The sequence below is a fragment of the Macaca mulatta genome, chromosome 5, assembly GCF_049350105.2.
Source record: "Macaca mulatta isolate MMU2019108-1 chromosome 5, T2T-MMU8v2.0, whole genome shotgun sequence".
In the NCBI taxonomy this organism is placed as follows: Eukaryota; Metazoa; Chordata; class Mammalia; order Primates; family Cercopithecidae; genus Macaca; species Macaca mulatta.
Window position 1 is genome coordinate 123,833,032 of NC_133410.1, and position 265,097 is coordinate 124,098,128.

At 36.4% G+C, this 265,097-nt stretch overlaps 1 protein-coding gene, 1 non-coding gene and 1 pseudogene across 12 annotated transcripts; 2 read left to right on the forward strand and 1 right to left on the reverse strand.

Annotated features, from left to right (window-relative positions):
• The first annotated feature begins 47,544 nt into the window (after positions 1–47,544).
• Positions 47,545–206,872, forward strand: UGT8 (UDP glycosyltransferase 8). Of its 11 annotated transcripts, XR_013417542.1 has the most exons (10): positions 47,545–47,698; positions 75,376–76,199; positions 116,859–117,001; positions 118,514–118,590; positions 121,269–121,488; positions 129,889–130,034; positions 138,905–138,984; positions 141,152–141,238; positions 148,012–148,108; positions 206,126–206,872. XR_013417542.1 is itself a non-coding variant. In XM_078002694.1 (6 exons), the coding sequence occupies exons 2-6, from the start codon at positions 75,378–75,380 to the stop codon at positions 130,250–130,252; spliced, it is 1,647 nt and encodes a 548-aa protein (XP_077858820.1). In that variant the 5' UTR covers positions 47,545–47,780; positions 75,376–75,377; the 3' UTR covers positions 130,253–132,172. The 11 variants fall into 11 exon arrangements, 4 of the variants coding, with proteins under 4 accessions (XP_077858820.1, XP_077858821.1, XP_014994611.1 ...); XR_013417544.1 differs by lacking the exon at positions 138,905–138,984 and having other exon boundaries at positions 75,376–76,220; XR_013417546.1 differs by lacking the exon at positions 138,905–138,984.
• On the forward strand, positions 109,708–109,803 carry MIR577 (microRNA mir-577). The gene has a single exon (NR_032622.1). It is a non-coding gene; the product is annotated as a microRNA mir-577 (primary transcript).
• Positions 170,595–178,125, reverse strand: LOC144340993 (uncharacterized; annotated as a pseudogene).
• Positions 206,873–265,097: the final 58,225 nt, after the last annotated feature.

Here is a 265,097-nt window from a genome sequence, read left to right on the forward strand (position 1 = left end):
AAAATATTGTTGCTACAAGCTGTCAACAGCTCAAAAGAAAAGTTTTCTTGACTCTGCAAAGCAAACCAAATGATCAGCAACAATTTAGGTAAAAAAGTCAAAAGATTACTTCAGTCTTCTATTAGTTCAGTTCACACAGTCAACTCCTGTTCTGCTTGATATTCATGAACATTTCAGCTCTCCATGAGAGTTCAGAAAGCTTTTCTTCTATTCTAATGTCAAAATTTCCAAAGTTATCAGAACCCTGCATTCAAGAACACCTCTTAAGAGTTTTCTAGGCCGGGCGCAGTGGCTCAAGCCTGTAATCCCAGCACTTTGGGAGGCCGAGACGGGCGGATCACGAGGTCAGGAGATCGAGACCATCCTGGCGAACACGGTGAAACCCCGTCTCTACTAAAAAAATACAAAAAACTAGCCAGGCGAGGTGGCGGGCGCCTGTAGTCCCAGCTACACAGGAGGCTGAGGCAGGAGAATGGCGTAAACCCGGGAGGCGGAGCTTGCAGTGAGCTGAGATCCAGCCACTGCGCTCCAGCCCCGGCAACAGAGCGAGACTCCTTCTCAAAAACAAAAACAAAAACAAAAACAAAAACAACAAAAAAAAGAGTTTTCTAGTTGATTATAAAATCACCTTCTAAAAAGAACCAAAACAAAACAACAGTTGTCTGTGAATGACAAAAAGTTTTAGGGCAGCCACAGTCAAGGACACAACTGACAAGGACATTTGTTACCTGTGTGACACAGAATAATTTAACATAGCAATTATAATTATTACTGTTAGTGTACACTAAGTCATATCAGAATTAGAGAAGTTTCCCATAACTTTGGGACATATACCAATAACCTATGTACACAAACACAGCCCAAAGAAAGCCAAACACCATTTCATATTTAACAATCCTTCCTGTATTATTTTTATACAAAAGAGGCCAAATACATAATTTTTGGACTTTATGGAACTTAATATCTTAAAGGGTTAATTAGATCAGAAAAAGACATAATTTACCATTTGATTTTGGAAAGTTTCTCAAATAGTAAAAGTTTAAAATGCTTGATACTATGATAAAATAAGAACACAGTTCATTGTAAAATAAGTTCCTCATTTAACCAAAGTGATAACTCAAAGATTTGGAAAAAATAAAAGGGCAAAAACCTTTATTCTTTGAGAAAGTAGACTTAATTTTCCAAACACTAAGCCCTAATAAAAACAGCATGAGGCCAACTAAATGTTTTTCAAAATTTTATAAATAATCTATAAAATTTTAATCATTTTGATCATAAGATGTAATTTCCATAAGCCTTTTATAACCTTTACAATCCTTGTTAAAGAGAGGATTAATGCTTCAAGAAAATCTTGTTAATCTGACATAGGGACCCATATGTTGGTGTTACATCAGTGTGTCTTTGACATTAATGGTTAATTTATAGAGAAACTGAACTTATCCCTCAAAATTGGCCCTTAAAATTTCATGTGCCCACCCCTTTTGTGAGAATCCCTGGGACTTGAGGAGTTGAAGAGCTTTAATTTCTGGTCCTGTGTCTCACAAACACAGTTTATTTTTATTGGCATCATTTACTAAGTCTGAAGATAAAGCTTTAATTGTTCTCAATGTTAAGATTTAGCAGGACTTGGTGTCCTTTTTAGACCCAGGAGTCAAAGCCCTGTATCTTAATGGTACAAAGACTTTAAAAGCACATACAGAAAGTTACATGAATGTACTTTAATTAACATTTTTTATCTGTTTTTTTTTCTAAGCACATCAAACTTAGTATTAATGACATAGAAATTATTTCAATAAAGCATATGTGTTTATTAGGCCAGTTACCCAAAGGCAAAAGAAGAGACCTTCTGTAGTACAACTGCTATTCTCTAAGAGGAATATTATGTTGGAAGAAAACATTTCCTTTAGACCTCTAAGATAAAACATTTTTTTTCTTTGATAGCATCAGGTTACAACAGTTAGAAGCTGAAGGAAACAAAAAAACACTAACAAGAGCTGAAAATGAGTTGAAGGATAGAGTTGTTGTTTCAGGCCTTTTAAATGGAGGAGAGAAAGCTAAAAATAACAAGAAACAATAAAAGTTGAACTTAGCATAAACAATTATAATGTCTTGTAGTTTATTAAGAATAAAGCAATACCTTAAGAAAATTTTGTAGTTTGAACCAATTCTTTAGTGTATGAGTTTTTTAAATCAAAACTCAATCTCTGGAAATATTATAATTTCCCTTTAATTATATACAACTTGATCATATACATTATTTTTTCATGAATCTTCTCATTAAGACTCACACAGACCATTCATGACATGCCTGGACTTTCTTGTTTGTGTTGAACATCCCCCTTTCTTACACAAACAGTCACTTTATTCTAGGATAAAATTTAGCATACAAGATTATTTCTCATATAAAATTAATTTTCTTTAAGCTTTCTTATAAAAAATACTTCTTTATTTCCATAACTTTCTTTACATCTCTTATTTCCTGGTTCCTTTTACCTTTATACATAACCTTTAAATAATCTTTGAATTTAACAAAAATTATTCACCTTTTAAAAACAGACATACTTTTTTTAAAAAAAGAATGTTTTCTTACAATATTTTATTGGAAAATACCCAATTAATGAAATATCCATTATTTAATTTATCATAACTTTACAAATTATGGCAAGTTTGTCTACAATTATTTTTCCAATTACATTTAATTATTGTATTTTAATAGTTTACTTATTTATGAAAACTGTGATATTCATCGTTTAAAATTATGAAACCCCCATTGCAAACTTATAACTGATACAGGGAAAGAGATCTCACCTAACTGATTCCATCTTGCTTCCAGCCTCTAAGCTGTCCTTGTTCATTCCTGGGTGTAGGTCAAACTAACTTTGAGAGGAACTAGTTTATAGTTAGCTTTGAAACAAAGTTGATGATAACAGTTCTTTCTCAAAACAAACTCCCTACCTGCCTGGGCACTAGACTGCCTAAAGCCATGAGATTAGAAATTATGGTCCAGGACTTATGCAGCTGGAGGCTTCAAGACTCCAGACCTTCTCAAATTGCTCCTAGAGATAACATCACTATTGTAAAATGTAGTATTTGGCAGAGATAAGTATGAAATCACTTTATCAATAAATGAAAATAAAATGTATGCTGGCAATTTTTAAGACACTTCTAATATTACTTCACAAATAATTTTAAAGATAGCTTATTTATTAAAGGTTTCAATTAAGTCACACAAGCTTGAAAAAGCATTTGACTAGTCTTTTCTTTATTCCTAATAAAGTATTTAAGTGCTTTTTCTTAAGCCAATTAATTAGAGATTTTTTAATGTATTTTCAGTAGTGAAGCATTGTGTACACAACACATAGATACATAGACGTATTAGACATGGTGATAGAAGAACATCTTATAGATTCATAAGACCTCTATTTTTTCAATTGTAGACTTTCAAATGCTTGATAATCTGTTTAATTACCCTAGGCAATTGACAGCTAGATAGCCCTGAAATCGTACATTGAAGGAAGCAACTCTTAGGTGAAAAATCAGATAGGAAAATTTACATATCAAACTACAGGGAGAAAATGTCTGATATGCTAGAGGGAAATTAAAACTGATTTAATTGCCAGTTAAACATAAAGTTAAGTAAATCTGCCTGGCACAGTGGCTCATGCCTATAATCGCAGCAGTTTGGGAGACTGAGGCAGGTGGATCATTTGAGATCAGGAGTTCAAAACCAGCCTGGCCAATGTGAGGAAACCTTATCTCCACTAAAAATATAAAGATTAGCTGGGCGGTAGTGGTGCAAGCCTGTAATACTAGCTACTCAGGAGACTGAGATGGGAGAATTGCTTAAGACTGGGAGGCAGAGGTTGTGGTGAGCCGAGATCATGCCACTGCACTCCAGTCTGGGCGACAGAGTGAGAACTTGTCTTAAAAAATATATCATAAAGGCCTTTTAAAGATATATATACACACACATACTCACACAGAAATACCTTATAACTTTTATTTCAGAAATCTAGTCATGAGATATTAATACAGATTAATCAGTTTGCAAGAAAAAAAAAGCAGTTGGGTTCAAAGAGTAATTTTTATCTCAGTAGCAAAGTAACAGCAGCTTTAAAGCAGGCAAAAAGAAAATAGAGGAAAAGAGAGCTTAGAAATCTACAGTGTGTAGGCTGACCTCAGGGCTCTTTTTTCTTGAAGTAAATGTGCACAAAGACCTTAATATTTCCATTTTACACTGACTCTAGCAAGTAGAGGTGCCATAAAACTAATGGAATGGTGAAAAGGGATCATTCTAGTTTTCACTCTTAGATTATTTGTTTCCCACTTTTTCTTTCTTTCTTTTTTTTTTTTTTTTTTTTTTTTCCTTTTTTTTTTTTCTTAAGAGGAGGAACTGATCTGTGGCCTAAGGCTTTTGCGAAGTACACTGAAGTGTGCTGGTGTTACCAGTTGAAGGTGTCCAGGTTATTGGCATCTTGAACAAGGAATTGGACAAAATGCACACACAAAGGAAGGAAAGCATGAAGCAATAACAGCAGAGATTTATTGAAAACAAAAAGTACACTCCGCAGGGTAGGAGTGGGCCCAAGCATAGGGGCTCAAGAGACCCACTACAGAATTTTCTGGGGTTTAAATATCCTCTGGACTTTTCCATTGGTTGCTTGTTGTACAACCTATTTAAATGAAGAGGATGAATTAAAATTACAAAATCATTTACTTGGTGTATGCCCTATGTAAATGGAGAGGGTATTTCCTGTTATAGCTGAAGTGTTTCCATTTAAATGAAAAATGTTTCCATTTAAATCAGTTTTAGGAAGTCAGTGTGAATCAACCTTATGTTCCCTGCCTCCAGACCCTATTCTCCTGCCTTTTTTTTTCCCCGTGAGAGATGTGATTCCCATAAATCTTTATGGAAGATGGAAAAACTGATGGTCTTCCTTCTGTAACAGCTTCATGCTGGCTTGGGGTGTAGTACCTACCTATTGGAGATGATGAAACTCATGCCCTGCCCTGTCTAGTGGAGTCAGGGTAGTTCCTTGATGGCCAGGCGTGGTGTTTTCACCTGAAACTGGCTGGAACACTTATTGCATGATCATCTGAAGCTTGATGGTCTCTAAGTGAGAGGAATTGAATTTGGTTAAAAAATTTAATGGAGACTTAAGGGAGTGGATACCTACACTGTCAGGAATGTTTGTTATAGAGATTTGCAGGAGAAAAGCAAAATCTAGTCTGTGGTCTATTCTAGGATCTATGTGTTTCCTTAAAGTCTTAGCATCAACAACTCCATTTTGGTTTAGGTTTGGGGTGTTGGGGCCTAGTGCATAATCTCAGTCCACAACAATGACCTCTCGTAATTGTTTTTAAAAATTCTTCCTTTTTGGTCAGGTTCTCACTTAGGTGAGAGTGTGACCAAAACTTAGGGCCTCAGGGCCACTCTTGGTTACCATCATTTTGGGTTTCTAGTCTCAGCATGTCTTTCATAGATTATTACATCCTCATGGTCACACATTTCTTTCAGCTCTTGTCTTTCTAGTTAAAGAGATACCATTTGACATTCTAGAGGTCATTGTACGCAAACATTTAAAACCTTTGAGAGAATACAATGCACCAGGGAGACTATTATTGTGATTATCAGGAGGATAATAAAAGAGTTTGGAGTATGCTTCATACCCAGGGTCCCCATAAACCAAACCTCCTAAAATTAAATAGATCAAAGAATGAGTTAAATAAAGAGTCTACTCACTTAACTAAGCAGTGGCTTCATCAATCCATTTTCTGGGATTTAAATACCCTTTAAAGTCTTCCATTTATTATTTGTTATACAGTCTATGTAAATGAAGATAATGAAAAAAGTTACAAAGTCATTTACTTTGTACACTATGACTGAATATCTGTAATATCTAATGTTTTCTCCATAGGTCATGAGTGCCAGCAGCTGCACAGATACTTCTCTGTTCAGCCAATTCTATCATAACATTCACAAGAGAATTTAAAATCTGTTGTGTAACTGTAGCCTTTAGAGTAGAATCTTCTATAAAGCCTATCACAAAGGATAGATTTCTAATCATTGCTTCTTTTACTCCAAACTATGGAAAAACAACCTAACAAATGATGCCCTTCTAGAAGAGTGAAGGCCACTTGGCAATGTTCTCTTTAACCCATGATGTGGGTTTAGAGGAGTGAACCAATGTTCTGTTTCTGATTGATTATAAGGTTATCCATACATAGGCTGGCTGAAAACTCCTTCACAAATAAAAATGTACCCTATAAGTCCACAAAACAGACCCCTTTTCCACTTCTATTGCTCATAGAGGCATAAGAAAGGAAAAAATGTTCAAAGATAAGTCTCCTAATAGTAGAGAAGTCTTGACCCATGATCTTGGGAAAAGCTGTTCACATCAAGGATGCCATCTTCTTCTGGGGTGTAACTTTCCTGATTAGCTTTACCTTAAGGGTTCCAGTGGGTGTACAGTCCCAAGAGTGTGACCGGACACTGCTCAATTGTGAGATTATGAACCCAAGGTTTAAGGTCCTGAGTTTTGTTGTAGTGTGGATATCAAGGACAGTCCTTCTCTGATGTTCTCAGAAGATAAAATCTTTGGTTTCTAGATTGTGAAGGGGTTGTCTTCAGTCATAAGGGACTTCTTTATTTAATGAAAATACTACTTTGTAGCATAATAATCTACTGTTATAACATCAGTCTTACTTTTTTTTTTTTTTTTTTGACATGAAGTCTCACTCTGTCTCCTAGGCTGGAGTGCAATGGTGTGGTCTTGGCTCAATGCAACTTCCACCTCCTGGTTTCAAGCAATTCTCCTCCCTCAGCCTCCCCAGTAGCTGGCACTATAGACGTATGCCATGAGACCCAGATAATTTTTTGTATTTTTAGTAGAGATGGGGTTTCACCATGTTAGCCAGGATGGTCTCGATCTCCTAACCTTGCGATCTGCCTGCCTTGGCCTCCCAAAGTGCTAGGATTACAGGTGTGAGCCACCATGCCCAGCCAACATCAGCCTTCTTGCATGGGAAAGCTTTTATTAAAGAAAACTTGCACTGAAAATGTCAATTGAATGAAATCCTTATATAAAATATTTAAATGGCCCATCAGGTGACCAAATGTACCTGAAGCTTTGATTGTTTTCTCAGGAAGATGAGACCAAACATTGGTTATCAACTATTTTAACAAATTATAGGTAACCACAAAAATATGTTCATTTTGGATCATTTTATTTTTTCCATCAGTCATGGAATGCAGAACTTTTAATAACAAAAGCTTTAAGGACTCAGGAAGGACAAGGTGACCATCCTGGTTCTCCATGAGTCCATGCTTAAATAACATTAGACTTATATCCTCCTGAATACCCATTGTTTTACCAAGTTAGGTGCATAGCACTGATAACTGATGGATTATCAAGGTAATTTGACCTAGACCGTGGAGTTCATTCAAATTGTATATCTAAATAATTTCCATATCTGCTAGTTTAACATGAAAATCTGACAACATATTTTCTTGGTATTCAATTAATTTTTTGTTCTACTTGGATTACTAGCTTTATACAAGGAAATTGGTTATTTCTGTAGTTTACAATAACTTAACATAATAACCATAATTAGAATTGATAGCATGTACTCAGACATATTAGAATTTCAGGAATCCCATACGATTTTGTAAAATATATTAATATCATTGACTAAAATATAACCTGAAGATTAAACTTTTTTTTGGACAATGCTTCCCTTATAACATGTCAAATAATCCTTTTACCTCTCTTTTGGAGGTTTCAAGAGCCTTCTGTAGTATCTCAAAGTTAGAGGTCAGAAAAGACTATTTTGAAGCTGAAATTTGATTTTGGGAGGCCTATTAAATATGTTAAACGTTTAAAACATTGATATTATGAAATAGAATTCCAGGTTACCATAAGTCATTCATTTAGCCAAAATGATGACTCAAAAATTTAAAAGGCAAAAACCTTTACTCATTGACAGAGGAAGAAGACTTAGCTTTCCAAACAATTGGTCTCTTGCCTTTCCTTTTATTTATTTATTTTTGCTACTTTATTCAAAAGGCAAACAAATATATTTCATTATCTTTTAATATTACATGAAAATCTTTTTCAAGAGAGAAAGCCAAATTTTACCCTTGCATTAGTGTACCCAATGTCAGTTCCAATTTTTAATAAAACCTTATAGACAAATCTTTCCAATTTTAATCAGTATCATCATAAGGTGAGATTCTCAGAAACTTTTTATAACCCTTTACAAATTTTTGTTAAAGAGAAGATCAGTGCTTTAAGAAAACCCTGTTTGTGCTTTTATTTCAATGTTCAATTTATGGAGAAACCAGAAAATGAGCTTTTAAATTTAATCAGTATGTTCACACACATAGTGTTTTACAAGAATTAATTTTTCTTTTAAAACCTTCCACAACTTGTTCAAATATTTAGCGTTACCCTAATTTAAAACAATCCTTTAACCCTTTAGGCAAAAACAATAACAACAACAAATCCACATTCCCATGTCTTCTTATAATCTTTTACAAAATTACATTTCACTTTTATTACACACATTGCATGTAAAACTGTTTCTTCAGTAGTCTCAATTACATGTTTCAATGTTAACTCTTAGCAACTTTTACTTTTGGTCAAAACCTTGTTAAGTTCGGGACTTGAATTATGTATTAGGTGTGGAGCCTAGGTCTCAGACAGAAGTGCAGATAAGTTCTGACTCTTTCCAGTGTCTACCTCCATGTGTCCCAGGCTTTACCTAGCTGTAAAGCAGGCACATTGTAGAGTTAAGAGTCATAGCAACATTTTTGAAGCATTCATGAGGCCAAATCACCTTTAAGTTGTACAACATTTCTTGCAGAAATTCTCTTTCATAAATTCTTCCACAACTTACATAGACTATCTATGACACACCTGGAGTTTTTGACTTGTCCTAAACATCCCTCTTTTAAACAACCAATTATTTTACTTTAAGACAAAAATTTACCATACAAGATGCTTTCTTATATAAAGCTTCTTTTTTTTGGTAACCTTCTCTGCATAGCTAGGGGGCACGGCTAATTTCCTATGTCCCCAGGCTTTATTTAAAATCTAATGCTCCAAAATACATTGAATAATTTTTTAAAAGTCAAAGAAGTAGTTTATAACCTTAAAGCATTTAGCAAACCTAATATCTGACCTGCATAATTTACATGAAAGGTTTACATTTTTGAAGATTTTTATTTTACCAATAATTTTTAAAACTTTATTTTTTAAAGATTACTTAAGTCACAGGAACTAAATAAAAGGCATTACACTTTTCAGACAAAATATTTGATTGAAGCTCTAATTATTAAACCAATTAACTAAAGTTCTTTCATATTACACCTATAACACATTTAAATACAGACAGATAGAAGATAAAGGAATTGTTGCCTAAGTCAGAAATTGAACCCCAAACCTGGTTACCATTGTAAAAAGAGGAAGCACAGCCACATGGTTACAAGGTCAATCTCCCAAGAATGTGGCTGGCCAGTTTGCTGGGCCGTCTTGAACAGAGGGCTGATAAGGTCATAGGCATGCATTTTATCCTAAGATGTCCCTCTTTATAACAGAGCAATACAGAAAGACATACAAAACACAACATATTCACTACAATTTAACATTAGCCTCAGAATTCTTTTTTTTTAATTAATCAAAATTATACAGAGGAGATAAACAGTAACAGCACCTTTTATTATTTATTTAACCAGTTTGCACAGAGAGAGAGAGGCGAGAGTCTTACTGGTAAGAAATTTTTACCCTTTTGCCGGCATGCCAGGTTTCTGAATTCTCTCCCCCTGAGCAGCCTTAGTGACCATGCTAAACTGTATGCAAACAAATACATTGCCATGAATTAAGAATATTCACAAATAGTTTACAAATTTTGGAGAAATTAGAGAGAGAAATATGACTCAAATTATGTTTACAAAAGTATACTCAACACACTTAAAGTATCAGGAGGCTAAAATCCAAAAAGTTAATTTAAGGTTAAAAAGCTGGTGTGTTCCATCAATACCTGTAGGGCCTGATGAAGGTAGCCTAGGAATTCCAGATAAGTGGAACAAATGATGACTTGCTGGAAATGCATAGGAAACAAAATATTCACAGAACCACATAAAGACCTTCCACTGGAAAATAAATTACATACACACACACACACACACACACACAGATAGAAAACCATATATATATATTTTTTTTATTATTATACTTTAAGATTTAGGGTACATGTGCACAATGTGCAGGTTTGTTACACATGTATACATGTGCCATGTTGGTGTGCTGCACCTATCAACTTGCCAGCACCCATCATCTCGTCATTTACATCAGGTATAACTCCCAATGCCATCTCTCCCTCCTCTGCTGTCCCCACAATAGGCCCCGGTGTGTGATGTTCCCCTTCCTGTGTCCAAGTGATCTCATTGTTCAATTCCCACCTATGAGTGAGAACATGCGGTGTTTGGTTTTCTGTTCTTGCGACAGTTTGCTGAGAATGATGGTTTCCAGCTGTATCCATATCCCCACAAAGGACACGAACTCATCCTTTTTTATGGCTGCATAGTATTTCATGGTGTGTATGTGCCACATTTTCTTAATCCAGTCCGTCACTGATGGACATTTGGGTTGATTCCAAGTCTTTGCTATTGTGAATAGTGCCACAATGAACATATGTGTGCATATGTCTTTATAGCAGCATGACTTACAACCCTTTGGGTATATACCCAGTAATGGGATGGCTGGGTCATATGGTATTTCTAGCTCTAGATCCTTGAGGAATTGCCGTACTGTTTTAACACCACAATGGTTGAACTACTTTACAATCGCACCAACAGTGTAAAAGTGTTCCTATTTCTCCACATCCTCTCCAGCACCTATTGTTTCCTGACTTTTTAATGATTGCCATTCTAACCGGTGTGAGATGGTATCTCATTGTGGTTTTGGTTTGCATTTCTCTGATGGCCAGTGATGATGAGCATTTTTTTTCATGTGTCTGTTGGCTGTATGAATGTCTTCTTTTGAGAAGTGTCTGTTCATATCCTTTGCCCACTTTTTGATGGGGTTGTTTGTTTTTTTCTTGTAAATTTGTTTGAGTTCTTTGTAGGTTCTGGATATTAGCCCTTTGTCAGATGAGTAGATTGCAAAAATTTTCTCCCATTCTGTAGGTTGCCTGTTCACTCTGATGGTAGTTTCTTTTGCTGTGCAGAAGCTCTTTAGTTTAATGAGATCCCATTTGTCAATTTTGGCTTTTGCTGCCGTTGCTTTTGGTGTTTTAGACATGAAGTCTTTGCCCATGCCTATGTCCTGAATGGTACTACCTAGGTTTTCCTCTAGGATTTTTATGGTATTAGGTCTAACATTTAAGTCTCTAATCCATCTTGAATTAATTTTCGTATAAGGAGTAAGGAAAGGATCCAGTTTCAGCTTTCTACTTATGGCTAGCCAATTTTCCCAGCACCATTTATTAAATAGGGAATCCTTTCCCCATTTCTTGTTTCTCTCAGGTTTGTCAAAGATTAAATGGCTGTAGATGTGTGGTATTATTTCTGAGGACTCTGTTCTGTTCCATTGGTCTATATCTCTGTTTTGGTACCAGTACCATGCTGTTTTGGTTACTGTAGCCTTGTAGTATAGTTTGAAGTCAGGTAGTGTGATGCCTCCAGCTTTGTTCTTTTGACTTATGATTGTCTTGGAGATGCGGGCTCTTTTTTGGTTCCATATGAACTTTAAAGCAGTTTTTTCCAATTCTGTGAAGAAACTCATTGGTAGCTTGATGGGGATGGCATTGAATCTATAAATTACCTTGGGCAGTATGGCCATTTTCACGATATTGATTCTTCCTATCCATGAGCATGGTATGTTCTTCCATTTGTTTGTGTCCTCTTTTATTTCACTGAGCAGTGGTTTGTAGTTCTCCTTGAAGAGGTCCTTTACATCCCTTGTAAGTTGGATTCCTAGGTATTTTATTCTCTTTGAAGCAATTGTGAATGGAAGTTCATTCCTGATTTGGCTCTCTGTTTGTCTGTTACTGGTGTATAACAATGCTTGTGATTTTCGCACATTAATTTTGTATCCTGAGACTTTGCTGAAGTTGCTTATCAGCTTAAGGAGATTTTGGGCTGAGACAATGGGGTTTTCTAAATATACAATCATGTCATCTGCAAACAGGGACAATTTGACTTCTTCTTTTCCTAACTGAATACCCTTGATTTCTTTCTCTTGCCTGATTGCCCTAGCCAGAACTTCCAACACTATGTTGAATAGGAGTGGTGAGAGAGGGCATCCCTGTCTTGTGCCAGTTTTCAAAGGGAATTTTTCCAGTTTTTGCCCATTCAGTATGATATTGGCTGTGGGTTTGTCATAAATAGCTCTTATTATTTTGAGGTACGTTCCATCAATACCGAATTTATTGAGCGTTTTTAGCATGAAGGGCTGTTGAATTTTGTCAAAAGCCTTTTCTGCATCTATTGAGATAATCATGTGGTTCTTGTCTTTGGTTCTGTTTATATGCTGGATTATGTTTATTGATTTGCGAATGTTGAACCAGCCTTGCATCCCAGGGATGAAGCCCACTTGATCATGGTGGATAAGCTTTTTGATGTGTTGCTGAATCCGGTTTGCCAGTATTTTATTGAGGATTTTTGCATCGATGTTCATCAGGGATATTGGTCTAAAATTCTCTTTTTTTGTTGTGTCTCTGCCAGGCTTTGGTATCAGGATGATGTTGGCCTCATAAAATGAGTTAGGGAGGATTCCCTCTTTTTCTATTGATTGGAATAGTTTCAGAAGGAATGGTACCAACTCCTCCTTGTACCTCTGGTAGAATTCAGCTGTGAATCCATCTGGTCCTGGACTTTTTTTGGTTGGTAGGCTATTAATTGTTGCCTCAATTTCAGAGCCTGCTATTGGTCTATTCAGGGATTCAACTTCTTCCTGGTTTAGTCTTGGAAGAGTGTAAGTGTCCAGGAAATTATCCATTTCTTCTAGATTTTCCAGTTTATTTGCGTAGAGGTGTTTATAGTATTCTCTGATGGTAGTTTGTATTTCTGTGGGGTTGGTGGTGATGTCCCCTTTATCATTTTTAATTGCGTCGATTTGATTCTTCTCTCTTTTCTTCTTTATTAGTCTGGCTAGTGGGCTGTCAATTTTGTTGATCTTTTCAAAAAACCAACTCCTGGATTCATTGATTTTTTGGAGGGTTTTTTGTGTCTCTATCTCCTTCAGTTCTGCTCTGATCTTAGTTATTTCTTGCCTTCTGCTAGCTTTCGAATGTGTTTGCTCTTGCTTCTCTAGTTCTTTTAATTGTGATGTTAGAGTGTCAATTTTAGATCTTTCCTGCTTTCTCTTGTGGGCATTTAGTGCTATAAATTTCCCTCTACACACTGCTTTAAATGTGTCCCAGAGATTCTGTTATGTTGTATCTTTGTTCTCATTGGTTTCAAAGAACATCTTTATTTCTGCCTTCATTTCGTTATGCACCCAGTAGTCATTCAGGAGCAGGTTGTTCAGTTTCCATGTAGTTGAGCGGTTTTGATTGAGTTTACATTTTTTTAAACAATACTTCTTATTTTATTTTTATCAAGACTCAGAGCTTTAACTACGAAATGTTAATTAGCCAAATGTCTCCAATTTTCTATTTTGTTTTAAAGAGTATTTTATTATCTAAACATTTTCCACATCTTTCTCCACATCTTTGGGTCTGTTACTACATTGTTTCATAAATAACCTTTTCAAATCTGTAATTTGAATTATTAGATAACTTTTGAATTAGACAAAATTATTATTTTCCTCACTAATAACATAACCTTTTCTGACACGTTTGGTATACAGAATTTAGTATTAAGTAGAATTTGTTTCCTTAAAATGTAACCTAAAACTTTAGTGAAACCCTAAAAAGCAAGAAATTCTGAACCATCAGACATGGCCATTTTTAGATAATAACAAATCCACAACTTTAGAAACATGGTTCCCCATATCATAACCCTTAATCGGAAATGATGCAGATATTAAATGAGCATCAACATTTTTAAGATTTTAATTTACACAAAAAGTTTACCTAAAGCGTTAGCCCATTCACTGTACTCAGTTCTTTTACTTTTATCAGATTATCTAGATTACTTCTGTAAACTGAGATACTAGACACTATCATTTAAAGTTAGTTATTTCCTTGTTAAACACGTTTTTAATAGTCCGTGAACATCGGGTGCTTACCTAAGCCTAAGTAAGAGCCTCAAAGTTAAATACATAGGTATTTTTGCCAATAACTCAGAAGATTTAGCCAACAGTAAATTTGTAAACCCTGAAAATTTGAGACAGGTCTCAGTTAATTTAGAAAGTTTATTTTTCCAATGTTGAAGACACATGCCCGTGATGCAGCCTCAAGAGACTTGGTTTTATACATTTTAGAGAGACGTGGCATCAGTCAACATATGTAAAATGGGACAACTCGAACTGGGAAGGGGGCTTCTAGGTCACAGGTACTTGAGAGATGATAGCTGCATTCTTTTGAGCTTCTCATTAGCTTTAGGAGATGGTACAGGAAGAAGGTGATTTTTCTCTGAAGCCAGCCATCTCTGGCCAGGTTCCTCTCCAAAACTGCACCGTCTGAAGTTAGCCATCCTTATCCATAGTCTCCGACACTCAGTTATTTCTCTGCTCACTGCTCAGTCACTTTTATCCCGGATGTTCAGCAGCTTGTATCCCTGAGGCTCAGCTGCTGGTGTTGCTATGGCTTTCTTCTGCCAGTTGGGCTGGCAGTATGGGCACACAATAGGGGGTGGGGTGGGTCTAAAGGGCAATCATTTGGAAAAATAGGGTCAGTTGCTTTCACATAAGGCCTAGGTCCCAGGCTTCAGTGTGGAGTGTAGCCGGGAGCCTTCTGTATCAGGGTCAGCTGTTTTCACTTAGGGCTTAGGTTACAGGTTTGAGGATGGAGTGTGGCAAGGAGCCCTGCCTTCTATATCAATGGAGGCAGGAAAACCTGCCTTCCTTGTCGGAAACAAGTAAAACTCCAAAAAAAAAAAAAAAGAATTGTGCAGTAAAATAAACATTACAAATTTTGGGAGAACAAGGATTCTCTGGAGGGGGTGCTTCCAGGCCTCAGCAAACTGTCCTATTGGTTTGAGCTGTAAGGTTAGCTCAAGTTGGTACCAAGCACCCATAGGAGATTTTTCAAAGGTCAGAGGCGTCTCCACTCAGAATCTCTTCATGGTTACCAAATGAACCCTGAATATCTGAGACAGGTCCCAGTCAATTTAGAAAGTTTATTTTGCCAAGGTTAAGGATGCATGCCTGTGCCACAGCCTTAGGAGGTCCTGACAACATGCGCCCAAGGTGGTTGGGGCACAGCTTGGTTTTATACATTTTAAGAAAACATGAGACATCAATCAATAGTCTGAAAAGGCAAAGGCAAGGCAACTGGAAGCAAAGGCAGGACAACTCAAAGTAGGGAGGAGACTTCCAGGTCATAGGTAGATAAGAGACAAAGGGCTGCATTCTTTTGAGTTTCTAACTAGCCTTTCCAAAGGAGGCAGCCAGATATGCACTTATCTCAGTGAGCAGAGGGCTAACTTTGAATAGAATGTGAGGCAGGTTTGCCCTAAGCAGTTGCCAGCTTGACTTTTTCCTTTCACTCAGTGATTTTGGTGTCCCAAGTTTATTTTCCTTTCACGCTATCTTGTATATTAAGAGGTACTTTCTTATTCTCACTCTTCCTCCAAAAAATAACCCCAAAAGCTAATACATAAACATTAAATTAAATACTCTATAAAGTACTCACTTTGTAACCATGTCTACCCAGTTAGACCATAAGGGCAGGGCAGGAACTGCATATTCTGTCTTATTTGCATTATAAAACTAGCACTTGGCACAGTACCTTGCATATAAGTGATTAAAATATTTGCTGATGAAATGAAAGTCATATCTATCACTTGTTAAAATTCTCCAAATAAGAACTTGAAAAACAAATTCACTTATATTTACAATTGCAGTGGTGTGGAAAATAATAGGAGCAGCAGCAGCAAACACAACAATCTAGTAGTTCTAAATCTGAAAATAGAAAATTCACAAATTTCTTTATGGCATTTATTCTGGATAGAAAAAAGTATAGACATTCCAATTATCCATTGTAGATGTGAAAAGTTATGTTTCTGACCACCGCTTTAGACACCTGAAAACCCAAATTAGTGGCTAGCCAGCTGGATATCTGTATCTCTCCCTCTATATGACTATATAGAGAGATATATTGGCTACATTTTATATGTTTTAATAATATAGTCACTATATAGCTAGCTAGATATCTATTTATATATGGCTATGTATTACCTATGTTATAGTCATATATCCAGTTTTATATCTATCTATATGGCTATATTAGACTTGAAAAGACTGTTTAAAGAAACACATGTGATTGTATGAACAATACTAGATTTAAATTTGGGAGTTTCTAAGCTTTAAACTTGTTTTTGTTAATTTACTTCTTTGCTGTTCTACCTCCTACTATTATTTATTTAGAAAATGATGACAAACAAGTGGAATATGGCATATGTTAGCACAGTGGTAAGAATCTTTCACAATAAATAACAGCTGTGGTTGGGAGACTGGCCCAACTTCAGTTTCTTTATGTATCACTTAATAGCTGTATGTATGAGTTGGTGTGGGTCAAGGTCCACTCAGAAGAGACTGCTCCTATGTGTGAAGTTGTTAATTACGTCAGAACAAAGAGAGTGATTCATTGAAATTGAGCACCTTAGGGGAGGGTTCCTGCGGGAGTGAGACCTGGCTCTCTAAGGAGAGGAGCTTGATAAAGCTGGTTCTGCAAGTGTTGGAAAACTGCAAACTAGATTCTTATGCAATTACAAAAAGGACTTCTGCTGCTTCAGTGGGGAACTATGCCCGGCTAATATATGCCCAGTGGGAGCACAACCAGATAAGAAGAATACAGGAAACCCACGGGAAGCAGCCCGGAAAGTCTCCTGTCTTCCACCTCCAGTCTTGCAGTCACCCTCTTGCACCCCCTCTTGGCAGAGCCTAGCATAGATCCAGCTAGAAAAGCAGAAATGTGGCTTTCCAGCCTTAGAATTTCAAAGCCAGATGAGGAGAGAAAGGTATTTTGAAGCTGGGATATAGGTTAATAATTAATGCGGGTAGCATAATGACAAGAAGTATATTGCATGGAAGATAAGAGCTGGGACTGGAAGATAGGTTAAATTTAGCACCTGACCCTATTACTTAATAGCTATATGACCTTTGGCTACTTATGCTTGATAAAATAAATTGGCACCAGGTATAATATGGGAACAAAGTTAACATCATGAAGTTACTGTGAGAAGTAAATTTGACATTGAAGTAAACTGCTTAGTGTGCTGCCAGGCATAGCAGTATGTAACAAATGTTAACAACTACACATTTTATTTGCTTCATATAGCAAGATAGTGACTTGATTATTTAAGCAAAATCTTCTGATTATATTGTAGCTCAGTTCTTAATTTCTGAACTAAAAAGTATTGGATTTACAGTAACATGCCTGGAAATTAATATGAACATTTCAAACAACAGGAATTTGAAAGTCAACTATCATTCATTAATTCATCATTTTCCATTATGTACATATATTTGTCATTATAAAATTTACAGTTTAGCTTGAGGATACAAACAACTAAGCAATTACATTAAAGCAGCTTAAGGACCAGACTAGGAGAAGTGTAAAGATATATATAGTAGAGATGAACAACCAACCCTGAGAAGGGCTCAGAGGATAATTTCTGAAGAAAAGAGAACTAAAGTGAGTCAGGCAAAGTTTGCAGAGAAGAGAGACATACTACTTACCTTTTAAAATTAAAAATGAAGAATTTACAAACCAAGGTTTGGCAACATTAGTGACAATGGAACAGCTGGTATTCACGGAACATATTAAAGATCTTCATATTGCACAGTGAGAATGTTTAGTCCTATTTCTTGAAAGGACTAGGACAATCTCATATGCTTCTTTTCAGTCCTTCTCAACAACTCAGTGGGGTGCTGAGTCAAGACTCAATATACACTTGTTGAGAAGTACAGTTCTGTAGTTTTGCGTTGTTATGGCTCAGGTGTGTCTGGTTAATTAATTCTGTTTCACACTGAGCTGAACACCTTGACAAATTGGAACAGAGATTACAAAGTGAGAATGGAAAAGAATGGAATGCTGTTAATCTAGTGTGTGTGTGCATGTGTGTGTGTGTATTATATACTTTCAAAATCCTTTCACACACATATATACACATGTCATATATAATATACATGCTATATATATTATATATAGCACTTTCACCAATAGCTGTGCATTCCTACCTACAACACTTAAGGAGTGATGATTCAAACCCATTGCATCATTTTTTATCCCTCTTTTTTTTTTTTGGCTTTCTACATCCATTGTGTTACAGAGATGAAATAACTATTATTATGAACATATCAGCAGAGTTATCATATCAGTGTGAAATGACTCCAGATGTTCCTGACTTCTATTTACAATTGAAATAACAATTATAAAAGATAAATTAAATTTTTGTATTTAATTTGTATACATGATGTTATTTGTTGGGTAATATCATTAGCCAGGAAACATAGCCTCTTAGTTCAATTCCACACCTGCTTTTAATTATCTCATATTCTCTGAGCCAATAAGGCAAACTTTGGCCTAGACTACTATTTCTTTATAAAATACATGTGAGATTTATCATCAGGCTGCCTTCAATGATTCTACAAATGACTCCTGAGACAAGGCTTTCAAAGCTATTTGGTCTTCCCTGGGGGACCAGTACCTTGCATGATATCATTAAATAAGAGAATGCATCCATATACACATGAGAAATAATGATAACATAATGATGATAATTCTTTACACTTTGTGTAATCAAACTGTATTAAGAAGAAAAGAAAAATGATGAGGCTAAAGTGACTAAAACAATGTAATACAGGTACAAGACAAGCAAAGATACCAGTGCAACAGAAGAAAGTGTCCAGATTTAGATCCACATACTAACCTAATTCAGGTAAAAACTACTATTGCAATAAAACAGAGTCTGCAAAATAAATGCTTAATAAATTGGTTGTCTATTTCTTAAAAGCAGTTATTATGTATTTCCTCCTTCTATTCTGCTTTGGTGTAAAAGTCTTGATGTAGCTCAGGTATTTCAAGTCATCAGGATCGACAGTAATTCCTCGTATTTCTTTCTTGAGTAGTTCTCACCACCTGAAATGGCTGTTGAGAAGTAACTGAGCAGATACTTGCCTTTCTAAACATGGATATTATTTAATTATATACATATAAAGGAAGATAGTAAGGTTATAAATTTGTGATTCTTCATTTCCTCTTGATTATTTTATTTTTTCCTAAAATGGGTGAGTGCTAATAATAATAATAATCATCACAACTTATGGAGTTTTACGTGCAAGGCAATGTGTTTGGACTTCATACGTGAAATCTCATTCAGTGACAATTTAACTGGTAAACTTAAAAAAACAAAGAGGTTTTCAAAAAGGGAGCAAGAGAGTATTTTTATAATATTTTCTACCATGAAAGGAAGGATGCCAAAATATAAATGTGTCTACATGTGTGTAAGTATGTGTTGAGCAGAAACTAGCTTTGGGGTGAATAATTGGAAAACACAGAGATTCTTGATGTCAATTTCAGCAGAGTCAGTATACAATTGCAAAATAGGGCTACTCATAGCAAATACAGAAAATCCATAAACTGTTCATTAATCAAATGGAGAAAAAGACTGAAAAAGAAGAAATGTTTTTTCTAAAATTGTACAAGTAGAGAGAATGCAGAGAGAGGGTGCTTATCTTCCAGGCCAGATCAGGTCAATAAATAAGCATGTGCTAAACATCTTCCTTGGTAAAAGTCAGAGTAAGATGCAGTTTTTCAGAAATGTTCAATTTAGTACAGTTTCCAATTCTTCATACATTTCTACCATATTAAGAGAAGTAATGTGTAGACAAGGCACAAACTTAGGGTCCTTGTGATTAAAAATACATCTATGCCCAGAGTGATGTGCTGTGTTATATATATATATGTGCATGTGTGTACGTGTGTGTGTGTTAAATTACAATATAAATAGGAAAGTTAAAATAACTTTTTTTTTTGGAAAAACGAAGTAGGAAAATGCAACAGGTCAAAGGCAAACAATCTGTTATGGAAACATTTTACACTGGGGTACAATAAATATTCATCAAATTAATATAAATATAATACACCAAGATCCTATGTCAGTTATACTTTCAAAATATCTGGTCATCCTTCACTATTTTATATTTGCCTATTATTGTCATATATTTAAGTTAAAAAGAAGAGTAGCTCCACATCTGGAAGGCATACTCACTGATACTAACTTTCTTTGTGGACTGATTTCCCTTCTTTTAAGTGTAGTTAAAATCAAATCCAACCATTTTGTTAAGAAAACTACACTACTACTCCTCCAGGGTAATTTTCATAAATTTTACTTGTATGACTTCTAAGTGAACATCTAAAGTTCTAAATAACTTTATGGTTTTCTAATTACTTCGGTAATTAACACATTTACACGGCAAAGCAAACTACTTAACTTGTGAAGGGCTGTGACAACTACGATGATTATATAATCTATAATGTTTTCGTTGTTGCTACCAATGTGTGGGCCAAATCCATGCTCAGATATGCAATTGTGGATCTATGTAATCTATATTGCTTCTAAAACCTAGGCAATTATTTTATATTATGAAGTTTATCATGTAGGAGTGTATCTTTGACAGCAGCAGGTCTAATGAAAAATATAGGGTCTATTATGACACATTTAAATAGGCAGCATTACCTGCTGAGCTCCGCCTCCTGTCAGATGAGAAGCAGCATTAGATTCTCATAGGAGCAGGAACCCTATTGTGAACTGTACATGCGAGGGATCTGGGTTGCATACTCCTTATGAGAATCTAACTAATGCCTGATGATCTGTGGGGGAACAGTTTCATCCCAGAACCATCCCCCACCCCCCAGCCCCTGTCCATGGAAAAATTGTCTTCCAGGAAACTGATCCCTGGTGCCAAAAAGGTTGGGGACAGCTGGTGTATGGGTTTCCTTAGAAACAGCAAAGTATTCTCAGAAGTGGAATTTGGTGACTTACATCCATAATATACCAGATACTTTAGAATATTCTCATACATGAGCTACTTCATTTAATCTTTACAATACCCCTGTGAAGTGGGAATCCTGTAGCCATTTTGCAAGTTGGAAAACTGAGGCAATGGCTGTATGTGATATACTTAAGTTCACACATACTTAGTAAGGGACAGTACCACTGTAAAATTCCAAAGCTCTTTTCACTGGAGATAGCTGTCTCTGTGAGCTAGCCAGATATAAAGGGAGGCATGTTAGAGGACGGAGATAATAAGAAAAATCAGTTTCAATAAAGTATGTTGTAAGTGTGATGGGTGGGATGAGAATGAGAACTTGTGTGTGGAGATGATTCCCTTCTAGGAAAATTACCAGGAAGTGTGTGTGAAGAAAAGTAGAAAACATTAAGAAATACTTAAGAAGGGGGGACTTAAGGAGAAAAGAGGAAACAGAAAATAAATTCCTATTCTTTTAAAAATGGATGCTTTTCAGGCAGGGTGTGGTGGCTCACACCTGTAATCCCAGCACTTTTGGAGGCTGAGGTGGGCGGATCACCTGAGGTCAGGAGTTCGAGACTATCCTGGCCAACATAGTGAAACCCCATCTCTACTAAAAATACAAAAATTAGCTGGGAGTGGTGGTGCACATCTGTAGTCCTAGCTACTTGGGAGGCTGAGGCAGAAGAATTGCTTGAACTCAGGAGGCCGAGGTTGCAGTGAGCTAAGATCATGCCACTGCACACTCCAGCCTGGGCAACAGACAGAGTGAGACTCTGTAAAAATAAATAAATAAATAAATAAAAATAACAACAACAACAACAACAACAAAAACCCAATAAGGATGATTTTTATTTACTTTATTTAATACTAATGGGGGCAGATTTTGAAATCCACACCATTTCTCAGTACCATTTTAAGGGCTTTAAAATAAACATTTGTTGCAATTAAACCACAACTGTTATATTGCTATGGTTTAGTTAAAAGTCTAGAATACAAATTATGTTTAATTCTAAGGTATTTAAAAAAAATTGTAATCACAATTTACAATTATAATTTAATAACTATTATATTATCTCTAAAATTATTAGAATCAGGTGACTACTTACAATTAAAGTGTCTTCGTTTTCTCATCTGTAACATGATGGGATAAAATAAATCTAAGTCTGACTGATAATCAAAATAAAATTGAAAGCTTCTATTTTTAATAATTAAAATAACTTGAATAGTTTTAGATCTACAGAATACTAGTTAAAATAGCACAAGGCTCCAATATACCTCACATTTATCACCTCTTATAATTAACATCTTATTATTTACATTGATGTGGTATATTTATTAAAATTAATCAATATTAATCCATGATTATTAACTAAATCCATACTTTATTCACCTTTTCTTACTTTTTAATCTAATATCCTTTTTCTGTTCTTGGATCCCATCCAGGATACATTGCATTTAGTCATCATGCCTCCTTGGGTTGCTCTGTATGCAAGTTTCTTATACCCTCCCTCCCTCCCTCCTTCCCTCCTTCCATCCCTCCCTCCCTCCCTCCCTCTCTTCTTCTCTCTTCTGTCTTTCTCTCTTTTTCTCTTTCTTTGATGACTTGACAGATTTTTAGGAATACTGGGCAGATATTTTGTAGAATATTCTATTGATGGTTATCTGATGATTTTTTTTTTCATGATTAGATTGGGGTTATCAATTTTGGGGAGGAAGACTGGACATTTTTTTGGTGTATTTCTTTCTAATTTGGTGAATCTGGGGTAGTGCCTGGGAATTTAAAACTTTTCAAGTCTCCTCAGGGATCACTGATGACATTTTCTCTTCTAGTAGGTGCTGTTTGCTCTATCTAGTGAAAAGTAGATACTGGTTAACATCTGAGGACCTACTCTTTCCTCTATTCTGGAGAATTCTTAGTTACTATTTTATATTTCTTTTGATATTTCCTTCTGTCTTTTCTTCTGAAACTCCAGTTACATATATCATTGAGTCAATATATTCTTTTGATGTGTGTGTGTGTCTGTGTGTGTTCCTTTCCTCCATCTTGACTGAATTTCTCATCTTCAAGTTTACTAATTTCTCTTCATAAATGTGTAGAATTTATTCCATATAATGAACTTTTATTTTTAAGATTTCCATTTTCATTTTCATGCTCAAACTTTCATTAGGACATATTTCTGCTTTCGAATTCTAGTGACTTTTAATTAAGCATAACTTCCATTCAATTAATTTCTCCTGCAAGGAATTCATGCTAGGGCACTGTGGTTTTTGCTTGCCTTTCTTAGCAGTAGCGTTTTTCGTTCGTCTTTGAATTTAGGTATAGGTCGTCTTTCAACTGGAGGGAATGATTTCCTTTTATTTGGTCTCACCTTCCTAGACTAATAGTTTTCAAGTGCCTGAAATTGCTGTCACTTGCTACTCCTGATCCACCAATCCAGAATCAAGTTTTATAACTTTTTCTTTTTTTGTTTAGAGACTGGGTCTTGCTCTGTTGCTTAGAAGTGCAATGGCATGATCATAGTTCATAGCTCATAGCTCACTGTAACCTCAAACTTGAGCTCAAGCAGTCCTCCTGCCTCAGCTTCCCAAAACACTGAGATTACAGGTGTGAGCCACCATGCCCTACCTATAACAGCATTTTTAAGGGTACCGATAGGTGTGGGGAGGGAGTTCAAAGATGCAGCTGCTACTATCAACTTGACTGATTCCTGGTTTTGAGTTCTCATACTTCTCTATAGCCATAGTTTTCTATTTAACCAGGTAACCAGCCCTTTTATTCAAACACTGTTCACATGTGTGGGTGTGCTGGTCCTGCCCTGATTTCAAGCAGTGAACCTGGCCTTGATCCTTTTCTTGTGTAAGGTACTGTATTAGGTATTCTCATATAACATATAACACCAACTCAGCACATTAAAACAACACACATTCATTATCTCACAATTATCCTTATAATCATGGTAGAAAGGGAAGAAAATATGTCCTTCTTCACATGATGACAGGAAGGAAAAATACTGAGCAAAGAGGGAAAAGCCTCTTATAAAATCTTCAGCTCTTGTGAAAACTCACTATCATGAGAACAGCAGCATGAGGTTAACCCCCTCCAGGATTCAATTACCATCCCATGATACGTGAAGATTACAGGAACTACAATTCAAGATGAGATTTAGGTGGGGACACAGCCAAACCATATCAAATCTTTACCATATTCTAGTGACTAGAAGCAAGTCACAGATTCCAACTACACACATAAGGTGAGAATTACAGAAGGCATGAATGCCAGGGGGTGAGAATCATCGAATCACCTTAGGGTCCATCTGCTACAGGCACCATTAATACCAAAATCACCATCTATGTCCTGTCCCAGAAGTCACAGCCCTTGGCTTCAGCTTGGTTCCCTGCTTTGCATTTGTGTTTTATTTCTAGTTCATGAAAATGTTTACCTCATTTCTTAATTTCTCTTATTTTTTCCTTTTTTAATCATTCTTCAATTTTATTTGGAATAGAAAGGTTACATGAAAGCATAAACTTACGAAGTCATCTTATTCCATCTGTGTTTTGTTTAAATTTTCACTTGATCTGTGCTAGGACAGATTTCTGAAATCCTAGGTATGTTCAATGGCAGGCATGTTTTTAACCAAATGCTTTGGAGAAGATGATCTGGAAGAGAGGATTATTTTTGGTCTAAAAAATGCAGATTAGATAAACATAATAAGGGGCATCTTTTAATTAGCCATCAGTTTTTTTTTTTTAAACTCTTATTTTAGGTTCAGGGTATACATGCTGATTTTTTAAAAATATTTTTATTATTATACTTTAAGTTCTAGGGTACATGTGCACAACGTGAAGGTTTTTTACATATGTATACATGTGCCATGTTGGTGTGCTGTACCCATTAATTCGTCATTTACATTAGGTATATCTCCTAATGCTATCCCTCCCCTCTCCCCTCCACACAATAGGACCCGGTGTGTGATGTTCCCCTTCCTGTGTCCAAGTGATCTCATTGTTCAATTCCCACCTATGAGTGAGAACATGCGGTATTTGGTTTTCTATTCTTGCGATAGTTTGCTGAGAATGATGGTTTCCAGCTGTATCCATGTCCCTACAGAGGACACAAATTCATCCTTTTTATGGCTGCATAGTATTCCGTGGTATATATGTGCCACTTTTTCTTAATCCAGTCTGTCACTGATGGACATTTGGGTTGATTCCAAGTCTTTGCTACTGTGAATAGTGCTGCAATAAACATACGTGTGCATGTGTCTTTATAGCAGCATGACTTATAATCCTTTGGGTATATCCCCAGTAATGGGATGGCTGGGTCAAATGGTATTTCTAGTTCTAGATCCTTGAGGAATCACCACACTGTTTTCTACAATAGTCGAACTAGTTTATAGTCCCACCAACAGTGTAAAAGTGTTCCTATATCTCCACATCCTCTCCAGCACCTGTTTCCTGATTTTTTAATGATTGCCATTCTAACTGGTGTGAGATGGTATCTCATTGTGGTTTTGATTTGCATTTCTCTGATGGCCAGTGATGATGAGCATTTTTTCGTGTGTCTGTTGGCTGTATGAATGTCTTCTTTTGAGAAATGTCTGTTCATATCCTTTGCCCACTTTTTGATGGGGTTGTTTGTTTTCTTGTAAATTTGATTGAGTTCTTTATAGGCTCTGGATATTAGCCCTTTGTCAGATGAGTAGATTGCAAAAATTTTCTCCCATTCTGTAGGTTGCCTGTTCACTCTGATGGTAGTTTCTTTTGCTGTGCAGAAACCCTTTAGTTTAATTAGATCCCATTTGTCAATTTTGGCTTTTGTTGCCATTGCTTTTGGTGTTTTAGACTTGAAGTCCTTGCACATGCCTATGTCCTGAATGGTATTACTTAGGTTTTCTTCTAGGGTTTTTATGGTTTTAGGTCTAACATTTAAGTTTCTCATCCATCTTGAATTAATTTTCACATAAGGAGTAAAGAAAGGATCCAGTTTCAGCTTTCTACTTATGGCTAGCCAATTTTCCCAGCACCATTTATTAAATAGGCAATCCTTTCCCCATTTCTTGTTTTTGTCAGGTTTGTCAAAGATCAGATGGCTGTAGATATGTGGTATTATTTCTGAGGGCTCTGTTCTGTTCCATTGGTCTATATATCTGTTTTGGTACCAGTACCATGCTGTTTTGGTTACTGTAGCCTTGTAGTATAGTTTGAAGTCAGGTAGCGTGATGCCTCCAGCTTTGTTCTTTTGACTTAGGATTGTCTTGGCAATGTGGGGTCTTTTTTGGTTCCGTATGAACTTTAAAGCAGTTTTTTGCAATTCTGTGAAGAAAGTCATTGGTAGATTAATGGGGATGGCACTGAATCTATAAATTACCTTGGGCAGTATGGCCATTTTCATGATATTGAATCTTCCTATCCATGAGCATGGTATGTTCTTCCATTTGTTTGTGTCCTCTTTTATTTCACTGAGCAGTGGTTTGTAGTTCTCCTTGAAGAGGTCCTTTACATCCCTTGGAAGTTGGATTCCTAGGTATTTGATTCCCTTTGAAGCTATTGTGAATGGGAGTTCATTCATGATTTGCCTCTCTGTTTCTCTGTTACTGGTGTATAAGAATGCTTGTGATTTTTGCACATTGATTTTGTATCCTGAGACTTTGCTGAAGTTGCTTATCAGCTTAAGGAGATTTTGGGCTGAGACAATGGGGTTTTCTAAATATACAATCATGTCATCTGCAAAGAGGGACAATTTGACTTCTTTTCCTAACTGAATACCCTTGATTTCTTTCTCTTGCTCGATTGCCTGAGCCAGAACTTCTAACACTATGTTGAATAGGTGTGGTGAGAGACGGCATCCTTGTCTTGTGCCAGTTTTCAAAGGGAATGCTTCCAGTTTTTGCCCATTCAGTATGATATTGGCTATGGTTTGTCATAAATAGCTCTTATTATTTTGAGGTACGTTTCATCAATACCGAATTTACTGAGAGTTTTTAGCGTGAAGTGCTGTTGAATTTTGTCAAAGGCCTTTTCTGCATCTATTGAGATAATCATGTGGTTTTTGTCTTTGGTTCTATTTATGCTGGATTACGTTTATTGATTTGCGTATGTTGAACCAGCCTTGCATCCCAGGGATGAAGCCCACTTGATCATAGTGGATAAGATTTTTGATGCGCTAGGGCCGGGCGCAGTGGCTCACGCCTGTAATCCCAGCACTTTGGGAGGCTGAGGCGGGCGGATCACGAGGTCAGGAGATCAAGACCATCCTGGCTAACACGGTGAAACCCCATCTCTACTAAAAATGCAAAAAATTAGCTGGGCGAGGCGGCGGGCACCTGTAGTCCCAGCTACTCAGGAGGCTGAGGCAGGAGAATGGCGTGAACCCGGGAGGCAGAGCTTGCAGTGAGCCGAGATCGCGCCATTGCACTCCAGCCTGGGCAACTAAGTGAGACTCTGTCTCAAAAAAAAAAAAAAAAAAAAAAAAAAAAAAAAAAATTTTTGATGCACTGCTGGATTTGGTTTGCCAGTAGTTTACTGAGGATTTTTGCATCGATGTTCATCAAGGATATTGGTCTAAAATTCTCTTTTTTTGTTGTATCTCTGCCAGGCTTTGGTATCAGTATGATGTTGGCCTCATAAACCCTCAGCTGTTTATATGAAGAATCACATCTATTGATTTGCATATGTTGAACCAACCTTGCATCCTGGGAATGCAACCAACTTGATCGTGGTGAATGAGCTTTTTGATGTGCTGCTGGAGTTGGTTTGAGAATATTTTGTTGAGAATTTTTGCATCAGTGTTCATCAAAGATACTGGCACAGAGTTTTCTTTTTTTGCTGGGTCTCTGACAGGTTTTGGTAACAGGATGAGACTGGTCTCATAGAATAAAGCTACACATGAGTCCCTCCTCCTCAATTTTTTGGAATAGTTTTGGTAGAAATTGTACCAGCTCTTATTTATATGTCTGGAAGAATTTGGTTATGCATCCTTCTGGTCCTGGGTTTCTTTTGGTTGGTAGGCTATTATTGATTCAATTACGGAGCTCATTATTTTTCTGTTCTGGGAATCTGTTTTTTCCTGGATCAGTCTTGGGAAAGTTTATGAGTCCAGGAATTTATCCACCTCTTCTAGGTTTTCTATTTTGTGTGCATAGAGGTGTTCACAGTAGTTTTTGATGGTTACTTTTATTTCTGTGGGGTCAGTATTAACATCCCCTTCATCATTTCTAATTCCGTTTGTTTGGATCTTCTCTTTTCTTTATTATTCTAGCTAGCAGCCTATCTTATTAATTTTTTCAGAAAATCAACTCCTGGATTTGCTGATCTTCAGAACGGTTTTTATGTCTCATTTTCCCTCAGTTTATCTCTGATTTTGGTTATTTCTTGTCTTCTGTTGGATTTGGGGTTGATATGTTCTTGCTTCTCTAATTCTTTCAGTTGTGATGTTAGGTTATTAATTCAAGATCTTTCTAACTGTTTGGGCATTTAGAGATACGAATTTCCCTCTTAGCACTACTTTAGCCGTATCCTGGAGATTTTGTTGTCTTGGGTCTTTATTCTCATTAGTTTCAAATAACTTCTTGATTTCTGCCTTAATTTCATTATTTATCCTAAAGTTATTCAGGAGCATATTGTTAATTTAGATGTAATTGCATGGTTTTGAACAATTTTCCTAGTCTTGACTTCTACTTTTATTTTGTGGTCTTATAATGTGTTTGGTTTAATTCACACAACACATTTGCATTTCAGTTCCTTTGCATTTGCTGAGGATTGTTTTACGTTCAATTATGTGGTAGATTTTAGAATATGTGCCAAGAGGCAATGAGACGAATGTACATTCTGTTGTTGTTTGGTGAAGAGTTCTGTACAGGTCTATCAGATCCATTTGGTCCAAGGTTGAGTTCAGGTTCTGAATATCTTTGTTAATTTTCTGGCTTGATGATCTGTCTAATACTGTCAGTGGAGTCTTTAAATCTGTCATTATTATTATGTGGTAGTCTAGATCTCTTTGTAGATCTCTAAGAACTTCCTTTATGAATCTAGCTGCTCCTGTGTTAGGTGCATATATATTTAGGATAGTTAGGTCTTCTTGTCGAATTCATCCCTTTACCATTATGTAATGCCTTTATTGATCTTTGTTCATTTAAACTCTGTTTTGTCTGAAATTAGGATTGCAACTCCTGCTTTTTTTCTGTTTTCGATTTGCTGGTAGATTTCCCTCCGTCACTTTACTTTGAGCCTATGGGTGTCATTACATGTGAGATGGATCTCTGGAAGACAGTGTACCATTGGGTCTTGCTTTTTTACCCAGCTTGCCACGCTGTGCCTTTTAACTGGGGCATTTAGACTATTTACATTCAAGCTTAGTGTAGATATGTGTAAATTCGATCCTATCATTGTGTTGTTAGCTGGTTATTCTGGTTTGTGTGGTTGCTTTATAGTGTCACTGGTCTGTGTATTTAAGTATGTTTTTGTATTAGCTGGTAGTGATCTTTCCTTTCTATATTTAGTGTCCTTTTTAAAATCTCTTGTAAAGCAGATCTGGTGGTAACAAACTCCTTGAATGTTTGCTTACCTGAAAAGGATCTTATTTCTCCATCACTTAGGAAGTTTAGTTTGGCAGGATATGAAATTTCTGTTTTTCTTTAAGAATGCTGAATGTAGGTCCCCAATCTTTTCTGGCTTGCAGGGTTTCTGTTGACAGGTCAACGTTAGCCTGATGTGGTTCCCTTTGTAAGTGACCTGTCCTTTTTCTATAGCTGCCTTTAACATTCTTTCTTTCATTTCAAACTTGGAAAATCTGATAATTACATATATTGGGGATGATCTTGTGTAGAATCTTGCAGGGGTTCTCTGTATTTCCTGAATTTGACTGTTGGCTTCTCTAGCAAGTTTGGAAAGTTTTTCATAGACGATATTCTAAAATACATTTTGCAAGTTGTTTGCTTTCTCCCCTCCCTTTCAACAATGCCAGTGCTTCATAGATTTGGCCTGTTTACATAATCCCATAATTCTCAGAGGTTTTGCTCGTTCCTCTTCATTCTTTTTTATTTATTTTTGCCCGAGGGTCTTATTTCAGAGAGCCAGTCTTCACGTTCTGAGATTCTTTCCTCAGCTTGGTCTATTCTGTAGTTAATACTTGTGATTGCATTGTGTAATATTTTTGTTGTGTTTTTCAGCTTTGTCAGACTCATTAGGTTCTTTTTTATATTGGCTAATTTGTCCTTCAGCTCCTGTATCATTTTATTGTGATTCTTAGTTTCCTTGGATTGAGTTTTGCTGTTCTCCTGAATTTTGATCTTCATTTCTATCCATAGTCTGAATTCTATTTTTGTCACTTCAGCCAGCTCAGCCTAGTTAAGAACTCTTGTTGGAGAACTGGTGCAGTTGCTTGGAGGTGATACCACACTCTGGCCATTTGCATTACTACAGTTCTTACATTGGTTCTTTCTCACCTCTCCATGTGGGTGTTCCTTTAACTGAAGCACAGATTGAGTACAGTCAATAGTCTTTTTGTCTGGATGTTTTCACAGGGCCAATGCTTTTTGCAGGGTCTTTATTTGACTCTCACTGACTTGCTGTCTTTGGTTTCACAGTGGGGTATGTTAGTGAGGTATATTTGGAGTTGAAGCTTTGGGATGTGATCCAGTAGGGGGAGTTTAGGTATACTGGTCTGTTGGTAGACTCTTGCTTGGTTGTGTGGCTCCCCTTTCTTTCCTCATAGTTGCAGCTGTGTGCCCTCTCAATGCTCTGAAATTGTGGACTTCTGTCCCCTTTGACTGCTGGCTGGAGATTGTGGCTTGGAACTCCTGGGCAGCCTGTTGTAGCTCTTGAACAATTTCAGGGTATATGTTCCTTCCTCAACTTGGAGGTAGCAGAGGAAAGGACCTTAGAAGTGGCCATGACCAAGGGTCTTTTGCTTGTCTCCTGGGGACTTCACCCTAGAAGGATGCAGGTCAGCAATCATTCAGTGCAATCAGCTTAGGATGGAGGTTCTGCAGCCCTCACATTTAAAAAACCAATTTGTAAAAGTAGTCTGTATCTGGTTTACAGTAAGAACCTCAAATTCTGATTACACCTTGGAAAAACATATGCAAACTGATGTTCTTATGTAACAGAAATATACTATTATTGGCCAGGTTTTTTCTACCTAGCTTGCCCTTTTATGTGGAATATTCCTTTAGACAGTTTGTTTACTATGCCATAGTTCTTTATTACAGAAACTAAGGGAGGCAATGAATGAAAAACAAAGTAATGGAGATACTCACAATGAGATTCCAATCATAAGGTAAAATACACACAGATAACATAGTAAGTCTGAACACTAGGGGCAAAGTCCATAGTGCTTATTGTTTCTCATGGATACAGAAACTACTTTCTTTGCGGACCAAGGGAGGATCAGGCTTGGGACTGACATGTACAAACAAACATATACTTAATAGTTTCATCTGGGATCTAAAGCCCGACCCAAGAAAGTCACTACTTAAGCATCATTATTTTAAGATAACTAAGTGAAATCATGGCCACAAAATATGGCTTATACCAATCTGCCAGGGCAAGCCCCTTACTTCTTTCTTAAAACTAATACAAGCTGTTTTTTATGCTAAAAAGCAGAGGGTATTGCCCTAAAAATAATACTGGATTTTGAGGTCTTCCTTAACCTTCCTTAGTCCATTTTCTGTTGCTATAACAGAATACCAAAGACTGGGTAATTTAGAAAGAAGAGACATTTACTTAGCTCAAAGTTCTGGAGGAAGAGAAGTCTAAGATTGGGAAGCTGCATCAGTTGAAGGGCTCCTTGCTTCATTATCTCATGGCAGAAGGGTAAAAGGGCAAGGCAGAAGGGTAAAAGGGCAAGCAAGCACATGCTAAAGAGACACCAGGAGCCAAACTCATTTTATAACTCCCCGACTCCTGAGACAACATTAATCCATCCATAAAAGCTCTGCCCTCATGACTCAATCACCTCCTATTAGGCCCCACCTCTTAACATTGTTGCACCGTGGATTAGGTTTTGAACACATGAACTTTTGGGGGACACATTCAAACCATAGAACTTTCCAATAAGACTAGGTTGACTAGGTCGGGCTCAGTGGCTCCAGCCTGTAATCCCAGCCTTTGGGAGGCTGAGGCAGGTAGATCATGAGGTCAGGAGTTTGAGACCAGCCTGGCCAACATGGTAAAATCTTGTCTCTACTAAAAATACAAAAACTAGCTAGGCACGGTGGCGGGAGCCTGTAATCCCAGTACTCGAGAGGCTGAGGCAGGAAAATTGCTTGAACCTGGGAGGTGGAGGTTGCAGTGAGCAGAGATCATGCCACTGCCCTCCAGCCTGGGCAACAGAGAGAAACTCTCTCACGGAACAAGCAAACAAAAAAGGGTAAGTTGACTATGTGAGAAACTGTTTGCTTTGGGAAGCACAGAAACCATGGTACTGGGGGGTATATGATATAGGTCAGAAAGTTTTGATATTTTTGAATTATGCTTAATAGAACTGAGAGCTGCCATAGAAGTTGACAATTAACAGAAAATCTGGGTGAAGATTAGCATCTATAAAATAAAAAGAGGATGTTGTGACCTTATTCACCTAGTGCTGCAATATTAGAACTACTTTGTATTTCCTGGAGCTTGCAATTTATTTACATAAATAAAATAAATTATGGTGATACTAAGGTATTATATTATGAAGCTCTTTATTCTCAGGAGGTATTACAGCCCAAACACAGAGAGGCTATAATAGTAAGTAACACCCACAAAATGAGGGGGAAGAAAGCTGTGTTTTGGGCATAGCCTTAACTTTGACCTCATGTAGTATTCTCTTTTAAAATCTTGATCAGTCTTGAATTATCAGAGACTCAATATAGGCTATTTAACAATCCAGTATGGCAAACTTTCCAGTCCTGAAAGGTTTAAGGGTTATATAAGATAGACTTTCTATTTCCATGTATTTCCTACAACTCACCAGAGTTCATCATGAAGTTTTTGAAATTGTTTAAAAAGATTCAACTACTAGGTACTAGATTAGAGAGCAGAGTTTCACTGATGCTATTTTCTAATCATGAAAATACATATTGCTTTAGAAGGACATATAGATATCTATATGTCTACATGATGTCTATAATCATGTAATTAAAATTATTAAAAATATGAGCTTTTTTGGTTTGATCCTTTATGAGATATTCCTTTAGACAGTTTATAAAATATTTAATGAGAGTCTAGAAGTTGTCAGGCAATACAGCTATCTCTATCATTTTCAAAGATCTAGAAATCCCTTTTTGCTCCTCCCATCCTTCTCTATCAACATTTGATCCATGGATCAACATTTTCTAATGTAGTTTTTAATGCTTAACAAAATATAACAAATTATCAGAAATGAAATAAATTAACACATATAAAAATTTGCCGTGGTGTATGGCTTATAAATTTGAAGTATATAGTTAAAACTGAAAGCAAGAAACTGGAGTTTGGAAGAAAATAAGAGATGATGGGAAAGAAAGAAGGAAAGAGCAAAAAGAGAAGGTGAAGATGTGATGGTGCATTTGGTTATCATATGGACTTTGTGCACGATCTTCATTCTGTTTACTATCAGGTTTAGTGTTCTTATAAATATAGCAAGCCAGAATCTGCAGGAAATGGGAATTAAAACAAAATATGGCACAATATTAAACCTGGATGTATAGGAAATTAACGCCCAATTATCATGGACATTTTTGGACTGTGACTTATTTATAAAGCAGTTGTTCTGGGGTAAAAAAGGAGACATAACAAGGCAGTCTGGGATTATGTGCTTCTCAAATTTGTAGGGTTTCTCAAATGGCCAGGTTGGATTCATGCTCTTCAACCTTTCCTCCCACCAAGATTTATACTGTGCTGAGAGATCCAGTCTTAATGGCCTGTATAGCTCAGGGCATGATCATTGACTCAAACAGACCTCAATTCAGTTCTCAGTTTTGCAACTTTCCAGCAGTGATCTTAGATAAGTTTTATTCCTAAACCCTCTGCTACTTTACCTTAAGCAGGGATAATAACAGTACCTACCTCAAAGATTTTTATAATTAAAATTACACAGTAATTGCATCTGGAAAACACTACTTAGAATTCAATGCAGAAGACATAATTTTTATCATTATTATTATGGAGAACAGCATCAAGTTAGACCTAATGAATCTTTGTGTACATTTAGATGCTCTATGTTCCTCAGGTCTCCAAAACAGACAATCACATTTAAAGAGCTCAAAGAGCAGAGCTGGTTTGTGAAGTCAGTGATGTTGTCAGAGTTATAAGGTGCCCCATCACAATATATTCAAATAGTTGGATCTGTTAGCAAAGGGTGCTGGAATGTACAGCCACTCATATTTCTATGATTGAATTTAAATCCATTCTGCTCTATTCTACTTTACACGGTCTACATTACAGGGTCATTTGATGTAAAACTGTACCATTAATAATTTATTTTAGGAGGTATCATTTTTGAAAGTATTAAAGGAAAATTTGTATATTACTTTTAAAGTATTCATTAATCATGACATTACAAAAGTATATTCTTGCAAGTAGTTTAATATCTGAACACACAAAAAACTTTTTTAAACACTTTGCATTTACCATAAAATGCCGAAAACTCATGTAGAGCTTTCAGCATACTCTTTTTTCTCTAGTATTCTTTTTCAAGAAGTCTTCATTTTAAACCTATTCCTGACTTCAGTAAATTTTCAGGATACAAAATCACTGTACAAAAATCAGTAGCATGTCTCTACACCAATGACATTCAAGCTTAGAGCCAAACCAATAATGCAATCCTACATACAATAGACACAAACACACAGAATAAAATATCTGGAATACATCTAACCAAGGAGGTGAAAAGAGAACTACACAACACTGCTAAAAGAAATTACAAATGACACACACAAATGGATAAACATTCCATGCTCATGGATTGGAAAAATTGATACCATTAAAATGGCCATACTACCTAAAGCAATTTGCAGATTCAATGCTATTCCTATCAAACTACCAACATCATCATACCCTAAACCTCAGCATCACACAATATCCCCATGTAAGAAACTTGTACTTGTACCTCCTGAATCTGAAATAAAAATTGGAAAAAAACAACAAAACAAAACAAAACCTATTCCCATTTCTGCATTCTTTTTCCACAAAAAGATGTATACATGTATTATAATATATGTATCTATCAATCTTATGGTCTACTCTCTCATTCATATATTATTTTGTCAGCAGGTAATGTCTCTACTATTTCTACTTGAAAATGAGAAAAAGAATCAATGTAAGTAATTTTATCAGAAAATGTTTGAGTCAAAATATTTTAAGGTAACTATGGACAAAAATGGATGAAGTTCACTAGAGTGGGAAATGTAATAACTAAATTATTCCCTCTAATTGAATTTTCCTTCTTTTTTTGACTTATAGAACTTTTATTCATCCTTCAAAACACTGTTCCAGTGTCAATTATGTGTGAAGTCTTCTGAAACTTTCTCACACAATTATCTTACTTCCTCTGTATTACTTCCATGCTTTCATCATCTTCTATTTTTACATGTATAATATATTTACCCTTATTTCCCACAATTCTGAGTTCCTTGGGGATCAGAGGATCATGACACATTCATATTTGTGGCTGGACTATCTAGCAGGGCCTACACCTATAGATGCTCAACTGTTTATTCATTTGGATTGAAACAGTATGAAAAGTACAATTTAACAAAGCAATATATTTCAAGTTTAATATATAGAAGGTACTTTTAAAATTGTAATATTATGTATTTTACGGTAGTAGGTTTATTCACTTGATTTATAAAATTGTCCAAGAAGTATTACTAATACATTATTTTATTCTCAGACAAAATATCCTTTAGTTCTTGAAGAACTAAAAAACTTACCTGTTCTTCATGCCCTGGTCAAGTACAATCTTTCCCAATATCCTTTGTCTAACAAGTCTAGCTAATATTAATCTCACATTCTCTTCTTTCTCACTACTTGTTTTTATTACATGTTTGACAGTTGATTACATTTAATTACAGTATGATTATATACTTATATTTTTTTCAAAATGTTTGTAAGATACTTCTTTCTCCAGCTTGTTAAGGGCAGAATCAATGAAATAATTTTTGTTGGGGGTTAAGGGAGCAAATTCTCTACAGTGTTTATTAAAATTGAGCATAAATTGGGTGTTTAACAAACATTTGCTAGATGGATGAATGCAGTACAGCTAGTGAGATGAATAAAATGAATGTAAGAACTGTTTTAAAGAAACACTAGGTTACTTACTATAATAAAAGGCAAAGTATTAGAAGAACTTGGTCTTGTCAGAACACTGTATGAAAAATCAGTACTGCAGTCAAAAAAAGGTAGCAAGAAAGCTTAAAAAAAGGACATTTTCCATTATGCTGTGCTGCCTCCAGTAATAGAAAAATCCCCATATAAATCTGCCAGTAAATATAACAACCCCAACAAAACTTAGAAAGCTGGATAACTTTCTCCATCACCAGTTAGAGTTGTAGATAGAGAATGCTGTTAACATGTATTGAGCACTACTAGGTGCCAAGGGGCTATGTCCTGCTTTATGAAGTAGGCATTATTATAATATTCATTTCACACATAAAGAAATCAAAACACAGAGAAGTTAGGTAACACGGCAAAAAATCACACAGCTAACAAATTGTGAGGCAGAAGTTCAATTTGTTGCGGGACAATCAGAGACCAGAGAGACCAAAAAAGGTTCAGGAGGTCATCACCAGCCCAGCCAGACATATGTCCAGAAAGTCCAAGCCCCAAACAAGCGGCTTTTCCTACTTTTAAACATCTTAAGGTGGGAACTACGTGAGTCGGGAAGCAAGTTACACAAGTGAGAAACAAAGGCAGTTAATCAAGCATTACAACATTTTTTACGTCTTGAGAAAGACATGTCTCGCAACCTAAACTTAACGGTCTTGTGACCCTGCAGCCATTCAGGAGCTCACTGGCCTGTAATAAACTTGAAGAATTTGGAGTTGGGGAGTATAGATAAGGTCCACTGTCAACAGAGACAAGACAGCCTGTTAATATTCTCTGTTGAGTGTAAGGCCGGGGATGGGGGGATGGTGTCACACTTTGCAGCAACTTTAAGAGGATTTTAAAAATATCTGTTACTACTACTATTAGTTTATAGTTGATTTCATTAATTCCTTTTTCATTCCCCCCTTTTGGTGCTCAACACAAATGTAGCTTTTCCATTGTCATCAAGCAGCAATTTGTTAGATTAAGTTTTCCACAAACTCCTCCTTCTGAAGCTAAAAGATAATCCGGTGCTAACCTGTTCTGATAAATGATATCTCTCATCTGGATCACCTGTAGGGCTAGCAAGTCCAAGGCTCGGACTGTTTCATTGACAATAATTTCCAGAACTGCTGGCAACCTTATGATGTGGTTTAACATATAAATAGGTGTACAGTATCCTCATGACACATCCTGGGCCCAGGTGGCAGGTCCATAGTATTTGATAATTCTTTCAGGGGAGCATTCATTATTTTTCCAGTTCCCCATTTCAATGTCCTTTTTAATGTTAGTATTTATTTTTTCCACAGTACTTATTTTTGTAAACACATTTCTTCTGACTCTTTTTCTGCCTTCATCATAGACTGGACAGCTTAGATTTTCCCCTTGCTGCAGTGGGAGTAGGAAAAAGGATGGCTGTATTTTTCCTAATACACATGCCCCTGTCCATTTATTGGGTAGTAATTGATAAGCCTTCGCTCCACAGATCCAATATAACCCTGCAGGTGTTCTCCAAACAGTTGGAGGATCTAATTGGTACCATGATTGATTTAGTGTTGGGAACTGCAAAAAGGGATTAAAATTTGATACAGAGGAATTGTCTGTAAAGCTTCTCCATTGTGTTCTGTTCTCGGATTCTTCAAAATATTGTTGACCTAGGCAAGTTGTTTCCCCTGCCTGGTTCTGAAAGGCCTTGCCCCAGTGGGTGATACAGTATTTTGTGATGATGGGGTTCCTTAATAGCCAAACACTTGGATTTGCATTGAATTTTGTAACAAATTCAGGAAAGGTAAAATTGTCTTGTGGCATCAATTCTCTGACATCCCAGGGCCATTGATCTCCCATATTAGTACCTCCACATACATAACATGAAGTAACTCCTAAATTATTAGCAATACTTTTGGCTAGCTGGGCAAGCAGATTTTCAGCTAATATAGGAGGAATTTGAATTTCTGATACTTCAGGATTAAAGTGTTCGTTGAAAGATTTATAAAACCTCAACTGTTGTATTGGACTAACTTGAATTTGGGTCCTTTGGATTTTCTTTGTGATGACTAGAGGAATACCAAGTCCTAGGAGAGCTCCCGCCTGATCAAAAGTTAGTAACCCTTTATGCCCTTCAGTCCAGAAAGGCATATTTGGCTTTAGTATTGTCAGATTGAGTGGGTTGCACATTCCAGTCGTGTACCCTATATTCGCCTCTCGGCTGGCAAATAGAGCAACCCTTCCTGTGTATAGGTGCTGATTAAATTCATGTGTGGTCCACTGATTATCACGATCAGCAGTCTTTTTTGGACTCTCCTATTATGGCCTTGGCGGCTTTGCTGCTGACTTTTTCTTGTCCTAGATTTTTACAGATAGTCCCAATATTATTTAGTTTTGAGATGTGCAGCTTGGCAGGCATCAAAATGCATGAAGATAGTCTCTTTATGCAAATAAGGGAATAATTCCATTTTGTTTACAAGTTTACTGACCCCGGTTTCTGTGGGGTTTGTGTATGGTGGCATTAGGGGTTTGCCAATTTGGACCTCAAACCAGAAGTCATAGGACAAGAACTCTGGGTCATAACATACTTTGGGCTGCCCGTTTCCAGGATCACAGACTGAGTAACTAGTCTGGTTATAGACACAAGTTTCTGTATGAGTCCCTGTACACTCATAGTAGGTCTGGTATAACAGAGTTTTAGTCACACCTTTTCTGGACCAGGCTTCTATCATACAGTGATGACAGTCATCCTGCTCCCCTTTTATAACCATAGGTGAAAGTGTTAGTGGCTTCAGTATTGCTAATATGATTAAACTTATACTATGCATGGGCACCCTTCTGGGCAACAAGCTTGGCAGCATTTGCAAAGATAACATGACAGCAAAATAATCAGTACAAGCAGGAGTAAAACTATGTTTGTAAATTCAATCCACATTTACTTATCTATCATTGACTTCCTCAGGCTTTGGCCGTGAGTAGACCAGTCAGCTTCCGGTTGTGTGACTAGAGCAGGGCTTGATGTTTTCTCAAGCTTCAGTTGTGCGTGGACCAATCAGCTTCTGGTGTGATTGGAGCAGGGCAGCTGTCCTTGTTAGCTGTGGCTTGGTTTCACTACAAAATCAGCTGTGTCGGGTGGTCTGGATTTTGTTGACTGGTCCACTGGTCCCGGGCAGTGGCTGCTGCTGGTTTCAGCTGGCTATGATGAACCCAAAGTGTGATACCTGCAACTTTAACAGCAGTGGTGGTAGACAAGATCACAAAATGGGGACTATCCCATAAAGGCCCTAAAGTGGTTAGGTTTCATCATTTGACCTAGACAGAATCTTCAGGTTGGAAGGGATGTACTGCATCTGTGAGGCTAACAGGTATTCTTTTTCTTACCCACCCTTGTATTTCCTGCATGGCATCACCTAAGGCTTGCATTTTCCTTCTTAAGGTTAATTCCCCAATTTCTTTTTTCTTTTCTTTTTTTTTTTTTTTGAGACAGAGTCTCGCTTTAATCACCTTTTATCTGAGTTATGATTGCGGGTGGTCGGCCAAACACTATCTCATAGGGTGAATACCCAGTTAATTTAGTAGGGATGCACCTGACTCAGAGAAGGACCATGGGCAGCACCTGATCCCACCTTAGATAAGTTTCTTGGCAAAACTTCTTTAACAGCTGTTTGAATGTCCGGTTCATTTTTTCAACTTTTCCAGAACTCTGTGGGCGATAAGCTGTATGCAGTTTCCATTTGATTTTTAACATCTGCATTAGCTGTTGTACTATTTTCTGCCACAAATCCAGGGCCATTGTCAGATTCTAAAGTTAGACGTAGTCCAAATCTAGGAATAATATCCTTTAGTAAGATCCTGGTTACTTCCTGAGCTTTCTCTGTCCTGGTGGGAAATGCCTCAACCCACCCTGAGAAAGTACAGACAAACATTAGCATGTACCGGTAGCCTCCAGCTCGAGGCAGCTCGGTAAAAGCCACAAGCAGGTTTTCACAAGGTGTAGCTTCAGTTTCTTGAATCCCTGGGGGCTGTGTTGGCCCCTGCTGTGGCTCACAAATGGTTCAAGTGATGGGCAGTTAGACGTGACACATAGAAATGCCATCCTACAAGAGTCTGTAATGCAGTTTTCCCCATATGCGATCCCTGATGAAACTGCTTTATGAACTGGGGTCGGGGTGTTGGGGGCTTCTATTGCTTCTGGGATGGCTAGCCTCCCATCGGAGAACTTCCACAAACCTCCTTTCTGGTAACTTCCACTCTCCTGCTCAAGCCACTAACTTCCACTCTGCTGCTCAAACCAAGCCTTTTCATTAGAGGAGTAGTTAGGGAGTTCTGTAAGGGGAGCTCCAGTAAAGGCATGGTAAGGGTTTCCTCTTCTTTCTTAGTTACCTCTGTCATTGCAGCTCTTTTGGCTTCTCTGTCCATCTTTCTGTTTCCTCTAGCTTTATCACCTCCTTCTGTTTGATGCCCTTTGCAATAGATGACTGCTACTTCTTTTGGAGCCCTTATGGCTTCTAAGAGCTGCTCTATTTCCTTTTGATTTTTCATTCCCTTTCCTTCAGTAGTTAATAACCCTCTTTCCTTATATATGGCTCCATGGGCATGCAAAGTAGCAAAAACATATCTTGAGTCAGTATAGATGTTTACTGATTGTCCTTTTGCCAAGAGCAATGCTCTAGTGAGAGTATTAGCTCAGCAATTTGGGTCAAAGTTCCGACTAGCAGAGGGTGGGCTTCAGATACTGAATTCAGTGTTACCACTGCATATCCAGCCCATATGACACCTTCAGATATGAAGCTGTTCCCAGCGGTAAAGTATTTGACATCTGAGTCTTTTAAGGGCTGGTTGTTTAAGTCTTTTCAGCTTGAGAAAACCTCATCCACCATTTCCACACAACTGTCATACCCTGGGCCAAACAACGGGGACTTTCCATGCTCTGCCCATTCTATTGGCAGCAATGTGGCTGGATTTAGAGTATTCACAATATCCAAGGTTATGCATGGGTTTTCACACAAAAGCCCTTGATATCTTAACATCCTAGGATTAGAAAACCAGCAATGTCCCCTCTGCTCCATCAGGGTGACGACCGTGTGGAGCACCCGAATTATCAACCTTTGTCCTAATTTGAGCTTGTTAGCATCTTCTGCTAACAGGGCAGTGGCTGCCAATGCCTTGAAACAGGGTGGCCATCCCACAGCCACCAAGTCTAGTTAATTGGACTAATAAGCCATGTGCCAATACCATGACCCTAGTATTTGTACCAAGATTCCTTTACTTTCATGAACATACAGGTAAAAAGGCTTTGTCATGTCTGGCAGTCCTAATGCCGGGGCCTGGATCAAAGTCTTCTTGATTTCTTTGAAGGCCATGTCCTGCTCTTTTCCCCATAGGAGAGGTTCCTTTTGCCCTTCTTTGTGGCTTCATATAATGGCTTAGCCATGAGCAAGAAATTTAGGGTCCAAATGCAGAAGAACCCTGCTGCCTCTAGGAACTTTGTTATCTGGCGCAGGGCGGTTGGAGTAGGAAGCGCACAAACAGCCTGCTTTCATTCACCACCGAGCCATCGTTTCCCTTGGCTTATACAGAAGCCTAAATACTGGACACTTTTAAAGCAGATTTGAGCCTTTTTTCCTGACACTTTATATCCTGCCGTCCACAGCAGGCCCAGAAGGTTGTGGGTTTTTCCCAGGTGCAGTAGCCCTTGGCCGGTGGCTTTCTTATACTATGGTCCTGACCATTTTCCTTATTCTCCTTATATTCATCCTTTCAGAGTCCTTTCCTTTTGCACCATGCACATTAATCTTTTTCTAGCCTCGGCCAGCTCTTATATCCCTGTCCAGACTGGCCTTTATCACGAATGCACCCACACCTCCTTGCAAAGTAAGTTTCCCTTCCTGTGCAGGCTGCTGCTAGCAAATCTGCCTTTCCTTAAGCTTCCAATTAGCTTCCTTCTTTGCCTCCTGATCTCTTTGCCTCCAGATCTCGGTTAATGTACACCTTCGTAGCCAGGTTAATAAGTGAGTAGCACTCACGCCTGTGGAGCTTCTAATTTCTGCAATTTATGCCTGGTATTTCCCTGGGCCTGCCCTACAAATGCCATATTTACCATGTACTGTTTTTCAGCAGCCTCAGGGTCAAATGGCATATAAAGCTGCTAAGCCTCGCAGAGTCTCTTCACTGGGACTTTCATCTGGCCTCTGGCTGACCTCAGACCTTTCTGATATTGGTGGCCTTTTTCCCTCCAGCCTTTATTCCATTTAGGAGTGCCTCTCAATACCGCTGCAAACTTTGTAGCCCTTGAGCCTGGTTAGGGTCCCAGCCTGGGTCAGCCTCTATCAGGAGTACTCGTTGGGCATACTGCTTGATATCTCCTGTGCCTGCAGGCGCATTGTTCTCCAGCCTCTGGAAAGCGGCTTGTATAACTCTTCGGTGCTCTACCGTATTAAATAATGACAGAGTTGTTTGCAATCAGCCCAGGTAGGATTGTGAGTTAGGAAAATGGGCTGCATTAAATCTATAAGAGCCTGAGGCTTTTTTGTATAGGAGGGAGTATGTTGTCTCCAATTTCAGAGATCAGTAGTAGAGAAGGGCTGATAAACGAAGAGCCATTCTCCCCCTTGGACTTTATTCTGTGCATTCAAATAAATGTGTCCCCATGTTTCTCAGAGGGGCATCTGCATTGCTCGGGCACGACCCGACCTAAGGTGGCCAACCTCATCCCCCTGGAATTCCTCCTTTGGCTTTTCAGGCAATGGCTCTGACTTCTCTCTGTGTGGTGTTGCCTGAGGGATGCTTTCTTCTGAGTCTGAACCTCCGGAGGCAGCTGGGGCAGCCTCCTGTCTAAGCCTTGCCAGGGATGGATAAATTGGTGCATAGGGGGGTGGACTTTCTAAGTCTTCAGGTGGGGCTTGTAGGACGGGTTTTTTCTGCTTTTCCTGTGACTCCTTTTCTTTTTCTGATGCCTTGCAGTCTTTTTCTATGGTTCCTGGTTTTGTCCAGGCCATTAGAGTCTTACAGTAGGCCTCAAAGCAGGTCTGCAGCCACTGAGGGTGGGTCTGAATTACATTTAGCCAGGAGTCTATATACAGGAACTGATCTGGGTGCCTGAGCTGTTCTCCAAGCCCGGTGACCACCTGAAACACTCGGCCAATTATCTCCTTGTCTATTGTCCCCTCGGCTGGCCACCCTACATTAAAAGATAGCTGGTTTATCTCACAAAGGGTTCTCGGTTTCTGTGGAGTTAGCTTAACCCTGTAATCACCATTAAAACCTTTTTAAAAGTTTTTCAGCATGCACTCCAGTGGAGTAGGCTTTGATGCTTTTCCTCCCATTTCCTCCCTCATGGCATGCCTTCACTCTCACTTTCACTCTTGGATCCACCAGACTGGGTCTTATCACGGGAGATTCGGATGCTGCTTAGCCAGGAAAGTGCCTTAATTCCTGTTACAGCTAACTGCAGCCATGGCGGATACTGCTTAGCCAGGAGAGTGCCTTAATTCCTGTTACAGCTAGCTGCAGCCAGAGCTGGTCCTATGGGCTGTATGCAGTGTTCTAGGTCTGGTTTTTCCCACACTTGCCTCAGAGCACACAGTCCACGCTAGGAGATCTGTGCCTCCCCACGTCATGCCCTGCGTTGGTCTCTTCCGAGTGTCTCTTTCACACACTTTCACACACCTCCCCTGTCCCTGGACTGGTTTTCCTTTCTGACCAACTTGCGAGCCCCACCCGCATCTGATGTCGGTTAGGGTATGAGTTTCGTCTGAATCAATGGGACTCTCCCATTGTCCCAGTCCCCTTGGGTCAGACTAGTCATCATGCCCTGGGAGGTGATCAGGCTCCCCTTCTGTCCTTATGGGACGGGTCTTGCATTAGGACCCAAACCTTAACGTGGTTCAGATGTCTGCGCACTGCTCCCGTGACTGTCCTGCAACCCTTTCCACCGGTTCCATTTGTGCTGTTGGGGGAAGGCCCCAGAATGTGGGAGGGCAGTTCCCTTTCGGGACTGAAACTTTCGTGGGGGCACCAAGGACCCTAGATTTCCTGTGTCCTGGGGCTCTAGTCTACAGGCAAAGGAGAGAAAATCTGCCGTCTCCAATCCCAGACGAGCTCCCAGAAATGTTACAGACAATCAAAGACTGGAGAGACTGAAAACGGTTCAGGAGAGTCTGTTAAAGTGATCACTGGCCCAGCTGGACATATGTCCAGAAAGTCTGAGCTCCGAACAAAGGGTTTTTCTTACTTTTAAACATCTTAAGGCAGGAACTACGTGAGGCAGGAAGCAAGTTACAAAAGCGAGAAACAAAGGCAGTTAATCAAGCATTACAACTTTTCTTACATCTTGAGAAAAACATATCTTGCAACCCAAACTTATCGGTCTTATGACTGCAGCCATGCAGGAGCTTGCTGGCCTGTAATAAACTTCAGGAATTTGGAGTTGGGGAGTATAGTTTAGGTCCACTGTCCACAGAGACAAGACAGCCTGTTAATATTCTCCTTTAACTTGAGTGTAAGAGTGGGTGGTCACACTTTGCAGCAACTTTAAGAGGATTTAAAAATTTCTATTACTACTACTATTAGTTTGTAGTTGATTTCATTAATTCCTTCTTCAAATTCTAGGGAGTCTGATCCCAGAGTTAATGGTGAATGATTACAAAGCTTATATAATATCTCGCATATGGTTGTTTATATTTGCCAATAAAGTTATATGCGGTGAATGATTATAACAAGTATTTCTGGGAAAAAAAAAACCAATTGAGAATACTGATATATAGGGTCCATATAAATAATGAGAGAATTTTAATAGCATACCCCACATTGGCTGAAACTTTCTCACTACAGCCTATGCTGTCCCATTCAACATTCTATAAACTAAAGATGACAGGGAGACTCTTGTTTAATCTGTATGGGAACTTGAAGGATGCATTAAATATGAAAAATATGCAGCCTTCCTTAAAGACAAGTAGTAAATGTTTCCATTATTCATTTATTCTACTACTTAATCAATAATGTTAACAATTAAAGGTGGGAGCATTAAAAAAAAGGAAAAGTGGAGTGAGGCGGTGAAGTGAACCTCACTGATTTCTTGCTTTTATCATTTCAAACTCCAAAAGTGTATTTCAACTATTCATACGATGATTGACTAAACTTGTTTTACCTTATGGAACACCCTTACTGTGTAGAGCTGTGAGAAATTCAATAATCATTATTTAATGTGGTCAACAACAGATAGATCAGAGAAACAACAAACATGGACATATCTATACATAATATACACTCCTTTTCTATCCAAAAATCTGACAAAAACCTTACACAATGATCAGTTAACACCATTTTAAGGACAAGGATGTGGCGAAACAATTTTAAAGATTTTTGTAAAATAAAAGAAAAAAGTTGTTTTAATTGCTAATGATCAAGTTTTAACCAAGAATTTACATATGCATCATCAAAACAGTAGCTTGAAACTGAAGTTTGATCCTTGAGAAATAAAGCTTTTAAAGTAAATGTCTAAATTCTCTTTTCTTTATTATGTTACATTTCATTTACTTTAGGTTTTCTAGTGCAATTTAAATAAGAAATAAATAGAGAATATGGTAATCTCCTTAGATCAGGTACAAAGGCTGTGAAAATATTCCCTGCATTTTGCACAGGGAATATGTTCAAATTTCTAATCTGCAAAGAAAAGTGCATTATCTTTTTTGAAATGGCATTTGAAGATCTCTCCATCAGTGAACATTCTTGGGCATATGGATTTTATAATAACAGCAGTGTATATTAGTTTTTTTATTTATCACTAACTGATAACATATACAGTAAAATATAAGTTCCGTTTTCTTATCTAAGGGCAGAAAATCCCAATCTATTTCTGAATCTCACTTTTGAACAAGGAAAGAACGACCCAACATGGCATTTTTGATTTCCAACGTTTAAACACATAATGTTTGTGTGCTGTGGCAGCATCTTAGCTTCTGGAATTTACGCTCGACATGAAACATAAACAATAAACAATTCAGTTCACGTTATATATAACATTATATATCATATAAAAATTATATATATTATATATAACGTTATATATAATATAAAAATTATATATATTATATATGATATCTCACACACGCACAGTCTTAGACTTTCTCAATGTTCATGAAACTCACAATCTACCTCAGGCGCTCAAAGGCGCTCAAAGGTCTGAGGCGCCACAGAGAGGCTGCTCCAGCAAGCCTTGGGCACAGTTGCTTGCTGGACAAGACGCCAACTTGGCAAGGTTATGCCTCTGGCAAAGGCAGATTCGTCAGAATAAAGTCGCCACAGGCTCAACCAGGCAAAGCATGAATGGCCCTTTCAGCACGAGCCTGAGAGGAGGGATGTTATTCAGTCCAGCAACCCTATTTACTTTTTTTCGGTATCCCCAAACTCCCGTTTTTTAAGGCTTTCCGCTTCAAGAGAGCCAGAATTGAAGCCTGGGTTGGCGGCAGTGCAGGTACCTGCTCACCTAAGCATCACCCTCTTCATTTTCCAGACTCCTCCATCCGCTTGTCCAAGTATAACTTTTGAATAGATTCAGCAGGAGTGAGGCAGGAAAGGTAGGAAGGTGAGAAAACGCGCGATATCAACTCGCAAAGCTCACTGAACTGCCTTGATGATAAAAGGCGGCACAGGGACTACGTGGGTGGTGGCGGAAAGGGCGCGGGACACGCCTCGCAGAGAGAGAACAGTGGGCGGGGCCACGTGCGGGTATCAGAGTTCGCAACTCGAGCGCCCAGTGGGCTAGCTAAAAGTCCCAGCCTGCAAGCCAACCGCGCTTAGCGGGCGACTGGCCGGATCCCAGCGCTCTGCCCCTCGCCCAGCCTGCGAGCGCGTGGTACTAAAGCGAGTCTGCTTCCATGCCCCAGCCGGGGGAGCTGGAGGCGCTCGCAGTCCGAGGCGAGTGATGCTAGGCTGAGCGCGTGGCGGCCCGTGTCGTGCCCCGCTGAGCCAAGTGCGGAAGGACAGCGGCGCGCTCCAGCTCTGCTCGCCGCGCGTAGGGCGGGGCGCGGCTGGGGGGCGGGGGGCCTGGCCGCCCGCGGGGAGCTGTGGACGAGCAGGCGCGCTGCGGACCCGAGGGAGGACACGGTTAAAGCATTGCTATCAACTGTGAACCCAGAGAGTCCTCCTTAGTGAACACGCTAACTCTGAAGCCTCCCTTACGCCCCCGAACCACCGAAGGCGGCGACACCTGATTCAGCGCACAAACACGGGTCCCTTCTGTCCCGGATACAATTACGCGGCAGAGACACACTCAAACTCGCGCGGGGCAGCCAAGAGACGAGGTGAGCGGAGGGAACGCGCCGTTCCAGCGGGCGGAAGAGGGGCGGGCTGGGTGGAGGAGAGGGGCGTTGTTTGCTCCCTGAGGTGAGTGCCGGGCGAATGGCTGCTATCCAGGGCGGGGGGGTAGGAATTAGAAAGCACAGATGGGGTTGGGCTGAGGAAGTTAGGAGTGGATAGAGGGGGCTGACGGGGTAGGGAGAAAGGCTAGGGGTTGAGGGGATGTGAAGGAGATCTTTTTAAGCTGGCCCCTGATAGCGCCCGCAATCCTGTTTCTCCCATATGGCATCCGTTTGAGGGTTCTCTCGCGTATGTGCGTTCAAGGCAGAGGGAGGGTATAACAGGGAGGCGATTCGGCCGAGGGCCTTGTACTTGACCCCTGAAGGGATGGGCACCGCGGCGCCCAGAGGCCGGAGCCAGCTGCCACGGCAGGGATAGAGATGGGGGACCAGGAGGAGCTTCGGAACCTCTTCAACTCCCCCTTACTCTTCCCCCTAAGGAGGAACAAGAGCGGGATGTGTTGGGGGTGGTGAATGTCTCAGGGCTGTACAAGCTCGCTGAGACCTTTCGGGGCCCGCCGTTTCCGCGTGCCCTCGCGACCCTCGACAATGGACAGTGTACAGTGGTGGCAGGGTTTCACGGGTCCCCGCGCCTATCTGGGAATGGTACGGGGTGCCCTTGTATTAGAGAAGCCTGTGTGGGCCCCTGGGATTAGAGAAGAGGTGAGCGCCTGCGGGCGGGGAGAGAAGGACGCGCTGCTGGCAAAAAGAAGGGCGCCTTCCACGGACTGGAGGAGCGGCGAGGGAGCTTGGGATGTGTGTTTTGGATTTGAAGGAGGCAAACCGCATCGGAGAGTGCAAGTAGATGCAGTGCGTCGGGGCAGAAGGACAATCCGAGGAGGCGGGCCGGGTACCCACTCTCTATATGCAAACTCGCTGGTTTAATTGAGGATTTATAAAATTGAGTACGGTAAACGTGCCATTGTGCAGCACTCCCTTAGGAAAGGAATAGCCTCTGTACCTGTACCGCGAGTTCCCATCACCTTTCAGCATCTAGGCGGGGAGAGGAGAGAAGGTAGAGAACTTCTGAGAGCGTCCTGAGAACTAATGTGAATGGCTGGATTGCGCTAACTAGGCGTTCTCAGCGGAGAATGTCGCCAAGGGAAGGAGTGGGTGGCTGTATCAAACCAGGTGTGCTCTGGAGAATCACCTTTATTATGAGCTAGTGTTAACAGTGACGATAGTCTTTTATTTCTGGTGGGTCCTATTGGTAAAAATTAGAAAAAAACCCACACTACTCCAAATACTCCAAAAATCTTCAGTCCCCTCAGGCTGTTACCTTGTACCACCAGTTCTTCAGGATCAGTATCGTGAATGTTAGCAGTTTGGCTAGATGCCAAATCGTTGTTATAATTTCTGATAATTTCATGTTCAAAAACGTCTATATTCATTCAGAATTGGCGTGCTTCTGACGTATCCCCAGAAAAAAATTTGGAGGAAGGACAGTGTCTTTTTTTCTGTTCTTTTAAAAAAACGTTTATTTTAGGTTTTGGGGTTGTTACATAGGTAAACACATGTCACGGGGGTTTGTTGTACACATTATTTCATCACTCAGTTATTAAGCCCAGTACCCAATAGTTATCTTTTTTTTTTTTTTTTTTTTTTTTTGAGACGGAGTCTCGCTCTGTCGCCCAGGCTGGAGTGCAGTGGCCGGATCTCAGCTCACTGCAAGCTCCGCCTCCCGGGTTTACGCCATTCTCCTGCCTCAGCCTCCCGATTAGCTGGGACTACAGGCGCCTGTCACCTCGCCCGGCTAGTTTTTTTTTTTTTTTTTTTTTTTTTGTATTTTTTAGTAGAGATGGAGTTTCACCGTGTTAGCCAGGATGGTCTCGATCTCCTGACCTCGTGATCCGCCCGTCCCGGCCTCCCAAAGTGCTGGGATTACAGGCTTGAGCCACCGCGCCCGGCCCCAATAGTTATCTTTAACCAATATTTTAATAGTGTTAAGAGTAACCGCACTTTGTCCCCAGGAGATTTTAAAGAGTCATGCATCTCAATGTTATATAGTAAAGGAGACCAGAAGTTTGTGTTAATTGAATTAAATCTTAGCCAGCTTAGTTTTCTCCTATAGAAACTATCTCTTGGTGTTTTGAGGTTTTGCTTTAGGAATGTGTCTGTGTTCAGCAACTATTCTAGATAATGCCAGGTAAAAACAGTCTAGTATTGTATGATTTGCCTGCCACCTACAAGGTTAAGTTGACATCTAGTGTTGTGTGTTTTAGTATTATACGAGTCTTTATAAACTACAGTAAATCATAGTGCCCTGATATTTAGTAAAAGCTTGATTCTCCATTAGGAGGTTGGGCATAACTGAGCCAAAACTATACTTCTGCCTTTTTCCAGGCAATACTACTATACAGATTCAAACTCTTTTTAAATTTAAGATTTCTGGAGGACTGTGCTTGTTGTATTTAAGCTTGGTATGCATCTTAGAATAAATAAACCAATGTAGTAAATAAAGATGCTTATCACAATTTTTTTTGGATAAAAACTACTTTTTGTTTAAAGATTTGGCAGTTTACATTTCCCAATAATTTAAATTAAAACATTTTATTGCACCTTATGAACAACTGTCAGTTTCATTACCGTTTAAACATTGCTGAAAATCCCACCTTCAATCCTCAAATCCTTTTTAAAATCATGCTCCTGTTTATCAAGTAATATCAATTTGTTGCTTTTTAATTCATGCTAGGATTTTCCAATATACACCTGGGAATTTCTAAGATACACTTGGAGAGTGAGAACTTTTGATTATTTATGCAAGGTATCCCGTTTATTTGACATCATCTGCAATGGTACTTATTTACATAAGCACATTTTCTAGGTAGATGACTCTTCACACCATTAATTACTGAAACTTAAAAAAAAAAATGAGCCATTGTAACCCACAAGCAATTTCTAAATCTTACTGTCTTCCTTGTTCCCTTGGAGAATATTGGATGTAAGTTATTCTTTCTTTTTGGGTTGTCTTTATGAATTCATAAAGAATTGAATAGTGCTATTCGCTGAGGTGTATAGAGCTGTTTTTGTTTATAGTAAATGGTCTCAGCCTGCTGGGTTGAAATACTAGAATGGAGACAGAAGTACCATTCTTCTTTTTATGTTTTTTTTTTCTGGGTCCTCTTTCTGTTATCGGCTATCACTTTCTGCTGCTGTCAGACCGTGAGCGGGCCCTGCTGCTATATTATCTGTTGTCTTTTGTTTTCCATTAAATGATGTGGGCTATTGCCTGAGTATAAATCCTGTAAACTTTGTGACAGATACTTTCTGTTCACATGCTTTATTTGTGGTTTGGACTGAGAACTGAAATGTTTAGGTTTCCAGAAGGGTGGCCTCTATATAAAAGGTTTTAATGTATTTTTTATAGAAAAATTTGTGTATGAGATCTTTAGGAGGGTGTCTTAATTTCAGACAGTTAAGTCTTCTGGAAAAGCTTGGTGTTTCTGAGAAACTGAAGCAGCGCTTAAAAAAGGTTTACTTTTTTATGATAGGCCCAGATTGTCTTTGTTTAGGAATATGTATACTAGGATATTTTACATATTACTTTCTGCCATTGAAACTTACTAACCATAATGTAGTGTAGTTAATATTTTTCTACCCTGGAAGTCCGGAATGAGAAGTATTATTTGAGAACCCTGCTACTTGAGGCTACGTTAATTATTTAAATATTATTTTGCAAATGTACTTATGGAGGAGGTACATAATAAATATGATTAAAATGATTTAATTTGGTCTTGAAAACAGCGGTAATCATATCTCCTTAAACTGAAGCATTTCATAAACATTCATTCTTTTATTCAACAAATATTTGTTGAAAGTATACTATGTGCCAAGCACTGTGCTCTGGGGATGTGCATACAGTTAAGGCCCTGGGAGGGCTCTAGGCTTAAAAGGGGGAGATAAGAAGGAAACAGGCTATTTTCAATATCTGCAGTATAGTGCTGACTGTTCTGTAAGTGCCATGATAGAGATATACACACAGTACCCTGAGCAGAAAGTTGGAAGTGGTCAATTCTGTGTGGGAATGGGAGATTTGAGGGTTTCTTAGAGGGTGACATAAAAAATGAATCACTGGAGGCAGGAGCAAGATCGTGGAGGGCTGTTTGCCGTCCTCAGGAGTATGAACTATTTTCAGTTCAAGCTTGTTTTAAACTAAGGAGTGATGTGATGAGAAAACAGCTCTTAGAGCAATCTAGAAGGAGGGATCTGAGGAACGTGAGATTTGAATGGTAGTTTAGAAGGTATTGCGGTGGCCTTGGTAACAGAGTTTGAGGTCCTTGTACCAAAGTGTTTGCAGTGGGATGAAGAAAAGGGTTTGGTTACAATGATATTCAGGTGGTAGAACCTCTAAGATTAGGTGACCGATTTGGTGGAGGATTGCGAGTGGGTGGTATAGGAGGATGGGATAGGAACTTAAAAGGAGATCCAGATTTGAGAGCAAGTGTGATAGTTCAGTTTTAGACATGTAGAACATGAAGTGCTTATAGAAAATCGAACTGGAGATGTGTGTCCAATGAATCATTGCATGTGAGTTCTGAGCAGCGAGGTCCTGGGCTAAATAGGCAGGTAGATAAATGGTGGGTAGATAAAAGGATAGACACACAGAAACATTTAGGATTTTTCAGTGTATAGGTAATTATAAACCATGAAAGTTGATAGGTTTTTCCAGGGCAAGTACCAAAAGTTAATAGGGAAACAGAGGCCTGGGGAGATCCTAAAATTTAATAGTTAGGTAGAGAAATAGGGAGCAATAAAGAAAAATGAGAAGGTACAGAACAAGAGGCAAGAGGAGAATTAGGGGGGTGTAACTTTTAAAAGCAGCTGAAAAATGAGAAAATTTCAGAAAGTGAGAAGGTCAGGTACTGAAATGAGGGGTATTAGACAGTGTCGGTTCCCACCCTGTCCCAAGCCCTGAATAGCTCTGTGACCTTGAGCTCACAATTTAGTTTCATTTCCTTTTTCCACATGGGGTGAGAAGCACCTACATTATAGGGCTACTGCGAGGAGGATCGGATGAGATAAAAGCTGTCAAGCACAATGCCTGGGAGGTTACTGGTTTGTGTTTAACAAATGCTAACTGTTTTATGGAAACCAGGACTTGAATCTGTGTTTAGAAGGTCCGTAGTCATTTTTGCTTTCACAAGTACTCGCTCTCAGAATTCACGGAGATTGATTGAAAATATATGTTTAAGATGAAAACTTGATCATACTTTTAACTTTTTTAAAGCCAGTAGAATAGCAGCCATTGAAAATTTTGAAGGGAGCAGATGGAGTCAATTGAACAAAGTCCTTGAAGAGAGAGTGGAAATTGCCTCAAGAGCGTTGCAGAGATGTTGGGTTTCTCAGGACAATCCATGCTTCCACCAGTCTGGAGGATCTGGTGGTATATACATTGTGTTTATAAAGCACCGGGTAATTAAACCTACAGGTTTCTAATGTGCTGTTTAAAGTACTCTTAGTATTTTAAGTGTGTTCTAGTTCCTTAGGTAATCTATAAGGACGTTGATTATTCATTTTAGTAGTAGCTGAAAACAAACTCAGAAAACAATACAGATGATTTCAAAATTTAACAAAATGTAATTTAATATTTGATGATTCCTAAGAAACTTCTATACCTCATAGGTCTTAAAAATCAACATGTGAAAAATAATTATTAGCCTGTGTGATAGGGGAAGGACTGATTTGTAGAGGTTTGTTTGCTTTTTTTTTTTTTTTGTCAAATTTAGATTACTATGGTAATATTTAAATATACCTACTTTTTTCCTAGGATTTTCTGTTTGAATGAAGTGATGCTTTATATTAGAGATAAACATTTTAAATTAGATTTCTATTTTAATATGTGTATAATTTTATTACTCTGTAATTAGTGCATAATTTGAGAAAATGTTTACATCTTTGCACTGGTGTGGGAATCAACAATTGAACATACTGTTTACTAATAGGTTATAAGGCATATTATGAATAATTGTTGTCTCAATACATATTTGTTGAACAAAAGAAAATTAGATGTTCCATATTTTTAAGATGAAATGAATTTTTTATCTGTAGTTTTAATATTTGATTATATTCTTTACCTGAAAATCGCTAGCCACACTCTTTGTTATCAGCACCTCTCTATTTTACAGTTGCGTTTCGGTGCTTTTATTTTTTCCCCCACTGTGCTTAGTCCTTCATGATTTATGGTCCTGTTATTTGTAAAGCATAGTAATCTGAGCAGGTGATTTTCAGTTTAGGGTTTCTTCTAGTTCCATGTTATATATTCACCAACTCAGTTTTAGACTGTATATTGTCATGCTCCGCACTCCCTTACAGAGATAACAGATACCAAGTTGAAATTGACTTATACAGAATGCCACACTTAGGTAAGCATTTAGGAGTGCGTAGCCAAAATAAAAATAGTACCTTTGGTTTATGAATGGCAGGGTATCTAGGACAGTGTAGTTCGTATTCTCTGGATGGACATTCGTGTAAATATTAAAATATTTAGATTAGATGGAAAGATGTATAGTAGGAACATTTCAGAAATAGTTTGCTTGTAGCGTTGTACTATGTATCTGAATTGTTAATTTGGAGTAATCACTGTATTGATTTTATTTTGAAGGTATAATCTATTTCCATTGACTTGATGTAAGTAACAGAAATGCATCTGCAAGGAGTCCAGTTCATTAAAGACATTTACATTCATATCTGATTTGGTAAATATTTGCTTGATTTGAGAATATTATATAACAAAATATTTGTGAAATCATTTTGTGCTTTTTAATTGTTTTGAAGAAATTTAATATTCAAAATACTTTAAGACACCAAATCATGACTTTTTAGTTATTACATTAGCTATAACTTGCTTTAATAAGTAAAAACTATGGGGCTAATTTTCTTCCAAGTGAAACATTAAGTTTAAATGAATTTACAAAATAGAATCAAGTGCGCAAACATGCTGTATGTTCTCTAATAGGTTCCTGAAAAGCTGTATATAAATTCAACTGTTATATATTGAGTCATATTTATAGAATTTAAGAAAATAGGGCAAACATTTAACATTTCTTAAATGTTAAGTGATGGGCATACAGATGTTTGTTATGTTAATCTTTATATTTTTCTGTATGTTAGAAATAGTTTACAGAAAAAAAATTGTGGATAGTGACATTAAAGCACATTATATGTTAAATATACCCAGGGACTTTGCTATTTAGAGGAATAGCAACATACAATTTACCATAGAAAAAAACCCTATTTTGATTATTAATACCTGTTTTGCAAATTCAAATTTTTTAATGGGCTTAATTAAGCAGACACACACACACACACACAACAACAACAACAACAAACTTGGACACACTTCTATAACACATCTTGAATATAGTCTCATCTGTTGGAATTTGTTAAACTTCTACACTTAAGTCTTAATCTGATTCTACCTCATTCTCATAATATCCATTATTCAGAGGCATCAACAGGAAGAATTACATTTTAATTTAAAAAATTGTTTTTACTAGCAACGGAATGAGTGATTCAGTGGTGTTGTCTTCCTGCTTTGAGAGAGCTGCTCTAAGACTAGGCCGTTAGTGCTCCGCAGCAGGCCCTTCCTCTGGGTTCTTTTCATGAAGAAGGCCCTTGTGTTTTACATAGATTTTGCATTTGTGCTGCTGTCCCTATTGAGTTGTTCTCACCAAGCCAATCTGGGGAGCAGCTCTTAGGGGAAAACTAGTCAAACAGGTTTACCTGTCTATTCAAAAGGAAGGAAAAATGGTGAAATGTATGGATAAAGGCCAAGAATAAAACTGTTTTAAGGAATGTTCATGCTGATCACTGACTTTATTTTCTCCTGTTTTGAAAATACTTTGTAGACATTTGTGAGAATGTATCTTAATGGAGATAAAGTGAGAGTCAGAGAAACTGTAAGGGGAAGTAAGTTAGAAGCAGGGGATAAGGACAAATGGGGAGAAGGAAGGGAAAAATATTGGAGAAAAAAAAAACTCAACAAGAAAAGAATAGTGTTTCAGTGTCATATTTGGGCTTTATGTAAACTGAGTGTGTTATAGCAGGAAACCATGGTATTGATCTGAGAATGAATTTAATTAAAACTGACAAAACCCCCCACATGCCTGTGGTCCTCAACATCCAAAATAGGGAACACCTTGCCAGGGTAGGGCTGAAGTTTGCTAGGAATATTGGTGGGAAACTGTTACAGTTAACCATCTCTGACACTAATCTTATATTAGAGATACTACTTGGTTTCCCCTAGTAAAGTGTTAGATTCATACAGCATTATTGTAGTTTGCAAATCTCTTACACATATATTTCTACTGTTTAGTCCTCATTCTGCTCCTGGAGCATTGCCCTATAGGTAGTAGCATTTTACAGCTCATAACTTGATAGAGTCCCAAGTAACCGTTTGCAGTCAAAATGACAACCTAGTCCGGGGAATTTGATGTTAAAACTAAAGCTTCTTGCCTAGAGCAAGTTCTTGAACTACAGCTCACCACCTGCCTCGTGTTCTGGGGATGCTGAACCTTGATCCCACTGAAATTACCATTACCTTTAAGTAATTTCACTGTAGTCCTCAGTAATCTCCTCCTCTGCTCCATGCTTCTTTCCTGCTCCTTTAGAGTCCCTTCCCCTTTTCTCATCTGTAATGGTGAGACTCCCCATCTGATCTTTGGTTGTGCCTCTTCTTCCTTTCTGACATTTTTAATAACATCTTTTGTCCCAGCACCTCTCCTCTTCTCTGATCTCAGTCTTTTGGTGTAGTTCTTGATGCTCATAGACTGGATTTTTACTTATATGTAGATGATTCACAAATCCTTACTTCTAATTGTGATTTCTTCTATACTCTCAAGAGCTTAGAGTTCCCAGCTCAACTTCCTAACTCAGATCTGACATCCCATTTGCCTCAGTCTTCAAAGACAGATTTTGGTGTTGTGAAATTCACTCTTTTTTACCCTTTATAGCTAATCTATTCCTAATTTGATCACTATGTCCTTCATGAAGACCTTCTTCCCATGCCTAAGACTTTCCATTCACCTCCTGATGTCTTGGTGTAGTTCTGCATCACTTCTTCACCGTTGGTGTTAAATGACTGTTTTTCACCATTACCTTGACCTTCCATCACCTCCCACTGCCCATAACCATCAGTCACTTGTCCTTACTGACCCACTTGCCTTCGAGTGTGATTTGACTATGCGTTTATTTTCACATGGAGATCTAAAACTTTTAGCCTGGCTTTCGAGGCTTTCTATTGTCTAGCTGCTTTCTGATCAGACTTATTTATTTTCTCATACTCCTCAATAGGATTCTATTCTATTTACCCACTGGGGCATTCATTTCAGGATATCCCCCCTCTTGAGATGTCCTGCCTTTTTTTTCTTCTGCACTTCTAAATTCTCACTCAAGGTTTTGACACTCAAGTCCCACCTTAGACTGTGGCTTCCCAGTCTCTGTCACTTTTCTGTGACTCTGATTTGTACATATATTCATGTTAACAATTAGGTTTCATTCTGCCTCTAAGGAGAGTATGAACTCTTAGAGGGTGCAGTCTCTTGTCTCCTCATGCACCTTGGACAAACACTATTGATCAGAGATAAGATATTCAGACATGGTTGAATGGTATCTTTAGTTTGTCAAAAAACATATTTTCATTAAAAAAATAAATGAGTCACAATTTAAAAACTAAAGGTAGGTGATTTCAAACCCCTCATTTGTAGTGAAAGGGGCAAAATCTTTATGGGGTGGTTGTCTCGCATTACACAGCTAGTTCAATTATTCGCTGGCAGAGTCGGAACTAGCATTCAGATTTCCTAGGTCCTAATCCGGCATCTTCTATCTGTACCATATAAACACTCTCCAAAATTGTCACTGCCATATGTCAGATAATAGTTTGGCTTTTAAAATTTTAGTATCATTTTGGCACAAATATATCGTGTCAATGTTTAAGTATATTTATCTAATTTTCACAAGACAATGGCAAATGATACGCAAAAGACTTTCTCTGGACTTGCCTCATTGTGGTGAATATCTGTTATAATCATAGATACTTAGAAGACACAAAATTGTACATTCTTACCTGTTAGTAAAGGAACATTAGATAAATTCATTCTGTTTTTCTGCAGAAACTACCAACATTTTTCCACTTCTGGGGACTAGTAAAACTGCTGTTTTTTATCTAATACTCAACCTATCTAATACAACCTTGTCCTAGTGATGATGGTAGAATTTTATAAGATAGGGAAGTTTGTTATTTGTTCACCTGTGAAGATGTTCAAATAATTGAATAAGAAAATACCTAGAATTTTGTTTCTTGTTCTAATTTGCTTGTTTATATTTGGCCAGTTTTGCCCTGAAAACATGTTTGATACATTACATGAAAATTTATTTTGTGACTCTTAATAATGTTAAAAATACATTTAAACTAGTGATAGTAAAGAAAGGATATCTTCATTAGTGGCGGAAAGAATCCCATGATCTTTTGTGATTCTACAACATTACTGTAGCCTTAAGAATCTCTAGTAATGTTGTGTTGAAAGCTGTTTCTCCTACATGTGAATATGTTTCATTGCAGGAGAAGATGAAAATTTGATCTGGATATTCACCAGATTCACTTGCTGTATTCTAATTAAAATCCCAATAAAAGAGAATTATGAAGAGTACTAACAAACATTTTAAAACAGCAATCATTGTTTTTGTATTTTTTTAAAAGAAAATGTATACATGTTAGACTGGAAAGCCTCAGATAATCTCAGTTGTATGATTTATGAAACTTTTCTCACTTGTGTAAAGATGGGATCAGAATCAAAGAATTTCTATATTGTTTGCTGAATGTTTATCACATGATGCAGATGCGTGGAGATAACTGTACCAGGCTAGTCTTGGGGAATTGTAGAAATAGAAACCCATATCTTATTCTTTAGGATACATATATATGGATATAAATACATATATGTATATACACATAGATATTAGAAGACACAAAACTATACATTCTTACCTGTATAATCATAGATACTTAGAAGACACATATTTACATATATAGATATATATACACATATATATATTTTAAAATGAGGTATGTGATCAAGACATAAGAGTTTTAATACCACTGTTTTCTTTATTAAAAAGGAAAATTGCATTTTTTAAAAATTACAAACTTTTATCCTTATTGTCTAAATTTGGTTTCTGGAACAGAAACATCAGTGTTACCTGGTAACTTGTTAGAAATGGAAATTCTTGGACTCATCCCAGATCTGTAAAATCAGAAACCATGAGGGCAGGCCCCACAGTGTGTGTTTTAACAAGCCCCCCAGGTGATTGTGAGGCGTGCTGAAGTTTTAGACCCACTTATAGATATCTCATCAATTCACTTTTCTCACAAAACGAAAAAATTCTGATCATCTTAAGGACAAAAGAAAAATTAAGTTTAGATTTTAAAATGCTTTCCGGGTTAGTTTTATAAACTAAACTCGTATCTTATTTTACTTACTAATTGGTTATTGAGGCATCAACAAATATTTTTAGTTGAGATAAACCTATACATTTCTCAGTTTATTAAAAAAAAAAAACAGGGTTGAATTAGTTGTTTATTTTGGTATACTTTGCTATGACATTGTGTAAGTGTAGCCTAGATTTTCTTAATTTTTAATCACAGGGAATAAAGGGGAAGAGAATTGAAAAAAGTCCAAAACCCTTAGTCCTAGGCCTCATCCCCAGAAATTCTTATTTGATTGAACTTCGTTGTAGATGGCAGGTTTTCAGGCATCTCTATTTTTCCAAAGCTTCCCAGGTGATTATTATGTGCAGTTGGACTATAGCCATATGTTCAAAGATTGGCTCATCTACCACATATCGGTTCATTTAAAAAATTGCCCATTAGATCTATTAGTTTCTTTTATTATTTTAAGCAAATTATCCTTTCATGTATGTTTAATTTAAAAATATTCTTTTCCAATAGGTTATTGGCATTGTTGATTTGCTTAACCATGTTATTGATCATTTCATTACTCTTTATTCAGCCTCATGGTTTTGCTGTAAATCCTTGCTTATTCAAAATGCACTCCAAGCACCAGTAGTCCCATATCACTAGAGAGCTTGTTTCATAAATAGGTATGATGGGGCCCCACCCTACATGTACTGAATCACAATTTATATTTTAATAGTATCCCTATAAAGTGTGTCTCACATTAATGATTCTCTATAACTTAAAATTTAAAATCAAGGTAAATTCTTTTTCCTTTCATTTTGTTTCTTAGAATTTATTGATTTGACCTTTACTTTTGATGAACCAAAGATATCAATCTCATTAAACCTATTATTAAACCCTTTTTTTTCCCAGTAAGTTTTAGAATAGTAAGGAATATTTTAAATTAATTTCATAGCCCCACCAGACAGGTGAAGAAAATTAGGGACCTAAATTAAATGACTTGGCCTGAATGACAAAGGCTACTGATTTGCAGATCCATAGATGCATGCTGCAATCATTTTATATTTCTTTTCATTATATGTCACTTAAAATGATATCTTTATAATTTAAACTAATTGAACTGTGAGCTAACTGAAAAGATAGTCTTAGGTTACCAAGTACCATACATGTTCAAAAAACCCCAACATTTTATATATGCATTAGCAATTATTTTAATTATCTATCTAAATCGATCTTGATAATACTTTACTAACACACTACTTCAAATTAGTTTAGAATTTAATTAATTAAGTAATAATGGGGAAGTTGACTATTAAACAAAATAAAAATGAAAGGAACTACTATATGTCTTTACTACTTATTAAGTACTAAAACTATTCATGTGCTCCTGAGAGACTGCTGGTACTTTGTATACAGAAATTTAAACAGAAAGTTGTTTGGAATTGTTTATTCTGAGTTCCTGGGAATCTGGGGCTGTGTGCATTATGCTTTTCTAAATTCCCAAGATAATTGAGCTTTAATTCAGGTCTTGATAGTTGGATCCACATTACTTTCATTGTATTAGCTATATTTCTCTTATTGCATATAAGTAGCGAGTAGTAGATCCTTATCTGTCAATCCAGTGGAGAATTACACAAATATCCCCAGCTGCTTACTAAATATGCAGATTCTTGGATTTTTCCCTAGACTCCATAACAGCTTATTTGCTGAGGTGACTTCGGAACCTGTATTTTTAGTAAGTACTTGAAGTGATTCTTCTGGATGCCAGAATTTGAAAACAACTTCATTATGTGATTATATGTTTGTGTTCTAAATAGTTAAATTTAATCACCATCATCAAGCATTAATTGGATACATACTATGTACAAGGTACTGAGTGCAGTCTGTTGATATTCGTATTATCTTATTTTTATTTTCTCACTACATTTTTGTTTTTATCTTACCTTCCTGTTTAGTGCTTGCAGAGAAACTCCCCAGGTGGGCCTAAGCCAGCTATCACTGATAAGCGAATAGGGTTGAGTTTCTCATTACAGCTTCACCACCTGTACTGTAGATGTCTGAAAAGAGATAACTGCAGATACTTGTGTTGAAGAAGTGTTAAGTGCACCTAGCTTGGAATGGTACAACAGCAACAACAACTTTCTTTATAACCTCTCCTTCATAAGAAGTTCTTTTGTATTCCTCTTGGCACTTATGAATGTTCCAGGTGCAAAATTGAATTTTTTGAGTGGTATTCCTAATGGTCTCTTCCGTTCAGTATTTCATGTGTGTAAAGAAAGGTCTGTCTCTGTAATACTTGTAGAGATTTCTATTAATCTTATTTTTCATAAGATGACATACTAGTGTAAGGAATGGAATAGTAATACAATATTTTTCATTATGCTCTTTTAAAATATTGCTTTTGTTATCAGGCAAAGCAATATTTTAAAAGCAAAAGTGATTGTGTTAGAAATTTTTACCAAAAACTTCTGACAGGGAACTTTGGATTAATTTATTTCATTAAGTTTGTGAAATGGAACCAAATTCCTTCTTCCTTTGCATTCAGCATTTTTCAGTTTTATTTCTGCAGTTAAGCTGTGGGCTTCTATACACATAAATTTCTTTACTTTTTCTGATGGAATGAAAAAATATTTAGTAATGTGGAGGGTTTTGAAAATCTAGAGCTACCTATATTTATTAACTACTGACAGCCAAACTGACTTCTGTCAGTGTGAGGTTTTTACCCAGATTGTACTCTCAAGGTGCCCGACCTTTTTTTTTTGTTTGTTTGTTTGTTTGTTTGTTGTTTGGACAGGAGGCACTTTTAACCAACAACAGGTGGCCTCAATTTTCTGAATTATTTATTCTCCTACCTGAAATCAACATGTTCCCATTCTACAATGTTATTTTAAGAGATTCTTTGCTTTTAGTAGTTTACTTGCTAATAGTCACCATAAATAACTTAAGATTAACAAGAATTGCCTACAGATGAAAGATACATGTTTAAAACCTGGGCTATTTAACAACCAAGTAGATATAAAGCTGGATTTTTCCACAGTTGGTCCACAGTTAACAATTTTTTTTTAAGCTTTCTTTTCTTTCTCCCTTCACGTAGTGGGATATGAGTACATTAGTTTACTAGATACTAGATCTTTGTCAAGTTTTCATCCTCTCAGTCTTATTATCTGTAAAGTGGGGGCCACTTTCTTGCCTTCATGTGATCTCAGTATGAAATGAGTTAATGTTTAGAAAGCTGGTAATGCAGGGAAGGCATGTAGCAATTAAAAACATCTGCTGTTTCTTGATACTTGTATGTTAAGTCAAAGCTATAGGGTGACCAGCTCGTCCCCTTGTGCCCAAGACTTTCCCAGTTTTAGCGCTGAAAGTCCCACATCCTGGGAAACTCCCCCCCGCCCCCCCACCCCCAGTTCTAGGCAAACCAGGATCCTGAGTTCCCCTAGGGCTTCAGTGACTTAGAAAAGGTAGCTCAGTTACTTCACACACAATAATTTGGGCATAAGCAGGCAGGGCTGGTTTTATGGTTTCACAGTCTCAGGACCCAAGTGTCTTTGTTGTTAAACCTTTTCTGGTTTATAATTCTGTCTGTATGGTCCAGGATGTTAATCATTACCATGTCTCATTCCAGCTGGCAGGCAAGTGAAAAGTGAAACTTCAAGGGCATACATTAGAAATTGCACATAGCAATTCTGCTTCCATTTCACTCTCATTGAGTAGAACTTATTTATGTAACTAAAACCAGCTATTACAGAGGTAGAGAAAAATTGTCTTTTGCCTTTTTGGCTTAAGCCAAACTAAAGTAGGGTGGATTCCATTACTAGAAGAAACAACAAAGGCCACAGCTGTCTTTCATGTGCCTATGCCTAGCATCTAAGTTCTAGTTTCCTTTCATACTTTTTGTTATTACTAAAGGTAAAGGCAGTTCTCTTGGTCATTTATAACGCTACTGTGAATGTGTAAAATGAAAGACCCCAGATTCAAGGAAAAGCTGTAGTGAAATCAGTACTTTTATTTGCTACTTTCTTCTTCCACCTGTAGTACACATTAGCCCAGAAATTTTCTCTGTAGTTGAGTTATGTAAATAACTTTAGTACCTCAAGCAAAAGCTTTTGATTCAGAATTTTGTTCAAAAGTAAGAAAATTCATATAATTAGAAGATTCATTTATTTACAATTAAAGAAAAAAGTGGGGCTGATAGTGGAGATGCATGTGGTTCATCTATATATCCTGTTTCAAAATAATAATTGCAGTCATTTACTCAGTAAATAAATGTTGAGTGCTTACTACTTAGTTAGGCAATGAGAATAAAGCAATTACCAAGTTTAACTACAATCCCTACCTTTATGGAGCTTAAGTCATACTAGGGAAAGGCAGAAAAAATTTTTTTTTTAATAAAATTTATATTTATTTAAAAGCACCAGTAATGATACTCAATGAATATTTATTTAACTGAATCCATATTTATTTATTTTTATTTTGCTGGATGGCATTTTCCAAGGCTTACTTGTAGGAGGTGCTTTGAAGACAGATGAGGTTTCTCTTACAATATTCTATATAGTACAAAGTTTGACCTCTTGTGGCAATTGATTGGTGCATTTGCTCACATTATTGCAGTCTACATAATAGTAAATGCCAGGGAAACTTAAAAGTACTGAGAACCTCAGCCCTTTCAGATTACATCATCTGCTTTAAACTAAATCACCCCCTTCATTTTTCTAAATATAATTCACCATATATAGAAATGATTTTATATTTTATATTTTCCATAAGCACTTATTTTGTTTTTCCTTTAATGCAAAGATACTTTGATTAATTCTTGTTTAAAATAATGAATTGCTGAGACGCTGGGATGATAGACTCTCAAAAATCAACTTATTTCATGTAGTTTATGTGCTTGTCATTTTTTTCTTATATGGTTCAATGGTTCATCCACATTAATGCTTTCCAGTTCAGAGTTATTAACAATGAGCAGCTCTTAAATTGCAGAAACGAGAGGAATGATTCTTTCAAGTGGTAGAAAAAGGTGATTCCCCACTTTTTTTTTAAATAGCAAGGGTGGAGGATGGGAGGAGGGAGAGGATCAGGAAAAATAGTTGACTACTAGGCTTAATACCTGGGTGATGAAATAATCTGTACAACAAATCCCCGTGACACAAGTTTACCTATGTAACAAACCTGCATATGTACCCCTGAACTTAATAGTTAAAAATAAAAATACAAAATAAAGAGAGTTAATGTATTCCAAAAAAAAAAAAAAAAAAGTAATATTACCGGAGTCACATATGGTATTAAACTCTGGTATTTTAGCTTTAGTCTCTTTGGAAAAATGGGAAATACAGGGGCTTTATAAAAGTCTATTTTCATCTTTAAAATATATCAATAGTATATTAGGGTGTTCCTTTATCAAATTTCAGCATATATGAACCATTGATACCTAGGCATAGGAGCATTGTAGCTAATCTAACTTGTTTTCTGGAGCACTAATGGTTTAAAACCTTTCCTTTAGGCCACGCGTGGTGGCTCATGCCTGTAATCTCAGCACTTTGGGAAGCTGAGGCAGGGAGATCACAAGGTCAGGAGTTCGAGACCAGCCTGGCTAACATGGTGAAACCCTGTCTCCACTAAAAAAAATAGTTGGGCATGGTGGTGTGCGCCTGTAATCCCAGCTACTTAGGAAGCTGAGGCAGGCAGGAGAATTGCTTGAACCCGGGAGGTGAAGGTTGTAGTGAGCCAAGATTGTGCCATTGTACTCCAGCTTGGGTGACAGAGCAAGACTCCGTCTCAAACAAAACAAACAAACAAAGAAACCCTTCCTTTGGCCTTGGAGAAATCACTTTTACAGATGAACATTTTGAATGTATGACATTTAAGTATAGTACCACCAGTATCCTGATATTCTTACTGTTTTGCCTAAATTAATTCATACTGAAATGTTAAATGGCTTCCCTATGGTGAGTGGTAGACACACCTATTAAAATACTTTTGGCGTTCTGTCTTGAAAGCAAGCATAGAAATAATTTTTAATAGGAAGAAAAAAGGGGGCCGGGTGCGGTGGCTCAAGCCTGTAATCCCAGCACTTTGGGAGGCCGAGACGGGCGGATCATGAGGTCAGGAGATCGAGACCATCCTGGCTAACACAGTGAAACCCCGTCTCTACTAAAAAATACAAAAAACTAGCCGGGCGAGGTGGCGGGCACCTGCAATCCCAGTGACTTGGGAGGCTGAGGCAGGAGAATGGCGCAAACCCGGGAGGCGGAGCTTGCAGTGAGCTGAGATCCGGCCACTGCACTCCAGCCTGGGTGACAGCGCGAGACTCCCTCTCAAAAAAAAAAAAAAAAAAAAAAAAAAAAAAAAAAAAAGAAAAAAGAAAAAAAGGGTAGACTGATATGCAGCTTGTGTATAGTCTTCAAATTTGTGTACATTCTTTGAATTTTGGATTTTCTTCAAGATTCTGGCAGTATATTACTCCACTGCCAGAATCTTGTAGTCAAGTAGTAGTAGTATCCCAGAAGCCAAGAGAGAATTTAGAGGAAGAGAGAATCACTAGTGGCTAGTGTTAAAGGGAAGTCCGAACAGATAAGTGGAAAATGGGCATTTGTGTGAATATTGGGAAGCGTTAGTGCTCTTAACAATAAGAATTTGGTTAGAATTGTGGAGGATTCAAAGGCTGACTGTAAACATTTGAGGAGTAAGTGGAGACCAGCAAATAGAGAGTGATGTTTTAAGATGCTTAACTCCAAAGGGAGGATGAGAGTAAGGCTCCAGCTCCAGGGATGTGCCAGCTGATAGCTGTTATAAGAATTATCTACTTTTGGTAGAAATCTTTGAAACTCCTGAAAAATGTAAGAAAAGGAAAGAAAATTGCTCAGGTCCACAACCTTAAACTGTTATCAGTTTCATCTTTACTTCGTTGTCACTATAATCTCTTTATATATAATATGTATATATCATATACATAATTTTATTTCTGATCTTAGTGTTATGTTACAAGTATTTTCTGATATTAAAATTATTTTCAAACATGATTTTTGATAGTTCTATGATTTTCCGTCATGAAAAAATATACTGTAATTAAATTAATCTACTGCTGGCTTTATAGTGATTTCTGGCTGTTTGCTGTTGGCTATGAATTCAATGGACATTTTTGTACATAAGTATTGGTATTTCTGTAGTGTTATAAAATAATGTCAGTTGCATTTCAGAACATTTACACGAGTTTACATTTTCACCAACAACTTTTTTTTTTTTTTTTTTCCTTGAGACGGAGTCTCGCTCTGTCGCCCAGGCTGGAGTGCAGTGACCGATCTCAGCTCACTGCAAGCTCCGCCTCCCGGGTTCACGCCATTCTCTTGCCTCAGCCTCCCGAGTAGCTGGGTCTACAGGCGCCCGCCACCTCGCCCGGCTAGCTTTTTGTATTTTTTAGTAGAGACGGGGTTTCACTGTGTTAGCCAGAATGGTCTCGCTCTCCTGACCTCGTGATCCGCCGGTCTCGGCCTTCCAAAGTGCTGGGATTACAGGCTTGAGCCACGGCACCTGGCCTCACCAACTTCTTAAGACTACACTGTGCCTTTGCAAGAGTTGAGCATTATCACTAAAAATAACATCCTTGCCGGTTTTATAAGAGACAAGTCTAATTTGTTCATTTGTTCAATCATTCTACTGTAACCCTGTCAATGCCTAATACCACTTCTCAGAACTAGTGTGTATTTATTTTCTTTTATATTCTTTACTCAAATTTGCAATGGAGCTTTGGGAGAAAAGGAAAGGAAACACCTTTTTTAATCTGCCGTTTTAAACTGGAAACCTCTGACTGCTCCAGATGTTGTAAACATTCCATAAATATTAATGAGTATGCAATTAAAACTATGATTTGTAAAAGCGATTGTTTTCTTTGCTTTATTCTTAATTTTTTTCTCTTTCCAGATAATCCTTTAAAACTAAACATTTTTAATGGATTTATCTAAAAAACTTTTAACACTATGCTATTCAATTTACTTTAAGGAAAGTTTAAGGTAAAACATATAGTGATTTTATGTTTCAAATATAAAGCAAATTTTTAACACTGTCGAATAAGTTATTCTTTCCTCACCTATTTGTGGTACTTCCTTCATCATATATTATGTTTATATTTATTCAGGGAATTCCAATAGGCTTCCTACACTGATCCATTGATTTCATGTAGAATTTTTGGACTAGTTCCAGTTTTTAATTACTGGGTTTTAAAAATATGTTTTAAGATTTATATGAATATTCCAAATCATTACTGTTTCTTTTTAAAAAATGAATTCTCTCGTTTTTATGTTTTTCCAATGAACATAGGTATAATTTTGATTAAATTCCGAACAAAACACAACAAATCATCCAGTGGGATCTGAAAGAAACCCATCAGTCTATTTATAACATGGGAAAGATGAACTATTTTAGAATATTTTCTTTCATGAAAACAAAAGTGTTTCTATACATTTAGAAAATATTCCTGTGTATCTATCTTCAGGGGAAGTCTGGCCATGTTATAGCCAACAAATAGTCTATATTGGTAATGTAAAAGGTATGTTGTACCCTTTATTGTTATTGTGAATGAGGTATTTTTTATCATATGTTACTTTAAAATAGTATTTTTATTTCAGTAAGAGTAACACATGCCCACTGTGAATTCCTTTGTGAATACATAGAAGGAAAAAGTTAAAACCCTTGTAATTCACACTATCCAGAGAAAAATCATACTATTTTGGCAAGTACCATTCCCATATATGTACACATGTATATATTTTGCAAAGTGCTCCATGATATGTATAATGTTTAGTATCCTAATTTTCAGTCAACATTAAATCTTGAATATGTTATGCCGTATTCTTTTTATAAGATTATTTTAGTGGCTGCATTATATGAATGAATGACAGTCTATTTAATCAATCCCAGTTGTTGAGAATTTAACATATCTTCAAGATTTGCAGATGGTAATAATCCTCTCCTGCACTAAATGAATTCGGGAGAATACTTAAGGAAGTTAAGTATCTATTATGTATGTTGCAGGTTGTATTTCTAGGATATCATTTGTCATTATATTTGTTTATGGTGCATTTGATATGTCTTCATATTTTATTTGTATTGCTTAGTTTTCTTTCTATTGAATATTTTTCAGATTGCTTTAATATAAATAATGTAGGCTGTTATAATAACATAATTATATTAAAATATAAGATAATTATATTACCTTTTCTAATTATAATAAATTATATAATGAAAATAAGATACTTATATAATTATATAAAACTCCAAGATAAATATTATGGGCTGCTTGCATGAAAGCCTTTTAAAACAATTAATTAACTTTAATTTTAGAGCAGTTTTTGGTTCACAGAAAAATTGAGTAGAAAATACAGAGACTTCCCAAGTATTCCCTTTTTTCACATGCACAAACTCCTGCAATATGGATATTCTGCACTGGAGTGGTACATTTATTACAGTCAATGAACCTACACTGACCCATTGTTATCATCCAAAGTCCATAGTTTATATTAGTGTCCGTTCTTGGTGTTGTACATTTAATGGGGTTGGATGCATGTATAATGACATATATCCACCGTTATAGTATCATACATAGCAGTTTCACTGCCCTAAAAATCCTCTGTGCTTTTCTGTGTGTCTCTCCCTTACCCGCTAACCCTTGGCAACCACTAATCTTGTTGTGAGCTCTGTATTTTTGCCTTTTCCAGAATGTCTTCATAGTTGGAATCATATATTAGGTTGGTGTAAAATTATATATTAGATTGGGCAAAAAGCATTAAAAGTAATGGCAAAAACTACAGTTACTTTTGTGCCAACATAATAGTATGTAGCTATTTCGGATTGACTTCTTTTACTTAGTAATATGCATTTAAGGTTCCTCCATGTCTTTTCATGGCTTAATAGCCCATTTCATTTTTTAGCACTAAATATAATCTATTGTCTGATATACCAGTTTATTAATTCATTCACCTACTTGGTTGTTTCAAAGTTTTGTCAATTTGGTAATGCTGCTATAAATATCTGTGTGCAGGTTTTAATGTGGACATTTTTTATCTTCTTTGGGTAAATACTGAGGAGCATGATTGTAGGAGTGTGATAAGAATATGTTTAGTTTTGTATGACAACCACACTGTCTTCCAAAGTGACTGTACCATTTTGCATTTCCACTAACAATGAATGAGAGTTCCTGTTGCTCCACATCCTTGTCAGCAATATGTCAGCTTTCTGGATTTTGACCATTTTAATGGTGTATAATGGTATTTCATAGTTGTAATTTGCATTTCTTTAATGAGATTTGTTATAGAGCATATCTTTATTTGCCACCTGTCTACATTTTGTGGTGTGGTGTCAGTGAAGGCCTTTGATCCATTTTTTAAAAATTGGGTTTTTAAAAAATTGTTGAGTTTTAAGAGCTCTTCGTGTATTTTGGATAACACTCCTTTATCAGACATACCTTTTTCCAAATAACTTCTCCTAATCTGTGGCTTGTCTTCTCCTTCTCTTGATGTCCCTACATTTTTAATGTATTCGAGTCTGTCAGTGTCTACATTTAGATTGTTGTTTGAGATTTTGATTTAGAAAACTCTTCCCTGCTTAATTACTACACATTTTCACTAACTTTTCTATTATTTTGTAGATTTATTTATTTATTTTATTTAACTCTTGAACTGGTCTGAAATTTGTTTTGTTTCATGGTTTGAAATAAGTTCCCAACTTCTTTTCAAAGTTTTAAAAAGTGAGCAATCCGGTTATTGGAATGATTTGCTCATTCTCCACTGATTTGAAATGTCAATGTTTACTGTAATATATATTCATGTACAATACATACTATATGCAAACATCACAAACATATGTACATATTTGGGGCCTTCTTTTTGGCATTGGTCCAACTTTCTTCTTCTACCATCACTAGATTATTTTGATTTAACTTTATTTTAATGTAACATTGTAGTATATTTTAGTAACTGAAAATGCAAGCCTACTGATTATTCCTCAGTTTCCCATATTTTCTTGCTTGTTTACAATTTCATTTTTCAGATAGACTTGAGAATCATTTTGTTACCTTTGAAGGGATTTGTTACTAGGAGTTCATGATAGTTTTAGGTCTGTACTATATTTGAGAACATTTTATGTCTATATTATACACAGTTCTTAGGCATGTTTTCTTTGGTTTCTCAGAAGTTTTATAATTCTTACATAGTAAGTTACTGAACAAGTTCAAAATAACGAATGATTAAATAATGAGTATAATATTGATTCCCTTTAACATTCTTTGTATTTCCTTCTGAACAAACGTGTAAACTTTAGATGCAGAAAACAGTTACACTGTTGATGAAATTCAACATTTATTTCTGTATTTAAAGAGTTCTTGGTCATCATTTTGAAAATATTTGTTAAAACTAGCTAAAGACGACAGACTGGATAGCTTTTCTAATAATTTTCATCAATAGGAAAAAAGAAATACGCCTCATTCTTCAATACTTTAAAATGGCTTTTTCCAGTGTGCTCCTTCTTTGCAATCAATATTTTTCTGCATTCTTTAAAAGACAAGAGAATTTGATTATAAAAGAAATGGGCTGACTAGGCATGATTTTTTTGGTCTTGAAAGCTTAAAATGTAAAATTGGCAAAAAAAATTTTACCTTTTATAATACTTGAAAAATAAGTACCTCTTTGCTCTACAAGTAGAATGAATAGGGGAAGAGTTTAAGCCCGTTTGTTTAAATATTATTGCAAAGAGCTCTATTTGTAGAAGCAAATTATAGGCAGATTACCAGGTTCTTATAAATACAACTTGTACATGGACATTCTGCAAACCCAGCTGTCACGTTTTTCTTGCAACTCCTTTTGCAAAAGCAGACTAAAATGTTTTAAAATATGAAAAATCTTTATTTTTTCAAAGCAAGAAAATAATTTACTGCTCTCTTACATAATGTATTTATAAAGTTTTTCCAGATAAACTAATCAAATAAATTAGAACAATGTGACAACATTACAGATTTAATTTGTTAGCTGCATTCCTTCTGATGTTACCACGAGAGAATGTTACTGATGATTCAGGGCTATTTCTGAAGTCTGTATGTTGGTGCTATCCCCAGTGATGGTGGACTTATCTTTGCCTTATCTGATCACAAATTATGTTGGGGAAAATAAAGATTTAATATTTCTTTCAATAGAAAAAGAATTTGGTTTTGCTCGTTTAAGAGCGATGAGAAAATGATGGAATGTTGACTGTGTTTGGCACACAGGACATGGACCTTCATGGAAGTCCTTGCTCTGCATGGCATCTGTCAGCTTTTCATCTTTCATTCTTCTTCTTCACTTTTGCTGCTGAGCCTAGCTGTACAAACTTGCACTTTCATTTGCTAATATAAATTCAATTTTATTTTACCATTTTAGAGACTGCTAATGATTAAATGTAGAAGGAGAGGGTGCACATGTTTTTATGTGAAGTGTTAAAAAAGATAAATTTATACCACTGTAATGTGCAACTTTTATGAAAAGAGAAATTGGTTAAACTGTTAGGTTGAATGAGAGACGTCATCTATTGGACTATTTTTTTTAATCCAGGCATATGGTCTTTAGTAACAGCTTGTAATTTGTTAAAACATTAATTTGGGGATTTTCCGTATTTTCAGTTGCCCATGTACACAGTCATTATATTAAAAAAGAAATCTGTTCAACAACAACAACAACAACAACAAAACCACATTAAAATACCGATAAATACTTCCTTAATTTTTTTTATAGTCTCAAACCAAATAGAACATTCAGGTTCTTAAGTTAATTAAAATCAACAGCTAAAATTTTTATATTTAAGAAATGGATATAGAAAGTCTTTTTATTTTGGTAATATTTTTCAAATGGCTATATAGTATGTACTTTTGTTTATTTTCTTTATTTTCTCTCTCTTTCCAATAGAATGCAAGCTTCATAAAAATAAAGATTTCTGTCATTTGGGGTATTATTTTTGAATAACTCCCAGTGTCTTTCTGAAAAATAAATAGATTAACATGTAAATACTTATTTCTGGTGATCAAAGCTGTTGGGGGAGGCGTATGTGGTAACTGGGAATCTTGACCTTTCTTACTAGTTTGCCTTGTTAATTCTTTAGAGTTTCCTGTGAAGAAAATCTTTTAATACTCAGTAAGTCTTGTTTCCTGATTTCTCATCTTTACACCTCCTTTATTTCTTATTACATTGAGAAGTATGTTAAATAATAAAAATAATAGGGGAAATTTTCAGTTGTCACTAGCCTTCAGGTTTGACAAGCATTGGTAAGAGTAGATTCATGCTTTAGTTGATTGCTTGGCTGTTACTACACTTAAAATCTCATTTAACCTTTAAAGTCTCATTCAACCCTGTCCTGGTGTTATTATGCAAAAAACTATAGACATAGCATTTTTTAACCTTCTATTAAAAAATCCGTATTGTTGGCATTTTAAATGTCAAGTGCTACCATAAGTCATATATTGAAAATGATGGGTCATAATTAAACTGTAAACATTTTTGTGTAGCATCAGGTACTTCAGTACCAATGTATGAATCAATGAATGCTTATTTGATTATTTTGATGAACAGATATTGTAAGTGCTTATATTTTGGTAAGAAATTATGGTACGGTATCCTACCTTGTAAGTGAAACCCCTAACTGTAAAGGTTTTAAAAGCAAAATATTAAAATTAGGATATGATACAATAATTATGTCAGAAAATCATGTTTTCAGTAGACATAGTCAAGTAATTATAGACTAGCAAGAATCTCAGTGTTTGTTGCTAGTTGTGTTAGTCATTCTGTACAGTGGTGTTTATGAGATTAAAGTGCTGTTTAATTTTGTGTTTTAACAGTAGAATGTCATGCTTGTGTAAATGATAGCTCTCTCGGTAATCAGTATTGTTAAATGGAGATGTATGAAAAACTAGTAGGTATGATTTTTAGATGGTATTTTGTCACATGAGTATTCGTATTTCTGAACAGTAACTTTTAGAATCTGTATACTTTAAAACTTTATTCTAGTATGGTAGCCACTAGCAACATATAGCAAAACTACATAATATTTGTTTCAGTTCCTCAGTCATACCAGCCACATTTTCAACTGTTCAGTAGCCACACATGGATAGGGGATACTATAGTGGACAGTGAGGACATAGAACATATTTGACATTACAGAAAGTTCTCTTTGACAGTGCTATTCTAAAATATAAGCAGTTGTTCATTAAAAAATTATGCAATTTCTTTTTACTTTTTAGTAATTACTGAAATAAAATATTAAAAAGGAAGAATTAAACAAAAACACAGTGAAAGGATTTGTTCTCTATGATCATTTTTAAGTTACTTATGATAGATTAAGTAGTTTTAACTGTAGCTGAACAGAGTATGCCTGTGGTCTGCTCAGCTAGATTCAGAACCCAGTGGGGAGAGCAGTTTTCTACCATTGTTCCGTCATCAAGTAGTCTCCTCTCCAATATGCAAGAAGTGACAGCAGTGGGCAGTAGCTGCTGGAACACCTACCTGTATTGGCATTAGTCTCATCCCTGGAGTTGATAATATTTCCTTGTAAAATCTCTCATTTTTCCTTCTTCAGATTTTTGAGAAGGCAACATTGGAGAGATACATAGGTGAGGCAGTACAGTAGAATAAAGATTTGGAAGGTTTTTCTAAGATAGGCCCCTTAATTTTCTTTCTTTACTGATCTTGTAATTGTAGAGTAAACTTACTATAGAATCAGTATCTTCTCCAAAGTTAATTATTTTTAAGCCCTTATAATAATGTAAGTGACATTTATATTATATGTTTGTAATATGCATTACTTTTACTTATTCTTAATGGTATAATTTCAACTTTCAAATAGTTTGAAACTTTCCTTAGAGTAGGAGAGGAAAGAAACATCTGGATATATATGTATTTTAGAGTTCACACTTGTTATTGGAAGAATCCATTAGTTGCCTGCTATTGGTTTCTTTAGGTTGCTTGCAGTGTTTGAATGTTGAGAAGGTATAGTTGTTAAAATTGCATTTAGATGGTAGGAATTATGCAAATAGGAGGGTTAATGTATTTTAAGGGGTAAAAATAGATATCAGTTTGGTGATGTGTGTATAAATCTAATTTGAGATTTTTGAAATGTGTCCAGTTGGCTTGAGTGATTGTTTAGATCTATTTGGGGGTCTAATTTAGAGTCTAAGAATTAGTTATATTGAATAGGTTAGTGGGTGTATTTGCACACTCTATGGTCCCCATGTATAGTATATTTATCTCTAAAAACAATAGAAGACAACTTTATTACACATATCTATTAACATGAAAAAGTAGGAGAAGTACCAGCCCTCAAGTGTACAGGCATCATCTGACTTGACATTTGCACCTGAGTTAAAGGTACAACATAGCAAGTGTAATCTGAGACATAATCATTCATCAGTCCTTTTTTAATAAGTATTTACTGAGATCTATTAACCCTCTTGAGTTTTTCTATTATAAGTTTCTCTTTTACATAATGCCCTGAAATGTATCAGCAAATTGACCTAGATTACATAAATAGAGATTGCTAGGATACATAAATATAGATTGCTACCTAAATACTTATGGTATTTAGGTAAAGGGAAAATATATGTTAAAGATCTTTTTTTTTTCTGGAAAAAAGTCTTTTCTGCAGAATCACCAAACTACCATTCAAAATAATTATATTCTAAAACAATCTTTCTTTGGTATGCCTTGATTATAACTGCAAATGTAACTGTTTAATTAAAATGATTTAAATAAGAGGCACATGCTTATATACCTGGAAATTAAAAAGGTCAGCTCTTCTTCCTGGGATTAACAATGATAATCAGTTAGAAGATGAACAGATGTTCCATAGATATTTCATAGATCTCCTTCCAAAAAGATATATTATGTGTTATTCAACCTTATCAAAATGTTATTTCAAATGTTTGAAAATAGTTAACTAATGCAGTTTTCTTCCCAAATAGATCCATTTTTAATATATTTCAGTTTATGTCAACTTTGCTTTCACTTCTATACTTAAACATAATTGATCTTTCAAAAATAAGGCGGTAATTAGAACAATTGTCAGGATAATTTTTAATAGTGAATTTTTTTTAGACAAAGTATTAGATCAGATGTTTTTGGGGAAAAATGCTTTGTGACTGCTTGTTTTGAATGGTGAGCATTGTATTTTGTTTTAAGTTGTTTTCTGGTTGTTGTTACAGCTATGAAGTCTTACACTCCATATTTCATGCTCCTGTGGAGTGCTGTTGGGATAGTGAAGGCTGCCAAAATCATCATCGTGCCGCCAATTATGTTTGAAAGCCATATGTACATTTTCAAGACGCTAGCCTCAGCCTTGCACGAGAGAGGCCACCATACAGTGTTCCTCCTCTCTGAAGGCAGAGACATCGCCCCATCTAATCATTACAGCCTGCAGCGCTACCCAGGGATCTTTAACAGTACCACCTCAGATGCTTTCCTACAGTCCAAGATGCGGAATATTTTCTCTGGGAGATTGACAGCAATTGAACTGTTTGACATACTGGATCACTATACTAAGAACTGTGACATGATGGTTGGCAACCATGCCCTGATCCAGGGTCTGAAGAAAGAAAAGTTTGACCTGCTGCTGGTGGACCCTAATGATATGTGTGGATTTGTGATAGCTCATCTTTTAGGAGTTAAATATGCTGTCTTTTCCACTGGCCTTTGGTATCCTGCTGAAGTGGGTGCTCCTGCTCCATTAGCATACGTCCCAGAGTTTAACTCACTCCTCACAGACCGCATGAACTTGCTGCAAAGAATGAAAAATACCGGTGTTTACCTCATTTCCAGATTAGGGGTCAGCTTTTTGGTTCTTCCCAAATACGAAAGGATAATGCAGAAGTACAACCTGCTGCCGGAGAAGTCCATGTATGATTTGGTTCATGGGTCCAGCCTGTGGATGCTGTGTACTGATGTAGCACTGGAATTCCCAAGACCCACTCTGCCTAATGTTGTTTATGTAGGAGGAATCCTAACCAAACCGGCCAGCCCACTACCAGAAGTAGGTTTGCTGAATTCCTTGGTAATTCTTTTTTAATGTAAAAGTAAATTTTGACTTTTGGAAGTGATACGATTTGTTATTGTATATATACAGTACTCTAAAAGGTGATTAGGACATGGGGCCTCCAAAGTCCCTTTATTTGGGTCCACCACTTGCCTGGGAAACATTTCTGCTTTGAATGAGCATTTCTGTAATACTGAAGAGACCGCTCTGCCATATAGTCAATAGACTGGCTGGGAAGTAGTTTTCTGATTAAGTAATAATTATAGTATGTGAGGAGAATATAGTGAATTGGTTAGTTTTAATGAGTATAAGTGATTTTTACCTTTAATTACACACAAAATCCCCTCGGTTCTACCCCAAATAGCACAATTACAGGTATATATGTTTAGCTTCGGTTTAGTGAACTCAAGTAAATATAAAACAAGTGAATAGAGGTTCTTCTCTGGGAGGTTACTACCACTAGTTTATGTCCAGTAATGAAAGTGAGGTGGTAACTTCCGTCAAAGTAGGGAGTCGGTTAACTTAAGCTAGTAAGTACATGTAATGGTTTTGAGGAAAGCATACTCTATTGCAATTTCATTTTAATGATGGAATCAATGGAACTTTAAGAAACTCTGTTCTCTATGTCAAACTTAAATTCTTTTTATTGGTTGAGCCATCAGTAAATCCCTTGGTATTCTGTTCACCATCCTTGTTTTTTATTAAGTATCCCACACTAGCAGAAGCCATACACATACCTATTGTTGTAGTGAGTTTTCTAACCTCAGATTGAATCTCTCAATTTAACCTCAACATCAAATCCCATTTACTAGAAAGTGTAGGGCTTGTTGCAGGACTCTCCCTATTCAAACTACTTTTAATCCTACCTCTGGATATAGCCACTCAAAACAATTTTGCTAAATTATTGATTTCTAACTCTGGTACTACATACTAAAAGTTCTGTCAGTGCCTCGGTGAAGAGTAAAGCCAGATTTTCTAATATAGATGAGGACAATCACATGACTGAATTTTGTCATGAGGCAATAAGGTGATTAGAAATATACAACCTGTAGGCTTTTCTAATATGGCCATTAGAGTTATATTTAATAAATAATATATTGATATACTTCATGTAACATGGAAACATAGAAATGGCCTGTACACCCACAACATTTCAAATATATGCAGCCACTGTAGGCTGTGAGGGCACACTTGTTCTCTCTGACGTCAACTGTAAAGGATAGGGATTAATCTCAGCTTATCTTAGCCATTCATGAATTTATCCAAGCTCGTTTTGAATCCTCAAACCTTCTCTGTCAGAGTCACCTTCCTAAAGGTAGCTAACATCAGATTTTAGAAGCAGCTTCTGAAAAATTTGGTAATCAGGTGTGTCTTTTCCTTAACTGAGTCATTTAAAATGTTACACAAATCTTCCTTGTTCTCTCTAGGTCGTCATCTTTTCCCAACTAGAACACTACCCTTCTGCCAGCTCCCTTTGTTTTTCATCTGGGTGCTATCTCTCTTCTTCAGTCAGTTGATTGAAGAAGTATATGATGAAAAGGAGCCAGACATGGTGGCTCATGCCTGTAATCCCAGCACTTTGGAAGGCCAAGGCAGGAGGATCACTTGAGTCCAGGAATTTGAGACCAGCCTCAATAACATAGTGAAACCTTGTCTCTACAAAAAATAAAAATTAGCTGGGTACGGTGACACATGTTGGTAGTCCCAGCTACTCAAGAGGCAGAGGTGGGAGGATCACTTGAGTTCAGGAGGTCGAGGCTACAGTGAGCCGAGATCACACCACTAGACTCCAGCCTAGTTGTCAGAGTAAGACCCTGTAAAAAAAAGAAAAAGAATGTCCTGATTGCCTTTTCTTTCCTTCCAGTTCCTGCTGTACATTTGTCTCGAGTTGCAGCAACTTGAATGACGCAGTATAAGTATAGGAAAATATGTTTTATTTTCAATACTCTACCTTTCAAAAAGATGCATAGCATGTGGGAATTTTTTTTTTTCTACCATCCAAGCATTTTTTTCTCTCGTGGATTCCTCTGCACACAGATTTCCTTACTAGTGTCACTATTTTGTTTTACATGAAAAGCATCTTTTTAGTGGTTTTTGGTGCTCGACATAAGGTATTACTCAAAATATCCTTTAATTTGCCATAATTTCTCATTTGACATTGGCTTGACTTTCTTTGTGGACTTCTTTCTTGTTTTTCCTCTGGGCTATTTGTGGTGGTTCTTTTGAAATGCGTTTTTCATTTACTAAGTTTGCTTTGTGCCATTTAGTTTGGTTGCACGCACAGACATGGCATGTGTGCATGTGTTATATATAGTATGTGGACATAGATACGTGTATTATTATTACAGGAAGTCTTTTAGGTTATCATTGTGAAGTACTGTTTTCATTTCAGAATGTTATTTATAGTTTTTGAGCAGAGAGTATTTTGAAGAATGATGTGCAGTACTCTTTCGGGTATTCCTTATTCTGGTGTGGTTTTATGTGCTTATGAATGTGTGTTCCCAGTGAGATTTTTCTGCTAGATTTATTTGAAATAATAAACTGTACCTTTTAATTCTGAAAGTTATTGAGTTTCTCAAATGCCTGTATTATTTACAGGGCATTGTTGTGACAATAACACAGGAGGGCCCGAAAAGTAGCTGCATAGAACACATGATTCACATATAGCAGCTTAATTGTTAATTGCCTTGGTATCTTACACTGAGCATAGATTAGGTTTTCCAGATGTCTGTAAATGATTGGACAGTGGGACTGAATTTCACAACCTGGGGTGAAAGGGTGGAGAAAATTTATAATGGACATTTTAAATAAGCTTTCACAATGTTTGATCCTAAGGAAATCCTGTAGAGAGCATATAGTTTGGCTCCATTCATTTTATTTATTCTTTCCTTTAAAGTAGGTAGAATAGAGATAGTGAATAGTCCATCCATTTTTCACATAGTAGGTACAAAGACTTCATCAAAGACCACACAGATAGTCTGTGGCAAAGTCAGGTGTAATGTGGGTTCTTTTGCTGTTTATTAGGTGTTTTTCCAAGGTGATTGCATCTCTTGTCACTCATTTTAGTCATTTACTTACTTATAATTTTGTATAAAACCATGCAGAGACAGCAGTTTTTTGAATCTTATTTGTTTTATATCTCTCAAAGATTGTCAGTGCTTAATACTCAAGTCAAATGAAAACATATGGACTCTTAATTATGCTTCAGAGATTTGATAAACTAAATCAGCCTAAATTCAAATGCTTTTGATTACAAAATGTTGTGTCAGTGTAGAGTGAAGAAATTGTGTGCCTTGATAGTAGAAATCATTTTAAAATGCATGTTAGAAATCTGCCTGGAAAAACAACTTATCATCTACTACCTGGCTGCCTCTAATAGGAGTCTTTAAACGATGGTGGACTAAGGGGAAGAATTCTGGGTTGGATCACATTCATATAGTGGTTTACCTACTCTATCATTGCAGGCCAGTAGAGAACATGGACAAAGATCAAAAAATAAAAATGCTTTGATCAAGAAGGAGGTCTGTAGACAGGCCCCTATTTGAATATATTCTTTTTTTTTTTTTTCTTTTGAGATGGAATCTCTCGCTCTTATCACCTAGGCTGGAGTGCAGTGGCATGATCTCGGCTCACTACAACCTCTGCCCACAATGTTCAAGTGATTCTCCTGCCTCAGCCTCTAAGGTAGCTGGGACTACAAGCAGGTGCCACCATACCCAGCTAATTTTTCATATTTTTAGTAGAGATGGGGTTTCACCATGTTAGCCAGGGTGGTCTCGATCTCGTGACTTTGTGATCTGCCCGCCTCGGCCTCCCAAAGTGCTGAGATTACAGGCCTGAGCCACTACTCCTGGCCACATAGATCCTTTAAATATTAAATGTGAATGAAATAATGACACCTAATTAGAAAGTTATTTTAATTTTTATTAATTTTATTAGCAGATAATCCACCAAAGAATAGTACATGTTTACTTAGGGAATCTAATAGTTATTAAAAAGTAAATGTTTCAGTGATACTTTTTAGATGATTTCCCATTGGCTGAAACGGCCTAGGCTGCCAGGCAATTACTCTCTGCCATTTTTCAACTTCTACAGCACTGAACTCTCGTAGCACCTGATCGCACTTTAACTACTGTTTGTTATTGTTGTACTGTTTTTGTTGTTGTTGTTTATTTGTTTTACATGGCTCTCTTAACTAGAATGTGAGTACCTCAGAAGGTTGATACTCTATAACCCGAGTGCCTGAAAAATGGTTGGTACTTAATAAAAGTTTAATATTTAATGAACTGTATCAAATAGAAATAGTTGTCAAAAATAGGTGATAGAGTTAGTGCAATAATATTAATATTATAACTATCATCTGTTTGTTCCAAATTTGTGTCTGTATACTGTCCCAGCCATTAAGCAACCCAAAAATCCGTGCTAAGTTGTTGGTTTTCTAATTTTTTTTTAATTTTTTGAGATGGAGTCTCACTCTGTCACCCAGGCTGAAGAGCAGTGGCATGATCTCCACTCACTGCAGCCTCTACCTCTTGGGTTCAAGCAATTCTCCTGCCTCGCCCTCCCAAGTAGCTGGGATTACAGGTGTGTGTCATCACACCTAGTTAATTTTTATATTTTTAGTAGAGACAGGGTTTTGGTATGTTGGCCAGCTAGTCTTGAACTCCTGACCTCAAGTGATCCGGCCACTTTGGCTTATCAAAGTGCTGAGATTACAGGTATGAGCCACTGCCTCAGCTGGTAGTAAGTTATTTTAATGAATTAGAATAGCCACTCTAATATTAGTGAGAAAAGAAGATAACCATACATTACCCAATTGTAAACTAAAATAGTCTTTTCTGTCTTCCAAATATGTGTATAAACAGGGACAGTATTGAAAGTCAAGCCAGCTATTGCCGTCTTGGAAGATGATTTGAGGCAGCATGGCACTCATTTGATGCTCTTCAGAGATGCTATATTTCCACATTAGGAGTATTAAGGGCATCTTAATTTCACCAGTTGTGGAGACATTTTTATTTAAGAAAGCATAGTCTTGGGGAGACATAAGAGATAAACAGATAAGAAAACACATGGGACCAAGGACTGGACCAGGAGATATTCACTGTTTGTCATTTTGTCATTTCCTGGAAGTCCCTCAGAGAATGATCTTGGGGACAATGAGAGATTGAGCAACAGAGTCGTTAGATTAGCTACTTGTGAGCAGGTGAGTTTATGAGAAGAAAAATGAAACGAAGAAACAAAATAGTGACTTTCCATACTTGATATTCCTTGATGAACATAGAAGCCATTACTTCTTATTACATATGGTGATTGAAAGCTGATTTCACCATTAATGAATGAAGTCTCTAGGCTTGGATATGGGACTAGGGTCCTTGGGGCTTAAAGACTTGAATCAGGTTTGCAGCAGCTGTGGAAAATTAAGGCCATTTTATTAATAATTACATATGCAATTTGTTATCTTATGAAATTTAAAGCTGGAGATGTAAAGCTTCATCTGTATGGTAGTACTATGTTATGTTGTTAGCTATGTGGGGGTCAGAAAATTGAAGGTGACAATGTCTAGAAGAAACTAATAATTTCATTCCAGTTACTAATTCTGAGTTCAGAAATGATAGTACTTTCTGTTTATTTGTTAGATGGCTCTCTTAACTAGAATGTGAGTACCTCAGAAGGTTGATACTCTATAGCCTGAATGCCTGAAAAATGGTTGGCACTCAGTAAAAGTTTAATATTTAATGAACTGTTAAATGATAGTTTGGCAGAAAAAATAAATTCTCTAAGGGAACTCATTAATGTGAAATGTTTTTGCAGAAGCTTTATAGGTTAATCATGTATTTTGTTATTGTTTTGTAGTAAGAAACCAAATTACCTTTCTAAAGAAATCTATCCAGGAAGTAAATAAATCAAGCACCGTTGAAACTATCAATGACTTAACTGTTCAGTTCACTGATACAGAAATTTTCTAAGCAGCATTGTAGCTTTTAGTAGCTTATTATCTGCTTCTATAAGCATATGGGCTTATAAGGATTTCCTGATATGATAGGAGATCCAATATATGAATGGAATCAAACAAACTTGTTTTGAATTGATATTGCAAGATCTGACATGATTTTAACCCCAGCACACATTAAGTTTTTAAGCTTTAATAAGCCCTAAAGAATTGTTCATTTAGGTATTAAGTCAAACACTGGCAATATTTTTAAGGGAAATATTTTTAACTGATAATTTTTAGAAATGACAGTTTTCTCAATTAAATTACTGTTGACACCAGTTTTGGGGGATGATATTCTTCACAAATACTCTTATTCTAAGCCAAACAGGTCTATTTATGAAATTTAAATTTCTACTGCCAAAGGGTTTATCAGATCTATTTCTGAGCTCAGATTTTGACAGGATGTTGTAAGCAAGAGCTTGTGACAGATCAGTGGCACTGAAGACAAACTACCTATTTTCTGGCTTTGTTTATGAAAAATTTTATCTCACCTTTCCAGGTATTGTTCTTTGTTGTACAAAATACCAAAGTGGAAAAACATGGACTTTTTTAGTCAAATGGCCCTGACTTTTAGTCTTATCTTCATATGACTGTTTTGGATAAAGGAGTCAGCCTAATTAAAATGATGATAGGGTGTCAGTACTTACTTCAGAGGACTTTTGGTATATGAGAGCCACGACAGTACCTGGTGGTGGCAGTTATTACTCTTATTATTGCTGTAATAACCCTTGTAACTTACAGTGAGCCAAGAGTATGGAATCACTGATCACTTCTTATTTTCCACATGCTGAAGAGAAGAATGGTTCTCAGGGGAATGGATGGAGCATCTATGGTTTCACCTCTCTTCATTCGGGCAGTTGACGCTGGTACTTCTGTTTCCATCTTGGGGATTTTTTTTTTCTTTCTTCCATTCTTTTTCTCACTGAAGTAAAAGGAAGATGACAATTGTGTGACATACATGGTTCTTAGATCACCTGGAGTTTCTTAAGAAATGAACAGAAATTGATAGATATGTCTTCTCTAGGGTAGAAAGAAGAATTAAGGGAGGAACTTCATCAGAATGCTGGCTTCTTTACATAGGACACTGTTGTTTTTCAACAGAAGCCCCCTATTCTGCTGGCTCCACACCTATCCATTCTCTTGACTCTGTGATTCTCATTTTTGAGTGAGTTTAGGGGAAAACTCTAGGCAAATAAATGATTGCCTTCCTTCTAGCCCAGCATTACACTGAATCTCCTCCACACTCAGACCCTGAAGAACTAGACTCAGTAACCTAGAAATGCCAAAAAAGGCTTAGTAGTTTCTTCTAAGATCTAAAGTTCAGACTCAGCAACCAACCCCAATATTTATACTAACTTCTTCCTATATTATTTATTAGGTTGGTACAAAAGTAATTATGGTTTTTGTCATTAAAAGTAATATCCCAGCAGGGCTCGGTGGCTCACGCCTATATTTCCAGCACTTTGGGAGGCTGGGGCAGGCGGATCACCTGAGATCAGGAGTTGTAGACCAGCCTGGCCAACATGATGAAACCCTTTCTCTAGTAAAAATACAAAAAAATTAGCAGGGCGTTGTTGTGCAGCATGCCTCTAGTGCCAGCTACTCGGGAGGCTGAAACAGGAGAATTGCTAGAACCCATGAGTGGAGGTCACAGTGAGCTGAGATTGTGCCACTGCACTCTAGCCTGGGCAACAGAGTGAGACTCCGTCTCAACAAAAACAACAACAAAATAAAAGTAATGTCCCATTGTATTCTTTGTATTCTCCTTCACTCTCCTCAGTATTGTTTAGATCAGAATTCCATGAAATTCTTGTCAGTACATGATTGTAGGCCACTTAGTAGATCTGGGGTGGGTCTAATCATTTGTACCATGTTACCTGGTAATGCTGATACTGTTGGTCAGAGGACCAGCCACTGTTTGAGAACCATTAATTTAAACTCACACAATCCATGTGATCCATAAATTTTAACAGCATTATGTAATGCATTTTGTATGAGAATCATTTTTCTGGTAATTAAATATTTTCTCTGTTTTAGAAAGTTATTTTTAGTGTAAATTGCACCCAAACAAATGGGTATGTATCTAGATTTCAAGAACTAGAAAAGCCCTGGATTACATCATAGATCTGAACAGCTCATTACCTTACAGTTCCATTTTGTGAAACTAAGATGATGCTGTTGAATGATCAATTCTTGCTTTAAGATATAGATCTAAATAGAATGGCCATGTACAGCCATGTCAATAATAGGTAAGGGCCTCAGAACTAATAACTTTCAACTCTTTTCCCTGTTTTAATTCATCCTCACCATTCTCTTTTGGCCTTCTGTCAGGGTATATTTTTGTAAAGCAGCATTTATTGCTATTTGTAGGAACCACTTTTAGAAGAAGATTCAAGAATTCTGATTAATATAAACAAAGAGTTAATTAGTTGGTTAACAGAGCATCCATTCTAGAAAGAGCTGTGAGAGATGAAAATGCTATTATATAGGAGAGAGAAAAAGAGACAGACAAGCATGTCTTCCTTTGTCCTAAAACTTCAAAGAAGTTCCTATAAAAGTGGTCATTTACATATAGTATTTCATAAGGGTGGCCTTTGACCAGGTAGATTTTCAGAAAAATTATGGTGTTCAAATGCAGGAGGGGAAACTTAAGACCATGAGGTGGATCCTGGCTTCCCTGGATTTTCTTCCGCTTTTTTTCCTCCCTGGATATGTGATAGAGTAAAAATAAACTTTACAAAGTAAGCTGACTTGGTTCTACACTTCATTGAATATAGTAACTACTTAATAAATGTCTATTCAATTGTTTTATGCTGAATTAGATTTAGAGAAAAGGTCTTATAGCATTTAAAAAGATTTGATTTGCACAGATCTTTAAGGAAAACATTAGGTTCTAAGGAATTTTAAATCTTTCAGAAACAAATAATGGAGGAAGCAATACTCTTTGAGAGGAGGCATCTCAGGTCAGTCAACTTTTATGTCCCACCCATTTGCATACCTATTACTACAGTACTTACATAGTATAGGTTTTAATGCATATGTTTTGAATTAATGTAATCCAAAGTTGCAAAAGCCAATGCAGTTGCCTAATTTATTTTGCAAAAATGGAATAAAAGTTTTGTTACACTATAAATTTCCAGACTTTGTATCAGTGAAAAGCAACTTAATTGGCTTGGTAAGTATTGTTAAAACCTTGAGGCTAACTAAATTCCTCCACTAGTGTTTTCAGGCCATGATGAGAAACAGATAAACAGACTTGACTTTTTTTCACTACAAAGTCCTCTTAGAACTTTTTCACATGTGTAACATTGAAAAGGTTTTACAAACCACAAAGAGATAGCCACACTTAAAAAGGATAGATGGCCATTTAGTTATGCATTCATTGCAGATTTATTGGGTACCTAATATGTGCCAGGCACTGAGCTAGCAATGTTAAGTGAAATCGATAGTTTTTTTGTGTTGCTTCTAGTCTAATAGGGGAAATAATAAAGATGTAAACAAATTAATATGATGCATATTTCCAAAGCTAAACTGCTGTAACAGAAGCCAAAAGAATGCAGCGATAGAAAATAAGTAGTCTTCTCAGGTGATCAGAGTAATGCCTCCTGAGAAGGTGGAGACAGCCGATGGAAGGAGAGTATTCCAGGAAACCAACACCTATCCCAAAGTGGGAAAGACTTTACATTTTGAAGAACTGAGAAAGATCAGTGGGGATTGAGAAGCTGATGGCATGGAGCTAGGGTAGAGTGACTGGGGTGACCTTAGAGAGATGAATAGAGATGATATCATGCAAAGCCTTGTGCGCTGTCCAAGGTTTGAATTTCCTTCTGAGGCTGTAGATGGGCTTTAATATGATTGGATTTACTTTTAGAAAGGATCACTCTGGGCCAGGTATGGTGGCTCACACCTGTAATCTTAACACTTTGGGAAGCCAAAGTGGGCAGATGAAGAAGTCAGGAGTTTGAGACCAGCCTGACCAACATGGTGAAACCCCATGTCTACTAAAAATACAAAAATTAGCCAGGCATGGTGGTGGGTGCCTGTAATCCCAGCTACTCAGGAGGCTGAGGCAGGAGAATTGCTTGAAGCCAGGAGGCAGAGGTTGCAGTGAGCCCAGATGGTGCCACTGCATTCCAGCCTGGAGGACATAGTGAGACTTTGTCTAAAAAAAAAAGGATCAGGGTTGCTTTGTGGAAAAAGAACAATAAAAGGGGAAGAGAGGAGACAGGCAGGATCAATTGGGTGAATGTCGCAGTAGCTCAGAGGTGTATTGATGGCTGCAGAGATGGTGAGAAGTGGTATAATTCCAAGTATATTTGGGAGGTAGAATTGACTGGGGTGAAGTTGAGTGACGGGCGGTTCTAAAAAACCCAGTTTTCTTGCTTGAGCAACTGGTGGATGGCATTTCCTTAATGCAAAAGAGTAAGGGATGAAGAAGTTATTTAGAAAAATACATTGTTTAGCTGGGGGCATATTGAATTTGAAAAACTTGTGGGTATATGAGTGGATTCAAATGTCAAATTGATGTTTGAACATGTGAGCATGGAATTGATAGGAAAGGTGAATGCCGGGTATTCAGTTGTGAGAGTTACCTTCCAAAAGATTATAGGAAAGCCATGGAAATAAATGCAGTGGCTTATAGACTCTCCAAGGAAGAGGAGGAAGAGGAGTCTCCAAGAATTCTGAGAAGTCATGACTAGGAAAGGATAAAGGGTAACTAGAAAAAGTGGTATCATAGGTCCATCCATTATCAGTGTTGGTGAATTGGATGTTTCCATGAGTTAGGTGGGTATGTAAACCTGTGGTCTTAGTCACTGGACAACTTCAGTTGTTGCTAAGTAGATATATAGTAATAAATGACTAAACTTATACTCTCCTTTAACAATCCACTTACATTTGTGGCATCAGACCATTGGTAGAGGTGACAGAATACTCACTGGGAACCAGGTGAATATCTAGTCCTTGGCAAGATCACTTTATCTTTCTTTATCATAAAATTGTGAGTGGGTCAGTGATAGGGCTTGGACGGTCTTTAAAGTGTCTTCCACTTCAGTGATGGTGTGAAAGAGAACATTTTGAGCCTTATACATATATTAAAATACAGACTTCTATTCTTAAAATGTTCTTATTTCTAGTACAGTTGGCAGATCTCTGATAATTCATAAAGATGGAATCTTGCAGAGGATGGACAAGCGAGAGGCATAGAAAAGAATCAATTTTACAATTTGTGTATTAGTGAAGCTGTGATTTTATTTTAGTAAACCATGATCAATAATTAGAAATAGCCTTAAGACAAGTAATATTTGTTTTTTAAAAACCAATGATTAAAAATTCAAGCCACCATCACTTGAGGTCAGGAGTTTGAGACCAGCCTGGCCATCATGATGAAACCCCATCTCTACTCAAAATACAAAAATTAGCCAAGCATGGTGGCACATGCTTGTAATACCAGCTACTGAGGAGGCTGAGGCAGGAGAATCACTTGAAGCCCGGAGGCGGAGATTGCAGTGAGCTGAGATCATGCCACTGCACTCCAGCCTGGGTGACAGAGTGAGATTCTGTCTCAAAAAAAATAAATAAATAAATTCAAGCCACCATATTATTTGATTTTGTACAATACAGAAAGTACATTTTCCCCCCAAGGAATATAATTGAATTACCATTTTTATTGAAAGACTTTTTTTCTTCAACTATAATTTTAAAGAGAATTTTGAAACACATCAAGCCGTATACATAATTTTCTTACCTTTTAAAAATTATACCTTTCAGCTTTTTGTGATAGAGAATTCGTGGAAAAGATTTTGTAAAATATTTCTTTAGAAACATTTTAAGGAAAAAATTGAAATTGTAGAAAAATGCTTCAAGCTTTTGCAAATGTATTTTGGTAAAGTTCAAATGCTTTCCCCCCTCATAAAAAAGATCCAGTTATTTCAGTTAAGTTTTAAGTAACTTGCTTTGTAAATAAAACTTCAAATGAGGCTTGTTTACCAGATCTTTATGAATTTAAAAAGCGGAAATTTATTCTGATGTATAACTTGAGTCAGTTTCCTGTTATGAAGACAGAATTTGTTTCCAATTTTTAGAAGCATTAGATGTTACAAGAAGAAATAATGTAAAAATGAAAAGATAAGTTATTTATGCACTAGATTGTATACAACTTTTCATATGAATACAAAAAAGCTCATTTTTCAGAACATATGGGATTCTGATAATGTTTTGATATGGATGGTATAGTTTATCCCTCTAGACTTGCTTAGTAATAACTTTAGTCTTTTAAAATTACAGTTTACTGGAAATCAATGTAATATGTTCTATATGTGATTTCAACTGAATACATTATTTAAGCTAGGCTTATTTTCCCTCTAGTCCACATAACTTTTTAACAGAAATGACAAATAATACATAGATATCAGCTTTATTCACATATTGTATACAATCAGTGCTTATGTTGATTACTTCTTTCAGCTGAATAGGGAATAAGGCCTCAAAAGGTTTATATCCAGTATTTGAGTACTTTTGTTATTCTCTTTAAAAAGTCAGTATTAGGCACTACTGGTTACTACCAGCTGAAGCCTTACACAGCTGTGTATTTAGCATTTAATCATGCTAAGAATTGCTAATTAGAAAATCAAACCGGACAAAGCGTACCCAGTGGAGTTGATACAATACCATTTCTGTTTGAGAACCATAAATAAATAATCTTTAAGCATTAGTATTTCATTAATAACCATTTGTGCTGAATGTGTAAAGCACGCAATATTTAACAAAATGTTTTAACTCACTAGAAATAATTTCTTGATATTATCCTTTCACAGAAATCTGTGATGTCTGTAAAATATGGCCAACCTTATCAAAATTAAGTTTCTATTTAGCCTTTGATTTCTCTATTTTTCACTTTCTTCTATTCTGCTCCATTTCAGCATTCTGTTGCCCCCTCTGCCTTCCCCCAAACTTCCCGCTGCCCTCTCCTCTCTGCTTTGTTTTACCCCACATTGGAACCCTGTGGCCAGAAACCAGCTGTAGCATCCTCAGTTAGCCTTATTGTAGCTCAGGCTCCAAAATTCCCTTCTCTGTCTCTCTCTCTGTCTCTCTCTCTCTCTTTCTCTGTCTCTCTCTGTCTTTTTATTTTCTTAAATTTAAACTACTTTGTTTCTAAACCTCAGATACACTTAGCTGCAGCAAAGAATGAGGGCAAAGACATTCATTCAGCACTATATGTTAATGACTGATAGCAATTTAACGTATTACCTTTCAAGGAGTAGTGAATATTTTATACTGAAATTGGAGGTCTAGTGACAGTGAGGCGTTAGTCAGAAGAATCAATACCAGCAGCATAATCTGGTTAGTAAAAGTCAGAGAGGTGATGGTTCCAGAGGATTAAGAGGACACAATATGAATGCCCCTAATACCAGTTTTATGGTCCACTCCTACGGGTGATTATGGCTCAGACTTTGAGGAAAGAGGTAAGGCAGCATTTTCAGCTGCATCTGACTTCTCACAGTCATTGTGAGTTCACAGGTAATAGTGAATGCTACAATGCCTGGCATGTTGCTTAACATCCTCCTGTAGGTTTAATTATGTCTTTTCTGGTTTGAGAATAAAATAGGCTGGACACATCCCATGTTGCTGTTTAGACTGTACATATTTTGTTGAGTGTGTGTTCTTGTTTAGAAATATACATTTTGGGAAGTAACAAAGTTGCGATTTCCTGAAATTCAGTAAGTACACACTTCATTTTAGCCTTTGTAGACTAGCTCTGTTTCGCTGATTATTATTTTCAAACCTGTCCATGTGGTAACAGAAGAGTTCTGGGATTCAAGTGATTGGAGTTTGAGTCTCATGTCAGCCAGTGACTGACTTTGGCATCGTGGAACTTGTCACCTGAACTTTCCAGATGCAGCTTTCTTATTTGTAAAACGAGATAAGTAATATTTTTGTCCATATCAAAACATTGAAGATCAATTGAAATAATATTTGTAAGTATCTATAAATTACAGAGCATTGCTACAAAGGCCAAGGGCTTATTGCAACATTATGTAGGAACTCTACATGATGAATTTTTAAAAATATAACACATCATTTTCTAAAATGAACTGCATTTTTAAGAGAACATTTAATGGAAAACCAAAGATCTAGAGTTTTGGTGTCATTTCTTCTATTAACTCCAGTAATAAACAGACTTTTTCTGGAAGTGTCATTTACCTGAATGACACCAAGAGCTAGAAAGAAAGTCACAAAGACATTTGAGAGACCAAAATCAATGCCAAATGTCCAGGAACTAACATTGACTTGACTCACAGTAGCTGCCCTTAGGCCTTCATCACACAGAGTTAATTTATTCCAATTATATACCTGCTAAACAGCTTGGTTATTTTATTTCCAAGCCTATGAAGGTTAAAAACAGCAAGTACATTTTGAGGCAGGCATGCTGAAAGCAATGAATACTGACAATTTAATAACCTGACAGAACAGAGAGATCCATCATGATAGGCCCAGTTTATTCATTTGCAAAATAAAGAGTTTGGGCTAAACTAACCTTCAGAATCACAGGCTAAAATATGTAACCTCATACATGTTTTCTACCAGATTAATATATTTTAAACCTCTGGCAGATTTTTTGAAATTAACTTTACCATAGAATGCATATATGATATACATTTAGAATGACATGTGGTGCTTGTTTTATTTACTTAAAACAGCAAAAAATACCCTTTTATCATTATGATCAGACCAAAAAATGACACTTAAAAATAGTAAATCATGTATTCATTTAAATCCAGTGACTGTGTCAGCTCCTGAGAAGACAGGATTTAGCAGAACGCACTTGATTTTTGCCTTCATTAAACTACTAATCCCATTACTCAACATTTAGAAGTGCTGTGAAGGAAAGCATAGGGTGCTGAAGAGTATGACATTAGGGCCTGGGAGTAACAAACAGGGTCATTATGAGCTTTTTACATGAGAGTTCCAAGGGTGTTCCTCTGTAGTTTTTCCATCCCTGACTTCTGGATCTGTGCTAAGAAAATGCTTACTAGGTAACTGACAACAAGACCCCCTGGAGAACCCAGTAACTAAAGCTCCTTGACAGGAGTAGGAAAAAAAACTCCAGACGAGGCAAATTTTAGGAGCATTAATCCATCCTCCCTCCCTCTGTTTTCCTTGCTCATTTCATTTCTTTCCATAGTAAGTTATTGAAGGTCACCACATGAAAGACACTGTGCACTGTCTCACTTGTAAACTCATCTCCTGTGACAGAGAGCAAGGACCTCCTTCCTCCTATCATGAGTGACATTTTAGGTCATTCTGATCTTTGATTATGCTGAATGTTCTCTGCTTTATTGGAAAGTTTAATTCCTCCCACTGGCTACTTGTTTGGGTGATAAATTTCCTACATCATTTTGTGATTCCAGGAAGTTTTGTAGGTCTGCTGTGGCCCATTCGTATTTGGGCCTGACTGGTATTTTTACATATCTCTTACTGCAGAAGATTTTCTAGCTTCCATTCCAAGCTCACTGAGGATTTCTCACAGACTTTCCTATTATGGTGGGGATCTTAGCAGAGGATATTACTTTATCCTTGTAAAAGAAAATGCCCAGCCCTTTATACCTATATTGTTGGCTTATTCTATTACTTATTGGAAAATATTTATTGAGTGCCTATCAACTGCAGGGGACTCCATTAGATGCTGGAGATACAAAATAAAATGCCATAGCCCTGAAAGCCCTCAAAGATCTTCCAGGCAATCTGTAAGTTTTCTTTTCTTTTTTTTTTTTTTTTTTTTGAGATGGAGTCTCGCTCTGTCACCCAGGCTGGAGTGCAGCGGCGCGATCTCGGCCCACTGCAAGCTCCGCCTCCCGGGTTCACGCCATTCTCCTGCCTTAGCCTCCCGAGTAGCTGGGACTACAGGTGCCTGACACCATGCCCGGCTAATTTTTTTTTGTATTTTTAGTAAAGATGGGGTTTCACCGTGTTAGCCAGGATGGTCTCGATCTCCTGACCTCGCGATCCGCCCGCCTTGGCCTCCCAAAGTGCTGGGATTACAATCTGTAAGTTTTCTAGCTCACTGTGATTCCAATGTCCTTGCCATTTGTGAAAGAACACCCAAATGGAAATAAAGAATAGCAGTCTCTGGCTCTCTTCCATACTCATTATCAGACTCCATTCACTCATTTCATTCATTCATCAGTTCTCTCAGCAAATATGTATTCAGTATGAGGACCTATTCCAGTCAGATACTCGAAGAACCTGCCATTACCAGCCTCATCTTCTAGGTGTTCTGATGTCCCTGGTTCTCTTGTTTAACATAAGGACATTCACATTCCCATTAAACCTAGGCATAGTTGAGGCCAAAAGTTGGAATGGGATTATGTATCTATAAAGTGGTGCCATGAAAGGCAGTTTTGCTGGCCTTTAATTTGGAATGAATATGTGTTTTGTAATCTTTCCCATTACTTTGCTTTGCCTTTTCTTCTTTTATTGTCTCTTTACTTTTCCATAACAACTGAGCAGGGTGCCTTTTGGAAACCATCTTTGAGATGACCTAAGGAGGCTGATTGGTACTAGAATGAGTACAGGTTTTACACACAAGGCAAACCTGTGTTGTAATCCTGGGTTTACTATTACTAGTTGTAAGTCATTGGGAAAGTGATTTAATTTCTCAAAACCTCAACTTATCCATGAAATGAGAAAAATTGTTCTTTTGTAAAACAATAAACAAAATAAATTGTGTTAAGTACTTGGCACACAGTCAACCTACTTCTCCTTAGTTGCCTACCATTGTCTTCCTGAAACAGAGCTTGCCTGGAGGAGAAGGGGATCACATGAAAGCAATGAACTGGAATCAGGATGATGGATGCCTTATTGGGTGCATGAAACATCAATTGTTGACTTCAGTTTAGTGTCATATTTAATGCATTTCTCTTTTTACTGTTAAGATTTTATAGATTGATAGTTTTCATGTAAAAATATGTTTTTCAGAAGAGAAAAGTTTCTCAGGTTTCTACTTATATTTTTCAGGAGGAATACATTTATAGCTATTGACTCAAGTAGGCCCTAGCTGACATCCAAAATAAAATAGGCGATTTTTAAGTGTTAAAGTTAAAAAATACATATGATGTACCCTAAGGTAGCTGGATTTTATTTAATTCAAAGACATATGCTAGGAAATCTCACCAAAGGACATGTATTAGTTCATTTTCACACTGCTGATAAAGACATACCTGAGACTAGGCTGTTTACAAAGGAAAGTGGTTTAATGGAGAACCAACGGTTCCACGTGGCTGGGGAAGCCTCACAACCGTGGTGGAAGGCAAGGAGGAGCAAGTCACATCTTACGTGAATGGTGGCAGGCATAGAGAGAGATTGTGCAGAAAAACTCCTGTTTTAAAAATCATCAGATCTTGTGAGACTTATTCACTATCATGAGAACAGCACGGGAAAGACTTGTCCCCATGATTCAATTACCTCCCACCGGGTCCTTCCCATAAGACATGAGAATTCAAGATGAGATTTGGGTGGGGACACAGCCAAACCATATCAGGACCTATCTTAGGAAATGTCACCAAAAGGACAGGCTGGTCTTACCTTATGTGAACTCTGATCTTTGTGGCATTTTAGTCATTGTTATCTGTCATAGAGTATTTCTGTGGAGAAGTTCTACTAAACTTTTGAATGTGCTGTGTTCAAAAAAACCTGGCAGGCAATATCTAAATTTAATAGTTAAAATTAATAGCCTTCAGAAAAGCTAAAGCTAAAGTCTGAATTAATAATTTGTAATGAATCTTTATCATTTGGTAATCAATTGCTGCTAAAAGAACCACAAAAGCTCTACTGTTGGTGGCATTACTATATTTATAGACAAGGTTACCCTAAAATAACAGCATCATTAGGAGCTTCCTCCTTCCCTTTCATCTATGGGAGAAATCTGTCCCTCTTTGTTCGCTTCCACTTTGTTTTTATTCCCACAATCAAAGCAATACTTGGAATTTTGATTATATTAAATTTGAGTTTGGTAACTGCCCTGAATGAGCCAATCACAGACTCCAATTCATGGACGCTGTAAGAGAGTTATTTCATAATTGAAAATGTTAGACCTAGAAAATTTTCATAATATGTTAGTTTAAAAAAAACTGTGGTGTCTGTAAACCCTAATGGATGCTAGACACAGGTTTATTCATATACGTTTATCTGGCAAGGATTACAGTGATATGAAGACCTCTAGTCTATTGATGATATTTATTGATTCATAAAATGAGAAATTTACCATTGTAGTAAAGTGACTGTAGTAACCCATGTAGTAAACCTCAGTAGTAAACTGGAGAAAAACGAGAGAGAAAAATGGAACAGAAAAAAAAAAATAGATTTTTGGAACCTGAAATAGAAACAAACTTGAATAAATTATAAGATCAAAATATTTTTATTGCCTGAATTAATCTTCTCATTTCCTTTTACACTTTGACAGACAAAGGAAAAGTTAGTAAACGTTATATTTTTTCATATATCTCTGTACTGAAAATAAAATCAACGTGACTGATAGTTTTAAAAGTGAATTTGAGATGTTACAAGTTGACATTCAATAGTTTTTAAGTTGGAAATTTACATTAAAGGGATATAAATAAATATCAATAAAAAGAGGAAAGGGGGCTTATTATCCTAAAGTAGTTGAGATGGGAATTAGTGCTACCTAGATGCTTGAGTAACAGCCTCCTTTTGTTAAAATTGTTAACAGGACCCTTTTGTATGTAATAGAATTGTAAGGTCAGATGCAGCAACGTGTGGCTGAAAGATCATGAACTTTTTCAATGTATATTAACCTGTGTTCACTTTTTATTTTTTAAGCGATTTGTATCTTTGAGATAGTGGGACTTTCTGAGTCTTCTCTTCTCATTTTTAAGGGAAATGATCTATTTTATAGTGATGTTTTGCAGTTTAAATGGGATAATAAAGTGAGTAAAGCACCATTTTCTGCCATGCTCAACACATATTAGGCCCTCAATGAGCAGTAGCTATTTCTTAGTTTGTAGCAAGATTAACATGTGATTTCAATTTTGGGGGGTAGAGTTTTCTTGATATATTCGTCCAATATGAGACTGCTTAGATAAACCTGATATTTTTTTTACCAACTTCTCAGGCTGTGACTATTTTGCTTCTTGAATCCTCCTCCTATATTTTCACTTGAATGAGCAGCTGTATATTGAATCACCCAGCATGGACAGCTGAATAAACTAGCACTCATCACTGCAGTAAATAAAAGCTCATTTTATTTATTTCGTCTTTCTCTTTTGTAGCTGTTTTAGTTTGTAAGTAATAGGATTTGTTTGCTTATCATTTGGCTTTCTTTTGGTATATGAGAAAAATGTATTTCAAAAAAATTGTTGTTTTAAAGGCCCTTAAGGGGAAAGTGATAGAAAATAAATAGGGTGGAATTGTTTAATGATAATATTTTAGAAAAATTCTTTTTAATGCAGAATATGGTATTTTTATTTTGTGAATTATTATCCATGGGTCTCTGAGATCAGCTATGTGATCTCTGATTAGTGTCATACCTCAATCAGAACAAAATTAGAAACAACTACTCCTTTAAAGGATTATTTTTGTCCACAATGAGAAATAGCTTTTTTTAGATATTTGAAAGAAGAACAGAGGCTTTTTTGATTCTTATTATTTTAATGTTTTTTAGTTTGTATAATTGTAGGTGAAGGTCCAAGGTAAAAAAAAAAAAAAAAAAAAAAAAAAAAAGGAAGTAGTGCCCAGGACTTAATATGCGCAGTCACATGCTCTCTGACTTTTTTGTTTATATTAAGTTATAAAAACAATGTCTGGATGCGGGTCAATGGCAGTGGTTTCTAGGTAATTAGGCACTCATATTCAGGAGAACAGAAAAAAATACTATAAACAGAAGTTTAAATTTTAATAATTACACAGGTTTGGGGAATGATAATGCACCCCATTAAGCCACTTGAATTATAGTTGGGACACTTAGGCAGGAATAGAAATATCCTTTAAAAAATACCACTGAGCCATATAGTAACCAGGAGAAGTTGTTATTGTTTTGTACTTTTCCATTTGGTACTGATAAAGAGCAACTTGTGGGGATTAGAAAACATATATTATCACATTTTTCTGAGTGAAGCTAATGCTAGTTAGCCTTTAAATAACTTCAGGGCATTGTTTTAGATCATATTTCACAAACAAAAGATAAATCACTCCAACTGTATTTCCTTCTGATAGTGCTGAGCATAGTATGTATTTGGCATTATACACAGTAGGTACTCAGTGAATCTGTTGGACAAATAAATGCATTTGTAATTTTTATGTCAGTTTCTCAGGTGGTGGAAAAACTAAGACTTTAAGCATATTACATAAAAGTTAGAGAAAGGAATCACTTTGGCTGACATAGGCATTATTTTTTAATATTCTATTTAGATCTCTTAAAATGCACAATACATCAAAAATGAAATACACATTTCTCAAACTCTCAGTGCTTCTTTCTTTCTGGTCTCAACAAATACTGGTCGTTCCTCCTTAGAAATGTCATCTATATTTTTCTGTTCCATTTTATTTCCACTCCCGTTTTCTGGAAATTGCTGTGACCTCACATGTGAACAATTGCAGTGCTTACTAACCTGTTTTCCAGGTTTTACCCTTCAGCCACGGTGCCTTTCTTCTCTGAATCTAATCTACACTGAAAACAATGACTGAATAATCTGCAGATAACACAGCACTTGTTATGTCATTTCTCTCTTGAGAAATATTCTTTTGGGACCCCATGTGTAAATAATGTTAAACACAGCCTGAATTCCCCCTCAAAGTTTCTTTATATATTTCAAACCTTGAAGATGGTTAGGAAGTCTGTCTGTCTGTGAATTGCATGTGTAGAGTGTTATAATTTATTATAGCAGAAGAATATAGTAGAATTAATTATAATAGAAGAAGCTGAAAGTAGCTTTAAGGAGCTAATAACCAGATGAGGAATATCAGATACTGGCAGTCAGACCTACCTGTTCATTGGTATCCTTCTCATTTTATGCCTCACAGTTATTCACTTCAGGTAAACTGATCTGTTTCCCATTTTTAACATCACTTAATTTGGAAAGCTTCCTGGACCCTTTGATTTTGTTGTTGTTGTTGTTGTTGTTTTTGTTTTTGGTTTTTTTTTCTGAATCCTATAACCTATTTTAGCATATCACATTGAATTGCAATGATTATTTTACTCGCCTTTCCCTCCTTGGACTGAGATGAGTTCGTGGCCCCTCATTTAGACCTCTTGAGGTAGGCACTTATTTTATCATCTTTGTCTCCCTGAGCCTGGTATATTGTAGTCCTTTCATAAACATACACTGAATGGATGAATTAATACAATTTATAATTTGTGATCTGTGCATTTTCAAGCCTTTTGCCGCCTAAAATGTTCTATCCCTTGGTTTATGCTTATTAAAATCCCACCTAGCCTTCATCTCTTTCAGTTAATGCTCATTGAGTGCCTCATATCTGCAGGGTGTGTTGAGCATGGAGTTGTCAACATGAATCTCTGCATGGTCCCTCTGCAGCTGAAAGTGGTCCACTTGTCTCTTAAGTTATAATTCTTAGGCACTACTTTCACATGTAGTTATACATTCAAATCTTTGTGTCTTAATATTCCTAATCTGGTGATTAGCTCCTTGAAGCTACTTTCAGCTTCTTCGACTGTAATTAATTCTACTATATTCTTATACTACAATTAATTATAACACTCTACATATGCAATTCACAGACAGACTTCCTAACCATCTTCAAGGTTTGAAAAATATAAGGAAACTTTGAGGGGGAATTCAGGCTGTGTTTATGGTGAAGAACATTCAATGAGCAAAAAAATTAACAAATCCAAATATTGGTTAAAAGTTGTTAGCAAGCCATGGGAAAATTTCTTGAATGAGGATAAGCATCAAGAGTTTCACTACCAGGTTCCCTTTGAAACAATCCCAGTGGTGATTGGTTGGTGAGTGCTTACCATGAGGAGGTGTATTATTGAGTTCTTTACATGCATTATTTCATTTTATCCTCATAATATCCTGTGAAGTGTAAGAAGTATTGACAACCTAATTTTCTTTATCAGGTAAGAGAAGATGAGTAACTTCATTCAAGTCACATAGCAAGATATCAAGCTCAGGTCTTTTTGAATGCCTGTATTTCTAACCACTGTTTTTGGACACTATAGAGTTAATTTGGCTTTAAAACAGACTAAACCATTAAAACAAAAGTATTGGAAGATGAGTAGTATTTTCCTGTTTTCTGGATCTCTCAAAAACAGCATGATTAAATTTTTTTCATCATGCCATATTACACGTAATATTTTTGTGCTTATATGTCACATTGTTAGAAAAAGACCACAAATGGTAACTGTGTACTAAAATTTCTAATATTTTATACAAGATGAAAAGAGAAATAGAGACAATAAGGAAAATTCTCTTATGGTCATCATAGAAAAACCTGCTTATACTAAAGAAGTGGTCATCGAATATATACCAATGACCTTAAGGTGACTTGTCATCTGGGAAACGACAATTTCACAAAGGCTAGATTTGTTAGATTTGTGCCTTGATATGACACACATATACGGCTTCTACTTATCTGATTTGTATAGGGATAGATTAGTGAAATAGGGAGATTTTACACATTTCAGGATACTGTTGATTTAGCAAATGTTTATTGAGTGCACACTATGAGATAGAGCTTGTCTAGGTTGGAGAGACAGAAGAGAGAATGAAACAATAATGTACATTTTTAAGCGGGAAGTCAGATGTAAGCAATTAAATAGATACTGCACAGAGACACAATATCTTTTTCCATATTGTGTAGTATATGTAATAAGAAATACTGCAGAGTATCTATTTATTGATCTTTCAAAGTGAATTAGCTCAGGGGATATACTTAAATATACTGTTTTGCAAGACTTACATGTGATATGATAATTAAAGAAAAACTTCCAGAGGATTGATTAGTGACAAAACAAAAGTGCCTTTCAGGGAAAAAAAAATTATACATTTACTTTCATTGCTAATTAAAAGAACCCTGAATCAGATATCCTTATTTGAACAAAAGAGCAACATTAGCTATTTATTTGTTTGAAATTCACTGTGAAAAAAAGCTGCTAATTTAAGGTATATCAGATGAACACATATATATATATCCATATACACATACATATATCTGTGTGTGTATATATATATAATATGCATAATAAAACACTTCAGCCTCAATGTCATAGAAACAATGTGATAAATAGTGAAGTTGTCATTATGATAATAATCATCAAGAGTATCATGGACGTAATTTCTGTTTTAATGAAAAAATTATTTTCCAGAAGTAGCATTTCACAACTGGGGTTTCATAGGAGAATTAAACCCTGCAAAAAACGATCTGAATGACTGTTTTCTCAGTTCTCCTAAAGATGACACAGAGGTAGTACCATTTCCAGATGCATTCAAGGGAAGTTAATTCATTGAACACAATGGAAACCTTGGATAGGGCATTAGGTCTAATTCGCTCACAAAACCAGAGATGAGAAAGCATCTTGGCTAGTCTCTTGAAATAGATTTCCATGCTATGTGATGCTGATAATTCATGAATATGATGTAGTGTTTTTTGATATGCCTAGAAATGACAATATTTTTTGTTTCAATTTGGTCAAATTGTTGAGGCCACTGCCACCTTCATGTTGGAGTCACAGTATTGTAGAAATGCACTTCCACAATCATTGGGGACAGGCTTTTGTGAAGTTTCAGAGACTGAGACAGAACTAAATCTTTTGGAATTCAGAACCATGACTATTCATGTAGGGAAAGAAGCGTGTTACCATCACTGGGATTTAGTCTGAACTCTTCATTCTAAAGCAGTTTGATTCTGTTTGTAGAAGTATACGCAACTAGAAACAGATTGACAATTTCAGTGTTAAATAATTTATTCTTTTTAGAAAGTCATATTGACACCTGTAGAGATTTTATAAAATATATCAACTGTAGCTTTAATTTGTAAGTAGTCTCCAGTGGTATTGCCTGAGATGTTACAAAAGATGTCAACTGCTTCCTTCCTGAGGGTCTATAGTAATAATTTCTGATTTTCTTTTATGTCATTACTTACAATGACAGTTAAATAATAATAGCCAATGCTCATTGAATGCATACTAGTTACCATGCTAAACAATTTACATGAATTAGCTTTTTTTTTTTTTTTTTAAAGTCTCACTCTGTCATCCAGGCTGGAGTGCAGTGGCGCTATCTCAGCCCACTGCAACCTCAGTCTCCCAGCTTCAAGCAATTCTCCTGCCTCAGCCTCCTGAGTAGCTGGGACTACTCAGCTGCCCCCATGCCAAGCTAATTTTTTTTGTATTTGTAGTAGAAGTAGGGTTTCACCACATTGGCCAGACTGGTGTCGAACTCTTGAACTCAAATGATCCACCCACCGCAGCCTCCCAAAGTGTTGGGATTACAGGCATGAGTCACCAGAATTAGCTCTTTCAAGCCTCATAACATCCCTAGAAAGTAAGGACTGCTTGTATCTCCATTTTCAGTTGAGGAACATGAGGTCGAAGGAGGCTAAGTAACCCTAGGGTACTGGAATTTGCGAATATTACACAGCCAGTGAGGGGCAGAAGACAGAATTTGAACTCAGACTGCTGGCTCTTAGGCATCACCATGCCTCTGTCCCTTATATCCTTTTATTACTTTGTCCTTGTTCTTGATTGTTAATTGACAGAACTGTGGAAGACATTTTATGAACATAGATAGATATTCCAGTTCATGGACAATGTAGTGTTCTTGCTTATTTTTATGGTTAGTTGATATGAATTCAGTGTACTGTTTACCAGAGAGATTTTCTTATTTCCTGAAGACTCTAAAACCCACTTAATTCAACCTACCTTCTGAGGTCTTTTGCCTAGTTGACTTTTCAAATCTATAATAAAAGATTCCTTGTTTTGATTCCCTTTATTTCTCTTCATTGTGTAGGATAGAATGCCATTCCAACATGTTTGAGCTTACTCCGAGCAGATCAGTATGTGATAACATTTATGTGCTTTATTAATACTCAAAAGCATATGAGAAATGGAGAGTATGCACTTCTTGTCTGTGGTGAGGAAGGAAGGGTTGTAAATGGTGTGAGCATGATCATGTATATTCAGTAGTATCATTAATATGTGATGTCAGACACACAGAAAATCTATTATTTATTTACTTTTTCAGTCAAATCAGATTCAGGATACTTAATAAATGGTGTTTAGGCTGTATTATAATAGTTTTGGGGAAAGGCATTATTTTTTAAATCTTGCCATTATGGCACAAATATTAGATTTGGTGTATATATGATTTATTTCAATTTTGTCATGGATTATAATTAAATAAGAATATGTTTATGAAGAACAAGCTGTTGACATATTTTTAAAACTTCAGTTGCAGAGTTTAGGGTAGATTAATTCCTTTGCAATAAAACACACTCTTTTAAAGGAAGGAAAAGAATGACCAGAAACTACAAAGTGTTTACCAGTTGCAAAATTGATTAAGATTTCCTTATGTATATCATTGTTTGTCCCTTCCTTCAAATATATAGGGGAAGAAAAAGAAATGTAACTTTGGGGAATATAATACAACATAATTTCTTACCATTGAGCAAATTTATAAAAACTTATAAATTGCTTCAATTTATTAACTTTATCCTTCAGAGGGACTTTAAATAGCCTAGATTATTTCATAGAGTATAAGACCATGCTGATATTTTAGGATGGAGGGCACTGAACTACAGCATAGAACTGGAGCTTAATTCTAACTCTGCTTCTGATTACTTCCTAGCACTTAATACTTGCTTCAGTTTCTTCAACTGGAAAATAAATTACTACCACAATATAATTTTAGCTTTTCTTTAAAATTAACGATGCTGGTGATAATATTGGATTGCATATTGGATATGCAATTTCTGATCCCTAGGGTACTAGGGTGCCAATGTAGTGTGGGTAGAGTATTCTAGTTTTAAAGCAACTCAAATGACACAGAAATTAGTATTATACTAATAATTTACATTACAGTGCTTCTCAAAACTTCACACCAGAGAGGAATCAGTGTGCCTATCTGAGTGATACTGGGCTAGCCTTATTTATAGTCAATCAGAAGCGTGAACATTTATTGATTTATTTGAAGTCTCCTGTTATGTATTCTTCTTTGTGGTTGCATCAATTAGGATTATGTTTTAACACACATAATTGAAAAAAAAAGTAAGTAGCTATACATAGTGGAAGTTTATTTTTGTGTCACATAAAGGAAGTTCTGAGATAAGCAGTCCAGGGTGATATTACAATGCTGAGAATCAGTAGGGACCCAGGCTCCTTCAACACTCTGCTTTACCGTCCCCTGTGCCACACTCAACCCCACAGTCAAGATGGCTGCTGTGTTCTAGCCATCAGATGGTGCATTTTTGTTACATCTCATTGGCCAGAACATTGACTAGTCATGTGTCCACACTTAGCTTCAGCTAAGACCAGAAAATGTAGCCTTTAGCTGACTGCAGTATGCCCAGCTAAAAGTTGGAAGTTGTTACTAGGGAAGTGGAGGAAGTGTCTTCCACAATGACCTATCTGTGTTTGTTTTATTAGTTTAAAAAAACCCTTAAACTTTATGAATTAAAATTAAAATTTCATCTTATGTCTTTATAGTATTAATTCTTTGGTATGCTTTGTTGTTTTTCCACTTTGAGAAATACTGATTTATATATGATTATTTAAATTCAATAAACATTGATATAAAATTATATGTGACCTGCTAATTAAAAGCAGCAATGTTTTGGATCAGTGGGTTTTTTAATCACTTTCATTGGTATGCAGAGATTTTACCCAACCTGAGCTCACATGGCGATTCTGCAGTTGCCCTGAGGACTTGAAGTGTATTAGGATCATTGATTCTCCTCTCCTCAGGTGCTAAATCTTTTGCAGTGGCTCCAGCTTGGAGATCTTTTCCTAGCATCTTATCTGCACGTTATCCTCCTGGAACGTTTTGCAAATAGCAGTTGTTAAAGAATTTTTCCACATTTGTATCTATTTAACCCATTTATACCGGAGGTTGCAATTTTTGGAATTTTTGCATGAGTGGAAAATCAGACCTTGGTGATGACTTGAGCAGTAGGACATAAATAACTCCCACATGCTAAGCATTCCAATAATGGAACACTAGCCATAAGTGGGTGTGAGCTGTTTTTTAAAACCTCATATCTTCTGAAGCAGTCTATTACTACAACTAACAAATATATTAAAGTTAATTTGTCAATTTTTATTTAAAGTGTAATATATGTATTCTTATATTTTATGAGATACTTAGTCCAATATTATGACTATGATTTCCCATTCCTTAGAATTGTTTTCCTGGGGATGTTTCTGACTGTTGGTCATTGGTTTTTTATCTATTTTGTGGCATATTCAGTTTATTAGAATCAGTCTTCAGGTTACAGGAATCCAAAATGAACTCATAAATTCAGGGCTTTGTTAAAAAAACAACAACAAAAGAAAACAAAAAACCAAACAAACAAAAACCTTTCCACCTACTCTTTCACTGATATATTCCTTTCTTGCTTTTTCATACAAAGGTTTTGCTTCTGCAGGTATGCAAGTTTTTTTCCTATCCTGCAACACCTTTTTTTTCCATAGAACATGTCATTTCCTTTGCCCAAAACGTCCTCTTTCATCCTGCCATTTCCTGTGTCTAATATAGACTTCCCTACCTGAAACTCGCCTTTTCAAAAACTCCTTACTTGATTGATCCTGGAAAGATCTGATCTCTACTTTACTTAGCATTCCTTCTTTACTTGTGTTCTCCAATTGCCTAATCTTAGACTCAGATTTTTAGAACTTGACAAGGTATTTGAGATCTTTGCCAGCATAGGTTTTCGTTGTAGCTGTTAAGTTAGCAGGGAAAAATTACTTCCCCATTTTTTTCAATTTTCATTCTAGTGAGTAGTATCTCTTACCAAGTTTCCTGTGAAGTTACATAGTAAAATAAACTACACCAAGAAAATATGCAAAGAGTTTGACTTGAAAAGACTTGACAAATTACAATTGGCTCTTTCCATTTTTCCACAATTGGGAATACTTCAAGTACTTCAAGTGTTCTTTTCTAGGAATTATTACTTAAGCTTTTTTCTTTAGACATGTTTCTCTTTTATAAATATAGAAGTCTCACATCTCATTTTAATTTTATGTGAAATTTAAGACAATTTCAAGATTAAAAGCAAGAACAAACTAGTTTTCCTTATATACACCACTTCTGCCCTCTTGCTGAAATACACTGATATGGGTTTTCCTCCTGCCCTCTCTGTTACAAACATATCTTAGATTCATACGCTGTTTAACATGCTCACTGTTAAGCATATGCAGAGAGTCTGTCATTCTCTGACACCCAGGATTAGAAGCACATTAATTTGTGGTACCCAGGACCTTAAGGTATCTTCCAAATGTCTTTTGAAGTAATCATCAATCCAAAATATACCTGAAATAGTGAAGTGTAACTTTATCCTAAATTATCATGTATAGCAATAACATTTTGGGAAAATGTGCATAGATTTCTGAAAAGATTTACAAATGAATTATTGAATAAACTCTTACAAGTTGTTGAATTTCTTATGGATTTGATTTAGCAAACAATTAAAATTAAATATAAGCTATCAGATGACTATTAAGTGTACACAAATTATGGGCAATACACTATTTGGATGCCTTGAAATTAAAGGAATTTATAGTCTGCAAAAAAAGATGACATATGTATACAAATAATTTTATCACATGTGCAAATATGAACAGAACCAAAGAAGCTATAAAGTACTGTCAAATAAGATAAATTCTTAAATTTGGCATAATTAGACATGAATTGATATAGTAAGTGGCGTTTCAATTGACCTGGAAGGCTCTGTTGAAGGTAGCATTTGAGCTGAGCTTGAAGGACTTGTTGAATTTCAGTAGATGGAAGTACTTCTAACAAACGGAATCAGAGTGAACAAAGTCATCAGAGTGGTCAGGGGTGGGATAAGTTAAGGGAATGTAGAACAGTGTAGTGTTGGTCAGAGTAGGAAGTTAGAAACAGAAAGACCTTGGACGTCAACTGGTAGTTGGACCAATGAAAATTTCAAGATTTTTCTCATGGATATTTTTTTTTTTTTTTTGAGTAGCTAGTGTAGAGAACTTGAGCATTGGCATTGAATGGAGAGTATTTTAATAGGACTTTTAAACTAAACTGGTTGGCATTGGGAAGTGAACTTTTATGAGAGGGACTAGGAGTTAAGATAAAAAGAAACTGGTGAGAAAGTACATTTTGTGCTGCTTATTCAAAGATATACTTCTATTACAGACTTCTCTGTGAGCATAGTGATAAATTGTATTAATGGAAAAAAGTCATGGTATTGAAGGATTAGAAGAGCACATAAATCCAAATTTTAGTTCCACAGAATTGGCTCTATAGAATATAATGAGATGAAAGAGTGCTCTTGGCAGGTCAGCTGCTTTAGGGGAGGCTGAGGGTCATAGCAACCCCAAATAGCTCTGTTTGATAACTGATGTTCATTCTAATGTTGGAGTCTTTGCTGGGTCCAATTAGGATTTTTATCTTATTCTGATCTTGTTGTTTATGCAGGCAAAGAATAAGATTTATTTTTAAATTGTTTTTATATGAGGTAGTACATGGGAGAGTACATAGTCTAGCAGTCACTGTACCATGGCTCTACATGTTTCTGCCCAAGGTACAAAAGCTTTCCCTGAGATGACCAAGTCACTCATCCCAGGATTAATGCACCATTGCCCATACCCTTCTGGATCATTGACTTTGTTGCAAACGAGTTTACTTCCTGAATAGTTGTAGAAATAGATTATGAAACGTGGGGAGTGAGATGGAGGAGAAGGGGTGATCAGTTCCTAGTTTTCTAGTCTATATAGTCACTTACCCCATAAAAGTTAAAAGACTTCTCTTTCCTTGAACATATATGCTGTTCATGCTCATAAGATAGAAACACTAAAGCTAATGGAAATATCCATGAGGTCATAGTCATAGGATATGACCTTATTGCATATTGTGGTCTTTGTCTAGCTTTATATATACTACATTAGGCATTTGAGAGAAGCTGACTCAAGTATACTTTGATATTGTCATTGACCTGGAAGGATCTACTTGAGTGTTTTACCCTGGAAATTATGTGAACTTGACCTGTTTTAGCCAAGTCCTGCACTTACTGTTTCTCTATACAGATGTATAATTTAGAGATGCTAAATATCAATATTACATTAGAAAAAGAGAAATTTTCATTAAGAATGGATTCTTTAGTTGCCAATGAAGTTTTGGCATAATTTAACTGATTATAAATGTATTTCTAATTGGTTTGGAAATGTTGGTGTGCAACCTTTAATTGCCTAACAGTAAACTGTTCCTTTAGAAATTCAACTCTGAAATCAAGATAAAACTGGGTTATAATTTACAGAGATTTAATGTAAGTGCATTTTTGGAAAGTTTATTATTTATTTTCAGGCTCTTTATTTCTCCAGTCTTCAGTTAGGAAATAGGGCAGAGGCAGTATTAATGTGCTGTTAATAAAGCTCATGAATCTGAAATGGACTATGAACTTCTGAGGAGGAAACTATATCTTGCTCTCTTATATTCCTGGCACCTGGTGCCTGGCACATAGAAGGTGACCGGTAAAAGTTTGTTAACTGATATTGAATTATGGATTAAATGAATATGCGTACAGGTTAAACAAGATCTGCACTACTCTCTGTCTTTGTTGCTAATATCAGTGGACTTCAAAAGGGAATATAGCTACCAGAATTATTTTGGAAATATACTCAATAAGTATTACATTTTCTTTGTTGAAGTGTTGTTGAGGACCATAGGTTATTGGATTAGAAGTAGGTTATTTGCTATTATTGGGCCTCAACTTTATCCACTCTCATATTTTCTTAGAAGAGATAACTTAATGGGTTTAAAGTCACAAAGTAGGTATTCAGTTATGTTCTATTCTCCCTGATCTTTATGAGAAAAAGAAATGTTAGGGACCTCATGTGGATCTCTTAGTGCTGTTTTTCAGATCCATTTATGACTCTTGAGAAAGAAACCAAATGAAGATGCATTGAGACATTTCAGTCCCTAGAGCTGTAAAATCTACCCTGGTGACGTTTAAGCAACCATCTATTATACCTACAGGTGAAGAATTCAGACAGAATAGCAGGAACTACTTTTCCGTGCTCTATACTGTCTGGGGAATCAGCTAGAACATTTGAGAGCTAGAGGCTGGAATCATCCTCAGGCTTGTTCATTCTCATGTTTGGCAGTTAAGATTAGCTGTTGGCTGAGACCTTAGTTGAGCTATTAGCTGTAACACCTACTCTTGTCTTCATGTTGCTTTCTTTACTGATATAGCATGGTGATTGGAAAGGAAGGGTGAGTGTTGCAAGAGAGAGAAGTAGGTGTCAAGTGTATCTTTTGTTATGATCTAACCTAAGAAGTCACATAGGATTATTTCTTCTGTAATCAATTGAACAGAGAAGTTGTGAGTCAACCAAGGCTTAGCTGCCCAAGTTTATACAGTGTGGACATAGCACCTCTTGATGGGGACATTGTGAAAGCACATGTGGGACTGGAAATACTACTTTAGCTGTTCATGGGAACATACAGTCTGACACATAATATAATTCCTATGTCTTTTTCTATGGCTTTATAATTTTCAAGTATGACTAATAATTTATGTTTCCCTACGTTGTTTTTACCAAATAGACCACTTACCAATTCCCGGTATCTAGGTTTTTTGTTTGTTTGTTTGTTTGTTTGAAGTAACTTGCAGCTCATTATGTTATTCAGATGCTGAAATTGATGGAGGGAAGTTTAAATTTAAAAATAAAAATTAATCTATTATCTAGATTTTTCCACAATAAACTTTTATTTATTTAGTTTGCATCATCCAGAATCCTGGGATATTTGTTTTTGTTTGTTTTGTGTGTTTTTTCTCTAAAACAGTTTATTTGGAAATAGCAAGGGTCTGCAATGCTGGATATGCATGCTGTTGCAGACCATGGATGCATCTGAGGGGTCTGAAGTAAGGGGAAGCTTTTAAAGACAAAAGGAAGTCCACATAAGTTGTTTTGAAACAAAGGTTATTGATTCCAGGGGCTTATTCTAGGTGGTGGCATTTGTTACTTGATGGTAATGCTTGTTGATAGTAAACCATGTTTCTCATGTGGAATTGTTAACTTGAAAGCTGTATTCTTTTTATTTAATTTTTCTTTTGTAATATAACAATCCCCCAATACATTATTTTTAAAACAATATTAAATCTACAGGAAATTTGCAAACTCAGTTCAAAGTTCTTTTTCAGCAGAACCATCTGACAATAAGATTTCTATATGATACCCTGTCACCCTCCAAAACATTGATATACATTTTGTGCACTTGAGGACATTTTTCTACATAATCGCAATACAAACCATCAAAATAAGGAAATGAACAATGATATATTACTACCATCTAAGTCTTACACCTCAATGAAATTTTGTAAGATCCCCTAATAATGTCCTTAATAAGGAAAGGATCCAGTTCAGAATTATCTGTGGCCTTTATTTGCTATGTGTCTTTAGGCTCCTTCTTCTTGAACATTTATTCAGTGTTTCTTTGATTCTCATTATTGTGATGTTGTTGAAGGATATCGGCCTGTTGTATAGAATGTCCCTCAATTTGGGTTTATCATATGTTCCTCGTAGTTGGATTCAGGTTATGCATCCTTACAGGAATATCACAGAAGGGGTGCTGTATTCTGCATATGGCATCTGATTAGCTGGTACATGATTTTGATTTGCTTCGTTATTGATGATGTCCACTTTGATCATTTGATTAAGGCGTTACGTACAAGAATTCTTCACTGTCACATTACTGATTTTATCTTGGTAATCAGAATTGGAAGCTATGTAAATATTTCTCATCAATCTCTGTCTTTATGGCGTAATACTGATTATCATGAAAAAAATGTTGGTTGTTTTCTTTTTGCTTTTTTTTTTTTTTTTCTGGAAAGAAGGAAGGCAGACAGATTAGCTAGCAAGTCTACCTTTCTTTTGTTTATGTAGGTCACATAATTTAGTAGCTAAGCTTGATTTTTAAAAGGAGACATTTCTTTAAAGTGCTCAATAGTTTGTTTTAATTTCTAGGGAAAAGACAGTGTTATGTATCCAATTAACTGAACAGCAAAATAAAGCAGTGTACTTATTGTTTATCCTTTCAAAGATTTAGATTACTGTTAGCTTTCTTGATTTATTAAAAGAAATAAGTGTTGAGCATCTACTGCATCTCACACCTAGGAGAACAAAAGTCTTGTGCATAAACTCACATGCTACAAGAAGTGTGGTAGGTGCCCTGTTGAAAGAACAGGTCACACAGGGGAGAACAATAGAGGAGATACTTTGTTGCGATCTTGGTAAATAATTCTGATGTGCTGGGGGGCGGAGGAAGTTTCAGGTACCCAATGGCAGGCTGCATTTGGGGGAATGAAGAGTAGATAAAATATTGGTACCTGATGAGTGTGAGGCCAGGTTTCAATACTTTATCTGCTCTTCATTTTCCCATATCTACTTACTTTAGGTATGGCCTCATTAAAAAATATAAACTCTCTGAAGACAGAACATTTTGTTTATTTATGTTTTGATATGTCCCAAGTGTCAGATATGGCACATAGCAGCTGGTCATGGCTATCAAATAATCATTTATCAAATAGTGACCCAGCAAATTAGGTGGGTTTCCGAGTCCATTCATCAGTTTTCTTTTGTAACATAAGAAAGATTTAGATGTCATTTCTGTAGTGATTTTTTTTTTTTTCTGGTGAGAGTTTCACCTCCGTTTATTATTTCTGTCTTTTTTTTTTCTATCTCATGGTTACTTTCCATATCTCCTCAGTACCTTGCCATCATCATATCCTCAGGATGTCCCTGCTGCTTGTGTTCAGCTCCTTGAAGGTCTTAAGAACCTTGAAAATTTAGCTTTTCAAAGTCAACTCAGGGTTTCAAATTTTGCTTACTTATTTTAATTGTAACTGTACTGGCAAAATTAATCAAGCTCACAATGAAGAAAAACCGATACTGCAGAATCTCAGTGGAAATGAATACACCCTTCTGGTTGCTTATTTCATTCTCCTGAATTTTCACTGTGTTAAAGGCATCTTTTGAGATTTAAAAAAATAGAACCATTGCCTTGACATTGATCTTTATCGCTTTTGTAGGATAATTGTAGTTTATACCCTTCTAGATGATCTGGGAAATCATTTGAGTTTTCTGAAAAACTGAAAACTAGATTTGATGCTGCATGTAAACACTTTTTGCACTACTTCTTATTTATGTATTTTAAACAGCTTTATTCTGAAAAATCTAAAACATAGTGAACAAATATAACTGAGAAAAAATATCTTGTTGCAGAATGAACTTTTTTTTTCCTTTTCTCAATGTGTTTATCATTTCAGTCCATAATCTGTGTATTACTTATCAGATATCATGGCCAGGGAAAAGAACAGCATAATTTTTAGTTGAGAAAGCACTTTTATATATTTAATCTCATTTAATCTCTGCAGTGTCCTTGTAAAGTATCGTAAGTATTTTTAGAGATGAGGAAGCTGGGCCTCAGAGAGAATAGGTGGCATAATTAAGATCATACAGCAAATTGTGGAATTGGGGTTTGAAGCAAGCCTCTTGCCAAACAAATCAGAGAAAACAATGATTGGTGCATTTTTATTTTGAATGGTGACCTTTATATTGTAAGTGCTTTTTGTTTTGTTTTGTTTAATAAGTCTTGGTTACCTATATTAGCAGTAGTCAGAGATGACATTTGATATCCCAATATTTTTTTAAAAAGCATTTTATATCAAAATGTTCACTATCATTTTACCTACTAAATTTAGCAGAATGAAATTCTTTGCAACCCACCTGACTAAAGCAGAACATTCTTTATATCAGAAACATTAAATGGGAAAAGAGGCCTATTGATGTTGGTGTTGAGAATAAGAAAAGGAACTCCAACACCCACCCCCCCTCATCTCCCATTATCATCTCTGTGTAGGATTCTCTCACAGTCCAGGCATTCTTTTCCTCAGAATGGATGGGGCCAACAAAGGATGCAGTGTTATAGGTTTCTCCACTGTGCTGGCCCCTTCTCAAGGCTCCCATTCTTGGGGGAGAGAAAGGAGTAGGTTTGGGTTGCAGGCTGGTATCAGGAGAGATCTGGAGTGCAAACATGACAGCCTAGTGTGTCCCCACACCTCAGACCTGTTATCCTCTCTAGAGGTCTGAAAGACTCTGATGTCCTCATAATCCAGGATAGCAAGGATGGAGGTGGGCTTGCACCGTTCAACTTGTAATTATTTTTGCATTGTTTCTGAAGCTCATTTTTAAGAAGCTACTTATGATTTTCTTGCATTGGGATATGTTTTACATTGACCACAATGAGTAAAAAATTTTTGTTTATTTTTGGATAGGGGGATGAGTGTATATATATATATATTTTTTTTTTTTTTGGGGGGGGGCAGAGTCTGGTTCTGTTGCCCAGGCTGGAGTGCAGTGGCCAGATTTCAGTTCACTGCAAACTCCGCCTCCCGGGTTTACGCCATTCTCCTGCCTCAGCCTCCCGAGTAGCTGGGACTACAGGTGCCTGCCACCTCGCCTGGCTAGTTTTTTGTATTTTTAAGTAGAGACAGGGTTTCACCGTATTAGCCAGAATGGTCTCGATCTCCTGACCTCGTGATCCGCCCGTCTTGGCCTCCCAAAGTGCTGGGATTACAGAGTATATTTTTAAGAAGGCATTACCCAATGATTGTCTTCTCTAAAAGTTTCAAGATCTTGCTTTCCACTTCTTTGAATATTTTTTCACCATCTTCCATTCTTTGATGTCCCTAATATCAAAACATTACCTGAAAATAATGAAAATTTTATATTTTGGGAGTAGTTGCTCCCCGAGTCTCACTCTGGTACATTGCTTAGCTTCTATTCTGCCCCGTCTCCAGCCTCACAGAGCTAGGCTGTTTTACCGGCTTATGCTGGACAGCACCACATGGAGGGACATGGGAGGACAACACACCCCTCACTGCTTCATTCTTCCTGTGGTCCAGTCAAGGCATTTGGTATATAATTACTCTAGGATAAGAAATCTGGCAATACTAGAAACAAATCAGTGTCTATCCAGATTATGATCATTAAAATAAATGCAAATACTTAACATATAGCATCTGATTATGGGGAATAGAATGCGTATTAATCCATATTTCCTTATTATGCTAACTTTTCCCATAAAAGACTTAAAACAGATGAGTTAATCCTACAAGAAGATAAAATGATTATTTTTATTGTGAGGTTGTCTTTTCAAAAACATAGACTTTATAGCTAAGTATAGGTAGACATCCGTTACTCAAGTTGCATAGGAATGGAATTATTCATTCTAATGTAGCGGGGAGAGCGCCTGTGAGTGTTGCTGATTTCCAGTTCAGTATTTGGTCCCTTATTGTGATCATTTTCTTTTCAATTTGAAAATGTCACTTTTTCCCCTTGGTGTAGGTTCCCCTATACCCATATAGGTAGTCGGGGTTTGGGCATGTAAGCAGGTTGAGCCCAGACATCGCTCCTTTCCTGTCCTGCCATCTAGTGGAGAAACGTGCGTGCAGTGCTGGCCTACTGTAAAAGACGATGCAATTTCTAAATTCCTGTATTGAGTGAAATGGAAGGCTTATTCTGTACCTTATACACAAATATTCATAACTTAAGAAGTAGTGGTACTGGTAGTAAATGACCATTGATGAGTTACCAAAAAAGATGAGTCCTTAAAAATATACTAAGTATAAGAGTAACTAACAGAATCCCCAAAATGAAAAGTAATAAAATCTAACATTCCAAATATAAAAATGTAAAATAAAATTCTTGGCACTGGCACAGAGATGGATAGATCATTGGAACAGAATAGAATTCAGAAACAGACTGTGAGGGTGGCATTTCAAATAATTGAGATGATGAGATATTAAATAACTAATGTTGAGAAGACTGGCTAACAATTTGGTTAAAAATAAAGATGGATGTCATTGTTATTCTTTCCTTCAAAATAAATGCTGATTGTTTAAAAGATTAAAACGTTAAAGAAATTATACTGTAAAATTATGAAAAGAAAATATGGACCATTTAAAAGATAATCTTGAAGTAGAAAAGGCTTGCTAATAACAGTAAACCCAGAGGCCATTTAAGAAAAGACATTTATCCTTCCAGCAAACAAACAAAAACAGTTACAAGAAAATTACAAAACGATAATACTTAAAGGGTAAATTCTAGGTTCTATTCCTTAAAATGAATTAAATATTAATGAAATATTACATATCGACAGAGCACTATATAGACAATATGAAAACAATTTGAATTTGTTTCTCTGATTAGTCATGTGAAACAAAGGTTCTTTTAATGTTTATACCATTTAGTTTTCTTCTGTGAATTGGGTGCTTTCTGGTTTTCTGGTGTTTGTGGTTTTATTCCCCCTATTTTATTTTAGTATTAGTCCTTTGTTATGTGTATTATAAATATTTCTGTCAGTCTATTAATTATTTTGTTGATTTTTAAAATGTCTTTTTAAAATTATAAATCAATTTAACTTATAATCCCTCTTTGACTGCTACTAGAGGAGGGATAGAATCTCGTATTTTTTTCTTCAATCGATAGCTTATTGTCTCTGTCATCATGTTCCATTGTCCCCATTTATTCAGGTTTCCTTCTTTCTTTGTCCTTTAGTAAAGTTTTCATGTTTTCTTCATGTATATTTGGTATATTTCTGTTAGGTTTATTCTTAGGTCTTTATGGATTTTGTTGCTATTATAAAAGAATTCTTTAGTCCAGTTTTAAAATTTGTTATTTGACCAGGAGCAGAAGTTATTTGACCAGGAACAGAAGTACTTTTACTTCTAAAAATGTTACATTTCTGGAGTTAGGATTTGTGTGTGTGTGTGTGTGTGTGTGTGTGTGTGTGTGTTGAACACATTTACCATGAAGTTTGTTTTCTAAGAGCTGTTAGTAAATAAATTTGCCTTTTATAACTGGGTCTTAAATTCCAAAATTCCTGTATTTTTATATATGGCTAAGATATCCTGAGGCCTCCCAACCCACCGGAAGATATCAGTATACTTTTCATGAAGTTCCAATTTCAAAGTTTTGCCGTGAGCAGCAAATTTAAAATCGCTTCCACATCTGGCTCTTGCATTTGTTCATGACTCCAGAATCACCTGCTTGTCAACTGAATCCAAAACCCAACCCCTTCAATGTGCTCTTAGAGCATCCATCACACCAAATGTTCTGTGAATTTAGGCTGAAGATTAGAAATCATGGGGAGGGTTTACATCAAGGGACAGTAAGGCATCCACTTGCTCACTGTCTCTGTTCTGGCCTTTTTCCTCCAACTCAGGAAATAGGAGTTTGCATGTCACCTTGGTTCCCACTCTTCCTGCTAAGCCAAGTGGAATATTGTCTTCTAAAAGTATTGAGTTTTTTTTTCCTGAAGGAAACATAATGAACATAAATTTTTCTACTATTTTACATATCAGTAAAGGCTTATATTTGGTACTTACGTATACAATATGTATTCATACGATTTTACTGTGTAGCATTTATATTGATTTTAAGTACATCTAACTTAGGACTGTGCATAAAATTTTAAATCATTCTGCTCTTGTTTATTACTTTCAATCTATGGATAACACTGTTAAATTTTCAGCATCTTACATATTCTTGGTAAATGTAACAGAATATAAAAGTTTTAATTCAAAATTGATATAGTCTGTATTTCTTTTATATACATATGTTCTTTGACTTACAGTGGGGTTCTGTCCGGATATCATAAGTTGAAAAGATTTTAAGTCAAAATGTGTTTAATACACCTAACATACCGACGTCATAGCCTAGCCTACGTTAAATGTGCTCAGAACACTTCCATTAGCCTACACTTGGACAAAATCATCTGCCAAGACAGTACAGAGTTGTGTGTTGGCCATTCACCCTCATGATTGCATTACTAAGAGCTACAGCTCACTGTCACTGTTCAGGCATATGACCAGCCTTAGAAAAGATCAAAATTCAAAATTTGAAGTACAGTCTCTACTGAAGGAGTATAGCTTTCACAGCATCATAAAGTCAAGGATTATCTGTATTTATAAATAGAGCTTCCTGGAAAATACAACGTTTTGGTAAGATTTTCTTCCCTACCAAATAATTGTAGACTATTTTACTCATTCAGTAGCTAGAAGGATGTACCTCCTTTCTGTCATCACTCTGGGTCATGCAGTGACACTATTCACTAATTTTTGGGGGACATAAAATGTGGTCAATCACTTGCTGAGTACAATAGAGAATACAAATTTCTTTAGGTGATAAAATGAATAGAAAAGGGAAAGGAAGGAAAACTTAGGCTTAATGTTCCATTAAATAATTAATTAAGCTGTGCAGTGATGCCATTATGACGATGCTTTTTTTTTTTTTCTTTTGAGACAGAATCTCACTCTGTCGCCCAGGCTGGAGTGCAGTGGCACAATCTTGGCTCACTGCAAGCTCCACCTCCCTGGTTCTCCTGCCTTAGCCTCCCTACAGTAGCTGAGACTACAGGCACCCGCCACCATGCCCAGCTATTTTTGTTTGTTTGTTTATTTATTTTTATTTTTAGTAGAGATGGGGTTTCACCGTGTTAGCCAGGACTGTCTCCATCTCCTGACCTCGTGATGCGCCTGCCTTGGCCTCCCAAAGTGCTGGCATTACAGGTGTGAGCCACCATGCCTCGCCGTGATGATACTTCTTATTGTACAGTACTCCTTAGCTACAAATAAGGTTATGCTACAAAGTGGTGCGAAATGCAGAAGCATGGCTGACACAACCATGGCAATAACTCATTCTTCCTGAGTGAGGGACCTGCGGGGTCTATGATATATAACTGTGGCAGCTCACTCTGCACATTATGAACACAGAATGGGTCAGGCTTCTGCTTTAGTGACTTCATTATGGCATAGGACTCATCAATAGACAGCAAGTGTATCATTCTTACAATGGAATTAATGTGTTCCTCAACGAGCCCTGGCTCTATTAGTTTTCCTATGGGAAACTAAAGCTGGGTGTCTTTGGCAAGGATTTATTCAAAGGGATGACATCATTAAAAACAAGCTTGTGCCTATACAATAAAATGAAGTAAGGGTGGTATTTCTTAAAATGAACTGATTTGATTTTCAATGCAAATCAATCATACTGGCAGAAATTTGTAAACGATGCATTAACAAATTTTTGCCAGTATGATTGATTTTTCATATGTTTAATCCACATCTTTTGCTTGTGTCTGCATACAGATTTTTTTCTGACCATGTATCATCATTTCCAATTTTTGCCCTTTTTCTGAGATTTTAAGCCTTTAGCTACTTATTTTTTAAGTTATTTTTGTTGTGGTTTATATGTCCTCATTTCGGTTAGCATTATCAGATGAAATGTTGTAAACAAAAGCAGTTATTTAGAAGAAAATATATCCTTTACTTTCTAATTGTTTAAGAAAATTACTTTAAAAGTTTCTTTTTTTAACTGGGCTGTTAATAACACCAATTACAAACTAGATTGGTCCTCGTAAAACTTACTGCCGTGTTTTGATTTACAGGATCTCCAAAGATGGGTAAATGGTGCTAATGAACATGGCTTTGTCTTGGTGTCTTTTGGAGCTGGTGTCAAGTATCTCTCAGAAGACATTGCTAACAAACTTGCAGGAGCTCTGGGGAGATTGCCTCAAAAAGTGATTTGGAGGTAAGGTAATAATGTAGATTGTTTCTTTGTTATTGACATTCAATATCTCCTTGTTTAGCCCACAGGTCCCAGTAAAGCACAGCACATTGTTTCTCTGGCAAGATTAGCAAGATGCCCTTGACTTTCATTTTGTTTCTTAGCATATTGAAATTTAGGAATTAATTCATAAGGCTCTATGACGGATAAAGAAACCTCTCACGTATAGGACAGAAAGAAGATATTATTCAGAATGACTTTTCCTTGTGTCAGATGAATATTTATGTTTCCCTCAGAGTTCCACCCTCGTTTACTCTTTTATTATTTATTATGATTTTAAAAGTTAGTTTTAATTGCATGCCTTTTTATATACTCCTTCAAATCAGTTTTGAAATGAGGAAGAAAATGATGGATTAACAAATACCTAAAATACCATGGACTCTTTTTGGCTCCCACTTTGTCTCCTTTACATATATTTTTGATTTATTTTATTTAACAAACTTGACCTTTAAAAACACAATCACTTGCCATTTAACACAGTTTAAGACAGAACCATAGATTGACCACAGCTTCTTTTGGAAGGCATTGCCAACACATGACTGTCTTTGGAATTTCCAACCCAATGTTGAAAACTCAGACACGAACACTTTATTTAGCATGTATTTATTGAGCACATACTACTACTGTTGAACTCTAGGGATACAACATTGGTCCCATAGTTACTACCATGAGTAGAAGAAAGTGCCCCTTAAGCCATTGCAATTAGGCTTTTAGTAATAGAGATTTTCCCTTTATAACAAATGAGTAAGGATTAGCTGCCCCTGCTGAGCTATGCAGTGACATTTATTTTATTCTAACTGTTCAGGACTTTACCCTTCAGATTCCGGTCCCATTGGGTTTCCTCTATTAGGCTTAACCCCAGAAAGTACTTCTGCTTCATTTAGGACAGTTTATGTCTACTCCGTTCAGACTCTTTTGTCACCCTCTTAGTTGTTAAGCATATTTATGTTTTATCTTTTAACATAAGGCAGAAAACACTCTAATTATGTGCTTTGCCTCCAAAAACTTTTATTTCTGGTGAAGCTAAAGAAGAGAACGTTCTGATTTCTTTCAACACTTGTGCCTTCCCTCAGGCTTGGGTTGTTAAGGATTAGGGATATGGACTGCCATAGCAGTGGCAGCCCTCCCTGCCCCTTCTTGTTCCAGCTTCTGACTGTTTGTGGGGAATGACTTCTAGTGTAGGTTTATTTGGTTGTTTTTTTTTTCCCCTATCTCTGTATGTGTATAGGTATGAGGAGCCAATGGAAAATAGATCTCTATGTAAGCAAATTATTTCTTGTTTTTCCTCCATCCAGTGAAAGTTTTTTAAAAGAAACGTAATCAAATATTTGTTGTTACCAAAGCATGGTTTCATTCTTAAGAATATCAACAAAAGATCATCAAACATTTATTTTAAATCTCATACTTTAATCAGAGAGCACATACTATGAGTAAGGTTTGATTTTTAAAAGATTAATTTTCTGGTGTACATTTTAGGTTTTCAGGACCCAAACCAAAGAATCTAGGAAACAACACTAAACTCATAGAATGGTTACCACAGAATGACCTGCTTGGTAAGTAAATGATTTGTGGTTACTTACTTGGCTGTTAGGTTTTAATTACATAAATGTGATTTTTTTTTTTTTTTTTACTTGAGAGGTTCATACGGTATGTGTGTAGTAAATGTTAGAGTTTTATGTTTTTTATCCAGTATTTCAAGTCTTAAATTTGAGGTCAAAATTTTAAATCTTTATTTACTAGAAAAGATTGTGTAAAATGTAAACATTTGGGCATCTATATTAAAATTTTTAGACCAGTCTCCAATTTTAATTATCTGGAAATTATGTACTTAATAAACTATATAAATTAGTAGTGAATAAGATTATACCTAATTAGAGTAATCAGGTGAAAGTACAACAGTTAAAACAATAAGAATGTAGATTTAGGTTACAGATTTATTTATTTATTTATTTATTTATTTATTTATTTATTTATTTTTTGAGACGGAGTCTCACGCTGTTGCCCAGGCTGGAGTGCAGTGGCGCGATCTGATTTATTACAGATGGTCTGAGAACCAAGAGAAATTAGAAGTTATTCATTTGTCTGAAACCAAAAAGAAGTGGAAGACAAGAGGAACAGTCAATTTATTTTAACTTTAATTAGATTATCTGCTCTGTTTAGTCCTAAATCACTGGGTAGTTTTGAAGAACTTTATATTATTTAATCTTGGGGATTCTGATTCTCAAAATTAAAATAGTAATTATTATATGCATGTCTTTTAAGTGTGTTTGAATCTAGATAATTTAACTCTGTGTTCAATAAGCACAGATAATAATAATGCAAATTTTTATTCATTAAATTTTTAGAAAAAGTTAATGCCGTAGTATCCTTGAATATATTGTTGATTACAAAAATTATAAAAATGGGATTGATTTTGAAAATATTGACCACCATTTTTTCCATAATACACCTAACGTTATGTAAAAGTGGCTTTAATTTTAAGTTATACTTTTAAGACATCGAAACTATATTTTAATACAGCTATAGTGATTCTCCTAAAAAGCAGCAAATTAAATTGTATAACTAAAAACCAGTAAAGAATTTTATTTATGTATATAATTTCTTTTCATTTAGCTTATTATAATACTATTCTATAAATGCTAAAACTGAAGAAAAAAGAATACAAGGCAATTTACCTTTCTTGATACTTGTTTTTTTTTATTTTTAAGTCTTTAATGGCTTTACTATTATGACTTAGATTCCTTAGAAGATAAGAAAGAAGCAGGAAATTTAAATAAGATAACCTGGCTATCAGCTACCTCAGTGCGACAGGTGACACTGTTATGTATGAACATCTAAACTTTTATTGTGTGGGGGTTTTATGTTTGTTTGTTTGTTTTTCTTTTTCTTTTTCTTTTTTTTTTGGACCGTGAGGCTCTACTACAAGGTCCATGCCTGAACACCCTCCTCAAGTCCATAGCCGCTCTAGGCTTCTCAATGTCAGCTCTCTTTTTCAAGATTAGTATCTTTTTTAACAATAGGTACGATCCTTGTAAGTCCTCTAATAGCTTCTAACTATGATCAAAGATTCTTCCAGGATGAGAAGTAGGAACTAAATCAATGTCTTTCCCCTCCCCTCGTAGCCAGCTCTTCCTCTTTACACAGCAGCTCGGCTTTATTTTTACTGTTGGGCTTGGTGGTTGGTTTTGTTCAAAGAGAGGGGTCTTTGCTAAAAATAAAGATTGAAATCCACTTCTAGGGCAGATCCTTTAGTTGGACCTAAGAGAGAAGCCACCTGTGGGTAAGGGCTATAGACACTGACTAACCAGTTCCACTGGACTTCAGGATGGAAGAACTCCGGGAGCACCATTGAGACCATGGTTCCCACATACAGTAATTTTGTACCTGGCACATGTATATTTTAAAAGATCAACTTTTCAGCTAGGTATAATTTCTTTCTGGCCAATAACATATATCCTAGGTACAATGTTTTTTGTTTTGTTTTGTTATGTTTTTACAACTCTTATGCCAAACTTTTGATCTCTTTTATGGAAATGTAGGCCATTTACCAGGAGAACAAATCTAAGTTTTGAATTTCCACATTAATTTTGACAAATTATCTCTTTTATTCCTATAACAACTAGACGTTATGTGATGTCTCATGTCTTACAAATGATTATAAATATTTATCTCTACATGATTGAGCACATAAATGTAAAATTAAACCCTAAAATTGTGAAATACTAATGCTGATAGAACTTGAATGTTGTAAATAGTGATTATAACATTTCTTTTTGGAGAAGCACACAAACTCTTCATTGACTTCTGGAATCCAGCCTTTCTTTACATTTGTTTAAAAAAGTGTTTTTGACTTTAACGTTGATAAACATTTGAGTAGCCAGAAAGTAGATGTCTATGTTTTCACTCTGGTATTTGGCATTTCTTGCTTTCATTGGCTTCCTAATAATTATTGGCCATTTAAATATGTTAGTCATGCAGTGTTTGTGTTAAAAATAGTAACGTACATTTTAACTACCTAAAAATGGCTTTTAATTGATGTATCAAAATCTGACAATTATGTATATAACAAATATTTTAATTGGTGTAGAACAGGAATCAGTGAAATTACACTTTAGGAATCCTTTATCTGAAATGCATGTTTACTGTGGTGTCAATTTTAATACATTTCTGGGAAAATCTCTTCTGTAGAGTAATACTGTTGTAAGTTGTTTTCTTTTTCATCTTTCTTCAGGGCATTCAAAGATTAAAGCCTTCCTGAGTCATGGTGGCTTGAACAGTATTTTTGAAACTATGTATCATGGTGTGCCTGTAGTGGGAATTCCACTCTTTGGAGACCATTATGATACTATGACTAGAGTACAGGCAAAAGGAATGGGAATATTACTAGAATGGAAGACAGTTACTGAAAAAGAGCTGTATGAAGCACTGGTGAAGGTTATCAATAATCCCAGGTAAGGTTTTGAGAGGTGACAACGTGCTAGCAGCCCTCACTCGCTCTGGGCACCTCTTGGGCCTCGGTGTCTGCTCTGGCTGAAGCACTCTAGGAGCCCTTAAGCCCTCTGCTGTGCTGTGGAGGCCCCTCTCTGGGGCTGGCCAAGGCAGGAGCGGACTCCCTTTGCTCGCGGGGAGGTGTGGAGGGAGAGGCGCGGGCGGGAGCCCGGGCTGCACAGGGCGCTCCCGGGGCTGGCCCCAGGCTCCGCAGCCAGGCCTGCTGGGCTTGATCCGGAGATGAGCTCCCTCTGGGCTGCCGGAGTACCCCCAGTGTCCCGCAGCGAGTGCCAGTGAGAAGTCAAGCCATCTGGGCTTCTGGGTCAGGTGGGGACTTAGGAGAACTTTCCTGTCTAGCCAAAGGATTGTAAACGCACCAGTCAGGACTCTTTGTCTAGCTAAAGGTTTTTAAACGCATCAATCAGCCCCCCTGTTGAAACGGACCAATCAGCTCTCTGTAAAGTCGACCAATCAACAGGATGTGGGTGGAATCAGATAAGGGAATAAAAGCAGGCTGCCCAAGCCAACTGCAGCAACCCGCTTGGGTCCCTTTGCTGTGTGTGTAAGGTCTGTTCTTTAGCTCTTCACACTAAATCTTGCTGCTGCTCACTCTTTGGGTCCGCGCCACCTTTATGAGCTGTAACACTCACCGGGAAGGTTTGCAGCTTCGCCCCTGAAGCCAGCGAGACCACGAACACACAGGGAGGGACGAACAGCTCTGGACAAGAGGAACGAACAACTCCGGACGCGCCACCTTTGTGAACTGTAACACTCGCTGCAAAGGTCTGCAGCTTCACTCCTGAGGCCAGGGAGACCACGAACCCACCGGAAGGAATGAACAACTCCAGACGTGCTGCCTTTAAAGAGCTGTAACACCGAGAAGGTCTGCAGCTTACTCCTGAAGTCAGCGAGACCACAAATCCACCAGAAGGAAGAAACTCTGGACACATCTGAACATCCAAAGGAACAAACTTCGGACCCACCATGTTTAAGAACTGTAACACTCACAGCGAGGGTCCATGGCTTCTTTCTTAAAGTCAGCGAGACCAAGAACCCACCAATTCCGGACACAGTTTCAATTAACATTAAAGCTGATGAATGTACACACCACAGTATATTGTCAGTAGCCAATTATTTTCAATAGATTGTCAATAAATTATAAAGTTATGGAAATATCCTTTAGATTCCTGTGATAATGCTTTATGCATGTTTTCTATAATTTAGAAAATAAAAACAGCAGTCATTTGACCAGCCATGTTGACACCAGATAATATTCTACCAGGATCTTCCAAACTGAGGGAGAAACTGCAATGTGAACAATCTTTGGATATCTACATTGTGTCAAATGTTATGTGCTTATTTCATTTTCATATTTATAACAGCTGTATATCACAGTTTTTATTATCCACATTATATAGGCAAGACACTTGATATTCAGAGAACTTAAGTAATTTGGCTTACAACAGCAATCATAGTCGAAATTAGAAGCCAGGACTGTCTGATTACCAAGACAGTGCTCTTTGTACTGCATGGTAAGCCTGGTGTTGCTGGGTTTCCCTAGCACTGAGTATTAAAGAAATGCGGAGATTTATTTACACAGGTGAATGATGAAGCAGAATCTTTATGTTTGCTTTTAAATTCTTGATAGGTCCTGAGTTAAGTTAGTTCACAAATGAGTCTCAAAGGGTGAAGAATTGGCCTGTGTAGTTTTAAAACAAAGTAGCAGTTTTCTTCATTTGTAGAGATGATGTTTAATTTATCTTGCATTTCCGATAGCATTAAAGATTAGAAGAGTATAAGCTTTTTCTTTTTATGCCCAGGGGATATGGCTTAACATTGGCTTGAGAAACACTGCCACATTCTAAGGAACGACCAATAATAAGAAAAATTATTTCACGTAAAAGGATTATGCTTGCATATAAAATGCCGAATTCAACTGAAGTTCATTATACTGCCTTTATGTGAGCTCAGAGGTGACCTTCATACTCTGGACTCTGAAAGGATCCAGTGCCGGATACAGCTCTGCCATTGGAAGCAATGTGTTCCATAACTAGGGTTACCTAAGTAGATCCCTTCTTCTGTTATCTATAGTTTTTCTTTAAAGGCGTGCTTTTCAAAACATGATATTCTTTCATGTGTGTATATATATGCACACACATATACATCACATATGTATCATATGTATGTGTGTACGTATGTGTGTGTATATATGTAGCCTTTCAGGAAAGTTTGTAAAATACAGCCCTAAGTAGAATTATGGGGAAACAGTTGCAGAACTGCTGAGATTGGGTCGGATAAAAAGGAAAGAGCAAAAATCTAGGTTATTCACAGGTAGTTAGTCCAGCTGTGTTTTGTGAGGCATGAACGAAGCTGAATCAGAGCAAGAACAGGTTACGATCTTAGGTCAAATGGCGGTTCCAGCTATAGAATATTAGAGAGATGTAAGTGCTTGATTTAAGCATTATTCTATGCCATGAATAAATTTATATCATTTCCAAAAGTATGCATATCAGATAATGAGTTAATCTTACATAACTTGAAAACCTTAAATATTTAACCGAAAGGATTTTGTACATAGAAAGATGTCTTAGTCAATGTAAAAAATGCCAGTGATTTGTGTAGCATGTCCTTTGCTAAAAGTCATTATATAAACTGAAGTCATTTGTCTGTCTTTGTTTCAAATGTGATAATATTCCACATTTAACAGGTGATAATTATTGAAAATATTAGTTTGCCTCACTAATATTGTGTCCGAGATATTCTAGTTTAAACCAAGTAACTAATACTGTAAAAGAAGATTCCTTTTATGAAGCCAGCATTATCCTGATACCAAAACTGGAAAGACACAACAACAACAACAACAAAAAGAAAACTTCAGGCCAATATCTCTGATGAACATCAATGTGAAAATCTTCAATAAAATCCTGGCAAACTGAATCCAACAGCACGAGGCGGGCAGATCATGAGGTCAGGAGATCAAGACCATCCTGGCTAACATGGTGAAACCCCCGTCTCTACTAAAAATACAAAAAATTAACTGGGTGTGGTGGTGGACGCCTGTAGTCCCAGATACTCAGGAGGCTGAGGCAGGAGAATGGCGTGAACCTGGGAGGCAGTGCTTGCGGTGAGCTGAGATTGCACCACTGCACTCCAGCCTGGGCGACAGAGCAAGACTCCGTCTTCAAAAAAAAAAAGCTTATCCACTATGATCAAGTTGGCTTTATCCCTGGGATGCAAGGCTGGTTCAACATGTATAAATCTATAAAGGTAATCTATCACATAACCAGAACCAAAGACAAAAAACCACATGAATATCTCAATAGACACAGAAAAGCCTTTGATAAAATTCAGTATCCCTTCATGTAAAAAACTCTTAATAAACTAGGTATTGATGGAACTTATCTCAAAATAATAAGAGGTATTTATGACAGATCTACAGCCAATATCATACTGAATGGGCAAAAGCTGGAAGCATTCCCTTTGGAAACCAGCACAAGACAAAGATGCCCTCTGTCACCACTCCTATTCAACATAGTTTTGGAAATTCTGGCCAAGGCAATCAAGCAAGAGAAAGAAATAGGGAGGATTCAAATAGGAAGAGAGGAAGTCAAATTGTCTTTGTTTGCAGATGACATGATTTTATATTTAGAAAACCCCATCGTCTCAGCCCCCAAATTTATTGAACTGAAAGGAACTTCAGCAAAGTCTTAGAATACAAAATCCCTGTGCAAAAATCACAAGCATTCCTTTACACCAACAATAGGCAAGGAGAGAGCCAAATCATGAATGAACTCCCATTCAGCAGTCACTACAAATAGAATAAAATACCTAGGAATACAGCTATCCAGGGATGTGAAAGACCTCTTCAAAGAGAACTACAAATCACTGCTCAAGGAAATAAGCGAGGACACAAACAGATTGAAAACAATCCATCTTCATGAATAGGAAAAATGAATACTGTGAAAATGGCTATACTGCCCAAAGTAATTTATAGATTCAATGCTATTCCCATCAAACTACCATTTACATTATTTACAGAATTAGAAAAAGCTATTTTAAATTTCATATGGAATCAAAGAAGACCCCATATAGTCAAGAAAATCCTAAGCAAAAACAACTAAAAAAAACCCAAACCAAAACAAAACAAAACAAAAAAAACAAAGCTGGAGGCATTTCACTACCTGACTTCAAACTATACTACAAGGTTGCAGTAACTAAAATAGCATGGTACTGGTACCGAAACAGATATATAGACCAATGGAACAGAACAGAGACCTCAAAAACTACACCACACATCTACAACCATCTAATCTACAAACTTGCCAAAAACAAGCAATGGGGAAAGCATCTCCTATTCAGTAAATGGTGCTGAGAAAACTGGCTAGCCATATGCAGAAAACTGAAACTGGACCCCTTCCTTACATCTTATACAAAAATTAACTCAAGATGGATTAAAGACTTAAATGTAAAACCCAAAACCATAAAAACCCTAGAAGACAACTTAAGCAATACCATTCAGGACATAGGCATGGGCAAAGACTTCATGTCTAAAACACCAAAAGCAATGGCAACAAAAGCCCAAATTGACAAATGGGATTTCATTAAACTAAAGCTTCTGTACAACAAAAGAAACTGTCATCAGGGTGAACAAGCAACCTACAGAATGGAAGAAAATTTTTGCAATCTACCCATCTGACAAAGGTCTAATATCCAGAATTTACAAGGAACTAAACATATTTACAAGAAGAAGACAACCCCATCAAAAAATGGGCAAAGGATATGAACAGAGACTTCTCAAAAGAAGGCACTTATGTGGCCAAAAAACGTGTAAAAAAGCTCAACATCACTGATCATCAGAGAAATGCAAATCAAAACCACAGTGAGATACCATCTCATGCCCAGTCGGAATGGCGATTATTAAAAAGTCAGGAAACAATAGGTGCTGGTGAGGCTGCGGAGAAATAGGAACGCTTTACACTGTTGGTGGGAATGTAAATTAGTTTAACCATTGTGGGAGACAGTATGACAATTCCTCAGGGATCTAGAACCAGAAATACCATTTGACCCAGCAATCCCAGTACTGGGTATATACTCAAAGGAATATAAATCATTCAGCTATAAAGACACAAGCACACATATGTTTATTGCAGTCCAATTATAATAGCAAAGACATAGAAGCAACCCAAATGCCCATCAGTGACAGACTGGATAAAGAAAATGTGGTACATATACACCATGGAATACTATACAGCATTAAAAAGGAAAGAGGTAATGTCCTTTCCAGGGACATGGATGAAGCTGGAAGTCATCCTCAGCACATAACACAGGAACAGGAAACCAAATACCGTATGTTCTCACTCGTAAGTGGGAGTTGAACAATGAGAACATATGGACATGTATTCCATTTTCTTTTTTTTAGAAGAAATAACGACAACAACAAAAACCCCAAAAAGTATTACTTTTTAAAAAATTCACAACTTAAGTAAAATTACACATCTTACATCTCTGCTTCCTAATGCTTTGGATTCATTTAATAAAAGCCTATTGCTTTTTTGTTCATTTGTTTGAGAGGATTATTTTGAATCTGAAGCTTTTATTATTACAAAATAAATTAGAGAGAAAGATGGAGAGTTGATGATTATTAACTTAGCACATATCCAACCTGTGGTCAACTTTTAATAGAAAATATTTATACTTTTGTAAAATTTAATGTACATGTGAGCCCCTTACAAGGTAATTGTTTTATTAAAAGGGGCTTTATCTAAGAGATCCCTTGGAATAACGTAGAGCTGTCTAGAGTGACCATTTTAATCACACCATTTTTTTTTTTGCAATATTCATATACTTACTGGAAGGAATTTTGAGTTGTAAAATAAACTGTGTTCATAGGACAATGCCACTACACTAAATTTGAGGCCAGTTTCAGCATGGAAAATACCTGTCCCTCAAAAATTTATCTGTGAATTCTCCAATATTCCTTTCCAGTTGATCTATGGACCTCCTCTAAACAGAATAGTCATACAAAATGAAATCGGTTAGTAAGCAATCCAGCTTTATGAGTCTACTCCTAGGTGGGACTAAGAGTCTGACTGATGAAAGTCCCTGTTCAGAAGCTGAGTCAGATGTCAAGAGCTTTTCTGGTAATTAGTGACCTAGGACGAAGTAAACATATTGGAGTTCCATATGAGTTAATAATTTATTCAAGAGTGCAAGAAATCAGATTTCCCATTAAAGCATCTGTTTAATCTGTTTAATCATCACTAGAGAAAGGGTTATATACACAGTGACATTAAGGTACCTGAAGACTTAAGATTATTTTTTTCCTCCTTTTCCATCTTTGTTAAAATAGAAGGTTGGATTTTATTTTCTAAGATGTCACGTTTCATTTTTGTATTTTAAAGATACTCCTTTGCCCCATAAGCATTTTCTCATAAAATGGAGTAGTAGAAACTTTTTAGTTTCCCTTTTGCCATCAGTTAGAAATTATGATAAATTACAAAGCAAGTGAGGATAGCCTTTTAATATTTGGTGAGGTTTTTATACTTTTTAATACAACTAGATTTATTATCTGGTCATAATTTTCTTCTGAGGCATTGGTGAGAGAGAAAACGTGCCTGTTAATTACATACTCTTATGTAATAGTGTTAATTTGCTTTTTCTTTCACTCCTAACAACGTTCTGTTCACTGCCTCTCAAATTTGTTTGCATAATTGTTAAAACTTAATGTTTAGGTCTAGAGTGAAATCATAAAAAATAAAGGCTCATCAAATCAACTCAAATATCTGAGTATATTTTTCATTAGGCTTTGTAATCTCATAGCTCCATCCTCACATTTCTAGTGGCTCTCTCGGCCTTTCCTTTCATTATAGCCCAAACTGTAATCATTTACAGCAGCATGTCTCGTGTTCTGTGTTACTGTGTTCTGTTAATTAACTCTGCCATGTGAGTCATTCAAGCTGGAAACATTGCAGTTACATATGATCTCTCTCTTTCCCTTCACATTTAATCCACACTCTTACTAACTCCTGCAAACTCTTCTACTACACCATTTCCCTTTATCTGTCTAATTCCACCACCATTTTTTTAGTCAGTCTCTCATTGGCCATTTTTGAGGTCTTTTTAATGGACTCTGCATCACGAGTATCTTCCCTCTGCTTTAACAGCCAGTCTCCCTGATCTAATGGCTCCTTGGTTCTAAGAAAGAAGCTATTATATCTTGTCATTCAGAATACCCATGGGGAAGACTCATCTTCTTCCAATCTAATTTCTAACTAAACTTCATACTTTTTCCAAATGAATTTGTTCTGGGTGTATTCTTACTCCCCCACTTTTATGATTTAGTTTACACTCTTCTCTTGGCTTTATCAAGTCTTCACATGTGTCCAATCTTTTGTTCCTCTATAATGCACAACTCAGTAGTGCTATATCCTCCATGATAGATTTTGTATCTCTGGAGGTGGAAATTATTTCTTATGTCTAAGCAATACAAACTTCAGTCATGAATTCATGCAAGAGGGCTTTAGCTGTTTGTCAAAGACTGGCACACGAATGTGCAGTCACATGTTTTTAGATTAAAATAAAATGCTTATATTTTACTACTTTGTGATTCCCCATTTTCCTTGGTCTTTCAATCATTTAAGAGGGTGTCTTCTTTATATATATATACATGCATACATTACCTGTATATGAATACTGCATATAACATCAAATCTGACTTCATGGTGTTTCTCAACTCTTTTTTATCTCTTTAATAATGTATCATCACCCCATATTTAATGTTATTTTAAATTAAGACAAAATTAAATATTATTGCTTAAAAAAGTGATAGAATGAAGTTCTATATCTTTTTCTCCATCTTTCTTTCAGAATCTAATAAATTTAGTTTCCATATTGGTTGAGACTTGTTGATTTATATTATTTAAAAGTATGTAGAGAGAAGAACTACATGTAATGTTGTGTGGAAACAGCAAAGGGTTTGGAGGCAAGAAATTCTGGGTCTCAACTTTGTAACATAATCAAGTTGCTTAGTGTCTCTGATTTTCACTTTTCTCACCAATTTAAAATATATTTTATTGGGTTAACATAAGATAATGTGCTTAAAGCACTTAACACAGTGCTTGCTTTGTAACATAATCAAGTTACTCAGTCTCTCTGATTTTCACTTTTCTCACCAATTTAAAATATATTTTATTGGTTTAACATAAGATAATGTGCTTAAAGCACTTAACACAGTGTTTGTACATGCAAAGTACTTACTAAAGAATAGTAGTATAGTTTTTATTATTTTCCCCTTTTATGTGAAGATATGCATAAATATAGAACTTTATTATTAACCTCTTCATTCTGTGTTCCCCTCTCCATAGCTACCGTCAGAGGGCCCAGAAGCTTTCGGAAATTCACAAGGATCAACCTGGTCACCCTGTCAATCGAACTATCTATTGGATAGATTATATTATTCGTCACAATGGAGCCCATCACCTACGTGCCGCTGTCCATCAAATCTCTTTTTGTCAGTATTTTTTACTGGATATTGCCTTTGTGCTTTTGCTTGGTGCTGCCTTGTTTTACTTTCTCTTGTCTTGGGTGACAAAATTTATCTACAGAAAAATCAAAAGTCTGTGGTCTAGAAATAAGCATAGCACAGTTAATGGACATTACCACAATGGAATCCTCAATGGCAAGTACAAAAGAAATGGCCATATTAAACATGAAAAGAAAGTGAAATGAGCCAACAGCCCAGATGATAGAAATAAATTGGTTCACTCATTGAATTTTTATTGCTATTATTTAATCTAACAGCTACTAAAAGTAAAACAGTAAACAATTCTAACATGCCCTTATGAGATCTACTAATGAAATTCTGTGGAATTAAGATGGCTGTAAAAAGCACAAACCTAAAATGCAAAAATGTATTTTATTCAAATACTGATGTAGAGAGTTTTGGCACTGAACCTTTTAGAAGCCTTAATTATTTTAAGTGACTGTGTCAGACCTTAGTTTTAAATCTTCATATGTGTGTGTCCTGGATCAGGAATGGTTGCATTTTTCTTAATAAGGTTGTGTGTGTGTGTGTGTGTGTCTGTGTCTGTGTGTGTGTGTCTCCTAATTAAGAGAATTTTTACTGGCTGCTTGTTACATTTGTTGAGGGTACAACACACTCAAGAATAAAGTAAAAGGATAGTCAGGATCCAGATGTTTCTTTTCTACCATTTAATATGTGTGAACTCAGAACACCACTATGAAAGAACACTTTCCCCCAAAACTGGATGCAGAGGAAGAAAAAAAAAAAAGGAAATGGCACAGTTTTTTTGTAATTTTTGTTTTATTTTTGTTGTTGTTGTTGTTTTCCTTGTTTTTATTTTCTGATAGAGTATGTCCACTTCTGGGGGAAAAACATGTAATTAAGTAAATGTATACATTGGTTTTCACATTTTACTTTTGTTTTCCCACTACCAATAATTTTCCTCTGGAAGAATTTTATAGTTTTTTTCTATTTAATTTTAATGAGTAACAATATGTTAAATGCATAATTAAGACAAAGCAATGAAATTCTGACTTTATTCAAAGTACTGAAGATTATTGCTTCCAGGGCATTTTTAAACAGCACCACTGTATTGTTGAATGTTTATGTAACTGTTTGATGGCTTTTCTATAATGTAACTTTTGAATGTTCAGGTGTTACATTTCCAAAGTTTTACTTTTAAAAAACCATCTTCTGATCCCTTTTATTGTCCAGGCCACAAAAGCTATATTACATAGGTGCCAACATTTAATTCCTTTAAATGAAACATTTGCAGTTTTCCATATTGGTACCTGCTTTGTCTGGAGACGTCTGAGATCTTGTTAACAAATCAGACTTTACACTATATACAGATGTGACAGATAAATTGAACCACTTTTCTGTGAAAATGAATTCCTATCATCCTCCTCATTCCCTCAGCCCTCACCTCAGCAGCCTTTTCCGGTCATTGTGGCTGACGTGGAGCAGTGACAGTATTCATTTGAGAACAGGGATGCAAGTCACAGACATCATAAAATCAGGGCCTCCCTGCTGAAGCATTCACTAGTTGGCAACTATGAATTTCTTTCATGTCATTCTGTTTACTTAGCACTTGCACTACCCTTGTTGGTTGAGTGTATGCTTTATTTGTTTGTAGCTTGAAATCCCACATCCGATAGCTGAGAGTAGGCAAATACAACATTTACCTAATGTTACTCACTAACATGGAAGAGTTGTGAAAATTCTACAGTGCTGTAAATCCTTGGCATACACTATGACAAACAACTTCATTACTCTCCCACCAGGAGCATTTCTCCTGCACTTAGAAATAATGTCACAAGTAGTTTTCTAATGCACAATGCAGACAAATGTACTGCTCTCTGAATACTTGAAGAAATGGTATTATACATACATAGAAACCGATTAGTTATACCTTTTCACAATCTTATTACGATGTTGCCGTTAAAAGGGAAAAAAGACATAGGCAATGAATGGTGGGATAGTAAGAGGACTTAGAGTGTATGAATGAGTTGATTTTACTTTTTTGGAATTGGATTAAGTTGACAGTAGGCACTGATTGGATGATTAAGCATAAGTTAATCTCCACTGTGATAAAAACTTAAATAATAAACATGATTTAAAATAGAGAAGTGTTGTTGGAATAAAATTTTTATTCAGATTTCATAATATTATATATATTCATTTTAAACATGTTTCTAAGACAGGTCTCCCAGCTTTTGTATGTATTTATGAGTGTGCAAACAATGTATTAAATGTGAGACTTTTTTTTTTAATTGTTAAACAGAGGGATTTACCTTACAAGGACATGGACATGGATCTTAAAATTCTGTTCCAGAAGTAAGAATGTTAAGTGTAGGTATTTACTGATCATTGTTGTTTTTTATTTTTTCTAGCAAGATTATTGTTAGATAGTTTTGGTAAATAGGGTGATTTTTAAATTTTCCACACTTGGGCTAGATTGTATAATAAAGTAAAGTTTTCAAGAAAGTATTTATTCATTTATTATTTAGAAAGAGTTTCTGCAACTATTAAAATATTCCCATAGCTGGTTATCATCATATCAAACACAAATGAGAATTAAGACATTTTTCCTCTAGAGTAGCAACTTCTGTTATCCCTCCACATAGACCATAGGGGCAGGATTTGGGTGTCCAGAGTTGAAAAGAGCTAATGTTTGGGTTAAAGTAATAGTTTATGATTGAAGCTAGAGATTCTCTTCAAAACTCAGGTTCTCTCTCAGTCCCAAATACTGCTAAAACTGAACAACTCCACTTCAAAAATAAAAGGTTTATAAATGAAAGAACCAAAATAAGTTGAAGAAAAACCTCAAGGGATAATCCAGCAATCTGTTTTACTAATAGTATAATTCATATTTCATTCTAGCTTCTAAGTAATTCAACCAGCTTATAAATATAAAATCACACTAGAGAATGGTTATTTGCAATCAATATAATCAAAAACGTCTGAAATAGAAAAATTTTACATTTCATATGATGAGGTTTGAGAATTATAGGAGTTCTATTATTGAAACTTCTCTAAAATGTGCATTAAAGAGCTGCTTATCATGCTTCTGAGATGGTAACATTTTAGCCAGCTTTTGAAGACATGCATTTCATGTGAAGATACTATTGATATTTTTGACAGCAAAAACATTTTTCCAACAAATTTAATTAGAAGGGTCTTAGATATCCACACAATTAAAGTATTTATATTGCCGTTTTTCTGCAAGTCCTACAGAGTGTTAAAAATCCCCGATCACTTGGGTGTTTGGGTTGCTGAGTTGGGGTTAGCAGGGCAGGTAAGGTGTATTGGTACCAAGACGCCTAGCTTTTAAAATATGGAAACCAAAGGCACACAATACTTATATGACTCATACCTTCACTTTTGGGTAAGGCAGACATGATGTAACAGATAATTCATTTATATTGTATCCTGCAAGACTAGTGATCTTCCTTATTATAAATAAAACCAGCAGATTATTTTCAATAGAGTAATATATAATCCAACATTAATCTCAGGTAATACATTATCTCAGGTTTTTCATTTATTAACCAGGAAAACCTGAAGTTCTTGCTGAATTTTATAGAATTAAAAGTATTTTATTTCTGTTAGTTTCTATCTACAATTAGTTTTAACTTTTCAGTAACCCTATTTTGTGCAGTGATTATTCCATATTCCTGACAGCAGAGGTGACTTCAGTTCCACTGTGTCAATTTAATAGTTACTTACTTACTTAATTTATTTGGAGACAGAACCTCCCTCAGTAGCCCAGGCTGGAGTGCAGTGTCGCAATCCCAGCTCACTGCAACCTCCGCCTCCCGGGTTCAAGCAATTCTCCTGCCTCAGTCTCCCGACTAGCTGGGATTACAGGCATGCACTACCATACCCGGGTAATTTTCGTATTTTTAGCAGAGATGGGGTTTTGCCATGTGGGCTAGGCTCTTCTCCAACTCTTGGCCTCAAGTAATCCATCCGCCTCGGCCTTCCGAAGTGCTGGGATGAGATGTGTGAGCCACTGCGCCCAGCCAATACCTGTATTTTTAAAAAGATAATATCTACTAAGCCACGAGGCTTAGTCGTAATATTAAGATATTTTCATTGAAGTCAAAAATAACTAAAAAGCAGTGCAGAGAGAAAAGTTTTGTTGAGATTCGTTATACAAATAGGTAATATTTTAATCGAGGGATCTATTACTCTTAGCATAGCACTGCAGTAGAGTATCTAATGTGTTTGAAAAGATGAATTTCATATGTTCATGCTAATTTTGCTTTAGTTACCCTTGTAGAACTTTGGCTGAAGGCCATGAATATTCTTTACTTTTAGCAGAAAATGAAAACTTTTGAATGTAAATGCATTCGATAAATTGCATAACATTAAACTTCAAATTAGCAAGGATGTATATCTCTGGGTAACTTATTTTGTCTATAAAAGGAACTGGCAGAGACGAAGCATCCAGAAAAGCCCAACGCTATGATATATTAAAGATTCTCAATTCTGCTTCCAATCTTGATTCTGCCCTCCACGTATAATGAGAGGTTCAACTTATGAGTAAGAAGGCAGGGCAAGAGTACCTAAAATACCAATGTGAACAATTAAGTTTGAGTCATCAGAAAAAACAAATGCTAAAGACATATATTAGGTTGAACAAAAATATGTATTATTAATACCATTTACATATATTTATGTGTGTAGCGTTTACACTATCCTCGCAATTCTTTAGAAATTTGATTTTTAAAAAATTTAAAATGCTCTCTCAATTTTGTTAAAAGAATGGCAGTATTTTGAAATTTTTGAAGTCTTTTAAGAAACAAAAACTATCTTTTTAAAACTAAATAAAATTCAAAAGGACTAGCAAGTTTTAGATTGGCCAGATCTACCCCTGTAACACTTCTTGCTAAAATATTAGGAATAAATAGGACGAAATTGTTACAAAATAAAATCAAGTCACTGCTTTGATGTATTCTTCTTTCTTGTACTTCCATCTTCTAACTCTAAAATGGAAAACATTTTGAGATTTAGAAATTTAAACCACACTTAGATTATAGTATATATAACATTTCTTCTCATTTGCAATCTCAAAAGATGAAGTCAGGAAAGAAATTTACTTTGGGTACCTCTGAATAAATTTCATGAATCCAAGAGAATGGATACACCAGTTGCACCATTTGAGAAAGCGCAATTAATTTTGAATTTGAATATGCCATACTCCAGGTCCAGATTTCATCCTACTGACATGACACAACCTTCCTTACCTGTTCTCTCCCATCTTCATGCTTCTAAGCTTTCAGTTTCCTCTCTTGGGTTTTCTATTACCCTTAGGTATTTTCCAAGCTGCCCTATCCTTTTCAGGTTTATGGTGCATAGATTGTGCCTGTCTATCTAATGTGTATCTAATGATTTTTTTTTTTTGAGACAGAGTCTTACTCTGTTACCCAGGCTGGAGGGCACAATCTCGGCTCACTGCAACCTCCTCCCCGCAGGTTCAAGCAATTTACCTGCCTCAGCCTCATGAGTAGCTGGGACTACAGACGTGCACCACCACACCCCAGCTAATTTTTGTATTTTTAGTAGAGATGGGGTTTCACCATGTTGGCCAGGCCCAGGCTCTTCTCAAATTTCTCACCTCCAGTGATCTACCCACTTCAGCCTCCCAAAGTGCTGGGATTACAACTGTGAGCCACCATGCCCAGCCAGATGCTTTTGTTTTTTAACAACAAGGAAATACAATAAACTCAAACATTGTAATTTACAAAGGTAAGCTAAGAAAATATCTAGCATTTTTTTTTAAAGTTTTATTTGTACTAGATTAATGCCTTTTAGGATGTAAGATCAAAAACAATGGATGTGCATATGGTGCTTCTTATGGGTATTGGGAGGAGGGCTACCACTGAATGAGTTTGCACTCTCTCAGGGCACTGCACAACACTCTGGATGTGGCACTGAATGAACCATTTGGGGCATAGCTCAATGATCACTATCAAGCCACATATACTCTTCTTATCCCTAACTTGATCAGCTAAAATTTTTAGACAATTGCCTTGTACAAATAGAGACGTTGGCTTTCCTCTGTGGAAGCCTGTCTAAAACATTCATTCTTGGTGCTCCTAACAGGATCCTTTTGTACCAGAAAAGAGTGCTGTCTCTGATTCTATAAATCTCACTTGACATCACTCATATTCCCAGTGTTAAAATGTGCTAGAACTGCAGCCATCTGTCCGCTGGAGCATGAGAAAAGCCCAAGACAGATAGGTGGCAGGTATTAAAAAATGTATCTTAAGCTAGGATTGCAGCAGTAATTGTCTTTCCTATAACAATGAGCAGAAAGGTGTGGATAGCAAAGGCAAGGACAACCTGGGAAGGAAGCAGCAGTGAGTGGTTACAGATCAAAAACTACCTCAGAATTCCTCTCATACTTTTCAAAATGGATTTTTATTCCACCTGGTATATTTAAGTGATATTCTGGAGAAGCTTATCTGAATTGGATAGGTAGGTCCCCCAACTATGCAATCTATATTTTGGAATGGTCATCCATCTTTTTTTAAAAATTATTATTTCATCAGAGATAAGGTGGGAAGGAGCACAAATCAAGCAAAGATCTTTAAAGGTCTTGAATGTAAGGCCCAAAGATGTCAGTGGAATTTGGCAAGTGCAAGACTTTGGCAATATCTAGGCATCTATAGGCATATGGACCATATAATGTCATGCATGTTCTAGTGATGCAAATTTCAACATGAATGGGTGTCCTACCTGAGAATGTGGCCATACCACTGGAAGTGTAGGTGGCATCAACTCACATGTTTGTGCATATCAAGACAGAAGGTGCAGAACATCTCTCTGCTGGCTATCATTTCTTATATCAGAGGTAAATGACAGAAATTTAACTAATTTTTTTGTTCTCCAATCATAAATACATTTAGCGTTAGGTGACATGGAATTGCATTTTATAGTCGTGTGTTCTATTCATCTACCAGCTTTCAGGTGCCAGGTCTAGTATGTTTGCTCTTCCTCACTGGTTAAGAAACTGCCCATAGATATACACAGTAAATCTGTTCAAATTACACAAAAAATTCTGTGAAAACTAAATAGAAAAGAAGCAGATGGGGGAAATAGTACAATTTAAAAAGGTATTTTAGATTCCTTAAAATTTCATGCAAGTTATGTTGCTTTAATTTCTTATTTCTCTTGCTTTAATTTCTTATTTCTGTTAAATGAGTAGTAGCCTTACATCACCACTTTAGAATACTCGGCTTTAAAGTTTAACAGTATTGGTTGGACGCGGTGGCTCACGCCTGTTATCCCAGTACTTTGGGAGGCTGAGGCGGGCAGAACGCAAGGTCAGGAGATCGAGACCATCCTGGCTAACATGGTGAAACCCCGTCTCTACTAAAAAAAATACAAAAAGAAATTAGTCGGGTGTGGTGGCAGGTGCCTGTAGTCCCAGCTACTTGGGAGGCTGAGGTGGGAGAATGACATGTACCCAGGAGGTGGAGTTTGCAGTGAGCCGAGATCGCACCACTGCACTCCAGCCTGGGCAACAGAGCAAGACTCTGTCTCAAAAAAAAAAAAAAAAAAAAAGTTTAACAGTATTAAGAGTGTCATCCTAAAATCCTATTATCAAGTACAAAAGGAGACTAAATAATATGCCTTTCCATAGCCTGCAAATAACCCATTTATTTGTGCAATTAAGCAATGACTGTCAGTTTTTTAAACTCTAATTATCCTTGTGTATGGCTTGAGATGCTATGTTTATTGCTACTTTTCAGGTTTTTCTGTAAACTTTTGTTTTGGATTTCAATTATAAACTAATAACTGAAAATGTGGGTTGCCTGTTAATTTTGGGCTGTAATACAGAACACTGTTCAAGACTACTTGTCACTTGACCATTATTGATATTCCGGCCCTTGAATCCTCTTACCAGTCAGCCCAAATGCTCTTATTAGTTACAGGTAGGAGCACATCTTGTTATTATCAGCATCAAATAGCTCCAGTTGTTCTTATTCTGGTGTCTCTGCTCCTAGAAGGCTCTGGATTTCATTGTAAGTTAGATATCCATTTGCTTTGTTGTCAGCCTATAGAAAAAGACTTGACGGTCTATGAAAATAAAAAAGTTTGCTATATTTCAACTCAAATTTTCAATGTTAACCCAAACATCTACACCTTTAAGAACAGCATTTTGTCCTCCTGGGGCTGGTCTTCTTTCTGGTCCTCAAACATTCCTAGATCATTCTTTGCTTCCACCTTGACTTTCATTGCACATCCCTTTACCACTTCAGTTGTTCCTTTCCTTTCTTTCAACATCCAGTTTACCTCTTTTCTTCATTCTACTTGAATTATCTGATAATTTACTTCAATAATTTTTCTTCTGTGATCTGTATTCTCATGATGTTTTATATCTAATCATAAACTAGTGTTTTCGTTTTCTGTTTGCCTCATTCCTTAACATAAGCACTATAATGGAATATTCTTCTTCGCTGGTAGTGTAGTTTTTTTATATATTCGTTGCATCTTCTTTCTCTCCTAAAACTGTTATAAAAAACTTCCATCTGGCTACATTTTAATGGCCTTTTTATCACAGTCTTTGCACTTCCCTTGTTTACATTCATTTGCTACCTTCTGTCTAATATTTCTTAATATTATATCAAAAGATGCCTACTTATGTTGCTAAAAATTCTGAACATACTGATATTTCTTACACTCGTAAGTTAAATTTATTAATTTATACAAAATCATATGTTTCTTCATTTATAACACCACCAAATACTATTCCTTTGTCAGTATTCTTACTACTCTCTTGATCTCACTGCTCTAAGTACTGCCTTTATTAAAACACAAACAAACATTGTTTTCTGTTTCCAAAGTGCCAGGCTCTGTATGTGATACTGGAAATACAGGGATGAAGAAGTGATAGTTTCTGACCTCCAGGGGACAAAACCAGCAAGTAAGCAGTTTCAATAAGCAAAGGAATATATTTTGTAATATGGGTACAGACAATGTACTATTGAAACAGAGGAGAGTGAGAGAAGTTTCCACGTGGGGATTGTTTCAGTTGAGTCAAAAAGAAAAAATAGAAGCTCACCAGGTAAACAAATAGATAGAGGTAATTTTTGGAAGGCATGACCCTATGGTCAAAGGCATTGAGTTATGGAAGAGTGTGGCACATTGGGGAACTGCAGGTAGTTTGCTCTGATAGGAGTATACATGATGAACAGATGTAACCACTATGCTAAACAAAAACAAACAAACCAACAAAAAACTTTTCTAACTGACCTCAGTCTTACTTTTGGCTCTTTAGTTTATTACTGTAACACAATCTGCTTTGCATTAGCTATTCAGTAACTTTCCCCAAGATACCTGTTTGTGTTCCTGAATGTTCGATACCTGGTCATATGGCACAACTTTCAAAACAGCTGGTGTTAAGCTTCTTGTGTTACAGATGATTTGATGTAATGTAAAGGCTCTCTGTTCAAGCTAAATTGTAAATAGACAAAAGGATAGCACTCAAGCTTACTTGTGCTTGGCTTAGGAAATCTGTCAAACAGTTTTAGTGTGTACAGCTTCTTCTTAGCTAGTTTGCAGAAGAGAAACGAGAATTTTTTCATCTTAAAATATGAAAAGGAATATGATCTGGTAATAAAAGAATCCAGCAATTGCAACAATTTATAAAACATTTTTTACTTAACATAGTAAATAAATATAAATGACTAGGAGTACTGACTGACAGCGTGTTCAAGATAATAGTGACAGGCCGGGTGCGGTGGTTCACACCTGTAATCCCAGCACTTTGGGAGGTCAAAGTGGGCTGATCACCTGAGGTGAGGAGTTCAAGACAAGCCTGGCCAACATAGTGAAACCCCGTCTGTACTAAAAATGCAAAATTAGCCGGGTATGGCAGTAGGTGCCTGTGATCCCAGCTACTTGGGAGGCTGAGACAGGAGAATCACTTGAACCTGGGAGGCAGAGGTTGCGGTGAGCTGAGATCGTGTCACTGCACTCCAGCCTGGGCAACAAAGTGAGAGTCTATCTCAAAAAGAAAAAAAAAAAAAAAAAAGAAAAATAAATAACAGTGACAGAGTAAGTATAATATTACAATTATCTAGGCAGTCATGAATTACATAGGTGTGCATGGCATGGGTTACTATATAATGTTGGGTCTTTGGTATAGAAAGAGAAATTACTACATTAAGAAGTTACTATATAAGAAATATAATAACCAAATGTCATATATTATATTTTTTAGGGATTTTAACTGCAGCCACACACATTATTCAATTAGCACTTGCTTCTTCCTGCAATTTTTGGTTTTGCTTGAGTAATTATTACTCTATTTTTATTAATCTCCATTTTGCAAAATTATACATGCCAAATACCAAACCCACATCCCAGAATTATAACAAATTTGGTTTCTAAAGCTTCCCAGATGTTTAAAACGAAAGGGATATGTAAACCAAACTTCTGTATGACTGAAGGAACTGAGAGCAATAATGAAGTGTGGTAAAATAAGTAATTTTGACTATTAATTTAATAGCTCTCTTCTCAGATTCAATATATTTTCTCTGTCAACAGGTAAAGAACACAGACTGTAAAGTAATAGAATTAGGAAAAGTTTCAGGTTTGTGTGTGGAGCTCCTGCAGATACAGTACCTTCTAACCCCTTTAACAAATATTTGATTAGATTATTCTAGCTCATTGAATCTATTATATCCTAGGAGCTGGCAATAACCAATACTCCTCCTCCTTAGGGATGAAAGAAAATGATTTTTCTTCCTTTATCCTGATTCGTTTTGGAGAGAAAGTGGGAAAAGGAGGCCAGGAAAGCAAACAGCCTTGAATTTTCTTCCACTAGAGGCAGATGATGGTATAATCAAATAAATTAAAATCTGCAAACATAGATTTTTTTAAAATCCATATTCAAAAAATGTTGTTTCCATATTAAGCCCAGAGCTACATTTATAGGCAGATTAAAACAATAAGATTTAACTGTCTGATAGGCAACACAAGATGAAGTGGGAGAATTTAGATTGGTTCCATGCCTCTGCAATGAAAAGTCATTTAGATGTCAACTCTAAGAGAACATTTGTTACATCCCGTATTGTTTCTCCCTCTAGGACTTTTGCTGAAGTTCTTTTGTCCAAGAGGGAATCAAAAGCTCCTTCCCTTCAAATCCTGTGAACCATTTTCTTCTAAAAACAAAAGTAAGAAATACAAACTACTGTATGCAAATAATATTTAAATTAAAAAACAAAGTTATCACTGACTTATTTTATACTTGCTTTAGAGAACTTAAGCTCAATCATTTGCATAGGGTGCTCTATGATGGGTGACTATTTCATGCTCAGGATGCCTGCTCCTTGGCCAACATTTATTGAAGGTCAGAATGTAATATACTTTTCTGTTTAAGGAGGCTGGACTAGTGGCCTTGAAAGTCCTTCCAACACTGGGTGGGCCATCTGACAAATTAATAGCAGATTCCCTTGGTTTTGTCCAAGCCTTTGACTTTCCTTCCCTCTTCAGCGAGCAACTCCATTCCAAACCTGGGGCTTTGCATCACCCAGGGTCTCCCCACTTCTGAAATACTCTGCTCTTAAGATTTCCCCTCTGTTCTTAGCCTCTTAATATTCCAGTTCCCATTCCCATTATTCTCTATTGGTGTTCAGCTCATAACTGCTCCTTTTTTTCCCTGTCAATCTAAAAGATTCCTCCTGGATACATTCTATTTAATAATCACTCTGGGCCTTTGATCTCTAACTTAAACAATTCTATTGTCTACACCCACAAAACTTGACTCTACTTTCCTACTACACTCACAAAGCAAAAGTCTAATCCTGGATAAACCCAACCACCTGTGTTCTCCACTCCTGTACCTGGACTCAAGAAATTTTACAGAAATCAAATAGCCACGTGGATTGGTGCTACTAAAATTGAAATCCCACAGATCAAGGTCCTCATCTTAGTTGAACTGTCAATGATACCTGCACACCATTTTATATTTCCATTTTGACTCCCTCTCTTATTATCTGTAGCTATTTCAAACCTTCACCATTTTCCCCTCAGTTTTTTTTTTAATTTGCCAATTTACCTCCACTGATTTCAGCAGATTATCTTTTTCTACTTACTGAAAGAAGTAATTCTCAAAGCAAGTGTTTCTTCATCTTGCTGCCACTTCTAACTTATTTGTGTCCATACCTCTATTTTTCTTATTTTCTATAGTTTCAGTGAAAAAAAAATATAGCAAAAAGTTAACGACACACACACTTTCTCTTCTAGTGCCTAAATCTAATCTCATTTTTCAGATTCTACTCTGCAGTTCTTTGTCAAGCTATCCAAGTGAAAATATCTAGGAGACATTTTTATATACAAATCTGGAACTCAAGAAAGCAAGCCTGGTTGGAGATTCATGTTTGAAATTCAGCAGCAAATAAAGATGAATTAAAACTGTAGCAGAAGAACAGTGGCTGGCACATATAATACAGTGAATAATATCAGTCTATTCTTGTCTCTGTTTCCCTAATCTCATCCTCTTCCTCATTTCCTCTCTTAAATAGTGACACCAGAATTAATACCACCGCTCAAGCCAGTAAATCCTTGTGTCACCTTAGATGCCTACCACACCCACCATCTTCAACCAGTAACGAAGTTTTGTTAGTTTACCTCCCTGGTCTCTTTTGAGTATCTGCTGTATTGCCGTTGCCTTCATGCAGCTGGTTAGCGTGTTTTTCCTGGCTTATTGCCACTGTTCCCTAAGTATTTGCTCTGCTTCCAGGCTGTCTTTCCTGCAACCTATTTTCCTTCCACTTATTGAATTATCTGTGTACACATGCAAATGTGGTCATTCTATTTATAATTACTCAAGGTCTTTAAGTAGTTCCCTAGTCACAGTAAGATAAAACCTACCCTGGCACATAACACCCTTCGTTATTTGGTGCTTAATTGCATCTCTAAACTCATTTCTTTTTACTTTCTACACTTCCTACCTGCTCGATACAGTCATTTGCAATTTCTCATATGTATTATGCTATTTTTAATAAACATAAGCTTTAGTATCTCTGCCTCTTTCTTGAGTTCCCACTACATACCATCTTTTTCCTCACCTCTTCCCACTTCTCTCCTCACCCTTTCCTTGACCGAATATTTCCTCTTAAAATCATAACCCTAATATTATCTTTTAGAGAAAGACTTCTCAGTCTGAGTTATTCTCCCTGCTCCCAAGTTTTCTTCTGGTTTTCTGTGCTCATGGCTCCTTATTATAATTGCTCACATATTAGTTTCTCCACTGCAGAAACCATGTCAGTGACTTTTTAATTTTCATTCCCAGCACCTAGTAGAGACCTAAGACATGGGAAGCACACATAAAATGTTTGCTGAATGAACTGAAGAAGCATTTTGGTTCATTATTTATCCTATTGCTTCTGTATCTGTATATGTTAGAATTTAGGATGAGAATTTGTGGTAGAAGTAAAGCTAAATTTGTGTAAGATGAGACAAAATATATTTAACTGTAACTCTTGGCCACTCTGACTCAAATAAGACCCCCTTGCTAGCTTTCTCTGAGTACTAAGCATATACATATATTTCCCCCCTCCCCTTCTGGGCTTTAAATTCTTCCATATCAGGAACCACATCGGTCAGGCTCAGTGACCTATCCTCAGTGTCTGGCACAGGATATTTTCAATAGAGGTTGTGAGATTTACTAAGTAATTGATTATCTTCTGGAGAAAGTCTAGTGGAATAATTGTTCTCGATCCTTCATAGGCAAACTTGTTTCTGAATCTTTGTTAAGTAGTGCCTTTCTTTCTTTTTGCCCTTACAAATTAAAGCATAAATTCACTAATTTTATATGACATATATAACCTATGTGTTAAAATATATGGGATGTGAATTCGAGCTCAACAACGATGTTATTTTTAAAAACCAAACCAGAAACACATACAAATATGTTATTTTAACGCAGTAGAGAAAGCTCAAAATAATAACTTGTATCCCTGTCAAAAGCAGGCAACATACAGTCATATAGTAATTATATAATAGTATTTGATAATATTTAAAGGATAAATGTTATTTAGAATAAGGCAAGTCATGTGGAGACACTACTTTATACTTATTACATTATTTTCAGATGATATGCTTGGACATTCCACTTTGTTATTAAATCATGAAACTTACCTGTAAGATTCTTTATGAATGAAACAATTATCTTGTATTTCTCTTTCAATATTGCAGAATCTGTCTTTAGTATCTTTTGATGCTGGTCCTGGAACAGCTTTTACAAAGAAAACAACACAATCAGTAATCCTGGTCTAAGAGATGTGAGAAAATGAATAGTCACATTCTTGGTATAGTATGTCCATGCAAACAATTGTAGGTCTATTATCACTTTATAATCATCTCACCAAGTAATCTGGAACAGAATGTTTAATTCCATGCTCTTTCTGTTGTAAACACAATTAAAAACCTACCTATTTTCACATGTTAATGTTTCATTTTCTTCTCTCTTCTTGCTTAGTGTTTGTCTGTGTATATTATTTAGACTCCTCAGCAGGATAATACATTTATTTGTTCATTCAGAGAAACATGTACTGAGCACCCACTCTGTGCTAGGCGCAGGACTATGTGTTGTGGGAGACCAAGCTGAAAAAGACATGGTCTTTGGCACAAAGACCCTACTGTCTAATGATAAGTATGACAACAAGAGGTTTTTGAAGGTGTGATGTGTGAAAAATGCCCAGGCTGAGATTTCTAGTACAAATAATATTCTCAAAGCTTGTTTAATCCAACTCTTTGATAAAAGAGCCATGGTAACAATGAAAAACATAAAAAGAATTACTTTAAGTGCTCAAGAAATCAAACAACAGGTAATCATTTGAGAACCCTAAGATAAATTTTGACTAAATATAAAATACCATGTGGCGTGAAGGAAATGGAAGGCCAGAAGAATGGAAGACCCCCTGGAGTTTTAAGAGTGGTAGAGAATTAGAAAGAACAATTTGCTGTGGTTCATTTCATGTAATATGAGTTAAAATTGAAATCCCAAACTTTGCTAAGTACAACACTATTCTATCACCAGACTTTGGGAGATGCTTTGGCTCTATAAGCATCATACATACAAAATGTAATTTTTCCTGCTCAGAATCAGGTAGTGAAGACAAGAAAATCTCGCTTTAGTTCAGCAAAGGCACATTTCTAGATGGTATATATTGGGTTAATCACTGCGCTAACTCCCAGGTGTGGCTCTTCATCAAAATTCCCTGGGAAAACTCAGCTATCTGCCTACTGCACACTGCACCAGAACAGCTGAATATTGCTAGAGAACACCACAGTGCTGACTGGTTTTCTCATTATACTTGTGACTGCAATCTTAAATGGCCTCTCAACACAGATATCCATCTCTTTACCCTTTCTTAATAGATTTTCTATTTTTAAATTATCTTCATTAATTCATTAATCTTTTTTTAAATTGTTGTTGTTGAGACAGAGTCTTACTCTGTCACCCAGGCTGGAATAAAGTAGTCCAGTCATAGTACACTGCAGCCTTAACCTCCTGGTCTCAAGTGATCCTCCTGCTTCAGCCTCCTGAATAGCTGGTACTACCAGCATGTGTCGCCATGCCCAACTTCTTTTTTTTTTTTAACCATTTTTAGAGATGAGTGTCTCATGTTGCTTAGGCTGATCTCAAACTGCTGTCCTCAAGCAATTCTTCCACCTCAGCCTCACAAAGTGCTGAGATAACAGGTGTGAGCCACTGCACCCAACCTTTTCCATTAATCTTTCTGTACTCTTCCCTCTCATACTCAAATGATGACCATCATATTACTTTCAGACAATAGAAATAGTCATGAACATCCTCATATACTCACCATCAAACCTACCCACCTTTCCTGCTTCAGTATCTGTATTCTTTTTGCCCAGATTCCTGTTAAAATACACAATCTCAGTACCCACAAAAAGTTAGTTCCTCTCCATTTATAGTTTGGATCACATTCTGGTTTTTCAAGGTTTTGCTACAGTAATTAATCACTATTTTTCCTATGTAATTTATTTCCATATATAGAATAATAGCCAGAAGAATAAAAATATTTCTTGGTATCTCTCATATCTTGAAAACAAATTATTAATATAGTGTCTCCTTCTAACAAATTTATGTTTTCTCTTTCTCTTTTATAGCAAACTTCTCAGAAAGGTACTACTATTTTTTATAAAGCACACTTTTGTGGAACTCTCACATTCATCCTATTGAGCCTGTTTTTTTCTGAAATCACCAATGTCCTCTCTCTTACCAAATAAAACATTCACTTTTATGTCTTTAATCTTAGTCAAGCTCAACCTTGCAGCATATTTGACATAGTTTCCTCTTTCTTAAAATGCTTTTCTTACTTTTTCTCTGTCTTTGACTCCTCTTCTACAAAAGGAGATAAGTACCTATGTTTACCTACATCATGTGGCTGTTGTGAGGATGGAAGAGTTAATACTAGTACATAAACAGTATTAAATGTACCTAGCGCATGATATTTCTCAAAAAATGAAAGCTGTTACTGTTTTTAAAAGCGGTACTCTCCTGTTCCCCCTCCTATTTCAATGACTGTTTCGGTTTTGATTTCTCGCTGTGACTCTGCTGCCTGACCTATAAATAAAGCAGGACTCAGGGCTGGGCCCTCTTCTCTTGGCTGTCTTAATTTCCTCCCCATATAATCTCATAGAGCCTCATGTCTTTGATTATTATATGGACATTAACATCCCAAATTTATATCTCTACCTCTCATCTATCTCTCAAGCTCGCAACTTGACTACTTGTCATCTCTATTTTAAGTCTAATAAGGATTTTAACTTTAAAATACCATAACAGAATCCATAATTTCCCCCAAGATTTTTCCATGTTGTAAATGATACCAATATTTATCCAGTTACTTATACACTTCGACTGCTGTATATTTCTCAGTCATCACATACAATAAAATATTTAGGTCCTGTTGGTTTTACCACTGTAAGTTTTCCTAAAACACTTCATCTCTTGCCACCCCCAGTCATGCTCATCTCTTGCCTGGCCTACTGCACAAAGCTCCTGGAGGATCTCCCACCTTCTATCCTTGGCTTTCTAATATTAAGTTTCTACTCAACAACCAGAGCCCTCTTCAAAAACCATATAACCTGTCATTTCACTTCCCTCTCAAAACGCTTGGGTTTTCTAAGCATCCCACCGAGGCCTACTGGTGTCTACCTGTTCTTGCCACTGCCTGTATTTTCAATCTGATATTCTACCACATTTCTCTTTACTCACTAAACTTCAGCCTTACTGCACCTTTTTTCTTTCTCAAATATGTGGAGCCAGTTTCCTTTGAGGGGCCTTTGCAGTGCTGTTCACTTTTCCTGGAATACGTTTTCTTCAGATTTTCATGTGGATGCCCTTTCTTCTCCTTCAGGCCTGTCTAAATGCCTTTTCAGAGAAGCCTTTCCTGATTAACCAACTTAAATTGGCCTTCTCCAGTGGTTTATGATTGGATCGCCATTTCTTAATAACTCTCACTATTACCTAAAATCATGTTACTTATGTATTTCTTTCTTTACTTTTTTATGTTTACTTATCTCAATGAGAAGGCAATCTCCATGAAGGCAGAGATCTTCTTTGAATGCTGAGTCCTCAGTGACCAGAGCAATGCCTGGCACATGGTACTTGCTAAATAAATATTGTTGAATAAGTAAATGTTTAAGAAGAGATATTCCCAATAAAGTGTGAGAGCAACCCAGGGCAATTCATATATCCTCTTAGTTGGTAAAACTGAATTTTATAGATATCCTTTCCTTAAATATAAGTTAACAATATAAAAGCATGACAATTTCTGTCAACCCCTACATTTTGTCAACATGGACTTGAATACTATAAAATATTGGGGTTATAAGGAACATGGAATATCATATTAAAGTTTCTAAGAAAGGTTTGTTAAAAACAGTAACTTATTTTCTCAATTTATCTCAGGTTGCTGTGACTAGTTGGTCAATTGTCTTATTTTCTTCACTCCTGAATTGTTTATAATAATCTCTGCTTACCTGCAAGTATAAGCTGCAAAAATAAGGTATGTCCCTATGTTAAAATTTGCCAATGTATTACTATCATTAGTATTTCAAATGGCATAGGTATTACTTGCAGAATTAGAGATTAGTATAGAAAAAGCCAGAGTCTCTCTTCTCATGATTACTGCCACGTATTATTCATGCATTTATTCATTTCTTCAACAGATACATACAGAATATTTAATGTGTGCCAGGAAATATACCTGAAGATATGCAGTGACCTAAATATATACCATGACCACCCTTTTCTGAATATCATACTAAAGCAAATTATTAGTATAACCAATGATCAACCTATCAGAAATATCATAATTTTGAGTCGGCATTATATATGACAGCCTTGGAATATATGATTTCTTTTATTTTTCTTGGAAGGATTGAGTTAGTGATTGAGTATATGAATTTAAATGTTCCATCCTGGTCATAGTCCCTGTATTCTCCAAAACATAGAGATTAAGTTGGGAAATTTGCAATAAAAACATCATTCAGGTCCTAGAAAGCAAAGTATAATTAATGAGTGTTCAAAAGAAGAATAAAAATGCTTAATCAAAATGGTTCCAATTATATTACATTTTATCTTGAAAAAAAAGATACTACAAAGAACATTTAGGGAAAATATTTAATACCCAAAGTGATATTTGATAGCACATTATGAAGAAAAAGTCTATATTGAAGAGAATGTATTAATTATTTATTCTATTATGAATTTTCCCTTCCTGATCTCTTTCAGTTTGGAAGTATGCCAATTCAGATGAACATCAACCTACTTACTCTACCCAATAAAAATAGATTATTAGGCCGGGTGCGGTGGCTCAAGCCTGTAATCCCAGCACTTTGGGAGGCCGAGATGGGTGGATCACGAGGTCAGGAGATCGAGACCATCCTGGCTAACACGGTGAAACCCCGTCTCTACTAAAAAATACAAAAAACTATCCGGGCAGGTGGTGGGCGCCTGTAGTCCCAGCTTCTTGGGAGGCTGAGGCAGGAGAATGGCATGAACCCGGGAGGCGGAGCTTGCAGTGAGCTGAGATCCGGCCACTGCACTCCAACCTGGGCAACAGAGCGAGACTCCGTCTCAAAAACAAAACAAAACAAAACAAAACAAAAAAACAGATTATTAGATTGGGTTTTTCAGATAGTACTTATTGCATGAAAGTTTGCTTTTTAAAGGGATTCTACCACAAAACTATATGAAGCAAATTATTTCATTATTATTTCCTGTGGGAATAAATATAAAGAATGAAAAGTATATATTAAAATTATTTAGACTAATTAAACATGTAAAATCAATTATCAGATTCTCCATCTTGGGGCTGATGATAATAGTTACAAATGATATGAAGAGTTTCAACTGCTAATAGTGTTATAATCCTCCGAACTGGTGAGTTATCTTAGAGTGAAAGAGGACAACTTGTACTTATTTTCCAATAAAAATAGCAGAGAAATTACATGCATATATATTTCTGATAAATATATATATATAAATTATATAAAAATTACTCTCACACTGGCAATGCCTACTAATTAGATCTATTAGGAGTTTTGAAATGATAAAGTAACTTCTCTATTAACATACATTTGGGTTATTTTTATTTATTTTTAAGATATTGCTGCATATGGAAACTCATTATGTAAACATCGAGGAATTAGACTATTTTACTAAAATTATCGTTTCCTGATTATGCTGAGAAATAGAATAATTTTTCCCGCAGAGGTCAAATGGCCAAAAGCTGGATGGCTGATGGATGTTTTGATGAACAGATCTTTGATGACATCTAGTGGTGAAATGTAGATTTATTTATTCACTGTTTTCAAAGTTTTAATATGTCAATGTATATATCTTGACAGACATTGAGATAAGTTGGATATTGAATAAAATGGAAAAATTTGGTAATTTTTGTCTTCAGCAAAAAATACCTTAAAATGGTTAAGAACAAAGGAGTAGGCAGAAAAGAGCTAAACAACCTTTAGTAAATATTTTTACATTTTAATTCTGAGAAATTTGTGTAGAGAATAAAATTTAAAACTATTATAAACATATTTCTTCGTGCAATGATGTTTAGCTGATGTGAGTATGCTCCATCTTTGTGTATAAGCACCACACTTGTTCTGATTAGGTGAATTTCAGTAATATATGAACTTTTAAGAAAATTTAAAAGAAAGCCAGGAGACCACCTGTGTATATATTTTCCATTTATGATAATTTATCATTTTTTATATTTTTAAATGACTGAATAGATACGTCCTTATACTTAGTAGCAGCAAATTTTGTTGACCTATGCTTATTTTATATGTGTTTCAAGCAAACTAACATCACAAGCAATGAAGTCTAATTTTTGCTAGGTTTTCAGGAGCAAAATTATCTACACTTTTGACAAATCAACTCAGACCTTTAGTGAGCATGTTTCAGCAGCACAAACGTGCTAGAGACTGTCAAAGCTTGTCTTCAGACATATATATATATATATATGTATTAATTTGCTCCCAAATTTTAAATAATTATCCCAGTACTGCTTATTATGTAACGCTTTCTTCACTCTATCATGGTGATATTTTCTTTGTCACATAAAGTTTTATGTTCAGCAGGACCGTTATCTTGTTAAGGGCAACATTTTTCTTCTTGGTTAGGTTTTTTTTTTTTTTTTTAACTTTTATTTTATTTTATTTTATTTTAATTTATTTATTATTATTATACTTTAAGTTGTAGGGTACATGTGCATAACGTGCAGGTTTGTTACATATGTATACTTGTGCCATGTTGCTGTGCTGCACCCATCAACTCGTCATTTACATCAGGTATAACTCCCAATGCAATCCCTCCCCCCTCCCTCCTCCCCTCTCCCCATGATAGGCCCCGGTGTGTGATGTTCCCCTTCCTGAGTCCAAGTGATCTCATTGTTCAGTTCCCACCTATGAGTGAGAACATGCGGTGTTTGGTTTTCTGTTCTTGTGATAGTTTGCTAAGAATGATGGTTTCCAGCTGCATCCATGTCCCTACAAAGGACACAAACTCATCCTTTTTGATGGCTGCCTAGTATTCCATGGTGTATATGTGCCACATTTTCTTAATCCAATCTGACACTGATGGACATTTGGGTTGATTCCAAGTCTTTGCTATTGGGAATAGTGCTGCAATAAACATACGTGTGCATGTGTCTTTATAGCAGCATAATTTATAATCCTTTGGGTATATACCCAGTAATGGGATGGCTGGGTCCTATGGTACATCTAGTTCTAGATCCTTGAGGAATCGCCATACTGTTTTCCATAATGGTTGAACTAGTTTACAATCCCACCAACAGTGTAAAAGTGTTCCTATTTCTCCACATCCTCTCCAGCACCTGTTGTTTCCTGACTTTTGAATGATCGCCATTCTAACTGGTGTGAGATGGTATCTCATTGTGGTTTTGATTTGCATTTCTCTGATGGCCAGTGATGATGAGCATTTTTTCATGTGTCTGTTGGCTGTATGAATGTCTTCTTTTGAGAAATGTCTGTTCATATCCTTTGCCCACTTTTTGATGGGGTTGTTTGTTTTTTTCTTGTAAATTTGTTTGAGTTCTTTGTAGGTTCTGGATATGAGCCCTTTGTCAGATGAGTAGATTGCAAAAATTTTCTCCCATTCTGTAGGTTGCCTGTTCACTCTGATGGTAGTTTCTTTTGCTGTGCAGAAGCTCTTTAGTTTAATGAGATCCCATTTGTCAATTTTGGCTTTTGCTGCCGTTGCTTTTGGTGTTTTAGACATGAAGTCTTTGCCCATGCCTATGTCCTGAATGGTACTACCTAGGTTTTCCTCTAGGATTTTTATGGTATTAGGTCTAACATTTAAGTCTCTAATCCATCTTGAATTAATTTTCGTATAAGGAGTAAGGAAAGGATCCAGTTTCAGCTTTCTACTTATGGCTAGCCAATTTTCCCAGCACCATTTATTAAATAGGGAATCCTTTCCCCATTTCTTGTTTCTCTCAGGTTTGTCAAAGATCAGATGGCTGTAGATGTGTGGTATTATTTCTGAGGACTCTGTTCTGTTCCATTGGTCTATATCTCTGTTTTGGTACCAGTACCATGCTGTTTTGGTTACTGTAGCCTTGTAGTATAGTTTGAAGTCAGGTAGCATGATGCCTCCAGCTTTGTTCTTTTGACTTAGGATTGTCTTGGACATGCAGGCTCTTTTTTGGTTCCATATGAACTTTAAAGCAGTTTTTTCCAATTCTGTGAAGAAACTCATTGGTAGCTTGATGGGGGTGGCATTGAATCTATAAATTACCTTGGGCAGTATGACCATTTTCACGATATTGATTCTTCCTATCTATGAGCATGGTATGTTCTTCCATTTGTTTGTGTCCTCTTTTATTTCACTGAGCAGTGGTTTGTAGTTCTCCTTGAAGAGGTCCTTTACATCCCTTGTCAGTTGGATTCCTAGGTATTTGATTCTCTTTGAAGCAATTGTGAATGGAAGTTCATTCCTGATTTGGCTCTCTGTTTGTCTGTTACTGGTGTGTAAGAATGCTTGTGATTTTTGCACATTAATTTTGTATCCTGAGACTTTGCTGAAGTTGCTTATCAGCTTAAGGAGATTTTGGGCTGAGACAATGGGGTTTTCTAAATATACAATCATGTCATCTGCAAACAGGGACAATTTGACTTCTTCTTTTCCTAACTGAATACCCTTGATTTCTTTCTCTTGCCTGATTGCCCTAGCCAGAACTTCCAACACTATGTTGAATAGGAGTGGTGAGAGAGGGCATCCCTGTCTTGTGCCAGTTTTCAAAGGGAATTTTTCCAGTTTTTGCCCATTCAGTATGATATTGGCTGTGGGTTTGTCATAAATAGCTCTTATTATTTTGAGATATGTTCCATCAATACCGAATTTATTGAGCGTTTTTAGCATGAAGGGCTGTTGAATTTTGTCAAAAGCCTTTTCTGCATCTATTGAGATAATCATGTGGTTCTTGTCTTTCGTTCTGTTTATATGCTGGATTATGTTTATTGATTTGCGAATGTTGAACCAGCCTCGCATCCCAGGGATGAAGCCCACTTGATCATGGTGGATAAGCTTTTTGATGTGTTGCTGAATCCGGTTTGCCAGTATTTTATTGAGGATTTTTGCATCGATGTTCATCAGGGATATTGGTCTAAAATTCTCTTTTTTTGTTGTGTCTCTGCCAGGCTTTGGTATCAGGATGATGTTGGCCTCATAAAATGAGTTAGGGAGGATTCCCTCTTTTTCTATTGATTGGAATAGTTTCAGAAGGAATGGTACCAACTCCTCCTTGTACCTCTGGTAGAATTCAGCTGTGAATCCATCTGGTCCTGGACTTTTTTTGGTTGGTAGGCTATTAATTGTTGCCTCAATTTCAGAGCCTGCTATTGGTCTATTCAGGGATTCAACTTCTTCCTGGTTTAGTCTTGGAAGAGTGTAAGTGTCCAGGAAATTATCCATTTCTTCTAGATTTTCCAGTTTATTTGCGTAGAGGTGTTTATAGTATTCTCTGATGGTAGTTTGTATTTCTGTGGGGTCGGTGGTGATACCCCCTTTATCATTTTTAATTGCGTCGATTTGATTCTTCTCTCTTTTCTTCTTTATTAGTCTTGCTAGTGGTCTGTCAATTTTGTTGATCTTTTCAAAAAACCAACTCCTAGATTCATTGATTTTTTGGAGAGTTTTTTGTGTCTCTATCTCCTTCAGTTCTGCTCTGATCTTAGTTATTTCTTGCCTTCTGCTAGCTTTCGAATGTGTTTGCTCTTGCTTCTCTAGTTCTTTTAATTGCGATGCTAGAGTGTCAATTTTAGATCTTTCCTGCTTTCTCTTGTGGGCATTTAGTGCTATAAATTTCCCTCTACACACTGCTTTAAATGTGTCCCAGAGATTCTGGTATGTTGTATCTTTGTTCTCATTGGTTTCAAAGAACATCTTTATTTCTGCCTTCATTTCGTTATGTACCCAGTAGTCATTCAGGAGCAGGTTGTTCAGTTTCTATGTAGTTGAGCGGTTTTGATTGAGTTTCTTAGTCCTGAGTTCTAGTTTGATTGCACTGTGGTCTGAGAGACAGTTTGTTATAATTTCTGTTCTTGTACATTTGCTGAGGAGTGCTTTACTTCCAATTACGTGGTCGACTTTGGAGTAAGTACGATGTGGTGCTGAGAAGAATGTATATTCTGTTGATTTGGGGTGGAGAGTTCTATAGATGTCTATTAGGTCTGCTTGCTGCAGAGATGAGTTCAATTCCTGGATATCCTTGTTAACTTTCTGTCTCGTTGATCTGTCTAATGTTGACAGTGGAGTGTTGAAGTCTCCCATTATTATTGTATGGGAGTCTAAGTCTCTTTGTAAGTCTCTAAGGACTTGCTTTATGAATCTGGGTGCTCCTGTATTGGGTGCATATATATTTAGGATAGTTAGGTCTTCCTGTTGAATTGATCCCTTTACCATTATGTAATGGCCTTCTTGGTCTCTTTTGATCTTTGATGGTTTAAAGTCTGTTTTATCAGAGACTAGTATTGCAACCCCCGCTTTTTTTTGTTCTCCATTTGCTTGGTAAATCTTCCTCCATCCCTTTATTTTGAGCCTATGTATGTCTCTGCGTGTGAGATGGGTCTCCTGAATACAGCAGACTGATGGGTCTTGACTCTTTATCCAGTTTGCCAGTCTGTGTCTTTTAATTGGAGCATTTAGTCCATTTACATTTAAGGTTAAGATTGTTATGTGTGAACTTGATCCTGCCATTATAATATTAACTGGTTATTTTGCTTGTTAGTTGATGCAGTTTCTTCCTAGCATCAATGGTCTTTACATTTTGGCATGTTTTTGCAATGGCTGGTACCGGTTGTTCCTTTCCATGTTTAGTGCTTCCTTCACGGTCTCTTGTAAGGCAGGCCTAGTGGTGACAAAATCTCTAAGCATTTGCTTATCTGTAAAGGATTTTATTTCTCCTTCACTTATGAAACTTAGTTTGGCTGGATATGAAATTCTGGGTTTAAAATTCTTTTCTTTAAGAATGTTGAATATTGGCCCCCACTATCTTCTGGCTTGGAGAGTTTCTGCTGAGAGATCTGCTGTTAGTCTGATGGGCTTCCCTTTGTGGGTAACCCGACCTTTCTCTCTGGCTGCCCTTAAGATTTTTTCCTTCATTTCAACTTTGGTGAATCTGGCAATTATGTGTCTTGGAGTTGCTCTTCTCGAGGAGTATCTTTGTGGCGTTCTCTGTATTTCCTGGATTTGAATGTTGGCCTGCCCTACTAGGTTGGGGAAGTTCTCCTGGATGATATCCTGAAGAGTGTTTTCCAACTTGGTTCCATTTTCCCCCTCACTTTCAGGCACCCCAATCAGACGTAGATTTGGTCTTTTTACATAATCCCATACTTCTTGCAGGCTTTGTTCATTTCTTTTTCTTCTTTTTTCTTTTGGTTTCTCTTCTCGCTTCATTTCATTCATTTGATCCTCAATCGCTGATACTCTTTCTTCCAGTTGATCGAGTCAGTTACTGAAGCTTGTGCATTTGTCACGTATTTCTCGTGTCATGGTTTTCATCTCTTTCATTTCGTTTAGGACCTTCTCTGCATTAATTACTCTAGCCATCAATTCTTCCACTTTTTTTTCAAGATTTTTAGTTTCTTTGCGCTGGGTACATAATTCCTCCTTTAGCTCTGAGAAATTTGATGGACTGAAGCCTTCTTCTCTCATCTCGTCAAAGTCATTCTCCGTCCAGCTTTGATCCGTTGCTGGCGATGAGCTGCGCTCCTTTGCCGGGGGAGATGCGCTCTTATTTTTTGAATTTCCAGCTTTTCTGCCCTGCTTTTTCCCCATCTTTGTGGTTTTATCTGCCTCTGGTCTTTGATGATGGTGATGTACTGATGGGGTTTTGGTGTAGGTGTCCTTCCTGTTTGATAGTTTTCCTTCTAACAGTCAGGACCCTCAGCTTTAGGTCTGTTGGAGATTGCTTGAGGTCCACTCCAGACCCTGTTGCCTGGGTATCAGCAGCAGAGGCTGCAGAAGATAGAATATTTCTGAACAGCGAGTGTACCTGTCTGATTCTTGCTTTGGAAGCTTCCTCTCAGGGGTGTACTCCACCCTGTGAGGTGTGGGATGTCAGACTGCCCCTAGTGGGGGATGTCTCCCAGTTAGGCTACTCGGGGGTCAGGGACCCACTTGAGCAGGGAGTCTGTCCCTTCTCAGATCTCAACCTCCGTGTTGGGAGATCCACTGCTCTCTTCAAAGCTGTCAGACAGAGTTGTTTGCGTCTGCTGAGGTTTCGGCTGTGTTTGTTATTGTTTACTGTGCCCTGTCCTCAGAGGTGGAGTCTACAGAGACAGGCAGGTTTCCTTGAGCTGCTGTGAGCTCCACCCAGTTCGAGCTTCCCAGCAGCTTTGTTTACCTACTTAAGCCTCAGCAATGGCGGGCGCCCCTCCCCCAGCCTCGCTGCTGCCTTGCCGGTAGATCACAGACTGCTGTGCTAGCAATGAGGGAGGCTCAGTGGGTGTGGGACCCTCCCGGCCAGGTGTGGGATATGATCTCCTGGTGTGCCTGTTTGCTTAAAGCGCAGTATTGGGGTGGGAGTTACCCGATTTTCCAGGTGTTGTGTGTCTCAGTTCCCCTGGCTAGGAAAAGGGATTCCCTTCCCCCTTGTGCTTCCCAGGTGAGGCAATGCCTCGCCCTGCTTCAGCTCTCACTGGTCGGGCTGCAGCAGCTGACCAGCACCGATCGTCCGGCACTCCCCAGTGAGATGAACCCAGTACCTCAGTTGAAAATGCAGAAATCACCGGTCTTCTGTGTCGCTCGCGCTGGGAGTTGGAGACTGGAGCTGTTCCTTTTCGGCCATCTTGCTCCGCCCCTCTTGGTTAGGTTTTACACTTTTTCATGCTTTCCCCATCCTGACTTTGATGAATATTAGTTGAATGAGTGGCTATAATTTTTAATATGTTTTATCGCCTGATAAACTAATTGACCTTCAGACCTCTTGTCATCAAGTTTAGGTGTCTGCTTTTTTTTTTTTAATTTACTTACTCCTTTTCTCATTTCAATGTAATTGTGTTCAAATCTCTCCTAAATATGTTTGATCTCTGTTGTATCATGCAAGGACATCTGAAAATCCAGCTTCACTTTTACAATGTAGCACTTTTTCCAAGTACATATTTTGTGAGGTTTAACATTTATCAATTAGCAACTAGACACTGACTCAGGAACAAAAGCAACAAAAAAATATTCAATGAAATGGCCTGAATGGATGGCCAATCTAAGCAGGAAGTCTTCCTTTTTCTGTTTAGTCCACTGATCCTTTTTTTCTACAATGGAATAAGGATGATTTCAAGTTACTCTTATGCTGTTTCATGGATTATTCTGGGCTGTTTATGGATGAATACAAGGTAACCATTCAGTAGAGCAACACTGTTGTTGTCTTAAAACATAAAAGAACAATGCAAGGACAACTGACCTTGGTACCCTAGTATTCTATCTTGAACATATATTTGGTATTCGCAGCCTCAGTCTGAAGTATACATTTGAAAAGTGAGACAGAAAAGACAAGTGAATATAAACTCAGTTATAAATACTCCTTATATCATGAAACATAGACTATTTGGAAACATTCCCAGGATATAAGCAGTGATTTATTTGTTTGGGGAGGTAGGCATGGAAATTCCTCCCCTTCTCACTAAACAATATCATTCAAATTCTTCATGTTCAGTAAGTTCTAAGCACTGGGGAATACATTTTCCTTCCTATAACTCAATGTGGTTTGCATTAGTCCTTAATAAATATATTATGATATGCTATATACCTCTGTTTGCAGTTTTGCAAATCATTATGTAACTTCCTGCCAACCACCTCCAAAATGTACAAATAGGCTATTGCACACAAGGTGAGTAACTGTGTATCTTTCAAAATTGAATTATTATCCTTTTAAAAAATTAATCACCCTCACTTGTACACCAACCTAGAGAGAGTACTGACCTACTGTAAGCAGTTTTGAAGGTTATTCAAAGTGGTAGTGACATTTTCAAGTTGTTTTTCAAATGCATTCATTTTTGAACCAACGGGACTTTGTAGCTGCTGAAAGAGAATATCACAAAGTCATATACATCAGGCAGCAACAATGATATAACTAATTGAGTTGTAGGTAAAATTATGTAAAACAGCTTGACTTTTGAGTTCGTCAGTAAGGTATCCAGTTCATTTTTTTTTTTCAAAGTAAAGCTGGCAGTGATATTTTAGTGGTGCAATACTGACATCCAATGGAGAGACAAATTAAATTTTGTTTATTTCCTTTGAAGAGCTATAAAATAGTTATTATTTATGCTGTTTCTAAGAGATCTTCCACATTGAAAAATCCATTCAATTTTAAGCCATGTAAATTTGTATCTCTGTATCGTCTCTTCAAAACAGTATTATAATTTTCAACATAGTTGTATAAATATGTCAAAACTTTTCAGTTGTAATCTTTTTCTTGTGGTTGCTTGTTTGGTTGCAGGTTTCTCCCTGAAAGAAAATACTTGTTTCTTAGTTCATCAGGATATAATCACTAAGTAAATAAATATCATTTGCTTATACATAACTATATTTAGGATCTTAAAATGAACATAAAAGTTATGTTGTTCACAGTAAAGAGAACCATTTATTGCAGATTTTTCCCCAAAATATTTTAGAGCTTAGCTGAGTCGACGTTTGGTTAATTTTCTAATATAGCGTAATTAGATGTGTTTTAACACTTAACAGAATCTTAAAGAGCTATTAGTGCTGGTATAGTAAATCATAGCCAGTGTAAATGAATGTTTCTAAAAAGCCATTAATGTCAGTGGAAATTAGAACCTCAGGCCTGTAGCTTTTCTGTCAGTAGAAGACAATGTGTATTCTGCCCAGGAAGATTAACTACTGCATTCTTATTCAAAACCCAAATAAGTTTGATCATTTAGACTGAGCCATATTGAAAAAATTTGAAAAGGGACCAGGATAGACACCTTTGTGTGTGTGTGTATGTGTGTGCACCTCTGTGTGTGTTTTCCTACTCAGCATACCTCCTCATTCTTTTGACAATGAAGCCCCTCCTTATTGGGGGATTCTATGTAGTTTGGGTGGGTTAAATTCTTTCCCCCAGTGACAGAGATTTGCACATGAACCAGGACTGGTTAGTCTGAGTAATTCATCTCCTGCCCACAGTGACAAGTGCAGGGATCAGAACACAAACCAAGCAGGAGCTACTTTTTCAGATTCTTCTAGGATTGCTAAACTTATAGGACAGGAGCTTCAGACTCAATGGCTCTGGTTCCCTGGATCCAGCTGTACCTGCAACAAGATACTGGCTTTATTAGGTACATGAGTTAATCCATTCATTTGTATACTTAAGTTAGCTTAAGATAGGCTTATGATTATTGTTGTTGTTATTATTATGATTCTTGTTTATAACGGAAACAAACCTGAGCAATGCAGTGAACACAATACTGGTGACTGGTATTAAAATTTTGAAATAAATTATAATATAATTATCTACAACAATAGATTTATGCTATCAGAATATATCTCTATTTCACAGAGTCATTGCACTAAGAGGTTAAATCAAGTGAAACTTCCCTGTTAACCATGAAGGGAAAAAATAGTTTTAATAAAAAGTTTAAAAATCACGAAAAAATAGAAAGCACTAAACTATTGATAGGGTGGAATAAATAAATAATTTTCTTACTAATAAATTCAGTGATCTGGAACAAATCACTTTCTTACATTTTTAATGTCCTTACATGTTTGATGAAGGAGTTAAACTCCATAACATAAATCTAGCTCATACTGAATGCCTGACTATTATAACGGCAGAAAGACTGTATCTTCCAATGTCAGATAGTCTCCAACACAAAGTGAATCAGGAAAAATACAAAAATGAAAATAAAAAACAGAAATCACTAACATAAAACTGGAACCAAAACGCTTTATACCCCTAGAAAATCTGTTTAAACTTTTGTTTTCTTTTTACAAAAACATCTACACCAAAGAGTTTATTCATTTTTTCTTAATTTTGCCTTTTGCTTTTCAAACAATGTTTTGGGTTTTATGAAGTTTAGGAATATGAATTTGTCTTTTTTCCCTAAAATATAAGAGAATCTTGCATACACTGGTATGTGGACAATCAGATTAACTGCAATTTTTCATGTATTCAGCAACTTAATTAATCAACGCATAGTTATTGAATAACTATGGTGTGCTAAACACTTGGCAAGAGTATTCTTCTATTATTTTGAAAAGCAAAAAATATTGACACTGACCTATTTGAGACAGAACCGATGAAGGGGTTCGGGTGGTTTTAAGCATAATTTTAATTAGCACATTTTTTCACAGTCTTGGGTGTCTCTGTATACAGATTTGAACTGAGAAAGACAGGGACGGGGCACAGAAAATACTAAGAGGGACAGGTGCTTTCAGGTCATATTTGAGATTTACTGCTACTCTTCGGTGAAGACCACTGAAAACTCTAGGAACTTGAGGTAGATTCTCTTCTTTTACCACTATAGAGAGTCAATAACCTAAACTCATTTTGTCTGTTCAATATCCCAGGAAACTAGCAAATTTTTGTTTAGTATTTGTTTTTGACAAACATTTGGCAGCTGAAAAACTTCCGACCAGATTAGTAAGCTCTGAAGAAAGATGAAAACTGGGAGCAACCACTCAGGGTCTGATTAAATGCAAAAATGTACATGTTTACTATGTAATTTAGTTACAAATAGTTTTGTAGGAAAAAAACCCAAACTTAATGGCTACATCTAGTTAGGAAGACAGATAAAGATGCCTGTCATCCAAACATGAACTTGGTGAGTAAGCTGTTGAAGCTCAGATACAAATTCAAGCAGGAGTGATTTAATTTTCTCAGTATAACATACCTTGCCAGATTCTTGGCTACACTCTGATTGTTACCTACATAGTAGCAGAGTTGAAACAATAAGATTGAGCCAAATAGCGTTTCATATGTGGGGCGTGGGGGAGATGCTGGTGGTGCTGGTGTTCTTTCTTTAATGACTATTTAAGGATGTTTCATAACTGTGTTGCTTCTATCACTATTTTTCTTATTTGGTATAACTCTGAATGTAATTCATCTTAGTTTTTTAAAAGGTAGCTCTTTATTTCACACAAGTTATCAATCCATTAAGATTTCAATGTAAAATGTACGCTATTTTCTTGCTTAGTAAACCTCTGGATATCTCAGGCCAACATTTTGCAGGAACGATAGGCTGTGTGTATGTATTGCTATTCCAGGACTAACCTCTGTTACATTTTATATCACTTTGTCGCCAAACATTTCCATAGTAATCCAAGACTATAGCCTTCATTGATGTTTTTTCAACCTTTAAATCTGTAGATAAAGATTATTAAAGATTATATCTCACTGATTAATGTCAACTTATTAACTACTGATTAACACTATCAACTGATTTACATTGTAATACAGTACTACTAAGGAAATCGAAGTCAGTCAGAATAGCCTATTAATATCTTCCAGAGGAAAGAAATAGAGATGTGTCCTGGTCAGTTTCTCTCCCTCTTCCCCTCTTTTTGACACACTCCACAAATATTTTTACATCTTTAGGTGAATATCCCCAGATAAAGATAATTGAAAGATAAGCATTTTCTTGCATGAAAATGAATTAGTTTTATTATCAGATTAGAATAGGGGGTCTTAAGAGAAAGTTGCTCCAACTACCTGTTTCCTGGCAGAAAGAGGAACTACAATTAAAATATTCCAAAATGAAAATTATCATATCAGTCAAGATTTTTATTTAATTCTTAGCAGACAGCAGTTATGATCTGGAGATTCATCTTGTACTATTCATGGCTTATTGGGCGTTTTTATACGATTTAAGTTGCAGTCATGCTTCATAGCTTGGAACTGTGAAGGCTTGTTTGCCTACCTGTTGCTATGTAAGAGCACACTTGGAATTGCTGCTCGATAATAACTTTATTCTTACCAATGGCTATTACCTGGCTCACCTTAGAGGTGAGCAGCGCCCCTTAGTCAGCTACATACCCTTTTCAGGATTCTTAACTTTTTGCAAGAGGATGGCAGCCTACTCCCAGCAAAACTGCCTGTTGAAGCATAGAGCACTGCGCTCAATTCCTACAGTAAAAGCGACTATATGCAAGGTCCTTCCTGAGAATATACTCTTGACCTTGCTATCTGTCAGTAGCTTCCAAAAACTTGGCTGAGATAAACAGCAGTTATCGAAGACTGCATAAAGATTGTATCATCCATTCTTTCAACTAAATCTGTATTTTTCAAATTTTTTTTTTAAAGTAGCAGAACCTTTTTATCAAATGGGACTTTTCACACAGTCCAGTAAATAAAATGGATTTAAAGAAGACTTTACCCCCGGGGACGCCTGTTGAACCCTGTTGTCTTTAGTGGAACCCACAGCTGTGCAGTGAACAATCTGAAAACCATTGCTGTAATTGAGGTTGCAAGCCCAAAGGCCTTTAGGGGCCCACTCAAGCAAAGGTAAATGAGTCTGTATTTGTATACATATATGTAGACATAGACATAGACATATACACACAAAATATGTATCAAGAGCATGAATAATTCCCAAGGGCATTTATCAACTGTGATTTGTTTGTTTGTAAAACCCTGTGCTGGCCACACAAGGCACATGTGCCCTTCTTATTTTATCCTTTGCACCCTAGTTTCCACACTCAGATACTCTAAAATCTATCTTCAAATAGCCACATTATCAGCAAATTATGCCATGAAACTGTATTGTATTATATATAACTGTAACACATCATTTATTTTGCTTGATTGCATTTGGCATATTGTTATGAGCATGACTTACTTTATAGGAGAGAGCATCATGTTAAATTTATTATTAGGATATTTAGAACAGTATTTCTCAGAGACTGATAAATATACCTTTGTATTGGAATCCTCTGGAATGCACATTCCTTGGCTTTATCTCAAACTTAGCATAATTTCTGGTAGTGAAGCCTGGAATTCTATACATAAAATTATTTGATTAATGCAGAGGAAATTTAAATAAATATAACTAAGTGACAGAAGCCAATCTGAAAAGACTACGTAATGTATGATTTCAGCTGTACGACATTCTGGAAAAAGTAAAATGGACATTCTGCTCCATTTTATTGTGGGCCTAAAACTGATCTAAAAAATGTTTATTAATGCAAAAAGGTAGATGATTATTATGAACAATGAAGTTTGAATATCACTGGTCCAAAGGATCTTTTCTATTTATTAACCTGTGTCCTCAGAATCAATAGAAACTATTCTCTGAGTCATTTTGGAAACAGTGATAATTAGGATTTTACTAAACATTTTTTCTTGGCTTTCAGAATGCTGTGAATTTTGTAACTAGTGGTACTTTCTTCTTTGTGTGATTTGCTGATAAACTTAGAACTAAATTTATGATGTTTATTTCACAAGTATAAACCACTTCAAGGCCTTAAATTATCTTGCCAAACTCACTATTGGTTCTACTTTATTTTTCTATTACTATATTTCCTTCATTTATTTTTCTTCAATTATTTAAATTTGCCTTATCTTGACAGAATATATTTTTGCTTCTGTATAAGATATTTTAAACACTGTCACATTGGACAATAAATTTTTCTGAGGTAATATTTCCATTTTTATAACGGAAATATTATTACCCAACAAATAAGTTTGTTGGATAATTCAATGTGTTAGTGCATATAAAATACTTACCAGAGTGCCTGGCACATAATAAGCACTCAATAACTGCTACTTAGTAATTTTTTTTTAATAACTGGAATAATATATGCCAATATAAGTGTTAAAGTAAATCATCAGTTATATTTCAGAAGTTGATAGCTTTATTTTTCATTTTATAATTTCATTTTTATTTGCTTAATTATCGTGAAATAAATTACATGCAACATTACATTTTATCTCTAAGTACTTCCAATGTGCATCTTTACAAAAATAAGAACACATACATCTAAAATAATATCACATCTGAAAATAATAATTTATTGATGTCATCCAATACTCTATCCACTCGTAAATTTTGCCAGTTATCCCCAAAATGTCTTCTCTAATGCGTTTGTCCAATGAACAATTTTAAGTAGAAAAACAATTACTGGGTTGCTCTCTATATAATCTGAACGTTATTTGGCCATTTCTAAGTAATTAATTTTATGCAGTTGGCTAGTAGAAGATGACAAATGTTAGACAAATGGAAAGGGCAAGGAAAAGACCTGGCCAGATCAGACTGTTCCATGTGAATAAACAGCCAGAGCATGCTGTTCATGCCCATTGGTATTTTTGCAGTGGACCATAATGTCACAGGATAGCGAGTCATACTTTTAAAATTCATTTCAGCAAATAATAACACAATGGTCAATAACCTGGGAATTGACAGTATAGAACAGAGAATCCACGACTGTCTCCATAGAAAGAAGCTGATCTGATAAATTATGCATACTATTGTATAACTGGATAGTTTTGCCTTTCAATTCATGAAGTTCCAGTGTACTGGACATATTCAGGTTGTAAACACATTCAAATAGACAGGATACTTCCTATGCCGTGAAAATAGAAGAGCACTGAAAGCTTAAAGCATAGATGTTTTTTCTTTTCTTTTTTTTTCTTTGGACGGAGTTTTGCTCATGTCACGCAGGCTGGAGTGCAGTGGCAGATCTCAGCTCACTGCAATCTCTGCCTCCTGGGTTCAAGCGATTCTTCTGCCTCAGTCTCCCGAGTAGCTGGGATTACAGGCGCATGCCACCACAGCTGGCTATTTTTTGTATTTTTAGTAGAGACAGGGTTTCTCCATGTTGGTCAGACTGGTCTCGAACTCCTGACCTCAGGTGATCCTCCTGCCTTGGCCTCCCAAAGTGCTGGAATTACAGGAGTGAGCCACTGCACTGGGCTGAAAGCATAGATTTCTTTAGTGAATTTACTAAAATTTTCTCTGAAGTGGCCATCTAAAAAGGAATTAAATACCAGAAAGATCCACTGATGTACAGGAATAAAATTTTAGTAAAGTAAATATAGCTCAAATCTTAGATTTTAGAAAATGATACGGCAGGGGCTATTTTTTTGTTTCTCAAAATGAGCACTAGTTGCCTTGATTTTTGAGCTGTTGACATATATTTCCACCACTTGTGGCTTTCTACTTTGCGAGAAATTCACAGCAATCAGAGAAAAGATAAACAAGAATAAAACTGAGCTTTTTTTTTTAAAGTTTTCTTTAGTCTGAGGTTTTCCAAATGTTTGCGCTAGTCTATCAGTTGGAGTGAATTCCAAAAAGCGTCTGATCTTTGAAGTTAAAACTAAATTTGTTAGTGTTGTCTCTTTCCCTTTTTCAATTCCCATCAAACATATACACAATAACACATACACAGTCCTTGTATAATATATTTTAGAAGTAATTTGATGACTTTAATAATTATTGGCATGATTTATGCTACCTCATGAAGCAATGCACTTATTTAGAAGTTGGGGAGCTGCAATCAAGTCACGTATTTTAATATATTTATTCCTTCTCAGTGTGCTTCCTTGTCTTGATGGAAAATGTTTTCTTATTCTAAATATTTGGAGTGATCTTATTCATTATATTTCAACTATGTTAGGTTTTCTTGCTCAGGAAATACAATTAATTCAAGTTATTAATTCAAGAAACATAATTGAGCATCTGCTATGTATCAGACTTTTTTTTTTTAGGCACTAGGAATAGAGTATTAAACACGACAGAGAAACATATATATCCTCATGGGCCTTGCATTCTAGAAGGAAGAGAGAGAAAATAACCCAAAGAAACAAATACTACGCTATGTATGTAAAGTGAGGAAAAGGCTAAGTGAGTTCTGGTGAGGTGGGGATGGGGAGAGGAGTCACAAATATAAACTGGGTATATAGAAAAGACTCTTATTCTGCCAGGTGCTAGGTAGATGCAGCTGAATTCACTACAGGAGGGGGAAGTTTATAATGCTTTGTACAAAGACTCAAATGGGCTAGACTTGGCTTTGGGGAAGCAGTCAAAATCATTGACTTTGACTTTAATGGAGTAGAATGAGAAGCCAGTTGATGGCTGCCAAACCTAGGACACTTAGTTGGTTACTGCCATGTCCAAGCAAACTCTGACCAGGGGGATTGCAGTAGAAGTAAAGGAGAAATGGTCACAATCTGAACATATTTTGAAAGTAGAAACACAGAATATAGATATTAACAAAAGAGAAGAATTGATATTACCACACATAGTTTTGGCAAAGAAACCATGAGAGTGGAGTTACTATTGAGATGCGATATGTAAAGAGTTCAAAAGAAACATATTTGGGGTGTGTGTGCATGTACGTATGTGCTTGTATCAAGGAAAGGGAGAGTCAAGAGGAATATTTTGTTTGAAATGAGTATTAAAAATCCAAATTGTGATGTTGTGTAAACAGTCTTGAATATAAGAGGCTGGAGTTCAGGGGAGAGCTCCTGGGTAGACACAAAAATTTGAAAATTTTCAGCTTGGTGTCTTAAGCTATGAGATTGGATGAGATCACTAAGAGAGTGAGCATGAATAGAGAAGAAGTCCCATGAGTTTGATATGAGACACTACACTCAAGAGATTAGGAATATGAAAACAACAGAGGAGACAGAGAGGGAGTTCTCCCTGAGATAAGAGGAATACCAGAAAAAGATAGTGACCTGGAATCCAAGTGAAAAAATTACTTTAAAGAAGAAAGAGGTATCTGAAGAATCAAATGCTATTAATAGGTCAAACAAAATGAGGGTTGATAACTATCTTTGGACTTTGGAATACAGGGCCATTGGTGACTTAACAAAACCTGTTTTTTAGTGTTTGAGGAAAATTTGGGAATGGCATGAGTTCAAGAAAGAATGCAGGAGGGATTTGACATAAAACATAGAGGACGATGATTGTAGGCAAGACTTTTGAGAAGTTTAGCTAAGAGAAAGGACATGGGAGGCCTTGGATAAGGCTGTAGGGCAAGTAATTATTTTTAATTTTTAATACAGAAGAAATGATATTATGTTCATATATGAAGTGAAATGGTTGTAGATAATGAAAATTAAGACTTGAGAGAGACAGGAGAACCTGATTGATATCCTTGAGTGGGTTAAAGAAGACAAGGCATAGAGTACAAGTGACACATGTGGCTTCAGCTAAAAGCGCAGTCATACCCTCCATAGCAGTAGGAGAAAAAAACACAAGGCACACATGTGGGAAGGTGGGAGAGTGTGGATGTGACCTTCAGATTGTTTCCTTTTATTTAATGAAACAAGGTCATTGACCTAATGTAATGGGGGAATTGGTGTGGGAGTTTCAAGGAGAAATAGATATAAAGTAGTTATTCAGAATGTGGATTAGTGTATGAATTAGGGAAATACAGTATTTTAGCTGCGCAGTATTGAAGACTCACTTGATGAAAGACAAATGAATTTAAGGTGATTGTGTTCTGCATAATCACTATCATTGTCACATTCTATCATGTGAGTGCAGACTTAGAGTGGGCTGAGAGATAGTGTTTTCAGTTTTACTGAGTGAGGTATCACAAAGCAACAGAGTCGGGTTATCATAATGTCTGGCCATAGAATCTAAGCTGCTGAATTGCATGAATAAAATGAAGTCCTCATGAAAGTGAGGGACAGTAAAAATGTGGTAATATCAAAGTATTGTTTTTCTGGGATTAAAGGAGTTTTGAGTTGGGATGTCTATTAGTTTCCTATTGCTTGTGTAGCAAGTTACCGCAAATGTAATAGTTTATAAAAATACAAATTTATTATTTTACAATCCTGGATGTCAGAGCTCCAAAATGTGTCCCACTGGCCTAAAATCAAGGTGATGATAAAGTTGAGTTTCTTTCTGAAAGCTCTAGGGAAAAAATATATTTTTGTACTTTTTCCAGTTTCTAGTGGTTTCCCCCATTCCCTGTTCATGGCCCCCTTTCATCTTCAAAGCCAGCAATGTCTGTTCACATCGTTCTCTGGTTCTTACTTTTCTGTCTTCCTCATTTAGGTCTCTTGTGATTACAATGAGCCCATCCGGATATTCCAGGGTAATCTTCATATTTTAAGATTTGCTTATTAGTAAACTTAATTCTGTCTAATATGCAAATTTCCCTTTGTCATGTAACATGGGAATTAGGTCATCGACATCTTTGGGGGTCATTATTCTGCCCAACACAAGATATTGAAAATAAGCAGTAATTATGAGAGGAGATGAGATAAAATGTATATATGCATATATGTATACAGAGAAAATGTATATAGAAAGAAGTTGTTGAAGAATAGGAAGCTTGAAATTGAAATTGTTATTTTGTAGTGGGTCTAGAGATTGATTATGGGAATGAACCAACTCCAAAGGAAGAGAGTAGTCTAAAGAACTGACAGACCTCAGTTTTGAAATTATCATTTTGACAGGATAATTATAAAGCCCATACCATTACTTTAAAAATCAACATCAAGGATCTAGAACCAGAAATACCATTTGACCCAGCAATCGCATTACTGGGTATATACCCAAAGGATTATAAATCATTCTACTATAAAGACACATGCACACATAGGTTTATTGCAGCACTGTTCATAATAGTAAAGACTTCGAATGAATCCAGATGCCCATCAATGATAGGCTGGTTAAAGAAAATGTGGCACCTATACGCCATGGAATACTATGCAGCTATAAAAAATGATGAATTCATGTCCTCTACGGGGACATGGATGAAGCTGGAAACCATCATTCTCAGCAAACTAACACAGGAACAGAAAACCAAACACCGCATGTTCTCACTCATAAGTGGGAGTTGAACAATGAGAACACATGGACACAGGGAGGGGAACATCACGCATTGGGGCCTGTTGGGGGATGGGGGTCAAGGGTAGGGATAGCACTAGGAGAAATACCTAACGTAGATGACGGGTTGATGGGTGCAGCAAACCACCATGGCACGTTTATACCTATGCATATTCTACACATGTATCCCAGAACTTAATGCATAATAAAAGAAATCAACATAAGAGGGTTTTAGGGATCCAAGAGATAAAATATTTAATCAATGAGGAGTCCTGACCCACTGTGGCAGATTTTATTATTGTTTAGTAAATATTAGACTTTGCCATGTCACTTTCTTTGGCCAATGGAATATAGTGATCAGTGAAAATATGCCAGTTCTGACCAGAGGCTTTAAAGGCTATTACAGGATTTAGCCAGTCCTCTTGAGCTCCTACTGACCTCTGTTGTTAGAACTGTATGCTGGGGCGGTGACTGCTCGTCCAGCCGGGGATTTGGAATGTGAAGACACGTGAAGCATATCTGAAACTAATCTACAACCTGGTTCTAAGCCCCCTTGAGCTTAGCTCATTTCAGTCCAGCTAAAACCAATCCACAGACCAGTAGGTGGAACATAAATGATTGTTTTTTTAAACTGTTAAGTTTTGAGATTGTTTGTTATGCAGCATTATGCAGCAAAAGCTGCTTAATACATCAGGTAACAGTAGATGGCAGTGATAAGCAGGGCTAGTAGTGAACTACTTTGAAGATACGGAATTTAAAGTTTTCTATTTTTTCTTTCAGGGAAGAGGGAGGGAAATGATCTGGAATCCACTGTGAGAAACAAGGACACTTACTTTATTTACTGGTCCAAGAACTGTGAGCGGCAAATCAGAATTTACTTTAGGGGTTTCAAGGAAAATGAGGTTCACAGAAGGCATCTGCATTTTTATTAAAGCAAGAAGGTGAAGGGACAATTTGGAGACATTGAGGATATGGGAGAATTCGCTAACGATCTTCCTTAAATTCCATAGCATCGTAGAAAAATTTGCACTATGACTTCTTTCTTATTTTAAGATCTTTTTCTTTTCAGCTCGATAAATAATGCTTCTGCTCCTCACTTTCCTTTTTCCTAAGCAAGAGACTAGAGACATTCTTAATTCTACCCTCCCCATTGCCTCTCATACTCAATAGATGCCCAGGCTTTCTCTATTATGCTTTCAAGTTATGTCCCAAATGGGTTGCTGTTTTTTTCTATCCTCACACTGCTGGCCTAGTACATACTCTCTACTTTACTTGCATGAGATGCTGAAACAATTTTAAAAGGCTTTTATGTTTCTAGTATCACCTCTAATTAATCTGCTTATCTATTGAAAAAAACATGGATTCTGGAGTCAGATATTTCTCAGTTGGCCTATCAGCTTTGAAACTTATTGTGAGATAAAAGATAAAGCTTTATGAACTTTCCTCACTAGTCAAAATGGGACACAATAAAATTATCTAATTTATAACATTGCTGCTGGAGTTAAATGAAATAAAACCTAGGTAATTTTTGGCACTACATAATGTCCAATTAATGTTAGTTTCCTTCTTTCTCTTACATTTCTAGAGCTGTAGTTTATTTTATTTTATTTTTTCATATATAACTGTTTTATTATTATTATTATTATTATTATTATTATTATTATGCTCTAAGTTCTAGGGTACATGTGCACAATGTGCAGGTTCGTTACATATGTATACATGTGCCATGTTGGTGTGCTGCACCCATTAACTCATCATTTACATTAGGTATATCTCCTAACGCTAGCCCTCCCCGCTTCCCCCACCCCATGACAGGCCCCAGCGTGTGACATTCTCTTTCCTGTGGCCAAGTGTTCTCATTGTTCAATTCCCACCTATAAGTGAGAACATGTGGTGTTTGGTTTTCTGTCCTTGTGACAGCTTGCTCAGAATGATGGTTTCCAGCTTCATCCATGTCCCTATAAAGGACATGAACTCATCCTTTTTTATGGCTGCATAGTATTCTATGGTGTATATATGCCACTTTTTCTTAATCTAGTCTATCATTGATGGACATTTGGGTTGGTTCCAAGTCTTTGCTATCGTGAATAGTGCCACAATAAACATACGTGTGCATGTGTCTTTATAGCAGCATGATTTATAATCCTTTGGGTATATACTCAGTAATGGGATAGCTGGGTCAAATGGTATTTCTAGTTCTACATCCTTGAAGAATCGCCACACTGTCTTCCACAGTGGTTGAACTAGTTTACACACCCACCAACAGTGTAAAAGTGTTCCTGTTTCTCCACATCCTCTCCAGCACCTGTTGTTTCCTGACTTTTTAATGATTGCCATTCTAACTGGTGTGAGATGGTATCTCATTGTGGTTTTGATTTGTAGTTCTCTGATGGCCAGTGATGATGAGCATTTTTTCATGTGTTTGTTGGCTGCATAAATGTCTTCTTTTGAGAAGTGTCTGTTCATATCTTTCCCACTACCTGACTATAAACTATGCTACAAGGCTACAGTATCCAAAACAGCATGGTACTGCTACCAAAACAGAGATATAGACCAATGGAACAGAACAGTGCCCTCAGAAATAATACCACACATCTACAGCCATCTGATCTTTGACAAACCTGACAAAAACAGGAAATGGGGAAAGGATTCCCTATTTAATAAATGGTGCTGGGAAAACTGGCTAGACATAAGTAGAAAGCTGAAACTGGATCCCTTCCTTACACCTTATACAAAAATTAATTCAAGATGGATTAAAGACTTAAATGTCTGACCTAAAACCATAAAACCCTAGAAGAAAACCTAGGCAATACCATTCAGGACATAGGCATGGGCAAGGACTTCATGTCTAAAACACCAAATGTAATGGCAATAAAAGCCAAAATTGACAAATAGGATTTAAATAAACTAAAGAGCTTCGGCACTGCAAAAGAAACTACCATCAGAGTGAGCAGGCAACCTACAGAAGGGGAGAAAATTTTTGCAATCTACCCATCTGACAAAGGGCTAATATCCAGAATCTACAAAGAATTTAAACAAATTTACAAGAAAAAATCAAACAACTTCATCAAAAAATGGGCGAAGGATATGAGCTGTAGCTTAATAATGAAAATTTGATTGCGTCGTTCTATTGTGAACAAAAGAGATCTCAAAAACATTCTGTTACTATAGAATGGAAAGCAAATTCTCTACCATGGCATAAAAGGCTTTCAATGGCTTGACTTTTTTTTTTTTTTAATCTCCTTCCACTCTTGGGCACAGCTGATGGATCTGAATTATAGTAGTAACTCCATTGGTGCAAAACCCACAGGGCTCAATTTCTAAGTAGTACAGCATCCTGGAAATGAGCTAATGCAGACATTGCCAGTTGCTCACCACAAATCCATTTTCTTTTTTGTTGTGGCAGAAACTTGTCAACTGTAAACAATATCTGTGTAATCTTTCTCCATATACCCATTTACACTGTATGATCTAATCCTCTGTATTAAGTGGGGCTATGTTTCTGAGTGCTGGGTAGCAGAACATACACAGATGTGATATGTGCCATTTCCATGCCTAGTCATTAAAGCTTGACTTACTTCTCCACACTCCTTTTCTTTCCTGGCAGCCAGATGTGAACAATACAATACCTGCAGGCCAGATGTGAACAATACAATGGAGGATTCTGAGCCTCTGAGAGATGATAGAGCCATGATATCACAGGCATTTGGATCCCTAAATTATTATAGGAAGCAGCTCCCCACCCTCAATTTCCACTGTACTGTGATGTAAACAAGAATGATGTCTTGTATGTGTGTGATAATCCATTGAGATTTTATTGTTAATTCTAATAACTTTTAGCCTGCCAGATTAACAGAGATATCGAGAGGTGTTGCTGCTGCAATAAAACCTAAAGAATGTGTCATTGGCTGAGTGGTTGGGCAAAGAGCTGCAAAGAAGCAGATATAAAAGACTGGCAGTTGAGATCCATTCTTTACTATGGCAAAATATTTGGTAAAAACAAAATATGATAACTGGAAAGGCAGACCACAAGCATACACAAATAACTATGAAAAGAGGTTGAAAAACAGAACATTACTCATGAGTATAGGTTGCTATTGGATGAGTTTGGAAAGGCATTGCAAGAAAGAAATCACAAGAAATAAGTGGTTTATTTGCAGCAAAAAAGGAACAGGAGGAATTTAGAGGCTTTTCTAAGGTGGGAAAGCCAATTGATTCTGAACTCCAAAATAAGAGACATAAAAGATGAGACTGAGAAAATGACTTTGAACAGTGAATACTCAGTGAGACTTTTCAGTTGAAGTGATTTACTCAGCCATATTTTAGAAAGTCAAATTAAAGGTACGTTTCCATGCAGGTCTATCCGGCTGTCGTCATGATACCCTATCAAGTTGAAAGAAGAGGTTTGAGGATGAGCAAGCAGAAATAAAACTAGGTCTAGGAAAATACTTAAAGTGTGGTTACTTAAAGTGTCATATGAAAGTGACTTGAAGCAAGTAAATCAGAAACCCACTAAAGTTTTGAGGGACTTCTGTTGCCAATGAGACAATGTCAAAGAAAAAAAAAAAAACCTTTGAATGTTCAAGCTATTAAACACATTTCAGTTCATCAAGCTTTCTCCAGAAGTAAATGAACTGTAAAGGCTGAGCATTCCCAAAGGATGGCAACATCCCCAGTGGAGAATGATGGGAAATGAAGGGTTACTGCCAGAAAACAGAGTCAGTGTCTAATTTGGAAACTCTACCAAGTGTCAGGACAATAACCTTCATTCACCAAGCTGGCCCAACAGGATTTCATAGTCACTACAGCCAAATGACTACTTCCATTCTGCCATTCTTCAAATGGGCATGGTTATTGTTGTTATTCTGCTCTGATCTACTCTGTGTATATATATAACATACATATACTTTTTGGTGAAAAAGCGGATCAAATAAACACAACTTATAGTTCATGTAGCACTACCAGACATGGCATTTGTGCTTGAGGACTGCATATCTCCTAAAGGTTCTAGACTCTGAGCTAGAGGCAGAGACTGGATGAGACATTGGCTGTCTCTTTTATGGAAGTGGTAAGGGTGTTCCATGTGTGGAAAATAAAAGTCAAAGACTGGCTTGTACACAAATATCTATTTTAATTTGCAAACAACTAGACATTACTTTCCAGCTTCTTTTCTTTTTTAAAGAAAAATAGAGCTTTATTAATTAGAAACACAATAGTACATCATTTACCCCATGATAAAAGTATTCATTAAAAAGTGGAGATATTTTTATCCCCAGATAATCATCATGTAGAGTCTCTCTTTAGCCTCTCATTCTGCTTCATTCTCTTTGTGTCACTTTAGTATGCATATCTCCTGGGTACTCTGTACATTTTTTCTTCTCTGTATACATCTGTGCCATGGCTTCTGGTGTCATTTCTTCTACTACACTCTTCACTGGGACTTGATTGTGGCTGTTTTCTTATCTCTCTTTGCTTATAGCTACAGAACTTCTGCCTTGGCTTCCCCCGCTCCTCTCTTCTCTGCCATGGTTTCTGCTGCTCCCCTCCTTTCTTTCAGAGCTTCTCTTCTCTGGGCTATGATTATGGCTTCTGGACTTTCTGTCAGAATCAGAATGGCTTCGTTTGCTATTCTCCCTAGAACTCTCGTGTTTTAAGAACTCAGGCCTTTCCTTGGCTTTTTTCCTGGTTAAGGTAACTGCTAGAAAGTTCTTCACAAAGTTTTCTCTTTTCAGGCTTGTCCTGCTCTTCAGAATCACTGTTGTTATGCCCTGAGCTCTTGTTTTTCTTTCTTTCTTCTTTTCAATATATTTTTTTCTTTAGTGTCACTCTCACTCTACTGCTTTCTGAAGTTTCAGTAGGAGAAGAGGAGGAGTAGGAGGAAGAGGAGGATGAGGAAGAAGAAGAGGACTTGTTTTTATGTTTTTTGTGTGTACTTCTGCTCTTCTGAAACTTTTTCTTTTTTCTATCTCTTTTCTTTTTCTTTGTTCTTCTCCAGTTTATCTCATTTCCTGAGAAGTTTCTGTTTTTGTTTGGTTGTTAATAACTTTAAAAATTCAACTTCTGGATCTTCTTCAGCCCGACTTACAGCAAACTCCTGTGATGGATCATTTGTGGTCAGGTTTCTCCACAGCACATTTCATTTCAGGGCAAATCCACTGTTTCTCATTTCCTCCATTGGCTCCGAGGTGTGCATTGATGACCTGAGCCATCACTGGGAACTGAACTTGCATTGATTCCAGAAAGACCCAACTAAGGATATTCTTGATCTGTGTTGACATGACCCCATTTGTAACATTTAATGCCCCTCACATTTCAAAACTGAATACCAAAGGGTTGATCTCTGATGTGCATGTCATCTTTGGCATATTTTTCTTGTGGGGCTCCTTTCTGCCATTCAAATTTGTATTCAGTCTCTCCTCTGTTTCTTCTTTCTCTTTGTCTACTTTACTTTTTTAACTCCTGGTGGGGCTTCATACATGAAATTAAGGCCATTCTTTACACATTCATATCCCATAACCAAGCTATTATCATATGATTCTTGTTCTTAAGATATTGTTGCATTAATTCTTCTTGTTTCTTCTTACCATATGATATTTTCTATTCTGTCATCTATATTTTTTGATATTAGATTTGGAGGTGGGATGAAAGTCCTTCTTGCACATGAAGTTGGTGAAGGATTTCCCCATCTTGGAGCTGGAGCTGGGGAAAACAGAGGCTAATGGAGTCATATGACTAAGTTCTGCTCACAGGATGTGATTGGAGGGGTTGTCTACAACTTTCAGGCCTGGTACCTCAAATAATTCTCTCTCTCTTTGTCTTCTGGCCACTGTAGAGGATCATGCAGAAGCTTTGAGGTCCTAGGATATTGTTGAAGCATCATATGGAAACAAGAAGCTGATCCTTAAATGACTGCAAACAACAAAGCCTCTTTGACAACTTTCACTGTAGTGACATAAGCAAGAAGGAAAGATTACTGCGAAAAATCACCAAGAGGTTTTTTTTTTTTTTTTTTTTTCACAGTAGTTAAGCTACATTATAGTTCGCAGCCTCCCCTAGAAGTTTACTTTTAGACTGCATTTTTTTGCTTGACACTTATTCAATATATATTTGATTCCTACAAAAACATTTCAGTAACTTTGGTCACAAGAGACTGTATCTCAGTACAACTTACTATGTTCATTTGTAAACCACGTATTGTCTACTCTGTGTGAGTAATCGTGGCCATATGACTGAGTTCTGGCTGGTGGAATATAAATAGGTGTTTAGCGTGCCATTTCTGGGCTAGTAGATATGACCCTTTAAAGATATCTTGCCCCTTCTGTCGGGCAGATGTGGAAAGCAACCATACCATGAGACACAGAAAAACCCACGAAAAAAGGAGCCTAATTCCAAATCATTGAGTGGAAAAAAGCCACCATTTTATGTGAGAAGTGAATTTCTGTTTTTACTTATATGCATATCTATTTTTTAAATTTTTAAATTTTAAATTTTTAAATTCATTTTAATTGATTGATTTATTTATTTTCGGAGACAGGGTCTGGCTCTGCCACCCGAGCTGGAGTGAAGTGGCATGATCTTGGCTCACTGCAACCTCTGCCTCCCAGGCTCAAGCCATCCTTCCACCTGAGCCTCCCAAGTAGCTGGAACTACAGGCATGTACCACCGTGCTTGGCTAATTTTGTGGAGATGGGGTTTCCCTTTGTTGCCCAAGCTGGTCTTGAACTCCTGAGCTCTAGCAATTCTCCTGCCTCAGCCTCCCAAAGTGTTAGAATTACAGGCATGAGCCACTGTGCCTGGCCACATTTCTAAACCTTCTTGTAACAGCACTCAGCATTTACCCTAAATAATAAATGGGCCATATTCCTTTATATCTCTATTGCTTCCATATAGTCAGTTTGGGACACCCTTTCAGAAGAAGACTTCTTCTTCTGAAAACTCCTATTTAACCTTCAAAAACTCATCGCAAATGTCAACTACTCACTGAGCTTTTCTCTATTCTTAGGCAGTTATTTATTCCCTTTCCCAGAATAACTAAAAATTTCATGTATCCCTATGTATTTCTATTATTCAATTATGATTGATTTGCACAATTGAGGATTTGCACAATTTTCCCTTCTTAACAGTTAAATCATAGAGAGCAGGAATTTACTTTGTATTTCCTTATATCTAACATACCTCACACAGAATAGACAATACATGGTATCCAAATGAACAAAATAAATTGTATTGAGATAATACTCTCATGTGATCAAAGTTACTGAAATATTTCTTTTTTTTTTTTTTTGAGACGGAGTCTCGCTCTGTTGCCCAGGCTGGAGTGCAGTGGCGCGATCTCGGCTCACTGCAAGCTCCGCCTCCTGGGTTCACGCCATTCTCCTGCCTCAGCCTCCCGAGTAGCTGGGACTACAGGCGCCCACAACCGCGCCTGGCTAATTTTTTGTATTTTTAGTAGAGACGGGGTTTCACCGTGGTCTCGATCTCCTGGCCTTGTGATCCGCCCGCCTCGGCCTCCCAAAGTGCTGGGATTACAGGCGTGAGCCACCGCGCCCGGCCTGAAATATTTCATAAGAAGTATACATATATTGAATAAGTGTCAAACAAAAATACAGTCTAAAAGTAAACCTTGTTAAAACAGATTCAGCTTTAGAACAAATAGAACTCATTATCTATCTGTTTCAGTATATGGAAATTCTAATAATGTCATGACCCTGATAGAAGAAGATAGAAAATGCTATAATGGAGATTTTTCTTCCCACTCACCTCAGGTTAGGAAGAGACTTTAATTATTTCTACACCAATCCATCAATTATTCACAAACTTGATGATCTGAGTGCTATCTCCATTCCGTCAGAGTAGAGTTTCAGGCTTCCCTAGGCTTTTGCTGGGTGTAGGTTGTTAAAATGTAGTCAATTTAGTCTTTTGTAGTTTCTCGATGTTTTTCTCAAGGTCTTCTATGGCTGCATAGAAATCTTTGTTTCCACAGATGAATTCCAAATGTGAGAGAAAATCATTTGGAAAAATGTAATTATGTTTTATTTCAGATCCAATATCAACAACGGAACACAACTTATACCAAAAGCTTCATTTCCACTGGGTTAGTTCATGCATGACTCACTTGTATGATTTTTAAGAATCTTCTATTTTAAAATCTATCATAATAGTTAACAAAACTGAAAATCAAGAATATGAATCAGATGTATTGCAGTAACTGAATTCTCAACAGGTTTTATTTTTATTGTACCACACTGTGTAGATGCAGTGACAGAAACATAGCTTTGGGGCAGGAAGTGAGAAGCTATAGCTGCAGTTTCTCCTGGGCAGTTGCAGCCAGCAGCTTGTTGACTCATAACTAGATTGTTTGTGCCATTGCTGGATGTTCTAATCTGCTCCCTGAGATCATGGTGCAGTGGGACACTCTCCACTCCATACCCAAGCAGATCTTCAGGCATTCAGATTACCTGTTCACCTGGCTGAGCAGCTTGAGTAGCCCTATCTCTCCTGTGCAGAGATCTTGGTGCAGCAGGGCCTACTCCACTCCACAACCAGACAGCTCTCCAGGCACTTGGAGCATCTGTTTGTATGGTCAACAGCCTGAGTTGCCCCACCTTTCCTGGACATAAATCCTTGTATAGTGGGACTCTCTCCAGTTCACACTAAGGCAGGTTTCTAGGCATTCAGAGCCCCAGCTCTCTTGGATCAGCAGCATGAACAGCCTTCCCCTCCTGTATGGAGACCCTGTTGCAAGGGGTCACTATTTACTACATGTCCAGACATACCTCCAGGCATTCAGAGCACCTGCTTACCTGGTTTAGCAGCCTGGGTCACCTAACTTTCCCCGTGCAGAGATCTTGGTACAGCATTGCCTTCTCTGCTCCAGGTACAGGCAGATCTCCAGGCATCCGTAGGACCCATTCTCCTGGATTAGGAATTTAGGCCACTCCCCATCCCTACACAGAAAACTTGAAGCAGGAGGTTTCCCAGCTCTACACCTAGGCACACTTCTGGGTACTTGGTGGCCCTCTACTGGATTCTCCCTTAGCATTGGTGCCTGTGCCTGCCACTGGAGGACCTCTAGCTGGGCCTACCAGATCCAACCCTGTCCACTGTGACCCCAGTGCCCCTGGGACTGAGCAAGGAGCTCGGACCTGTGTGCATTCCATGAATCATTCTATTGCTTGAGGCAACAGAGCTTCTCCCAGTGAACAAGGATCAAGTATATACCTAGCCACACTGGCACCAGCCAGCTCCTACTTATAAGTTCTATTTAGTGGCTTGCAGGTCAGACTGCACAGCCCAATGTAAAAACCTGCCAAAAGACACACATACTTCTATAGAAAGACCAGAAGACTTTACCCAACATTCTCTACAGTTGCACCACTTAGTAGGGGAAAGGAGAGGGAAAAGGAAAGAAAAAAATAATATTATAAGGAAAGACAGAAAAAGAAATAATATTGCATGAACATAATTGCAAAAATTACAAGCGCCAGTGTCACCAGATAAGAAAGCACCAGCACAAGAATGAAACATTTAAATGTAGTGACAAAAAAAATGCATTAGCTCTCCACCTTTGTTCCCTAACCAAAATGGAAACCCAGAAATAACAGAAAGAATTCAAGACATGGATTGCAAGGAAGCTCAATGAGATCTATGGCAAAGTTGAAAATAAACACAAAGAGACTTCTAAGGCAATGCAGGAAATGAAGGCAGAGATGAACATTGTAATAAAACAAAACAAAGCAATCATACTGTCTGAAATTGAAAAGCACACTTAAGGATTTTCAAAAAACAATTGAAAGCTTTATCAACAGAATGGACCAAGTAGAATACAGAATTTCAAAGCATGAACTGATTTTTCAAACTAACCCAATTAGACAAAAATCAGAATCAAGAAAAAAGATTTTTTAAAAATGAACAAGGTCTTAGGGAAATATGGGATTATGTAAAGTGAACAAACCTATGATTTATGGGTATTTCTGAAAAAGAAGGAGAAAAAGAAAACAACCTGGAAACCATATTTGACTGAATAATTCAAGAAAATGTCCCTAATCATGCTGGAGAGGTAGATATCTAGATACAAGAAATCCAGAGAACACCTGCAAGATACTATACAAAATAAACATCACCAAGGCATATGGTCACCAGAAAATGACTACAAAAAGAAAAAAGAAAGAAAAATATTTCAAAGGGCAGCTAGAGAAAAATGTCAGATCATGTACAAAGGGAAACCCCATCAAGCTAACAATGGACTTCTTAACAGAAAGCTTACAAGCCAAAAGAAACTGGGGTCTATTTTAAGCATTCTTAAATAGAAGAAATTTCACAAACTTTGTATCCTGCCAATCTAAGCTTCCTAAGCAAAGGAAAAAGAAAATCTTCCAGACAAGCAAGCTCTAACAGAATTGGTTACCACTAGACTAGCCATATAAGTGATGCTTAAGGGAGTTCTAACATGGAATTAAAAGAATAATATCTACTACCACAAAAACACACTTAAGTACATGGCCCAAAGATTGTATAAAGTAACCATGCAATAGAAACTACAGAGCAACCAGCCAATGATTTCATAATAGAATCAAAACCTCATATATCAATATTAATATTGAATGCAAATTATCTAAACACCCCACTTAAATGGAACGAAGTGGCAAGGTGGATAAAAAGGAACAAGATACATCTGTCTGCTATCTTCAAAAGACCCATATCAAATGTAACAAAATCCACAGGCTCGAAGTAAGGAGATGGAGAAAGATCTACTATGAAAATGGAAAACAAAAAGGGCAGAGGTCACTATTCTTACATTAGGTAACAAACACAGACTGTATGCCAAGAATAGTAAAAAATGGCAAAGAAAGGCATTAAAAATGATAAAGCATTCAATTAAAAAAAGACTTAGCTCTTCTAAAAATGTACTTACCCAATATTGGAGCATCCAGAATCATAAAACAAGTACTTACAGAACTACAAAAAGACTTAGACAGCTACACAATAATAGTGGTGGACTGCAATACCCCGCTGACAGCATTGGACACATCATTAAGGCAGAAAACTAACAATGAAACTCTGAACTTAAATTTGACACTTGATCAACTGGAGCTAATAGACATCTACAGAACACCCCACCCATTAACTACAGAATATACATTCTTCTCATCTGCACGCTGAACATAATTCAAGATTAACCATGTGTGCAATCATAAAGAAAATCTCAATAAATTAAAAAAAATCAAAATTGTACTAATCATGCTGTTAGACCACAACGGATAGATCTCTCAAAACCATACAATTACATGGAATTTAAACAACTTGCTCCTGAATGACTTTTGGGTAAACAATAAAATTAAGGCAGAAATAAAAAAAAAAAAAAACTTTGAAATAAATGAAAACAGAAACACAATAACCATAATCTCTATGATGCAGCAAAAGCAGTGTTAAGAGTAATGTTTATAGTGCTGGATACCTACCTCAAAAAGTTAGAAAATTCTCAAAGTAATGATCTAACATCACACCTATAGGACTATAGGAGACAGAAAAAAAAAAAAAAAAAAAAAAAAAAAAAAAAAAAACTAACCCCAAAACTAGCAGAAGAAAATAAATAAATAAAATCAGAGTGCAACTGAATGAAATTGAGACTCAAAAATCCATACAAAGAAACATGGAAACTAAAGATTGATTATTTGGAAGGATGAACAAGATCAATAGAATGCTAGATTGGCAGCTAAAAAAGAGATATCCAAATTTACACAATCAGTAATGACAAAGATTACATTACAATGGAGCCCACAGAAATACAGATGATCCTCCGAGGGTATTATGAACACCTTTATGCACACAAACTAGAAAATCTAGAGGAAATTAATAATTCCTGGAAACATGATCTTCCAATATTGTATTAGGAAGAAATTGAAACCCTGAACTGGCCAATAATGACTTCCAAAATTGAATCAATAATATAAAATCTACCAAAGACACGAATAAACAAAAAACCCTGGACCAGATAGACTCCTAGCTGAATTTAACCAGATATAGAAAGAAGAGCTTGGACCAATCCTACTGAAACTACTTTTAAAAATTGAGGAAAAGCGACCCCTTGCTAACTCATTCTACAAAGTCGGCATCATTCTACTATGAAAATCTGGCAAAGATACAACAAAAAAGAGAACTACAGGACAATATCTCTGATGAACATAATGCAAAAATCCTCAATAAAATACCAGCAAACTTAATCCAGCAACTCAGCAAAAAGTTAATTCACTAAAATCAAGTAGGCTTTATACCTGAGTTGCAAGGCTGGTTTCAAATACACAAATGAATAAATGTTATTCACCACATGAAGAGGATTAAAACCAAAACCACATCAGCCCCTCAACAGACATGCTTTCAATAAAATTCAACACTCCTTCAAGAAAAAAACTCAACAAATGAAACATCAAAGGAACATACCTCACAATAATAAGAGCCGTCTATGCCAAACTCACAGCCAACATCATACTGAACAGGTAAAAACTGGAAGCATTCCCCTTGAGAACTGGAACAAGACAAGTATACCCACTCTCACCACTCCTATTCACCATAGTATTCAAGGTGCTAGCTAGAGCCATCAGGTAAGAGAAAGAAATAAAAGCTATACTAATAAGAAAAGAAGTCAAACTATCTCTTTGTGGATGTTATCATTCTATACCTAGAAAACCCTAAAGACTCTGACAAAAGCCTTTGGAACTGATAAATGACTTCTGTGAAGTTTCAGGATACAAAATCAATGAACAAAAATCAATAGCATTTCTATACACCAATATCATTCAAGCTGAGATTCAAATAAAAAAAACCCAATTTAATTTGCAATAGCCACACAAAAAACAATATAACTAGGAATACATATAACTAAGAATGTGAAAGATGTCTACAAGGAGAACTACAAAACACTGCTGAAAGAAATCATAGATGACACAAACAAATGGAAAAATATTCCATGTTCATGGTTGGAAGAATCAATATTGTTAAAATGGCCATATGGCCAAGGGCAATCTACAGATTCAATGCTATTCCTATCAAACTGCCAATGTCATTTTAAAACAAAACTAGAAATAATTGTTTTAAAATTCATGTGGAACAGAAAAAGAGTCCAAAATAGACAAAGCAATCCTAAGTAAAAAGAACAAAGCCAGGGGCATCTCATTATCCAATTTCAAACTGTACTATAAAATGACAGTAACCAAAACAGGTTGGTACTGGTACCAAAACAGACACATAGATCAGTGGTACAGAATAGACAACCCAGAAAATCAAGCAGCATACCTACAGTCATCTGATCTTTGACAAGTTCAACAAAAATAAGTAATAGAGAAAAGACTACCTATTCAATAAATGGTACTGGGAACACTGGTTAGTCAATGCCAAAGAATGAAACTAGACCCCTACCATTCACCATACACAAAAATTAACTCAAGATGGATTACAGATTTAAATGTAAGACCTCAAACTATAAAAATCCTAGAGGAAAACAGAGGAAACGCCATTCTGGACATCTGCCTTGGGAAAAGAATTATGAGTAACACTTTAAAAGCAATTGTAGCAAAACCACAAATTGACAAGTGAGACCTAATTAAACTAGAGAGCTTCTGCACAGCAAATGAAATTATTAACACATAACAAGCAACCTAGAGACTGACAGAAAATTTTTACAAACTGTATCTGACAAAGATCTAAAATCTACAATCTTTAAGGAATTTAAACAATTGAATAAGCAAAATATAAATAACTCCATTATAAACTAGGTAAAAGACATGAACAGATACTTCTCAAAAGAAGACATGTAAGTGGACTGCAAATAATGAAAAATGTTCCACATCACTATTCATCTGAGAAATGCAAATCAAAACTATAGTGAGATACCATCTTATACTAGTCAGAATGGTCCTTATTAAGAAGTCAAAAAACAACAGACATTGGCAAGGCTGCAAGGTTGCAGAGAAAAGGGAACACTTAACCACTGTTGGTGGGAATGAAAATTAGTCCAACCACTGTAGAGAGAAGTTTGGAGATTTCTCAAATAACTAAGTGTTGAACTACCACTTGATTGATCAATCTCATTACTGGGTATAAATGCAAAAGAAAACCAATTGTTCTATCAAAAAGACACATACTCTTGCATGTTCACCAGAGCACTAGTCACAATAGCAAAGACATGGAATCAACATAGGTGCCCATCAACAGTGGATTGTATAAAGATAATATGGTACATACACACAATGGAATACTATGTAACCATAAAAAAGAATGAAATCATGTCCTCTGCAGCAACATGAGTGTAGCTAGAGGCCATTATACTAAGTTAATTAACACAGGAACAGAAAACCAAATACTGTGTTCTCACTTTATCAGTGGGAGGTAAATATTGTGCTTATGGATGTAAAGATGGTAACAATAGAAACTGGGGACTACTAGAGGTGGTGCCATGGGAGGGGACAAGTTTAAAAAAACTATTAGGTACTTTGCTCACCCTAAACCTCAGCATCATACGGTATTTCCCAGGTAACAAATATTTATATGTACCCTTTGAGTCTAAAATAAATTTAAGATAAAATAATCATAGAAAATATTTGCAAATATACATGAAATCTGGATTAATATTACAAATTCATCCAAAAATATTTATTGACCACCTACAATGTGCCAGACATCATTGAGCATGTTGGAAATAGAGTACTCAAAAGAGAAATGAAGTTTCTTCTCATAAACTGCTTACATTTTAGTATATGTTGAAAGACAGAAAATACACTGGATATATAATATACTATATCAAATAGTGGTGTGTTCTGTAGAAAAATAAGCAGAACAATGAGGCTGGGGTATATGGACATGATTAGAGGTACTATGTCTTGCAGGGAGACACAAATGCCACTCAGATAAGGTGTTGCTTGTTCAGAAACATGAAGAAAATGAAGGGCCTGAGGATCGGTTGGGGAAGAACATTCTAGGTAAAGAAAACACCACTGCAAAGGCCCCAGTGCAGAGGTGTACTTGCTGTTTTCTTTCTTTTTCTTCTTTCTTTATTTTCTTTCTTTCTTCCTTCTTTTCTTTCTTTCCTTTCTTTCCCTTCTTTCCTTCCTTCCTTCCTTCCTTCCTTCCTTCCTTCCTTCCTTCCTTCCTTCCTTCTTTTTTTCCTTTCTTTCCTTTCTTTCCCTTCTTTCCCTCCCTCCCTCCCTCCCTCCCTCCCTCCTTTCTTTCTTTCTTTCTTTCTTTCTTTCTTTCTTTCTTTCTTTCTTTCTTTCTTTCTTTCTTTCTTTCCTTTCTTTCTTTCTTTCTTTCTTTTTCTTTCTTTCTTTTCTTTCTTTCTTTCTTTCTTTCTTCTTCTTTCTTTCTTTCTTTCTTTCTTTCTTTCTTTCTTTCTTTCCTTCTTTCTTTCTCTCTTCCTTCCCTCCTTCATTCCCTCCCTCCTTCCCTCCTTCCCTCCTTCCCTCCTTTCTTTCTTTCTCCTTCCTTCCTTCCTTCCTCTTTCTTTCTCTCTCTCTTTCTTTCTTTCTTTCTTTCTTTCTTTCTTTCTTTCTTTCTTTCTTTCTTTCTTTCTTTCTTTCTTTCTTTCTTTCTTTCTTTCTTTTTTGAGACAGAGTCTCGCTCTGCTGCCCAGGTGGAGTGCAGTGGCGCCATCTCAGTTCACTGGGAGGCTCACCTCCGTCTCCCAGGTTCAAGTGATTCTCCTGCCTCAGCCTCTTGAGTAGCTGGGACTACAGGTGCCTGCCACCACACCCAGCCAATTTTTGTATTTTTAGTAGAAACGGGGTTTCATGGTGTTAGCCAGGATGGTCTCGAACTCCCGATCCTGTGATCCACCCGCCTCAGCCTCCCAAAGTACTGGCATTACAGGCATGAACCACCATGCCCAGCAGTTTCTGTTTTCAAAGAACAATAAGTGCAGTTAGAGTGCAACAAACAATACAGAAAATATGAAGAAATAAGGTTAGAGGTTGGCAAAGGCAGATTGGGGACAGTCTTCAGTCCATATTAGGAATTGCGGCCTTTATTGTCTGAGATACAAAGCCATTACACATTTACAGCAGAAAGGTGATATGGCCTGATTTCCTTCTTCAAGGATTACTCTGGCTGTGTGTGGAGGATAAGCCATAGAAATGACAAAATTGAAAACCAGGACACTAGTCCTGAAGCTACCTGAATACATCATATGAGAGATGATAGGGTTTGGACTGGGTAGGAATGATAAATATGGTGAGAAGTACTGAAATTCTGATTATCTCTTAAAGGTAGAGTTGATAGGATTTGTAGATAGATGAGCTATGGACAATAAGATTGAGGGGTTCAGTTCGATTCTAAGTAACTGGAAACATAAGGTTGTCATTTATTTAATAAGATGAAAAAGAATATGTTTGTGTGAGTGAGGTGTGTGTGTGTGTGTGCACTGTGTAAAATGTCAAGTTCAGTTTTAGATATAATATGTTTAGAGTTGCAATTAGACGGCCAAGAGGTGAGTAGGAGCTGGACACATTTGTTTGGAGTTCACCTGAGTTTAGTGCTAGAAGGTAAATTTGGGAATCCTCAGCATCTAGATGGTATTTAAAGCCCTGGATGTGGATGAGGTCACTTTGTAGTGAGTAAAGGGGGAGATGTTCAAGGCCTGAGCATAGGAGCATTCTGAGATCTAGAGGTTGAGAGGATGGATGCAGCAATAAAGAGACTTTGAAGAAAGGGCTAATGATGTACACAAAAGATAAAAAGTACTAACCATGTCACATGGTTTATCTGCTAGAGATCTAGTAAGATGTGAGATAAGAAAATATCAGCTGGGCATGGTGGCTCATGCATATAATCCCAGCACTTTGAGAGGCTGAGGTGGGAGGATCCCTTGAGCCCAGGAGTTTGAGACCATCCTGGGCAATGTGGCAAAACCCCATCTCTACAAAAAACCCCACAAAAATTAGCCTGGCATGGTAATGAGTGCCTGTGGTCCCAGCTACTTGGGAGGTTGAGGTGGAAGGATCACTTTAGCCCTGGAGTCAGAGATTGCAGTGAGCCAAGATCATGTCACTGCACTCCAGACTGAGTAACAGAGTGTGACCCTGTCTCAAAAAAAAGAAAGAAAGAAAGAGAGAAAAACAAAGAAAAGAAATTATCATTAGATCATTAGTTGTGTCAACAAGGAGTTCACTGGTGAGAGTGGCAAGGGCTGTTCCAGTGAGAGACCTGGCCAAAGGCTTACTTGAGTGAACTGAGTAAGGTGGAGGAGATGAAGGAATGATTTCAAGCATGTAAACTGAAAAGATAGGCTATTACTTATTGAGTGCTTAGGATATCTAAGCATCTCTCGAAGGACTTTATATGAATTTACTTTCTATGAGGAAGTTATGTGTATTAGCTACAATTTTTAGACAAGGAAACCAAGTTAACAGAAAGCCTATATTACTTGTATAATAACATATAGTAAGTGATGGAGCAGGGACTTTTTTTTTTTTTCTGAGTCTAGCACTCTGTTGCCCAGGCTGGAGTGCAGTGGTGCGATCTTGGCTCACTGCAACCTTCACTTCCCGGGTTCAAGCAATTTTCCTGTCTCAGCCTCCCAAGTAGCTGAGACTACAGGCACCTGCCATCACGGCTGGCTAATTTTTGTATTTTTATTTTTAGTAGAGATGGGGTTTCACCTTGTTGGTCAGGCTGGTCTCAAACTCACGGCCTCAGGTGATCCATCTGCCTAGGCCTCCCAAAATGCCGATATTACAGGCTTGAGCCACTGCGCCTGGCCAGAGCATGGATTTTTAACCCAAGGAGTCTAACTTTAGGAATCTGGCTCTCTGTTATAGCAGAAGAATCTCTACAATTTGTTCCATAACTTCCTGATACTAAGACTACAAAAATGAAGTGTTCCTTTTCATATCATCAATGATGATACTTCCATCAAAATTTTCTGCAACCATTTTTCTTGCAGGTGACGCTTATCTTCACCTTTCTTTTTCTGCTGGAGGGAAACAGGGAAAGTGGAGTGCTATTGCTTGAATGGGTCTCCTCCAAAATTCAGGTGTTCTCAATGTGACTGTATTAAGAGGTGGGACTTTTAGGAAGTGATTAGGTTATCTACGATCCCCTGTCATGAATGGAATTAAGACCCCCATAAAAAAGACTTCACACAACATTTGGCCCTTTTGCCCTCCTCGCTTCTGCCATGTGAGGACACAGCGTTATCCACTCTGGAGGACACAGCAACAAGGCACCATCATGGGAGCAGAGAGCAGCTCTCATCGGACACCAAATTCCAGCACCTTGATCTTGGACTTTTCAGCCCACCAGAACTGTGAGAATATATTACCAGTTACAGGCATTTTCTTATAGTGGCACAAACTAAGGCAGGAAGTAATACAACAGAAAATGGTAAAATAATACAGCCATGAATGATGAAGTTTAGATGAAGATACAAACATTTAATAATCTTATGGCTTTCTTCTCCTACTAAAAACAAAACACCACAGGAAAATTTACAGTTTAGATTAATTATGGAAGGAAATAAAAAATGCACTGAAAATATTCATGATTACTACTGTTACAGGATGTCTTTGGGGTGTGGATTTTCTGGCCGAAAACCTCTGTGTCTGTGGCGCCTTTGCCTGCATCCAGGAAGAATGAGGTACAAAGACAAGCGAAGAATGAATAAGGGGAAGATGAGCTTTATTGAGTGTTCGAACAGCTAAGAGGAGACGCGCAGTGGCAGTGGGTAGCTCCCTTCTGTAGGCAGGTCATTCACCCAGTGTTCGGTTCTCAGCAAAGGGAAGACCCTAGAGAGGGTGGCTTCTCTCTGCCCACTGGTCATCCCGATGTCTGCAGCTCTCGGTAGAGAGGAGGCCCGGGAGAGGGTGGCTCCTCTTTGCTTGCAGGTCATCTCTGCAGCTCTCAGCAGAGAGGGTAGCTCCTCTTTGCAACTGGTTGTTCCATCCTCTCTCTGCCCTTTTCTTCTCTGGCCATCCTCTCCTGTGCTCTGGCTTAGTCCAGAGCTTTTATGGACCTCAGAGGGGAAGAAGTGCGTGCGGATTCATCCATGGATGGCCACGGACTAGTGGGAAGAGGCACCACGAGTCCCCACTCCAGTCCATGGGACTAGCAGACTGCCCCCACCCTTCAGGCCCTCCCTGGCCTGAATGTGGGGCCTTACTGGGGACCCACCCTTTTCCACCCCTTTTCCATCCAGAAATCAGTCTGCCTCCCGATACCATTCATGGCCCCTAGGACTCGGCCTCAACGCCTGCTCTGAGATCGGAGCACACTCCAGGAGTGGAGAGGGGCCAGGCAGCGGGAGCAGACACCCACGAGCCTGCTCGGGGGATTAGGGGTGTCCTTCTTGGGGCCCCTAAGGGTGCAGGCTGCAGAGATGCCCGGTCTTGCGCCTGGAGGTTGGCTTCAGCTGTACCCAGAAGGGCAGATCCTGCCTGCTCCTGGCCCCCTCCAAGAGCAGAGGGAGGCTCAGACCCACGGCTGCAGTTTGGGTGGGGCTCCTGCCTGTTCTGTAGAGCAGGAGGCCTGGGTCTGCAGCCACAGCTTGGGTGGCTGCAGCGGCACCCGTGGAGCTCCCGCCCCAACTCAGAAGGGCCAGGGCTCCCACCAGCTCCATGGAGTGTGCAGCCTCAGCACACCTCCCTGCTGCGGCTGGCATGATGGCAGCAGCCACTGCCATCACTATGTCCCAGGAATCATGGATACCAAGTACCAGGACAGACAAAGTCATCATTCCCTTAAAGCTTATAATCTAGTGAAAGCAGAAAAAATTAAAATATTATATCACAGTGTGACATTTTGTTGAATATTACATTAGTGCAGGTGCAGGTACAATGGAACACCAAACTGAAGGCCTCAGCTGATCCAGACCTGGGAAGATTTCCCTCAGCAAACATTGTGTAAGTTGAGATAAGAGGAACATATGGACTACTAGGTATATACTCTGTAAAACTCTCAATGTGTAGCCTTTAGATAGATATATGTATAGATTAGAGTGAGAAAACCCATGGGCCAAATCTGGTCTTCCAGGTTTTTGTAATCAAAGTTTTACTGAACACAGCTTTGGACCTGCAATTACACATGACTGCTTTCTCAACACAGAGGCTGAGCTCAGTGTCCATAAGACACACAAAACAGAAAATATTTATTATCTGGCCCTTTATAGAAAAAAATGCCAACTCCTGATATAAATAATTTACTCGTTGCATGTATAATTATTGTAATTAATGTTTTCAAGGAATATTTATAAATATTTGTGATTAAGTTATTATATTTAAAATATTTTTAAATTAGTTTCTCAAATGAATTTTTTTTTAATTTAAAAAATATGAAAGCAGTGAGTGAGCTTTTTATAAGGCAATTATTAACCAGTGCTTATTAGCTGTGGCCCCCTTACGATGGGATGAGCTCTCCAGGTCATCACTGCCCCTGCCACTCCTTGTTTTTCCTATATGTGACTCCTTGTCACTAAATTATATTATTTTTCTGGACCCTCTAGGAATTTGAGTTTTGACCCAATGAAAGTGAATCCAAGATGAAGTATGTCTTTCTAAGCAAATGCCAGGAAAGATAATCAATGGAAGTTCAAAGATTAAAATACAGTCTGTTGTCAGAGGATCTGGTACATGCAAATGATTCTTTTTGTATATTCTAACAAAGTTAAATCCTCATCATTTTTATTATTTGTTTCAGAGAATTACAGGGACTGAGATGGGAGGTTCTTATCTAAGAACAAAAGCAACTCAAAACTTTCCCAGGAAGCATAGAGAGATAGATATTTTATTGGTTCTCCAACTTCCACAGAAGCAGAAAAATATTGCCTCAGTGAAAGAATAATGTAGGAAGTTAGCAAGAACACATCTAAATTAAGTTTCATTCTAATAAAGATGATAGTTCTCATGACCAATACTGTCTTTGTAATTTTACCATTATCTGTTACATTGTCTCCTCTGTTTCCTTCTAGTTGTTTCAGAGAATAAAGAGTTAAGGGAGGGACAAAAAAAAATCACATTCCATTGTGTAGTGGAGTAGAGGAAAAGTGTCCAGCTGGGAGAAGAATCGCTGCAGAGAAGGAAGCGGAAAGATGAGCTGAGAGAGTAAGGGGGGTGTTAGAAGTCAACATGGGATAACAAAGCCATCTGGGGTTTGACTCACTGCAGGAGGCTCTATATTGCATTGTACATGAACAACAAGAGTAATATTTTGCTGACTCTGGGCCTGAGGTAGGCTCCTTAAAGTCTCTGTGGAGAAAGAGAGGCCCCAGTGTGTGGGCTGGAAATTAATTGATCCCAGGTGCAAAGAAAATTACAAAAGTGTAGGACATTGTGCTTTTCTTTGAAAAGCCCAATGTTTGGCATTTAAATTGTGTCATCTGAGATGTTGTAGAAGATATGATTCCTTTATCAAATCAAATACAAGTAAATGGATATCCCTAAAATTGTAACTTAAAGTAATGCACTAAGACACAAGTATCCAGAGTTCACTTGAGCGTAGAAACCTAAAATAATTTTCTTTTGGAAAATGTAAATAACAGCCAATTGGGGAGATAAGGAAATGAATTGTAAGAGTCAAGTCACATGTTTTAACCTGTGAATAGGCTAATGTGTAATTTTTTTAGAACTGCTTTATTCCCTATGTCAAGATAAGAGTGGTAATGCAGATTCATGTGAGAGCTTTCTCAGATTTAGTTACTTTTACTTTGTTAAGAAGTTTTAAGATGTTCCACGATTCTTGCTGATTTCGTGCCTTGTTTCCTTCTCCTTTTATTTAGTCTTCTCATCTTTTACTTTTTTGTATTTTTTTCACCTCTTAGTGTAAGAAAGTAGACAGGATATGGAATAATTTGGCAAATTAGTTGACAGAGTAGGAGGTGCATGGGAAAACCAAACCAAACCTAGTCTGGTTATTTTCTCTTCACTTTATCTTTTATATTAAGTTGAACTTTATGAAACTACTGATGTTTTAATGGTTTTGACCTATTAAAGAAAAACATATTCATATGGTTCAACCTACTCAAAAATGCACCATGTCATTCCTCTTCCCAAGATAATTTAAGTTGCTTCCTGTGGCTACCAATGTAAAATCCACACTCTTTAGCTTGGCTTTTCAAGAGGACTCATCAACAGGCCACAGCAATTTTCTACAATTCCCTAATCCAGTTAAGTTGGCGGCACTCAAAATCCACTTCCTTTACAAAGCTTCATAGCTCAATGTAGTAACTGATTCTTTCCTTCCCCAAGCACCTAGCATTGTGTATACACGTATGCTGTAGCATACAATGCACAACTAATCATGTGCTTATCTTTTGGTTTTGCAGTACTCTGGAACATGCTATCTCAAATGTTTCTACTTTAATCATAAATTAAAATGCAAACTGCTTATGGGCAGAACCATGTCTTAAGCATTTAAAAAAAATTCTATCCTAATATCTTACAGCACAATTGGAATTTAATTAAATATTTTTGGCTTTTTTGTCAATTTATTTTTGTTGTGGTTGATTAATCAAGATTTAGAGAACCCTGCCCAAACTGATACATTCTGGGGAATTTGAAAAATGTAAAGGTATTATGTGGGCAGTTTCTTTTGCTAATTTATGCTTTTTCTGTATACTTTAAGAAAATATTATTTAAAGTTCCAATACTTTGTTAGAATCTGGATTCCAAACTTCAAATGTAGTTGTTTTTGCTCAATGATCTTAAGCTCAAGGGAATTGTGGTCAAGGTGTGAGAAGTGCATTTGTACTTGTGAGAGCATCTCAGCCTACCACGGAAAGAATTCCTTCACATAAATTATGCAAACTGTCTAAAAGAAGAAAAATAAACCACACCTCATACAAACACTGAACTCAAGGAAAAGAGGCTCTGTGGGGGAAAGTTAATTTTAGGCAACCCACTGAATAACTTTTCTTTGTGTGACAGTGGGATGGATGCACAGGGTACAGGGGCTGCCATGTGGCAGGTAGGGACTGCTGCAGAGCTGGCAGCGGCCCCAGGGTGTGACTGGCATGGGCTGTCTTGAAGCAGCTGGGAGCAACAGGAGGTGGCCGTGGTGGGCGTATGGCTGGCATGAAGATGGCCATACAGCTGGCAGGGGAAACTGTGAAGCAGTAACCTGGCTGAGGCTGCTGTCAGAAATCCCAACCAGGTACCGACCCTGCTTAGAACTCTGTGAGAAATCAAGGGTTGATATCAACTGATGCTAAAAATAGTCAGCCAGGCCACATGAACTGGAAAACAGAATATTTCGTGCATGTGTCAAATGACCTTCTTTGCCACGAATACCCATTACTGGTTATTTTCATGGCATCTTGATTTTTTCCTTTGAAAAAAATACCAGGAAACTACAACCATTTGCAGCCTGAGGACAGTTTTCACCGATAGGGAACCTTGAATCTATCCCTGTAAATGCCTAATTAAATGTTACGTCTCAACCAATAATAAGCCAGGGAAGCATCTGGCTCTTTTAACAAAGGTTTAGGATGGCAATGCTCAAAGGTAACTTTCATTTTTATAGAAACAAGGTTGTAATCGAATATTAAAGAAAGGTCACCTTTGCTGGAAATTCACATTGGTGCTTTGCAATTGTTTTAATCCAAAGTACATCCAAATGAAAGAACATTAGGGCAGCCAAGGTTAGTGTTGGGCTGCTCTGGTACACACACAAACACACACACATCCCTTCTGAATGTATCCAGTGAATTTGCAAAATGTTATGTGAAGAACAGTACAATCTAATAACTGAACAAAGAGCTGAGCAAAAAGCACAGTTAGAGAGTGCTTTGCCTTTATTGTGCTTGATACTGTCCACAAAAGTTTCATTTTAAAACATTCATTTTTAGCAATAGGGTGTGGATTAGGAATTCTCATGTTGGCGGTGAAGGGAACCATAGAACAATCCAGAGTTTAAGAAGATGAAACTATTACTCTGAAGAATAACAGCAGTGTTATTTTTAAAATAATTATTTCTCTCTTTATGTCTTCATTTTTCACCATTTTTTTTAGTTTTTTTTTTTTTTAATGTATTTGATGTCACCTTAACCCTATCACTAAAATTTTAAGGCATCTCTTCTTGATAATATCACTTAGCCCCGTTTCAAACAGCAAGTAACTCCTAAAATAGTTTTTTGTGAGAAGCAAAGTTTTGGATGTATGAATATGATGAGCAGGGATTTGGGTACATTTTGAAAAAGGGAGCATCTTTCTCATTTCTGGCTCTGCTGGCAATTGAAGTCATTTTGGATATTACCTGCTTTGTGTTTTAATTTATTCTGCAAGATAATGAAGGATATTCTAATATAATATTCCTCTACTATATTCTTAGGACTGATAATATGTAAAACTAGAACTTTCAAATTATCATGGGCTCCTTTAAACTAGAGTTTATAAAATTAAATAGCCCATTTTTCTAATACTTTTTATACCACTCAGTAAATAATATACAGCTATAAGATTGTCCTTCTTTAAACTTAATCTACCATTTTTATTAGTGTGTCAGTTATAGACCTGAATATATACATTTGCTTATTTTAGTTTAAAAGTAACAATTATTTGGTTGCATGCATGCTAGAAGAATATTGAAAAAATACGGAGACGATTGCCAGATGTTTACTGCTAATTGCAATTTTTGTTAAAGCCATGTTATTTTATTTAATGTCTTAGGAAGTCCTAAGCAATGCTCACGGCTGAACGACGCATTGCAATATCAACAAGTTTTCCGCCTCCCTCCCCCACTGCCCCCACCTTCTAACTGTAAGAATAGCAGCTTTCTAACATTACTACTTTGGAGGAAAAAAAAAAATGCCTCTTAAAATGATGTTGTATTTATAAAATGGTTCTTTATAAAATCTTTTCAGATAAATAGTTTTGAAAGCTGGATGAACTGGATTTTGATTATTTCATGGGTCTCCTTTTTGTGTACAATATATGTAAAACTGTTCCCATGAGAACTCATGATCAGGATGACAAAGAGCCTTCGAAAGAGTAAATAGCGGTTAAAGTTGATAACTTGGAGTCAGCGAGTCCTGAAGTGGAAGCCCAGCTCTCCTTACTCGCTGTGCACCTCTGAGAATTCTTAACCTCGCCTACGCGGTTATCACTGACAAAATGGAGTGGATAACAGAAGCCTCATTACAGGGATATTATGACAGTTCAATGATGTAATTAATGGAGGGACTTAGCCTAAAAGCTCACAAACAGTGACACAAGAAAAGAACCGGGCAGCGGTGCTAGGAACCACATCCTTTTCTTCTAAGCCTATGGCCTGTTCCCACATTACAGTACCCGGCTTTTATCTTCAGGAATTCCAATTTCATTTTTCTCAGCCAATGTAGGCTGCTCATTAGTATTTCTGGAAATAATAGTTTCTATGGAGGCAATTCCCTGAGAAGCAAAATGAAAGAAAGCAAACAAATCAACAATCACAACGGATCTAACAAATCTATGGAAAAAAAATAAAACTGTAACAAATAGCCTGCTTTGTTTTTCAGGAAATTTGCACCAAAATGATTTGTTTTTCCCTGTTACCCAGGCTGGAGTGCAGTGGTGCGATCTTGGCTCACTGCAACCTCCACCTCGAGTTCAAGCGATTCTCCTGCCTCAGCCTCCCGAGTAGCTGGGATTACACGCATGTACCACCACACCTGGCTAACTTTTTTGTATTTTAGTAGAGATGGGATTTCACCATGTTGGCCAGGCTGGTCTCGAACTCCTGACCTCAGGTGATCTGCCCACTTTGGCCTCTCAAAGTGCTGGGATTACAGGTGTGAGCCACCACACCTGGCCATAAATTTTCTTAAATGTACTTTCAGCTTCTTTTATAATGCCTATAGAGGCCTAAAGATGACTTAGGCTATACTATAAACTGTATATAGACATTCCTGAGTCACATTACAAACTTCTTATTGATTTCTTGCATTGTGATTAAGAAGACATCTACTGAGTTCCTGCCACACCCTGACTCTGGTGCTGTGTGCTGGGGATTAAGCGGTCAGCAGGAAGGGACTTCTCTGCAGTCTTATGGTTTGCAGTGAAGTGGTGGAGTCAGAGATGAATTGTGTAATTATGAGTGTGAAAAGTATGGAAGGGGAAAGACTGATAATATAGGCATGCAGCAAGGGAATTTACTCTAATTCAGCTTGGTCATATATTCTCTCTGGAGTAGGTAATATATGATTTCAACCCTAATAAAGAGACAAACTGCCTCAGAGACAGGTGGCTTTCTTCACTAGTAAAATAATTTTATTGAGCCTTTATCACAAAGAATTACTTTAAAAAAATTCACTGCTGTTATTGACAGAGAATATTGGATTTTTTTTTCTTTGCTAAGCAGGATCGAATAATAACTGGTTTGATGACCAATTGTTTTTGGCTAATAATGTGGTAGGTGCTTTACAGGATTTTAATACAAATTTGTGAAGTATTATTTTCATTTTGTACATAGAGGAAACATGATAGACATAGAATTAAAGAACTTTCTAATGTCACACAGGTAGAAAGTGGTGGCGAAGAGATCTGTCCCAGGTCTGGTACTCCCAACGATGACAAGTTTGTAATCTCAGAATGATAGCACACAGTTAGAGCAAGTGAACTTATTAGCAGGAGGGAACCATTTCTATTGTTCTGTTCTTTAAAATCAGTCTTCATGATGAATATAATAAAGATTAAATTGAATAAAAAACCGTAGGCTCTCAGATGAAAACAATGCTTGAGCTGGTTACTAAATGAGAAGGTGAGAATGTGGACTCCACAAGAGCAAGGACCTTTGCTTGATTTATTCACTGATGAACCCAAGTGACTAGAACACTGCCTACTGCTGAAAATTATTTGTTGAATTAATAAAATGACAAACGATAAAAATTAGCCCAAAATGAAAGAATCATTTATCATTGTGAGGAGAAAAGATGTAGCACTTGTTTGTATTTGAAGTTTTGTTAACTTCTCTCAAATTTTTTGAATCATGTGAGACATAGTGTCGGACCAATTTAATTGGTAAAATTACAGATTTAGAAATTATGTAAAGCCTTGATAAAGGATTTTGATTTATCACTCTCCCACTAACGAATAATGGGAAGAAAAAAAATTGCTTGATATGTAATGGGATAGGTTTATGTTTTAAGTGAAAATATGAAGATGGAGTAGAAAGTTGTGTCTATGTGGAAAAACTGACAATAATTTTAGGGATCAAGAGACAGTTTTATGGGAATGCCTCTTCACACTGAAATATATATATATATTTTTAATATCTCTTTCCTGCATGAAAAATTTGAGGACCTGGGCAAGTTCCAGGAGTAATGAAGCACTCAGAACAACATACTTTCATGGAAAACTAATTAGAAACATAAAAATAGTCCTGCTAAAGTGAAACATTACCATATATATTAGATATACATACCATATATATTATATATACCATATAATACCATGTCACACAGAAAGTGGTGGTAATATTATATATATATTTATTTTACATATACTATATAGTTTGAGACATAGTCTGACTCTGTCACTCAGGGTGGAGCGCAGTGGCATGGCCTTGACTCACTGCAACTTCTACCTCTCGGGCCCAAGCAATTCTCAGACCTCAGCCTCCCAAGTAGCTGAGATTACACGCATGTGCCACCTCACCAAGCTAATTTTTGTATTTTTAGTAGAGACAGGATTTTGTCATGTCGGCCAGGCTGGTCTCCAACTCCTGGCCTCAAGTGATTCACACACCTTGACTTCTCAAAGTGCTAGGAATATTACCATATTTTAAAGAAAATTATTAATTGCCATTAGAAAGCATGGTCCCAGATACTGCACCTGTATTTATTTCATCACCGATTCATTCAATAAATTGTTATTTGTGACACCTAACATTTGCCAAACACTGATTCAGTCCCTTGAAATAGATCACTGAACATAATGTCCAAAGGTTCCTGATCTTACGGAACTTATATTCTTAAAGGGGAAAACAATATACAATTAAAAAAAAAGAAAATTATATAGAATTTAAAATATGTGTCGTAGAGAAAAGAAAAAGGAGAGTGGGATAAAGCATATTGGGAGAGATAGTGGGCGGGCAGTTACAATTTAAGTAAATTGGTCAGGGCAGACCTTACTGAGAAGATGATATTTAAGAAGAGGAAGGAGAACGACAACAAACACAGTGAGGAAGTCAGCCATGCAAATATCTGGGAAGAGCATTCCAGACAGTGGGAACAGACAGTGGAAGGTTCTTAATGCAGGAGCACACCTGAAATGTTTGAGATAGAGCAAGAGGCTGCAAGAGCAAGAGAGAGAACAGGGGGAGGTGAGGTTTGAGAGGAAGGACAGCCAGGTCAGGACTGTGGCATTGTAAGGCCTCAGGCATTTATTGGGTGCAACCTAGGGAGACATCTGAAAGTCTTGTGGAGTGATGGCATGAGCTGACCTACATTTTTAAAGGATGATTTTGTAGGGCTTCAATAGTGGAAAAGGGAGAACTAGTGAGGAGACTCAGAGTTTGAAGGCAAGAGAGGATGGTGGACAAGGGTGGTTGTGGTAGACATGGTGAGAAGTGATCAGAGTATGGGCATATTTTAATTTATTGATAAATTGGTTGTCAGAATTAACAGAAAGAAAAATTGCTTTCGAAGAACTGATTTTAAGCTTTTGATATTAAATTAAATTTTGGTAAGCATGAAATGTAAAACCAGCATGAACTCTGCTGTGGTTTGAATGTGTCCCCCCAAAAGCATATATTGGAAACTTAATCTGCAATGTGGCAGTGTTGAGAGATGGGGCCCCTTGGGAGGTGTTTAGGTCAGGAGGGGTCCACTCTCATGAATAGATTAATGCTGATTCTAAAAGGGCTCAAGGCTGGGAGTTTAATATCTTTGTCTCTCTTACCCTGTTTTTGCTCTTCTACCATGGCCTTTGCCAAATGCCGGCCCCTCAATCTGGAGGTTTGACTTCCCAACCTCCAGATCCATTAAGCCAATAAATTTATGTTCATTGTAAATTACCCAGTCTCAGGTATTCTGTTATAGTGGAACAAAATGTATTAGGACGACCACCTCAATTTGTTAAGGAACTTTAATTTTAATGGAAATATTTTAAGTAGTTTAATCATCTCAGATCATTGATTTCACCAGTGATTTTTTAAACACATTTTAATTGTATAAGGATAAATAGAGTATGCCTAGGATTTAAATCCTGGAGGTAGATTAGTATCAACTTTGGAATACATTTTAAAAAGTATTAGATGTCAGATATTCATCCAGAACAATTGGCTGAGACTCTCTGAAGGTGGTGCCTGGATGCTAATATGTTTTAGTTGAAAAGTTCCCCTGGTGATTCTAATATGTAGCAGATTAGAAAGCTTGAAATATTGCTCATTTGTACTCAGTCAGGAGAAGTATTGCCCCCTGAAGAGGAAGAAGTCCATAACTTGATCTTGGTATTCCAATAACATAAGTTTAATTTTTTCTGAATAATTTAAAAGCAAAGATTCAAGCACCCAAAATATTTTCTTTTCCACTTAGCTCTCATGCCCAGTAACAGTAGCCATTTATAATAGCTTTTTAGCTAGAACTCCTAGAAATTAGTGCTTGCTCTCAGGAGATACACATATTAATTCTGAAAGTGATATTGATGCCAAGCCTAGCGTGAGGAAGGAAGCCATGTTAATCACATGGGTTTCAGGTCCATTAGAAACACCAGAAAGGGAGAGAAATTCCTTTTTGCCAAATGGAAAATGTCAAAAAATCAGCAGGGTAAAAAAGAATTGGATTTTCATGCTTCTAAGAATGAGGAAAATATAAACAAAATGGAGACTAAAAAAAATGCAAGTTAATTCTCCTAAATAAGTTAATTTAGTACGTGTCCATCATTAATTCAAGGATATTACCCTTTTAATATTACCATTTATTTAAAATAAAAATGTCCTCTTCTGCTTCAAGCTTCTTCTGAATCATGTCATCTCTCTACCTGCTGTTCCAAAATACTGGTCTAGGCTTGGTAAACCATGAATCTGTCCGTACCTGCTGGTTTAAGTCTTTGAATTCAGAGTCCTTCTGTTCTTTTCTGCTGTTAATTCTTTCTACATCCGTCTGCTCACTGGCAATGTTAAAAGATGCTGTTAAAGGAAAAATACAGACAGTGAGATCATTTTTGAAATATTTTTCAGAGCAGAATGCATTTTCCTCACTAAATTATATAAGATATAGTCATTGAAACCATACCTATTACATAAACAAGTTAAATCTTTAGTATGAACAATCTTATTAAGGCTTGACAATCCAAATTTACACCAAGAAGTATAACTTCATAATTACTAAGACAAGGAAATCTAATCATATGAGATAAATGTTTTCTAGCAAAGTGGGTTATATGAGAACTGTTGTACAAAGAACCACAATGTATCACTATCTTTGAGGACAAAGAATCAGGATGAACTTATACATATCCATAACATAAATATATAATACAATGACATATACAATGGTCATATACAATGTGATATATACACATTGACTTAGCTGAAAACTTTAATCATAGGAGAATATCATATGGCATTTGACTCTGACGCATATGGGATATTGGAGAATACAACCAATAACACATGTGCTGAACAATATAACCCTCTCATCAACTGAGATTTCCCAGGTATTCTAGAACACTCTTTTCACTGTATTCCTGAGCACCCAATAAATCACTTTTCTGCTTCCCTTAGCTGGGTGTGGCGGCTCATGCCTGTAATCCCAGCACTTTGGGAGATGGAGGCGGGTGGATTGCTTGATCTCAGGAGTTCATGACCAGGCTAGGCAAAATGATGAAGCCTCATCTCTTCCAAAAATACAAAAATTAGCCAGGCATGGTGCTGCGCACCTGGGGTCCCAGCTACTCAGGAAGCTGAGGTGGGTGGATCACTGGAGCCCAAGAAGTTGAGGCTGCAGTGAGCCGCAATTGCACCACTGCGCTGCAGCCTGGATGACAGAGTGAGACCCGATCTCAAAATCATTAATAAGTAAAAGTAAAAGATCTGCTTCACTTTTCCTTCCTTATTAATATATTATAAAAAGTGAATAAAATTGCAGCATTTAACATCAGACTATGGTATCTAATGATACTCCATATAGTACCATATTTGGCATAAAATTATCTGTAAGGGGAAAGCTCCTCAAATTTGAGCTATTAGGCTTCATTATACGTATAGATCTGGAAGCAATAACTCATTTAACTTAAAACAAATTGTGCACTTGTGGTTTCAGCCAACTTTGAATCCTGCTTTGGTCACTTAACCTCCCTGGGCCTCAGTTTTACTACTTGTTAGATTGGGATAATAATAGAACTTACTTAGAAGATTGTTGTGAGGAATAATTGAGTTAATATATGTAGAATACTTAGAATAATGTCTGGCATAGAGTAAGTGTCATATAGCTATATGCTATTACAATGTATTTGCTATTATCAAAATTATTAGTTTGGTACTATGTAATGTGATTCCCCAAGAGATCAATTTTGACATTTCATAACAAAAGGAAAAAGAGTTAATTTAATTATTTAAAAGCTTTACTTGTAGATAATATTGCATTACTTCTCCCATGCCTTGCTTAAGATCTAAAGAAATTAAGCATACCACAGTGAAAAAGGAACATGTAATTAATAAACATATATAAAGAATGTTCCATGGGTTTAAAATATAAGCTTGCCCCAAACTGCATATCTGGAAAATACCTATCAAAATCATTCAGAGAATCTGGCTCTTGGAATGTGATTCATTACAGTTAATTGACAAATAGTGGATGGCATTGCTTGGTTAAAGAAGTGCAAAGATAATTTGAAATGCATTGCCAGAAATGTTCATAGAATGAAATGCATAAATAAAAATGAGGAATATTGTCAGAGTTTCTCATTTTCTGCATAGAGGAGTTTTAGATTTGATGACATACCTGATAGTCAGTATAGAAAGCTCCAGTTCATATTGAAATTCAAACTCTTTCAAAAATAATTTTAATTAAAATTCAAAGGAGTCTAGGGAATTATATCATTAACCTTTTGCTGCTAGAATTCAAGGGATCACTTTTTAGGTCAATGTGAATAATGAGTTAGCTAGTCTCATCCAAATGTCCATTTATACAGCTCCCCAAGCCAAGAGCAGGATTATTAAATCATCAGCCATTTGGCAGTCTTCACCGAAAGAAAAGTGCCAAATGGGGGTTTTAGGTCATGACTGTCTTCAATTGACAATGCTGCACGACAAATTTAGTGAAGCATTTTCTTGATTTAATTCATTGCTATCTGTAACTGACTCATTCAAAAAATTCTAGAAATAGTTAAAGGCCTGACAAAGAAAGGAGAGAAACAGACACAAAGAAAAAGGTTGGGAAAACAAAAATGTATTTAAAAACATTTATCAGAGTTCTCTGTAATATGATTGATTGCATCTGTGTTTACACTTTGTGACTGAAAAATAGTTAGGGGACTAGTGGTAATCACTTGTCAAGTTATTGTGAAATTTCAAATTTGAAACAAAAAAAGGCAAAAGAAATTGAAAGAAGTGTGAGTGTTTGAGGAAGACTTTTTTTTATTGGAGTTGACATATTCCTAGATAGCACATAGGAAGTAACCTGAATAAAAGGCAAGAGGGAAAACAAGATTATGAGGAAGATAAAGATTATCAAAATTAGTGAAACTATGCTGGTAACCAGAAAAACTGATGGAGAAGATCAAGGAGAGAAGTTTGAACCAATAGTGCTATAAAGGCAAGTAAGTTTCTTTCCCCCTCAGCACAACTAAGATATTTAATAGAAAATGCAGTCTTTGTTTCTCAGAAATGTACAGAGGATTTTCAGTCATTAGCAGAGTTGAGGAAATCTGTCCCTGGCCCCAAGAAAAGCCGAGGCAATTGATGTCTAGGGACTGAAGTGTCCAGCATACCTTTTGTGGACAGGCTACTGTGAAGAGTGTGGGGTCTAGTCTTCCCATATTCAATACTGCTATTGTGGCAGAGTATCTGATGGCATTTTTGAAATTATCATCTTCCTGTCGATTTATATTGGGACAAATGCCACTGCCAGAGTACAATCTCTGAGAAACTATGAACTTCCAGGTAGAAAACTGAAAGGGGCTTGAATATACAGCTGATTTTATCTTTTTTATAAAAAGGAAGATTATCATGTTGCAAAAGAAAGAAAATTGGGAGTAAACAAATGGCTGCTGAGTAGAAGGACAGGGCTTATTTTCTTTTCCATGATTTAAACATTAAGAATGTGTCCCTTGGTTTGGATTGAATTACTTGGAAAGGATAGAAAAGTGACACAGACACTTGGCAATCTGATAGTAGGATTTTAACCTAAAAGTAGAGAGAGGAGAGAGAGAAAGAGAAACCCTTTGATTCAATGAAAAACAAAAGGCCAGAATACGTTAATTACGAGAACTAAATTTTGTAGAGTACTTTTTATAGACTGCAACACCATTAAGTATTATATGTTTCTTTTACGTATTAGATTGTTCAATCATCTCTACTAAATTACTGGATAGGTTTTTTTCCTCTTTCATTTTTTTTCTTTTTAAAAATATTCACATATAAAGGAAGAAAGTGGAGTCTGAAGAAATTAAGAAACATGATCAAGATCATACTGCTGATAAAATCTTAAAGTTAGCAGTCCAACTCCCGAGCCCATGTACCTAAATACATGGATAGTACCTAAATACTGTCCTCTCTGATATAGGTATGTCACAATAAAAGGAGCAATAATAAAGTACCAAGTAATTCAGGTAAAAAATGTTGAAAATATTAAGAGACATCCAAATAAGGTGAGCATATAGTAAAATAAAGGTGAAATTTAGTTAGAGTTAAGAATTTCCAGCCAGATGGAGGAAATGAAATATACACTTTAAGGAAAAAAATGAAAATGAAAGTGACCAAAAATATACAAGTTTCTACAGTTATGGAATTTTCCAGTTATGTGGATCCATTTAGAAGACAAATTCTAGAAGGATAGATTTGATCTTTTTATGAGTGATTGTATTGTTTGCTATGACCAGCATAACATGACCATATAGATTGGAGTAAACAACCAAAATTTATTGTTTCATAGTTCTGGGGGCTAGAATTCCAAGATCAAGGAAATAGCAGGGTTGGTTTCTTCTGAGGGCTTTTGGGGACAATCTGTTCTATTACTTTCTCCTAACTTCTAGTGATTTGCTGGCAAACTTTGCTGTTCCCTGCTTGCAGATGCAAACTTCTGCTTCATCTTTACATGATGTTCTCTCTGTGTTTGTGTTTGTGTCCAAATTTCCCTTTTTTATAAGAACACTAGTCATAATGTGTAAGAGCCCTACTTTACTTCTGTATGACTGCATCTTAACTAATTACATCTACAATGACACTATTTCCCAGTAAGGTCACATTTTGAGGTACTGGATGTTAAGACTTCAACATATACATTTTTCCTGGGACACAATTCAACCAATAAATATGGGCTTGAATAATATTTTTATTTATCAGAATGCAGAATAAGTTATAATTGGAAATACTACTCTGAACTCAATTGTGACCATCAAATAATGGTGATTACATATGTGTAGTATTGGAAGCAAATGGTGGCACCTAAAGAAGAGAACAATGCATCACATGTGTAGTTGAACATTCAAGAAGGCAGATTTTAATAAGTAATATTAAAGATATTTAAGGAATCTTCTGTCCTGGGACTTTAAAAGGAAAAGTGGCTCGGCAAGGATTGATAATGCAAAAAAAAAAAAAAATTAAAATATTATAATGGATCCCTACATTGAGAGGTAAAAGTTGGCACTGGGGGAGACAGAAATATAATGGCATTACTCTTTCTAGAAAGAGCTTTCTGAAGAACTCAAGTTTACAGCATAGAGCACCAACTAACATTAGATTCTGTTGATTTAAAGTAAAATTTGTCATGTACAAAGCATGGAAATTGGATGACATGACCAAGAACTAGTATTAAAAGTTCTATAAACTTGTATAAATTATGTGAAGAAATCTATAACTGAATAAAATGTGGCTTCAACAAAAAATGTCAAAGGTACCCAAAGGCTTTTTTAAGGCATGTGAAGAGCAAAGAGAAGACAAAAGTATGAATAATTCCTCTGCTTGGGACAGATGGTATAATGTTAACAGACAACAGGGGAAAACAGAAGTCCTTCACTCATGTTGGATTTTTAGCTATTTTGTTATAGAAAACAACCCTTCCACTAGAGAGGGTAGAACATATATTGACAAGTGGGAATTGAATGTCAAGTGAGGTGATACAATTGATAGAGTAGACCTGGTGTTCCACAGGATCCAGACACACTGTATCATAGGTTTCAAGGGAAACTGGGGAAGAGATGTCTACATGTCTGCTTCTGATACATTTTGAAGACTTGTAGGAAATGAAAGAAATGATAAAAAAAATTGGAGGCAGAAAATAACATCCTGGTTTCTAACAAATAGAGGGCAAATAATGGATTATCTGTATTGCAGATTAGTGAGCTTGAATTAATTCCATAGCAAGATCTACATGACAGAAATTTGACAAACTTTGGTTGTCCATGTCTTATGGTTTTTCATGCTCTGGGGTTCTTAGCAGAAATCATAAGGGACTGGGGTGATAGTGAGGAAGGATTATCGGGAGAGGCTGAGTACCTTCACTAAGATCCCAATCAAAACATCAATGTTTTCCTTTTTTCAGATAAGACTCTGGCTGGGGAGAACAGTTCTACATTTTTTTTAATTATGAAAAAAAACCCACCACAAAATAGATTACTAAACCCTTGTTTTGTGGACACTTGGAGAGGATTTCAGTAAGCACCTCTACCTATAGTGATTTGAAGGAGGATTGACAATGGGAATTTTTCTTTCCCTTTTTTTCTTTTCCTTCTCATTTTTTTCTTCCTCTACCTTTCCCTCCTCCATTCCTAATTCCATCTTTTGCTTTTGTCTTTCTTCTCCTAGCTTATTAAGATTTTGAGGAAATATTCTAAACATGTAGAAAATTATTTCCTGTAAGACATTGACTGTAACTTTTGATAACCTTGTAGATGAGACAGAAGAATGGAAGATGAATGTTTTTATAATTAGGTAAAATTTTAAATAGTTGATTAATTGGATGCAAAGTTTGAAAATTTAATAAGATAACATAGAAAGGTATCTCAAGTAAAGTCCCAGAGCTCTGTTCCCTTTATAGCAATACCCAATATTTTAAATTAATAACTATTTCAATTAATAAAGCATACTGATCAAATTCATGTGCTTTACATGAAGCTGTGAATAATAACAAGTTTATTTTAAATTTACTTCTTTTACAGTTTCTCGGCAAGCTGGAACGGGACTATAACTGATATATCATGACCACACCAGCTGAGGGTGTGGAGTAGGTCACCCATTGGGGATGGAAAAGGGAGGCTTCAGCCATCCCTCTGGAGAAGAAACCAAGTCAGTAATCTGCAGGAAGGCCCATCTGGACACATGAAGGTCACTCTCATGGCCACACAATAAAAGCCAACTTCAGAAGCCATTTATGCCAAGAGAGACTGTAAGGTACCTACACCAGCTGGAGGAGCAGATGAAAGTGAAGAAGTGCTGCGCTACCACAATTATGCCAATGTGCACCCAACCATGAGCAATACTTTCATTCTGTCCTTGAGGCTCCCAGCTTCTGACACAAATAAACTAGGGAAATTTTAAAATGGGAACAGATGAAGTAAGAAGGAAAGATTTTTGAGAATTGAAATAAGATCTGAAAGGAAGTTGTAAGCATTGATTGAAATATTAATACATTAATTGCATTAGACCATCACCTCAATGTATGTTTTGATCCATAAATGGCCATAACTATAAGTGGCAAGATAAAGTAGTCACTGTCAGTAGGATTAGAATCCCATAGGTAAGTTTAATTTTGCTAAATATAAAAGAATCCTCTCTCTTTCTTTATCTTTAACTTACCTGATTTGATACTGTTCCATTTTATCTATCTCTATTTAATAAGCAAAGCACATTGAACTGTACCTGGAACTTTGTAAGTGCTACATAAATTACAGTTTTTATAAATAGAAGTCCTATTTTATAACGTTACCTAAATCACACGTGGAAAATTACAGTCAGTTTAAGATGAAAATTGGTAAACCAGGGTATATCGCCCCAAAAAACTGTCCAAGATAACAAATATAATTCTTGCCCTAAGAACAGAGACAGTAACACTACCCAAATGGCTCAACTATACAACTGCTGTGTATAAAGTAAACGTCGGGGAAAGGAGCAATGATGTGGGTGCTGGGAGAGAAGGACAATCCATGGTTTATGATAAATGAGGAGTGAACAAAGCCAGACATCTAAGCATCCAACTTTGTTATGGGAAAGCCAGAAGGAGTGGACTTCCCAGTGTAGCTTAAGAAAGGTGATTATTTTAGAATATTGCATAAATGTATAAAGGAAAAGAAATGTAGTAGAATCAACTACATGCAAAATTAGGGGCTAGTTATGACAATGGGTTTTAGAGTGGCATGATACACAGTGTGGCACTATGCAGATGTGGATTGAAAATCAATAATTATCTTAATACATATCAAGTTGTTTATTAACTATTATTATGTAATGAGTTGGGTTAGAAAATACAAAGGAACAAAGGCAAAATATGTTCTCTGGTAACTTACACTTTAGTAAAAACATAAAATACAGAAATAAATTGCACTATTATAAAGGAAACATGTGCTGTGTTCAACAAAGGCACAGACGGGAAGGAAGTATCAGGAAAGGTTCTCAAGAAAAGGAGGTAATTGAATTTATGTTAAGAAGATGAATATGTTTCCTCCAAATTAACTAGGAAAGGTCTTTCAGATAAGCGGCTATCATAACATTAAGCACAAGAAAGTTATCTTATTATGAAACAGTGTGGAAAATTCAAAATGCCTGGAATTCAGTACTATTGGACTATAAAAGTTTACCAGGCACATTATCTGACTTCAGATTTTACTTCAGATCATGGTGCTGGCATAAAACTGCATGGTACTGACATAAAAAAGACACACAGGCTGATGGAATGGAATCCAGAACCCCAAAATAAATCCATATATCCACAGCAAACCCATTTTTGACAAATGTGCCAGGATCATATCATACACTGGAGAAGGAGCAGTCTCTTCAATAAATGGTGCTAGGAAAACTATATTTCCATATGCAGAATAATGAAATGAAGCCCCTATCTTTCACCACATACAAAAATCAAATAAATATGGATTAAAGACTTCAATCTAAGACCTCAAACTATAAAACTACTAAAAGAAAACATTGGGGAAACGCTACAGGACATAGGTCTGGGCAAAGATTTCTTGAGCAACACTTTAAAAGCACAGGCAACCAGGGTAATAATAGACAAATGGAAACACATCAAAGGTGTGGTGGCTCATGCCTATAATCCCAGCATTTTAGGAGGCTGAGGCAGGAGGCTCACTTAAGGCTAAGAACCTGAGACCAGTCTGGTCAACAGAGCAAGACCTTGTTTCTAAAACAACAAAAAAAGCTAATGTGGTGCTGCATGCCTGCAGTCCCAGCTACTTGGGAGGCTGAACTGGGAAGATTGCTTTAGCCAAGAGTTTTTAGGTTGCGGTGAGCTATGATTATACCACTGCATGTCCAGCCTGGGTGACGGAGCAAGACCTCCATCTCAAATAAATGATATATAGATAGATAGATAAATAAATAAATACATAAATAAATAAATAAATAGCTTCCGCACAGCAAAGGAGGAAACCAACAAAGTGAAGAGATAATTCACAGAATGAGAGAAAGTGTTTGCAAATTATGCATCTCACAAGGGATTGATAACTAGAATATATGAGGAGGTCAAACAACTTGGTAGGAAATACATCTGATCTGATTTTAAATGAGCAAAAGATGTCAATAAACATTTGTCTAAAGAAGACATACAAATGGCCAACAGGTATATGAAAAATGATCAATATCATTTATCATCGGATAATTCAAATCGAAACCACAGTGAGATTTGATCTTACCCCAGTTGGAATAGCTTTTATTCAAAAGAAAGGCAACAACAAATGCTGGTGAGGATGTGGAGAAAGGGGGACCCTCATATACTGTTGGTAGGAATATAAATTAGTATACCTACTATGGAGAATGCATGGAGGATTCTCAAAAAAATCTAAGAATAGAACTATTACATGAGTCAGCAATCCCACTGCTAAGTATATACCCAAAAGAAAGGAAATCAGTATATTGAAGAGATATCTGCATTCCTATGTTTATTACAGTACTATTCACAATAGTCAAGTTTTAGAATCAACTTAAGTACTCATCAACAGGTAAATGAAAAAAATAATGTGTTTTTTTTCCCCCAGATATCAGAGTAGAGGCTTTTTAACATGCCTCGGCCACCTAGAAATAGCAAGATAGTTTATAAAGATCAACTCCATGATCTTTAATTAAAGAAGGAAAACAGGCTCCACCAGAATCATAAAGGACAACCCAGATAATGGGGAGAAACCATCTATGACAAACCCAGAGCCGATATACTTAGCAGGCAAAAACTGGAAGGATTTTCCTTGAGAACTGGGGCAAGACAAGAATACCACTCACACCACTCCTATTGAACACAGTAGTCAAAGTGTTAGCTAGAGCAATAAGGAAAGAGAAAGAAACAAAAGGCCTCCAAATAGGGAAGAAGTTAAACTACCAGTGTGTATAATATGATTCCATACCTAGAAGACCCTGAAAACTCTGACAAAACACTCCTGGAACTGATAAATGACTTCAGTAAAGTTTTGGGATACAAAGTCAATGTACAAGAATCAGTAGCATTTCTACCCATCAATATCGTTAAAGTTAAGGACCAAGTCAAAAAAGCAGTCCTGCTTACAATACACACACACACACACACACACACACACACACACACACACACACCCCTAGGAATACATTTAACTGAGGAGGTGAAATATCTCTACAAAGAGAACTGCAAAACACTGCCGAAAGAAATTATAGATGACACAAACAAACGGAAAAGCATTCTGTATTAGTCTGTTCTCATGCTGCTAATAAAGACATACCCAAGATGGGATAATTTATGAAGGATAGAGATTTAATAGACTCTCAGTTCCACGTGTCTGGGGAGGCCACACAATCATGGTGGAAGACAAAGGAGGAGCAAAGTCACATCTTACATGACAGCAGGCAAGAAAACATGTGCAGGGGAACTCCTCTTCATAAACCTATCAGATCTCATGAGACTTATTCACTATCATGAGAATAGAATGGGAAAGACCTCCCCCCCGCTCCATGATTCGTTCATCTCCCACTGGGTCCCTCTGATAACACATGGGAATTATAGGAGTTACAATTCAAGATTGGTTTTGGGTGGGGACACAGCCAAACCATGTTATATTCCATGCTTATGGATTGGAAGAATTAATACTGTTAAAATGTCCGTACTGTCAAAAGTGATCTACAGATTTAATGCTATTCCTATCAAACTTCCAATATTATTTTTTACAGAACTGGAAAAGACTATTGTAAAATTTATATGGAAACAAAAAAGAGCCAAAAGAGCCAAAGTAATCCTAATAAAAAGAACAAACCATAAGCATCACATGACCCAACTTCAAACTGCAGTGTAAGACTAGAGTAAGCAAATCAGCGTGGCACTAGTACAAAAACAGCCACGTAGATCCATGGAACAGAATTAAGAACAAAGAAATAAAGCCACACACCTACAGACATTTGATCTTTGACAAAGTTGACAAAAATAAACAATGGAGGAAGGATTCCCTATTCAGTAAGTGGTACCGGGATAACTGGCTAGCCAGATGGAAAGAATGAAACTGGACTCCTATTTTTCACCATATACAAAAATTAAATCAAGATGCATTAAACATTTAAATATAAGATGTCAAATTACAAGAATACTAGAAGGAAACCTGGGAAACATCATTCTGGACACTAACCTTGGCAAATAGTATTTCTCCTCAGCCTGCAGATGGCCTATAAGTTTTGGAAATCAGACTGGCTCCCCTTGCTCCTCAGCCTGCAGGCAACCTATTGGGAAACATTGTGATCATGTGAGCTAACACTTAATAAACTCCCATATATATATGTGTGTGTGTATATATATATACATATACACATATACATATATATTCCATTAGTTCTGTCCCTCTAGAGAACCCTGGCTAATACAGATTTTGGTACCAGTAGTGGTTCCAGAGGAAAATAATATTAAGGATTGAATTTTTTCATTGGTTTGGGGGTTTCTGGAGTTGGCTGCTTAATATGATTAGACCCCAAAATGCTAAGGATTCTACTTCTAATAGTATGGAGAACACTGATAGTCCTTGGAGTGAACTGTTTAGAGAGTTACACAAAATAAACGCATTTCACACTCCTGATTCGTTCCTCATGAGAGGCAAGGAGTTTAGTGACTCTATACATAATACTTTTGACCATATGTGGAGAGTCAAGGAACATAATGAAGCTGGTTGGTTGCTCCTAAGTTCAGTGGACAAAATGAAAGAAAATGAGGAACTCAGGGATTTTATCTCCTAGCTTCGAAAGCAGATACTGAACCTCTGAACCTCAAATCTGCTAAGACTGCTCTGAGTGAGTCTTATTTCCTGTAAAGAGAGGGCTAAAACTGTGGAAAAACAGACACAAGCTCTTATCATGCAAGTGGCTGACCTGCAACAAAAAGTGCATGCACAGCCTCACCTGGTGTCTACTGTTAAAGTGAGGGCATTGATTGGAAAAGAATGGGACCCTGCAACTTGGAATGGGGATGTGTGGGAGGACCCTGATGAAGCTGAGAACACTGAGTTTGTAAACTCTGATGAAGCTCTTTCACCAGAAGAGACAACTTTCCCATCCCCAGTAGTGGCAACATCCCCTTCCTGACCCATGCTGCCAGCAGCCTTTCCACCTTTGTCTGTGGAGATAAACCCTGCACTGCCTGAGGCAACGGCGATGGCCTCCCCTGAGACAGTTGCCAGGCAAGATAATGTTGATTCTCCTCAAGAGCCACCCCCAACATACTTGTTTCCTTCTAGGCCTATAACTAGACTAAAGTCCCAGTGGACCCCTAGAGGTGAGGTTCACAGTGTAACCAACAAGGAGGTGCACTACACTTGAAAAGAACTGCTTGAGTTTTCTAATTCATATAAACACAAATCTGGAGAACAGGCATGGGAATGGGTATTAAGGGTATTGGATAATCATGGAAGGAACATAGAGTTGGATCAGGCTGAATTTGTTGATTTGGGCCCACTAAGTAGGGACTCTGCAGTTAATGTTGCAGCTTGGGGAGTTATAAAATGTTCTAATAGTTTATTTGCTTGGTTAGCTGAAATATGGATTAAAAGATGGCCCATTGTGAGTAAACTGGAAATTGCTGATCTCTTTTGGTTTATTTAATGTAAAGGAAAGGATCCAAAGGCTTAGGGAGATTGGGATGGTGGAGTGGATTAGTCACCTTAGACCTACTCATCTCAGCTGGGAGGGTCCAGAAGACATACCTTTGACCAGTGCCTTGTGAAATAGATCTGTGAGGGCAGCACCTGCATCTTTGAAGAGCCCTGTAATTGCTCTTCTCTGTATGTCAGATCTAACAGTGGGAACCACAGTCACTCCACTACAAAATTTAAATACAATGGGAAAAATTGGATCCCAAGGTGGCAGGTGCCAAGTGGCAGCACTCAACTGTCAAAGGCAAGGTGGGCTTAGTTATCGTAATGGACAGCAGAGGCAAAGCAGCAATCAGAGTAGTCTTACTTTTCTAGAGCTCTGGCATTGGCTAATTAATAATGGTGCTCCTAGAAGAGAAATTGATAGTAAGCCTACAGCATTCCTACTTAATTTATACAAGCAGAAAATTTCTAGGTTGAATGGACAAAGGACTAATTTGAATTATAAAAACAGAATCAAGGCCCCTTAATCAACTTCCAGACTTGAGCCAGTTTACAGACCCAGAACACTTTGAATGAAGGGGAGGCTGGGTTCCCTTGAGGAAAGACCCCACTACATTACTGACAATTTATGCAGTGAATCTTTCTTCCATCCTTCCCCAAGGAGACCTCTGGCCTTTTACCAGGGTAACTGCACACTGGGGAAAGGGAAATGATCAGATATCAGATATTTTGGGGACTACTGGACAGTGGCTCTGAGCTGATGTTGATTCCAGGGGGCCCAAAATGTCATTGTGGTCCTCCAGTTCAAGTAGGGGTTTATGGAGGTCAAGTAATTAATGGAGTTTTAGCTCAGGTCTGACTTACGGTGGGTCCAGTAGGTCCCCAGACTCATCCTGTGGTTATTTCCACAGTGCCAGAACAGAATGCCTAATTGGCATAGACTTTTCTTAGCAGCTGGCAGAACCTCCACATTGGCTTCCTGACTGGTAGGGTGAGGGCTATTATGGTGGGAAAGGCCAAGTGGAGCTTGATCTGAGGTAGAGCTGCCTCTACCTAGAAAAACAGTAAATCAAAGACAATATTGCATCCCTGAGGGATTGTGGAGATTAGTGCCACCATCAAGGACTTGAAAGACACAGGGGTGATGATTCCCACCATTCAACTCTCCCATTTGGCTGTTCAGAAGACAGATGGATCTTGGAGAATGATAGTGGATTACGGTAAGCTTAATCAAGTGGTGACTCCAATTGCAGCTGTTGTACCAGATGTGATTTCATTACTTGAGCAAATTAATTCATCTCCTGGTACCTTGTATGCAGCCATTGACTTGGCAAATGCCTTTATCTCCATTTCTGTCCATAAGACCCACCAGAAGCAATTTGCCTTCAGCTGGCAAGGCCAGCAATATATTTTCACAGTACTACCTCAGTGTATATCAACTCTCCAGCTTTTTGTCAATCTTATTCTGAGAGTCCTTGATCACTTTTCACTTCTGCAAGATATCACACTGCTCCATTACATTAATTACATTGTAGTGGTTGAATCCAGTGAGCAAGAAGTAGCAAACACACTGGACTTATTGGTGAGACATTTGTGTGCCACAGGATGGGAAATAAATTCAGGAACCTTCTACCTCAGTAAAATTTCTACGGGTACAGTAGTGTGGGGCCTGTTGAGATATTTCTTCTAAGACAAAGGATAAGTTGCTCCATTTGGCTCCTTCTACAACCAAGAAAGAGGCACAGTGCCTAGTGGTCCTAATTGGATTTTGGAGGCAACGCATTCCAATGCCAACCAGGTGACAATACTTCGAAGGGCTGGGGTGAAGTTCTTCAGAAGGCCATGTATGCTGTGAATCAGCATCCAATGTATGGTACTGTTTCTCCCATAGCCAGGATTCACGGGTACAGGAATCAAGGGGTGGAAGTGGAAGTGGCACCACTCACCATCACCCCTAGTGATCCACTACCAAAATTTTTGCTTCCTGTTCCTGTGACATTAACTTCTGCTGGCCTAGAGGTCTTAGTTCCAGAGGGAGGAACGCTGCCACCAGGAGACACAGAATAATTCCATTAAACTGAAAGTTAAGATTGCCACCTGAACACATTGGGCTCCACTTATTTTTAAGTCAACAGGCTAAGGAGGCAGTTACGGTGTTGGTTGGGGTGATTGACCTGGACTATCAAGATGAAATCAGTCTACTACTACAAAATGGAGGTAAGGAAGAGTATGCATGGAATACAGGAGATCCATTAGGGTATCACTTAGTATTACCATGCCCTGTGATTAAGGTCAATGGGAAACTATAACAGCCCAATCCGGATAGGACCACAAATAACCCAGACCCTTCAGGAATGAAGGTTTGGGTCACTCCACCAGGAAAAAAACACGACCTGTTGAGGTGCTTGCTGAAGGCAAAGGGAATACAGAATGGGCAGTAGAAGGTAGTCATCAATACCAGCTATGGCCACATGACCAGCTGCAGAAATGAGGACTGTAATTGTTATGAGTATTTCTTTCTTCTTTTATTAAAAGCATGTTTGTGCATATATACACTGTACTAAGAAAATATCTTCATTTTATTTCTTTTCTCCTTTATCATGTGACATAAGATTTATTGACTTCACATCAGCATTTAAGTATTGTTAACTTTATGTAGCAGTATTTGGGTTGGGGATTGGTGCATTGGTGCATTTCTGGTTTTATGAAGGATAGTTGTACTATGTTAGGCATAATTATGACCTTATTGTTGTCATTATTTGAGGATTATATATGCTCTCAGGAGATGTGTATGGGTGCAAGTTGACAAGGGGTGGACTTGTGATGGTTAATACTGAATGTCAACTTGATTGGATTGAAGGATACAAAGTATTGATCCTGAGTGTGTCTGTGAGGGTGTTGACAAAGAAGATTAACATTTCAGTCATACAGCTGGGTAAGGCAAACCCACCCTTAATCTGGGTGAGTGCAATATAATCAGCTGCCAGCGTGGCTAGAATACAAGCAGGCAGAAAAATGTGAAAGGAGAGACTAGCTTAGCCTCCTAGCCTACATCTTTCTCCTGTGCTGGATGCTCCAAGTTCTTCCGTTTTGGAACTCGGATTGGCTCTCCTTGCTCCTCAGCCTGCAGATGGCCTATTGTGGGGACTTGTGATTGTGTGAGTTAATACTTAATGAACTCCCTGCTATACATGTATCTATTCCATTAGTTCTGTCCCTCTAGAGAATCCTGACTAATACAGTTGGTAAAATGTATATCAACAAAGAATAGGTCGAATAACAAAAAGATCCGCCAGTTTCTTCATCAGCACTGTCTATTCTTATATACAAAAGAGACAGTGGGAGCTAATATTTTACTTGAAAACAGTTCAAACTTTGAAATATTTTCATAAGAGGTTCATTTATCTTTGGAATTATTTTATTTGTGTTAGGAAAAACAGAACATATGTGCATAAAAGTAGAAAAGAAACATATTTGCAAGCCAAAGTACAATCTTTAAATAAATTAAGGAGGACAGAAATAATCAGATTCAATGTCTAACCAGAGGCATCTCCTTATTCTCATATTAACAGTAACATGTGCTCAAATTTACAATGACTGATGTTTGAATCTAATCTGCCAGTACCTTTTGGTTTATGTTCCTTGTTTATGTCAACTTAAGTTCTTTATCACAGGAAGAACAGAATAATAGAACAGATTCCCAGGGCAATGCTGAGGTTAATAAAAAATAAGTCATAAATATACAACAAGAGGGAAAAATATGACAGGTAGGAGCTATTCTAATATATAAGCTATTTCTTTCTCATTAAAATGTCCTGAAATTTTAAAGATGAAAATTCTTATTGCAAATGCCTTTTTTTCATTACTAAATAAAGTCTGGTAATTTTACCTTATAAACTGGATTGAAAGGTTCTATGAGTGATCACTGACAGAAACTGTTGTAATGGTTACCACGCATCTCCTCAGCAGAACCCTAGTGCTACTAAGTGTGATTTTCCTTTCCCTTCTCAGTGATAGAGGTGTTTTCCTAGCTGATGGAATTAAGGGGGAAGAATTGTGAAGGATGTGACACTAATCATCCAGGGAACTGGGGAAAAAAAAGAATCATAGTATTCTTTGCTGCTCAGGGCCATTTTTGCTCACCATGTCTTATATTACATCCATTCTATGATTTACAGGCATCTCGGTTTCATCTAGAGAGCCATCTGGATCAAAACAGTAATATTGCCGTGTTGACAAATGCCACAAAACCGACTTTCTTCACAGGAACCAACTAGAATTTCTGCTTAGTCACACTCAGACCACAAATGAACATGATTAAAATCTCAGAATGATCTTTAAAGCCCACAATGGCTTTCTAAGGGTATTAGCTAGTGTTTCACTGGTACACCAGGATCACGTAACATTCCCCAGCATCCCAGGAGGGACCTCTTGAAGGGAGAAGTGTATGATTCACATGCTCAGCTAGGAGATCAAAAGAGTTTTCTGGATATTGAATATTTGGTAAATTCTAAAAATCTGAGACAGAAAGATGGCCTTAAGGCAATAAAAAACAATACAATTTTGTTCCTCCTCGACATTATATAATCAAACACTTTGGCATTTGTGTGTGAAATCCAGAAAGCTGCTTAAATTTTAGGTCCCTCGAAGGGCTAGGAGCTTAGCATTTCCTTCAGCTACGATCAAGGGAGGAAGAAAATTGAAGGAGCTATTTTTCCTGTGTCATTATTTGTTCCCAATTAATAGTCATAGAGATATGAAAAGGGTCATGTAATTGAAGAAGTCCATGGTATGGAGAGTTACTGAAAGAATTGCCCAGCTTGGAATCTTCATCAGCTTGTCAGATCTCTCTCCCTCTGATGTACTTTCATAGTGTACTCTAAGAGACCACTGTGTAACCTTCACAGGCCAAACATCTACCCAGCAGCACATGATTAAACTCTCAAACATATATAAAAAGAGCTCTGCTGGATATTCTCCTTTCAACCAGCCAGTATTTCAGGCTTCACAATGTAATTTATTTTTATAACAGCTTGCATTATAAGAAAAAGGCCGTATAACTGGAGGAATAACCAGAAGTAGTTGAAGAAAGTGAATATTGCAAACTTCATCTCTTCCTGGAACTAGTAGCAGTTCAAAATTTAGTAATGTTTGTTGCAAATTTACATTAATTCCAAAGTACCTACCTTGATCAAAAGTACAGGTTAAAGTCTAGCCCCAAAGATGATATTGTTGAGTGTTATTTCTTATGTGATATAAGAAGATGAAAGAAGTTGCTTTCTTATAATAATAATAACTTATAATTATTAATAAGTACTTGTAGTGCAGGTAGGAATAGCATAATACTTAGTTGGAATGTAATCTATAAGAGAGTGGTTAATTACACAGATCCTGGAGTCTGACTCTCCGAATTCAAATCTCAGCTTTTTAGTTTTTACTAGCTGCCTGACCTTGGGCAAGGCATTGCACCTCTCCAAGGCTTAGGTTCTTTATCTTTAAAATGATAATAGCAGGATTTTAAAAATTAGGTACAGGATATTGTGGGAGATCAAGTCTTGCAAAGGATTTTAGGCAAACCTGATAAGTTGTAAGTACTTAACAATCGCTACTATTGTTTTTGATAGCTTAATCACTACCACCATTGTTCTTTGGATATAAAAATGTTTAAAAATGTTATTTAAGAAATAGATCCTTTGAATTGGTTTTCTTTTTTTTTTTTTTTTAGTGAGGGAGTCATCCAAAACCTTGAAAAGCTAACATTGACATCAGCTTTCAGTAAACAGGACTACATCACAAAATGTTTTGCAACTATGTTTAGTTTTCATTGTGAAGGCAACTGGAGTTCACTGAAGAGCTTTGAGCAAGGACGTTTTAAGATATCAGGCTGTGAGAGAGGAATTTCAGGGTGGTGGCAGGGAAATTAGTTAGTCATAACCAGAGAGAAAGAGTTAATAGCGAGCTGCTATGGGTTCTTTGGATACTAAGGTTATCAGAGGTTTGATCTTTAACATGCAAATCAAATTAAGTGCAAGAGGAAAACTTGCAAATTGATGGTTAGGTAAATCTTTATAGTCATGATTGCTTATTATCTAAGTATTCATGTTTAAGTCAATTTTTCTGTTCTGAAGTTTTTTTGTTTTTTAAATGTTTATAATGACATTAGAAATCTAAGCAAACAAAATGTGACTTTCTCGGTGGACTACATCAATTAACAAGCATCAAGTTTGCTATTGTTTTTACCAAACCATCTAAAACTGAAATTGCAGAGATATCTCATAATTGATCACAAGTATTTATTATTTTATTTTTGCAATCACAACAATCTCTCAAGGTTGTCATTAAATATTTATTATTTTAAAGAGCAAACTCAGTTTCAAGAAATATTAAAATTTTTTTCAGAAAAAATATATTAATCATATCGAAGGCAAGGGAGACTGATGACCACTGGCAGAAGCATATGACCAGTGATAGTTTTACAATAAGGTAAGAAAAAAAAATTTTCCTTATTAAGGGAATTTTGCTGAAATACTCACATAAAGGCACTAACCTTCATTTTTAATTTTACTCCTGGCATGTGTAAATATTTCCACTTTAAAGAAAATAAAGGCATCCCTAAACTTTGTCCTGGTATCTGGGAATGGGTGGTTTTAATGATTCACAGAATATTTAGGGGTGAACATAAAAACATTGAAAAAAGATATGTTACTTATGGAATGCATAGATACATAGGTGTGGCATAAAGCTGTGTGATTGAAACAGATTTAGGATAAATTTATTCAGATAGAATTTGAATGAGGGGACAAGCATGGCAATGGCTTCTAAGCAGCTGTTGAGAACTGTAAGTGTTTTTCTTTCACTGTTGGAGAAAAGAAACGCGAACTTGAAAAACTTATAACCTGTAAAAATTAAAACTGAATCAATTGAATTACCTGAGCCTAGATTTTACTTGGGGCTTGTTTAACTTAAGATTGAAATCATAATTAAAAAACAAACTAACGGTAAACTCATCATTCTCTTACCTTTCATGTGTGTGGGTGCTCCCTTTTGTTTAAGCATGCTCAAATCTTGATGAGTTTTTAGGACAAAGAAACTTAAAAATCTCTGGGAAATTAATATCAACAGCACAAAGAAAGCATCACAGAGTCTTTGGAATTGATCACAGGATGAAAACTTCTTAGTTTTAGGATTTCTTGAGAGGAGTTTCCTGCCAAAATATGAACAATAAGTTGTTTTAATTAAGGTATAATATGTTCTTATAGTTAGTGAGAGAAGAGTTATATTTTTCTTCAGGAACCAATAAAACTACAAAAAGTATTTCAGATGTAACAAAAAATTGCACACTGTAATACATTGGATTTATCTAAAGCAGAACAATGATTTGAAATAATAACATATCCTTGAGACAGTATAGTAAGTTTGTTTTTATACATTTGGGGAATAATGATATTTTTAAAGAAGGCCAGTATTTTAAATGTGCCTGAAATTAGATCTTGCAGTGGTCAACAGTCAATGATGATGTACAGCTCCCCTACTTTTGCACATAGGGAGAAATGCAGGGCTACCCATCTGACCATTATTACATTAAATGGAAGTATGAACATGATTTATGAAGTCTAAGAGCCCCTTTTATCTTCCCTCCCTCCCTTTCCTCCTTCCTTCTTGCGTACATTTTTAAACTGTTGCCTACTTAGAAAAAAATCTTAGTGGATTCTTTTAAAATTGATTTTTCTATTATGAACACTATACTAAGCAATTTTAACTTTATCCTATAGCTAATGGTATCATTAGAGACTATTGAACACGGGAATGTTCTGGCCGTGAACTGTTGGGTGGATTGGTGGGATTACAGTCTGGAAGGCAGGAGGCCTATTGTAACTGGCCACACATGAAAAATTGGGGTTTGGATAGATTAGCAGCAGTGAAAATAGAAGGAAGAAATAGTTTTCAAAAGGAAGAATCAAAGGAGCTTGCAAATTGACTTTTGCAGGAGTGAGAGCTGCAGTTGTAGCTAAGGATTCAAGTGTCCCCAGTAAGGAAGAGTAAGTGATGAGAATATATACAATAGAAAATAAAGAAAGTAAAATATTAAAAAGAGCAGGTAGTGGCATTGGATGTAATGTGAGAGAATAAAAAGAAGGAAGTACGTTTTAAAAAGAGACATTGCATTGTGGGGGACCACCTTATTATTTTGCTTAGCTTTTCACATAAGAAGAGGTCTTGGTGATGACTAGGGATGATGCACTGTCAAGATTGGGGAAGCATTCTGTCCTAGGTTATTTTGATTTGTTTCAACCAATATTTATAAGATGTGATAAAAAACGATAATGGTGAAGGTAAAAGGTTGGTACGAGAAGATAAGACCTGGCTGTGTTTTAGCTAATTCTGGTTACTTCTTTTCAAAATAAAGTAAGATTCTTTTCTTATCCCTCTGAGTGTGCATGCGTGCATGTCTGTGCCGTGGGTTTTGATTACAAAAATTGCAATCGTAACTAAACCACTGAATGCATACTCAGTGCCAGGAACTGTGCAAATCACTGATAAGCATGATCACATTTATTATTCACAGCAACCTTTAAACGTAGTAACATTATTATTCCAGTTCTATAGATGGGGACCTTGAATCTCAGAAAGATTAAAGAGATTTGCTGAAGTTCCCAAAGTTAATAAATGGCAGAGCCCAGATTGAAATCTAGGCGGACTGACTCCAGAATCTTAGTTGTTAACAAATGTACTTTACTCTCAAATTTTATACTGGCTCTGACAAAAATGTACATAACCTCTTGTAAAAATTTCAGAAAATAAATATATTTTCATCTTCAGCTTTTTCATATCATGTAGAGAGTAATGGATTTATGTAGCATATTAAAACTTTAATTAATGTAGACAGAATATGTACATAGCCTAGATTTCTGAGGGAAAATGTGATAAAATTTCCTCCTTCCTTTCTAAGAACACATAACATAAAAACATCAAAGCTTCCACGTATGCATTTAAATGAGTAGTAGTTGTCCTGAGATTATTTATTCATTGGGTGGAACGTTTCTGGTTGTATTATTTAGCACAAAGAGGTAAAAGTTTTTTTCCCCATTTTTCTCCGCAAGTTGATCTTTCAGACATGAATTACGTTTTACTCCTTCTCTACAGGCAAATTTCTATTCATTTGACAAGATTTACATCAAATTGGATTCCCTAATAATTCCAGGGAATTAGTGGCTCTCTTTATGGGATTATCTAGCACTCTTCATAAACCTCTCAGAACATGTTACTTTGAGCAATCATATCTTGAGGGCAAAGAACTTCTATCTTATCCATTACCTGATGCATAGTAGAAATGTATTAGAAATAGTTGAACTGATGAATAAATGAAAAATAGATGTATTTCAGAATACTACTGTGAGCATTTCAAGCCTGAGTTTAATAGCCCTTTGTTCTAAAGAGCACAAATGACTTTCGAAATTCCTGAAGTACAATAGAGATTTGGGGAACAAAAGATTTCATTTGTGGTCCAAATGAAACTCTTAAAGTAATTTTACTTGAAAGTCATAATGTGCACTGCCTGACTACGTTTTTTAAAAATACGACTGTTGATGTTGCTTTCTTCAATTTTTTCTTTCCAATTCTGAATCTGTTCTTGATTGCCCTGAGTATCATCTTGCTGTTCAGAGTGAGTGTCCAATTATACTTAATTGCATCACTTTTCACAGTTAAAATTTCCACCATGACCAATTTTTCTGTGTTCCTGGATAGCTTTATGAGTAATCTATTATTTTTCTAATTTCCAATTTGAAATAATGACATGCTCCATTTGCTTCTTATGTTTGTCTAATGTATATGTCTGTGAATATCAATTGCCTTTATTCATTCTAGCAAAATTGTTTAATTCACTTTAATTATAAATTTGCTATGTTTTTGGTTAGACCAAGCACACTATAAGATTCAACAGTTTTTTCTGCTATAACAATTATATTTCTCAGATGGCAAGTTATTGTGTCAGAACAATCAAATGACCTGAGATAGTTAGCCAAGGGGGATAACGGATGCAAATGGAGGGTGTATTTGGCACACATAAGTGATTTGATTGTCTTTCTTTGCATCTCAAAGAGAATAAATTTCATATACTACCAGGCAGAAAAGATGAAAGGAGCCATTTCTACACCCTCCTATTTTAAATAATGTATTAAGTTTAATCCTGCAAATTTAGTAAAATCAGTTTTTCTGAGTGAAGTTATGCTTTTCTACCTAGAAGTAGAGAAGAACCCCAGTTCTGTACTTTCTATTTATGGATAGAAAGGACCTTGTTTAGCAATGGAATTTGAGTCAAGTGTTAGTATATGAGATAGCCACAAAATTGACACTAAATTGAATTCACTGCATCTCAGTGTCTTCAACCTGAGAGGCAAATAACCAACCATGAGGCAGTATATCTGCAGTTAAAGCAGCTTCTCTTAAAGGATTACCTACTGCACATAATTTTGTCCTTTGCCCAACTACATGAATATTAGAGTAAGTTACAATAATTTATAATCAATTATTTCAACAAGCATTTCCTAAACCCTATCTAAATTCCCAGCACTATAGCAATCTGTGGAAGTTATAGCAGTGAATACAGCAGACCGAGCTCTCGGGCGGCTTGGAATCTATAGGATCTTGGGCATCAGACAAATTAACACAAGTGGCATCACTACAATTAGGGAGACATTTAGAGAGCTAATGAAGTCCAGCTAGAGTGACCTACCCAGGGTCACAACTGGGAGGAGGTCAAGTCAGGTGTTGAATGTCTGCCCCAAACCTTATCAAAATGAGTAAAAGCACTTAAAGTCCTAATCTACCCACTGCACGCAGTAAAAGGCACAAAAGTTCCAATATCTACATATAGTGAAGTGTCAGAAAGACTGAAAGTTAATTCCTACTTTCAAGACTTAGAAACAAAGTAAACACCACTTTCTGATCCTCAATTTTCTCATCTATAAATTAAAGAAATCTACTGTATAATGTTCATATATTCAATAGTGTTTTCTACATCACACTCAACTAATGATGGCTATTCATTTTAGCAAGACTGTGTGTGGACTATTCAATAATGCAAGATTTAAAAAAATGTAGAATTTTTGAAACAGATTTTGAACAAGCTCTTTCCTACTTGAATTCAGGTCAGTATAATTTCTAAATTTAGAGCCTATGTTTCGAATAATCTGAGATACCAATACGTAGAAAGCTAGGGAACAGCCTACATGGAATAATGATCATTGTAGCCTCCATCCTTTCCCCATTCCACAACCTCCTTCTCTCTCTCTCTCTCTCTCTCTCTCTCTCTCTCTTTCTGTCCATCTGCCTTCTTCACCCTCTCTGTCTTTCAGCACTTGGAGTACAGTTTTGCTTGTAACTGCTGAGGGAATTATTTGCAGTCTTTTTTGAGGAAAGGGAAACAAGAAGAAAGCATGGAGAAGAAAGGGGAATTTCAAGTTCAAAAGGTACCTAGTTTGTGCTCATCTGTTCTGAAATTTGAGAAGATTTAACTCTGAGTGTTCCCAACAACCTTTCTGGTAGACAATGCATGTAGCAAATGAATGCATGAGCAGAAACCATATCCAACAAAACAAAACAAAAATAGATAAACTGAAATTAGAGAAAACCAGACGAAGCCCCGTACAGATTTTCTTTATGATTTTGGTAATATATACCAGGCTACTAGGCACAACTGAATAAGCTGGTCAATTGGTAGCAGCAAAATCTTTATCCTAAAGTCTTTATGTTTAAAATTATTTTCACATAAATGATTTTTTGTCTCTTGATTCAATTTTCAGCGAACATGTTTTAAAGCAAATGTGTTAATTATAAGCAAACAGGGCTTAAAATGCCACTATTATGAGCATATTTTTTTTTCAGAAGATTTTTAGACTTTTAAAAGATAACATTTTTTAGGAGATAGAATATATTATTTCAATTTTTCTCTGCTCTTCACATTTTTTTCTCCTTAATGTAATCATAAGACAAATATATAGTGTCGAACTTCATAGGCTTAAAAACAATCTTTCACCTGTAAATTCTTTCTCAATTTTCTATGCCCAGTAAGAAGAGATTTGGGCTATGTCACCAGGAGAACTGGGATTATTAAATGACATTTTCAATTGTTAGAGTTCTGTGTGAGTTAGAGACACTGAATTTAGTGGGCTCAATTTTAATCTGTTTTATAAGAAAGTGTCACTTTATATCATGTGAAAAAAATACTTCCTCAATTGGGACACAAAACATCAAAGTACTTTGAACCTTTCAATATGTCTCCTAGGATAAAAACAAAAATCCTGTTTTTACTTTTCACATCATACAGACTATTTTTTTTCAATCTGCCACCTAGATTACTTACCGTTTTTATAAATAACTGACTGTCCTAACATTTAATATTCTTGTTTTAATGTTTACATGTCATGAAGACAAAGCATTTGAAATCTGTATTAAAAACTAATCTTTACTTAGGGTACATAAAACGTGTTAACATTTCCAAATAAAATATGGTGCTTGATATACAAGATTCATGTAGAATTGATTATCCAAGAGCATCTTGAAAAACCCTTAGGATTATGATTTTACTTTCCTCTAATCCCTTTTGATAATGGAGATAATGCAAATAGACATTGAAAGTTAATAACATCATCATATGGTAGAGATAGGCAATTTAGCAAAAGCACATATCACTATTTTCCATGAACATACACATACAAAGCATTTGCAGCCTCCACATTACCTGAAATCACTAAAAGCAAAGCAAATAATTTAGGAAAATGTTATGTATTCTACTAATCAGTGTCTTGTTTTCATTGTTTTCCGCAGTTTTTTAAATCTAAATGTCTTTTTCCCATGTAGGATTGATCTTTTAGAGTTAAGTTGAAGACTCTGAAACTGTCTCTTGTTATTGTTTGCTACTTAGAGCTATTTCCCCAAAGGATTGTAATCAGTTTGCTTCTAAAGAATATGTGATGTTTCAAAGAGAATGGCAGACAGAAAATTAAAAAAAAAAATACAAAATGGAAATACATAAAGTAGGTTGCAAATTGTCTTATCAACTTTGGCCAATTAGTCTGAAACAAGCTCTAAACCCATGCTCTCAGAAATGTCGAATCTATATTTGTATCAAAAAGTGGTTCAATTTTAATCCATCTATATGCCTGTGATTTAGAAAAATAAATAGAAGACACGTGGCAACAAACATTGCAAAATGACTTTATTTACAGCTAATCAATATTGGGCAACCACATGGCTTTTTATGTTTTCTGTTATACCTGGCTCTAAAAGTACAAATATAGAACAGCCATAGATAGAGTCTGAGTTGATACGTCAATAATAAACATGTATTTGTAACACTGATGCCTTTCTGTTTAGAGATAGGTAATCTGGTAAGTTTCTGTACATTTAAATCATTTCTTTAAAATTAATGAAATCACTGGATATGATAAAACTAGTCCATTGTTTCATATTCCAATGTATATGATTCTGTAAGTAATTCTAAGAGCTAAGTATATGACCGTCTAAGTAATTCTAAGTAAATAGATATATGTAGTTCTAAGAACCAACTATATTAAATACTGTCCTAAAAGTCTAATATAATACATTTGCATGTCTATAGATAGAATTTCTATGTGTTTACTTACACTGTGTATACTTATATACACACAGCTGTAAATTGGTAAGTACATTTTGAATAAAATTATTATATTCATATTTCATAAAACTTACCCTTCTTGCGTTTGCTGTGTCAGTGAAATTTTACTTTTGTCAAACTCTTCCAAGTCAGAGTCATTGTTTAAAGGAATATATTTTTCCTGCTTGTCTGCTTCCATCATTTTCATTTCTGAAAGTCTTGATTCAATAATCTCTGAAAGTCTGTGTAAATTCTAAAGTGATTTAAAAGCTATGCCTATAAATTCTATTTGTATCCTAGAATAACATTTAGGAACCAACTTTGGGGTAGACAGCTTGTTAGCCTGAGCTTCCTAACTTAGTGTTGAGCCTGCAGCCCAAGAAGCCTGTGGAGTTTTTCTGCAAAAAGTTCCTCCCACTTTAACTGCAGGTGGGATTTCAGTTTCACCTTCACAGGACTGGATGTGGGGAGGGCAAAGGAGAAAACAAGTCTAGCAAGATAAAGGACTCACATGAGGGGAGGTGATGTGAAAGCAAATATCAACCAATAACCAACAACCTGTTTTGTGAATTTTGATCTAAAGTTTCCCTTCATCTGAAACTGTTAATAAAAAAGAGTCAAAAAAATTTTTAAAAGGGGGAATGACAGTGTCACTTTATTATTTAATTAATTTATTTATTTGACGTTTAAGTTCATGGTTACCAGTGCAGGTTACATAGGAAAACTTGTGTCATGGGAGTTTGTTGCACAGGTTATTTAATCACCCCAGTATTAAGCCTAGTACCCATTAGTTATCTTTCCTGGATCTTCTCCCTCCTCTCCCACTCCACCCTCTGAAAGGCCCCAGTGTGTGTTATTCCCTCTGTGTGTTAATGTGTATTACACACCCTAAAAGACACAGGCTTCAGGCTTCCTTTTTGTTTGTTTGTTTTGACGGAGTCTCGCTCTGTTGCCCAGGCTGGAGTGCAGTGGCACCTCGAGGCTCACTGCAAGCTCCGCCTCCCGGGTTCACGCCGTTCTCCTGCCTTACCCTCCCCATTTGCTGGGACTACAGGTGCCCACAATCACGCCCTGCTAATTTTTTGTATTTTCAGTAGAGACAGGGTTTCGCCATATTAGCCAGGATGGTCTCCATCTCCTGACCTCGTGATCCGCCCACCTTGGCCTCCCAAAGTGCCGGGATTACAGGCATGAGCCACTGCACCAGGCTGGCTTCATTCTTAATTCTGTGGCCAAACACTAAACAGCATTCTTGAGCCAGATTTTTTTTCTTTCTAGATCAGGCTACTGTAGTCTCCACGTTCTGTGATGTCTTTTATTCAAGTAAGAATGCAAGTCCTTTCAGGTATCTTCAAAATCTTTATTTTGATATGTAACTCTGGCAATAAAGTATTAGTACCTATGTGTTGGATGTAAATAAAGTCCATTAATCATTTGTTTATCAAAAAGATTCAGAAAATTAGTAGGTTGTTCACATGTGGACAATATTCTTATTAATCTATTAGTTCTGTTCATTTTGCAAAGGGTAGTTACTTGCACAGGCAATTGCCGTCTCTTCATCTTTCTCTTAGAGAACTGGTTCTCAGGCTGGAACATTACATTCACTTGGGGAGTGTTTAAAAAATATCAATGCCAGGGCCTCAATCCAGATGAATTAAATCACAAATTTTGAAGGTAGAACCATGTTTATATATGTATATATATGTGTATATATATGAATTCATATATGTATATGAATTTTGAAGGTAGAGCCCATATATATATATATATGAATTACTCTGAATTATATGTATATATATACACATATAATTTTCTAAGTAATTCTAAGAACTAAGTATATGGCTAAGTAATTATATATGTAATTCTAAGAACCAGTTAGTATTAAAAAATACTGTCCTACAAGTCTATTTTCAGTTTATTCAGTAAGGTTTTTGGTTGCAAAGATCATAACCCTTACTGGCTTAGACAAAGGATTTTAGGTGTGATAGAATTTTGGGACCAAGCTTTTGTCCTTTTCTGGGAATGTGAGCTGGATATGGTGAACTGAATGATTATAGAATGGTATTCCTTGAGTATGAAGTGAGTATGTTCTCTGTGTGAGAGAAGGAATAAAACAGCCATCTGGTGATCTAATCAAAAGGGTTGGCTATGATGGAGACTGACCAGCTATTCACCAAATTGTTTCTGTCTCTCTCGGACACATAGCTAGATGATATGCAGTTATGTACGGCTGTAGGACTGAGTTCCCAATGATGAATGGTGATGAAAAAGTGCTTCTGACACTTTCAAATCTGAGCATAAAGCTGTTTTATCTATTCACTTGCTCCATTGAACACACTGAAAACTTAGAGGAAGCTAGAGTTAGAATATGCAAGGAGTTTGTAAATTTTTGCATAGAAGGCAGCTCCCAGGAGAGCCATCTTACCAAAAACACAATGGGCTACTGTGTGAGCAGCAGATACATTTTTACTGTGGTCAGCCACTGAAATTTTGGGAATTCTTATTTTAACATTTAGCCTATCTTCAGTAATACGCAGAAGAAAGTATCAGAAGATGAATGCGATATTCAGGTCTCAGGAAGAGAAAGATTAAGAACTGATGTGAGAATTCTAGTAGCAGCAGTTTGCTGATCTTGAACGTGGAGCACTACCTTTAATGGAGCTCCAACAACTGCCAGCCCCCATGATACTTCATTTTCAACTTCTTTTTTTTCTGGAAGCAAGAATCTGAAGGATTCATAGTTAATCCACTGTCAACTCTGGATCAGTTAGTCAGCTGTGGGTGGTGGAAGAGAGCACACTTTTGGAAAGACAGAGAGAGTCTCCTTAAGTATGTTTCATATACTTAAGTAGGGTCAAGACTCTCCCCTACACATTCATGTAATTTTTTTCTGTTGTATTTCAATTACTGCTTTTATTATTTCTATAGTGCTTCTGTGTAAAATCCCTCAAAGCTTGTATGAAATTACTAGAACAAAAATAAATGTATAAATAATACATAGATCAAGGATTCTATTTCTTTCCTCTTTTTAAGTTAGCAGTGCCATTTATTTCTCCACAGGCCTTTGGCATCATTCATATTCTTCAACCTCTTCATAGGTTTCTAACAGTAGTTCACTGATCTCATTTACACGTTTTTCATATATCCTGAAATATAATTATCCTCCCACCATGAGAATTTAATTCATTTACAACAACCCAGGAATTCTCTTACAATCTCTTCTTACATATTAAGTTTATTTCCTTCTTATCATGCTGAACTTCATTCTCCTTAACAGGGAAGATAGAAATATGATGACAGAGAAAAAGTGCCTCCTGTTGTCCATCAACAGTATATCATAGGCTGCTGAAAACCAGCCTTTGTATTTCATCATCTTTCTTTATTTGAATTTAACCAAAAGAATGGACATTGTTGTTCAGAACAATTCTTTAAAGCCTAAACTCATTAGGAGCTTTAGATACAATAATATTGGTCTTACTGGCTTATGTAATCTTTCTACTGATCTTTAAGAGCACTTTCCCCACCATTTTTATATATAAATTTTACAGTGTGAATTCATCAGAACACATTGTATGTACTTTTTCTGGCTTTATTTAGGTATTTTTTTTTCTATCTTTCTCAATCGGATCATTTATGGTTGAAAAAATAAATATTATACTTCTGAGAATCCCTAAGTCGCCATCTATGACAGAATCTCATATCATAAGATCAATACTATCTCTTTCCTAAATGTTTGAATTTCTGCCTTTAAGGATACATGTCTTCATCTTCTCAGTTATTACAAACTCTTAAATCATGTGGTTTCTTTTTCCTTGTTTTATTGTTGCAAAGAGAAGGAATGGCACTGTCTGAGGAAGGAACTATCATTTTTAGATTTTCTGCCTTGGAAATATAATTGTTAATATATTCAGAGTCACTAGCCTAGCTGCAAAACTAGTTAAGAGCATATAAAAATAAAATGTAAAAATGAGAATGACAATTTTTGAATTCACATTCATAGGCCTCCATCAACCAGGATATGTAGATACTTTCATTAAATGATGAGCTTATTCTTCCTCTGCAGTCAAATATATATACAATGTCAAATTATAATCTAATGACATTGGGCAAATTGAAATAAGTTGGGTGATTTTTATTATTAGGATCATCATTCCATAAAAGCCGGATGAGTCAACCTTACCAAGAAGGAAATATCTATATATTTGCTTTGGGAAGCTGAAGAGGATCTCTTGAGCCCAGGAGTCGGAGGGTGCACTGAGCTATGATTATACCACTGTACTCCAACCTGGGTGCACACTGACACCTTGTTTCTAATGCATATATCTGTACCTATATATAAACAATATATATAGACACATATTTCATATATATATATGAAATTTTTCAGGCTAGTATTTAGGACCCCCTAAAATCTTTGGATATGTTTGTGGGATTTTGGTTCTATAATTGTATTTTACTTATGCATTTTAACTTATAAATTATAAAAAATTAGTTATAAAAACTAAATTGTATTTTCAAGGAATTGGTCATAGTTGAAAACAATTTTTAATTCTCAAGTTAATGTTCTAAATTGATAAAAACAGACTACAATTTTCAGAAGATATGAAGACAACAGTTTCATATCTGTCTCTAAGCCATTTATTGCCTTATTAAAAACAAAACCTTTTTGGGGTTATTTCACTAGGCAATCAGTCATAAATTACCTGTAAAGGCTAGTTTTTTATCCAAGTCCCAGGGTCCGATAAGATTTACTTAGAAATCCATAACTATGCAGAAATATGAAAATATTTTCTTGCTTTCCCACACTCCCTAAGGCAAATTTACCTATCTCTGCTATAAGCATTTATGTGCTGATAGTTTAGCTCTCCAAAAATAATGCTGTTTTTCTATTTTCAAATTTTCTGTGGCTCTATACTCCCTGATTCTTGCGAATTTCACTTCAACCCAAATTAATTCTTATGCCTGGAGAATTGGCCTGGAGCAGTGTTGTTTTTGTTTTGTTTTGTTTTCAAGATGAATTTTTCAACAAAGCATATCAAGAATTTGTTAGGAACTATATATTATTAGTGAAATAAACTCCAAGGATTTCCCAGATATTTGGAAGTTGCCAGTGGTTTCTCACTTGTGTACCAAGGGTACATTAGATGGTCTAGAATACTTGCATAATACTATTATATCAATTTATCTTTTAATTTATTCTTAGCCATATATTTACAGGTCAATTTTCATAGGCCTAAAAGAATAAAAAATTTTCATGCAGGTAAGTATTTTCTTGAGATACTGTTTTCTTGTCCAAAACACCTTCTTTTAAATATCAAATGAACATTTATTGCTCTAATCCAGAATTTAGCTCCATTCCAACTAGTCTTAGTAAAACTTAAACAATTTTATTGACTTTCCTAAATTTATACTTGAGATTACAATTAATTACTCTTTGACACCACCTGACAAAACTGCCACATTTTCCTTTTCCTTTTCCTTTTCCTGTTCTCCATGATGACGTTGTCAAACATACTCTACTTTTTTTCAATACTCTCTTGTCTGTATTCACATCACATAAAATCAAAGACTTAATAGGTGAATAATCCTAACTTGGGGAAGAAAGAAAAAATTGCCTGTAATTGCAATCACTCTTACTTCTTTCCTTTTTCTTACAGTGTTTAATAATTCATTGTTATGTGCCAAGGAACTACTAGATTCTGCTACTGGGTTTATAGTCTAGTAGTCAGGGAAAAATACAGGTATATCGGAAAGTCCCACATTATGTGATAATGTTCTGACTTATAAGTGGGAGCTAAATGATGAGAACACATGGGCAGATAGAATGGGACAACACACACTGGGGCCTATTGCAGGGCAGAGGGTGTGAGGAGGGAGACAATCAGGAAAAATTACTAATGTGTACCAGGTTTAATACCTGGGAGATGAAATAATCTGTACAACAAATCCCCATGACACTAGTTTATGTATGTAACAAACATGCACGTGTACCCCTGAACTTAAAACAAAAGTTAAGAAATATTAAAAATACTATATAGAGGTGTGATTGAGTTTAAGATACTACCAGAAGAGAACTCTAATCAGATAGGTAATCCAGGATTATTCTACTGTCTGTAATGCATGAGCAAAATCTTGAAGAATGAGTAAAGATTAGCCTGGAGAGTGGAGTGAGAAGTTCTAACCAGATGACTTGGAATTTGTGTAGTCTTGGGTACAAAGGAGCATGAAAGTTTTCTGTTATTTATTTTTGTCCCTGAAGAATGTAAATATTTATTTATTTAAATTCTTAGTTATTGTTTGACTGAAACAAAGGGAATATATGGGATATTGGTTCCAGTAGATGAAGCTAGAATCCACAGGTGCTGACATAGGTATTTCACAACTGGAGGAGATGTTCTTTTTCCTATCTAAAGCTAAATCCTCTACCACTATCTTTGATCTCATTTTTCCTATATTGATCAAATATCCCATCTTGGGTCTTTTCTCGTTTTCCTATGATGACTTTGCTTGCTTAGCATAAAAATATACAGTCATGTGCTACATAACAATGTTTGAGTCAACAACTGACTGCATACACAATGGTGGTACCACAACATTATAATAGAGCTGAAAGGTTCTTACTGCCTTGTGATGTCGTAGCCACTGTAGAAGTGTAGTGCAACAATTCATTCAGGTGTTTGTGGTGATGCTGGAGTAAACAACTGTGCACTGATTTTTACCGTTATTTTAGAGTATACTTCTACTTTTTAAAAGAGTTAACTTTACAGCAGCTTCAGGCAGGTCCTTAGGAGGTATTCTAGAAGAAGGCATTGTTGCCATAGGAGGTGACAGCTCTATGCATGTCATTGCCCCAGAAGAGCTTCTTGTGAGACAAGATGTGGAAGTGGACAACTGTTATTGGTGATCCTGACCCTGTGTAGGCCTAGGCTAATGCATGTTTGTGTCTTTTTTTTTTAAAGTTTAAAAAGTAAAAAGTAAAAAAAAAAAAAAAGAAAAAAAAAATGTATAGTATGAAGATAAAAAGAAAGAATATTTTTGTACAGCTGTAAAAAAGTGTTAAGAGTCAGAAAGTTAAAAATATTAAAAATTTTATAAAGTAAATAAACTAAGGTCCATTTATTATTGAGGAGAAGAATTTTCAACAAATTTAGTATAGCCTCAGTCTACAGTGTTTATAACATCCACGGTAGTGTACAGTAATATCCAAAGCCTTCACATTCATTCACCACTCACTCGCTGACTCACTCAGAGCAAATTTCAGTTCTGTAAGCTCTATTCATGGTGCACCACTTTAAAAAAAATCTTTTATACTATATTTTTAGTGTACATTTTTTATGTTTAGATATGTTCACAAATACCATTGTGTTATAATTGCCTACAGTATTCAGTGCAGTAACATGATGTACAGGTTTGTAACCCAGGTGTGATAGGCTATATTATATACATAGGGGCATAATAGGCTATACTATATAGGCTTGTGTAAGTACACACTGTAATATTCAATTATTAAATCACTCAACGATGCATTTCTTAGAACATATCCATGGGATTTTTAAATAAGGCTGTAAAGAAGGAAAGCTATGAAGTATTTTTTTTTTTTTTACCCTGACTGAAATCTCTGAAACGTTTGACCATTTTTTTTTCTCTCAATGCTCCTCTGATTTATTTTTACATCTCTACCTTCTCAATTTTCTTGAAGAGACTCCTCTACTTTCACTCACTCACTGAAATCAATACAGCTCAGGATTCTATCCTTAGGCCTTGATCTTTTATTTTTTTCTTCTTCTAGATACATCATCCACATACCACGGCTTCAACTACCATTTATATTCTAATGGCTAGATTCAGCCATTCTGTCTGTCTGTCTATCTATCTATCATCTATCTATCTGTCTGTCTATCTATCTATCTATCTATCTATCTATCTATCTATCTGTCTGTCTGTCTCTACCTACATATTCATTGACTACTTCTCATGCACCTCCCATTGTTATATATACCAGGGACATGATGTAAAAAATGTAAAGTACCAGATCTATGGAAAATTACAATCTAGAGGATGGGAACTAATAAGCACAGCATATAGCATTCCAGGGTCATTAGTGTCATAAAGAGAAAAATGTAGGGGAAGGGGATAGTTATGGGTCGTGGAAAGACTTTGTGAGATAGCATTTTAATAGAGAAATAAATAATACAAGGGACAATTGTATTTAAAAATCTGGCATGAAAACATTCTAGGCAGGGTGAACATCGAGTTCAATAGGAATATTCTTGGCAATTACCACAAACATCAGGAATGCCATTGTGACTGGAGAATATACATACATAGTGATAAATAATAGGAGTTACGTTGGGAGAGTTAGGTAACTAAGAATCAGATTTTGTATAGCCTTATAGCTCTCTCTCTCTCTCTCTCTCTCCCCCATATATATATATATATATATATATATATATAAAAATATGTTAATCTCTACATACATGTGTCTGTATTAGGGTTCTCTAGAGGGACAGGACAAACAGGATAGATGTGTATATGAAACGGAGTTTATTATTAAGGATAGATATATATATATGAAAATGAGTTTATTATTAAGGAATATTGACTCACATGATCACAAGCTGAAGTCCCACAATAGACAGGCTGCAAGCTGAGGAGCAAGGAAGCCAGTCTGAGTCCCAAAACCTCAAAAGTGGGGAAGCCGACAGTGCAGCCTTCAGTCTGCGGCCCAAGGCCTGAACCCCTGATAAACCACTGGTGTAAGTCTAAGACTCCAAAAGCTGAAGAACTTGGAATCTGATGTTCAAGGGCTTCTATTTTCCTGATTGTCTCCCTCCTTCCACCCTCCACCCTTCAACAGGCCCCAGTGTGTGTTGTCCCCCTCTATATGCCCATGTGTTCTCATCATTTAGCTTCCACTTATAAGTGAGAACATTATCACATAATGTGGGATTTTCCAATATACCTGTATTTCTCTCTGGCTACTAGACTGTAAATCCGGTAGCAGAATCTAGTAGATCCCTGGCACATAACAATGAATTACTAAACATGGTTAAAAAAAAAGGAAAAAAGTAACAGTGATTGCAAATACAGGCAATTTTTTTCTTTCTTCCCCAAGTTAAGATTATTAAGTAGTACTTTAAATGTGACTTTAAACTTCCTTTGAGCCAAATTACCTTCAGGATGTGATTGAGTCCCCAAAGAATGCCTGGTTCATGATTGATACATTACATAATGAAGCACATGTGGAACACGGACAGAACTTTGCTCCTATTTTCTTGAACTTGTCACTATTACTACTACTTGCAACAACTACTGTGTTGAGTTCCTGCAGTGGTCAAGGAAAACATCTGAAGACTATATGTGAAACCTGACAAACATATAAAAGTATCTGACCATATTCTCCCACGTATATTAGATCTTAACTTTTGTGAATATTCTCCTGTCTCGTACAATATACATTTTTTATGTATTGTATTAAAAATGTAAATCAGAACTTAGAATATGCCTAGATATAGTATCTTAATAAACTTCCCTTGTCAAGTGATATGTCTATTTCTGCCTTGCTTAAAGGGGCTGCAACTATTCCCTGCCATGAGAAAGGTGTTTCAAGAGAAAACACTTTTCCTCAAATGCCAATCCACATTCTTCATTATCTTGAGTTGTAACCACAATCAACCCTTTCTGTGCCTAACATGAATGGTTTTATGATTTAATCAACAGAGACATGAATGCAGGGGTGCTTAGGAGCATTTTAAATGGAAATAATAAATACAGGGCAGAACCCAAGAAGGTTCTGAAGACACAATTAGTTGGTCATTTGGATTACTTGCATTCTCCACATATACTTTACTTTCCATCCCCTAATAAACACCTGTTGTACTAGGAAAGATTCTCATAGCATGGACCATTATAGAATATAAATAAACCAGTCCAGAGAAACTACGTTGGCATTAGGCAATTTTAGAATTTTGTGCAAATGCAGGAAATTGTTGGATTGGTGCAAAAGGAGGAGTTGCTTAATACCTGAGTCCTGGATCTAGAGCTATTGAAAACACTTAATCTGAATATTTGAGCAGTGAATGAATATCCTTAAATTGTAAAAAGGATGGTTATATTGTTAGGATTTGTAAAATATATATTATTTTATGAAAGATAGAAGGAAGGTTATATTTTAATACTGATCAGCCAAAGCATAGACACTATCAGAGACACTTGTTTGTTTGTTTTCTGTTTTGAGTTATTTTTGTGGCTATTTTCAGCATCAGTGCATATTTTTGCTTTGGGAAATGCCTCACTGTGTGCAGTATTGGTAGAAACAATGCCATATCCTCTCAGGAAAAGTCATTATGAGGGAATGATCCTACTTTTCTGTCACTGGTAGAAAGGGCATACGGACCCTAACTGATTGAAAGCTCATGTCTGGGACTTGAGATGCAAAGGTAAAGGATGAGAAACTGGTACACTGAATAGAGTGCTTTTAATAGAGCCTGGTTGCTGTATTTCTTGTTTGTTTATCTTCTAGAGCTGCCCTTGTTCCTGCCTATTTTATAGACCAGTTCTCCAGTCTTCCTATTGATTTTATGAGCTTCCATGTGGTCTTCCTTTACATTTATTCTTGCTTTTGTTTTCATTTAAGACAGCCTGATTGGCAACTTCTTTTCTCATTGTAAAGAAGTCTAAAGACTATCTCTTCATTTCTCCCATATTACTCAACTACCCTACTATCCCCATCCCTTCTCCCTGTAGGGATACTTCTAAATGCTGAAGAATAAAAATCCTGACCTCTCCCCAAATGCATAATATATTTACAAAACAAACTAAAGTCATTAAACTATAAGCTGAGCTGCAATTACTTGGCCCACTCCTCTACTGATACTCTTTTATTCCCTTTTTTAAGAAACACCTGCTTTTGGTATGAAATATTCATTAGTGGTTGTGACAACACTTTTCACCTGTATAGAAAAGTCATGGATACTTATATATAGTTTTAATTTATTTCATTTAAAAGGATAATTTTTCCTTGTACTTTCTTCTTTTAATTTTTAAAAAAATTGACACATAATAGATCTACATATTTTGGGGGTAAATATGATAAATTGATACATTCATATAATGTATAAAGGTCAAATCAGGATAATTGGATTATCCATCGCCTTAAATATTTATTTTTTGTTTATGCTAGGAACATTCAGATTATTCTTTTCCAGCTATTTTGAAATGTACAATAGATTAATATCAACTATAGTCACCCTGCTGAACACAAGGTCCTCTTACTTTTCTCTAACTGTATCTTTGTATTCATTATTCTACCTCTTTTCTTATCCCTCTCCTCCCCACCTTTCCTGGCCACTGGAAACCACTAATCTAACTATCTTTGTGAGATAACACTTTTTTTAATCTCCCACATATGAGTGAAGTAGTGTAGTATTTGTCTTTTTGTGCTTGGTTTACTTCACTTAACATAATGACTCTCATTTTATCCATGTTTCTGCAAATGACAGGATTTTATTCTTTTTATGGTGGAATAATATTCTATTGTGTATATATACAACACTTTCTTTATCCACCCATCTGTTAATGGGCATTTAGGTTGATTCCATATTTTGGCTATTGTAAAAAGTGCTGCAGTAAACATAGGAGTGCAGATATTTCTTTAATATATTTATTTACTTTCTTTTGAGTATAGACTCAGTGGTGGCATTCCTGGATCATATAGTAGTTGTAGTTTTTAGTTTTTTGAGGAACCTCCATTCCATTCTCCATAGTCGCTGTGCTAATTTACATTCCCACCAAAAGTATATGTGGGGTCCCTTTTCTCCATATCCTTTCCAGTATTTGTTACTGCCTGTCTTTTGGAAAAAGGCCATTATAAGATAGATAGATAGATAGATAGATAGATAGATAGATAGATAGATAGATAGATAGATAGATAGACTAAATACTTATTACCTATGGAGTGAAAACAGATCTCGTTGTAGTTTTGATTTATTTTTCTCTGATGATTAGTGATTATATAGTTCAGATTTTCATTCCCTCCAAATCTCATCTTGGAATCTGACACCCCAAATGTTGAATGTGGGGCCTAATGGGAGGTGTTGTGTCATAGGGGCAGATCCCTTATGAATGGCTTGCTCTCTCTGTGGTAGTGAGTTCTCACTCTTTTGTTTATGCAAGAGGTGGTTGTTTAAAGGAGCCCAGCACTTCTTGCTCTCTCTCTTGCTCCCTGTCTCACCATGTGCCAAGCCTGCTCCCTCTTCACCTTTTGCCATGAGTAAGAGCTTCTGAGGTCTCACCAGAAGCTGAGAAGATGCTGCTGCTATGCTTGTACAGCCTGCAAGTCTGTGAGCCAATAAACTTCTTTTTTAAAGACAAACTTCTCAGCCTTTAGGTATTTCTTTGTAGAAACATAAAACAAACTAATACAATGACATTGAATATTTTTTCATATACCTGTTTGCCATTTGTCTGTCTTCTTTAGAGAAAGGTCTGTTAAGATCTTTTACCCATCTAAAAATTTGATTATTTATTTATTTGCTACTAAGGTGTTTAGGCCCCTTATGTATTTTGGCTATTAATCTCTTGTCAGATAGTTTGCAAATATTTTCTTCCATTCTGTGTATTGCCTGTTTGTTGATCATCTCCTTTGCTATAGAGAAGTCTTTTAGCTTGATGTTATTCTATTTGTCTATTTTTGCTTTTGTTGCTTGTGCTTTTGAGGTCTTTCCCAAAAACTCTGCCCAAACCAAGTCTTGAAGTGTTTCCCCACTGGAAATTTCTCCTGGTAGTTTCATAGTTTCAGTCCCTTAGATTTAAGTTTTTAACTCATTTTGAATTAAAGTTTTATATAATTAAAAACAGGAGTCTAGTTTAATTATTCTGCATATGGTTATCCAATTTTCCCAGCACTATTTATTCAAGAGACTGTCCTTTCCGCATTGTATGTTCTTGCCACCTTTGTGGAAAATAAGTTAGCTGTAAATTTGTGGATTTGTGTCTGGGTCCTTTATTTGTTTCTATTGGTCTATGTGTCTGTTTATATGCCAGTACCATGCTGATTTGGTTATCATCACTTTGCAGTGTAATTTGAAATCAGGTAATGTGATATGTCTCCAGCTTTGTTCCTTTTGTTCAAGAGTGCTTTGGCTATTTCAGGTCTTTCCTTGTACCATATACATTTTAGGATTTTTAAAAATTTCTTTAAAGAATTTCATTGGTATTTTGATAGGGATTGCACTGAATCTGTAAATTGTTTGGGGTACTATTGTCATATTAACAATATTAATTTTTTTCCAATCCATGAGCATGGAATATCTTTTCTTTCTTTGTGTGTGCCCTCTTGAATTTTCTTCATCAGTGTTTTATAGTTTTCTTTATATAGATCTTTACTTTTTGGGTTAAATTAATTCCTAAGTATTTAGTATTCTTTGTAGCTATTGTAAATAGGATTGGTTTCTTGATTTCTTTTTCAGATTGTTCTCTGTTGACATATATGAATTCAACTGATTTTTCTATGTTGATTTTGTGTTGTGTAATTTTGCTGAGTTCATCTACCAGTTTTAACTTTTTTTGTTTGTTTGTTTGTTTTTTGTTTTTTGTTTTTGCTTTGTTTGGTGGAGTCCTTAGGCTTTGCTAAATGTAAGATCATGTCATCTGCAAACAAGGCTAGTTCAGCTTCTTCCTTTCCAATTTGGATGTCTCTTCTCCACCCCCCCCCTTCCCTTCTCTTCCCTTCTCTCTTTTACCTAATTCTTTCCCTTCTTTCCTTCTTTTACTTAATTCCTCTGTCAAAGACTTCCAGTATTACATTGAACGAAAATAATAAAAATGAAGATCCTTGTCTTGCTCCAGATCTTAGAGAAATGGCTTTGATGTACTGCACTCAGTATGATTTTGGCTATGAGTTTTTGCTGTATGGACTGTATTATTTTGAAATATGTTCTCTTTGTACCGTTTGTTGTTTTTTTTTAATCATAAAGGGATGTTTTATTCAATGCTTTTCTCAGCATCTATTGAAATGATCATATGATTTTGTTGTTGCTTATGTTAATGTGACATATCAAGTTTAATATTTTGCATATGTTGAATCATTCTTGCAACCTTGATATAATCCCACTTGAGTATGGTGAATGATCTTTTTAATGTGTTGAACTTGGTTTGCTAGTATTTTGTTGAGGCTTTGCATTTATTTTCATTAATTATATTGGTCTATAATTTCCTTTTTTTATTGTGTCCTTTTCTGGTTCTGATATCAGAGTAATTCTGACTTCTTAGAGGAGTTTGAAAATATTCGATCCTCTTATTTTCTTTTGGCAGCATGTAAGTAGAATTGGTATTAGTTCTTCTTTAAGTGTTTGGTAGACTCTATCAGTTTATTTCTCAGATACTGGGCTTTCTTTGATGGGAGACTTTTTATTATGTATTATGGCTTCTATTTCATTACTTGTTTTTAGTTTGTTTAGATTTTCTAATTTTTCATCCTTCAATCTTGGTAGGTTGTCTTGTGTCCAGAAATTTATGCATTTTTTTTCTAGGTTTTCTAATTTGTTGGCATCTGGTTGCTCACAGTAGTCTGTAATGGTTCTTAGTATTCTGTGGTCTCAGTTGATAAGTCTTCTTTTTTGTTTCTGATTGTATTTATTTGGATTTTCTCTCTTTTTTCTTAGTTTAGCTAAAAAGTATATTTTTAAAACTCAGTTTAAAAATTGTTTTGATCTTCTGCAGTTTTTAGTCTTAGTTTTATCTATTTCAGCTCTGACCTTTATTTTTTCTTTCCTTCTATTGTTTGGGGGTTTCATTTTTTTTCTCACTTTTATAGTTCCTTGAGGTGCATTGTTAGGTTGTCTATTTAAAGTCTTTTTACTTTTGGTTATTGCTATAAAACTCCCTCAGTACTGCTTTTGCTGTATCCCATAGATTTTGATAAGTTGTATTTCCATTGTCATTTGTTTCAAGATATTCCTAAATTTCCTTCTTAATTTATTCATTGACTCATTGCTTGTTCAAGGGCATGTTATTTAGTTTCCATGTGTTTGTTTTGTGTAGTTTCCAAGATTCAAACCCTCTTGTTATTGATTTCTAGTTTTATTTCATTGCAGTTACAAAATATATTTGATATTATTTCTACATTTTTTTTAATTTGTTGCAGCCTAAACTGTAGTTTACCCAGGAGAATGTTCCACGTGCTGATGAAAAAAATGTGTATTCTGTAGCAACTGGGCAAAAATGTTTGTAAAGGTTAATCAAGCCTATTTAGCCTAGTTTGTAGTTTAACACCAATGTTTCCTTGTTGATTTTCTGTCTAAATGATCTGTCCATTGCTGACAGTGGGGTATTAATGTCTCCTACTATTATTGTATCACGGTCTGTCTCTCCCTTTAGATTTATTAATGTTTGCTTTATATACTTGAGTGCTGTGATGTTGAATGCATAGATATTTAAAATTGTTACATCCTTTAGCTGAATTGACACCTTTATCAGTACACAGTGATCTTCTTTGTCTGGTTTCTCAGTCTTTGACATGTAGTCTATTTTATCTGATGTAAGTATAGTTACTTTTGCTCTTTTTTGGTCTCCATTTGTATGGAATAACTTTTTCCATACTCTCATTTCCAGTCTATTTGTGTCTTTATAGATAATGTTCATTTCTCGTAGACAGCATATAGTTGGGTCTTGTTTCTTTATCCATTCAACCACTCTATGTCTTTTAACCTGAGAATTTAGTCCATTTACATTCAGTATTATTACTGATAAGTAAGGAATTACTGTAGGAATTTTGTTGATTTTTTTTACAGGTTGGTTTGTAACTCCTCCGCTCCTTTTCTCCTTTTTGTTGCCTTCTTTAGGGTTAAATCATTTTCTATGGAAGTATGCTTCAATTCATTGCGTTTTATTATGTGTGCATCTATTATAGGCTTTTGCTTTACGATTACCATGAGGTTTCCAAAAAAATCTTATAGCTATAAGAAGTTATTTTAAAGACATGATAACATCTTAGATGGCAAAAAAATAATAGAAACAAATGAAATTTTAAAAAATCCTCTGCAAATTAACGTAATTCCTCTCACATTTTGATTTTGTGTTGTCTTAATTTGATATTTTTATATTGCCTATCTCTTGATAAGTAACTGTGCATATTATTGCTTTGGATAGATTTGTGTTCTGGGCTTCCTTATGAGCAGATTTTCACCACAACTACAGAATTAGACTCTTCTGGGGTTTTCTGTGCACTTAATTTTACCAGTGGGTTTTATACCATTTTTTGTCATTGTTGTGTGTTTGTCTTCATGCACATTAGTGTTTTCTTCTTTCAGATTTAAGAACTCCCTTCAATAATTCTTATAAGATCAGAAGGGTGGTGATACATTCTCTCATTTTTTATTTGTCTGGGAAAGACTATCTCTCTGTATTTGAAGGATAGCTTTGCTGGATTTTGTATTCTTGGATGACAGTTTTTTTTTTTTTCCAACAATTTTAAAATGTCATCTTACTCTTTCCTGGCCTGTATAATTTCCTTTGGGATGTCTGTTGCCAGATGAACTGGAAGGATTTAAGGAAATATGTTATTTGCTTCTTTTTAACTTGCTGCTATTAGAATATTAGAATCCTCTCCTTTTCATTGACCTTTGAGAGTTTAAGTATTGCATATCTCAGGGTGGTCTTATTTGGACTTATTTGGGTAGAATCTATTTGTTGTTCTCTGATCTTCCTGTACCTGGATATTTATATCTTTCTCAAGTTTTAGAAAGTTTTTTCTTTGTTATTTTCTCTTTAAATCAACTTTCTTAACCTTGTGTTTGCTCATCTCCCTGTTGAACACCAACAATTCCTAGACTTGGTTTTCTGAGATATTTTTCTATATTTTGTATGTGATATTTGTTGCTTTTCATTCTTTTTCTTCTTTCTTCTCTGTGTATTTTCAATTAAATAGGCTGCCTTTGAGCTCACAAATTCTTTCCTCTCCTTTATCCATTTGGCTGTAGAGAGCTTATAATAATTCTTTTTCAGTTCAGTAAATGTGTCAGTTCCAAGATTTCTATTTGATTTTTTAATTATTTCAGTCTCTTTGTTAAATTTCTCTGACAAATTTCTGAATTAGTTTTCTGTGTTATCTGGAAAATCAAATCACTGAATTTCCTTAAAACTGCTAATTTTACATTTTTGCTTAGAGAGCTCACATATCTCCATCTTATTAGTCTTCATCACTGGTTTCTTGCTTTGCCTATTTGGAAAGGTCATGATTCTCTGTTTGCTGTTGCCTCTTGCAAATATATGTCTACGCCTTTGCATTGAAGTATTAGCTATCTATTCCTGTCTTCTCTGTCTTATTTTTGACTTTTCCTGGATATGTTTGCTTAGAGACTCTTTGTAATTTTTGAATTTCCTTTCTTTCTTTCCTGCTAGGTCATTACCTCATATTTGGCACTAGATGGTGGCGTAAGCCCAGGTTTGCCTCAGCTTTAGTAAACAATCAGAGCACTCCCTGCCCTGAATGAGAGAGTTCTCAAAGGGGATATCCTGGCAGTGTAGGAAGGCTTCTAGGAGTTTGTGACAAGCAGACCTTTGGAATGTACCTCCTATAGTGTGGTACTATTGAACAGTCACTCTGATTGGATATTTCCTTTACCCAAGTTATAGACCAAATTTTCCAAGATTGGGGATGGTAGTCCCACCTCCACCTTTTGTCTCTGTCTTCAGTGGTATTTCTCACTTCAGGCACTGGTAATGATTTCCATGGGTTGAGGCAACAAAAGATCTCCTGATATGGGAAACTGGTTGTCCACCTTGGTCTCACTTTTTCCATTGTAGAAATCAGGAGTTGACGGAAATTTTTCTGTGTGCTTGGTACAGGGCAGATTGTGGGGCTGGGCATCAATGGTATAGAAGTTCAGTTCTCTTACCATCTGCTTGGAGTTTTTCTTCACTTTTCTGTGGCTCCAGGAACTGTCTCATCTTTATATTTCAGTTCTAGGATAGTGCTGGTGATAATCTCAGTGTTGTATATTTGGTTTTGGTTTTCTGTGGGGAGGAGCAAAGCCAGCTTGCTTTTATGCTGCCACTGTGGGACTGGAAGCTCCCCACATTGCACACTCTTCAATGCTTTATTACCTCTATGTGGCTGCTCTCTAAGGCTTTATCCTGTCTTTTGGTTTCTAGCTTTTGCTCTTCATGTTCTCCAGGCCACTTCCACAGAGTTCCTTCATTTCATTATTTCAACAATTACCTTCATGCTTTGTCTTAGGCTTATCTTTTCACATGGTATGTTTCTGTTTCCATTTGGGCATTTTCTCATCACCTTTTATTCAGATGTCCAAATCTAAATATGAATTCAATCCCCATAAAATTCTCTCTTCCTAACCACAATTGTAGTATTTGTTAGCTTCATCATTATCCTCCTTATGCTCTGGACTTCTTTGCTCATCACACTTCACCTTAGATTATTTCACATGTATTCTCACCACTTTACAAAAGATAGGACACTGAAGCTGATAACTGGTTCTAGCTGCCTTTGACTCCCAATTTGTGTCTCTCCAATCCATCCTGTTTATTCAGTAAAACTCGTTGTCCTTAAAAGACATGTTCACACTGTTACTGCTCTGTGAAGCCCATAAAGTTATCAGATCCCTACCTCAGAAGTCAGACCACCTCAACAACAGGTGGATGGCACTTACTAGTCTTTTACTTGTAATGACGCTATTTCCTCTTCTGCTAAACAAGAATGATGACAATGTTTTCTCTGCCCTCTGCAAGTAAATGATGTGGGAATACTTGAAAGAAATGTCCAGAGCCACATTTATAAATTATTATTATCATACTGTCTTTTGGCATCACATTAAGTTTATACTCTTCTTGCTTTTGCTCTATATGTTTTTTTCTGTGTTTCCTAGTCAACATTTCTTCACTACTTCTGATAAGGAACCTTTTAGGAGAAGCTTCTCACTGACTCAAAACTTATAATAAAGGTCTTATCATCCTTTTATTTTTATTTGGTTTTTCCCTTTGTCTGAGTTATTATTCTCTTTTATATACGCTTGCCAAGATATACTGTTATGTTCAGTTCAACCTTTATTTCCTCCATGGGCATTTTCTATAGCATTACTCTCATACATTTCTTCCTTTTTAAAACTACTATTGCTAATCTGTTGCAATACTTATTGTAACAGGTAATTACTCTTTTGTTGTTATTATTATTCTAGTTTTCTCTTTAGCAACTACCACAGTTTGGTGAGTATGGTAGGTGCTCAATGGTAGTTTTGATTGACTGACATAAGTAACAAGTGTTATATAATATAGAAAATATAAATCCTTCCTTCACGTATTTTATACCTAATTTTTTTTTTTTTGCACAAGGGATGATTCAAAAATTGCATTACATTAACAAAACAAAAATTATTACATTAGAAATCTGAAATTGCTAAATATAGACATGCCAATCTTTATATTCAAGTGAATCACAAGGACAAATCAGCCTAAATAATAAATTAGAAGTCTACAATGTGCTTGTGCCACTTGACAATGAGTCTCATAGACACAAATTGATACCATGGACAGATTTCTTATTAATCATGCTTCACCAGGTCATTGGGTTAAACATTTAAATAATAGGCTAATAGGAGTCTTGCTGGCAATTTAATTCCTGCTTTCCAGGCTCTGGAAGACAGAGTCTCTCCCCTCCTTCCCTGGAGGAGGTGAAGTCCATCAAAATGTCATTATTCTACATGTGTAACAGAGTAATTTCTCTTGGTTTCTACATAGGTAAAGTTACAGTTGGCACTTTGTGATGAAGTGTCACTGATTGATCCTCATAGACTGATTCCTTTCCCCTCCTTACAACAAAGATCCCGTTTTTAATCACCTTACTGTGTACTTCCTTTGTCTTATCCATTATGCAAGGAGGTCAGCTAGTAACACTCAATATGACTAATTAAAGAAAGAACTCCAAGGTAAAGTGCACAGAGGCACTTTGGTAATTGCTATGATATCCATAAATAATAATGACAACTAATGAGACCCGTAATAGCTTTGTAAATAGTAATTTGCCCACTCACAGGAGGTGAATAACAATTTACACTGAGTGAGGAGAGTCAACTCTCATGGGTCGTTGGCACATTTCTTTTTCTGCTTTCTGTAGCCAACTCTTTTTGGCATTTCAGGAATTTCTGGAGGGGTTTGACTTATAACCCGGCTCTAAATGACAGCACAGTGTTTCAATGCATGGAATGAATAGCATGTTCTTTGCGTGGGCTACTTTATTTTTAAAATATTTAGTTAGGCTAATTTGAAATATCTTTGCAGATGGTAAGAAGAGTGGCCATATTAAAATACAAAAGAAATTTAGAAAGTTGTTACAAATAGAATTTTCTAATTCTATAGCTAGAAGGAGATTAGAGGTTACCTAATAAGAAAACCGAAGTCAAGTAAGGTGAATAAATTTGTGTAAGAACTTAAAACTTGTTTGTGCCAGAGTAGGGACAAGAAGATAGAATCTCTGGACCTGTGCCAGTTATCTCCACAGAGCAGATCTCTGAGGGCTTTGAAAATCATGAGTAGGGGTGTGGCTTGAATTGGGTTGTGAAGCCCCCTTGGTGATGTCATATTACTGTCTAGTAGCTAAACTGACTACAAATAGCACACTGCTAAAATAGAAACATAAAATCAGACAGGTGAAACAAATAGCCAGAAGTACATCAAAGCAGGTATCACAGCGAAAGACCTGAGGATCACTTTCCAAATTCAGGCGGAAGCTTCTCACTCTGACTTAAAAGCAAGGAAACAGACAAATACACTTCGCTTCTGGATAGTACTTTGGTGCCTGGAAAATCGCTCTTCCTTCGGGACTGTTACGTCTCTTGAATAATATTCTACTTTCTAAGGATAAAAACCCAATTCCTGAATGTGGTCTTATCTTTTCCCATATGCTCAGAGTCGCCATCTTCCTCCTATTCAGGACTTTGTATCTGCTTAGCTTTTTTTTTTTTTAGTCTGGGAAAGTTGATCTCATTCCTCTTTTGCTAGTTAATACTTTTTAATCTTTCAAATCTTAGATCAAGTGGTATTTCCTAGGGAATATCTTCCATGATTTTGACAGGTAAAATCCATCCCTTTATTGTAGACTTCGACAACATCGGGATTTTTTGCAGCAGCTGTCACAGTTGCAGTTGAGTACTTGTTGTCCAGTTTATTTGATAAATATGGATCTCCATCATTAGGTGTATTAGTCCGTTTTCATGCTGCTGATAAAGACATAACTGAGACTGGGAAGAAAAATAGGTTTAATGGACTTACAGTTCCATGTGGTTGAGGAGGTCTCACAATCATAGCGAAAGGTGAAAGGCACATCTCACATAATGGTAGACAAGGGAAGAGAGCTTCTGCAGGGGAATCTCCCATTTTTAAAACCATCAGATCGTGTGAGACTTATTCACTATCACAAGAACAGCAAGGGAAAGACCCACCCCCATGATTCAATTATCTCCCACTGAGTGCCTCTCACAACACGTGGGAATTCAAGATGAGATTTGGGTGGATACATAGCCAAACCATATCACTAGGTTTCAAGTCCCACGAGACCAAGACACTGTCTGTTTTTACAAACTGTTTTATTAACCTTCCCTAGAATGTGCCTGACACATTGTAAGTACTTAGTTTGATTAAATAAATACATGTATGAAATGAAATAAAAGACAGAATCATTTTAGAGAGAAAGAAAAACATTGCACATTGCTTTGTGAGAAATGCTGGATAGATTGTCTAGAGAGAGCCCATTTCTGTCTTACTCACTGCTGGATCTCCAGTATCTGGCTTTTTACAGGTTCACCTGACACCTGAGCTTGCAAGATATATCTGGTTATTGAATGGTTAAAGATTTCTATGTTAGGAGGTAAATGTGGCTGTTGACTAGAGTTAAAATTCTAAAAGTGTTAGCAAGTGTATTGGTCAGTGGGAAATTGATTATTTTTGTGAGAGGTTTACTTATAAAATGATTCCATATGCCACCTAGACTCTATATGTTGGTGGGAATGGATAAACACCAGCTCAGCTCGTTTCAGAATTACAAGCTTGAGTGAAGTTCCCACACTCTCTGCAAGTTCTAGTTTACATCTGAGGGAGAAGTTTGTGAGTGAGGCTTAGGCAGTCCCATTTGAATTCTATTACCCATTCTCATTTATTAAAACTTAAGGAAGCCTTCAACAAATGGTACTGGGACAGCCAGATATCAACGTGCAAAAAAAGGAAGTTAGACCACTTACCTTATGCCATGTTTGAAATTAACTCAAAATGGACCATAGACATGTATAAGAGCTGAAACTATAAAACTCTTAGAACATAGAAGAGTACATCTTAGTGACTTTGGATTAATCAATAGTTTCTTAAATATGGCACCAAAAGCATAAGAAACAAAGGAAAAAAATAGATAAATTGTACTTCATTGATGTTAAAAATTTTTTGCTTCCAAGGAGAAAAGACAAGCCACATAATGGAAGAAAATCTTTGTAAATAACATATCTGATAAGGAAATTGTATCCAGAATAGATAAATTACCCTCGCAATTCAACAACAAAAATGCAAATTATGCAATTAAAAATGGGTAAAGTCTCAACAAAGTAGACACTTAAGGACCTTATCCTAAAATAATAAGAGCCAGAACCATGTATGACAAAACCCTTGCCAGCCTCATACTGAAGAGACAAAAGCTGGAACCATTCCCCTTGAGAACCAGAACAAGAGAAGGATGTCAACTCTCACTACTTTTATTAAATATAGTACTAGAAGTCCTAGCAACCAAAATCAAGTAAGAGAAAGAAAGAAAAGTCATTCAGATGTGAAAAGACGTTCTCAAACTATCTCTTTGTGCTGACAAAGTGATTCTATATCCAGAAAACCTGAAATACTCTGCCAAAAGGCTCCTAGAACTAATAAATTACTTCAGTGAAGTTTCAGAATACAAAGGCAATATACAAAAATCAGTAGCATTTCTATACAACAATAACATTCTATCCTAGAACCAAATTAAGAATACTATCCCATTTACAAAAGCCACGAAAAAATTAAATACTTAGGTCTACATCTAACCAAGGAGGTGAAAGATTGCTACGGGGAGAACTAAAAAACACCAATGAAAGAAATCAGAGACACACAAACAAATGGAAAAAACATTCCATGCTTATGGATTGGAAAAATTCATATTGTTGAAATGTCTATTGTGTCCAAAGCAGTCTAGAGATTTAATCCTATTCCTGTCAAACTACCAATGACATTTTTTACAGAAGGAGACAAAAATATTCTAAAAATTTGTATAGAACTAAATAGAGCCCAAATAGTCAACATAATATTAAGCAAAAATAAACAAACAAAAAATAAAAACAAACAAATAAACCCCCCCCCCAAAAAAACTGGAGCCATCACATTGCCCAACTTCAAAATATATTACAAGGCTGTGGTAACCAAAACAGTGTGGTACTGGTACTAAAACAGGCACATAAATCAGTTGAACCAAATTGAGAACTCAGAAAAAAAAGCCACATACCTACAACCATCTGATCTTCGACAAAGTTCATAAAAACAAGCAAAGGTGAAAAGACACTTTAGTCAATAAATAGTGCTTGGATAACTGGCTAGCCATATGACAAAGAATAAACTGGACCCCTACCTATCACCGTACACAAAAATCAACTCAAGATCAATTAAAGAAGTAAATGTAAGGCCTTAAACTATAAAAATCCTAGAAAAAAAATGTAGGAAATACCCTTTTTGGTATCAGCTTGAGAAATAACTTACGGCTAAGTCCTCAAAAACAACTGCGACATAAACAAAAATTAACAAGTGGGACCTAATTAAACTCGAGGGCTTCTGCTCAGTAAACAAAACTATCTACAAGGTAAACAAACAACCTACAGAATGGGAGAAAATAAAAACTATTCATCTGATAATGATCTAATAATATCCAGGATCTATAAAGAACTTAAAAGAAATCAATAAGCAAAAAAGCGAACAACTCATTAAAAAATGGGCAAATATGTGGACACTTCTGATAAAAAGACACATGAATGGCCCAAAAACATAAAAAAAAAAAAAAAAAAAAAGCTCAGTATCTTTAATTATCAGAGAAATGCAAATTAAGCCACAATGAGACACCATCTTACACCAGTCAGAATGGCTATTATTAAAGAGTCAAAAAACAAAAATAAAAACATACAAACAGGTGATGGTGAGGCTGAGGAGAAAAGGGGACACTTGTATACTCTGGGTGGGAATGTGAATTAGTCCAGCCACTGTGGAAAGCAGTTTGGAGATTTCTTGAAGAACTGAGTTGGACTACCATTTGACCCAGCAATCCCATGATCAAGGATATACCCAAAATAAAATAAATTATTCTGCAAAAGGACACAGGTACCTGTACGCTCATTGTAGCACTATTCACAATAGTAAAATCATGTAATCAATGCAGGTGCTTATCATGGTGGATTAGATAAAGAAAATGCAGCACATATACACCATACAATACTATGGAGCCATAAAGAAGAATAAAATCATGCTCTTGCAGCAACATGGATGCAGCTGGAGGCCACTATCCTAAGTGAACTAATATAGAAACAGAAAATCAAATACCACAAGTTCTCACTTATAACTTATAAATGGGACCTATAAACATCAGGTTCACTGACATAAAGATAGGAAGAATAGAAACTGGGGACTAGTAGAGGAGGAAGACAGGAAGAGGGGCAAGTGCTGACAAACAACCTACTGAGTATTGTGTTTACCACCTGGCTGGTGGTTCAGTCACACCCCAAACCTCAGCATCATGCTATATATCTTTTAAATACACGTGCACAGGTACCTCCTGATTTTAAAATAAGAACTACATAAAAATGGATAAAGGGTTTGAATAAATATTTCTCCAGGGGAGATTTATAATGGTCCAATAAGCAAATGAAAACATGCTCAATGCCATGAGTGATTAGAAAAATAAACAAGCACAATGAGATACTCTCTCATACTCAAAGATAACCAAGATAAAAAAGACAGACAATAACTGGTGTTGGTGAGGATGTGGAGAAAATGGACCCCTCGTACACTGCTTGTGGAATTGTAAAATGATGTAGCCACTTAGGCAAACAGTCTAGCAGTTTCTCAAAATGTAAATAAGAACAGGCGATTCCACTCCTAGGTATATACTCAAGAAATCTGAAAACATACATTCACACCAAAATTTGTAAACAAGGATTTATACAAACATTATTTAAAACACCTCAAAAGTGAAAACCACCCAAATACTCATCAACAGATGAATGGATAAAGAAAATGTGACATATTTATGTAATTAAATATTATTCAGCATTTAAAAAAATGAAGTATTGCTACTACAGTGTGGATAACCCTTGAAAATATTATGCTCAGTGAAAGGAGTCAGATACAAAGTTCACATATTAAATGATTACTTTTATATGGTACATTTCGAAGAGGCAAATCCATAAAGACAGAAAGTAGGTTAAGGGTTGTAAGGAGCTGTGGTGCAGGGGAATGAGAAGTGAATGGTATTGGGCACAGAGCTTCTTACTGCGGTTATGGAAATGTTGTAAATTTAGGGTGTGATGATGGTTGTACATCTCTTTGAATATACTAAAAAACACTGAATTGAGAACTTTAAAAAATGAATTTTATGGGATGTGACTAACCTCAATAATGTTGTTATTAAAAAATGAACTAAAAAACACTCAAGTAAAAACTATAAGAACTTATACCTATGTGCATTATTCACATTATATTCTAAAGTTATCTATAACTGAAAGTGAGAAATGTTATGCTTTAATATAGGCCATTTTTAAACATTCTGGAATTTGCACAAAATTTATTTTTAGATTATTTTTGCTCAATATATTTGCATTTACTACTTACAAAATGAGACATTTAGAACAAAGATTACCAGATATGACTATGAATTACAGTCACATAGAACACTAACATCTAAAAATTTTAATCATGAAGTATTTCAAATATAAATTCAAAAGAGTATGTTACCACACTGATGTTTGTTTGCCTGTGAAAAGGATTTATCACTCTATGCTTAGCATAAGAAGTTTTGTCATAAATGGAGGCTGACTTTCATCAAGTGCTTTTTATCTGCCCATATTAATATAATCATGTTTATTTTTCTTCAATCTGTTAACACGGATTCCATTCTTTGATTTTTTTTTTTAATGGTAAACTCTCCTTGCATTAAAGTTAAAGATTAAACACATCACTGCTCACCAGAGTATAAGTGTGTGCTTTCTTTTATATACTTCTGGTGGATGTTGGAAAGTATACTGGGGAGCACTAGAATGTGACCTCCACGATATCAGAGGCACACTATCTCCAGCCAGCCAGCAATCAGAGTATTGTCTCTGGTGGTGAACTTAAAGTGTCTTCTTTCGGAGATGATTTTATTTGTGCTTTTTCAGGATACATGAGGCAATCTTAACTAAGGACTAATGAGATTAATTTTTTTTTCTTGGGATTTTGGAGCTTAGATGTAGTATGAATTCTAGTGACAAACTCATATGAGCTTGTGGATGGGAATTACAACGTGAAGATAATAAGTATTTTCACATTTTCCCCTGGATAGATTTTTTTTCAGACTCACTCATAGAAGGCATCACCCTGTTTCTGCTTTTGAATAATAATAATTTGAATAATAATAATAATTTGAATCTTTAGATTCTGTGGTTTCTTAAAACTTAGGCAAAGTTGTTATGGCAGAAACTGACTCCATTACTAAATCACCTCTCTAGATTCACAGTTCTGCATTGTTTTAGCTTTAGAATAATTTCGTTTACTTTCACATAAGGTAAGACATTCACGAGAGCTTTGTTTGTTTTTTCTATTACCCTCATCCAGGATACTTTTAAGTTTCATAGTCCTCTTAGATTAGATATACTGATTAATTATGTGTGCAAAACCTTATCAATACTGACTTTGTTATTAATGGACATTTATACCTTTGCTTCTCTTATATTCAGAAAGATGTAAGATGGAGCCTTGGTATAATCAGAGAAATGCAAAGACCTACGTTCCACAAATCTGTTGCGTTTAACACTATTTCTATAAGATACTCTGATAACAGAGGATCTCATCGTGAAATAAAGCTGGGAACCATTGCATACCAGAGCCTAATTTTACATTTACAATGAACATTTGCACAGTAAAAGTCCCGAGAAGTCACACCGTAAATATCACTGTTTTATGTTGCTTAATATTTTTATTAAAGCCTATTAATATTTGAGGAAAATAGTATTCTGTAGAATAAGATTTCTTATTTTACAAGTGAAGAAACAAAATCTTAATCAGACTTATGGATAGATACAATTAGGACAGAGTGAGGAGGAGAAATAAAGTCATGCTCTCAGTTAATTTATCTTGATCCACACTGCACATAGCTTATATCAGAGAAGCAAGTAGGGATGCAAAAGAAATGGGTTACAGATGACATAAATATGCATATATTTGTAATTAGTAAGATAACTTAATAAGTTCCAGCATATAAAAGGCTTTCCAAAAGTGATCTCTAGTATACTTGGACAGTCAGCAGGGCAAGATAAAAACATTACACTTTAGATTGGTGGTAATAAAAAGATCATTCAACAAAGGCAATGGAGAAGACCAGAGTACTCACTTCTCCTCCTTCTTATTTTGACCAATTGACCTATTATTAACTACTTGCTAAGCAGGTATTTGAAAGGACACAAATGACCTCTATCTTAATGGATTCTTCGATGTGGAATTAATGTTCAAAGACATTTAAATTCTGTACAACAGAAAACTACTTTCTCCCTTTTATTGCTTTAAAACCTCTGCTTATAAGCATTAAGGAATTGATTATCTTAATCCCATGAAGACAAAAAATTTAAAGTTAAAAAAAGGAAACTATTCCGTCATATTGTAGAAATCTTTTAAAAGTCAGTCTACCATGACAAACACCTTGACTATTTTACCTTCATATCTTGCCACTGCACAAACTGAATTTTATTTATTTTTCACCAATATTATTTAAACATTCTCACTTAATAAAAAAGATCTGAATTTACTCCTTTTTGTGTCACCGGAGTCTTTTAACAAATAAATTCTCAAATAAAGTCCATATAGAATGCTTTGGTGAAGAATATGTAGAGAATTTGCAGCTCAATTTTCTTAGCCGTTCTCTTAAACATTTAGCCCCGAGTCATGCAGACACCTCCCCCAAACCCTTAAGACTCCACACAAACGCTTTGAAAGACTGTAGAAATCTTACTGGAAAGGGGTCCCAATCCAGACCCCAAGAGAAGATTCTTGGACCTCATGCAACAAAGAATTCGGGACGAGTCCATAGACTAAAGTGAAAGCAAGTTCATTAGGAAAGTAAAGGAAATAAGAATGGTTACTCCACAGGCAGAGCAGCAGTATGGGCTGCTGCACTTAGTATACTTACAGTTATTTCTTGTTTATATACTAAAGAAGGGTGGATAATTCATGAGTGTTCTGGAAAAAAGGCAGGCAACAAAAAAAAAAAAAAAGAGAGGAGCTCTGGAACTGAGGACTCCTCCCCACTTTAGACCATACAGAGTAACTTCTGGATGTTGCCATGGCATTTGTAAACTGTCTTGGTGGGAATGTCTTTTAGCATGTTGATGCATTATAATTAATGTATAATGAGCAGTGAGGGTGACCAAGGTCTCTTTTATCTCTCCATCTTGATGTCAGTGGGTTTTGGCCGGCTTCTTTATTGTATCCTGTTTTATCAGCAAGGTCTTTGTGACCAGTATCTTGTACCGATCTCCTATTTCATCCTGTAACTAAGAATTCCTAACCTTCTGGGAATGCAGCCCAGTAGGTCTCAGCTTATTTTACCCAGCTCCTATTCAAGATGAAATTGCAATGTTTCAAAGGCCTCTGACAGAAACAGATGAGAAATCTGAAGTTCTATCGATGCTCTCCCTTTCCCTTTAAGGTTCATCTCCTAGTAGTTCTGCATAAAATTGCAGAAGGTGCTATTTTCCATCCACTACTAAGTCAGCCTTCGTTATAATCCCCTCTTAGCTCTTACTGAGTCCTGTCTGCTATTCTCAGTCAAACCTTAGATGTCCATTATTTTCCCTTCATCAAGAGAACCCCAGGACTTAACTCTTTTACAGCCTAGAGCAATACTAAACCCATAGACGGTTCCAGGATTCCACACTACAATGCTTCCTAAATTCTATTAACTCACAGCATTTATGTGTATCTGACTTGAAAGACAAGTATAATCTGAAATAAATATGTTACAAGGAAAATAATCACATTAGATGTTAAATATGTCTGTTTTCAGACCAGAGAGGAGAAATGTAATTTATATCTCTGCAAGATTTCCTTAATGAGCACATTATTTTTCCTAGCCTTGTCTATCTGAGTCTACATCTCACCCTGTAATTAGCCCTTCACCCTCTACTCCTTTATCCTTTTACTAGGGAAACCCTTGATTAAATAATTCATCGTCTATGTTCAGAAAAGTTAGAATTGTTCTGGCTAGAACCAACACCAGGGGTGGGCAGACTTCAGCAGAACAGTGAAAACTGGCTTTAGTCATTTCAAGCCTTCATCCCTTTAAAATCTTCATTTCCCTCAGACCCCAGGTTTTTATCTCTTGTTAAATTTTGGAAAGTAAACACACTCACAGAAATATAAACACTGGCTGGGTGTGGTGGTTCACCTCTGTCATCCCAGCACTTTGAGAGGCTAAGGTGGGAGGATTGCTTGAGGCCAGGAGTTTGAGACCAGCCCTGGAAATATAGGGAGATCGTTTCTCTCTTAAAAAAAACAAAACAAAACAACAACAACAACAAAAAAAACCCGGCCAGGCGCATTGGGTGGATCACTTCAGGTCGGGAATTTGAGACCAGCCTGGCCAACATGGTGAAACTCTGCCTCTAATAAAAATACAAAAATTAGCCAGGAGTGGTGGCTAGTGTCTGTAGTCCTAGCTACTCGGGAGGCTGAGGCAGGAGAGTCACTTGAACTCGGGAGGAGAAGGTTGCAGTGAACTGATATCACCCTACTGCATTCCAGCCTGGGTGACAGAGCAAGACTCCAGTCTCTAAATAAATAAATAAATGATAAAAATGAAAAAAAAAAAAAAAACCCAAAAAACCAAAGAAAGAAATATAAACACTGACAACACACAAGTCATTTCCAGAGACAGAATCTACATTATTATTGAAGAAAAGAAATATTTTCCAGATGACTCTACAATATGACTTTTCCCAGCCCACAATGTATATAACATTTAACACAATTTTTAAAGAAATTTCAATCTCTCATTCTTAAATATTTCAAACCTGCAGACAATCTATTAAAAATTACTATTTGCTGTAGTGATTAAGATATTTTAATGAAATAAAATATTATAAATACATTTAAAGTCCAAGGTAACAGCTTTGTCAGTGTGTTTATTTCTAGTAAGTGTGTTTATATTTTACTGCATGTGGGTTGAAAAAAAGTTTCACCTTCTCTAATATTCTGGTTCCAGTCCAAGCCCTAGGGCCTTTGGTTCCTATTACTAAACCTTTCCAGACAACATTTACCTCTGTTTTGTTCACAGTTAATTGCACAAAGAACCTAGAAATAGGAGGAGGGAGTATCCAAACTTACTGTGACCCCAACTTGTGCAGGTGCTTTACCCATCTTTTTATATTTCATCCTAATATTCATTATATAAATGGAGAAATTGGGACCCTAAGAGTTTAGGGTCTTAAACCAGACCTCATGCTTGTAAAGAGCCAGTATTTGAAACTTATTTGGCCTTCTTGCCAAGCTGGAAGAGAAATGTGGCATCTCTACTCTCTAGAGTAGGTTTATTATTTAAACTATGAAGTGAGTAATGTTAATGCTAGTATTGTTAAATGAAGGCTAACTCTGTAATGGAATATGTATATCACTTTAACAAGTACCTCACCAATGCATTCTGAATATTGTTCACAATAGAATTTTCCATTTCTAAATGCATGACCAATTCAGAGAGAGAGCTCCAAAATTAATTTGATAGTCATGATGAAAGCTTTGGGACTTTTAATATAAAATATAGATTATCAAGATTGCTACCATAAAAACAAAGAAATTCTTACAGATAACTAGCCACGAATTATGGATGGACCAAATGGGATGTATGGAATGATAAATTTTTAGTAGACTTTGACAATGATATGCACATAATTTTAAAAGATAACATCTTGAAATATTACTATTTTGGGGTCTTCTAAGACTTTGAAATCAGTGTTGGAAATAAGTTAATATTATGTATTTATTCTATTTTCAGGAAAGCAGTTTGTAACATGTTTCTATTGATATTACCCTTAATGTACCTTTCGCAACAACGAGCTATTCCCGTTCTGTTGTTTTGATGATCTTAACTAGGATCTAATATCTGATATTCAGAGGATACTGTAATATTGGCCCTACAACTTAATGAAAAACAGCATTACTTACTTTTATTTTTCCAGAGGCAGCTGGAACTCAACAGCTGAGTGACTAATAAAACATGGCATCTACTTTCTAATATAGAAACAAGAAAGTAAAGCTACCAAGCGTTATTGTAAACTGGGTCACAGTCACATAACATGTTATCTGAAAAACCTGAGTGGTGCTGCAATTAATGAATCACCTGGAACTATAACTGGGCTGAGGTATTTTTTTTTTTTTTTTGACCTAACCTATTTTTCACAAAACTAAATGCAAAGCTTTGCAGAAAGGAAACAAAAATGTCATGCCATCATTATCAACATATACACATCATATAAATCAAGTATTGAGTAGTGGAGGAGAAGGGTAGGTAACAGAAGTAATATGTATTGAGTGCTTATTTTTTTATTAACATGTACTGTGACTTTTATATAGGTGCCTTATTTAACCCCCACAAAAAAATCTTGTGCATTGATATTATGATTCCCATTTTACTGATGACGAAACTGAGGTTTATAATGTTTAAGTGATTTCAGCAGGTAGTACATTATATGAATGGGGTAAAAAGTCATTCCGTTTGACTCCAGGACCATATTTCTTCCCAACAAACCTCAGTGCCCATGAATGAACAAAACATTTTAAAGGATGAATATTCCTTGGGTTCCCCAAAGAAGACATTTTGACATAGAACATGGCCTGCAAAATGCTTGTTTATACTGTTAAAATTAATGCTTGTGGAAGGGAGAAGATGAAGCAGGAGTGAGCAGAGAGAGAAGTCAAGCTGTGACACAGACCCAAGCTAACGGAGGTCATAGGAGCTTTGGCAAGTTTTTCACTGAAGGAGGGTCTGGGTGGCCTCTCACAGTGTCCACCTCAAAGTTACCAGGTGCGCTAAGGACTTCCCAAGAAAACTGATTAGTTTAAAAATGTATAGAGGATGACAGTTTTTTGCATTTGTGAGATATTTCAATGGATTGGCTAGTTTACCTTTTATAAGCTGAAACTGCAATACAATTGATTCACTGTAATAGTAAGAAACAAGAAAAGGAGGCCAGGTGCAGTGGCTCAGGCCTTTAATCCTAGCACTTCGGAAGGCTGAGGTGGGTTGATAGCTTGAGCCCAGGGGTTCGAGATGAGCCTGGACAATATAGTGAGACCCCCACATGTACAAAAAGTAAATTAGAAAAAAAAAAAAAAGAGAAACAAGAAAACATATTTTCTGTTTCATCACAAGTAGATTGTTGAGCTTAAGATAGTGTTGGAAAAAGTATTTTCTAAGATAAACTAGAAAGCTACCTCTCCAAGAAAATTGCCAGAAAGGCAAAGCAATAAGGTGAATAACACTGGCCAGGAAGTGTGGCTATACTGTCAAGAAATTCTGCCTAGCTAAAGAAAATTACCAGGAAATGGTGGAGATACAAGTTCTGAGGATAATGCGAATTTGATTTCAGTTGAGATTTTGGTCCTTGAATGTACAATTATTTTGAAAAATGGCAATATGATACAACCATTATTTATCTGGCAAAATGCGTTCTAGAATGAGGATTTTTAAAAATTAGGCATTTCCCGGAATAACATCAAATTCATAAAATGCTTTATTGGTAATGTAAACATGTCTGTTTAGTTTTTTACCTGTTAACTTACTGTTTTCTGCTTATGCATTCGTTGTTTTTGCAAACAGTACTTTCAGGTTATTGTATTACTGCTATCTTAAAGTTTCTGTTTCCTCACATACCTGTATTCTTTCATTCTCTCTTATTTCCACTGACTTTAGATCTCCTTCATTCTGAGAGACAAGAGCCATGAAAATGAAAGAAAATAGAAAAGGGTTGACAACAAGATCCAAAGAAATATCTCCTGAACATAAGTAAGTGACAGTTTGGAAAGAGCACCAAGAAATAGGATAGGAATCACTTTGTCTTGTGTTTATTTAACTGCCTGTAAAAATCACTGCAAATGAAAGCTAGGTACCAAGGACAGCTTACATACCTGGCACTCAGCAGACTCTCAGAAAATAGTAAGTGAACACCAATTAAAGGACAAATAAATCCTGTGTATGGCACTATTAGAATGTGTTAAGCATTGTTTATGGCCACAATTCAAAATTATTAGAATCGGGAGGGGACTATTAAGATGTCTGTGGCATTCTCTGTGTGACTTGCAAGTTGAGAGATTATCACCTGTGATAACTGCCAAGGATGTTACACAGATAATAGCTATGTCTTCTTAGTTAAACTCTTATTTCTTGAGGTATCTATGTTAATATAATTATTAAAGAAATCTACCTACCTAAAGTCCTATAATTGCATTCCATTGTAAATTTTAGAAGAGCTTAGATACCGTTTCTTGAGAATAGTCTAGGGACAAAAATTTCTGGTTGTTTTGAAGTAGAAACTGGGGGAAGAAAAAAGCCCAGCTAAAAACAGAACACCTCTGTTATGGGGAGCAGAGTCTCTCTTGATCCTCACTGCATCATTTTCCTTGATCTTCGTGACTTGGAAAGCTTAGTCTCAGAGCTGAAGCCACAGCCACTGCGCAGAAAGAGATGAAGATGATGAGCGAAAACGTTCTATACTTCTGGTGAAAAATAGACTCATAGAGGAAATTAAAAAACAGGCATTAAAGCTAGAAAAAGGTCAGATAAAAGCTATAAAACTGCTATAGGTAGTAAGGGAATTCTTTTGTAATTGATGAAGGGATACGTTTCCTTTAAAACAGTAGTTGGAAAGAAATGATATCCTGAAGTTTATATGCTACTCATTACCTGGACAAATGGCCATATGGTTAGTATGTTACTGACCAATTCATTCCACTGACTCTTGATTGATGTGCTCTTCTTTAATGCATGCATGCATTCAACAGCTCTTTCTGGGAACATCCCATGTAAGTCAGTAACTGTACTCCATGATGGGAATCTATTTGTGAATGAGACTAAAACCTTTCTTGTCTTCTTAAAACTTGGAACCTACTGCTTGGGTGAGTGTTAGTAATCCTATGAAAGAAAATTGAGCCGTGGACATACTAAGAAATATTATCTTCTAAAATATCAGTTCTGTCTGACTGAGGCTCAAGGTCACCTTGGTTTAGTCATTTCCTTTCTTTGAATCCTACTTACTATGCATATGTCCTTATCTTTCTGCATTTATTAAATAAAAAGACTTTTATGTATATTTAAAATGTTGTATTTTTATTTACTCTATTATCTTAAGTGAATCAGGCTGCTTACAGTGCGCTACCTGGATTTCAGTCTCAACTCTGTAACTTAATGTCTATGTGACCTTGATAACATACGTATATCCTCTGAGTTTTGGCTTCCCACCCATTAAAAGGATATAATAATAGTACTTATGCCATGGGTTTGAGTATAGGGTGAGGTAGTGCATGAGACTCGGCATCTTTTCACATGTTTATTAGCTATTTATGATTTATCTTCTGTGGCATGTGTATTCTTGTACTTTGCCAATTTTTTGATTGAGGAATCAGTCCAGTCTCTAAATCCAAGTTGAATTATTTGGGAGATGATTTTCATGCCTACCTTTCTCTTTTTCTAGGTGACTGATGTGGGCCTGAGCCAGGGTGTACGCTGGCTGGTTCTATGAGGAGGGGAAGAGGAAACGAGGGTAACAGATCCACTGTAATACTAGGTTAGGCTGGATTCTGACTCCCATAATGAGGAGATCTATTAGTTTATGTATGATCTATCTATTAATTACCTACCTATTGTCTGTCTATATGCACACACATATAGACATATGTATATATATACACATACATAGACATATGTACTGTCTATATACATATATATGTGCATATATATGCATCTACAATTATTTTTGCTATTTTAAATTAAGAGAAGGAAATGAACTGTTTCAAAGTAGTATGATAGAGACTTTTGTTGCTAGCCAAAAGGAGAAAAAAGCCTGGAAGCAGGATCAACTCTAACAAGCCCCCACAACACCATTTGAAATTATATGTTGTATTAGGCTGTTCTGGAATTGTTACAAAGACACACTTGAGACTGGGTAATTTATTAAAAATAGAGCTTTAATTGGCTCATGGTTCTGAAAGTGTTACAGGAAACATGGTGCTGGCACCTGCTTGGCTTTTACAGAGGTCTCAGGAAGCTCAGAATCAAGGCGGAAGGCAAAGAAGCAGTAGGCATGTCACGTGGTGAAAACACCAATGGGAGGTGCCACACACTTTTAAATGACCAGTCTCGCAAGAGCTCACTCAATATTGCACCAAGACAGCACCAAGCCATGAGGGATACATCCCCATGATCCAGACACCTCATACCAGGTTTCACCTCCAGCACTGGGGATTGCAATTCAACATGAGATTTGAGCAGAGACAAATATTCAAACCATATTATATGTAATGTTATCATATTACATGTAATATTATCATATTATATCAAATATTATTTATACAGCCAGGCACAGGGCATGCACTTGTATTCCAAGCTACTCAGAAGGCTGAGCCACGAGGATCACTTGAGCCCAGGAGTTCTGGGCTGTTGTGCACTATGCGTATCAGGTGTCTGCACTGAGTTCTGCATCAATCCTGGGAAGGTGGGGGAAGGTGGAAGTGGGGGACCACCAAGTTGCCTAACAAGGGGTGAACTGGCCCCTTTCAGAAATGAACCAGGTCAGAAGTCCTGTCCTGATCCCCAGTGGGATTGCACCTGTGGATAGCCATTGCACTCCAATCTGGACAACATAATTAGATCCTGTCTCCAATACAGATATACAATTTATATAGATATTCATTTAAGTGAGTGAGAAGTGTATGGAGTAATTTTGGAGTCTTGTTAATTTCCTAAAAATAGGAAATTAATGCAATGTAAAATGAATCTACGTTTTACAATTCTGTTTTCAATTGTCTGTTTGATGGAAGCAATTATAAAATACACTTTGTTTTAATGTAATGGCTTCCTTAGATACCCTATTATAAAAAGAGGCATTATACGATAGTATTACATTTGTCATTCATTGCCCTTGCTGTTTACATTTTATTATTCTGATTACTTTGAATACTGATGTGGAGGAATATTCTTTACTTCCTTGGTCTAATGCATTAATATTAAGAAGTTTAGCAATATTACATATTTAAAATAGCAGTCTAACATTTGTTACATTGTGTATATGCTACACCAAAGTTTGCTAATTCTCTACTGAGTTACTTCAAAATAAGTATACTAAAATAATATATGAGATCTACAAAAAATATATAGTTGGTAGTAAGAAAGCATTGGTATTTTAAATCCTTAACCCCTTATCAAATATTCTAGACATTTGTGTTTTTCAAAAAAATCTAATCTTCTACTACAACAGAAAGACTTTAATTCATATTCAAGAAAATTTTGAAACCTTCAGTAACATTTTCAATTTTCAAATGCAAAGTTTACTATACCAAACCATATGTTTATTTTTTCACCAAATCGGCTAAATAGGGAACACATTGCTAGCACTAATTTATCCAACTCAGTGTTTAGACTACATAATTGAATTCTTCTCAATCAATTTACAGGTGTGTATAATATATTTATAGTGATTGAAACATTTTAAATGATGCACGCTTAGTTTATGAATATAGCTCAGTATGTAATAAACTTTTATTTTTTAGCATTTTTTTAATCTGGAGGCTGAAGTTTTTTATCATTTTAGTATGTTCCTTTCAATTGCACACCTGAAACTTAGTAAATATGAACACATTTTAATCTCCCCTTTGGTTATGTGTTTTATTCTTTAGATGCAACAACGAAGTCTTTAAAAAAATCTCATTTCTGAGCATATAAGCATCTGGAAGACAATTGAGTTTGTAAAAATTGCAGATTTTTATTGTCTACACTTACTACAAATTTATCAACCTAAAATGCACTTACCATTACTTAAGTGAATCAATTGTAAAACTAAATTTCAAAAGTGCCCTTAACGTAGAGAAAAACCACATTCAGTGAGCTATAGATGACCATTAAAGAGGGCATTTTTCCAAATACTCTTTATGACATTGTGTTTGTGTTCCTTAATGTCTCTTCAGGGTAACTTACTTGCTTATAGTCACTTTAAATTTTTTTTTCTTTGAAATAGTCAGCAGATACAGTATGTTAGATTAACATAATTAATAATATTATATTTTATGTATAGTGCAACTCCATACAAAACCTTTGCAGTAGAATTAACACATTCATGTGCTTAATGATGATAACATACTGTTGGATAATAAACAAGAAAATATTTAATACTTTCCCAAAATGAGAATAATTGTAATAATGTGAACTAAAAGATTGGTAAACAAAAGTTGATATTTTGGTAGATATTTTGTATATATGTTGTAGATATCTACAAATACAGTAGATACTTTGGTAGAAGTGAATATTAATTTGCATAATATAATATTTGATAAACAGTGGCATTCGTTCCAATTAAGGAACTAAAGGAAATAAATTTAGACAACTAGTATTACCTGCCATGTGAACTGGGGTTTATTGTGTAATAATGGGGAAAAAAGCACCATCATTCTTTCTGCAGAATCAAGTAGTGAAAGACATGACAATATTTGAGATAGCCCCTTTCAAAAACAAAGTAAGTCTAATACATGTATATAATAATGCACTTGGAACAGTTTTATTAACATATAGGAAAACTAACTTGTGTAATACAATTGCTATTTTCTATAATCATACAGCTGCAGAATGGTGTCAATATACACAAATATATCCTAAATAAATGTGTGTTTCTAATCATATATGGATCAGTCAATAAAATATAACAGATATACCAGCAAAATCTGTTTGCTATGTATTTATTTTGGTTGTCAAGGATAAATAACACTTTTTGTTATATATTTAGTTTCCTTAGTACTAGGAAAAGTGATACTTAGCATAATTTTACTGGTATACCCTGTTAAAGTTTCCCTATGATTTACTGTCTCCAAATTTCTTGTTCAGTCCTGGAATTCTACAATGATCATTGTGATAGAAGGTACTATACCACTTTTTTTTTTTTCCCCCAAGATGACTGACTAGGGGTATTGGATGCCAGTTCTCCTCAGAAAGAAGATCAAAGTTGTAGGTGGATGGTCATGATCTGAGTGGAAGGCTGAAGGAAGAGGTCCAGGACCTGTTGGAGAGCCCGTGGAAAGAAGCTGGAGGACAGAAAAGGAAAGCAAGAGTCTAGCAGGGATGGACCACTGAGGAACTCAGAGTCCCGTGGAAAGGGTAGGTGGCAGTATTTCTCTGTGCTCCCTGCACCCCTGTGACAATCTACTGACTGCCAAATTGTCTGAGAGTCCCTCTACCCTAATGTTCCCAAGTAAACCTTTTGGTGACAATTTGGGATCTTCTCAGGGACAGAGCACCAGGTGGCCAGCTCCTGAAGGTGTGCTGGCACTCCCCTCAGGCCTGAACTGAGATGGTGGGCACTATACTGATTCTGCACCCATTGTGGGTGACTATCTCACCTGGGAAACCTCAGCCCTTGTTTTGCTGCATCATCAGATTCCCCACAAACACACCCTAGAACCCGCTCTGACTTTGGCAACCATGGGGCACTAAGTGGGTTTCTGGGGAGCGGCAGAATCTCTGGAGATCTAGTGTCAGAATCTCCGGGCAGCCTCAACACGGGCTGCTCCCATGGGAGTGGGTAGTACAACCTGCCAAAGCCTCCCTTGGGACAAAATAAAAGGTCATGGCATCAACAGCTGAAGGGGGTGTAAACGATGGCCAGGAATGAATACGGAGGGGAGGTTCTCTCCCACTCCTCCCAACCACTGTCGCAGACACAGCAGAGACTT

Bases quoted from the DNA above. Each gene is read 5' to 3' on its own strand.
- UGT8 (XM_078002694.1), top strand. From the start codon at position 75,378: ATGAAGTCTTACACTCCATATTTCATGCTCCTGTGGAGTGCTGTTGGG. The intron at 117,002-118,513 runs GTAAGGTAATAA...TGTACATTTTAG, and splicing joins CCTCAAAAAGTGATTTGGAG to GTTTTCAGGACCCAAACCAA. The intron at 121,489-129,888 runs GTAAGGTTTTGA...CCCTCTCCATAG, and splicing joins AAGGTTATCAATAATCCCAG to CTACCGTCAGAGGGCCCAGA.